Here is a 288,358-nt window from a genome sequence, read left to right as displayed (position 1 = left end):
GGGGGGGGGTGGCACCGCAACCTCCCCATCGACCCTGCCTTGAGTGTGACAGGGGACAGTGCCCCAACCCCCCAATCGGCCCTACCCTGAGCATGACTGAGGTTGGCATCGCAACCTCCCAATCTGTCCTGCTCTGTGCATGACAGCGGGTGGCGCCCCAACTCCCTAATTGGCCCTGCTCTGAGCCCGACCAGGGGCTGCACCTAGGGATTGGGCCTTCCCTCTGCCACCCGGGAGCAGGCCTAAGCCAGCAGGTCGTTATCTCCCAAGGGGTCCCAGACTGCGAGAGGGCACAGGTCGGGCTGAGGGACCCCCCTTCCCCCCCTGAGTGCACAAATTTTTGTGCACCGGGCCTCTAGTATTTTATATAAGCCTCATGATAACCACAAGAGAAAAAACCTGTACTAATTATACCAAAGAATGTGATAAAGAAGTCAAAGCATACAGTTATAAAAAACATCAAAACACAAAAAGTAACAGCAGGATAAGAAACAAAGAACAAACTACAAAACAACTAGAAAACAATTTTTACAATGGCAAAAGTAAGTCCTTATCCAACAATAATTACTTTCAATGTAAATGGATAAAATTCTCCAATCAAAAGACATTGAATGGCTGAATGGATTAGAAGACAATATTCAATAGCATGTAGCCACAAGGGACTGACTAGCCTTGAAAACATACATAGACTGAGAGTAAAAGGATAGAAAATTATTTCCAGGACACTGGTCAAGATGCCAGAGTAGGTAAACTCTGCAGGCCTCCTCCCACAACCACATCAAAATTACAACTAAATTATAAAACAACCATCACTGAGAAACAACCGAAGACTAGCTGAACGAAATACACTTTAAAACAAAGGCTGTAGCCCAGCCGGTGTGGCTCCGTGGTTGAGCCTTGACCCATGAACTAGAACAGTGGTTCTCAACCTTCTGGCCCTTTAAATACAGTTCCTCATGTTGTGGCCCAACCATAAAATTATTTCATTGCTACTTAATAACTGTAATGTTGCTACTGTTATGAATCGTAATGTAAATATGTGATATGCAGGATGGTCTTAGGCAACCCCTGTGGAAGGGTCGTTCGACCGCCAAAGGGATCGCGACCCACAGGTTGAGAACCGCTGAACTAGGAGGTCATAGTTCAATTCTGTTGGGGCACATGCCTAGATTTCAGGCTCGATCCCAGTGGGGGGAGTGCAGGAGGCAGCTGATTGATGAATCTCATCATTGATGTTTCTCCCTTTCTCCTTTCCTCTCTCTGGAATCAATTAAAAAAAACATTAAAAATTAAATAAAGGCTGTAACAAGAGAAAAGAAGGTCGGCTTATTATGATAAAGGGATCCAACAACAGAATATAACTCACAAATATCTATACCCCAGTATAGCAGCACCTAAATATATAACGCAAATATTGATGGATATAAAGGGATCGGCAATAATACAGCAATAGTAGGGGAATTTAACCCTCCATTGACTTCAATGGATAGATCTTCCAGACAGAAAATCAACAAAGAACTAGTGGACTTGAATGACACATTAGCCAACATGGACCAGTCAAAAATACTACCTTTCTAAAGGATTTGGTACACAACCCTACTGGGGATGGACAGAAAAATATAACTACATTTAAGATATTCAAGCTCCTAAACAATCCAGCATTTTATAGAATGGGCTATGGTTTTTAGCAGGTTCCCAAAGTGGGTTTTTGTAATGTCACTTACAATGTTAATCACTGCAATTAAATTTTGAGCTTTCACAGGCAGCAACAGATCTTATTCACATATGTAGTTCTAATAACAGTTTATAGATTAAATTTGGACTTAATAGTGGTGTGTTGAATTGTTATTCAATAAAATATCCATTTGTAATCCATTATAATCTTCACCCATAAGGGAAGTTTCATAAACTGATTTTTCTTTTAAACTGCTGGGGTTACAAGTTTCCCCCAGTTGTCCTCAGTAAATGTAATACCTAGTCCAAACATGATAAGAGATGAGTATGGAATAAAAGAACCTATTAAGATTCAACTGACTAGAGTTCCCAAACTCCGCCACCCCCCCCCAAAAAAAATTAAAAATGAGGATATTGGGTGACCCAAATGAATCTTGACTGATGAAATTTGAAACCGGGTCGGTTACGAAATTACCTAATTTTGTAGGCAAATGGGATAGGCAATGGGCTAGAAAAGACTACTTTAGGTAGAAAGCATTCTCTCTCCTAACATAGAGCCAAACTGAGGGGCCAGCTTTGGTTTGGCTGCAGAGGAGTGTCCTCAGTTTTCAGCAGGAGCAGTGGGACTAGGGTAGATTCCTGTACTGATGAGTTCAGGCCTGGTACTTAGATATCTAGGAGGAAGCTGTGGAAAGTGTCTTGAGTTTTGGCAGAAAGTGAGGTAAGAGAAGGCCAAATGCAAACAACCTGGTTCAATTCTTTTTAAAAGTGTCATAACCAGGATGTGAGAAATTAGGAGCCAGGACCAGGCATTCCCAAAGGGGTGGGATCCAAGATGGTGAAACTCAAACAGCAGACAGGAGGGGCTGTCCTGGATAGGTTGAATTCTTGTTATATCCCCACTACACAGAGGAGAAAAGGGAAACCTAGAGATTAAGGTCCAAGGTCAGACATTGGTAAATGGAAGAGCAGGGACCCAAAGACAAGACTTTGAGTAAAACTTACCTGTCCCTGAGCCTAAGGCAAGGCTAGATTGTCAATTAGGGAGTCCGTGGTCTTCAGGGATTCGTCCAAGCAGATTATTACCCTTCCTCCTGCAGGCAGCTCCTGGCCGCCCGAACCTAACGCCGTCTAATGTTGGTGCTTCCAGCTCAGCTCTGTGCACTGGTTCATCAGCCACTGTCCACCTCCACCCTCTTCCTTTGTGCAAGAAAATGAGAGGGAAAAGCGGAGGAGCAGAGAGGCTCTCTGGGGTGGTTCGTCTTTGTGGGAGTGTAATGTTCAGAGAGCATCCCCTCCTCATGTTGGGGTCGGGAGCGGGTATGTGGTCTCCCCTCCCTGAACCCGAATGGGAGCAGCATCAAGAGAACTTTCTGAGTCAAGAACAAAGCGCCTCCTCAGACAGCAGATATGGGGATATATCAATATGCCATTCTGAACAAGAAGGAAGAGAATGGGGGCAGGGATGACATGGCAGCGGAGCTACTTGTTGGGAGCCCCAGGGGATGTAGCTGAGCTTGTCGTCTCCAGGCCCAGCGGGGATGGCTGGCTGCCCACCAGTATCTATGTCCCACACCAGAGAACTGTGCAGAGGGAGCCCCTTCGCACACAGAAGAACTCACTTGTGGACCTCCTAAGACAGTGGTCGGCAAACCGTGGTTCGCGAGCCACACGCGGCTCTTTGGCCCCTTGAGTGTGGCTCTTCCACAAAATACCACGTGCGGGCGCGCACGTTCAGTGCGATTGAAACTTTGTGGCCCATGCGCAAAAGTCTGTTTTCGGCCTGGGCGAGTCTATTTTGCAGAAGTGGCGTTAGAAGAAGTGGGGGGTGTCGGTTGGTTGGGTGACGGGAGACACGGCACAGGCAGGCCGCGGGATAAGCTCGGGGGAGGCGCGCGAGATTCATGCAGGAGTTGAGTGAGCCAGTCAGTCAGCAGTCTCATGTGCATTGGTTAGTGCTAGCCGCGTCCACAAATCACACGCAGGTGACAAAAGTACCTACTCGAAGCATAAAGTTACCTGTATTTTTCTAACCAGCTGCAAATCCTACAGGTATTTTTGTCATCAATTTAAGAACTGTAATTATTTTGTGTTGGTGGCTTTATTATTATAAAATGAAACTTTTTTTTAGGTGCCCTGTTTGACATGGCTACAAAGAAGAAGCAAAGAAAAACGAAAGACGAAAACCGTGAATTTAAAGTTGAATGGACCGAGACTTTCGCGTTTATTCAAAACTTAAATGGTCTTCCGACTTTTGTGTTATTTGTCAGGAAAAATTGGCGCATAACAAGAAATCAAATTTGGAGAGACACTTTACAACTAAACACATGTCATTTAGTACTAAATATCCTGTCGGTGATGCAAGGAAGAAAGCAGTTGAGGAACTTCAGAACAGTCAAGAAAAATCAAGTTCTATATTTAATTACTGGATGCAATCTTCCAACAATGTTAATATTGCAAGTTTTGTGGTTAGTCAAGAGACTGCTAAGAGAGGAAAACCATATACAGACGGCGAATACATAAAAAGTTGTTTTATAAATGCATCCGAAGAGCTATTTCGGGATTTTAAGAACAAAGCAGATATTCTAAACAAATTAAAAAGTTACCAATGTCTGCTAAAACAGTGAAAGATACAACAGTCAAAACGTCTTCGAATATAACCAACCAGCAAGTCGAAGATCTTAAATTGGTTTCAGCTTTATCAATAGCAGTTGACGAGTCTTGTGACATAAATGATACAGCGCAAGTTTCACTTTTTGTACGATTTATTTCATCTACAGGTCCTAAAGAAGAACTCTTAGGATTATTGCCACTCAAAGGTCAAACACGTGGAGAGGATATAGCAAATGCTGTAATTGAGTGCATTGAAAAACATCATATTCCACTCGATAAAACTGTCTCAATTTCAACAGGTCGAAAAGTATGACCTGGCGTAAGAAACGGGTTTGTTGCTATTTTGAAAGAAAAAATTAATCACAAGATACTTACTTACCATTGCATCATTCATCAAGAAGCACTTTGTGCGCAGACATTTCCAGAAGAAATTTGCAAAGTTATGGAATTGGTGATTAAGATTATCAACTCCATTATAGCTAAAGCTCTTAATCATCGCCAGTTTAAAGAATTTTTAGTTGAAATGGAGAGTGAGTACACAGATCTGCTGCTGCATAACAAGGTACGTTGGTTATCAAGAGGTTCCAAAAACGTTTCACTTCCTTATTAACAGAAATTAAAGCATTTCTCCTTGAGAAGGGTGTTCATTATCCAGAACTAACAAACGATCAGTGGATCCAAAAATTTTATTTCATGGTAGACGTTACGTCTCATCTAAATCAGCTTAATTGTAAACTACAGGGGAAAGGAAACAGTTTTTTCGATGTTAGAAGAAGTTATTTCATTCAAAAACTATCTCTTTTTGCTCAAGATTTTGAAAGAGAAACTTTGATTCACTTTCCAAGCCTGTTGAAACATCGCCAAGAAAATAATTCTGATATTGACATTTGCTATTTCAAAACAACACTTTTAAATATGAGGGAAGCTTTTCTCAACGGGTTTCAGGAATTCAGAAACAGCAAAGCGACGTTAGCCTTTGTTAAAAAACCTCTCAATGCTACTGTAACAGAATTAAATTTTTCTCCCTTTAATATTGACATTGGCAACTTTGAAATGCAATTGCTGGATTTTAAAAAACAAAGAACTGTGGAGCTCGAAATTTGAACATCTTTGTGCTGATATAGAAATATTGGAGAAAAATAAATGTGAACTTAGTTCACAGCACAAGTGGTCTGCTTTGAAAGACCTGGAGAAGGAAGATACGTTGATTTTTAACACCTGGAATAATATTCCTGACTCATATAATCAACTGAAAAAACTAGCGTTTGCTGTTCTTTCCTTATGCAGGTCTACATATTTATGCGAACAATCATTTTCAAGCATGAACCTTATCAAGAGTAAATTGAGAAGTCGTCTTATTGATGAGAACCTAGAATTGTGCCTAAAATTAAAAACAACAACATACAAACCTGACTTACCCAAACTTTCCAAGGAGATGCAAGGCCATTGTTCACATTAGTGTTTGTCAGTCATTGTCATGATTTAATTTTATGGATATTGTAAGGAAAATTGTAAGGAATTTTATCAATAAATAATATCATTATTAAGTATGATATCAAGTTTTATTAACATACCTATAGTTTAACTAAGACTTAAAACTTTAAGTAAAGTTTACTAAGTTAATTTTAGGGAACGTTGTGGAGTGAAAGAAGATGTAGTGTTGAGGACTGAGAAAGGTATGTTGAGATGGTTTGGACATATAGAGAGGATGAACGAAAGGAGATAGATGAAACAAGTATACAAGACGAGTGTGGATGGGAGAGTTGGAAGGGGTCAACCTCAGCGAACGTACCTCAATCAGATTGAGGACATTTTTAGCAAAGGCCAGCTTAGGAGTACCCTAATTAAGTTAATAACAATGTACCTACCTGTATAGTTTAAGTTTAAAAAATTTGGCTCTCAAAAGAAATTTCAATCGTACTGTTGATATTTGGCTCTGTTGATTAATGAGTTTGCCGACCACTGACCTAGTACATCGTTTAAAGCTGCTGTTTCCTTGTTGATTTTTTGTCTGGAGGATCTATCCAAGGGCATTAAAGTCCCCTACTATGAATGTATTGTTATCAATCTCTCCCTTAAAGTCTTCAAAGAGTATGTTCATATATTTAATTTAGATACTCTTATTTTGGGTGCATATATGTTTACCAGAGTTATATCCTCTTGTTGAAATGATCCCTTTATTATTATGTAGTGTCCTCTTTGTCTCTTGGTATGGCCTTTGTTTTGACATCATTTTATTAGATATGAGTATTGCTACCCCAGCTTTTTTTCCTTTTCCATTTGCATGTTATATTTTCTCCCCATCCCTTCACTTTCAGTCTGTGTGAATCTTTTGTTCTGAGGTGGGTCTCTTGTGGACAGCATGTATATAGGCAATATTTTCTAATCTATTCAGCTACTCTATGTCTTTATTTTAAAATATATTTTTATTGATTTCAGAAAGGAATGTTAATTTTAAAAAATCCATCAGGAATGCAAAGATACTAAAACTAAGGTTTTTAAAAGTAGGATACAGTTGCCATAAATAATAGGTTTGTTTGTTTGCTTTTTGCAAAATAATTTAAAAATATTTTTATTGATTTCAGAGAGGAAGAGAGAGGGAGAGAGAGATAGAAACATCAATGATGAGAGAGAATCATTGCTTGGCTGCCTCCTGCACAACCCACACTGAGGATCAAGCCGCAACCTGGGCATGTGCCCTGACCGGGAATTGAACCATGACCTCCTGGCTCATAGGTTGATGCTCAACCACTGAGCCACACTGTCTGGGCATGTTTAGACCATTTACATTTAAGGTTATTATTGACAGGAACTTATTTATTGCATTTTTTTCTTTATAACTATGTTCCTCTCTCAATATATTTCTTCTTCTTACAGAACTCCCTTTAACATTTCTTGCAATGTTAGTTTGGTGGTAATGTATTCTTTTTTTTTTTTTTAATATATTTCTTTATTGATTTCAGAGAGGAAGGGAGAAGGAGAGAGAGATAGAAACATCAATGATGAGAGAGAATCATTGATTGGCTGCCTCCTGCACACCCCCTACTGGGGAATGAGCCTGCAACCCAGGCATGTGCCCTTGGCCGGAATCGAACCTGGGACCCCTCAGTCCACAGGCTGACGCTCTATCCACTGAGCCAAGCCGGCTAGGGCGGTAATGTATTCTTTTAGTCTTTATTTTTCTTTACTGTGAAGCTCCTTATTTAACCTTCAATTTTTAAATGACAGCCTTCCTAGAAAGAGTAGTCTTGGGCTTAGGTCATTGCTTTTCATTTCTTTGAATACTTTATGCCACTCCCTTCTGGCCTGAAGTGTTTCTGTTGAGAAATCAGCTGACATTCTAATAGTTACTCCCTTGTAGGTAACTATCTGACTCGCTCTTGCTGCCTTTAAGATTCTTTCTTTTCTTTAATGTTTGCCATTTTGATTATGATGTGTCTTGGAGTGGGTCCCTTTGGGTTCATCTTGATTGGAATTCTCTGTGCTTCCTGAACTTGTATGATGTTTCTATCTCTCTCTCCCTCTCTCTTCCTCTCTGAAATCAATAAAAATATTTTTTAAATTATTTTGCAAAAAGCAAACAAATTTCCTAAATTTCCATGTTAGGGAATTTTTCTGTCATTATTTCTTTAAACAGTTCTGTATTCCTTGAACCCCCTCTTCTCCTTCTGGTACCCCTATGATGTGGATATTGTTATGTTTCATGTTGTCCCCAAATTTCCTTAAACTATCCTTCTGCTTTTTCATTATCTTTCCCTTTTGCTACTCCAGTTGGGCACTTTTTTCTACCTTGTCTTTCAAATCACTGATTCTATCTTCTGCCACACTCAATCTAGTTTTTATTCCTTCCACATTCTTGATATCAAATATGTTATTCTTCATTTTTGTCTGATTCTTATTTATGGTTTCTATTTTTTTTTTTCGTGTTATGGGATGTATTTTCTATTATCATTTTTATTATTTGCAGCATACTTTTTTAAAACCAACCTGATTTCTTTTAATCTATCAAATAAAACCAGCATCGTTCATTTAAACTTTGCAGGGTGTGACATAACGTAGAAGGAGCTGGAAGAACTCGGAAATCACATTTTAGTCCTTACACATAACATAGCACATGGTGGAGGTAATGCAAGCCCCAGCCCCATGTGCTCTCTGCTAACTATACGGGCCACTATTTTAAAATAGACACGGGCGGGGAAGCACAGAAGATGGTCGGATGAATTAGTTACTCTTTCTATGCTCACATTTAAACTTCTCACAAGAGAATGTGTGGAGCTGTGTGTCTAGTTAAGCTTCACTCCTCAGCCCAGTTGCCGGAGAAATGAAAGCACCTGTCTTTACCAAGCAATTAAGACCAGGGACAGTTTCATGGCACTGCCTGGTCCTGACTGAGTCAGGAAACCCACACATGAGAAGTGTGCCTCATGCACAGCAGCTCATAAAACAGCTCTTCGCCAGTCAGCTAACTTCGGAGACTAAAGCAAAACCAGAATTCCCCTCTTGGGCACCAAAGTTTAGATTTAATTATGATCTTTACCTGAGCTCAGGTCCAATGTAAAGACATTTTGTAATTGGTGTCTTAAAGCACGGTGGTTAGAAAATGGCTTTGGCCTCAAGCCTGGATAAATCCTTTGGGAGCTGTGTGTCCTGAGACAGATACCCTAACCTCTCTGTGCTTCAGCTTCCTGACCCAAAATTCAGAGTTCATTCATTCATTGAATACCTAATGGGTGCCAAGCACTGTTTTAAGAGCTGGAAACATAATAATAACAAATATGTTTGGTCCAAATTCTCAGGAAGATGACATTCTTATTGGTGGAGAGATTTATAAAAAATTAATTAGCATGAAAATTTTCAGAGGGTATTAGGTGTTGTGATGGGGACAAAACAGAGTGGTGTGGAGCAGGGTCTTTAGACAGAGTTGTCAAGGAGCCCTCCCTGGGAGATGGGATTTAATCTGGGTCCTGAAGGACAAGGAGGAGGCATCCACGCCCAGCGGGAGGGCACCGGCCAGGCAGCGGGGCTGCTGGGGGAAAGCGGGAAGGACGTGCGCTCGGTGAGCTCCGCGCGCTGAGTGGGAACGAAGCAGGACGTGAGGCAGGGATGGGCGCCATCGTGCCGGGCCTTGGAGGCCCTGGTACAGTTTGGTTGTACTTCTGAGTCTCTGGGAAGTCGTTGGAGGGCTCTCATCAGGGTGGCTGTGACGATGATCCGAGCCAACGCATGAGGGGCTCAGCACAGGGAACCCGGGCTCAGGGTGAACACTCGACAGGAGATGCGTCATCGCTGTGACTGGATCAACCCTGCAATGCACCATCCAGACAGTGCCTCACTGAATAGCCCCAATGATGCTTCTCTGGTCCCTCAAGTCTCTGTAAGCGTGTCCCTGGCTGTTATCTGTCACCTGTTGCTACTATCAGCAGGTCTGCGTGTCACCTTTGCACCCACACATGTTCTCATTTGGGCTGTGCGAGGGCTGCCTGGCCTTCAGCCATTCCCCTCTGACGTCCTTTTCTCAGTCAGGCTTTGCGTGGGGATTGGCTAAAGGGCGGTGAAAGGGTATATTCCAAGTGGACATAGACTTCCTGGCCTGTTTGTACCTTCCTCACTGCCATTCACACGGGAATCCTCAATCGGCATCTCGGGCAGGAAACAGAAACCCTTCACCCTCGCGCAGGAGTCTCGGCATCAGACTCGCTCACATCGAACCACACCTGCCGGCCGGGACGGGGGAGGGAAGGGACCCGGCCTCGACCCTGTCGGCGGGTCTGCAGGACGATGTGCAAGTTAATCTCTGGTTTCTATGTCTTGTCTCACGCTGTTACACTTCCAGCTAAGTTCTTTGTAACTCTTACTAAATTCCTGGACCACTGACTGTTATAACTATTTTTTTGAACTCTCTATCTGATAAATTGCTTGCCTTCATTTCATTTATCTTTTTTTTTTTTGAGTTTTCTCTTTTTCTTTCATTTGGGAGTGGTTTCCTTTCTCCCCATTTTTCTGTCCCTTTGTATTTGTTTCTATGTATTAGGTAGAACTGCTATGCCTCCCAGTCTTTGTGGGGGTGGCCGTATGTATTAAGTGTACTATGAGACCCAGTGGTGCTGTCTCTTTGATCTCTTGCCCTTTTGTGGTTATTTGGGCTCTCGTGTAAATGGGTCTTGATTGTTATTGTCCCATTAATGGGTTGGATCTCCTCTCAGGCTGGTTGTTGTGCAGGTGCTGATAGAACAAAACAAAACATAACATAACAAGAAACAAAATAAAAAAAGACATAGGACCCCTGCAACAACGAAAGCAACCACAAAAGAAAATGACAGCCTTCCTAGATAGAATAGATAGAACTAGGAAAGAAGAAAGAGAACAAGATAATAGAAGAAAAGAGAAAAAATAGGAAGATAAAAAAGTGGGGGGAAAAAAGGAATATGAAAGGGCAGAGGTCAAAGAAAGAAAGTAAGAATAAAGAATAGGGGAAGCAAAATGGTATAAAAAGAAAAGAGGAAGAAAAATAGAATGAAAAGGGAAAAAAGAGGAGAAAGCAGAAAGACATAAAATAAGAAAAGGAAGAAAAAAGAGAAAGCAGGAGAAAAAAAAGAAAAAATAAAAGGAAAGAGAAAATTAGAGATACGAAAGAAAAAAGAGAGACTAAAATAATAAGCAAGCAATTTAAAAAATGAGAAAATAATGAAAAAATGGTGAGGTGGAGCTGGTCCCAGTACAGTTTAATACCTCTTGGGAGCTCCCTTTGAATCTTGCTCTTCTGATAACTAAGGCTGAGATTTTGCTGATTCTGGGCTTTCCAGGAGGTACTTTGGTGCTAGCCACTGTCAGAAACAGTCCTCATTTGGCTCAGCAACCAATTCAAAGCTTTAAGAAATTCAGTTTGTTTCTGTTTCCACAGGACTTGGTTGTGTGTGGGAGGCACCAAGCTGCATTCTAAGGCCAGTTTGTTAGCAGCATGGGGCCCAGGGATGGGTCAGCAAACTTCCCCAGGTTCCCTGGGCTCTGCCTCTGCCCACCTTTGCCTGCCTGCCAGCTGTCGGTCTTAATCACTGAAAGGTCTGTTTCTTATCTTTGCTTATCTTAAAACCTTCAGCATGATGCCATGGCCAGTGCACCAAAAGGTTTCAGGTTCAAATTCTAGTGAAGTGCACCTAGCTGGTTTGCAGGTTCGATCCCTGGTCCAGGTCGGAGCTGCATGCAGGAGGCAACCAATCTATGTGTCTCTCTCATCTCTCTCTCTCTCTCTCTCTCTCTCTCTCTCTCTCTCTCTCTCTCTCTCTTCTCTCTCTCTCTCTCATCTCCCCTCTCCCTTCCTTCCTTCCTTCCCTCCCTCCCTCCTTCCTTCCTTCCTTCCTTCCTTCCTTCCTTCCTTCCTTCCACTCTCTAAAAATCAATGAAAAAAAAATCCTTGGCTGAGGATTAACAACAACAAAAACCCAGTGACAAAAACCTTCATTCTGAGAGTCAGACTCCTAATAAACATAAATATAGAGGCCCACCACAATCTTCTGTAGAGACTGGGAGGCTGGTGGTGCAATCCTTTCTCTCTCTCCCTTCCCGCTCTCTCTGCCCTACCTGCTCCAGATCACCAATATCTTCATGACAGAGCTTTTCCAGCTGCCACCCAGTGGACATATCCTTGATCACCTGATTCTGGTGGTTACTTTCACTAGTCCCACAGGACTGTAACAAAGAAACAGTTCTTAATTCTTTCAGTGAACAGGGAGCAGACAGAAATACCCTTTTCCCAGTCCTTTCCTGGAAAAGCTCTTCTGCGTACTCTAAAAGCTGCAGCTTCCAATCACCTGCATCCAGGGACTGACATCCTCCCCTTTGGGACACTGAAAGGTTTTGGCACACCCTCATCTACTAAAACCAAAGAAGGTGGCTTGGACGATCACAGAGGTTAGAGAGACAACCAAGATCGGCAGTGCTGAATCATGTCTAATCGCCTACAGGAGACCACTCCCTCAAGATGAGGAGAGTTGGCTCTTTTAATTAATGCACAGAGAGTCAAGGAAAATGAAAAACAGAGGAATATGTTCTAAACAACAACAAAAAGGAGTTAAAAGTTAAGAAACAGACTTTAATAAAATGAAGGTGAAATTTGCTTGATTAAAAATTCAGGCGGAAACCAAGATGGCGGCATAGGTAAATACTGGAGTTTGCTGCCTCGCACAACCACTTCAAAAATACAACTAAAAGACGGAATGGACATCATCCAGAACCACAGGAAGGCTGACTGAGTGGAAGCTCTACAACTAGGAGGAAAGACAAAAGCATACCGAGACTCAGAGGAGGCGCAGTGCTGAAGTAAAATACTAAGGTGCGGAGTGCATGCTGAGCGGGCTGGCGGCTGAGGGCGTGGTTGTCTGTTTCAATCGGGAGGGAGTCTCAGACTCTTGAGCTCCAGATCCGGGCGAGTCTCTAGGGACCCAGATTCCAACGGGAGAAGCGGGACTGTCTGGCTTCGGTCGGAACTCGAAGGCAGCTTTCTCTCCGAGGTTTGCAGCAGTTGCTGGGACTCTGAGAGGCAGAGCCCCTGGGGACGGGACTGAGAGCAGCCATAACTGCTTGCCCCACCCGCCCTGTTGATCCCCTGGGACCCGCCCTGCCCTAGCCCTGCAGGGAGACTTTTGCTGAATAGCCTCAGGCAAAGGCTAGATTAGCAACTCCCTAGAGATCCAGGAGCCAGGAAGCCCAGAGGTCAGAGTGGGACCATCCAGTTTGCAGCTCCATGGAACCATAAAAGACACACTCAGGGGGGCAGACTCAGTGAGCACCAAAGCCCCATTGAAGCAAGTCTAGCCCCAGAGGGGTGTCTCCAGCACAGAAGTTCTCTCACTGCAGACACAGCTGATTCTCACAGCCAACTGGCCTGGAGGTCAATTCCTCACAGCGATAACTACAACAATCAAGGCTTAATTACAGCAAGACTGTGCACAAAGCCCACAAGGAGGTGCACCAAGAGTGTCTACCTCAGGTAATTGGGACACTTAGCACAGAAAGCCACTCTATCGACACAGCGAAGCATAAAAAATGCTGAGACAAAGAAACAGGACACAAATGGCAGAATTGGAGGAAAGCAAACTGCTGGATATAGAGTTCAAGACCACACTTTTAAGGTCTTTAAAGAACTGTCTAGAAGCCACGGATAAATTTAATAAGGCCCTCAAAAGACTGATGAGACTGCCGATAAATGTAGTGAGATCTTCAAGAAGACTGGTGAGACCACCAATAAATGTAGTGAGATCTTCAAGAAGACTGGTGAGACTGCCGATAAATGTAGTGAGATCCTCAAGAAATCTAATGAGACCCTCGATGTTGTGATAAAGGACAAACTAGAAATTAAGCATACACTGACTGAAATAAAGAATATTATACAGACTCCCAACAGCAGACCAGAGGAGCGCAAGAATCAAATCAAAGATTTGAAATACGAAGAAGCAAAAAACACCCAACCGGAAAAGCAAAATGAAAAAAGAATCCAAAAATACGAAGATAGTGTAAGGAGCCTCTGGGACAACTTCAAGCGTACCAACATCTGAATTATAGGGGTGCCAGAAGATGAGAGAGAGCAAGATGTTGAAAACCTATTTGAAGAAATAATGACAGAAAACTTCCCCTACCTGGTGAAAGAAATAGACTTACAAGTCCAGGAAGTGCAGAGAACCCCAAACAAAAGGAATCCAAAGAGGACCACATCAAGACACATCATAATTAAAATGCCAAGAGAAAAAGACAAAGAGAGAATCCTAAAAGCAGCAAGAGAAAGAAACTCAGTTACCTACAAGGGAATACCCATACGACTGTCAGCTGATTTCTCAACAGAAACTTTTCAGGCCAGAAGGGAGTGGCAAGAAATATTCAAAGTGATGAATACCAAGAACCTACAACCAAGACTACTTTATCCAGCAAAGCTATCATTCAGAAGTGAAGGCCAGATAAAGAGCTTCACAGATAAGGAAAAGCTAAAGGAGTTCATCACCACCAAACCAGTATCATATGAAATGCTGAAAGGTATCCTTTAAGAAGAGGAAGAAGAAGAAAAAGGTAAAGATACAAATTATAAACAACAAATACACATCTACCAACAAGTGAATCTAAAAATCAAGTGAATAAATAATCTGATGAACAGTATGAACTGGTGATTGTAACAGAATCAGGGACATAGAAAGGGAATGGACTGACTATTCTTGCGGGGGTGGGGGGTGTGGGGTGAGGGAAGAGATTGGACAATAATCGTGCACCTATGGATGAGGACAGAGGTGGGGAGTGAGGGCGGAGGGTGGGGAGGGAACTGGGTGGAGGGGAATTATGGTGGGAAAAAAGAGTAACTAATGTAATAATCTGAACAATAAAGATTTAATAAAAAAATTCAAAATAATTTCTCATAGAGCTCAGGAGAATAATACATGAACAAAGTGAGGATTTCAACAAAGAAACAGAAAACATAAGAAAGTACTGAACAAATTACAGAGCTGAAGAATATAGTAACAGAACTTAAGTTCAATACGGGGGTTCAACAGCAGAACAGATAAAATAAAAAAAGGGAATAAACTCAAAGACAGGACAGTGAGATTCACTCAAAAAGAAGAGAATTAAAAAAAAAGGAATAAAAGATAGTAAGGGCAGATAAAGGTACCTATGGAACAACATCAAGCAGACTATTATTTGCATTATGGAGGTCACAGAAGCAGGGAGGGGGAGATAGTAAGTTTACTTGAAGAAACAATGGCTGAAAACTTACCTGATCTGGGAAGAACAACAACAGACCTCCAAATCCAAGAAGCCCAGAATGTTCCATATAAAATGAATCCAAAGAGACAAACACTGATACAAACTATAGTTAAATATCAAAGTTGAAGACAAGAAGAGAATCTTTAAAACAGAAAGAGAAAAGCAACTTGTTCTGTACAAGGGAACCTCCATAAAAATATCAGAAGATTTTTTTAGCACATTGCAGCCAAAGGGAGTGCCAGTAGATATTCAAAGTGCTCAAAGAAAAACGTACCTGCTTAACCAAAAATACTCTACTCAGAAAATTTATCCTTTAGAATTAAGGAGAGCTAAAGAGTCTCCCAGGCAAGCAAAACTAAAGAAGTTCATCACCACTAAACTGGTCTTAGAAGAAATTTTCAAGAACTCTTCAAGATGAAACAAAAGGATGCTAATTAGTAGTAGGAAAACATATAAAAGTATAAATTGTTCTAGAAAGATGAATATAAATTCAGAATACTCTAATATGTTGTTATGGTGACTAAACCACATATAAATCTAGTATGAAGGCTAAAAGACAAAAGTATTAAAAATAACTATAATTACAAAATTGGTAAGAGATAAAAATATGTAAATTGTGACATTAAAACATTAAAATGAGAGAGGTTTAAAAATGTAGTTTTAGTATGCATTTTAAATTAAGTTGTCATTAGCTTAAAACTAGGCTGTTATAAATATGAGGTATTTCATGGGAACCATGGCAAATGTGGATGGCTACATACATACACAGCAGAGGATCTGGGAGAATGGGCACCAAAGCTTAAATAGGACTTAATTCTCAGAAGGAATGTGTTAGATTCCTTTTATTTTCTTTGTTATGCTTAGTTGTATAATCTAATATTTTTCCATAAGTGTGTGTGTGTTGATAGCATGATCAGAAAAAGCACACATTTATTCCAATTTGACATTTTAAAAAACTTGAATACAGCCTCTAGAACTATTAATAGCTGTGAAATAATTTCCAAAATATAGACTGAGTCAAATATTAGCAGACCTCACAATATGAGAAAATCTTCTGGCCCCAGACACAACATGGTATCAATTTACCAGCATGAAGCAAATGTACCCTGGGCATGCTTTCTGCACTTTAATGCCTTGACAGCAAACATGGAAAATACAATATAAGTGGTTTAATAAAAGGCAAGTTATACAGTTATATTAGTACGCCATGTTCTTAGTGCTCAGTAAGAAATGGAGATTGTCCTTGTTTCTGTTCCATTTAATGCAATGACACTTGTGATATAATCATTTCAAAGACTGTGACTTTTGTATTAAAACTTTGTCATTGGTTGGTAGGCTTATGTAATTACGTGATGAACTTGATAGCATAAAGATCGATTTTGTGATTTATACTTAAATTCGGTGATTGTATACCTATTCATTTAATTTCCTTAACATTTGAAGTGTTCTTAAGTTTAATACATATTTTGAAGTATATTGAGTGGGGGGAGGTCCAAGAACTTTAATGAGGGGAAAATGGGGTATTTTCCTTATTCTTCTAGTGCCCAGGGACTAGTTGCAAGAGGCAGGGCAGACAACTGTGGCAGGAAGGCCAAACTGTGGCTCAGCCTTTAATGGGACAGGAACAGCTTAGCAATCCACACAGAGGTTCTTGAGCCCCAGTGGGATCATCTCCATTTCCTTATTTAGTACCAGCAAGCTGTTAATAGCTTGACTAAAGTCTTCCCAGTTGCTGTATTTTTAAATATTTCCACATGAGATTTAGAATGTCTGACTTATTAAGAGAAAACACAATTTTTTGGAACTGGGAAGCACAGATAGTCTCTGATTCCCTAAGTGAGCTTCTTGGAGCTAAACTCAAAATACACACACACACACACACACACACACACACACACTCAGCTGTGGGCCAAAACCTCATGAAAATAGAGACATAACCCTGCACCTCAGCCCGTCTCAGAAACCCAAGGCTTCTGATTTAAACAGCTCACTTACATTACTAGAGTCAATTTGGCCATAATTGCAGATGCGTCTGAATTCCTGTCTTTTGAATCCAGCACAATTTTCAGCCTGTTACACTTATTGCCTCAGCTCCCTCTATAGAGATTTTGTGCTTATCACTCTTGGCCTTAATTACGGAGCCCAAATCAGTACCTGGGATAACATTACTGCTATATAAACTCCCCTCTGGCTTTGCCCAAGACAAAAGGTCTTTTTCAACAATTACAGTAATCAAAAGCAAGTTGTGCTTTGGGCTTTACTGCTCTCAAAAACAAAACAAAAACAAAAGCCAAGCTGCACCAGAAAATACTCCTCCTATCTTGCCCAAAATGCATCTCCCGCTTGTCCCTGCTTTTTCACTGCCTCACCAACCCCCAGTCCCCACCACATGCAAAGTGAAAAAAGTCGATTTTTTGAAGGATTTATGAAAAACTTGTGTCCACTATTTTAAATTTTAGAGGAGCTATGTGAGATGTCTAAGGAGTATCCCCTTAGGGAAGATGCAGCTTTACTTTCACAGTACTGCGCACAGAGAAAGTCACACGAGTCCTTGAAGATACACATGGGCTGGCAGCAAGCAGAGGTCTAGACGCTGGTGGTAGGATGTCTGTAGGAAAAATAAGCAGGTGTGGGAGCAGTCAGCCTGCAAAACTGGTACCCCAAGGTAAGTGCTTGGGCTCAGGCAAACTCAGGTAGCCAGCTGGAGTAACAGGTGAGCCACTGAGTGTGGGAAGTTGACCTCACTGAAAAGGGCTGTCACAAAGGCAGCTCATTAACTCACACTGAGCCCCCTTCCACATTCTCCTATATAATCATCTCCTCACCAACCTGCCTGCCTTCTGTTTTATCTCACACTTAGAAACCCAAATCATATTTCCTAAGCATGCTCTTGTTATGCTCCCCTCACCCACAGAATCTATCACTGGCTTTAAATTGATTAAATTGTGTGCTTTTTAATTGAATTTATTGGGGTGACATTGGTTAATAAAATTATATAGGTTTCAGGTGTACAATTCTGCAATATATCATCTGTATATTGTATTGTGTGTTTACCATCCCAAGTCAAATCTTGCATCACCATTTACCTTCTTCTACCTCCCCCCATACCCTTTTCCCTCTGGCAATCACCATACTGTTGTCAGAGTCCATGAGTCCTTTTTTTTTTAATTTTAAATTAAACCTTTATTGTTCAGATTATTACATTTGTTCCTCCTTTTTCCCCCCATAACTCCCCTCCTCCCAGTTCCCACCCCACCCTCCGCCCTCACTCCCCACCCACTGTCCTCATCCATAGGTGCACAATTTTTGTCCAGTCTCTTCACGCATCTCCCACACCCCTTTCCCCCCCAAGAATAGTCAGTCCATTCCCTTTCTATGTCCCTGATTCTATTATAATCCCCAGTTCATTCTGTTCATCAGATTATTTATTCACTTGATTCTTAGATTCACTTGTTGATAGATGCATATTTGTTGTTCATAATTTGTATCTTTACCTTTTTCTTCTTCTCCCTCTTCTTAAAGGATACCTTTCAGCATTTCATATAATCCTGGTTTGGTGGTGATGAACTCCTTTAGCTTTTCCTTATCTGTGAAGCTCTTTATCTGACCTTCAATTCTGAATGATAGCTTTGCTGGGTAAAGTAATCTTGGTTGTAGGTTCTTGCTATTCATCACTTTGAATATTTCTTGCCACTCCCTTCTGGCTTGCAAAGTTTCTGTTGAGAAATCAGCTGACAGTCGTATGGGTATTCCCTTGTAGGTAACTGATTTTCTTTCTCTTGCTGCTTTTAAGATTCTTTGTCTTTTTCTCTTGGCATTTTAATTATGATGTGTCTTGGTGTGGTCCTCTTTGGATTCCTTTTGTTTGGGGTTCTCTGCACTTCCTGGACTTGTAAGTCTATTTCTTTCACCAGGTAGGGGAAGTTTTCTGTCATTATTTCTTCAAATAGGTTTTCAACATCTTGCTCTCTCTCATCTTCTGGCACCCCTATAATTCGGATGTTGGTACACTTGAAGTTGTCCCAGAGGCTCCTTACACTATCTTCGTATTTTTGGATTCTTTTTTCATTTTGCTTTTCTGGTTGGGTGTTTTTTGCTTCTTCGAATTCCAAATCTTTGACTTTATTCTTGCGCTCCCCTGGTCTGCTGTTGGGAGTCTGTATAATATTCTTTATTTCAGTCAGTGTATGCTTAATTTCTAGTTGGTTCTTTATCACAACATTGAGGGTCTCATTAGATTTCTTGAGGATCTCACTATATTTATTGGTGGTCTCACCAGTCTTTTCGAGGGCCTTACTAAGTTTATCGGCGGCTTCTAGACAGTTCTTAAGAGACCTTAAAAGTGTGGTTTTGAAATCTATATCCTCCATTTCTGTCAGTTGTGCCCTGTTTCTTTGTCTCCACATTTTTTATGCTTTCTTGGTGCACCCCCTTGTGGTCTTTGTGTGCAATCTTGTAGTTAAGCCTTGATTGTTGTAGGTAATACTGGGTGGGGTGGGGGGGTGGGGGGAAGGGATTTGACCTCCAGGCCAACTGGCTGTGAGAATCAGCTGTGTCTGTAGTGGGAGAACTTCTGTCGGAACCTATTCTTTTCTTAATCAAATTGAGCATTCAACACTAGGAACTTTAAAATGAAATGTGACCTGTGTATCAAAGAAGGAAGTCATGGCAACAATAAATTATCTACCAGCTATTCTTCTATCCAAACTCCCAAGGAGGATATTTTCATGGGAACGGATGTGGCTGGCAAAGGAGATGATGTTACAAATTGCTTGTATCCTGGCTTGACTGCTACTGGGATATCATTTTTTGTCTTTGTTTTCCCTATGGGAATATCCTCCAGAAGAAGATGACTATCTCAACATGTTCCCTGTAGTGGTCCCACTTTTCAAAGGGCTCTCTCTGTTTTCTTATAGGGCCTATCACTCTTCATCTCTTCCTCCCATCTCATTGTTATTAGAGCTGAGCCTTGTTTCCATTGGTTCTTGTTCTGATAGTGTGTACAACCCATTGGCCTATTTACTCAAGTCTAGTAAGAAGAGTAGTAACTTAAATTCTATTTGTGCCACCTTATTTAACTTAGTGAATGAAATACTTAGGAATAGAGATGTATCTGGCTAGGTCAAACTGACCAGAAGAAGGTTATCTCTGATTGACTTTGTAGTTTTAAACATTTAAAACATTATCAATATCTAAGTTAAACAATATATACTATGACTTTTCACTTCTCTTCCAAGAAATATATTCAAAATAATATTCTTTGGGAAATGCTTAAGCACACACTACAATTTATTCTTCTTTTCCCTTGTACCTCCAAGAGTGACATAATCTCAAATAGATTTTGAAGTAATTGTCTATAAGCCCCATAGTGAAGGTACATTTATCTTTTGCTAATCACTAAATCAATAACTGTCATCCTGTTTGTCAATAAGACCTTTGCCTACTCAGATAACCTAAGCATGTAACATCTACCCAGGTTACCCAGCCCCATACAGCTCCACAGTTTAACTGAACTCATGATAGCAGAATTCATTCATCATTTTGAACCCCAAACTTATAGAACATTGTCTCAGAACAGTAGTTTATCACATAGACCATGCCTCAGAATCACTTGTGGAATTCTAAAAATGTATATGTGTACATTCTGATTCAGTAGATCTAGAATGAGGCCCAATAATCTGTAGTCTTAACTTCACAGGTGATTCTGTTGTCAGAAGATACAGCCAACTATCCTAGACCTTCCAAGTCTGGTTTCCACAGTTTACTGAATACAGACTATCAGCCACATGAATTATATCAATTGATACTCAAATGAGAACTCCATAATAGCATCTCTTACTAAAAAACAAAAACAAAAAAAACACATGCTCTATGTACTCACAAGAGAATTCGGTTCTAATGACTCACTATAGCTCACTGGCCAGAACACTCCCTATAATATCAATCATTGTTCTGTTCCTGCTGGTCCCCTGCCTTCCCTGGCACCACTGTTACCACAGCAGGTCAAGATTAAGGAAGCTATCAGCATATGCATATAAGGAGTTCAGTAACTAGTGCTAGGCCCTGCGGGAGGGAGCCAGGGGAGATTTGTGAATTTGGGCTCACTTCTAGACACTATATACATCCTGCCCAAGCCAGCTCCTGGAGCCACAACTTCTGACCCTCCAAGGAAACAGAAAATACTATCTTCGAGGTATTCACACACCATGCATTTTATCAATGTTCACTTAGCTCACCAAGACTCCAGCCTCCCTTCTCCATCTCAGACACCTAAGTGTGTGTTGGAATAGGTTTTGGGTAACCAATGGTATTAAAATTAGCCACTGGGAAGTATCTGGGTCAGAGAGGTAGGGGAGGGAACTCTTCCCCTAGAAATGTTCTAGGGAACCTTAGGGTCTGCCCTGGGTAAACCCTTCTAGGTTAGCACCATCCCTTCCTTTCTGGTGAGACAGAGTCTAATCTGGTAGGAGATGGTGTCTAAGTTCAGTGAACCTTTTTATGAGTTATCCCACTAAAACCTAGGTTACGATTTTTAAAAATAAAAGATATTGCAACTATTTTCTTAGATTTGGGGAATGTTCCCAGACTCTGCCCACCCTCTGCTTCAAATCTTTTAACTTACCCCAGCTTCTTTGGCTTCTAGCCAATGGTCATGCATGCACCTGTGTTTTCTATCCACTTCTTTTCTTTTTCTCCAGTCTTGGCCTCTTTGGATTAAATTTCTGATTGGATATTCTGCAGGGTTCTGATTTAAATTCCTCTCAAATATGCTACTTCTTGGATCTCTAGTGGTCAAGTGACCTTTATCCCACACCTTTCCTAGGTTGTTGGGATGGAAGGAACATCACAGCTCAGGTCTAAACTCCCATTTTGAGGTAGTTGAAAGGGCTAGCCCCAAATATCCAGTAAGACTCAGTGAAAAAAATCACTGCCATTTCCTGCATGTAGGGAAGGAACTGCAGAAGAATACCTAGTCCAAGTGGGCTTTCTCCCTCTGATCCCATAAGCAGTTACCAGCAGTACTGAGCTATTTTTTAATTGCTTCATTATTTTTAACCCTTGACTTCTTGTCTTGTTTCTTTTATCTTACTAGATTAGTTCTTTGAGGACAAGAATAATGTGCTTATCTACTTTGTATCCCCATACCATCTGATATGATCTTTTACTTAAAATAGGGTGCCAAATAAACATTAAATCATTTAGGAGCCCTCATGCACTGCTGGTGGAAATGCAGACTGGTGCAGACACTGTGGAAAACAGTAGGGAGTTTTCTCAAAAAATTAAAAATGGAACTCCCATTTGACCCAGTAATCTCACATCTAGGAATATATCCCAGGAAATCAGAAACACGAATCAGAGGGGATGGATATATGTACCCCTATTTTCATAGCAGCACAATTTACCATAGCTAAGATTTGGAAACAGCCTAAGTGCCCATCAGCAGATGAGAGGTTTAGAAAACTGTGGTACATCTACATAATGGAATACTATGCTGCTGTAAAAAAGAAGGAATTCTTACCATTTGCAACAGCATTGATGGACCTGAGGAGCATTATGTTAAGCGAAATAAGCCAGTCAGAGAAAGATAAATATCACATGATGTCACTCATTTGTAGAATATAATGAATAACATAAACTGAGGAACATACATAGAGCCAGAGGGGAAAAAATATTTTAGAATATAATAGAAGTAATCCTGTTATTTGCAGATTTTTAATATTTCCTATAACTTATGTGATATTATACTATGTTAGAACAGTATTTGGTAATATTATATTTAAAATCTTTTTTCTTTTTTTTTTTTAATATATTTTTTATTGATTAAGATATTACATATGTGTCCTTGTCCCCACGTTACCCTCTACCACCCCCCCCACCCCCGCTCATGCCCTCACCCCCCCGTTGTCCATGTCCATTGGTTAGGCCTATATGCTTGCATATAAGTCCTTTGGTTGATCTTTCCCCCTTACCCCCACCCTCCCCTACCTTCCCTCCAAGTCCCGACAGTCCAATCAATGCCTCTCCGTCTCTGGATCAGTCCTTGTTCATCAGCTTATGTTGTTCATTATATTCCACAAATGAGTGAGATCCTGTGGTATTTATCCGCTCTCAAGTTCCATCCATGCTGTGGCAAATGGTAAGAGTTCCTTTTCTTCTTCCTCTTCTTAAAGAATACCTTTCAGCATTTCATATAATGCTGGTTTGGTGGTGATGAACTCCTTTAGCTTTTTCTTATCCGTGAAGCTCTTTATCTGACCTTCTATTCTGAATGATAGCTTTGCTGGATAAAGTAATCTTGGTTGCAGGTTCTTGCTATTCATCACTTTGAATATTTCTTGCCAGTCTCTTCTGGCCTGCATGGTTTCTGTTGAGAAATCAGCTGACAGTCGTATGGGTACTCCCTTGTAGGTAACTGACTGTCTTTCTCTTGCTGCTTTTAAGATTCTCTCTTTATCTTTTGCTCTTGGCATTTTAATTATGATGTGTCTTGGTGTGGTCCTCCTTGGATTCCTTTTGTTTGGGGTTCTCTGCGCTTCCTGGACTTGTAAGTCCATTTCTTTCACCAGGTAGGGGAAGTTTTCTGTCATTATTTCTTCAAAAAGGTTTTCAATATCTTGCCCTCTCTCTCCTTCTGGTACCCCTATAATTCTGATGTTGGTACGCTTGAAGTTGTCCCAGAGGTTCCTTACACTATCTTCATATTTTTGGAATCTCTTTTCTTTTTTCTTTTTCGGTTGGGTATTTTTTGTTTCTTTGTATTTCAAATCTTTGACTTGATTCTTGGGATCCTCTTTTCTGCTGCTGGATCTCTGTAAATTATTCTTTATTTCAGTCAGTGTATGCTTAATTTCTAGTTGGTCCTTTTTCATGTCCTCCATGGTCTCCCTTATTGAGGGATTCATTAAATTTATCGGCGGTTTCCATAAAATTCTTGAAAAACCTTATAACCGTGGCCTTAAACTCTATATCCAATTGTTTGCTTTCCTCCATTTCTGCCATTTGTGACCTGTTTCTTTGTCTCCGCATTTTGGCAGCTTCCCTGTGTTGATAGAGTGGCCCTGTGCGCCAGGTGTCCTGTAGGGCCCAGTAACTCAGCTTCCCCAGTTACCTGGGGTGGACACTCTTGGTGCACTCTTGGTGCCTTGGTTGTTGTAGAATCACTGGGAGGAATTGACCTCCAGGCCAATTGGCTGTGAGAATCAGCTGTGTCTAAAGTGGGAGAACTTCTGTGCTGAAGACACCTTTCTGGGGCAAGACTCGCTTCAGTGGGGCTTTGGTGCTCACTGAGTCTGCTCCCTGAGTGCGTCCCTTATGGATCTGAGGAGTTGCAGTCTGGATGGACCCCCTCTGACCACTGGGTACAGTGGCTCCTGGATCTAAGGAGGTGCTAATTCAGCCTCTGCCTGAGGCCACACAGCAGGAGCCACGAAGAGGCTCAGCTGTGAAGCAATGCAAGCCGCTGCGGGGCCTTGGGCCTTCTCTTGGAAGTTCCAGGTCTGCCTGGTTCGGCTGCAGTTAGGTACATTCACATGCAAAAGCCTCTGCGGCAGCCTGGGTGGGGCGGGGTCTCAGGGAGTCAGAGGGCAGAGAAAGCGGCCATGGCCAATTCTCCGCCTGGAGTCGCGCGTCTCAGTGTTCCGGTAACGGCTGCAAGCACCTCTGAGGGAAAGCCGCCCTTAAGTTCGCTCGCTGCCGGACAGACCAGCTTCTCCCCGTATGAGACCTGGGTCCCCAGAGACTTCCCGGAACCGGAGTTCAGAGCCGTCGGGAGTTTGTGATTCAAAAAGACAGCCGCGTCCTCAGGCGCCACCCCCTTTCCTCACGCGCGCGCGCGCGCCGCCGTACCTCTGCACTTCACCTCCGCAGCGCCTCTGGCTCTCAGCGTGCTTTTCTTTCCTTCTAGTTGTGGACTTTACACTCAGGCAGCCTTCCTGTTGTTCTGGATGATGTTTGCTCAGTCCTTTGGGGTAATTTTCAATTGTTGTGTGAGGCAATAATTTCCCGGTGTTTACCTATGCCGCCATCTTAGTTGCCCTTTTTCTAAAATCTTTTTTCTTAAAATATTAATGTTTATTACATGTAATCTAATAAAAGAGAAACATGCAAATTGACTGCATCTCCACTAAGAACCCAAGCCACGCCCACCAGCCAATCAGAGCGACTATATGCAAATTAACCCAACCAAGATGGCGGCCAGCAGCCACAGAGCTGGAGCAAGCAGGAGGCTTGGTTGCCCAGTGATGGAGGAAGCCAAGCTTCCCCGCTACCCTGGCCAGCTGTGGCCTTGGCTCAAGGCAACAAAGTTTAAATTATAAAAGACAAATAAATCCCAGATACCTGCTTCCAGCCAGCCTCCACTGGGAGCTTGGGTGGCTGGGGGCTGTGGCCAGCCTGCAAACAGCCATCAGCCCCTCACCCAGGCTGGCCAGGCACCCCAGTGGGACCCCCACCCTGATCCGGGACACCCTTCAGAGAAAACCAGCCAGCCCCCACCCATGCACCAGGCCTTGATCCTATATAATAAAAGGGTAATATGCAAATTGACCCTAACAGCAGAACAACTGGGAATTACTGGTCACTATGACACACACTGACCACCAGGAGACAGATGCTCAATGCAGGAGCTGCCCCCTGGTGGTCAGTGCGCTCCCACAGGGGGAGGTCTGCTCAGCCACAAGCCAGGCTGATGGCTGCCAGTACAGTGGTGGTGGTGGGAGCCTCTCCCGCCTCCTCAGCAGTGCTAAGGATGTCCAACTGCAGCTTAGGCCTGTTCCCTGCTGGAAAGTGGACATCCCCCGAGGGCTCCCAGGCTGCCAGAGGGATGTCTGACTGCCAGCTTAGGCCCAATTCCCTGAGGAGTGGGCCTAAGCCAGCAGATGGTCATCCCCCGAGGGGTCCCAGAGTGCGAGAGGGCACAGGCTGGGCTGAGGGATGCCCCCAAGTGCACAAATTTTTGTGCATCGGGCCTCTAATCCTATATAATTAAAGGCTAATATGCAAATTGACCGGCTGAACAACTGGTCGCTATGATACATACTGACAACCAGGGGGCAGATGCTCAACGCAGGAGCTTCCCCCTGGTGGTCAGTGCACTCCCACAGGGGAAGCACTGCTCAGACAGAAGCTGGGCTCATGGCTGATGAGCACAGAGGTGGTGGCGGGTCCCACCTCCATGGCAACGTTAAGGATGTCTGACTGTGGGCCTAAGCCATCAGTCAGACAACCCCTGAGGGGTCCCGGGCTGTGAGAGGGTGAAGGCTGAGCTGAGGGAACTCTCCCCCAGTCCCCCGACCCCAAGTGCAGGAATTTCGTGCACTGGACCTCAAGTATTATTATATTTAAAATAATTTTTCTTAAAATATTAATGTTTATTGCATGTAAATGGCTAATTATTTTGTATCCACAATCTGGTAATATATTTTGTATACTGTAAAAAATTAATAAATAAATAAATAAAAACAATACATTTAAACATTAAGACATAGGTAGATATACATAACTAGTGCTATCTCAATATAGTACAAAAACAAAAATTAATAGGATGGGCTCAGAGGGATTTCTGTGATCTTAAATGAAATGTTCTAGTTGAATAATCAGAGGCCTTTAGAAGAGTCAGCTCCTTGGCCAGTGTGTAGAGGTCTGGGCAGACTCAAAGGATGTCAGTGACTGAGTTGTCTGGTTTTGAGGCGGAGGCCATTCTCATCACTTTCTGTGAACCTGACTAGTGCTTCCCCCTCACAAGAGATCCAATAGAACCACCACCTCAGCTTTTGGCAGTGCCAGAGACCAATTCCAGCATGACAGTAGGGCTGCATCTGGGAATGGCTGAAGGTATTTCCCCAAACCTGAATAGGATACATTAAATTGATTTCTTGGCTGCCAGACAGTTAAAGGGCATCTTAATCTACATGTTATTGCCTCCTACTGGCCAAACACCTGAACAGCCGTAGGCTAATTCTCCCATTCTGACAATGGACTCTGTATGAAACCCTGACCCTTTGAAGTGTATATCTCTGCCTCGCCTCAGGACAAGTTGTGTTAATAAAAAGCATGGGGTCCTGGGAGGAGGAGACCTTAGACTTAAGACCTTAGACCTTAGACTTTAAGACCTTAAGCCTTAGAACTTAGCTCCTTTAGCTAAGTTCCTCTGACCCCCAAATGCCTTTCAAAATTATGCTTCGTCTCTGGATTCTTATTTAATTTACGCATATCCTTCTCCAGATTGCTGAACCCTTCTTGATGCTGGGACAAGAACCTCAACATAGCAGACTCAACCTCTGAGCTCTGGAGACCCCAACCGCTCAACTCCAGCAGATGGTCATCCCCCGAGGGCTCCACCCAACCAAGGTCAGGGCAAAATCCAAGACAGAGTCTTATGGCCTTGGAGTAGGGACCACACCCACCATCTTTCCTGGAGGCTGAGGGATACTTCCCTCTCACAGGAGATCCACTAGCCCTGATTCCACCAGAGGATCCTTCAGTGACTGAGCCTAACAGGCCGCCGAGTCTCAAGGTGCTTTGGGACTTTCACTGACCTGCTCCTAGGCCTGGTGCTGGAAAAAGCCAGCCTTGATGTGCAGCTTGGTCCTTCCTGCACAAGCCCAAGCCCACAAGAGGCAGCACAAATTGTGGATAACTTGTAGTTCCAAACAGGTTGCCAGGCACAGACAGCGTCTGATATTGATCTGCACCAGAGTCCCTTCCAAGAGGTCCAGAATCAATATACCCAGTGGCCAGTTTCAGACCACATCAGAGCAGGATCCAATAAGCCTTACAAACAGCATATCCAAAGGAAAATCTCAGCAGGCACCAAACCCTCCTGGTGATTTTGGCTTTGTGTGGTCAGCCCCTGCACAGCACCTCACACACCATGGTTAGGGTTGAGCTTCACAGTCAGTCAGCTTGAGTACTGATCCCATGCATGAATGAGTCAATAGCAATCAAGACTCACTTATAACAGGAGGGTCCACATAACCCATAAAAGGGACATTCATAGAGCACCTGGCTCAGGAGATCAAGGAGACTTCACCACTGGATACCACAGGACATCTAATATACAAGGATACCTCATTAAGACTGGGAGTCATAGCAGATCTATCTAATATGTAGAAACAAACACAAAAAAGGCAGCCAAAATGAAAGACAAAGAAACAAGCCTCAAATAAAAGAACAGGAGAATTCTTCAGAAAATGAGCTAAATGAAATGGAGGCAAGAAATTTATTAGATATAGAGTTCAAAATAATGGTTATAAGCATGCTCAGGGAACTACAACAGCATGAAAAAAAAAGACATAAAACAAAAAATAGTCATTCAGAAATGAAGAATACAATATTTGATATCAAGAACACACTGGAGGGAATAAACAGCAGGTTGGATGAAGCAGAGGATTGAATCAGCAATTTGGAAGACAAGCTAGAAAAAATGCCCAGTCAGAGCAGCAAAAAAGAAAAAAATATTTTTAATGAGGATAGTGTAAGGGACCTTTGGGACAATGTGAAGTGTAACAATATCTGCATCATAGGGGCAACAGAAGAAGAAGAAAGACAGCAAAGAATTGAGAACCTATTCGAAGACATAATGACCAAAACCTTCCCTAACATGGTGAAAGGAAAAAATCCAAGAAGCACAGAGAGTCCCAAACAATATGGACCCCAAAAAACTCACACCAAGACACATAATGATTAAAGTGGCAAAGGTTAATGACAAAGAGAGAATCTTAAAACAGCAAGAGAAAGACAATTAGTTACATACAAGGGAGCTCCCATAAGACTGTCAGCTGATTTCTCAACAGAAACATTTCAGGCTAGAAGGGAATGGCATAAACTGTGCAAAGTGATAAAAACTAACATTACATTTCCCAGCAAGGCTATCATTTAAAATTGAAGGAGAAATAAAGGGCTTCCAAGACAATATAAAGCTAAAGGTGTTTGTTACCAACAAACTAGTATTATAAGAAATGTTAAAGGGCCTGCTTGAAGAGGTAGAAGAAAAAGAAGAGGAAGAAGAAGAAGACAAACTAGAGGGACATAGTTAAAAAAGGATAAAATGGCTATAAATACATACCTATCAATAATAACTTTAAATGTAAATGGGTTAAATGTTCCAATCAAAAGACAAGCTGAGTGGATAAGAAAACAAGAACCACATATATGCTGACTACAAGAGACCCACCTCAGAAGGAAAGATATATACAGAATAAAAGTAAAGGGATGGAAAAGATATGTTATGCAAATGGAAATTTTTATAAAAGCTAAGATAGCAATACATATATCTGACAAAATATACTCTAAAACCAAGGCTACAGTAAGAGATAAAGGACACTACATAATGATAAAGGGAGCAATACAATAAGAAGATATAACCCTGTAGGCATTTATGTACCCAATATAGGAGAACCTAAATATGTAAAGCAAATATGGATGGACATAAAGGGAGAGATTGACAGTAATACAGTCATAGTAGGGGATTTTAACACACCATTGACATCACTGAATAGGTCTTCCAGACAGAAAATCAACAAGAAAATGGTGGCCTTAAATGACACACTAGATCAGATAGATTTAATTGATATTTTCAGAGCGTTTTACCCCAAAGCAGCAGAATATATACTCTTTTCAAGAGCACACAGAACATTTTATAGGATAGACCACACATTAGGACACCAAACAAGTCTCAATAAATTTAAGAAGATTGAAATCATATCAAGCATATTTTCTGACCATAATGGTATGAATCTAGAAATCAATCACAAGAAAAAAAAAACTGAAAAAATACACAAAGACATGGAGGCTAAATAGCATGTTACTAAGCAACGAATGTGTTAGCAATGAGATCAAGGAAGAAGTCAAAAGATACCATGAAACAAATGAAAATGAGAACACAACAACCCAAAATCTACGGGACACAGGGCAAGTTCTAAGAGGAAAATTCATTACACTACAGGCCAACCTCACAAAACAAGAAAAATCTTAAATAAACAATCTAACTTTACATTTAAAGAAACTGGAAGAACAACAAACAAAGCACAAAGTGAGTAGAAGGAATAAATAATAAAGATCAGAGCAGAAATAATGACATAGAGTCTTAAAAAATCAATACAAAAGATCAATGAAACCAAGAGCTGATTCTTTGAAAAGATAAACAAGATTGATGAAACTATAACCAGACTCATCAAGAAACAAAGAGAGGACCAAAATAATAAAACCAGAAATGAAAGAGAAGTAACAACAAAGGCCACAGAAATACAAAGGATTGTAAAAAAAATATTGTGAACAACTATATGCCAACAAATTGGACAATCTGGAAGAAATGGATAAATTCCTAGAAATATACAATCTTCCAAAACTGAATATACATATTAAAACTAGTGAAATAGAGGCAGTAATAAAATTTTTTAAAAAAGAAACAAAACAAAACAAAAACTTCCAACAAACAAGAGTCCCGGACCAAATGGCTTCACAGGGGAATTTTACCAAATATTAAAAGAAGAATTAATACCTATCCTTCTCAAAGTATTTAAAAAAATTCAAGAGGAGGGAAGACTCCCAAGCTCATTTTACAAGGCCATCATTATCCAAAACCAGATCTAGACACTACAAAGAAAGAAAATTAGAGGCCAATATCCCTGATGAACATAGATGCTAAAATCCTCAACAATATATTAGCAAACTGGGTCCAGCATTACATTAAAAAGATCATACACCATGATCAGGTGGGATTTATTCTGGGGAAGCAAGGTTGGTTCAATATCAGCAAATCAAGAAATGTGATACACCACATAAACAAAAGGAAGGATAGAAACCACATGTTCATATACATAGATCCAAACACCACTTAATAAATCCAGCTCCCATTTATGAATAAACTCTCAGCAAAGTTAGAATAGAGGGTACATACCTCAACATAGTAAAGGCCATATAACAAACCCATAGTCAACATCATACTCAATGGTCAAAACTACAAGCGATTTCCTTAAAATTGGGAACCAGAGAGGATGTCTGCTTTCACCACTCTTATTCAACATAGTGCTGGAAGTCCTAGCCACAGCAATCAAACAGGAAGAAATAAAAGGCACACACGTTGGAAAGGAAGAAGTAAAATTGTCATTATTCACTGATGGCATGATACTGTATAGAGCAGTGATGGCAAACCTTTTGAGCTCGGCGTGTCAGCATTTTGAAAAACCCTAACTTAACTCTGGTGCTGTGTCACATATAGAAATTTTTTGATATTTGCAACCATAGTAAAACAAAGACTTATATTTTTGATATTTATTTTATATATTTAAATGCCATTTAACAAATAAAAATCAACCAAAAAAATGAGTTCACGTGTCATCTCTGACACGCGTGTCATAGGTTCGTCATCACTGGTATAGAGAAACCTAAAAATTTTACCAAAAAGAAAAAAAAAAGAACTACTAGAACTGATAAATGAATTCAGTAAAGTAGCAGGCAGAACAGAAATAAATCCAGAAATCAGTTGCACTTTCTATACAGCAATAATGAACTATCATAAAGGGAAACTAAGAAAACAATCCCATTCGTAGTTGCTTAAAAACACACACACATAGGAATAAGTTTAGTCAAGGATGTAAAAGACCCACACTCAGAAAATTATAAGACACCAAAGAATGAAATTGAAGGTGCAAATAAGTGAAAGAATATACTGTGTTCATCAATAGGAAGAATTAACATCATTAAACTGTCCATACTACCCAAAGCAATCTATAGATTCAACACAATTCCTATCAAGATACCAATGGTGTACTTCACAGAACTAGAAAAAATATATATTCCAAAAATTTATATGGAACCTCAAAAGGCCTCAAATAGCTAGAGCAATCAAGAAAAAGAAGAACAAAGTTGAGAGAATCATGCTATCTTATATAGGTCATAGTAATCAGAACAGCATGTTAGCAGCATAAAAATAGACAATGGAATAGACTAGAGAGCCCATAAATAAACCCAGATCTCTACAGTCAATTAATATTTGACAAAGGAGGCAAATACATATAATGGAATAGTCTATTCAACAAATGGTGGTGGGAAAATTGGTTGGGTACATGCAAAACAATAATAAAACTAGACCACATTCTTACACTATACACAAGAATAAACTCAAATGGATTAAAGGCTTAAATGTTAAGACTCGAAACCATAAAAATCTTAGAAGAAAGCATAAGCAGCAAAATCTTGGATGTTTCTCCTAGCAATATTTTTTTTCTGGTATATCTCCTTGGTCACGGGAAACAAACAAACAAAAATAAACAAAATGGGACTAAAAAGTTTTTGTGCAGCAAAGGAAACCATCCTATATAATAAAAGTCTAATATGCTAAGTGTCTAGTCATTCAGTAGTCCGTTCAACCAATCAAAGCATAATATGCTAATGATATACTAAGGCCGCACAACTGCTCACTATGACGTGCACTGACCACCAGGGGGCAGACAGTCGAACGGTCGACCAGTTGCTATGAGGTGCACTGACCACCAGGAGGCAGGTGCTCCAACTGGTAGGTTAGCTTGCTGCTGGGGTCCAGCCGATAGGGACTGAGCAAGATGGGCCGGACATGCCCTGGGGCCCTCCCGCAGCCCCTCCCTGGCTAGCCAACCTCCCGCATCCCTCCCTGGCCCTGATCGTGCACTGGTGGGGTCCCTTGGCCTGGCCTGAGCCCTCTTGCAATCTGGGACCCCTTGGGGGATGTTGGAGAGCCGGTTTCAGCCCAATCCTGCCGAGGGACCCCACTGGTGCACAAATTTGTGCACCGGGACTCTAGTCAACAAAATAAAAAGACAACTCACTGAATGGGAGAACATATTCACCAATGACACATCTGATAAGGGCTTAATGCCATAAATTTGTAAGGAATTTATAAAACTCAACACAAAAAAACCAAATAATCCAATTAAGAAATGGGCCAAGGACCTGAATAGACACTTCTCCAAAGAGGACATATAGATGGCCAAAAGACATATGAAAGGATGCTCAACAACACTAATCATCAGAGAAATGAAAATTAAAACCACAATGAGGTATCACCTCACACCTGTCAAAATGGCTATAATCAACAAATCGAAAACAACAAGTGTTGGTAAGTATGTAGAGGAAAGGGAACCCTTGTGCGCTGTTGGTGGGAAAACAGACTAGCGCAGTCACTGTGAAAAGCAATATGGTATTACCTCAAAAATTTAAAAATGGAACTGCCTTATGACCCAGCAAAACTACTTCTGGGGATATATATGATAAAACCTGAAACACTAATTCAGATGAATATATGCACCCTCATGTTCACTGCAGTGTTATTTACAACTAGTGGCCCAGTGCACAAAATTTGTGCACTCGGGGATGGGGGTGTGTGGAATCCCCCAGCCTGGCCTGTGCCCTGTCACAGTGTGGCAGCCCTGCAGTCCATCACCCCAAAGAGGTAGGCCCCGCCCACCCATCCAGGGCTCCTCGAGGGATTGCCCCAAAGAGGTAGGCTGGAGCTGGGGGTCTCACCTCTGCACTGCACAGAGCCGCAGGACCCCCAGGCCTCGCTGCATGGAGCCGAGGGAACCCCTAGGCCTCACCGCAAAAAGGCTTTCACCAGGCCCCGCCTCTGGGCCAGGCTGCGCGGAAGCCTTTGGACCTCTGGTGGAGCCATGCAGAGGCCTCCGCTGGGCCCCAGGCCTCCTGGTTTTGGATTGTGACGGCATGACACAAGTCCCCGACGCTGCAAGTCCCCACCCACATGCACCTGCTGAACACGCAGCCTCCTGCAGATAGATCCTTATGCATGAGGTGTCCCGACCATTTGCATATTTCCCTTTTATTAGTATAGATAGCCAAGATTTGGAAGCACCCCAAGTGCCCATCAGTAGATGAGTGAATAAAAAAGCTGTGGTACATTAAACAATTTAATACTACTGAGCCGTAAAGGAAAAAAAAAAAAGGAAATTTTACCTTTTGCAATAGCATGGATGGACCTGGAGATTATTATGCTAAGTGAAATAAGCCAGTCAGAGAAAGACAAGTACCAAATGATTTCAATCATATGTGGAATCTAATGAGCAGAATAAACTAACAAAGTAGAGATAGACTCATGGATACAGAGAACAGACTGGCCGCTATTAGAGGGGAGGAGGCTGGGACTTGGGTGAGAAGGGTGAAGGGGTTAAACAAAGAAAATAAAGACTCATGGAGTTGGCCTGGAAGTCAAATCCCTCCCAGTGTTACCTACAACAATCAAGGCTTAGCTACAACAAGACTGCGCACAAAGACCACTAGGGAGTGCACCAAGAGTGTCTACCTCAGGTAATTGGGACACTTAGCACAGAAAGCCACTCTATCGACACAGCGAAACATAAAAAATGCTGAGACAAAGAAACAGGACACAAATGACAGAACTGGAGGAAAGCAGGCTGCTGGATATAGAATTCAAAACCACACTTTTGAGGTCTTTCAAGAGTCTTCTAGAGACTGCCAATAAACTTAATGAGATGTACAAGAAATCTAATGAGACCCTCAATGTTGTGATAAAGGACCAACTAGAAATTAAGCATACCCTGACTGAAATAAAGAATATTATACAGACTCCCAACAGCAGACCAGAGGAGTGCAAGAATCAAGTCAAAGATTTGGAATGCGAAGAAGCAAAAAACACCCAACCAGAAAAGCAAAATGAAAAAAGAATCCAAAAATACGAAGATAGTGTAAGGAGCCTCTGGGACAACTTCAAGCGTACCAACATCCGAATTATAGGGGTGCCAGAAGATGAGAGAGAGCAAGATGTTGAAAACCTATTTGAAGAAATAATGACAGAAAACTTCCCCTACCTGGTGAAAGAAATAGACTTACAAGTCCAGGAAGTGCAGAGAACCCCAAACAAAAGGAATCCAAAGAGGACCACACCAAGACACATCATAATTAAAATGCCAAGAGCAAAAGACAAAGAGAGAATCTTAAAAGCAGCAAGAGAAAGAAACTCAGTTACCTACAAGGGAATACCCATACGACTGTCAGCTGATTTCTCAACAGAAACTTTGCAGGCCAGAAGGGAGTGGCAAGAAATATTCAAAGTGATGAATAGCAAGAACCTACAACCAAGATTACTTTACCCAGCAAAGCTATCATTCAGAATTGAAGGTCAGATAAAGAGCTTCACAGTTAAGGAAAAGCTAAAGGAGTTCATCACCACCAAACCAGTATTATATGAAATGCTGAAAGGTATCCTTTAAGAAGAGGAAGAAGAAAAAGGTAAAGATACAAATTATGAACAACAAATACGCATCTATCAACAAGTGAATCTAAGAATCAAGTGAATAAATAATCTGATAAACAGAATGAACTGGGGATTGTAATAGAATCAGGGACATAGAAAGGGAATGGACTGACTATTCTTTGGGGGGAAAGGGGTGTGGGAGATGTGAGAAGAGACTGGACAAAAATCGTGCACCTATGGATGAAGACAGTGGGTGGGGAGTGAGGGCGGAGGGTGGGGTGGGAACTGGGAGGAGGGGAGTTATGGGGGGAAAAAAGAGGAACAAATGTAATAATCTGAACAATAAAGATTAATTTTTTAATAAAAGAAAAGAAAGGGTTCCAAAGTTCCAAATTTTAACTAAATCAGTCAGTCAGTCCACAGACATGTTCACTAGTTGGCAGCATGGTGTCATAGCAGATATAAGGCTACTGAAAGTCTTGTTGGATCATATTTAATGTTTTAAATGGACCTAGTGGTCACCTGGGGTGTTGCCACAGCACAAAGTACATGGGCTCAGCCTTCCATTGTTGCTATGTAGAGGGGATCTTGGTAGCACACATATCTGTTGACCAAGAGTTCTCTAGAGAACAGAACCAATAGGCTGTGTGTGTGTACGTGTGTGTGTGTGTGTGTGTGTGTGTGTGTGTGTGTGTGTGTGTGTGTGAGAGAGAGAGAGAGAGAGAGAGAGAGAGAGAGAGAGAGAGAGAGAGATAATAGAATGATAGATTATTTTAAAGAATTGGCTCACACAATTGTGGAGACTGTCAAGACTAAAATCTGCAGGGTGGTCAGGCAGTCTGGAGACCCAAGAAAGAGTAAACATTTCAGAACGAGTCCAAAGGCTGTCTGCTGGAAGAATTCTCTGCTGCTTTGTCTTTTCATCTGTTCAGGCCTTCAACTGATTCAGTGGTTCTCAACTTTCCTAATGCCGTGACCCTTTAATACAGTTCCTCATGTTGTGGTGACCCCCAACCACAAAATTATTTTCATTGCTACTTTATAACTGTAATTTTGCTACTGTTATGAATTGTAATGTAAATATCTGATATGCAGGATGTATTTTCAGGGGTCGCGATCCACAGGTTGAGAACCACTGGATGAAACCCACCCACACTATGGGGAGCAAGCTGCTTTACTCAAAGTCTACCCATTCAAATGTTAATTTCATCCAAAATATTATGCTAAGTGAAATAAATCATACAGATGAAAACAAATACCATATGATTTTGCTTATATGGGGAATCTAGAAAACAAAATAAAAGAACAAACAAAACAGGAACAAACTTATAGGTACAGAAAACTAACTGATAGTTGCCAGATGGAAGGGGGATTGGTGGGCTGGGTGATAAAGTTAAAGGGATTAAGAAATACAAAGAGGCAGTTACAAAATGGTCACAGGGATGTCAGGTACAGCATAGGGAATATAGTCAATAATCCTATATAATAAAAGGCTAATATGCAAATTGTCCCCTTGGGAGTTCAACCGACTGGGAGTTTGACCACTCGCTATGATGTGCGCTGACCACGAGGGGGCAGCGCAGAACAAAAGAAGGCCTTGGCCAGCAGCCGGCAGCTGGGGGAAGGAAGTCCCCGGCCAGCAGCTGGAAGGCTCAGATCAGCCCTGATAGCTGGCCAGGCCTAGGGACCTTACCCATGCATGAATTTCATGCACCAGGCCTCTATTACTGTAATAACTATGTATAGTGTCAGGTGGGTACTAGACTTATCACTGTAATCACTTTGTAAGTTATATAAATGCCTGATTACTATGTTGTACACCTGAAATTAATATATTATGTGTCAACTATAATTAAAAATAATTTTTTTAAAGATGAAAAAGAAAACTTCCTAACACATACCCAGAATAATGTTTGAACAAATACTTGGGCACTACAACCCAGCCAAGCTGACACAGACACATAACACTAACAATCACAGTGCTGAGTGGGCACCCTAATCAGCCTAGACCACTGCTCCTCACACATCAGAGAACAGCAGGTACAGGCAGTCAGCAACACGGTGTCCTTCCCCAGGTTGTAGATAGGTGGATAAAAGGACTAAGTACGGATGAACATCAAACCAATAAGAGTACCTGTCTGGCCAGGTTATACATTCCCTGTGAAAATCAGTGTTGGAAAGAATGAGAAAGACCAATAGTTCCATTTGAAGAACATCCTTGGGTCCGGTGCATGTTGGCATAAGGTCTTTAATGAGAATAAAAGGACCTGTGGCATGTTCTCAATTCATTGGAGCAAAGTATTTATAATCTCTTTAGAGTGAGGGGAGGAGTGGAATCTCACGCAGTTCATACCCCATTCGGCTGGGATATTTACTTTTGATTGCTTTGCAGTCTGTATTTCAGGCTTTTGTTTTCCATTTGTTTCCCAGAAATCAAATTAAAATATCTCTGGAAAAACTCTTAGTAATGTTATGGATCATGTCCATCTTATGAGTTTCACAGGAGTTCACACAAACTAGACATCTATTCTATAGAAGAATTTGGCCAAAGAATACTATTGTGACTCCATTCAGTGTTGTTAAGGTTACCACTGTTCGTGTTGAAAAGCAATTCACGCATAGCCAGTAAAATCAACCACAGTAGCAGAGAAGCCATTGTTACTGCTGCTGAGTGAGCCACTGTAAGGAACCTTATCACACCTGGGAGGATCTGCAGTTAGGGGTCCGAGTTTGGGTCAACTCAGTGAACCAAAGCAGCTATATACAGGACCTACTTGAGTTGGGCAGGGAATTAGAGCAGGTCTAAGAGAAATGAGGCAAGTGACAATGTTAACAGATCCCTATCCACTTTCTCTCCAGTAGCTTGTAAACTCCAGAAGAGTCTTTGTCTGAGTGTGTCCCCAGAATCTGGCATATATCTACCTGTGCTCACTGAATTTGTGTTAACTGGCTGATCAAAGAAAATCCAAAGCAATCTTCTTCAAAGTACTGATACATAATCATAGCAGTCAAAAAGGAATGGAACTCTCTTTGGCTAGTGATTAATTTTCAATTAATTTAATTATATAATAACCATCATCTCTGCACGTTTGCTTGCCCCTCTGTAAAATGAGACTGGGGAATGGCATATGTCCTCACCACCTATACAATGCCCAGGGACACATTCGATAGGTAAATATGCCAGGGTGGGTAGCACCCAAACTATTCATTCACAACAGCTTTCCCTTTCTAGCAGATGGACGGAAGGTCCTGGAAAGTTTTACCAGGCTGTTAAATTCCTTGAGGCAGAGACTGTGCATCTTATCCTCAGCACCTAACATATTGCCTGACATCCACAGAACGTGCTCAGGCAATGCTTCGGCAATGCTCATGTTCATGGTCCCATTCTTGCCAAGAAGAGAGATTGGAGCACGAAGGAATTTCAGGAAGCCTGTGATAAACAGAAAGCTGGTAAAATGAGCAAAGATTATTACAATGGAATACCAGAAAGAATTCAAGGAGTAGCAGACAATATTGACAAAGACAATAATTCCTGAAGAAAACAGCTAGGACATTGAGTAGGTGGAGGTAGGTAGAAGACAAAAGGGAAGAAAGGAAACTCGATCCCAGTGAGTACGTATCCTGCCAGGATGTGGAATAGATGGTGACATATATAAAAAGATGGAGATTAAGAAATCGGCTTCTTAGTGAGATTCAAAGAACATGGGAAGTAGAGTTCCCAGTCTTAAAGCGTTCACACATTATACTTTTTCACTGATGGCAACTTGGACTTTCGTTCTTTTAGAGCAGTGAATCTTGACCAGCTTTGAGGAGCTGATGAGGTATGGACCCCTCTCCCAAGAAAAAAGTTTGTATGATTCATTTCATTGTAGGTGGGTTTTGTTCATATAGAAAAACTATGTAAAAGATGTGTACTTAAGTTTTTCATGGAAGAATGAACATGTACTTCCTGAAATAAAATGGAACTAAATTAAAATTTACAAATAATAAATAAAAATAAAATTTTAACTTTGCCCTCATTTCAATAAGAAGTCAAATTTTGTTTGCCTTGAATAGAAAGAAAATATAATGAGGCCTTTGTTACAGTGATATTCATATCAGGGTAATGTTTGACATTTATTCAATTTTGACCTTCCTTTCTGCTGGCCATAAGTGCTGAACATTCCCATACCCAAAACTCAGAAGCGGTAGTCAGCAATGTCAGAGTTCCACAGCTCACTGTCAGAAGAGCCCGGCTGTGTCAAGATTCACTGGAATCCTCCCAGTTATCTGAATTGAATTAATGCCCCCATAATTTCCTTTGTCTACGAAGTGACCTTAAGCAAAATCTGCTATTGTCCTCAAAGATAAGAGGCTTTAAAAGAGATATGAGTCACAAGCAGGACTTACTCTGTGAGGAGCCATGGACTTTCTCATCCTCTGGCTCTATAATGCTCTCGCCTCCTCTCTCATGCCACTCATTCCCATTCCCTTCCATAGTTGAGTCCTTGCCTCTTCCCACCCATCAACAGCCTTCTCCTCACTATACACATCTCCATGGGACAGCCAAGGAGGACCCCGCCCCTACTGTAGCTGGGGAGAAGGGCAGCAACCCACGTATGGCCTGAACCACTTCCCCCAGAAGCACATTAATAGCGTGGCTAGGTGTTACGGTAACTGTTCCCATTATGAGGCATTATGTGCTGGCCTTTTGACAGTTACATTTGTTCCTATCAAAAAAAATCTGTTCCAAGTTCCATAAAACCCATAAAAACTAGTTTCTGGGGCACAATCTGTTCAGAGCCCAGCCACTGCTTGCATATGATGTTATCCTGCATGAGTATACTTGATGCTCTATGTACACGAGTTTCTCCCTCATTAGTTTTAATAGAGCAGTGATCCAGATGTATTTTATTCCTATGAGAATATATGGTGTATGTCTGTCCATGTCCCGGTTTTCAGATACAGTATTTAATGATACCTGTATCATTAAGGTAAATACTTCTAACCACTTCTGATTTCACCATTGCCAGGCAGACTTTTCTTAATATTTTGTTCTAAGACCAGAGTGGAAAGCTGTCATTTTCTGTGTAATTCGACAGAGCCATCTTGGGCCAATAGAGCTAATAGGGAAGCTGAAAACATACTGGGATGTCTTGATTAGAGAGCTAACTTCCCTCTCCAGACTGATCTTCCCAATTTGGTAAAAGTTGAGCTTTACTGTGCTGCATCTCCACTAATTCGTAATCATCTCTGGCCCGTTCCTCAGAGGCCAAGATCTCCACGGAACATTAAATTGGACACGGAGGGAATGTCCTTGGAAGACTACACACTCCCATGCATTTTGAAGTCCTAATCACATCACTGTTATCTTCACTCATTATTTAACACAACGAAGCTGTGCTTTTAAATCTGATGTGTGAGTAATTGAACACACAAGCAGGCTGATGTCTTGCCTCTCACATTGTTATAACTGAGTGGTATCTCTTGCTCCCACCAAAAGCACAAATCATCACAGCAAGCTCTCTGTGTTTGTGATGGCAAACCTCCAAAACAGTGTTGTTTGGCAAAAACAGGAGTGTTTTTAGTAACAAAATCCAAGACACTACATTCTCAAACCAGCCTCTCATGGGCTAATTAACTAACCATCTGTTACATCTGGCCCCAAACTGTTAACTCACAAACTTGATTATCTTCATGTGTGAAACAGAGCTAGGTGAATTTTATTTTATTTTACTGTATCTTACCTTTCTGTCATGTAAGTCAGAAATCCAAATTTATTTGCAAATGTTCTCTGGATGTTTGAAGCCCTCTGAATAATTTACTTTTTTTTCAGTTTCTTATGGAATTTTTTTTTAACGTACTTAAGCATTTAGGGTCCATCTACCTAAATACAAGAAGTTATTTGTATCAAATAGCATGATGTGGGATGAAATGAAAAGAAACTCCAACTCAAAATGATGTAAACAATAAAGCCTATTTCTGGCTCACAGCACTGAAAAGTCAAGTGGCAAAACAGATGGCAGGGTGGCTCATTTTATTTTATTTTAAATCCTCACAAAAAGGTTGTGTTTATTGATTTTTAGATAGAGAAAGGAGAGAGAGAAACATCAATCAGCTGTCTCCCACATGTGTACCTCCCTGGATGGAATCCCCAACCTGGGTATGTGCCCTGTCTGGGAATCATACCACCATACCCGCACCCCTTAGTGTAGGGGACAACACTCCAATGAGCCAAGTTGCCTGACCAGGGTTTCGGTTCCATTTACCTGTGCTGCTCTCAGCTTCTCCTACCTGCTGGCTGCAGCAGCAGTTAGGGTTATGTACGCCCTCTCTCCTAACTGGGAGGACAGAGAGCCTCACCTCTCACCTGAACCAATATAAACCTGAACCAATCACTGTGGCTATTAGAATGCCAGACACTGATCTCATCCCTACCAATCATGTGGCCACAAAGGTGGCACAGGTTGTTTGGTTCATGCGAATTAGTACCGACCTGTGGAGTTGGTGGTGGCCGCATCCCATCTGAGCCACCTGGATACTCTGCAATGGGGGAAGGGAGGGAGGAGGGGCAGGAGAGGCTCACTGTAGAAGCGGGAAAGAGGTGATAGATGCTACATAAGCAACTATTGAATGCCACCTGCACTATTTTCCTTAAAAAAAGAACTGCTTTTTCTGTTTAGAATTGCAATAGAGATATTACTGATACTGTTTAAAAACAGCATACAAGCCCTGGCTGGTGTGCTCAGTGGATAGAGCATCGGCCCCTCCTTGCACACCAAAGGGTCTTGGGTTCGATTCTGGTCAAGGGCAGTTACCTGGGTTGCAGGTTCAATTGTTGGTGAGGGTGTGTGCAGGAAGCAACCAATTGATGTGTGACACATCTCTCTCTCTCTCTCTCTCTCTCTCTCTCTCTCTCTCTCTCTCTCTCTCTCTCTCTCTCCCCCTCCTCCCTCCCTTCAAGAACTTTCTAAAATTCCTCAGGTGAGGATTAACCAAAAAACAAACAAACACACAGCATATATTTATCTACCCAAAAGAACTATTTTGCCAATATTATACTGGTTAGGAATCCAAGTGTTCTGGAATCGGAGTCCTTGGATTTCAATTGTGTCTCCATCACTTACAGCTGCATGACCTCAGTTAGCACCTGCGTCTCAGTAAATGAGGATAACATTAGTGCCGCCATCATCAGGACTAAATGAAATCACACATGCAGATACGTCTTGTAGCAGTAATGCGTGCTCTGTAGTTGTTACCCATCAGTCAGAATATGGCTTCTCTGTGGACAGGGACCTCGCCTGCCTTATTCCCTGCTGTAACCTCAGTGGCTGGCACAGAATAGATGGTTGATAAACACTTGTGTGAAGCATGAATGACTCTCCTTTCCTCCATCTCTAAATCCCCAAAACCAGAGTAAAGAAGAGGAAAGAGTTAAGGAAATTAGAGGCCAGTGCAGCTGGAGCAAGTTCTTGGTTGCAGGCCAGCACTAAAATCCAGGAGGAATGGGGTTCAGAGTTGTAGATCTACTCTGAGTGCCGTTGGATCAGTGCAGCTGACAGGGTCTGGAATGGAAGAAGTAGAAGTGTTTGTTAAATCCCACAGCCTGAGCTTTTATTTTTTGAGCCCGAGAAGCAAAGGATGAAGCTGAATCATCTGGTTCAGTAACACAATCTTAAAATAAAATGAAAAGGCTGGCAGGATCTCTGTGGGAAAAGAGAGAACAAGAATATTCAAAGGGAAAAGACAATAGAGGATTTAATCCAAAACATCTAAAAGAAATACTGTCTTCAGGGATTTTCAGAGATTCTCTATAAAGGGAGAAAGAAATTGGTGACTAAAGAAGAGGATAAAACTGTGGGGCTGTTTCAAACATAGGGACTGCACATGCTGCTCTAGAGTATACCTACAGGAATTGCTCAATCAGACAGATAGACATGCTCAATTCTAAGCTGGCCCTCCCCACCCTCCAGCCTTCCTTATCTTCTGGGCTTCTGCCAAGAGGTGGCAGAACATTGACGCAAAAATTGGTCCTGCGCAGTGAGAAGAAACCCAACCAAACTAAACTCTCCTCCCAAGATAAAGCTAATGAATATCCACTTTGGAATATTCAGAGGAACAATACAAAAGAGAAGTCATATGGAAGATTCAACAAATGCACAACTTAGCATTTGTTTTAAAGAGACTTAATTTAAAATAGTTTCAGATGTACAGAAAACTTGCATAAAAACAGTACAGGTAATTTATATATATCCTGTGCCCCTGTTGTTAAGATCTTACATAAATATGATACATTTGTTACAACAAATGAGCCAATATGGATACACTATTATTAAGCAAAGCTCAGACCTTATTTCCATGCCTTTAGTTTTAACCTATTCCTTTGTCCAAGGATCCCCTCTAGGGTACCACATCACATTTATTCATCATGTTTCCTTAGGTTCCTCTAAAAGGTGACATTTCAAACTTTGTTTGTTTTAGATGACCTTAACATTTTGAGAAATACTGGTTAAATATTTTATGGAATGTTCCTCAATATAGGTTTGTCTAATGTTTTTCTCTTGATTTGATTTGGACTATAGTTTTTGGGAAGAAGACCACAGAAGTAAGTGCCGTTCTCATCATGTCATATCAAGGATGCTCAACCTGACTCACCACTAATGATACCAATCTTCCTCACATTTATGCCCCCTGTCCATACTATACTCTTTGGAAGGTCATTAGGTACAATCCACATTTAAGGGGAAGGGAGTTGGACTCCACTTTCTTAAGGGGCCAGTGTCTATACACATTTACAAAAATAAATTCTTCTGTATGGGAATTTGTCTCCTCTCCTCACGTATTTATTCAATCATTTATTTATGTCTGTCTGTGTGAGGAATCCATAGGCAGCAAAATTGCAGACATCTGTCGTAGCAATATCTTTACTGATATAGCTCCTAAGGCAATGGAAACTAAAGAGAAAATAAACAAATGGGACTACATCAAAATAAAAAGCTTCTGCACAGCAAAAGAAACCATCAACAAAACAAGAAAGCCCACTGCATGGGAGAACATATTTGCCAATGTTATCAAGGATTTACTCTCCAAAGTTTACAGGGAACTCATGCAACACAACAAAAGGAAGATAAACAATCCAATAAAAAAAAATGGGCAAAGGACATAAATAGACACTTTTCGAAAGAGGACATACCATACAGAAGGCTGAGAGACATATAAAAACATGCTCAAAGTAATCATCCGAGCGATGCAAATCAAAATGACAATGAGGTACCATCTCACACCTGTGAGAATGGCTATCATCAACAAATCAACAAAGGACAAGTGCTGGCAAGGATGCAGAGAAAAAGGAACCCTCTTTCACTGCTGGTGGGAATGCAGACTGGTGCAGCCACTGTGGAAAGTAGTATGGAGTTTCCACAAAAAATTAAAAATGGAGCTTCCATTTGACCCAGCAATCCCACTTCTGGAATATATTACAAGAAATCAGAAACACCAAGCGGAAAGGATATATGCGCCCCTATGTTCATAGCAGCACAATTTATAATAGCTAAGATTTAGAAACAGCCTAAGTGCCCATTAGCAGATGAGTGGATTACACTGCTGTAAAAAAGAAGGAACTCTTACCATTTGCAACAGCATGGATGGAACTGGAGAGCATTATGTTAAGCGAAATAAGCTGGTCAGAGAAAAATAAATATCACAAGATCTCACTCATTTGTGGAATATAATGAACAACATAAACTGTTGAACAAAAATAGAGCCAGAGAAAAACATATTTTAGAATATAATAGAAGTAATCCTGTTATTTGTGGATTTTTAATATTTCCTACAGCTTTTGTGATATTATACTATCTTAGTACAGTTTTGGTAATATTATGTTTAAAATCTTTTTTCTTGAAATATTAATGTTTATTGCATGTAACATTATTATACTTAAAATAGTTTTTCTTGAAATATTAATGTTTATTGCATGTAACATTATAAAAAAACAATAGAGGCAAATTCTTCAAATAAAAAAAATAAAATGTATCTACTTTAGAAAAGGAAGTGTAAAAAAATATGTATATACAGATATATATGTATGTATGTATGTATGTATGTATGTATGTATGTATCTATCTATCTATCTATCTATCTATCTATATATAATTTGTAGGGTGTGGCTATAGGGTTAAGCCTCTGACTGACCTGTTGGCAAAGCCACAAACAAGTCCCAGCTTAGAGGGCACAGCCCTCTTAGCATAATTAGGCTTGACCTTATGATGCTCCCTAGATCTTATCTGGGTAGCTAAAGGGCTGAGGGAAATGTAGCAAGTGCTGCCAAAACAAGTGAAACTCACAAGAACATTGTAAGTATGGTGACCATTACCTTGCTTACCTCTGGCTATAAAATAAAGGCTCAGCTTGCCGTGGGGATCTCTCTCTGTGGCCTCAGCCAGGCACAGGAAGATCCACCTAGACCCAGCTTATTCTCTTTGTCTTTTCTTCATCCTTCACTGCCCTCCCTCAGGCTTGCGGAACCCTTGGCTGAGCTGGCTTGGCACAATTACTTATTTCAGAGAGGAAAGGAGAGGGAGAGAGAGATAGAAATATCAATGTTGAGAGAGAATCATAGATAGGCTGCCTCCTGCATGCCCCCTTCTTTGGATGAAGCATGTAACCTGGGCATGTGCTCTGACTGGGAATCAAACCATGACCTCTTGGTTCATAGGTCAATGCTCAACCACTGAGCCATGCCAGCCAGGCCAATTAGTCACTTTTTAAGCAAGCTTAGTAGAAGACAAATTCACTTCCAACCTTTAAATTGTTCTCTCAAAGACTGCTAATGCTGAAAAGAGGCATGAGCATTCCTTCACAGAGAGAATTAAAGTGATTGGTCATGGACATGGATAATAGGTAATGTCAAGGTAGGTAGGAGGTCTTTTATGTAAGTCACACAGATGAAAAAACACACTGAACACATATGAGGTAGATGGCATTTTATAGGAGAACTAAATGTGTAACCAGAACCCAAGTTTGGTTTGCCTGCCACCATGAAAGCCAAACTCATAATACAGATGCTGGTGAAAAAGGTAAGTGGTTTTTTCAAGTGCCAGATACCTGAGAAGATGGGGGACTTTTGTAGCAAAGCCATGTCAATATCTTGCTGCAGGCAGAGGTTTTTATAAGAACGAGGGAAAGCAGAACAAAGAAATCAAGGGAATGGGACTTAGAAGTTCTCTATATGCAGTCCAGCACAGTCCATTCTGATAAGGATCTTGACTGGTCAAGTGATGGTCTGGTGTGTGTCATTCTGGTCTTCATCATAAGTCATTCTAGTTCTATGGTTGAAGGTCAGCAAATCTCCTAGAACTGCGATCACTGAAGGTCAGAGTCTGCATCTTCTGAAATTAGTTCCTAGGATTCTTATATGAACACTAGAGGCCCGGTACACAACATTCGTACACTGGGAGTGGGGGGATCCCTCAGCCCAGCCTGCATCTGGCCTGTGCCCTCTCACAGTCTGGGACCCCTCGGGGGATGTCCGACTGCTGGCTGAGGCCTGCTCCCTAAGGAGGTAGTCAGACATCCCCCGAGAGGTCCTTAGTGTTACCGCGGAGGCGAGAGAGGCTCCCACCACTGCTGCTGCGCTTGCCAGCCATGAGCCCGGCTTCTGGCTGAGTGGCGCTCCCCCTGTGGGGTGCACTGATGACCAGGGGGCAGCTCCTGCGTTGAGTGTCTGCCCCCTGGTGGTCAGTGTGCATCATAGCAACCGGTCATTCTGCCATTTGGTCAATTTGCATATTAGTCTTTTATTATAAAGGACTAGAAGCCTGTTGCATGAAGATTTGTGCAATAGGCCTTCCTTCCCCTGGCTGCTGGCACTGGTTTTCCTCTGGCACCCAGGACCCAGGCCTTTGGTCTGGCTGCAGCGGAGAAGCCAAGCCTCTTCAGTCTTCAGTCTTTACTCTTCACTCTTCACTCCAACTGGAGCCTTCAGTCTTTGCTCCGTGCCTGCGTATGCAAATTAACCGCCATATTTATTGGGTTAATTTGCATAGTCGCTCTGATTGGCTGGTGGGCATAGTGGAGTGACACCAATTTGCATGTTTCTCTTTTATTAGTGTAGATGCTGTTTATATATAAGCTACAGATTAGTGTCAACATTTACAGAAACAATGTCAAAAGAATGATAGGGTGGGTTACAATTCCCCATTGTTACAAAGGTCTAACTTTATTCTGTGTGCACAGGTGCATTTTGCTAAGATTGAACTTTACTAAGTCAATGACCCCAGACAAGCCATATAGTTTCTTGCTTTCTAGATCTGGCTGAGCAGGGTTACAACCACATATTTTTTGAAAAAGTGTGTCATAAATACTCCATTTCATTCTTTGTCTTGTCACATGGCTATATTCTTCTGTGAGGCAGGGTATCTCATAAAAGCTTCCCCATCTTACTCCTATTCCCATTATTCTCTAACCACACATTATTAGTTTTGCTTCTGGAACTTATCAATTTAATTGTATTCTTATCAGGTTACAAGTTCTTTGCTACATCTCTCCTCACTAGATCATAGGTTCTATGAAGGAAAAAACTATCTCTTTAGCTCACAGTTGTACCTCCAGTGCTGGCACAGTATCTATTTGCTTCCGTTTGTTGAATGGTTTAAAACAGGGGCGGGAACTGCTCTTCCCTGGCCCATGGAGATGTCTGCAGCGCAGTGTCCACAGGAGCCTCTGCTTTCATGTCCCAGGGAAATGGACTGAAAATCCGTATGTTAAAATCCTAACCATTAATATGATGTTGTTAGGAGGTGGGACTTTGGGGAGATAATTAGTTCATGAGGGTAGAGATCTCATGAAAGGAATTAGTGCCCTTGTTAAAAGGACCCCAGAAACTCTCACCCCATCTCCATGTGGTCATGTGAGGACACAACAAGAAGGCAGCAGTCCGCAAACCAGAGGAGGGTACCCGCCAGAATCCAACCATAGGGACACCCTGCCTGATCTTGGACTTATAGCCTCCAGAAATGTGAGAAATAAATTTCTGTTTTTTTTAATAAGCTGCCTCGTCTTTTTCTTTGGCAGCCTGAATGTACTAAAGCACCTGGCACGTACATGGGTGGGCAGAAAGCTTGCTTCCCATGTTAAGTGAGCCTTTTCCCTAAAGACCAAAGTGGTGCTTCCCTAAACTCTAGCACCTTACTGAAATTTAATGATGATAAAAGGGCCCCTGCAAACTATTCTCACAGCCCTCTTTGGCAATGGACTCAAACATCAGCATTTGGGAAATTGGTTGACCCACTTGTCAGACTCCAAATTTACAAGATGTGTGTTTCCCCCAGGAAGTTTGCTGTAGTCACTTTGGTCATTAGCCACCTAACAGCCCATCCTTCCAGCACATCAGACGTGTGTGGTTTTCCAGGGCTCTCAGTGAACTGGCCCGAATTCAAATCTGTAAATCATTCAAGGTCCTGAGCAGGAGCTCAGGTGCCCCTGGCGTTTGCCTCTCAAGAAGATTTATTCCCAAATGCCAGGGCTTTGGAAGAGCGTAGTTTTCCGCAGTTACCTTTCCTTCAGAGGAAGAATGGCTTTATTTGCTTTATTTATCCTTATTTTTGTTTAAAGCAGAGCTATGTTTAAGAGGTTCATTCTAAAAAGAGATCAAGTCAGAGTCTGGTTGAGACTAGTGGGAATTTTCCTTCAGCTAAAATAACTTATGGCTGTGCTTGAACGTCGGCCAACCCGGGGGCTGCTGGGTAGCACTGGAACTTAAAAGTTGCTAATAAAGTTGTGAAGGAAAGTCATAAAAGAGAATTGCAAACAAAATCATCTAAAAGGAAAAAATATTGTACTATGATGAAATTCATGCTCCAGGGACCAGAATAGAAAATTCACAGACATAAGCTTTATGTGTAGAGTCATTTGATGGATTTTAAATTTTTCTCCCTTTGGTAGGTTTTACTTGCCAGGTTCAGCTAATCAGTTATTGTTTATATTGCAGAAAGCCTCAGCACTGTTGGCTAAAAGAAAAACCCAAGATCACCTCAATTCTGTAACAGTGGGTAATTGTAACCCACCCCACCATTCTGTTTGATATTATGTCTGTAAATGCTGACTCTAATATGTAGCTTGTAGATAAACAACATGTTTGTCTAAGAATCCTGGCAACTAACTTCAGAAGATGCAGACTCCAACCTTTAGTCATCCCAGTTCTGGGAGATTTGCTGACCTTCAACTGTACAACCAACATGATGTAGAACCAGGATGATGAAGACCAGGATGATGCACAGCAGACCATCACTTGACCAGCTTCAAGATCCTTATCAGAATGGACTGTGCTGGCCTGTATGTGGAGAACTTTTCAACCCCTCCCCTTGATCTTTTTTCTGCTTTCCCTCTCCCTCCTTATAAAACCGTCTGCCTGCACCAAAATAGGGAGATGGGCTTTGCAACCCATCTTCTAAGGTGTCCAGCACTTGAACTAACTATTATTTTTCACCAGCATTTGTCTCATGAGTTTGGCATTCATGGCAACATACAACTGAACTTGGGTTCTGGTTACAGTTTTGGCAAGCCAGCCAGGAGCAAGCAGGAGAACCCCACCCTGCCCCTTCCCGGTAAGTCCCTGGACTTTGGAGGGAGTTCCCCAGGCTGTCTGCGGCTGACCTACCCTGCAAGAGAACTTGGGAGACCCTAGCAGCTGCTAAGTGATTTTTCTCGGGGACTGTCCTTCTCTCTCTCTCTCTCTCTCTCTCTCTCTCTCTCTCTCTCTCTCTTCCTCTCTCTCTCTCTCCTGGTCTGGTGTGCATGACCAGGAGTCCCTGCCCCAGCACCTGGAACTTTTTGAACCATTTGGAATTCCATAGGAATCAGTAGGTGCTGCCTGGTGGTAGGCACAGCTTAGTAACTAAAGAAATCCCAGCTCCCTGTTGTAGGATTTAGTTGGAGTGCTCTTTTGGTTTTGGTACTTGGATTTTGAGGTATTATTTGCTTTTCTTGTTGCCCACATCTTGTGGGATGTCTTAATAATTGTGTTCTTGATTGGGGATGTTATTACTTGGGAGAAGTTTGCATAGGAATCTTAATGCTATATAGTTACTTGCTCCTTCCTTTTATCTAATTGTTATTTTGCGTGTAATCCTTGACTCTTAAGCATGGCGGACTTTGGCTTTAGTACCCAGTGGCAATGCCCTGGGTTATATTCTGGATTATTGGTCCACCTGTGGTTATGAGTCAATGACCAAGAAAAAGATGACCTTTAATTGTAACACAGCTTGGCTGGCATGTATGTGTTGGGGTTGGAAGAGCGAGGGCCCCTAAATAGTTCTTTGAACTACTATGCTATTTTGTGATTGGAGTTGTTTTGCCAAATGTCCAGTAAATAGGATATGATCTCTCATGTTGTTACATCATAAGAATTCTACTCAGTAAGATCTAAATTGATGGTTCAAATATAGGAAAAAGGTCTCACACCTCCAGACAACAAAACTCAAAAAGAAAAATGTGAGTAAATAAGTCTTTTAAACACTCTAAATCCTCCTCCTAGAAGCCCGGGAGCTGTTGTGGTACCAGGAACAATGGAGAAATTAATTCCACCCCCAAACCCTGTGCTGGCTGTGGGAGCTGCAGCGTCAAAGGCCCCACCTCCAAGTGAAAGGGGAAAATGGGTTTTTAAAAATCAAGCCAATGGAGGCCCAGGGGCTGCTTCAGTCCCAGGAACAAGCCCAAGCCTGATATCCCTGCCTTACCTCCAGCCTCCTGAAACTTGCCAGCGTCATTGTTGTGATGCCTCTTTATTTTCTTTATCCTCTTTTTTTTCTGTTATGCTTTTTTAAAAATGTGAGCATATGTGTTAATGAAATAACGTGTTTCTGAAAGTTATGAGATATGTTCATAAATTTGCTAATTTAAAGAACACTAATTACTTACTTTTAGTTGTCACTAAAAACTAAGGTTTCTAAAAATTAAGAATTCTAATTACATTGAAAAAAGTATATAGTTTTGATAATATATAATTGAAAGCAGGTTGTTCTAAAGTTAGTTATTTCTGAATTAGTTAAAAAGAAGCAAACTAAGAGGGACTAGGAAGGCGCAGAAAGATTGTGTAAATCGCAGAGGATTTGTGCAAGATTTTTTGTCATTTAGAGGCAATTACTGTTTTACTCTGGTGCCTTTACAAAAACATTACATCTTCAGAAAGATGCATGGGAAGGACGTTGACTTACTCTGAAATATGAATTTCTGAGAATAAAATTTCAGTTCAGATCTTTATAATAGATAAAGATCTTCACACCTCTCAGAATGGCTATCATCAAAAATCAACAAGTGCTGGCAAAGCTGTGGAGAAAAGGGAGCACTAGTTCACTGCTGGTGGGAATGCAGACGGGTGCAGCCACTATGGGAAACAGTATGGAGTTCCCTCAAAAAATTGAAAATGGAGCTGCCATTTTACCCAGTGATCCCACTTCTGGAAAATATCCTAAACCCCCAAAACACCACTCAGAAAGAATATATGCACCCCTATGTTCATAGCATAGCAGCATTATTTTTAAAAAAATCTTTATTGTTGAGATTATTACAGATGTTCCTCTTTTTTCCCCCATTGCCCCCTCCACCTGTTTTCCACCCCTCCCCAGGCCTTTGACACCCTATTTTCTGTGTGCATAGGTACTGCATACATGCATATAAGACCTTTGTTTAATCTCTTCCCGCCCCCCAACCCCCTTTCCTCTGAGAATTGTGAGTCTATTCCATTTTCATGCCTCTGATTCTATTTTATTCACCAGTTTATCCTATTCATTAGATTCATTGTTATGATTTCTAGATGGATGTGAGAGGCAGTATTGTTGAATGCAGGGGGGGGGGGGTGTAATGCAGGGGGAGGCAGATCAGAAGTAAACGCAAGAAGACGAAGAACCAGAAGACGTAGAATGAGAAGAAGGAGGAGGGAGCGGAGTGAGGGGGGGAGGTGTAGGCGTGAGCGAGAGCTCAGAAGACATAGAAGAAGCACGAAGAGAAGACGAAGACATAAGGATCGAGGAGGAGGCGGATGAGAGGCGATGGGAGGCCTCGGAGAAGGAAACGGACGACGAGAATGCGCACGTGCCGAGGAGCGAGGATTGGCTCCGTATGCGGTGATTCCGGTTTCTTCTGCTGCCTTCTTTTCTTCGCTTCTAGCTACTACGATACTCTCATAATCTCCTTCTCTCCTCCTCTCTCCTTATTCCTCTCCTACCTCTCCTCTTCCCTACTCTTCTTCTCCTTCTTCTCCTTTCTTCTCTTCTTCTTCTTCTTCTTCTTCTTCTTCTTCTTCTTCTTCTTCTTCTTCTTCTTCTTCTTCTTCTTCTTCTTCTTCCTCTTCTTCTTCTTCCTCTTCTTCTTCTTCTTCTTCTTCTTCTTCTTCTTCTTCTTCTTCTTCTTCTTCTTCTTCTTCTTCTTCTTCTTCTTCCTCTTCTTCATTTTCCTCTTCTTAAAGGGTACTCTTCAGCATTTCATATAGTACTGGTTTGGTGGTGATGAACTCCTTTAGATTTTTCCTGTCTGTGAAGCTCTTTATCTGATCTTCAATTATAAATGATAGCTTTGCTGGGTAGAGTAATCTGGGTTGTAGGTCCTTGCTATTCATCACTTTGAATATTTCTTGCCACTCCCTTCTGGTCTGCATAGTTTCTGTTGAGAAATCAGCTGACAGTCATATGGGCATTCCTGTGTAGGTAACTAACTGCTTTTCACTTGCTTCTTTTAAGATTCTCTCTTTGTCTTTTGCTCTTGGCATTTTAATTATGATGTGTCTTGGTGTGGTCCTCTTTGGATTCTTCTTGTTTGGGACTCTCTGTGCTTCCAAGACTTGTAAGTCTATTTCTTTCACCAGGTAAGGGAAGTTTTCTGTCATTATTTCTTCAAATAGGTTTTTAATATCCTGCTCTCTTTCTTCTTCTGGCACCCCCATAATACCAATGTTGGTACACTTGAAGTTGTCGCAGAGGCTCCTTACACTAGCTTCATATTTTGGGATTCTTTTTTCTTTTTGCTCTTCTGGATGGGTGTTTTTTGCTTCTTTGTATTTCAAATAGTTGATTTGATTCTCAGAAACCTCTACTCTTGAATCCCTGTATATTATTCTTTATTTCAGTCAGTGTATGCTTAATTTCTGACTGATCCTTTTCCATTTTTATGGAGGTTTATAGAAGATTCTTGAGTAACCTTATAACCATGGTTTTGAACTCTATATCCAGTATTTTGCTTTCATTCATTTCTTTCATTTGTGACATGTTTCTTTGTCTCCACATTTTGACTGCTTCCCTGTGTTTGTTTCTATGTATTGGGTAGAACTACTATGTCTTTTGAGTTGGTAGAGTGGCCTTGTGTTGTAGGTGACCTATAGGGCCCAGTGGCTCAGCCTCCCCAGTCACCTGAGCTGGGAGCTCTAGTGCACCCCTTTGTGGGCTGTGAGGACAGTTTTGTTGTAGTTGAGATTTAACTGCTATTGATGTCACACAGAGGAATTTACCTCCAAGCCAATTGGCTGTGAGGACTAGCTGCGACTACAGTGGGAGAGCTGCTGTGCAGGAGACACCCCTATGGAGCAGGACTTGCTTCAGTGGGGCTTTGGTGCTCACTGAGTCTCCCCTTTGAGTGTGTCATTTATGGATGTGAAGAGTTGTAATCTGATATTGTCTGACACTGACCACTGAGTATACTAGCTCTTGGGTCTCCAGGAAAGTACGAAGTCAGCCATTTCCTGCGGCCATCCAGCAGGAGCTACAGAGAGATCTGCAGATGCTTCCTCTTTGTATTGGGTTTGGAAGTGTTCAGACGAGGCCCAGCTGCGAAGCAAGGCAGGCTGGTGCTGGTGCCAGGTCTTGGGCCTTTTATTGATAGGTTTGGGGCTCCCTGATCTTGCAGCTTGTTTGAGAGGTTTTAGCCTGAACAAGGACAGGCCATTTATATGCAAAAGCCACTGCACACAGCTTGGGTCGGGTTGTAAATTGGATGAGGTAGGGTCATAGGGAATCACCAGGGCATAGCAAACAGAAATGGCTGCCAGTCAATCCTGCAACTGGGGAGTTCCCAGCATAGGAACAATGATTCCTATGAGCACCTTCATCTGGAAGAAAGCCACCCCAAGTTCCTGCTCCAATGCCAGACAATCCAGTTCTTCCTCATACATGTGTGTCCCCCAGAGCCTCACCCTGGTGCTGGAGCTCAGAGGAAGCAGGACTTGGTAAGTTCAGTTCATGGTGCAGGTCTTTTTTTTTTTTTTAATATATTTTATTGATTTTTTACAGAGAGGAAGGGAGAGAGATAGAGAGTTAGAAACATCGATGAGAGAGAATCATCAATCAGCTGCCTCCTGCACATCTCCTACTGGGGATATGCCCGCAACCCAGTTACATGCCCTTGACCGGAATTGAACCTGGGACCTCTCAGTCCGCAGGCCGACGCTCTATCCACTGAGCCAAACTGGTTTCGGCGTGGTGCAGGTCTTTTAAGAGGAACAGCTAGGTCTCCAACAGCCTCTGTGTCACTGAGCCCCAATCTACACTGGTTTTTACAGCCCGTAGTTCTTACTGCCCATAGGGACTTCTCTTTCCAGCTCTGGAACCCTGGGCTGGGGGTCTGGTGTGGGGCTGGGACCCCTTGCTCTTCCAAGCGGCCTCTGAAGAGATGATCTTCCTCCTGATTAAAAAAGCGGCACACCTGGGTGCTGGACCAGCCTATTCTGCCCCTCCTTCTATCAGTGTTAGTGTGCTTTCTTCTTTACTTCTCTAGTTATAGGACTTTCATTCAACCAGCTTTCCAATAATACTGGGTTCTGGATGATGGCTGTTTTGTATTTTAGTTGTAATTTTGATGTGATTGTGGGAGGCAATCAGTGTAGGCTTGGTTCTCCCCATAGCAGCGTTATTTATAATAGCTAAGATTTAGAAACAGCCCGAGTGTCCATCAGTAGATGAAAGGATAAAAAAACTGTGGGAATATTATGCAGCTGTAAAATAGAGGGATCTCTTACCCTTTGGGACAGCATGGATGGACCTGGAAAATATTGTGCTGAATGAAATAAGCCAAACTGAGAAAGACAAATATCACAGGATCATTTATTTGTGGAATCTAATGAACAAAATGAATTGACCAACAAAATAAGACCTGAAGCAGGGAGGCATGGAATAGACTGACATACCCTGATGTGGGGTTGAGGGTATGAGAAGAGACAAACCAAAGAACTTTTATAATTATTTTATACTTATATACATAGCCCATGGACATGGGCAATAGGGTAGTGAAGGCCTGAGTGGGTAAGGTCTGGGAGGAGGTGGGAGGAAGGGGAAAAATGGGAGATATCTGTAATATTATCAACAAAAATAGATATATTTAAAATGAAAAAAATTATAGAAAAATATGGACTCATAGAAATACTGGCAAATAATCAGGATAAATAAGAATTGATTATGAGACCAAAATAAAGATAATTATTATTCTTATGACTTTGTTCAAAATAGTGCTGATTTTTAAAAACTTGTTTGTTTTCTTAGAGCACTTTAGTAAATTGTTCCTTAACAAGCAATGTTGAAGCATTTATATTTTTTCTCCCTACTTATTTCCTCCATAATTTAAAAACTCTTAATGAGTATTATTATTATTTTTTTAAGTGCATAAAATTTATAGATAACAATTTCTTATATTTTTAATAATAGACATAGACTTGAATATTCTGTTAGGGATACTTTTTAATCTTTGACTAGCAAATATTTTAATATCCATTTTTATTATTTTTTTAAAGTTGCTGGAGCAAAGTTAGACAGGCATGGAGCAAGTACTCTCTTTTAAGAAGAGAACCAAAAATAAAATATCTATATAACATTATGCAGTGGATCATATTTTTTGAATGCATCATATACCAGTATTTATTTATTTGTTCGTTTATTTATATTTATTTATTTATTGTTTAAAGTATTACATCTGTCTCCTTTTCCCTGATTCACCACCCACCCTGCCACCCACCCCCAAGGGCAAGGCCCCATTGCCCCAGTGTCTGTGTCCACTGGTTATGCTAATATGCATGCATATAAGTCCTTTGGTTGATCTCTAACACCCGCCCTCCCGCCCCGCCCCTTGTCTCTGGACCTATTTTTGTTCATCAGTTTATGTTGATCATTATATGCCACATATGAGTGAGATCATGTGATATTCACCTTTCTCTGACTGGCTTATTTTGCTTACATAATGCTCTCCAGTTCCATCCATGCTGTTACAAATAGTAAAAGTTCCTTCTTTTTTATAGTGGTGTAGTATTCCATTGTGTAGATGTACCACAGTTTTTTAATCCACTCATCTGCTATGGGCACTTAGATTGTTTCTTTTCTTTTTTTTTGTTTCTGAATCATAGCTATTGTAAATTGTGCTGCTATGAACATAGGGGTGAACATATCCTTTCTGATTGGTATTTCTGTTTTCTTGGGATATATTCCTAGAAGTGGGATTACTGAGTCAAATGGAAGTACATTTTTAATTTTTTGAGGAAACGCCATACTGTTTTCCACAGTGGCTGCACCAGTCTGCATTCCCACCAGTAGTGCAAGAGGTTTTCTTTTACTCTGCATCCTCGCCAGCACTTTCTGTTTGTTGATTTGTGGATGAATTATGTCATAACAGCCATTATGACAGGTGTGAGATGGTACCTCATTGTTGTTTTGATTTGCATCTCCTGGATGATTAGTGACTTTGAACGTGTTTTCATATGTCTCTCGGCCTTCTGTATGTCCTCTTTCAAAAGTGTCTATTTAGGTCCTCTGCCCATTTTTTAAATTGAATTGTTTATCTTGCTTTTGTTAAGATGTATGAGTTCCCTGTAAATTTTGGAGATTAAACCCTTATCACAGATAACATTGGCAAATATGTTCTCCCATGCAGTGGGCTTTCTTATTGTTTTGTTGATGGTTTCTTTTGCTGTGCAGAAGCTTTTATATTGATGTAGTCCCATTTGTTTATTTTCTCCTTAATTTCCATTGCCCTAGGAACTGTATAGGTAAAGATATTGCTACGACATATGTCTGATATTTTGCTGCCTATGGAGTCTTCTAAGATTTTTATGGTTTCCTGTCGTACATTTAAGTCCTTTAGCCATTTTGAGTTTGTTTTTGTGAATGGTGTAAGTTGGTGATCTAGATTCATTTTTTTGCATGTATCTGACCAAATTTCCCAGCACCATTTATTGAAGAGACTGTCATGACTCCATTTTATGCTCTTGCCTCCTTTGTCAAATATTTACTGAGCATAATGGTTTGGGTCTATTTCTGGGTTCTCTCTTCTGTTCCATTGGTCTATATGTCTATTCTTGTGCCAGTAACAGGCACTTTTGAGAACTGTGGGTTTGTAATATAGCTTGATATCTGGTATTGTGATCCCTCCAACTTTGTTCTTCTTTCTTAGGAGTGCTGTGGCTATTCGGGGTCTTTTTATTTTATTTTATTCCAGATGTATTTTTGGAGAGTTTGTTTTAGGTCTGTGAAATATGCCACTGGTATTTTAATGGGGATTGCATTGATTCTATAAATTGCTTTGGGTAGCATGGACATTTTAATCATGTTGATTCTACCAATCCATGAACATGGTATGTTCTTTCATTCGTTTATGTCTTCCTCTATCTCTTTTTTCAATGTCCTGTAGTTTTCGGAATACAGGGATTTTACGTCCATAGTTAAGTTTATTCCTAGGTATCTTAATTTTTTTGGTGCAATGGTAAATGGGATTGTTTTTATTTTATTTTATTATTTATTTATTTATTTTAGTTGCTCTTTCTATGAGTTTACTATTGGTGTATAAAAAAGTCATAGATTTCTGGGTGTTAATTTTGTATCCTGCTACATTGCCAAATTCATTTATTAAGTCTAGCAGTTTTTTGATGGAGTCTTTAGGGTTTTCTATGTACAGTATCATGTCATCTGTGACTAATGGTAGTTTTACTTCTTCTTTTCCAATTTGGATGCCTTTTTGTTTCTCCTTCTTGTCTGATTGCTATGGCTAGCACTTCCAGTACTATATCGAACAAAAGTGGTTAAGTGGACATCCCTGTCTTGTTCCTGTTCTTAGGGGAAATGAAATTAGTTTTTGCCCATTGAGTATGATGTTGGCTGTAGGTTTGTCATATTTGGCTTTTATTATGTTGATGTATGATCCCTCTATTCCCACTTTGTTGAGAATTTTTATCAAGAAAGGGTGTTGGATTTTGTCAAATGCTTTTTCTACATTGATTGATATGATTATGTGATTTTTGTCCCTCAGTTTGTTTATGTGCTGTATCACATTTATTGATTTGCGGATATTGTACCATCCTTGCATCCCCGGAATATATCCCATTTGGTCATGGTGAATGAGTGAGTATTATTATTTTCCTGCCAATATGTTTCTTTGCATGAATCCAATAGGGATCTGATGTCTTCATAACAGGACTCACACAGCCAGTTTCCAATTATAGTTTTACTACAGGCCCAGTGCCTGACATGCATGCACTGGGGTGTATGTGTGTGGGGGGGTGTCCCTCAACCCAGCCCATGCCCTCTCACAGTCTGGGACCTCTCAGGGAATGTCTGCCTGCTGGCTTAGGCCTGTTCCCTTCCGGTAGGCCAGCAGAGGCAAGAGAGGCTTCTGCTACCACTGCTGCACTCACCAGCCCTGAGCCCAGCTTCTGGCTGAGTGGTGCTCTTCCTGTGGGAGCACACTGACCACCAGGGGGCAGCTCCTGCATTAAGCGTCTGCCCCCTGGTGGTCAGTGCGTGTCATAGCAACCGGTCATTTCTACGTTTGGTCAATTTGCACATTAGCCTTTTATTATATAGGATTAACCAAGACTTTGATCAGAATGTTATGTTTGAGAAAGACACACCTAGACTGGATGTCAGCAAAAAGCTTTAAGGAATTCAGATTGACTTTGAAGCTGATAAAAGCCCCTTGGAGAAATGGCCAGCTATCTGGCTTATTTACATGGCTCCTGACATTCTTTCCAGGTAAGGGACAAAGGGTGCCTTCCTGGGAGATGGAAAGGAAAGAACCTCAAGGCATTTTGGAGAACCTGAAGAACTTGAGAAATTTACCCAAACTTATAGGTATGGCGGCAAAGCGTGAGGGCAACTGTGTGGCTTGGGTTCTTTGCCCTGAGAGGAAACTTTCTTGTGAGATTCCAGCAAAGCAGATTTAAGAAAGCCTATATGATCATTTGCTATTCTTGTTGTGTTTATGAAAATAATCAGGCCAAATTGAAACTGGACTAAATGCAGTAAATGAATTGGTTTTGATTTGGCTCTTTAACAAAAATGAGGGTGATTTTAGGGGGAAAATTATGTTTCAATAGAATCTATAGTACATAGTTATGAATATTAGGCTCTAGTTCAGTTAATTGTCTATAAAATTTTATTTTCATCTATGAACTAGATGGATACAGAATTTTTCTAGTGTTCTGAAACATTTTTGGCTATAACCCCCTAACTTCCATGACAGTGGAAGAAAAATTGACAGTGAGAAATTCTAACCACCCCACCATCCTTTTGACATTGTTTCTGTAAATTAAGGTTGGGGAACTTTTTTATTCTGAAGGCCATTTGCATATTTATAACATCATTCCCTGGCCATACAAAATTATCAACTTAAAAATTCGAGTGCTATATTTGTTCAAACATTTTATTAACTCACCCCCAATGCCTTGACAGGGCCAGAACAAATGATTTTGTGGGCCTCTATGGCCCACAGGGCCAGAAATTCCCCATCCCTGCTGTATATGCTGACTCTAATATGTAGCTTGTAGATAAACAACATGTTTGTATAAGAATCCTAGGAACTATCTTCAGAAGATGCAAATGCTGACCTTCAATCATCCCAATTCTGGGAGATTTGCTGACCTTCAACCATAGAACCAGCATGACTTAGAACCAGGATGATCAAGACCAGGATGGCACACCAGTCACTTGACCAGTTTCAAGATCCTTATCGGAATGGACTGTGCTGGACCGCACGTAGAGTACTTTACAGTACTTGATTTCTTTGTTCTGCTTTCCCTCTCCCTTCTTATAAAAGCCTCAGTCTGCACTGAGATATTGAGATGGGCTTTTCAACAAGAGACCCCCCTCTTCTCAGGTGTCTCACATGTGAATAAACCACTTTCTCTTTTCTCCAGCACCTGTCTTATGCGTTCAGCTCTTGTAGAGGCAGGCAGTTGAACCTTGGTTTCAGTTACAGTTCCACAAAATACAAGAAGAGATTGAAAAACTACCTTCCATTTCTGGTGCATTTTTAAAACTGATGAAACCTTAAGAACACATTGTTTTTACATTGGCAGTTTTGGTAAATAGTGTAACATATTGATAATATGGTTGTATTAATGAAATGATTATGTTGGGATTCACATCCCTTAATTTGAAGGTGATATCACATTTTATCATATAAAGAAACAGACTTAGTCCTGGCCTGTTTGGCTCAGTGGATAGAATGTTGGCCTGTGGACTAAAAGGCCCCAGGTTTGATTCTGGTCAAGAGCATGTGCCTCAGTTGCAGGCTCAATCCCCGGCCCTGATCAGGGCACATGTGGGAGGCAACCAACCGATATGTTTCCCTCACATCAATGTTTCTCTCTCTGTCTCTCCCACTCCCTTCCACTCTCTCTAAAAATCAATGGAAAAAATATCCTTGGGTGAATATTAACAACAACAACAAAAGAAATAGTCTTAAACATAGTTAGAAATAAAAATTCGTTAAGTTACAAGTATATTTGGTTTTCTGTTAAAAAGTAGGCACTATTTTTAATTTTTTGAGGAAACTCCATAATGTTTGAAATCAGAAACACCAATCAAAAAGAATATATGCACCCCTATGCTCATATCAGTGCAATTTACAATAGCTAAGTTTTGGAAACAAACTAAGTGCCCACCAGCAGATGAGTGGATTAAAAACTGTGGTACATCTACACAATAGAATGATAAGTATCACATGATCTCACTCATATGTGAAATATAATGAACAACATAAACTGATGATCAAAAATAGGTCCAGAGACATAGAAGCATTGAACAGACAGTCAAATCTCAGAGGGAAGGCAGGGGAGGGTGGGTGGGGGTAAGAGATCAAAGAACTTGTATGCATATAAGCATAACCAATGAACACAGACAATGGCAGGGAGGTGAAGGCCTGGACTGGGGGGCGGGGGTGGGCTGGGAGAGGTCAATGGGGGAAAAGGAGGACATATGTAATACTTTGAACAATAAAGAGTTAAAAAAGGAAAGTAGGCAGTAATGGTTAAGTGCTACAACATCTCTATTTTTAAGTACTTTGTACCTGGCTACAACCCAGAGATCATTTTTTCCCCCTATGGTGCTCTTTACTTATTTACTTTTGGAGAATTTAGGCCAAATCTGTTCCATCTTTGGTCTTTGGTTTTTTTCTTTTCTTTTTAGAGAAACAGCTATGAATACCTTTCCTAGTATTAAACATACACATGCACTCACATGCATGTTAGTTCCCAGACGTGCTTTTCTGACAAATAAATCAGTGCTAGTAGATCTTTACAATGTCAAACTTCTCATTCAGCATGAGACCTGCCCATGTGTTCCAATGACAGCACCCTAAATCTTACTGATTGGCATGCTTCCCCTGCGTCAGAATAGTAAAACGTGCTATCCTGTCCCTGCAGTTATTACAGCTCCCCCTTCCTCTCCAACCTCCACGTCCTGGCTTCCTGGGAGATTTACTGCTCTCCCAGGCTCTGGCCTCCCAGGGAGGTCGAAGAGCTTCGAGTTAGTTTGCTTTCCTTCCACCCTTTGAAAACCAAGGTATAGTATTTCCCCCACACAGTATCCTCGGGAAATACATTCTAAGATCCCCCCTAGTGGATGCCTGAAACCACAGATAGTACTGAACTCTTTTTATACGATGTGTCTTCCTATACATACATAACTTTTCACTTAAATGAAACACTTGTTGGCTTCTCTCTGGCATACCCACATTGTCAGCATCAGGATTCTTACACTTGGGGCCATGATTGAGTAAAATAAGGGTGACTTGACCACAAGCACTGTAATATCATGACAGTCAAGCTGAGAAGCAAGGCGGCTACTAAGCGACCTATGGTTGGGGAGTGTCTACAGTGAGGAGATGCTGGATGAAAGGGTGATTCACATCCTGGGGGGGGGGGGGGCAGGATGGTATAAGATTTCATCACAAGACTCAGAACAACACCCAATTTAAAACTTGTGAATTGTTTACTTCTGGAATTTTCCATTTATTATTTTCAAACCATGGTTTACTGAAACCACAGAAAGTTAAACTATGGATAAGGGGGAAACTACTGTACCATTCAAACCCTTTTCTAAGCACTCCCGAAAGAGTACACAGCTGCTTTATGCCACTTCTCAATCACCACCCACAGGCATGCACAAAGGCTAGCCCAGAATAACTTACTAACTCTAGAAATATTTATTCTTACTATTACGACTTAAAAATATATTTTTATAGACCTAGCTAGAGGCCCTGTGCACAAAAATTTGTGCACTCAGGGGGAAGGGGTGTCCCTCAGCCCGGCCTGTGCCCTCTCGCAGTCTGGGACCCCTCGGGAGATAACGCCCTGCTGGCTTAGGCCTGCTACCGGGTGGCAGAGGGCAGGCCCAATCCCTAGGTGCAGCCCCTGGTCGGGCTCAGAGCAGGGCCAATTGGGGAGTTGGGGTGCCACCCGCTGTCATGCACAGAGCAGGGCAGATCGGGAGCTTGCAATGCCACCCCCAGTCACGCTCAGGGTAGGGCCGATTGGGGGATTGGGGCACCGCCCCCTGTCACACTCAAGGCAGGGTCGATGGGGAGGTTGCGGCGCCACCCCCTGTCATGCACAGAGCAGGACCAATCCGGGGGTTGGGGAGCTCCCCCCTGTCACGCACAGAGCAGGGCCCATCAGGGGGTTGGGACGCCGCCACTGTCACACTCAGGGCAGGGTCGATGGGGAGGTTATGGCTCTACCCCATCACACACAGAGCAGGGCCCATTGGGGGTGGGGGGGTTGTGGCGCCGCCCTCTATCACCCACAGAGCAGGGCCGATCAGGGGGTTGGGGCCCCGCCACTCTCACACTCAGGGCAGGGACGATGGGGAGGTTATGGCTCTACCCTGTCACACACAGAGCAGGGCCTGTGGAGGGGGGGCGGGTTGGGGCGCCGCACCCTGTCACACACAGAGCCGCAGGGTGATCAGAGGTTGGGAAGCTCCCCCGTATCAGGCACAGAGCAGGGCTGATCAGGAGGTTGGGGCGCCTTCCCCTGTCACAAACAGAGCAGGACGGATAGGGAGGTTGTGGCCCCACCCTCTGTCACACACAGAGCCGCAGGGCGATCAGGCGCTGCCCCGTCACACTGATCCCAATGCCGGAAGGCCTCTCGGCTCCGCTGATCCGGTGCTGGGAGGCATATTACCCTTTTACTATATAGGGTAGAGGCCTGGTGCATGGGTGGGGCTGGCTGGTTTGCCCTGAAGGGTGTCCTGGATCAGGGTGGGGGTCCCTACTGGGGTGCCTGGCCAGCCTAGGTGAGGGGATGATGGCTGTTTGCAGCTGGTCACACCCCCTTCAGGGTGTGGGGTCCACACTGGGGTGCCTGGCCAGTCAGGGTGAGGGGCTGAGGGCTGTTTTCAGGCTGGCGGGTGATGGAAGCTCCCAACCGCTCCTTTTTTTCTTTTTTCTTTTTCTTTTTTTAATTCTGGGCCAGCTTTAGCTCTGAGGCTCCAGCTCTTAGGCCTCCGCTGCTGAAAGTAGGTATCTGGTTTGTTTCAGTTCGAAACAATGTATAACTCCAGCTTTGACTCCAGCTCTGAGGTCCCAGCTCGCTGAAAGCTGGTTTCTGGGTTTTTTTTTTAGCTTCTATATTTGTTAAAATGTTTCAAACTGCCAGCTCAGAGGCCTGCAAGGCAGGCCGGGAACGTTGGTTTCCTCTGTCACTGAAGCAAGCAAGCCTCATGTTAGTTTCAAGCTGCCTGGCTGCCGGCCACCATCTTGGCTGACAGTTAATTTGCATATCGCCCTGATTAGCCAATGGGAAGGGTAGCGGTCGTACACCAATTACCATGTTTCTCTTTTATTAGATAGGATAGCATGAGGAACTGATGTTGGCACCTAACAGTCTTGGGTCCAAATCATACCATCTACTTGCTCAATGAATATGCATATTATTGTACCTCTGTGAACCGTAATGCCCTCATCTGTAAAGTGGAAAGTGACACTATTAAGAATAGAGGCGTGTGTAAGTCAAGAACAAATATGATTTTTTAGAATATATTTTTATTGATTTCAGAGAGGAAGGGAGAGGGAGAGAGAAACATCAATGATGAGAGAGAATCATTGATTGGCTGCCACCTGTATGCCCCTTGTTGGGGATTGTGCCCACAACCTGGGCATGTGCCCTTGACCGGAATTGAACCTGGGACTTTTCAGTACAAGGGCTGACGCTCTATCCACTGAGCCAAACCGGCTAGGGCAAGAACAAATATGCTTTTGAAGAAAGAAACAAGTATATGTATCCAATTATGTAGCAATAAGTAGGATTTTCTTTCCCTACCTACCCTAGCTTAAATAAAAAGATAAGGAATATTGCAGGAATATCACAGAGCAAGGGGGTAATGAAGCGGATACGCTGGTGACGTGCTGCCCTACACAAACTGAAGCATTGTTTAATATATAGCTGCTCTGCCCAGGGAGTCAGTACCTGGGCCACGTGCACATCTAGGACTATGCTATTACTTTCTATCTACTTAGATGTTCCATTTCTAAGGCTTGCATGTAATAAACGAATTTCTGAATTTCAACATGCCAGTGTCAGGACATGATAACTATGAGTTTATTCCCGAGCCTCTATGTCCTGCACAGCTCTGAACATCCCATGCTAATGTTGCATGTGAATTACTCATTGAAACTTACTACAGGGAATATCACATTTATTAACAATAAAAACTTGACTAGAGAAGCAGACTCTATGTCTCGCACAAATGGACTTTTGAATTGCCTCGTGCTGGGGTACATCTCCTCTTAAATCCTTGTCTGGGAAAGGACTATCCAGTTAGGAAATGATCCAGACCTGGTGATATGCCAGGTAATAGTATAGCTTATTAGATTTTACTACGTTTATAGGGACGAGATACGCATAGACAAAGAAATAAAATTCAAATCTGTCTACCAAGAGGTTTTGATGTGAGAGAGAAGAAAGAGTCAGATTTTCAGTGGGCTCAGAGCGTTTCTGTGGGTAGAAATCTGTTCCGCCAGACTGACCACTGCTCTCAATTGCCTTTTATGCTTCCAGAGTCTCTGGGGCTCCCACATTAGTAACTCAGATTCAACAAGTCCTCCAAGGAGCTCACCATTTACACCCTATCCTGCTCTTTTTGCCCACTCGTTACTGTTTATTATTCTTCAGACTCCCCTTGGACTCTCTTTCACTTTCATCCTCTACCTTCTACTCTTGCTGAGGGTAAACTGTAAATTCCAGCATTCTTAACTTTGCCAATCTTCATCACAGTTACACAGGGTCACGAAGACTTAGTACCAGGACGTTTAACATGCCCGGCGTGCCTTAGAAAGTTCTAAATAAAATCTCGAGACTTTCTTTGTTCCTTAGTTTCCTCTGCAGTGAGCTGGGGTGGCGTTGGGGGAGGAGAAGATTGTTGGATTTAGATTTTCTCAGTCACAGGCAGAAAAAAATGTATCCACCCTGAGGGTCTTCAGACTGCAGAGGTGATGCAAAGAGGGCGCTTTCTCTTGCCTCGTGGTGGGGTACGTTTCCACCGTCTTCCCTTTGGGACAAACTGGAGAAAACTCTCGCCCTGCGCGGGGAGCATTCCTTCCAAAAGCAATGGCTTACACTGACACGTACAAGATTCAGGTCGTCCTTGAGATGCAACTGTAATAGAAAACCAGGAGCCAAAACAGGCGCCTGGCGCCGGCTGCCAGCAGGGGCTGGGAAGGCCCCGGAGTCGCGGGCTCCCGCGCGCAGCCCGCGGACCCGCCGCTAGGAGGCGCCGCGAGCGCGCCCGCCCCGCCCGCTGCCCGCGGAGGGCAGGATGCTCTGGGCCAGCCCCCCAGCCGGCCGCCAGCGGGCTGGGAGCCGGCGGGGAGCAGATCGCAGGGGACGCGCCGCGGAGCGCCTGGGCTGTCACCGCGGACGCTCACGCCGCGCGCACCGACCCAGGACGCGGGCATCTGGGGGCCGCCAGCCGCCATCCCCGCAGTTCCCCACCTGGGGTCCCGCTCCCCGGTGAGCAGCCGCCGGGCCGACGGCGATGTCTGCCGGGGCCCGCCGCGGTCCCCGGGGCAGCCGGGCGCAGCCGCTCGCTCCCCTCTGCTGCGTCTGCGCTGCCCTGGGGATGCTGTGGTCCCCCAGCTCCCAGGCGTTCAACTTGGACGAGGACAAGCTGACGGTGTACAGCGGCCCGGAGGGCAGCTACTTCGGCTACGCGGTGGACTTCCACATCCCTGCGGCTCGCACGTAAGTCGCCTGGTGCCGGGAGTTCTCGCGCGTGTCCGTGGCCCTCCGCCCGGGGACCGCGTCTGCCCCGCAGCCTGAGTGAGGGAAGAGTCCCTCCCGTTGTCCGCGTGCGGTCCCGTCCCGCCCCCGCCACCGGCCTCTGCTCTGCGCTGTGCACGCTGAGCTAGAGACCTGCCACTTGCAGGGAAGGCGCCAGTCCTGGGGACTTCCAGGTACAAAGACCAGCATGGCACAGAGCGGGGAGCGGGACAGACAGGCCGTTAACGCAGCGGCCACAACACGGTCTGTTTACACGCAGCCTCTGCCTGCGCACGGTCTGAGCGCCAGTGCCGCCCGCCCGCCACAGCAGCTGGGTCGGTCCTTGGCTTTTCTAACCGCCCTCTTTCCTCACCTCACTGTATACGCAGCTCCACCTAGAGAAGAATTAGGACTCTCGGCACCCTCTTCCAGACCAGGTTCAGATGCCCGCAGGTTTCCAAGGGGAACGAATGTTTGACCATCGGCTCCCTCAGAAATGCGTTGCTGCCGCGACCCCCACCCTAGCCTCAGTGGGCGTGCGGCCCGCGCCGCAGCTCCCGTGCGCGTTGTTCCGATGCCCACGGAGTAGTTTTCTGCATCCCTTTCGCAGAGCCAGTGTCTTGGTGGGAGCGCCCAAAGCCAACACCAGCCAGCCAGACATCGTGGAGGGGGGAGCCGTCTATTACTGTCCTTGGCCCGCCGAGGGGTCTGCGCAGTGCAAGCAGATACCGTTCGACACCACCAGTAAGTGATATTTGTCATTCTCAACGGTGGGCCCTGGTTTCAAAGAACCAGAGCCATCCTAGCGTCAACTCCCCTGTTTCTTCGTACTCATTTGGGCTGCCTGATGGGTCTGTGTTGTGGGCTGTGCAGGTTCCTAGAGAAACCAGCCTTTTAAAGCCTGGGCGGGAGGAAAATGCCAGTGACTCCCAGAGAGGGAACAATATTCTGACCTGGAGTGTTTGCGTACAGCCTAGTGACCTCTGTTTTCCCACCATCCTGAGGTGAGCATTTTCAGGGTGAGCGGATGCTTTGGAGAAGTACAGCTGTTACACCCTAACCTTGATTATGGAGAGAATTTGGTTGCTTCCCATAGACAGATCTGGGAAAAGACAATCCTTAGCAGTTCCAGTACCCAAACTCCTGAGGCAAGACCCAGACATTGCTCCATGTTGCTGTTTAATTCTTTACAGAAAGAAAGAATTTTCTTTCAAAATATTGGACATTGGAGGCAAACTAGTACAGGCAGAGTGTGGATGGATTACATTCATTTCCAAAATCCCTAGACAGATGTTTCTTATTTAATTAAAGGGAAAATACATTTTAAACAATTCAGGCTGGTTATGTTTCCTCTGGTGTTTTCTCTTTGGTTCCTGAGAAAACAATTTAAATGTAATACTTTCAAGAACATTAACACTGCATGTTCTAATTTGTACCTCCAAAACTTTATGAATTCAAAAGGTATATAAGAAAGCAAATATCTTTTCAGAAAAATGTGAATATGTCAGCTCAATGTTTTTCAATGAACACTTAAAATAACTTTTGCATCACACAACTATTTTATAACATCATTATTGTTATATTAGGTAGAAAATCCATTTTCACAGAATTTTGGTAAAATTGATGGGTGGTATTTACCCGCTGCCTTCATTAATTTGTATTGTTTATTTTAAAGGAGAAAATAGTTGTAATTCTATGAATATGAAAATCATTTGAAAGGAAAGAAATACTGTACAAGAATTACCTTGAGTTATGACCAAATTAGGAAAATATTTTATATTTATAATGAAACAGTAGGGGACAAACTAGTACAATTGTGGCCATTAAATAAATAGGAAAATAATAAATAGGAAAACAATAAAATGTCAAGAAAAGTTCAGTGTTAGTTAGAGAAAGAGCAGGAGGTACATAGCATCTTTTGTCCAGGTTCTGAAAAAACCTTCTCAATTTCTCAAAAGACTTTCGAGATGTCTGATTTTACTTCTAAGTGTAGAAGGTAGCCATATGCACTCATCCTATTATTATTCTTAGCAATCATAACCACAGTAATTTGAGGATTCATAAATAGAAGAAAAGGAAAAAAAAAACAGGAAGGGAGGTAGATGTTTCTGAAATAATTGAGCAAAAAAGAAAAATAGCAAGGCAGAGGCCACAGAACGTTTCTGAGAAGTGAATGGTCCATGGTGGAATGAACAAAGCCTGGGGGAGTCTCATTAAGAAAAGATAAGAATCACTGAGAAAAGAAAGTTCCCCATGTTAGCCATCAGGGGGTACTGTGGGCCCAGGAACCTAGGGTGCTGCTGGGAATGGCCTGAGAACAGAACAGGTGGGGGAAAGGAGTCAGAGGCTCAGGTGTTTGCTGAGTGGCTGCCAGCACTCTGCCCACCTTTTCTACCACTTTATCCATGCATCCCCCAAGAGGATGGAAGTGCCAGTGGCTGTCATTTGCTGTGAAGCTGTGAAAAAGAGGAAGGGACAGCAGGAGCCAGTAGAGCTATTTCCAGTTTTAGCATCTTCTGTGTGTAGCGTATGATCTTGGAACCAAAGGTAAAAAGGCAAAACAAAGACATTGCTGGCTCTGGGTCTTGTAGTCAACGTTATCGGATGCACTGTGTTTACTGATCACCGGCTAGGTAACAGTCACTTATATACATTACTTCTAATGCATAAAATAAAACAACCATGTGAAATCCATTGTATGCATGAGGAAACTGTCATAAAAAGTGTTAAAATATATAGATGCCTAAGACCACACAAGGGTAAGAAGTAGATGCCGGGTTGGGAAAGAGGTCTGTGCTCCAAAACCTGTCTGTGCACCCTGCCTTCCTTCCTCATGGAGCTGGACCTGAGGCACTGCTCACCTTCCCTTCCCCTCCCCATCCCCTCACCCCAACGTTAGCCTCACAAATATAAATTTAAATCCCATAGAGAGGATCTGAAAGGGAATGAACTTCGGTGGAGGGTTGTGGGAACCAGAGAGTGCAGAAGCAGCCTTTGTCTTGGTGGGAATAATGGGTTGCATATGCCTCTGGTTTGCCGCAGCTCCTGCCAGCAGCCCCGTCAGTGTCCCCCTCATCCGCCCCGTCTTGTCTTTGCCCTTCGGCAGCAATATAGTTTCCCCTCAACGAGGAAGGAAGGTTCTCTGCTTGACAAAGTTTTGAGTGCTGGACACCCACAAACTCACGTTCATGTAATAGTGTGATGTTTCAGGCATATATACATATATATTACATATATATATATACATATATAATATATATACATACAAAAATACACATATGAATATATATATACACACACACATAATATTGCAAATATTCCTCTGTAAAGATAGTCATTACTTTCCCTGTCTTTACCCTGTCTGCTTTTACTATTACATCTGAATTCAAGACATTCTATACTAACTTGACCTTTTAGTGACATTGTTTCAACTTGTTCAGGCCCCTTGAGTGTCAACAATTTAGTGTTTGCTGTGGTAACCTACTAAATTCTCTCAGCCTAGACACTAAAGGAGGCTGGCCTATATTTAGCCCCTGAATCTGGTTGTGATCTTGAACCTCAGTTTATTTAAGGTCAGATGCCTTTTTAAAAAACTACCTTTTATTTAAAATTTTTGTCATTAAAAATCATTTTTTAACGTTATCTTACAACTTGGATTTTTTTTTTATTACTTCTCATCATAAATGCAGCAACAGAGGAAGCTGGGAATAGCCTAGCACTTCAAATGCATGAATACTATTAAAGTCTGTGGTCCTTTCAAGTATGGTAAAAGGAAACTTTAGGGAAGCATATGGCAGTGGGGGAGGTGCAAAGTGCAAAGAGTAGACAATTTTCCTGCTCTGTACAAAATCAAGTGGTTCCCAAAGAGCACTTCTCTCATCTCCCTCTCTCTTTCCCTCTTACTTCACTAGAATAAAATTCCCCCATCACCAAATTGATTTCTTTCACTTTTGCCTCAGGAGCTCTCTAAACCGTGTCCTGTCCTAACTTAAATCACCACATCTGCCAAATTCATGCCTCTCATTTCGAAGTCTACTCCGAGGTTCATTTCTTCGTTTTCCTACATTTTCCAAACCCATGTGTGGATTAAATAAACACTGCGAGATTACAGCCCTCCGGCTAAAAGGGGAATGGCCCTAGCTGGTTTGGCTCAGTGGATAGAGCATCGGCCTGTGGACTGAAGGGTCCTGGGCTCAATTCCGGTCAGGGGCACATGCCTGGGTTACGGGCTCGATCCTCAGTCGGGGGTATGCAGGAGGCAACTGATGAGTGATTCTCTCTCATCATTGATGTTTTTATCTCTCTCTCCCTCTCCCTTCCTCTCTGAAGTCAAAGAAAATATATTTAAAAAATAAATAAATGAAAGGGGCATGGATGAAGCAGAATGACAGACACCTATCTTTAGAAGGAGGAAAGGGCAAATTGCAACAATAGTAACAAAAGCATAGCACCCAAATACCTGGTTGTTTCAGATGAAACATTTTGAAGAGAAAGATAAGGCATGTGCTCATTAATGATGATAATCATCATAGCACTAATAATGGAGGGGCAGTACGGCTGGGAACCACCCACACTTAGGGACCCACATAAGGAGTGAACAGGAAGAGATGGAGGTGCCGCTGAGATTTGGAAGCCATTTGAGAAAGACTGCTAGGATTGGCTGGCCTTAATGTAGTGCCCTGTGTAAAACAACCCCCCCCCCCCCCAATTAAAAAAAAATCACACCACCTTAAAATTTTGTTAAAATATTCAAAGCTCTGGAATGGTAAGATTTTTGTTAGAATTGTGATTGGGCTTGGAGACCGGAAGCCTTTGTTTTAGGAGAATCTGTTTTATTTTGTGCGAGTGAGCCCACAATAAGACACAGCTCAGAGCATCTGGCGCTGTGACTGGTATAGGAGTGTTTTTTGATAGTCTTGGGTGTGCCCTTTTTCTCATGTGAGGGTTGGGAAACATATTGGGCACATAAGTCTTGCTTTTCCAACTTCCTCAGAAAGAAATCAGCTTTTGTTCAGGAACAAAGAAAAGAAAAATGTGGGTCAGAGCAACCCAAGTAAATGGCAGAGGAAGTAACACAAATGTGACAGAGCTCAGTGAGAACAGAAATCTGGGCTCTGGAAAATTCAACTGGAGAGAGAGAGAGAGAGAGAGAGAGAGAGAGAGAGAGAGAGAGAGAGAGAGAGAGAGAGAGAGAGAGAGAGAGAGAGAGAGAGAGAGAGACCTAACGGTAACCTGCTCCTTTTAAGAATGAATAAACCCATGTATTAGGGCGGGAAGCTTACTCTGTAAGGACTGATCCCACTGAGTCATCAGAGGTGGTTTAGCAGGATGGTTTACTATTCTAGAAGCAATTCATGATGGCGACCACCCCTGATAAGCTGGCCTGACAGATGCAGCCCACATCCCCAAACTCCTCCCAGTTGGCTCAGAATCCCACGTGACAGAAGGAAGTCAAGCCCTGATCTAAGAAGGGAGGAGGCAGTGGTCCCAACATCACATAGCAACCAAGGAAGCAATTAGAAAAAGGAAGTCCTTGAAACTCCAACTAGAAATGGGAAACAGATCTGCTCTACGGCTGGTTGAGTTGTATGAGCGTTAGGCGCCTGTTGCTTAATTTGCAAAATTCTTTCAAGAAGTTGGAAGTCTGTGAAGGAACAGGCTTCCAGGCTTTTGGCAGGAATGGTCAGTGCTGCTTTCTGAGAGAAATGTAGGAAACTGTCTTGAAATTATTCTGAAAGCAGAAAAACGCACTTTGACATTTAAGCTGGCCGGTTGAGATGTGTGCACTCAAACTTTACCTGTTCTGTATAAAAAAAAAAAATCCTGTATTTGATTGTGTTGAAGAGAGTTTGCCAGCATCTCTAAAAGCTCAGGTGTGCCCTGATGGACACCATCCAGATATGCAAACATGGATGTTTGAGGAGGGGAGTTGAAGGAATAATTATTGGTCTTATTAAAAGCACTCTCTTAAAAATATAATTTTCCAAATTCAGTTTAAATACACCTTTACAAAACCATATTTAGTGCCTCGAGAAAGGTGTACCTCTATAATGAAATCCTAATATACATTTAAAATCATTTTAATTTTGGGTTATGCTGTATGGAGATTTAAGATAGAGAAGCAAATGATAGTTCACAAATAAACAATTTAAAGCATTCTCCTTACTGCACTGGTGTTACGCTGCACGGGCGTTATTCAGTTTGGAAGGAGTAGAGCCCAACCTCAGCCCGGCGGAAAGGCCAGTGCCCGGATCTAATATGTAGGTGTTGCCCCAAGGTCGCCAAATTGAGAAACTCTTCCAGACCCATAAGCACTGCTCACAGCGATTACGTTCCCTTTTGATTGTTTTAGTAAAATGAAGACATCGATTACAAAAACAAGTCTTTAGAGGAGTGGTTGCCAGGCATTGGGAGTAGGAAAGAGGACCTGTTTGCGAGGAGGCAGAACAAGGGAGTTTAGGGAGGTGATGGAACTTACTGTGTCTTGATTATGGTGGGTTCCATTGAATGTACTTGCCAAAACCCATTGAACTATACATCACCAACAGGGAATTTTACTGCATGTGAATGGAAAATGAGAAAAAAAAAGACATTTTGGAGAATGCCAGAGAGCTATATATTAGATCTGATGATCAAATGTGGTTCTGTGGCCACTGCTATGAACATGTGGACAGCAAGCTCTTACACTAAAGGAAGGTCTGAGTGATAATAACTGGAAGTTTAAGGACATAAGCCCTCTGAATGCTCAGGCTACTGCCTCTAAGTGAGGGTGAATAATTAGATCATCATTAGGACCTTTAAATAAAGGATGTTATATTCAGAATGTGTTTGGTAAGAAAATTATGAATGAAAACATGTTGAGTAAACATGAATCTTTGCAATGAACAGCCACACTTATGTAATTCTCACATCCTTACTGAAACTCAGGCCTGGGACACCTTGTTCATAGTCATTAACTAAGAAGATCTAGCTTCAAACACATTATTGTAGTTATCAAAATTAGTATACTTGCACTGCAATAATTTTCTTATTAACATCAGGTCAATTTTATTCTCCTGGTATGATATGTAACATGTGAACATAGATTTGTATGTGACACTGAAAAGCCTCTATGTCAGTCTGTCCTGATTTCCAGGACACAGAGATTAGAGAGCAGGGCACATATCATTACAATGGGAATAGGCTTATGCAGCTCACATTACGCAGGGCATCGCACCCCAGGTGTAGCAGTGTCTCCCTCAGCCAGATTGTGGCTCCCTTTCAGGTTTCAGTTATCCTCCCCTATGATTTGCCCAGATGTCTCCAACTAAGCCACCTCCCTCTTGCCACACTGCTTACACACCTTATCTTTATAGTACAACATTCATAGCACAGTTTATTTTTCACACGTGTATTTCGTATACACGTGTTCCCACTCATTCTGGGTCCATGTTCTGGTACCTCTTTCTTCACCACCCAGAACATCTCTCTTTTTAAAATATATATGTATTGTTACTGATTTTAGAAAGAGAGAAAGGGAGAGGGAGAGAGAGAAACATCAATCGCCTGCCTCCTGCACACCCCCTACTGGGGATCAAGCCGGCAACGTAGGCCTGTGCTCCGATCTGGAATTGAACTAGTGACCTCCTGGTGCATGGGACGACCCTCAGTTCACTAGGCCACACTGGCTGGCCACCACCCAGAACAGCCTATCCTCCAGAAATGATTTTCTGGAACATCAGGCTTTTCTCTTTCTACAATTCTGAACAGGACATGTCTCAGAAATGAATAAAGTTGCTGCAAATCCCTTTTTATTTTTTTGGTTAATCCTCACCAGAGGGTATTTTTTCCATTGATTTTTAGAGAGAGTAGAAAGGAGGGAGTGAGGGAGAAAGAGAAAAAGAGAAAGAGAGAGAGAAACATCAATGTGAGAGAGACACATTGATTGGTTGCCTCTCAAACATGCCCTAACAGGGGCCAGGGATCAAACTTGCAACCCAGAAGTCAAACCCGAGACCCTTTGGTACACGGATGACACTCTAACCACTGAGAAACACTGGCCAGGGCTGCAAATCCTTTTTAGAAGAAAGGGGGAATAATACTAAAAAGTAATATTTTCAAATACCCCCAGTATAAATAGTCAAGTAAATTATGACATAATCACACAATTAAGTATTACATAACTATAAAAATTTTCTACCACGAATCAGTATAATATGGGAAAATGCTTTGTTTTAATGCTAAGTAAAAACATAAAATTCAAAATTGTATCTACAATCTTAGAAGAGTATGAGAAGGAATATGCAATGAGAAGCTGTCTGGGAGATAATGGATTTTTTTTTCTTTTTCAAATACATTTCTTTCTTATTTTCCAAACTGTTATGACTAGGGAAAATAATGACAAAAATAATCTTGCAAAAATTTCTGCATGAAATTATCATGTTTGGTGATGCTATGAAGATTAACAATAAAAGTTTATAATTAAGGTTTTGTATTGACTGATGACAGTTGCTCTGTCATTTTGTCTTGGGTATAGATGGCTTAGAAATATCTACATAGAGGTACTTATGTTTCAAACTACAAAAAACTGATGACTTTTTTAGTAACAATTATATACTTAAAAATAAGAACATGCAATGTATCACCTGTATTCATTATAGAATAAACCAGTAGAGCCCTGGCCAGTGTTGCTCAGTGGTAGAGTGAAGCCTGTGCAAAAAGGGGTCATGGGTTCAATTCCCAATCAAGGATGCATACCTGGGTTGTAGGTTCAATCCCCAGCCCCACCTTCTGGGGAGGCAACCAATCAATGTCTCTCTCTCTCTCTCTCTCTCCTTCTCCCCCCACCTTCTTTCCACTCTCTCTAATAATCAGTGGAAAAAATATCCTCGGGTGAGGATTACCAACAACCACAACAAAAACAATAGAAATATAGATTTGTTTCACGGCAGTTTCTAGAGCCTTTTAGAATAAGAGGGATGTTTATGAGTAAAATTGCTTTTCAGTGTACCTGAGTATGCTAAGCAGTCCCAGGGGAAATCAATTCACAAACTTCTTATAATGCAGTCAGTTCACAGAACTTGTAATAAGAGGCCATTGGCAGAAGTCAGAGTGGCTACAGGTCCAGATAATTCAGAATATGGACGGCATTTAATAGAGTCAGAATGTGCAGGCAAACTTACGAAGCAGCATGAAATTTTACAAAATGATTTGGTGCTTAGTTTGTGATCTGTTATGTAGAATAATCAGGTATTTCTTTTCTTTAAAACATTACATATGTGCCAGTGATGAGTTAAAACATCTATTTAGAGTATTTCTTCCGGGGAGCACCATTCTACTCATTCCCAAGTAAGGTTTGTAAATATTCTGTAGAGCTAAGATGTATCTGTTTACATAAGTTAAGAGTATGTCAACATACTTGTCAACGCTATTGGTTGGACAGGAAAGAGTGAAAGCTGGTGGGAGGATATGAAGGTACTGGCTGAGTGAAGGCTGCAGCAGCATTTCCCAAGATCTCTTTTATACTGAGTGTGAAAAAAAGGTTTCCATGTCAGATAAATTTGGAAATGGCTGCATTCACTCCCCTACTGTGTTAGTCAAGTTTCTCTAGGGAAACATAACCTATAGAATGTATACAGGTGGAGCAAAAATAGGTTTACAGTTGTTCATATGAAAAATAATACAGTCCTATATAATAAAAGCATAGCATGCAAATTGTTCCCTCGACTGGGAGTTCATCCGGAATTTGACCAGGGGGTGGGGCCAGCCAGGGGAAGGGAAGGAGTACCTGGCTGGCAGTGGGCAGCTGCTAGGGACCCTACCAGTGCAGGGATTTAATTCACTGGGCCTCTAGTAATTAATAAATAATAACACAAGAATAAAATTGTGTTTCATGTACTCACAACTATAAACCTACTTTTGCCTCACCCCTGTATATAAAGGAAGAGAGTTATTCTAAGAAATTGACTCACACAGCGTTAGAGGCTAAGTCCCATGATCTGCCATTTGCAAGCAGGAGGCCCAGGAAAGCCAGTGTTATGAGTGAGTCTGAGTCCAAAGGCCTAAGAACCAGGAGCACTGAGGGCAAGAGAAGATCAGTGTCTCAGGTCAGGCAGCCAGGCAGAGAGGCCAGATTCTTTTTTCCTCTTCCTTTTGTTCTTTTCAGGCCCTCAACAACAGGGGGTGGAGGTGTGCGACAAGGCCAGGCTTGCCCCCAGGCGGGCTGGCCTTGCCGTGCACCTGCCTCCAGAGTCCCCCTGTCACTCAGCCTCCCAGCTGCCCAGGGTCAGCCTGAGGCACAGGCAAGCCTCAGATGGCGGCTGCCCAGCCACCTAGGGCTGCCGGAGGCTCAGGTGACCAGGGCCGGCTGAGGCTTGTGCTGCCAGCAGTGGCAGCAGCAGAGGTGTGGTGGGGCATTGCCTTCCTCTGATCACCAGGTCGCCTCCTGCCCCTGAGGGCTCCCAGACTGTGAGAGGGGCCAGGCCGGGCTGAGGACCCCCCCTCCAGTGCATGAATTTTCATGCACCGGGACTCTAGTATCAGATATAATAGAATGACATGTAGAAGATAGATGTGTGTGGAAGCATTCAGCTTAGGGAAGTGGCCTGAGTATCACACCAAAATTAGTAACTGTGTTGGAGGGGTCAGAACTGGTACCACAGGTAATGTAAGTTTCAGATTATACTCATTTTTAAGGTATATGTAGTCAAACTTATTTTCTTCTCTTTTAGCTCAGATTTTATATATATGTACTACTGATCAGGATAGGATATCAGAGAAATACAAGGTTCTAAAATATTATACATTCATGGGGTTGCACGAATTACTTTCTAGGCTTCCCCCCTCCCCCTTTTTTTTGTTCCCAGGTGGTTTATCAAGCTTGGGAGAAAGTATTATGCATAATTTCTACACCTTAGATTGCATTATACTATACCAAATGAACCATAGATACTTACAGCCCACATAAACTCTGTTTGCCCATTCATGGCAAACATTTAATAAAGATAGTTAATCTGGAAAGAAAGTTAAGTGAATGTGATGCATATTCACAAAAAATGTGGTGTCTAGAATGAGCTAACAAAAAGGAAGTCAGGCCCTAGCAAAGATGGACAAGCTAAAATGAGGCCTTCTTCCTACCTTTTGTGTTCATTTTTTTTGAGACATTGTGTCTTGGTCCCTTTTTATTAATCCTTCTAAAATCTAATACAGGCAGGGGCAAACTGTAGGTTTACAGTTATTCATATGGAAAATGATACAATAATTAACAAATAACAATACAAGAATAAACTCTGTTTTGTGTACTCATAACTGTAAACCTAGTTTTGCTTCACCCTGCACATCTCTATTGTATACTGCATAGATACTGGTTGCTATATACAAGTCAAAAGGCTATATAATAAATATACTTAAATAGAATTTTCAAAGTAGATTTTACTTCCTTAACATGAAAACAAAATTAATTTAAGTAAAATGTGCAGTAGAGCTAAGGGAAGGATGGTAAAGTAAACTCTGGTAATTTTTTTTTTTAATGAGAAGAGTCTGAATTCTTTTAAAAAAATATATTTTATTGATTTTTTTACAGAGAGGAAGGGAGAGGGATAGAGAGTTAGAAACATCAATGAGAGAGAAACATCAATCAGCTGCCTCCTGCATGCCCCCTACTGGGGATGTGCCTGCAACCAAGGTACATGCCTTTGACCGGAATAGAACCTGGGACCTTTCAGTCCGCAGGCCGATGCTCTATCCACTGAGCCAAACCGGTTAGGGCTGGTAATTTTATTCTTGAGGGATAATCACACTATGGTCTATGGAAAAGTAAAAGATCTGGAGCATTTAACTGAATATCATTTTCCATCATCGCACAAACTAAAGAAAAACTTAGCAGCAAATAGCAAAGGTAGGCAAAGCTATTTTGGCTCATGAACAGGTTATGAGGCCATGATCCAGGTCCATAATCTCTTATCTGCAAATTTAAAATCCAAATAGCCCTAATTATAAAAAAAGGTTTTTGTGAATTATTTGGTGTCAAAACTCTTGACCTGACCTGATAGGAAGTGGTACATAGTCACTTTCTTTTTGTATGAATAATTGTGCATTTTGTTAATGACATATTAATGGTTGTGTGATATTGTATAGGTGCTTTCTTTCTAAAATCAAAAACATTTTTAAAAAGACATTAAAAAGGAGTCATATAACTTAACAAAAGGAAGACAAACAACCCAACTAAAATATGGGCAGAGGACCTAAATAGACACTTCTCCAAAGCTGGCCAAGAGACACATGAAAAAATTTTCAAAGTCACTAATAGGCAGAGAGATGCAAATTAAAATGATAATGAGGTATCACCTCATACCTGTCAGAATAGCTACCATCAATAAATCAACAAATGACAAGTGCTGGTGAGGATGTGGAGAAAAGGTAACTCTAGAATACTGCTGGTGGGAATGCAGACTTGGTGCAGGCACTATAAAAAACAGTATGGAGTTTCCTCTAAAAATTAAAAATGGAACTGCCATTTGACCCAGTAATCCTACTTCTAGGAATATATCCTAAGAATCTTGAAACACCAATCAAAACAATATATGCACCCTTATGTTCATAGAAGCACAATTTACAATAGCTAAGATTTGGGAACAGCCTGAGTGCCCATCAGTAGATGAGTGGGTAAAAACCCTGTGGTACATGTACACCATGGAATACTATGTAGCAGTAAAAAGGATCTCTTTCCCTTTGAGATAGCATGGAAGGAGTGGAGAGTATTATGCTAAGTGAAATAAGCCAGTCAGAGAAAGACAAGTGTCACATGATATCACATATGTGGAAGCTCACGAACAAAATAAACTGATGAACAAAACAGAGCCAGAGACATGGAAGCATGGAACAGACTGAGGAATCTCAGAGGGAAGGGTGGCAATGAGGGGGGGAAAAGAGTTTATCCAAAGAACTTATAGGCATATATGCATAACCCATGGACACAGACAATAGTGCGGTAGGCTTGGGGTGTGTGTGTGTGTGTGTGGTGTTGACAGGGGCCAATGTGGGGGGAAAGGGGACGTCTGTAATACTTTCAACAATAAAGATAATTTTTTTAAAAAAAAGGAGTGACCAATTAGGTAAAAGAAGTCATGAAGCCAATGAAGAGCCTTGTGAGGCGGAGTGAAATGAAGACTGAAATTTAACCATTTGACTTGGCAAAGGAAAGTTCTTGATAACTGAAGGAAGCAATCCAGTGGAGTGTGTCAAGAGAAAGGGAGACCAACAGGAGGCAGCACATCTGTATAGCCATTTTTTCCCAAGGAGTTTTGCTGTGTAGATGGGACCACAGAAATGTAACACCCAATAAGCTATTATAGCATGCTTACAGTCAAATAGGAATTATTCATTGAGAGGGAAACAATGATGACTGAAAGAGAAGGGGTATATGTAGGAATAAATCCCTAACAAAATAAAAAAGGATGGGTGGAATTCTTATACCGATGGAAGGATTGGCCTTAGAGGTGAACAAATTCCTCCATAGTAACAAAAGAAGGCAGAGTGAGGAGACAACTGAGGGTAGGTTGGTGCGTTTGTTGATAGAACAAAGAAAACAATTTTTTTTTTCATTTCTTGCATTTTCTCAGTGAAATAAGAAGCAAGATTATTAGCTGAGAGTGAGGAGGCAGAGAAGGTTGGGAAAAGGAGAACATGTAAATAGCAGAATAAATTGAGAAGTGAAGTAACAGGGTCACAGGCAGTGCATAGCAACCATGTGAATTATAAATCTGAATTTATGTGCAGAAGGAATATATTTTGCCTCTGCTCAGTGTATAGTATGGTCCTGCCTGATTTGGGTGGAATTTAAGATCTCCCAGATTACAGTTCCATCTTGGGTGTTAAACTTCCATAAGCATACATTGCAGACACAGAAAGTTTGAATTCTGAATTGCCTGTTTTATGTAACATTGGGAATGGTGATTTTTGTAACCACAAAATGGACCATTTTGGTAGATGATGATCGGGACCCTTCTTACTACAACATCATCTGGCAACAGAGTGAGAACCTGAGGAAAATGCAAGCATACAACAGGAGCTAATGTAAATCCATGTTCAAGTGCTATTGGGAGGCAAGTTTATAGAACCTTCATCCTGAAACCCAATCATATCCTGTATTTAAAAGCATTGCTTTGAGGTCATATTGAAGAGATTTATGTCATTTATTCTGCTTCCTGAGATTCCCATGCTGAGAGGTTTTCATTACTTCTTCAAGTAAATAAATTATTGGGCACTAAACAGAAGCATGCTGTCCTCCTGCCAATCGGAAGGTGACATATAAGCCATATTGAGATTTCTTATTTCCCCAGCTGCATCTATAGCAAGATATTTGATCTCAGGTTATTATTCCAAGCGTGAGAAAAACCTAGGGATGAGAGATGGTATAAAAATTCACAGAGCTGAAAGAAAATCACTGTGGCTGGGAATGACAAGAGATGCTGCTGCCAAGTCCAGGTGGTATAAGCCTGGTTTTAAGAATGCTTGAATTTTTAGAAAGAACTCTGGTTTCAGGATAGAGAATGCGTTTGAAGGTCACAAGCCTGGAGGAAGGGAAACCAGTTAGGAGGCCATTGCAGAAACTGAGGCTTCAAGAAATGGTGGTCACAACCAGGGAAGTGGCAACATGGATGGATAGAAGGAGATGGACTTGAGAGACTTTTACACGGGAGAATAAATAGGCATTGATTTCTGAGTGGAATGAGGGAGAGTAGGATTGGCGATTGCCAAGGATGTGTTCCAACCTACTGGCTTGGTTAATGGGACTGCCATAAAGGGAACAAGACAGACATACCCTCTGAACCCACAACATTCAAGTCCAATGGATGAAGAGATTAGTGTCTGCCAGTTCTAATTTAGGGGTAGGTGCTGTGACAGCAGAAAGTGAAGAAGGTTTTAGGTGTGCAGAAGAAGAGCTCCTGTCCAGGACTAAAGGGCGGGTAGGGCTCTTTGTGTGTCAGGGACAGCTTTGCAGAGAGCGTATCATTAAAGGTCAGAGCTGAAGAGTGATATATGTGTGCATGCGTGCGAGTGAATGTGTGTCTGAGCATGTGCCTGAGTATGTGTGTCTGAGTGTGTGTATGTGTGTCTGAACATGTGTCTGTCTCAGGGGTGGGTGAGATGAGAAGGAAAACTGTCTTAGCCAGTGTAGATGAGGTACAGTTCCTTGTAGCAAATGAGGTCTAAGTCGATGTCTCAACCTATGCAATCAGATTGTAACCAGCTCTGCCTTTCAGATTTTTTGTGTCATATTAGGGGAGTTCTTGTTTTGTTTTTAATCTGATCTGCCATAGATGGCTTGTCATTTCCCTTTGGAGAGATGATTTTTTCATTGAATAAAATTTGCTCCTATAGCTTCAGCATATAAGTGAGCAGAACACCCACCCAAAAACTCACTTGTATCTTAACAATAAAAATCCATACATATTTCCAGAACAAGCCTTACATACAACCTGAGCCAACTTATATATGAAAAACATTTAAAATGATATTTATTATATGATGTAAAAAACTCATTCATATTTATTACTAAGTAAAAGTCTGAATAATACTGGCTAGGCACAATTTGTTATTGGAAATGTGATCTATATTCTTGGGAAGATGATATAGATGTGGAAATAATTGGGACAGAAAATTTATATTCTCATTTAGATCAGGAAAATCCTATCTAATAAAAAACAAAAAGGGTAATTGACCATACCTTCGCTACACTTCCCATTGGCTAATCAGGGTGATATGCAAATTAACTGCCAAGAAAGATGACGGTTAACCGCCAACAAAGATGGCGGTTAATTTGCATACATAGGCGCAATGCAATGATGGGAGGTAAAAAGGGAAAGATGGAAGAACAGTGATTGGAAACTGAGGCAGCAGGCAAGAGCCGGGTGGCAGGGCAAAGGCGTCCTGGGGGCCGCCTTTGCCCTGCCCCCCAGCTGGTGATCGCCATCAGAAAGCCAGGCTGCAGGCGAGGTGGCACCCCTGGGGTCCAGGGGCACCGCCTGGCCTGCAGCCCCGTGGTCGCCATGGCGATCGGAGGGAGAGAGAGCCGCATCGCGAATGGAGAGCTGGGGTGCAGGCGAGGTGGCACCCTGGCATCCCTGCACCTGACATGCAAAGATCGGGGATGAAATGGCTTTTCCTAACCACATCTGCAAATATCCTGGGGAAGGCATCACTGAAGAGTTCACAACAACTGTCTTACTTGGCAAGGAAGAAAAAAGTTGGCAACAGAAACAGTCCCTTACAGCAAAGTTAAGGTCCCTCTGAGTAAAAAAGAATATTTCCAACGTAAAGGAGGGAGCAGGCAAAAATAATAGGTTCTCATGACTTCCACTGAAGTTTGAGCATATGACAGAGTCAAAACAAACATACAAATTAAAACAGACAGTGGACATTCAAATGACCCGAATGAACGGTCACTGTTTGTCCCAGTAGCAGCAATGCTTATGTGATAATATAGTTTAACAAACATACAAAAGAAGTCATATGATAAGAGAGGTTCGGCTTCTAAAGTAAATTGAATATGTTCTTTAAAAATTCTCATGTCCTCCCCTCTGACTATAATTCTTAATTTTCCAATCAGAAAATTACCCCAGGTGATCCAGTAACATGTAGAACTCCAGTAACCTAACTTATTTAAAAAAAACAAACATCCCAACCATTTTTAAAATATTTAAATTGATATTTTAGGGTTAAAATTATAGAAGATATTTAGATCTAAATATATTTTCTGAATAGAAAATATTTCAGTTTTTGATTAAAAAAAATAAACATGAAAAAATATATGTGACACATTTTCCCAAGGAACTCTGAATTAGTACCTTTCCCTCTAACTTTCTTCAAATTAAGAGAATCTATGGAGTTCCCTATACTGCACAAGTTTTAATGAAAGAAAATAAGACTTTCTAAGAGCATCAAATACATGTTTTCTTATTTACAAACATATATACTCCTCTCTCTCTCTCTCTCTCTCTCTCTCTCTCTCTCTCTCTAAAGTATATTCTTACTGATTCAGAGAGGAAGGGAGAGGGAGAGAGATAGAAACATCAATGATGAGAGAGAATCATTGATCGGCTGCCTCTTGCACGCCCCGTACTGGGGATCAAGCCCACAACCCGGACATGTGGCCTGACCTGGAATCAAACTGTGACTTCCTGGTTCATAGGTTGATGCTAAACCACCAAGTCACACTGGCCGGGCTCAATTCTTATTTATAAATTCATTCCAAGGACATCTACAGCTTGAAAAGCTTTGGAAATACTTTCAAAAAACAAAAACAAAAACAAACTAGCTTTTAAGTAACAAGAAAACAGTTATAGAAGAAAGTTTAAATTAAAAGAAAAAATTGTTTTAATTTATTCAAGAGTGGGAACATCCTCCATGAAAATGTGTACCTTGACTGTGGGTGGCTGGGTGGCCTTATCACACCTTAGGAATTCAAATGCTTTTCACAATGAAAAGAAAGAGAGTTTCATCTCATTTCTCTCCCAGGGTAGATGTCTGTCAATAGAAGGTGGACATCAATAAAAGGAGGGGCTTGCACAATCAATCCAGAAAGTCAGCAATCTATGAGTAATCCAGAACCGAGTATTTATCTCCTCTGCCACACACCCTCCCTCCCAGCCAGTGAGCAAGATAATTACTCTCAAGTCAAGCTAAGTGCCCCCCAGTCACAGAGGCCCAATGCTGACATACAAAGCATACAAATAATTCCCACTCTGGCATAAAAGTGACAACTTTCTTGGAAGAAAAGCAGACACTGTAAATTTCTCAAAGTCTTCCTGAAACATTTTTTAAAGTAATTTTTACTTCTTTAGAAAAAATACCATGGGAAACCATCTGTAATAAAATGCCCATTCTATAAAATAATTCATCTATACTAATAAAAGGGTAATATGCTAATTAGACTGGGAGACCTTCCAGATGTTCTTCTGGACAAAGCCATGGTGGTGGGGCCGAGGTAGAGACAGTTAGAGGCCAAGAGGGGAGGGCAGTTGTGGGTGATCAGGCTGGTGGGGGGCGGGGCCGTTGGGGGTAAGCAGACCATCAGTGGGGGTCAGTTGGAGGTGATCAAGACAGCGGGGGGAGGGGCAGTTTGGAGTGAGCAAGCCAGCAGGGGGACAGTTGGGGATGAGCAGGCCAGTGGGGAGGGGCAGTTTGGGGTGATCAGGCTGGCGGGGGGGCATTTGGGGGCAAGCAGGCCAGCAGTGGGGGGGAAGTTGGGGGAGAGCAGGCCGGCAGGCAGAGTGGTTAGAGGCAATCAGGCAGGCAGGCAGGCAGGCAGGCAGGCGAGCAGTTAGGAGCCAGCAGTCCTGGATTGTGAGAGGGATGTCTGACTGCTGGTTTAGACCCGATCCCTGTAAACTGGCAGTAGGACATCCTTTGAGGGGTCCCAAATTGGAGAGGGTGCAGGCCAGGTTGAGGAACACACCCTCCCCCATGCACGAATTTTGTGCACCGGGCCACTAGTCCTATATAATAAAAGGCTAATATGCACATCAACCAAACAGCAGAACAACTAGTCTCTATGATGCACACTGACCACCAGGGGGCAGACGCTCAATGCAGGAGCTGCCCCCTGGTGGTCAGTGTGCTCCCACAGGGGGAGCGCTGCTCAGCCAGAAGCCAGCTCACAGCTGGTGAGTGCAGTGCAGCAGCGGTGGCGGGAGCCTCTCCCGCCTCGGGGGTCCTGGACTGTGAGAGGGTGCAGGCCGGTCTGCGGACCCCCCTCACCTCCAGTGCATGAATGTTGTGCACTGGGTCTCTAGTTATATAATAAAAGTGTAATACATTATTGACTATTGCCATCCCAAACCCATATTTATGAATATTACTATTAGAACTCTAAAACATGCATACAGCTAATTTAATGTTATTAGTTATTTGCTTATATATGGAACCTAACATTTATTTTATTTTTTTAATTTCTTTTTTTTTATTGCTTAAAGTATTACAAAGGGTATTACATATGTGTCCATTTTATCCCCCCGCCCTAGACAGTCCCCTAGCCTCCCCTATCCCCCAGTGTCTTATGTCCATTGGTTATGCTTATATGCATGCATACAAGTCCTTTAGTTGATCTCTTGACCCCCTACCTCCTGCCCCCCAACCCTCCCCGGCCTTCCCGCTGCAGTTTGACAATCTGTTTGAGGCAGCTCTGCCTCTGTATCTATTATTGTTCAAAAGTTTATAGTGGTCTCTATTATCCATGAATGAGTGAGATCATGTGGTATTTTTCCTTCATTGACTGGCTTATTTCACTTAGCATAATGCTCTCCAGTTCCATCCATGCCATTGCAAATGGTAAGAGTTCCTTCCTTTTTAGAGCAGCATAGTATTCCATCGTGTAGATGTACCACGGTTTTCTAATCCATTCATCTAATGATGGGCACTTAGGCTGTTTCCAGATCTTAGCTATGGTGAATTGTGCTGCTATGAACATAGAGGTGCATATATCCTTTCTGATTGGTGTTTCTGGTTTCTTGGGATATATTCCTAGAAGTGGGATCACAGGGTCAAATGGGAGTTCCATTTTCAGTTTTTTGAGGAAACTCCATACTGTCTTCCATAGTGGCTGCACCAGTCTGCATTCCCACCAGCAGTGCACAAGTGTTCCTTTTTCTCCACATCCTCTCCAGCACTTGTCGTTTGCTGATTTGTTGATGATAGCCAGTCTGACAGGTGTGAGATGGTACCTCATTGTTGTTTTGATTTGCATCTCTCGGATGATTAGTGACTTTGAGCATGTTTTCATATGTCTCTTGGCTTTCTGAATGTCCTCTTTTGAGAGGTGTCTATTTAGGTCCTTTGCCCATTTTTTGATTGGATTGTTTGTCTTCCTTTTGTTAAGTTGTATGAGTTCCCTATAAATTTTGGAGATTAGGCCCTTATCAGATATGACATTGGCAAATATGTTTTCCCACACAGTGGGTTTTCTCGTTGTTTTGTTGATGGTTTCTTTTGCTGTGCAGAGGCTTTTTATTTTGATGTAGTCCCATTTGTTCATTTTCTCTTTAGTTTCAAGTGCCCTAGGAGCTGTATCAGTGAAGAAATTGCTTCGGCATATGTCTGAGATTTTGTTGCCTTTGGCTTCTTCTAGAATTTTTATGGTTTCCTGTCGTACATTTAAGTCCTTTATCCATTTTGAGTTTATTTTTGTGTATGGTGTAAGTTGGTGGTCTAGTCTCATTTTCTTGCATATATCTGTCCAATTTTCCCAACACCATTTATTGAAGAGACTATCTTGGCTCCATTGTATGTTCTTGCCTCCTTTGTCAAATATTAATTGAGCATATTGGTTCAGGCCGATTTCTGGGCTCTCTATTCTATTCCATTGATCTATATGCCTATTCTTGTGCCAGTACCAGGCAGTTTTGAGAACAGTGGTTTTGTAATACAACTTGATATCTGGTATTGAGATCCCAACTACTTTGTTCTTTTTCAGGATTGCTGCAGCTATTCGGGGTCTTTTTTTATTCCAGATGAATTTTTGGAGAGTTCGTTCTAGATCCATGAAATATGCCATTGGTATTTTAATGGGAAGTGCATTGAATTTATAGATTGCTTTGGGTAGTATGGACATTTTAATGATGTTGATTCTAACAATCCAAGAACATGGTATGTTCTTCCATCTGTTTATGTCTTCCTCTATCTCTTTTTTCAATGTCCTGTAGTTTTCTGAGTAGAGGTCTTTTACCTCTTTAGTTAAGTTTATTCCTAGGTAGCTTAATTTTTTTGGTGTGATGGTAAACGGGATTGTATTTATAATCTCTCTTTCTGAAAGTTCACTATTGGTGTATAGAAATGCCTCAGATTTCTTGGGGTTAATTTTGTATCCTGCTACATTGCCAAATTCATGTATTAAGTCTAGTAGCTTTTTGATGGAGTCTCTAGGGTTTTGTATGTATAATATCATGTCATCTGCAAATAAGGACAGTTTTACTTCCTCTTTTCCAATTTGGATGCCTTTTATTTCTTCTTCTTGCCGAATTGCAATGGCTAACACTTCCAGTACTATGTTGAACAGGAGTGGTGAGAGGGGGCAACCCTGTCTTGTTCCTGTTCTTAGGGGAAATGGTGTTAGTTTTTGTCCATTGAGTATGATGTTGGCTGTGGGCCTGTCATATAAGGCTTTTATTATGTTGAGGTATGATCCTTCTACTCCCACCTTGCTGAGAGTTTTTATCAAAAATGGGTGTTGAATTTTGTCAAATGCTTTCTCTGCATTAATTGATATGACCATGTGGTTTTTTTCTTTCAATTTGTTTATGTGATGTATCACGTTTATTGATTTGTGGATATTGTACCATCCTTGCATCCCTGGGATAAATCCTACTTGGTCATGGTGTATGATTTTTCTGATGTACTGCTGGATCCGATTTGCTAAGATTTTGTTGAGGATTTTGGCATCTATGTTCATGAGGGATATTGGCCTGTAATTCTCTTTCATTGTGTTGTCTTTACCTGGTTTTGGTATTAGGGTGATGCTGGCTTCATAGAATGAGCTTGGAAGTGTTCCTTCCTCTTGAATTTTTTGTAGTAGTCTGAGGAGGATAGGTTTTAGTTCTTCCTTGAATGTTTGGTAAAACTCCCCTGTGAAGCTGTCTGGTCCTGGGCTTTTGTTTGCTGGAAGCTTTTTGATGACTGCTTCAATTTCTTCCATAGTTATTGGCCTGTTGAGATTTTTAGATTCTTCCTGATTGAGTTTTGGAATGTTGTATTTTTCTAGGAATTTGTCCATTTCCTCCAGGTTGTCTAGTTTGTTGGAGTAGAGCTGTCCATAGTATTTTTTAACAATCATTTGTATTTCTGTGGGGTCTGTTGTTATTTTGCCTCTATCGTTTCTGATTTTGTTTATTTGGGTCCTCTCTCTTTGCTTCTTGGTGAGTCTGGCTAGAGGTTTGTCAATCTTGTTTATCCTTTCAAAGAACCAGCTCTTGGTTTCATTGATTTTATGTATTATTTTTTTGTTCTCTATGTCATTTATTTCTGCTCTGATCTTTATTATCTCCTTCCTTCTGCTCACTCTGGGGTTTTCTTGTTGCTCTCTTTCTAATTCTTTGAGTTGTAGAGTTAGATGATTTACTAGCATTTTTTCTTGTTTTTTGAGATAGGCCTGTAGAGCTATAAACTTCCCTCTCAGGACTGCTTTCATTGTGTCCCATAGGTTTTGGATTGTTGTGTTTTCATTGTCATTAGTTTCCAGGATGTTTTGAATTTCTTCTTTGATTTCATTGGCAACCCAATCAATATTTAATAGCATGCTATTCAGCTTCCAGGTGTTTGAGTATTTTGGGTTGTTTTTATTGTAGTTTATTTCTAATATTATGCCATCGTGGTCTGCGAAGACGCTTTTTATGATTTCAATCTTCTTGAATTTGGGGATACTTTGCTTGTGACACAATATATGGTCTATTTTTGAATATGTTTCATGAGCACTTGAGAAGAATGTATATTCCGTGACACTGGGGTGAAGTATTCTGAAGATGTCTATTAAGTCCATCTGATCTAGTGAGTCATTTAGGATTGCTGTATCTTTGCTGATTGTTTGTCTAGAGGACTTATCCAGTGCTGTCAGTGGTGTATTAAAGTCGCCTACTATGATTTAATTGTTGTTGATCTCTCCTTTGATATCTTCCAGGAGTTTTTTTATGAATTTGGGTGCTCCTGCATTGGGTGCATATATGTTTACCAGGGATATATCTTCTTGTTGTATTGATCCCTTTAGTATTATGAAGTGGCCTTCCTTATCTCTTGTTATGGCCTTCACTTTGAGGTCTATTTTGTCCGATATAAGTATTGCTACCCCAGCTTTCTTTTCCTTTCCATTTGCCTGAAAGATATTTTTCCATCCTTTCACTTTCAGTCTCTGTGAGTCCCTTCTAATGAGGTGGGTTTCTTGTAGACAGCAGATGTATGGGTCATGTTTTTTTATCCATTCAGCCACTCGATGTCTTTTGTTTGGAGCATTTAGTCCGTTTACGTTTAAAGTTATTATTGAAAGGTAGTTGTTTGTAGGCATTTCTGTTTTTGTGTGGCTGTTTTCTTTCTGAGCTTTTTATTTCTTATTTTTATACCAGTCCCTTTAGCATTCCTTGCATTGCTGGCTTGGTGGTGATAAACTCCCTTAGCCTTTTTTTGTCTGTGAAGCTTCTTATTTCCCCTTCAAGTTTGAATGATAGCCTTGCTGGACAGAGTATTCTTGGATTCAGTCCTTTGCTTTGCATCACTTTGTAAATTTCCGTCCATTCTTTTCTGGCCTGATGTGTTTCTGTTGAGAAATCATTTGACAATCTAATGGGAGATCCCTTGTATGTAACTTTCCGTCTCTCTCTTGCAGCCTATAAGATTCTCTCTTTGCCCTGAACATTTGCCACAGTAATTATGATGTGTCTTGGTGTGGGTCTTTTCGGGTTCTCCTTGTTTGGGACTCTCTGGGCTTGTGTGACTTTTTTCTTCCCCACCTCAGGGAAGTTTTCTGATATTATTTCTTCTAATAGGTTTTCTAATCCTTGTTCATCCTTCTGTTGTTCTGGTACCCCTATTATTCATATGTTGTTTCGTTTCATGTTGTCCCAAAGCTCCCTTAGGCTCTCCTCCTGTCTTTTAATTTTTTTCTCCAATTGCAGTACGTTTTGGGTGTGTTTTGCTTCCTTGTCTTCTAATTCACTAATTCGGTCCTCCACTTCTCCTAGTCTACTGTTGATACTTTCAATGGAGTTTTTCATTGCAGCTATATCACTCTTCATTTCTTCTTGGGTCTTACTTAAGTTGTTGATTTTTTCATCTGTTTCTTCTAGCTTCTTCCATATGTTATCGATTTTTTCATCTGTTTCTTCTTGCTTCTTGCAGAGGTTGTCGATTTTTTCCTCCATCCGGTTTATGCACTCTAGGGCCCTTATTCTGAATTCTTTTTCTGTCATGTTGCATGCCTCTGTATTACTTAACTGCTTTTCTGGAGAGTTCTCCTTCTCTTTCCTTTGGGGGTTTCTTTGTCTACCCATGTTTGATCTCACTGACATATCTAGACGTTGAGTCGTTCAGTGGTTGCTCCCTTGGTGGCAGTGACTCCTTGGTCTGTGGTTGCTCTTCGGGCGGTTGCGGTAGCAGCTCCTCCTCAGTTGGCAGCAGCTCCTCTGGTGGGTGCTGTTCACAGCTGTGGTGGCTCTTCTGGCTGGTGGGGCAGGTTTCACGTACAGCTGCTGTTCCTCAGCAGAGGGTGTGGTGCTCAGGAGGTTGCTGTTGCTTGGATCTGCTGCGTTGATTTAAAGGCACAAAATACAACACAACAAGGCACCACGTACCAGGCACTATACACAAATATATTCACGATATTAATAACCCCAAATAAAGGTGACCACCTGAATTAAGAGAATTAGGAGATAAGGAAGAAGGAAGAGAAAAAGATAAAAGAGAAGAAAGAAAAGAAAAGTAGGGACCAAAAAAAGGAGTGCAAAAATGAAATTGGGAAAAAGGAGGGGGGAAAATAAAAGCGAGAAAAGAAAAGAAAAGAAAAAAAAAAGAGCAAAAAGAGAGAATGAAGTGGAAGAGGGGTAGAGACTTTTTTATATGAGGAGAATACTCCTATAGAACAGCCATTAATCCCAACAAATTCCAGCAACAGCTCCCTGGAGATGAATGCAAACTAGAAACAACCAATAATATAACGATGAAAATAGAATGGAGAACACTAATCCCAAAATAAAATAAAGAGAAAATAAAATGGCACTTTTAAAAAAATGGTAAAATGGTAGCAGTAATAATACTGGTTAAAAATTAGAAGGTAGTAATTAAAAGGGTAAAATCAGGTGATGGAAAAAGAAGAAAAAAAAAGAAGAAAAAAAAATTGGTTTCTTAGTTAAAAGGTGAAAAAAGAAAAAAAAAAATTGCAGTAGTGAAGGTCCTTCGGTTCTTCTATTCTTCAGTGTGGCTCGCCTTAGACCTGCCAGGTATTCAGGAGAGTGTTGAGTTTCCCTGCGATACACTGTTCCTCTGTGTTGTAAACCACAGTCCTTATTTTAAAGCAAGCCGCATTTGTTTCCCAGACTGCCTTATTTTGTGTTTAGCAAAGAGTCAGTTTGTGGGTCAGCCTCTGGGTGGCAGTGTTCTGGGGTTGCCCTCTGAGGCTATAGGGCCTCTCTGTCCAGTGGAAGTTCACTGCCCAGATCTGGCTGCGTAATAGTTAGTTACTGGCGCTGTGTTGTTGCTGGGATTGAAAATCCCTCTATAGGCCAGACCCTGTTAACTCCCAGGGACTGATCAGGTTATTTTAATCCTTGATCTCCTACAGGGTGGAATCTGGGTGTGGCTGTGCTCCTTGCCTGGGGGCTGGGGGGAGGAGTCTCACTCTCCGGAGAGAATGGCTGCCCCAGTCCTGGGCTCAGGGGTGTCTCAGCACTCAATTCGCTGCCACCTCTCCCGGCCCCCCTTCTCTCCTCAGTCTCTCCCCAGATTCCACTCCTCTGCACCCTCTCCCTCTCTTCAGCACAGGTGAGTGTCTGCATCCGAAATGTCCCATGAACAGGATTCAGTAAAAACAAACAAACAAACGCCGGCCGCGGAAACGGGAAAGGCTTGGTTTCTGTAAGCTTCTTTTCTTACCGGGACTGCATGGTCTGGTCAGCTCTTCAGGCTGCCCCCTTTAGGCTCAGTCCTCTGTGATCACAGAACCCAGCTCTCAATTCCCCGGCGGCGCCAGGAATCCCGAGGTTCTCCTTTCCCCCGTCAGGGGCTGTGCCTGTCCCAAGGGACGCGGCTGTCTGCCACGCGGTCTCCCTCCAACTCTCTGGGCTCAGAGGTCTGGCAAACTTTCCTGCCCAAAACCCTGGTTTTTTTACCTTTCCAGAGGAGTTCTGCTCTTCCCGGCTGCAAACTGTCTCACCAGCTGAGCAATTTCGCCAATTCGGGGTGGATGCTATTAGTTTCAGCTGCTCACTCCATTTGCTCCGGGACACGACCTGGGACACGTCTGCCTATATCGCCGCCATCTTCCTTCTCCGGAACCTAACATTTAGATGTGATAGTGATATGCAAAATTTAAAATAGTGATTATTTTAAATTTAAAATAAAAGTTTCATGATTTTCAGAAATGATCTTGACTTCTCTTAAACTCTGAATGGCTGATGGGTTTACCAAACTCAACAGTGACTGTGTCCATGGAGCAGGATTCCAATGGGCTTTCACTTGCTACCTCATATAATTCTTTATACAAGTTTTGTTACTTTATCTTGTTTGAATTTTTTTAAATGTTTTTGTTGATTTTAGAGAGAAAGGAAGGGAGAGGGAGAGAGAGAAAAACATCAATGTGAGAGAGAAACATCAATCAATTGCCTCCTGCACACACCCCAACTGGGAGCAAACCCACAACCTGGGCATGCACCCTGACCAGGAATTCAACGAGGGACTTTTGGTGTATGAGACAATGCTCAACCAATTGAGCCACACCAGCAAGGGTTTGTTTGAATTTTAAAAACAATAATATGAATGATTTTTAATTTGAAAAGGAAAGAGTTTTGGACTCTACATCTTAAAACAGGTTTTTAAGGAAGTGATTTGGATTAGTTGGGAAACAACTAAAGGAATTTTGAAATTCCAAGGAAATGGAATTTTGCAAGATAAATGTCATATACTAGTATGAAGTCTGGGAGGGAAGCTCAATAAAGAACAGAGGGGAAGTTACCTGGATGGAAGGAAATGCCATACCTGGAGATCAAGTGTGGGGTCTTGGACCTACATTGTGGAGGGCAGGGTATTTAGATTTGATCTACTAGGTATAGACAGGAAAATTAGTGTGTGTGTGTGTGTGTGTGTGTGTGTGTGTGTATGCACATATGTATTTTTATATAGTACTAGTAGTCCAGCGCGATTTAAAATTGTGCGGCACTGCCCACTCCTTCTCCAGCCTTTGAAGCAGCCATGGCCACTGCTGATCAGCCCCTCCCCCAGCGCAGGCACGTGGAGGCCCTTGCTGCCCTGCCCCCGACACTGTGCATGCAACTTCCTCCTGTCCAGTTGACCCGTTATGTGCCCTGGTTAATTAGCATATTTCTCTATTATATCTACCTCCCCCCCCAGTGCACAAATTTTTATGCACAGGGCTTCTAGTCTATCTATAAAACCCTAATATGCAAATAGACCAAACGGCAGAACAATTGCACAACTGGTTGCTATGACGTGCACTGACCACCAGGGGGTGTGCGCGGAACATGGCGGGATGGTGGAGCAGGTGAGTGGGGGCACCAGACCAAGGTGGGGCACTGGTTGCTGTCATTGGAGCGAGCCTCTGGTGGTTACTGAAAATTCTTTGCTCCCACACACCGCAGTCCTGCCAGATGCTCGCACCTGTTGCTGGTGCCCGGCACTGGTCCTGATTGCTCAGTGCCGGTCCCAATTGCTCGGCACCATCAGCGGGTATGAGTGGCGGCTGCTGGCCCTGACCACCCCTGAGGGCTTCTCCACCTCCCTCTGCTCCTGAGGGGTGATCGAGGCTGTAGCCGCTGCTCACACCTACTGATGGTGATGGCCTACTCGCACCCACTATTGGCACCAGCCCCAATCATTCCGCGCCATCAGAGGGTGTGAGCGGGGCCAGCGCTGTCAGCATGTGGGAATGGTGGCAGTGGGAATGGGGCTTCTAGCAGACAGGGGACCGGGGTCCGTGGTAGGAGGGGCTGAATGGGGTTGCGGAGGATGGGCAAGACCTGCCCCTGTGCCCACCATAGCCTCACGGCCCACAGTTCCTTTCAAGGTGCACAAGTTCATGCACTGGACCCCTCGTGTGTGTATGTGTGTGTGTGTGTGTGTGTGTGTGTGTATGGTATAAAAATAATTTTCAGTATTTATTTATCAGAATAACACACTTTTGTCCATTGATGGATGAATGGATAAAGATGATTAACACACACACACACACACACACACACACACACACACACACGAATACTATTAAACCATTAGAAAGGAGGAATCCTAGTCATTTGCGACAACATGGATGAAACTTAAGAACATTATGTTAAGTGAAAAAAATAAGACAGAGAAAGACAAGTAATGTATTATTTCTCTTATATGTAGAATTAAAAAAAACTCAAAGAAAAAGAATTCAGATCTGTGTTTACCAGAGGCAGGGATTGGGAGTGGGGAGTGAGATAACTGATGAAGGTGGTGAAAAGGTACAGAGTTCCAGTCATAAGATAAATAAGCTCTAGGGAGGTAATATACAGCATGATGACTCTAGCTAACACTGCTGTATGGTGTATAAGGAAGTTGTTAAAAGAGCAGATCCTAAAAGTTTCATCAGGAAGAAGTTTTTTTCTTTTTTTGGTATTTATATGAGATAATGGATGTTAACTAAATTTACAGTGGCAATCATTTTATGATAAGTCAAATCATTAAAGATACTGTACATCTTCAATGTATACAATGCTGTATGTCAATTATATCTCAATAAACAGAAAGAAAATTACATATTTCTTGAACACTGTATGGAAAAACGAATTAGTACAGCATTTCCTTAAATACTTGAAAATTCACAATAAGATGATCAAGAACATCAAGGCTAGAGGTGTTATTTAATGGTTTTTAGTAGCGGTTTTAGGGTCTTGAGGGTCAGACATTTGGAATTTTAATATTCTGGGACACAAAAATCAATTCAACTTCTTTTCTTGGTTTTGTTTCTTTTAGACAAGGAGTTCTCTGGTCACAGCTATTTTATTTTGAATTTTAAATGCCAGTATTCCTCATTCTCAGATACAGAGTTTCAATTTAAATGAAACCTTTACAGCATAAGTTGACCATGGGAAAGATTATAAACAAAAGTTTAAGGATTTCTTTTCCCTTTTTTCTGATTAAAAATGTCTGGACAGCTCCTGCCAGGGCTTTGAGAAAAGGCCTAAGGGGACACTTGAAGTGATGTGATGACTGAAGGTTATAGGGAAACGTACTGTTTTCCAGTGTGAGGTCAAGGACTTTATAAATAGTTTTCAAAAATCGTCCCATCTGCCAAAATGTTTGGTCACACCTGTGTCAGTTTCAGCTTTTCTCTTTTCTCTCCCATGGTGATCTATCTTCACTTCTTGTAATTCCTCCCATTTTACTGAGCTAAAAGATTAGAAAAATCTGCTTGCTGCCCATATGTGCACCACATTCTACATTCCCTCACTTCTGCTAGGAAATGAGTATTCCCATGAAAAAAGAACCCCAAGTTAGTAGGCTCACCACATGCTGGGCTTCGTACCCCGTTGACCAAAGTTGCCAATTTAAGAGACCAAAGTTGCCAATTTAAGAGGTTCCGTCAAAGTTGCCAATTTAAGAGAGGTGCCTTCAAAGCCCAAGAAATTCAGGATAAGCTGAATCCATTTTATCGCCACCACCCAACTCCATTTCTCAGGTTGGCTTACAAGTCTTGATTTTATCATAGATTTTCTCTTTTCAGATCATAGATGTAATAATACTCCCTGTAAAAATTCAATCAATACAGAAATATATGAAAATGAAATTTTAAAAACCACTGAACCATGGACACTCCCTGCCTTCAAGATAACTGTCACTAACAGTATAGTGTCTAGGCATGTACACACATCCATACACAGAACATTTGATGTTTAAAGAAAAGTGGGATCATATTGAACAATGTTATGAACAAACTTCTGAGTGAATAGGTGGTAGCTTGGTTGTTCATTCAACAAACACTTGTGGAGAGCCTGCTGTGGGGGAGGCACTGTTCTAGGAATGGCAAATGCAGAGGCAAAGCAGAGAGTGTTTCTGGATTTGTGTATATTCTGAAGGGGAGAGACAGGCAACAAGCATGCAGACTAAGAAGTAAGATAATCTCAAATAGGACAGGTGCTATGGAGAGAAGCATATGCTGTGCTGTACACCTGAAACTAATATAAAAAAGTGTTGAATTAAAAAAAAGTTGAACAATTTTATGTAATGCCATTGTTGTATAATAAAGCATTTGGCTAAAAAAAGAAAAGAAAAGAAAAAAGAATGATGGGAGACTGAATGCCAGAGGCAGGGAAGGTCTCTGAGGAGGTGGCCTTTGAGCTGAAGCCTGAGTGACGAGGAGGAACCAGGAACCTTGGAGGGAGTGTTTCAGACAGTGGGAAGAATAAACTCAATGAGGAGACAGAAACGCCTGGTGTGTTGAAGACAGTCTGTGTTTCTGAAGCTTAATGAGCATGGAGAGTGGGAGGCAGGCAGGGGCCAGATCATGCTGGGGCCCTTGGGCTGTGTTGGGATGTTTTTTAAAAAAATGTAGCTTTATTGTTGAAAGTATTACAGACTGTGTTGAGAGGTATTATTACAAGGGTGGAATTAGAATTACAACTCTCTGAGAAAAAAGGATGGATTGTTCAATAAGTGGTGTTGGAACTATTGGCCTTTCATGTTGAAAGTGAAGTATTTTTGCCACATCTAATCTAATAAAAGAGAAACATGGTAATTGGCATACGACCGCTACCCTTCCCATTGGCTAATCAGGGAGATATGCAAATTAACTGTCAGCCAAGATGGCGGCCGGCAGCCAGGCAGCTTGAAACTAACATGAGGCTTGCTTGCTCCAGTGATGGAGGACTCCAACGTTCCCCGCCTGCCTTGCAGGCCTCTGAGCCTGCAGTTTAAGAAACATTGTAACAAATATAGACGCTTTCAGCAAGCTGGGATCTCAGAGCTGGAGTCAGAGCTGGAGTTATACATTGTTTCAATTACCTACTTTCAGCAGCGGAGGCCTAAGAGCTGGAGCCTCAGAGCTAAAGCTGGCCCAGAATTAAAAAAAAAAAAGAAAAGAAAAAAAGGAGCAGTTGGGAGCTTCCGTCACCCGCCAGCCTGAAAACAGCACTCAGCCCCTCACCCAGACTGGCCAGGCACCCCAGTGGGGACCCCCACCCTGAATGGTGTGTGACCAGCTGCAAACAGCCATCATCCCCTCACCCAGGCTGGCCAGGCACTCCAGTGGGGACCCCCACCCTGATCCAGGACACCCTTCAGGGCAAACCAGCTGGCACCCACCCATGCACCAGGCCTCTAACCTATATAGTAAAAGGGTAATATGCCTCCCAGCACCGGGATCAGCATGACAGGGGGCAGCGCCCAAACCCCCTGATCGCCCTGTGGCTCTGTGTGTGACAGGGGGTGGGGCCACAACTCCCCCCCCCCCCACAGGCCCTGCTCTGTGTGTGACGGGGTAGAGCCATAACCTGCCCATCGACCCTGCCCTGAGTGTGAGAGTGGCGGCACCCCAACCCCCTGATCGGCCCTGCTCTGTGCGTGACAGGGTACAGAGCCGCAACCCCCCTGATGGGCCCTGCTCTGTGAGTGACAGGGGGAAATGCCCCAACCCCCTGATTAGCCCTGCTCTGTGCATGACAGGGGGCGGTGCCGCAACCTCCCCATCGACCCTGCCTTGAGTGTGACAGGGGATGGTGCCCCAACCCCCCAATCGGCCCTACCCTGAGCGTGACTGAGGGTGGAATCACAACCTCCCGATCGCCCTGCTCTGTGTATGACGGGGCGGCGCCCCACCTCCCCAATCAGCCCTGCTCTGAGCCCGACCAGGGGCTGCACCTAGGGATTGGGCCTGCCCTCTGCCACCCGGGAGCAGGCCTAAGCCAGCAGGTCGTCATCTCCTGAGGGGTCCCAGACTGCTAGAGGGCACAGGCTGGGCTGAGGGACCCCCCTCCCCCCCCCCAAGTGCACAAATTTTTGTGTACCGGGCCTCTAGTTATATATAAAATTAATGATAGATGGACAACAATTCCCATACATGAAGTTAAAAGATTAACAAATATTGGGAGAAGATATTGGCAACATGTATGTGGGAAAAATAATTGATATAATATGTTGAATTCTTACTTATTGATAAAACTAATAACTAAACAAGAAGATAAACAAAGGCTGTGAACTAGCAATTAACAGAAGAAAAATGTGTATGGTCCTTAAGCATAAAAAAATAATCAGGCCAGGAAGGAGCTTTAGATTAGAAGACCTCTACACACACACACACACACACACACACACACACACACACACACACACTCACCCATAATCAGGGAAATGCAAATGAAAACAGAACAAAATGAGGTACCATTTGATAGTCATCTGGGTTGGCAAAAACTTAAAAGTCCTACACCAATGAGATGAGGGCCCTCTCTTGTGCACTGGTAGTGTGCATGGAGAGTGCAGCTAGTGTGCATGGGGAGTGCAGCTACTTGGAGATCATTTGTCACATATGATAAAATGCATATGATAATTCTCCATGGCCCCGCAATGTCATTGCTAGTCTCCTGTCAGAAGGAAACTCTTGTGTTTCTATAGATGGAGGGGGTATAAGGGCACATGTTTGTTTTAGTGGAAATTTTTTTTAAAAAAAACCCTAAATGCTCATGTGTAAATGGAATGGATAAATAAAATGTAGGTGGCTATTCAGTGAGATATAATTCTATATAGAGGTTAAAAAGAAAGAGCTAGATCTATCTATCATCTATCTATCTATCTATCTATCTTTCTATTTATCTATCAAAACATGGATATCTCTAATAAACATAAAATTAAATGTCAACCCCATGTACAGTCGAATACATACAAATAGCATAATACCATTTCTTAGGCTAAAAAGAACACACAAAAGAATCCTGTATAATAAAAGCGTAATATGCTAAGTGTTTGACTGATGGGTCGACCATTCAGTTGACAGCTCGACCAGTCGATATGACAAGCACTGACCACCAGGAGGCAGACGCTCTGACCCGTAGGTTAGTTTGTTTCTGGGGTCTGGCCTATCGGGACTGGGTGAGAGGGCCGGACATGCCCTGGAGACCTCCTGTGGTCCCTCCCCGGCTGGCTTCCATGGGCTCTAATCAGGACTGGGCGAGATGGCCCTGATCAGCTCTGATCACCAGCCAGGCCAAGGAACCCCACCCGTGCACGAATTCACACACTGGGACTCTAGTACTCAATAATAATCAGTTGTTGACAAAGTACAACTAAAATCTGATCCACCACCTGTTTTTGTATGGCCTATAAGCTAAGAGTGGTTTTTACATTTTTAAATGCGTGGGAAACATTTTTAAATGAGTGATATTTAATGACACATGAAAATGATATGAAACTCTCATTTCTGTGTCTGTAAATAAAGTTTTATTGGAACACAGACAAGTCCATTCTTCTACATGCTATCTGTGAGCTGCTTCTTCTTCTTCTTCTTCTTTTTTATTTATTTATTTTTTTACAGGGGCATAAGTGAGCTGAGTTAGCCATAGAGACTGCGAAGCTTAAGACATTTATTACCAATTCTTTGCAGAAAAACTTGCAGACCTTTGTTCTATATTGTTCATGGACATTATTTTGTAAATGGCAAGAAGTATACACATCTAATTCATGATGGTGGCTATGACTAGAGGAGGAAAAGATGATTCAAACTGAGGATAGATGTCAAGGGGTTCTGTACTGTTTATAAATGTGGAAAAACTTAAAAATTGTCAATTCATGTTTGTCATATTAAATCCTTGTACTTTTCCATACTTAAAATTTTTTAATTGAATGTATTGGGGTGACATTGATTAATAAAATTATACATATTTCAGGTATACAATTCTGCAATACATCATCTGTATATTGTATTGTGTATTTACCACCACAAGTCAAGTGCCCTTCCATCACCTTTTATCTCCCCTTTACCTTCTTCTCCCTCCCCCCACACCCAATTCCCTCTGGCAATCACCATACTATTGTTTGTGTCCATGAATCTTTCTTTTCTTTGCTTAATCCCTTCATCCTTCTCACCCAGTCCCTAGCCCCTCTCCCCACCACAGCTGTCAGTCTGTTCTCTGTATCCATGAGTCTGTTTCCACTTTGTTAGTGTATTTTGTTCATTAGATTCTACATACAACTGAAATCATATGGTACTTGTATTTCTCTGATTGGCTTATTTCACTTAGCATAATACTCTCCAGGTTCATGCATGTTGTCACAAAAGGTAAGATTTCCTTCTTTTATGTGGCCAAGTCATATTCCACTGTGTAAAGGTACCACTGCATTTTTTATCCACTCATCTACTGATGGCCACTTGAGCTGCTTCCAAATCTCAGCTATTGTAAATAATGCCAAAATGAAGATAGGGGTGCACATATTCTTTCAAATTAGTGTTTCAGGTTTCTTTCGATATATTCTCAGAAATGAAATTGCTGGATCATAAGGCAGTTCCATTTTTAATTTTTTTTTAAAAATATATTTTATTGATTTGTTACAGAGAGGGATAGAGAGTTAGAAACATCGATGAGAGAGAAACATCCATCAGCTGCCTCCTGCACACTCCCCGCCAGGGATATGCCCGCAACCCAGGTACATGCCCATGACCAGAATCGAACCTGGGACCCTTGAGTCCGCAGGCTGACGCTCTATCCACTGAGCCAAACCGGTCAGGGCCATTTTTAATTTTTTGAAGAAATTCCATACTGTTTTCCTCAGTGGCTACACCAGTCTACATTCCCACCAGCAGTGTACTAGGGTTCCCTTTTCTCTACATCCTCGCTAACATTTCTTGTTTGTTTATTTATTGATGGCAGTCATTCTGATATCTTATTGTGGTTTTAGTTGGCACTTCTCTGATGATTAGGGATGTCAAGCATCTTTCCATATGTCTGTTGGCCATCTATATGTAATATTTGAAGAAGTGTCTATTCAGGTCTTTTGCCCATTCCTTAATTGGATGTTTATTTGTTTTAGGGTGTTGAGTTTTATAAATCCCTTATAAATTTATGATATTAAACCCTTATCAGATGTATGGACTAAAATGTTCTCCCATGCATTAAGTTATCTTTTCATTTTGTTGATGGTTTCCTTTGCTGTGCAAAAACTTTTTAGTTTGATGTAGTCCCATTTGTTTATTTTTTCTTTTGTTTCCTTTACCCGAGGTGATATATCAGAAAAAAATATTGCTGCCAGAAATGTCTGAGACTTTACTGCCTATGTTTTCTTCTAGGATATTTATGGACATGAGTCTAACATTTAAGTATTTAATCTATTTTGAGTTCATTCATGTGTACGGTGTGAGAAGGTGGTCTAGTTTCATTTTTTTCCACTTATCTTTCCAATATTTCCAACACCATTTATTGAATAGACTATCTTTACTGAATTGTATGTTTTTGCCTTCTTTGTCAAATATTAATTGACTATGAAATCGTGGGTGTATTTTTTGGCTCTCTAGTCTGTTCCATTTATCTATATGTCTGTTTTTATGCCAGTACCATGCTTTTGATTACTCAGGCCTTATAGTATAGTTTGATACCAGGTAGCATAATTATTGGTACACAAAAATGCAACTGATTTCTGAATTTTTTTTTGTATCCTAATACTTTGCTGAATTCATTTATAAGTTGTAGTAGTTTTTTGGTGGAATCTTTAGTGTTCTCTATATGCAGTATCATGTCATCGGCTAGTAATGACATTTTTATTTCCTCCTTTTCAATTTGAATGCCTTTTATTTCTTCTTCTTGCTTGATTGCTTGTGGCTATGACTTCCATCTCTATGTTGAATAAAAGTGGTAAAGCAGACATCCTGTCTTGTTCCCAATCTTAAGGGAAGCACTTGTAGTTTTTGACCACTGAGTATGATGTTGGTTGTGGGTTTGTCCTATATGGTCTTTATTACATTGAGGTATGGTCTCTCTATTCTCACTTTCCTGAGAGTTTAATCATGAATGGGTGCTGGATTTTATTAAATGCTTTTTCTGATTATGTGATTTTTATCCTTCATTTTGTTTATATGATGTATCACATTTATTGATTTGTGAATATTGTACCAATCTTGCATCCCCAGAGTAAATCCCATCTGATCATGGTATGTGATGCTTTTAATGTATTGCTGGACCCAGTTTGCTAATATATTATATATTGAGGATTTTAGCATCTATATTCATCAATGATATTGGCCTCTAATTTTCTTTCTTTGTAGTGTCTATATCTGGTTTTGGAATTAGGGTAATGCTGGCCTTGTAAAAAGAGGTTGAGAGTCTTATAGTTTGAGAAGGATAGGTGCTAGTTAGAATTGAATGCTTGGGAAAATTCACCTGTGATGCTATTTGGTCCAGGACTTTTATCTGTTGGGAGGTTTTTTGTTTGTTTGTTGTTGTTGTTTTGTTTTGTTTTTTCCGGCTTCAGTTTCACTAGTTGTAATCTGTCTATTCAGATTCTCTGATTCTTTTGATTCAGTTTAGGAAGATTGTATGTTTCTAGGGATTTATTCATTTCTTCCAGATTGTCCAACTTGTTGGCATATAGTTGTTTGTACTGTTTTCTTAGAATCCTTTGTATTTCTTTGGTGTCAGTTGTTACTTCTCTTTCATTTCTGATTTTATGTATTTGGGTCATTTATTTATTTGAGTTCTGTAATGTTTGTAAATGTGAATAAATTTAAAAATTGTCCATTCTGCTTGGTGGGAATACCAATGTTTGTTATGTTAAGTCCTTGTATTTTTTTGTGCTTTTCTAAAGCCTTAGAAAAGTTAAAAGGAAAGTATATTTTGTAGACATTTTCCTGTTTCAATGGGTACAAACTATTGTATACGTTCTGACAGTGGGTAGTAGTCTATTTTAGAGATAACAGAAATTTTTTTTGAATATCCTATTTATGAACATGTAAGTTGTTTCACGTTTTGCTATCATGAATAGTACAGCAAATATTTTCATATTGCACCTTAACACATTTGTGTAATTATTTTCATTGAACAAAATCCTAGAAGTCAAATTCCTTGGTCAAATAAAAAAGTCTACATTTACTTTATTTTAAAAAATCTTTATTATTGCAAGTATTACATATGTCCCCTTTCCCCCCATGGACCTATCTCACCCCACCCTACGCCCCACCCAGGCCTTCACCGCCCTATTGATTATGTCCAGGGGTTATGCATATATCCATATGAGTTCATTGCTTGATCTATTCTTTGCCCCCAATCCACTCCTGCCTTCCCTCTGAGGTTTAACAATCTGTCTGATGTTTCTATGTCTCTGGCTCTATTTTTGTTCATCAGTTTATGTTGTTCATTAGATTCCACATATCAGTGAAATCAGGTGACATTTATCTTTCTCTGACTGACTTATTTCACTTAGCATAATTTTCTCCAGGTCCATCCATGCTGTTGCAAATAGTAAGAGTTCTTTTTTTTATAGCTGTGTACTATTGCATGGTGTAGATGTACCATAGTTTTTTATTTTTATTTATTTTTATTTTTATTTTATTTATTTATTTATTTTTATTGCTTAAAGTATTACAAAGGGTATTACATATGTGTCCATTTTATCCCCCCGCCCTAGACAGTCCCCTAGCCTCCCCTATCCCCCAATGTCTTATGTCCACTGGTTATGCTTATATGCATGCATACAAGTCCTTTAGTTGATCTCTTACCCCCCTACCTCCTGCCCCCCAACCCTCCCCGGCCTTCCTGCTGCAGTTTGACAATCTGAGGCAGCTCTGCCTCTGTATCTATTATTGTTCAAAAGTTTATAATGGTCTCTATTATCCATGAATGAGTGAGATCATGTGGTATTTTTCCTTCATTGACTGGCTTATTTCACTTAGCATAATGCTCTCCAGTTCCATCCATGACGTTGCAAATGGTAAGAGTTCCTTCCTGTACCATAGTTTTTTAATCCACTCACTTGCTGATGGGCACTTAGTCTGTTTCCAAATCTTAGCTATTATAAACTGTACTGCTGTGAATATAGGGGTGCATATATTCTTTCTGATTGGTGTTTCGGGTTTCTTAGTATATATTCCCAGAACTGGGTCAAATGGCAGTTCCATTTTTAATTTTTTGAGGAAACTCCATACTGTTTTCCATAGAGTATGCAACAGTCTGCATTTCTACCAGCAGTGTACGAGGGTTCCCTTTTCTCCACATCCTCGCCAGCATTTGTTGTTTGTTGATTTGTTGATGGTAGCCATTCTGACAGGTGTGAGGTGGTACCTCATTATCGTTTTGATTTGCATCTCTCAGATGATTAGAGACATTGAGATTTTTTTCATATGCCTCCTGGCCATCTGTATGTCCACTTTGGACAAGTTTCTATTTAGGTCTTTTGCCCATTTTTAAGTTGAATTGTTTATTTTCCTTTTGTTAAGTTGTATGTATTCCCTATAAATTTTGAAGATTAACCCCTTATTGGATGTATCATTGGCGAATATATTCTCCCATGCAGTGAGCTCTCTTATTATTTTGGTTTCTTTTGTTGTGCAGAAGCTATTTATTTTGATGTTGTCCCATTTGTTTATTTTCTCCTTAGTTTCCATTGTCCTAGGAGTTGTATCAGTTAACATATTGCTAAGAGAGATGTCTGAGATTTTGCTGCCTATGGCTTCTAAGATTTTTATGGTTTTCCATCTTACATTTAAGTATTTTATCCATTTTGAGTTCATTCTTGTATATATACTATACATTCTTGTGTATAGTGTAAATTGGTGGTCTAGTTTCATTATTTTGCATGTATCTGTTCACTTATCCCCGCACCATTTATTGAAGAGACTATTTGACTCCATTGTATGTTCTTGCCTCATTTGTCACATATTAATTGAGCATAATGGCTTAGGTCGATTTCTGGGTTCTCTGTTCTGTTCTATTGACCTATATGCCTATTCTTATGCCAGGACCAGGCTGTTTTGTATTATAATTTGATATCTGCTATTGTGATCCCTCCAACTTTGTTCTTCTTTCTCGAAATTGCTACAGCTATTCGGGATCTTTGTTTTTTATTCCATATGAATTTTTTGAGAGTTTCTCTATGTCTGTGAAATGTGCCATTGGTATTTTAATGGGAATTGCATTGAACCTATAGATTGATTTGGATAGTATGGACATTTTAATGATGTTAATTCTACCAATCCATGAACACAGTATATTCTCCCATTTGTTTATGTCTTCCTCTATCTCTTTTTTTCAATGTCCTGTAGTTTTGTGAGTACAGGTCTTTTACCTCCTAGTTAAGTTTATTCCTAGGTATCTTAATTTTTTTTTTGTAATTATAAATGGATTTTATTTTTTTAGTTTCTCTTTCCGTAAGTTTATTATTGGTGTATAAAAAAGCCATAAATTTCTGGGTGTTAATTTTGTATCCTGCTACATTGCCAAATTCCTTTATTATGTCTAGTACTTATTTGATGGAGCCTTTAGGGTTTACTATGTACAATATCATGTCATCTCTGAATAATGACAGTTTTACTACTTCTTTTCCAATTTGGATGCCTTTTATTTTTTCTTCTTGTCTGATCACTATGGCTAGCACTTCCAGTATTATGTCGAACAGGAGTGGTGAAAGTGGGCATCCCTGTCTTGTTACTGTTCTTAGGGAAAATGGTTTTAGTTTTTGCCCATTGTGTATGACAGTGATGGCGAACCTATGACATGCGTGTCAGAGGTGACACGCGAACTCATTTTTTTGGTTGATTTTTCTTTGTTAAATGGCATTTAAATATATAAAATAAATATCAAAAATATGTCTTTGTTTTACTATGGTTGAAAATATCAAAAAATTTCTATATGTGACACGGCACCAGAGTTAAGTTAGGTTTTTTCAAAATGCTGACACGCCGAGCTCAAAAGGTTCACCATCACTGGTGTATGATGTTGGCTGTAGGTTTGTCATTTAAGGCTTTTAATATGTTGAGGTATGATCCCTCTATTCCCACTTTGTTGAGAGTTTTTATCAAGAAAGGGTGTTGGATTTTGTCAAATGCTTTTTCTGCATCAATTGATATGATTATGTGATTTTTGTCTCTCAGTTTGTTTATGTAATGTATCACATTTACTGATTTGCAGATATTGTTTCAGGCTTGCTTCCCTGGAATAAATCCCACTTGGTTATGGTCATGATTTTTCTAATGTAATTCTGGATCCAATTTCTTAGAATTTTGTTGAGGATTTTAGCATCTATGTTCATCAGGGATATTGGCCTGTAATTCTCTCTCTTTGTAGTGTCTTTATCTGGTTTTGGGATTAGGGTAATACTGGCTTCATAGAAAGAGTTTGGAATGAGTTGTTTGTAGTATTTTTTACAATCCTTTGTATCTTTGGGGTCAGTTGTTACTTCACCTCTTTCATTTCTGATTTTGTTTATTTGTGTCCTTTCTCTTCTCTTTGTTTCTTGGTGACCCTGGCTAGAGGGTCATCAATCTTGCTTATCCTTTCAAAGAAGCAGCTCTTGGGTTTATTGATCTTTTTTATATATATTTTTGGTCTCTATGTCATTTATTTCCGCTCTGATCTTTATTACAATGAGGCCTTGACTTACGAGTTTAATTCGTTCAGTGATGGAGCTCATAACTCAAATTACTTGTATGTCAAATCATAAAGTGAATGAGTGAGACACGTGATGCTGGGCTGATGTTGTAGCATTCACTGTGACGTTCACTGTGCCAACTAGCAGTGGGGTATCTGAAGATGGCTTGTAACCCAAATTTTAGCTCACAACTCAAAGTAAAAAATCGGCCGAGAGATGGCTCGTATCTTGAAAAACTCATTAGTGGGGACACTCGTAAGTCAAGGCCCCATTGTATTTCCTTCCTTCTGCTTACTTTGGGCTTTTATTGTTGCTCTCTTTCTAATTCTTTAAGTTGTAGGGTTAGATGGTTTATTACCAGTTTTTTTATTTATTATTTATTTATTTTTTTGAGGTAAGCCTGTAGAGCAATGAATTTCCCTCTCAGGACTGCTTTCACTGTGTCCCATAGATTTTGGATGGCTGTGTTTTCATTGTCATTGTTTCCAGGATGTTTTTTTATTTCTTCTTTGATCTCTTTGGTAGCCCAATCATTGTTTAATAGCATGCTATTGAGCCTCCATGTGTTTGATTTTTTTCATTGTTTTTATTGTAGTTGATTTCTAATTTTATGCCATTTTGATCTGAAAAGATGCTTGATATAATGTTTATCTTCTTGAATTTGAAGATTCATTGCCTGTATCCCAATATGTGATCTGTCTTTGAAAATGTCCCATGTGCATTTGAGAAGAATATATGTTCTGTAGCTTTGGGGTGAAATGTTCTGATAATGTCAATTCCATCTGATCTAGTGAGTCATTTAGGATTGCTATTTCTTGTTTAGAGCATTTATCCAGTGGTGTCAATGGGGTATTAAAGTCCCCTACTATGATTGTGTTGCTGTCGATCTCTCCTTTGATATCTTCCAGAAATTTTTTTTATGTATTTGGGTGCTCCTGTATTGGGTGCATATTTGTTTACCAGTTATATCTTTTTGTTGAATTGCTCCGTTTAGCATTATGAAGTGGCCCTCCTTTCTTGTTATGGCCTTCACTTTGAGGTTTATTTTGTCAGATATAAGTATTGCTACCCCAGTTTTTTTTCATTTCCATTTTCTGAAAATTTTTTTCTATCCCTTCACTGTTAGTCTGTGTGAGTCCTTTGTTCTGAGGTGGGTCTGTTGTATACAGCATATATATATGGGTTATCCTTTCTTATCCATTTAGCTACCTATGTCTTTTGATTGGAGTATTTAATCCATTTACATTTAAGGTTATTATTGATAGGTACTTGTTTGTTGCCATTTTTATTCTTTATGCCCATATTCCTTCCTTGTTTTCTATTTCTTCTTTCTACAACAGTCCCTTCAGCATTTCTTTCATTGCTGGTTTGGTGGTAATAAACTTCCTTAGCCTTTTTTTTTGTCTATGAACTCCTGATTTTACCTTAAATTTTGAATGATAGCCTTGCTGGATAGAGTATTCTTGGATTTAGTTTCTTGCTTTTCATCACCTTGTATACTTCATTCTCTTCCTTGTGCCCTGTTTTTTTTTTTTTTATTGAGAAATCATTTGATAGTCTAATGGAAGATCCCTTGTAGGTCACTTTCTGTCTCTCTCTTGCAGCTTTTAAGATTCTTTATTTGTCTTTTATGTTTGACAATTTAATTATGATGTGTCTTGGTGTAGGTCTTTTTGGGTTCATCTTGATTGGGACTCTGTGCTTCTTGGACTGTGTGACTTTTTTCTTCCCCAAATGAGGGAAGTTTTCTGTCATTATTTCTTCAATCAGGTTTTCTATCCTTGCTCAGCTTCCTCTCCTTCTGGCACCACTATTATGTGTATATTGTTTCATTTCATGTTGTCTCAAAGCTCCTTTAGACTCTCCTCCTGCTTTTTAATTCTTTTTCCAGTTGCTGCTCTACTTGGGGTTTTTCTACCTTGTCTTCTAACCCACTGATTTAGTCCTCAGCTTCTTGTAGTCTACTGTTGAAGCCTTCCATTGTTTTCTCTATTGCAGCTATGTCATTCTTCATTTCCTCTTAATTCTTACTCATGTTGATATATTTCTCAGCTCCTTATAATTCTCATTGAATTGTAAGTAATTCTCATTCAGAGGTTTGAGCATCTTTGTACCTATTACTCTGAATTCTTTCTTTTACAATTACTTGCCTCAATTTCATTTAGTTCCTTTTCTGGTGATTCCTCTTCATTCCTTTGGGGTTATTTCTTTGTCTCCCAATTTTTGCTCTCCTTTTGTATTTGTTTCTTTGTCTTAGATCAAACTGCTGTGCCACCAGATTTTTTTGGGGTGGTCCTATGTGGTAGGTGTTTTGTGGGCCCCAGTGGTGCAATCTCTCAGATTTCCTTAACTGGGTGTTTTAGGAAAGCCCCATACTTAAGTTATTTAGTTTTTTCCTGATGTATTTGGGTTTTTAATGTTATTGTCCCCTTTTTAGATGGAGTCTCCTCACAGGTTGTCTGACTATGTGTCTCACCCCCGACCTTATTGTGTAAGCTGTTGTGGATGTGCTCAGGGTCCAGGCTCCCATGGTAAGGGTTGCCTGCAAGGTCCCACTGGCATGCAAGTCATGGGGTCTCAGATCTCATGGCTGGGGTGGTGTGACTCACTGGTGGGTCCGGAGCCCACAGCAGGGTGGCGTGCAACTCTGTGACTCACTGCAGGGTCCTGAAGCCCTTGGCCAGGGTGATGTGCATTCTGCAACTCTTTGTGGGGGTCCAGGAGCCATCTTCCAGGGTGGTGTGCACTCTGGGATTCACTATGAGGGCCCGGGAGTCTACAGCCTGCTTGTCCTGGGTCCCAGAGCCTGCAGCTTGGGTGGTGCAACTCTGGCCGGGTGGCATGCATTCTGTGACTTACCATGTGGGTCCTAGAGCATGCGGCTACATCTAAGTTTTTGATGTGTGTTGCCAAATGGTCCTTCCAAAGTGCTGCATCAAGTTATTATCTTGAAAACAGTGAATATTATTATTTGCCAACTGGTAGGTGATAAGTGTCAATTGTCTTACTTTGAGGATGAAAATTTCTTCATGAAATAACAGGCTATTTGATTTCTGCTTCCCTGCAATGCCTGCTCAGGGCCATAGGTCCAGAAGAAATTTGTTGCTGAAAAGTAACCCCCAATTTATAGATTGAATCAAGTTATACAGTTTAACCTTATAATAGCAGAAAATATGCCTCAGAAATTCCTAAGGGATTTCGTTCTCTAGCAAAATGAGGCCTGATTTGGAACTGGCTTCTGTATGTCCCTGTAATCCATTTTCTTCCTCTCAGCATCTTACTTTTCTTAAATCCTTTTTGGGATCTCCTGCAAGTATATTTGAATTTTTGAGGTTCTGGTCTTCTTTCCCTTTCTTTTTAGTAGTTTCAAAATCCCAAAGCCCCTGTTAGCACGTTTGTTCTGGACTTAGTCTAAACCTCTTAGACTATCTTCTGAGGTGTCACTAATTTCATTGTTAAGAACCAGCAATCACTAATAATAACACATTATACTTGTATGTCTGTGAGGTCCTTTCCAATTTTTGACTTAGATTGAGTTTCAAGGTTTCTAATTATATGACTCTTCAGCTTATATAGCACTTTTGTGTTCCTTTATCTCATGTGATCTTTATGACTCTGTGATCACTTGTGAAAGAGGAAAGGGGAAAGGTATTCTCAGCCTCATTTTATAGCAGAAATAAAAACTCCAAAAGATTAAATGAATTGCCCAGGATCATCCAGTTAATGGTGACAACACCCTTTGACTCTGAGTTCTATAATCTTTTAAGGTTCCTAGATGGAAATAGAAATGTTTATATTTTTAATTTTATGCTGTAATCTGTAAGATCCTCTAATTCTTTGCCAATTGTGTGCATTTTGGGTAAGTATTTCCAGAACTTGCATACCATTTTAAAGAAGGAAATTCATGATTTTCTACTAACATGTCAAAATGTAAAATTCAGGTTAAAATTGAGTTTCCATGATTTATTCTTTTTTTTTTAAAGCCTGTAATTATATGTAAACTCAATAGAAGGTTAATTGTGTGTATATTTTGGCCTCATTTGATAGGAATTTAAAATTCATTTTGTAATGCATTTATTATAAAGTCAAGGAAGAAAAGCATACATAAGGAAACACATACCAATAAGGTACCCTAGTACAGATGTCTTTCGAAATTCGTTAGCTATTACTGATGATGCTCCAGTTAGAACCATGCAGTTAGAACCACGTGAGAAACATGTTAGCAGGGAATCAAGAGTGGAAAAAAATATATCTGCTTTTTATTAAGACTTGAAGTGTGTTATAATTAGGTTGAGTTTCTACCCAGGCAGCCCCCTTCATGCTGACATCTGCAAAGGGTATATAAAACTGTGTTGAGGTGTTATTTTCTGTGGCTATGTGGACACATGTTAATCAGTTAAAAACCAAGTTTTGGGGAGTCTTTCATGTTGATTCCTGCTAAGCCATGCTGAGAAAGCTTGTGCTTCCCCCATTAGGGGCATTCCCATGTGTTTTACTATTGGAAAAGAATAGAAATTCTTTAGAGCAGTTATAAATGTTTGGTCTTTGATCTGATACAAATCAATGACAATAGTATAGATTTGAGAATGTCAGAATCCACAGCAGATTTATAGTTGTGTGAAAATATAAGTAGTAAAATGCTCCTTTTAAGTTAAGTGATGAAATGTCATGTTCAAATACATCTTTTTATTTGATTGGTAATGTTCTAAATGGAAAGTTAAGCTTAGACTTAGTCAAAGAGAAATGCTCCCACCTATAAAAACTGTTTTTCAAGTATTTTTAATAGATGAATTTATTATTACGTACTTTAATTGGCTGCCATATTTTACAAGTTATTAACAATTGATGTACTCCTTGTCAGACAACAGAAAGATCAGAGTTAATGGAACCAAGGAACCCATAGAGTTTAAATCGAATCAATGGTTTGGAGCAGCAGTGAGAGCTCACAGAGGGAAAGTGGTGGTGAGTATGAATCATGGGCTGTGGGGTGGCTCTGGAATTAAGTGTACACAGAAATGCTTTAAAAACTCATATTTACAAAAACCCTTTCATGCAAGAACATGTCAGACTTTCAATGATAATCTTATCAACATTTTAAAACAGAAATTGAATACTTAAAATTAAATAATCTATTTTGCATTTTTAAACCATATGAAATAAAGCTTTTTTTCCAGAAGATCAATGAGATATTTTCAAATATTTCAAAAACAACTAAGGAAGATAGGAAAATAATAGCTCCACCTTACAGAGGTACATTGAAGAGCTGATTAAAAATAGACCAGAAAAATAGGACTACTATTATTAGAATTCATTAAAAGTTAATCTATGGTGGTGTCATTGATCCTTTTTAGGACTAAAGGAAAGCTTTATTTAAAAATATAACTACTACTTACATGGTTCTCTGAGTACATTAATACTTTTTAAAATAAAATAAAAATCTCACTGCCAAATAGCTTTCAACTTTAAAATGCTATGACTTCATGATTCTATTCTCTTATTATTCTGAGCAATAACATATGTCTAAATTATTGAGAAATAAATGACTGCATTAAGCTAACCGTAATTTTTTTTGTTTTGTCAGGGGACTTTTAAAAATTGTTGGCTTTAATTTCCTTACAATAATAAAGCAGTAACTTTGGCTTTTAGGATTTTTTTAAAAAGCTGTTTACATTATGATTTAATAAAGAAAATGCCTTGCTTTATTTGGTGTGTGGTTAACCCCCCAAAAGATTTTGACATAAAACAGGTAATATATAAAATATACATAGCCCTTTCTAGTTACAAACCTAGCGTTTACAATATGCTCTTGTATTGTATTTGCACTGATATAGTTCTCACATTCCAGAATTGGTAAAAAAATTTTTATACTTTAGTGGTGTATGATTTATGTGGATTACTATTGAAAAGCTAGTTCTATCTAATAAACTATTGGAGGTTAATTTTTTTGTGGTGTTCTGTATTGATTCTTTAAGTCTTAAAAATATCTGTAACATAATTGTTGTGCTTTTATTCGATAATTGTAGATGCCTTCAGAATCATTGAAAAGAAAATCGTATGCTACATTTATAATAAAAGTGATTAATTATGAGGCATGCTTACATTTTCAAGGAAAATGCACAGGAAATAGGATAATATAGAATATATTCAAGTTAATTTTTTTTTTTTATTTGAGCACTGAACTTAGCAGAATCAAGAATTAAATTCTACTCTAAGTGACATTTTTAGAACTTCAAATTTTTGGCAAACAGAAGTATCATTTTGAAGATTATAGGTATCAAGTTGTACATATTAAGTTTGGGTCAAAGCTTAAATATATCACATCAGTTTATTTAACACTAGAGGCCTGGTGCACAAAAATTGTGCACTGGGAGTGGGGGGGGGATCCCCTCAGCCTGGCCTGTGCCCTCTTGTAGTCTGGGACCCCTCAGGGGATGTCCACCTGCTGGCTTAGGCCTGCTTTCCCCAGGTATCGGGCCTTAGCCAGCAGTCAGACATCCCTCTCGTAGTCTGGTGCTCTCATAGTCTGGGATCCCTCACTCCTTACTGCCCACCTGCAATGGAGGCAGGAGAGGCTCCTGCCACTGCCGCTGCACTAGCCAGCCATGAGCCCGGCTTCTGGCTGAGCAGCACTACCCCTGTGGGAATGCAGTGACCACCAGGGGGCAGCTCCTGTGTTGAGCATCTGCCCCCTGGTGGTCAGTGCGCATCATAGCAACTGGTTATTCCACCGTTTGGTCAATTTGCATATTAGGCTTTTATTATATAGGATCAGTGTGAAACTGAGCAGCTATAAAAAGAATAACATTTTAGAGTTGACAGCAAGCAAGCACTGGAAAGAATTGTCAAGATATTTAAATACCCTATGGTGACAGGGAAGGTGAGGCCAGCTGGCACAGTATGGAATCACATAGGTGAATGCTTGCACTGCTCAAACCTCACCATTCTCACCTTATGTTCAATGTATTAACCACAGACTGTGTCAGTTCACTAAGAGGGCCCTAAGACAAGGGATCTTAAGAGGATTTCATATATCTTCTTTCACATTTGGTATCCTTTCAAATACCACGCTCGTTAGAACCTAAGCTTCTGAAGAAGCAACCAGAATGTTCCATACATGAATCATGTTTTCCTTATTGTTGTTTAAATTAATTGTTGGTTTGCCATGAATAAAAGCCAGTAAATGAAAAATAAAGCCAAGAACACTGTGATAAAAGCTTAGTGTAGCCAAAAGAAAGTCATTGTTTTTAAAAGTCTTTAGATATACCTTCAATGATAAACCAGGAGAATCCACAAAACAGAGATTTACAAACTTGTCTGCATCCTTTGATCTGAGAGTAATTTCATTTAATGTGACAAAAAACAGAACTTGTTCTCATTTTAAGATGTCACACTGATTAATTCACTGTTTAAATAACCATTTGCTTTTATGTAGACCCAATTTTTAAAAAGTGTGAGTTCTTTGCTGTAATGAAATATTTACTTTTGCCAAGTTACTTTTATATAATTGAAAATCATCTGGGAAAACTGCATTTCTTTGTATATGTTTAATTTGCTCCAATTCTATGGTGCATTAATGTTAACAAATTGGCTTTGTAAATTTAATAAACTGTGACTACTGAAGTACTCATTAGCATGCTGGAGGCCAATTAATTCACCTGATAATTAACATAGTTTGTCACAGATTTAGGCATATTACTCAACAAGTCAAATCAAATCATAGTATGGGGAACCTACATCAAAAAAACATTGCTTTTCTTTGATGTTTCACAGGCTTGTGCTCCCTTATATCACTGGAGAACTCTGAAATCCACACCAGAAAAGGACCCAGTTGGCACGTGCTATGTAGCAATTCAGAATTTCAGTGCATATGCTGAGTACTCTCCTTGTCGGAACAGTAAGTTATTTTTATTCCTTGAAACTGAAATTTAGCTCAAGAGCTTTTCTGTGGTAGACAGTGCAGGTAATGTCAAAATGCCGATGGGAAAGAAAATGAGACGGGGGTAAAGTTCACTACAGTTTTACAAGATGCCTTGCTGTAACATGAGGGCCAAGTCATGGGGTTCTGCTGATCCTCTTCTGTGTTTTAGAAAATTTCTGGGTTTTAGATATTTTGCGGTAGAATTGATTGGGTCCTTATCTTAGGCCTTAAACCAGCCGTGGGCAAACTACGGCCCGCGGGCCGGATCTGGCCCGTTTGAAATGAATAAAACTAAAAAAAAAAAAAGACCGTACCCTTTTATGTAATGATGTTTACTTTGAATTTATATTAGTTCACACAAACACTCCATCCATGCTTTTGTTCCGGCCCTCCGGTCCAGTTTAAGAACCCATTGTGGCCCTCGAGTCAAAAAGTTTGCCCACCCCTGCCTTAAACTCTTGCTTGGTATTCAAAATTCACACAACAATCTAAGGAATGCTGACTGCCCACTTCTTAACCACACTAATGGTGTTAGTGAGTAATAATAATAATAATTAATATATATATGCATATATATATATGTATATTAAACAGAGCCACTTTAAAATGGAGCCAGAGCTGCCATCCCAGAGGAACTGCCTTACACTTCTATGCCTCAACCCTTTGGAATGTTAAAACGGAAAAATACCCTGTACACTGGGCCTAAAGCAACATTGTGTCCCAAAGAACTGTTTGCAAAGATAACAAGAAAGCAGATATTATGACTACTTGACTGATGGCTACTGGATTGAAAATTAAAAACATTGTTTAGAATTAGCGTCACTCTGTTAGCTGTGCTGTGCCATTTATGCGTTCCTTCTATTTATGTAATTGCTCCCCTTCCCTTTCTCATAAATACCCCTAGCCTTTGTTTCCTAATCAGAACAATATTTGGGCTTTTGCCTGAACCAGTAATTCCCAAATAGCTATTGCTTTTTACCTTAAGTAAATGCTTGTTGCCCGTCACTTTGTAAGGCCTTGTATTTTTCGGTGAACATTCATGCTTGGACCTGGGGACACACTGCATGCCAGTGGCTGTCCAGCCTGTGCTCTCAATGGCTGTTGCTTTCTTTGGCAGCTGTGTACGCAGGTTATCTGCATGATACAACTTTCTCCTCTAGGTATCTAATCCTCGTTTTTTCAAAAAGACTCTCTGTAAGTAGGGTCCTCATCTCATTTGGTAGTTCTAGGAATCTTCCAGTGCCTTCTCCGGGGCACTGCTGTTTAATCACTTCATCTTGGTGGCATACCCGAGGACATTGGGACATTATTAGTGATTGTTTCATACACTCAGAGTCCTTGTGCACTTTTCAATTTTTCTGTGTATCCCATAGGTCATTGGAATTTATCAAGAAGCAACCAAAGGATTTTTATCCTTTTTCTTGATAATTCGCAAGACCACATTGAGGAAAATGGCATTAGAAAGATAATTCTAGTGGATGGTTTCAGGGTATTGATTTTTTAAAACTCAATCCTAAATTAGATTCCCAAAACTATAAGTAAAATTTCCCTATTTCAGTTACTATTTTTAAAATTCAAGATTTCTTTAGACAAGATAATGAGCAAGTATCAGAAATAAATCCGTGAAGATAAAGAATGGACAGTGACAAAAGAAGGTTAATAAAGGGACTGCTGAGAGTTAGAGATCTAAATGATTGGGCGTGGAACAGCTAACTTTGATGGTTTTGGGTGAGGATTTTGGCACGAAAAAGATTATGATTTCATGTTTTAAAATACCAAAATAAGTTATCCACTTTCTTATATCATGACAAATGTCAGCTGAATGAATATCAGTGAAATTAGGATTTCACTGCCCTGGCAGGCATGGCTCAGTGGTTACGAATGCCGGCCTGCAGATGAAGGGGTTGAGGGTGAGGTTCCAATCAATGGCACATACTGGGTTCATTCTCTGGGGTGAGGGGCAAGTCCAGGAGGCAACCAATCAATATGTCTCTCTCACATTGATGTTTCTTTCCCTCTCTCTCCCCCCCTTCCCTCCCTCCTTCCCTTTCACTGTCTCTAAAAAAATCAGTGGAAAAAAGTGTCCTCAGGTGAGGATTAACAAAAAAAAAATTGGATTTCACTTTAAATGATTTTAAAAGAGGGATTTCTTATAGATAATAAGAATCAATTATGTAATCATTCAACACATGTTTACTGAACCCATTGAGCACTAATTATTTTATGTTTAGGGATTAAGGCACAGAAAAAGAGAAAACAAACCCCTGTCTTTAAGAAACTTACATTGAGGGGCGGGAGGGGACGACAGACAAAAAATATGCAAATAAATAAGTTCAGATCCCACAATTCTACTTCTGAGTATTTATCTGAAGGAAATTAAATCACAATATTGAAAAGACATCTACACCCCAATGTTCACTACAACATTATTTATATTATCCAAGACATAGAAATAAACTTAGTGGTAATCAACAGATGAATGGATAAAGAAAATATGGTATACCTACACAATGGAATATTACTCAGCCACAAAAAGAAGAAAATCCTGCCATTTGTGACAATATGGATGGACCTGGAAGCCATTATGTTAAGTGAAATAAGCCAGACAGAGAAAGACAATACTGTATGGTCTCATTTATATGCAAAATCTTAAAAAATAAAACCAGACTCACAGATACAGAGAGCAGATTGGTGGTTGCCAATGGTGGCGGTGATGGAGGGAGCTAAAAGGGTGAAGGTTGTGAAAAGGTTCAAACTTCCAGTTATAAGATAAATTCTAAGGATGCAATGTACAACATAATTTGTAAATATAGTTAACAATACTATAGCATATGTTTGAAAGTTGCTAAGACAGTATATCTTAAAAACTCTCATCACAAGAAAAACAAAAAACCATACTATGTGTGGTGATGGCTGTTAACTAAACTTATTGTGGTGATCATTTCACAATATATACATATATCAAATTATGTTGTACACCTTGGACTAGTACAGTGTTATATCAAGTTTATCTCAATAAAAATTTTTAAAGAATAAATAAGTTTCTAATATAATCTCAAGTAGTGAAGAGTGCTACCAAGAAAAATATAGCAAGTCAAGAGAGGGGAGTGACATGGCCTGGGTGGAGAGAGGAACTTTTAACAGGACCATGGGAAGGGCTCTCTTCGCAAATGCCTGTGGAAGTAGGGAAATGGGGCGCTTTCCAGGCATCGGCTACAGCAAGAAGAGGTGTATTTTGTGCCATGTTCCACTGAAGGTACTGTGTTCCTGCATTCAGTAAGAAGTTGTTGTTATTAGCTATAAAAGTCAGGTAGAAAGATAAATCCCTAACCTACCCAGAAAATAAATGGTAGAGCTGAGATTCAATACTGAACTTGTTTCATCAATTTTTACACCTCTCCACATCATACCTCTCATGATTTACTAAAGATACTGTCAGCAGCCACGGGAACGGCACCAGGTGTTAAACTGATGGGATCAGACCAGACTTGGTTCAGCAATTTCAGTACTTGAGTTCTGGCTAGGAAAGAATTCAGAGCCAAGACTCAAACTGTAAGAGAACATTTACTTAGAAAGTCATAGAGGTGGAAGAAATGGCTCAGGAAACAAGTTACAGAGGCAAAAGAAGGGCCCTTGGAGTTTGGAGTTCAGGAGTGAGGAAGGTAAAGGTGACTCCCTGTGGGGAAGGAGAGAGAAAGGCGGAGGGGGCAGGCACTGTTGGGCTTCCAGGAATGAGAGCGCCTGGGTCCTCTGTCCTAAGGGTGGAGATTTTAGGGCAGGTCCCAGGGGAAGGATTCAATAGAATATTCAGCAGTTTTCCAGGCGTGCCCTTTCAGGGCAAGGGGTCCTTATTCAATGCAGCTGGTCCTGAGGTCAGCCTCTTTGCTTGTCTGGTTTTGCTTCTTTTCTGGGTCTGGGGCTGAAATACAACTGAGGCCTAGATGTTATGTCTAGGGAGGAAAGGTCAGGGGGTCTAAACTGCCTCCAGTGTTATGCTAGGGAAGGAAAGGTTACCCTGGGGTCGAGGTCCAAACCTCCAATTGTCCGGTGCTAGACACCGGGCTTTCTGCCCTGGTGACCTCCTGTACCTGGCCATGCTCTGCTCATGTCTATCTAACTGCCAACTACAACACTTCCCCATAAGAGTAAACTATCCTCGCTAAAATGCTGAGTCCATCCTTCACAGGTGTCTTGCCTTGATGATATATTCTTCTAACTAATGTACGGGATAATCATTTGTAAAATTGGTCACTGCTTTTTGTTCTGCCATTTTCCCCCTCACCTTATAATATGTTTATTGATTTTAGAGAGAAGGAAAGGGAGGGAAAGAGAAAGAGAAAGAGAGACATCGATCCGTTGCCTATTGTAGGCACCCCAACAGAGACTGGACTGCAACCCAGGCATATGTCCAGACTGGGAATTGAACCCTTGACCTTTCAGTATACAGGACGACACTCCAACCAAATGAGCCACACCAGCTAGGGCCATTCTGCTTTTTTATCTGACTGCCTATATGATGAGAGAGCTCAGATTAAAATTCAGCATGTGGCATCTAGATGTGTGGGGAATTCATTTGGTTTCACATCCTCCTACTAGTCTTTCTCCAACCATGAGTATTTCTTCTCCCACCAATCCACCTAAGGAGCAGACTTCCTGTCCTCAGGAGTTCACAGTTTATTAGCACAAAGCCAGCTTGTTCATGAGCATATGGTCAATCTCGCAGAACAGGAACATCAGCAATATTATTTTCAAAAAACAGAATTTAAAGAGTGCTCTCATGTTCATTCTACACCACAAACCCCCTCCACTGTTAGTGTGAGCAATGTGGACGCTAATAGGCTCATTCATATTAATGGCAGGCTGATAGCTCCTACTTTAGTCATTCATAAATCAGTTGGAGATGGTTAACACACATCCTTCATTCTACTTTGAAAGCCAACAAAGAATAGTGAACAGTCAGCATGATTCCCTTGACCTGAGTTCACTCTGCAACATAACTGTAAATTTACAGATGCTCTGAAGTTACAGGAGGAAAGATTCCTTCAGCCATCATGAACTATAATTCTAAGAGAGAAACTTACTTTATAAAAGAAGGAACTCACATTCTATTATAATCACCACTTAAACATTTGAAGTTGGCTATTTTCTCAATAAATTTTAAGAAAAATTACTATTTTCTCTTATTTTTTCAATTTCCTGTTTGAAACATGGTCATATATTTCCTCTTTTGAATAATTTACACTGTTAAAAATAAAAACATCAGAGTTGATTTAAAAAAAGATTTTTAGAAAGGTTTATGCATTAAAAAATACATGTCTGAAATATACTCAAGATTGCATATATATGTTTACATAATTATATACCATTTATTCACATCTATTACTGGATGCATACAAGTATTTATAAACATGAATTTCTGATGAGACAGATATTTGATGTTTTAAAGATGAGCATTTAGGGAGCTTTATAGCATTCATTACTAAAAAGCACAAAATATAGTTATAAAGAACATATTTTGTCACCCTGGCTGGTGTGGTTTAGTTGGTTGGAGTGTTATCCCATACACTGAAAAGTTTGGATTCCATTCCTAGTCAGGGCACATAACTAGGCTGCAGGTTCAATCCCCAGTTGCACATACAGGAAGGCAACTGATCAGTATTTCTATATCACACCGATGTTTCTCTCTCTTTCTCTCTCCCTTGCCCTTTAACTAAAAAAATAAAAATAAAATAAAAATCAACGAATATTTCCTCAGGTAAGGATTTAAAAAAAACAAAAAACAAAAAGAACAGCCTGGCTGGTATAGCTCAGTGGTTGAGCATTGACCTATGAACCAGGAGATCATGGGTTGATTTTTGGTCAGGGCAGGTGCTCGGGTTTCAGGCTTAATCCCCAATGAGGGGCATGCAGGAGGCAGCTGATCAATGATTCTCTCTCATCATTGGTGTTTTCATCTCTCCCACTCCCTTTCTCTCTGAAATCAATAAAAAGTATATTTAAAAAAAGAACAAATTTTGTTAATACACATTGTAAGGTGACATGCACTTAAAAATTTGTTAAGAGCTCTGGCTGTTGTGGCTTACTTGGTTGGGCATTGTCCCATATACCAAAAGATTGCCAGTTTGATTCCTAGTCGAGGCACATGTCCAAGTTGTGGGCTTGATTCCTGCTGGAGGGCATGTGGGAAATAACTGATCAATGTTTCACTCTCACATCGATGTTTATCTCTCTCCCTTCTCACCCCTCTTCCTAAAAATCAATACAAAATCTTAAAAAAAGTTGTTAAGTCTTAAGGGGTTTGGTTCAGTGGATGGAGCATCAACCTGCGGACTGACTGGTCCCAGGTTCGGTTCCAGTCAAGGGCATGTACCTTGGTTGTGGGCATATCCTTAGTAGAGGTGTACAGGAAGCAGCCGATCGATGTTTCTCTCTCATTGATGTTTCTAACTCTCTATCCCTCTCCCTTCCTCTCTGTAAAAAATCGATACAATATATTTAAGAAATTGTTAATAGGGTAGGGTCAAGATGGCAGAGTAAGTAAATGCAGTACTCACATCCTCCCAAAACAACATCAAAATTAAAACTAAACTACAGAACAACCATCATTCAGAACTGCCTGAAATCTAGCTGAGTAGTAGGAAGGGCAAAGATTTGAGGTGGTCCCAGCCCCTCACCAGTCTTCCAAGGCCAGGGTTCCAGTGCCAGGAAGAGAAGTTTCTATAACTTCTAGCTGTGAAAATCAGCAGGAATTGTGGCTGAGAAGGAGGGCTGCTAGAGGCCCAGGCAGGTCCTCTTAGTGGGCCTGTACACAGACTCATTTCCTCTGAGCTCAAGTGCTTGGAAAGCAGCTTGAAAGGCAACAGGGAAATATGGGGAGGATCAGGAGGAGCAGCTTTCTCTTAGACAGAAGTGCTGGCAGAGGCCATTGTTCCTTTTCTGAACACTTCCTCCATAGAGTCAGCAGCTGGGCACCATATCTTAGTCTCCATCAACTAGGCTATCACTGCCCCCACCTGTGATTCCCTGAGACCCCCCCCCCCCCACTTCCAAGAACTTGTGGGCCCACCCAAGGCTGTTTCCAGTGGCTTTTCCATATGTATGGCCTTTCTTGGCTCATGCTTTAGACCAGCGGTCACCAACTGGTGGTCCGCGGACTACTGGTGGTCTGTGAAGTCTGAAAGGTTGACGCTGCTGCCTTAGACTTTTCTAAAATCTCTCAAACAAGCAGCACCAGGCTTTAGCATGCCCCATACCTCTCACTAAGTGGCCTCAAGCCTGGCACTAGAGGCAGACATGGTTCACAGCTTGAGCCCTTTTAGGCACCTCAAAGGCCAGTACAAGTAGCAGCCATCTGCAGGTGGCTTTGTAGTTTATGCTGGGTGGCCAGAGGGATTGGGTGATCATGGCCTGTATCTCCCTGGAGGCCCTAGAGCCAGAACACCCAGTGGACAGCTTTAGAACATGTTGAAGCAGCACCCACCCACCTCCACAAGCAACAGATTCAAGAGGTGGACTCAGTGGGACCAGAGCCCTGCTGAAGTAAGTCTTGCCTGTGGGTTGGGTCCCTGCACAGCTGATCCTCTGTGTTGATCACAGTCAGTCCTTGCAGAGGACTGGCCTGGCGGTAAATCTTTCCCACTGACATACCATCCGCAATCAAGGCTCTACTACAGCAGGAGAATATACATAGCCCACATAGAGAAAGGGAGGGACATACCTGAGTGCCCAGCTTGGGTGAATGGTGAGGCTGTGCCACTGGATCCTATAGGACACCTCCTATATTAGGCCACTCTAACAAGCCCAAACGATGTAGCAGCTCTACCTAATACATAATTACACAGGGAGGCTGCCAACATGAGAAGACAAAGAAACACGGCCCAAATAAAATAATAGAACAACAATTCAGAAGAAGAACTAAACAAAATGGAGACAAGCAATCTACTAGATACTGAGCTCAAAACACTGGTTACAAGAATGCAAAACACTGGTTACAAGAATGCTTAGTGAACTTAGAGGAAGATTAGGTGTATTTAGTAAAAATTTAAACAGCATATAAATGGGCATGGAAATCATAAAAAAGAACTAGTCAGAAATGAAGGATGAACTCACTGAAATAAAGAATAATTTACAGGGAATCAGCAGTAAAGAATAAAAAAAATGAGGATACCATCTAGAGCCTCTGGGACAACTTCAGACGTACAAACATTTGTTTCATGGGGGTACCAGAAGAAAAAGAGAAAGAGCAAGGAATTGAAAGCCTATTTGAAGAAATAATGACAGAAAGCTCCCCTAACTTGTTGAAAGAAATAGACATATAAGTGCAGGAAGTACAGAGTCCCAAACAAGATGAATCCAAAGAGGCCCATACTAACACACATCATGATTAATATGCAAAAGGTTAAAGACAAAGAGAGAATCTTAAAAGCAGCAAGAGAAAAGCAGTTAGTTACCTACAAGGAAGCTCACGTAAGAATGTCAGCTGATTTCTCAACAGAAACTTTCCAGGCCAGAGGGATTATCAAGAAATATTCAAAGTGATGAAAGCAAGGACCTACATCCAATATTACTCTACCTAGAAAAGCTATCATCTAGGATTGAAGGACATATAAAGAGCTTCCCAAATAAGAAAAAGCTAAAGGAGTTTATCACCACCAAAACAGTATTACATGAAATGTTGAAGGTCTTCTTTAAGAAAAAAAAAAAGAAAAATATGAATAATAAAATGGCAATAAATACATGTCTATCAACAATTGAATCTGAAAAACAAAATAAAGGAACAAGCAGTACAGAAACAGATCATAGATACAGAAAATATTTTGATAGTTGGAAGGATTTGGGAGGGATGGGTGAAAAGATGAAGGGATTAAGAAGTACTAATTTGTTGTTGCCGAATATTCATGGACATGTAAAGTACAGCATAAGGAAAATAGTCAATATTCTAAGAACTATGTATGGTGTCAGACAGGTATGAGATTTATTGGGATGGTCACATAGCAAGTTATGTAATGTCTAACCACTGGGGTGTACTAACTGAATGTCCTAATGTACTAATGTACTAATCTGAAACTAATAAAATATTGCATGTCAACTGTAATTGAAACATAAAAAAATATTTAAAAAAGAAAATGTAAAAATTTTTTAAGAGCATAAACGCATATCAACTGTTTTTAACACACACACAAAAATAACAACAAAAAGCAAGGGACACAATTTAGAAGGTGACTGTGCTGGTGGTATCATGGATGTATGCATATGTCCAAACTCACCAAGCTGTATACATTAAAAAGTATAATTTTTTTTTTTTGTATATTGAGTATACCTTAATAAAGCTGAAATAAGACCTTAGCTTAAATACACAAAGCATTAATTGACATTTGAATTAAAAACAGATCTCATAAAAAACTACAGTGTATGAGGTAGAAAACTATTTTAAAATATAAAAGCAGCATCTGGAAAGAATGGATGATGACAATGCTAAAATTAACTAAGTAATGACAAAAGAAACCCAAAACAAAACCGAAAACATTCTAGGAAGAGCTGGAAAGACCAGATCCATTTTTTAAAAGCTTCTGGAAGATGCACATGCCCAGCCTATACATTTTTCCTGTGAGGGTGTGCATTTCCTTTCCTGCCTGCTTACTTTAGTTTCCACTCAGGAATATCCTTGATAAGAGAGAAGTAATATTATTTACATATTCCTATCCAACCATATAATGATTCAGGCCATCCCCACTGAACTACATTTTGGTTTTAATTTCAGCACTTTAGAAGTTGTAGGGAACTCCTTTAAAGTATAAGTGACAAGTAGTAAATTCCTGATCCAAATGTCCTAGAGACTTTTTATAACAATATCTAGGGAATCCACATGTTGGCCACTCTATCAGATCCTATTGGACATTCAGTTAGTGAATTATATTGGATAGAGTACAAAATAAGCCATTATTAGAGAGTTTTCTCTTTGTGAACACTAGCATTGCAGTGTTCATGTGAGATTCATTGTAACCAGAAATACAATTTCCAAATTGACTTTACTAATGACAATAGAATATATTAAAGTTAAATTCCTGTTAGAGAGGATCAAAATTGAAATCCTATTGGTGACCCCAGAACAGAAAGCATCCAGCCAGGTGACCACATTCAGCTCCCCTTTCTCAATAGGTCATTGCCTTTAAGAATGACATGTCCGGCTTCACTAGGAACATGTGGGCAACACAGAAACACATTGCTGCCACTTGGAAAATAGTTAGAGATGGAGATTTTATTTCCTCAAACAAACATGAGTTCTAAAACCCAATATAATAATTCCAAGGGACATTATTCCCGTGGATATTCGTCTAGATTAGAATCATGTTATTTAGGACAGGAAAATAGACCGAAATATGTTTAATAAATTACTTGGAATGAATTTAGAAATAAATATAAACCACATATGGACAATTTTGCATTTAGAAGTCTATAGAGAAAACGACAGAATATCCTGAATTGATTATTAACATGTATTTTGATTATTCTAGGTAATGCTGATCCTGAAGGCCAGGGTTACTGCCAAGCAGGATTTAGTCTGGATTTTTATAAGGTGAATTCCTTTGGTCTTGTAGCTTCTAATATTATCTTATCTGCTTGATTTTTGTTTTACCTCTCCCTCCCACTCCCACTCCCACCCACAACCCCTCAGTAACCATCACCACCAAAATAAACTATAGGTCTGTATCTAGCTTCTTTTGACAACTTTAATCTTTATTGTTTACTTTTTATTTCTATTAAAGTAATCTATGTACATGACAACCTATTAAAATTATACAAAAATACATATGATGAAAAACAACAGTTTTTTCTTCCTACCCCTTGAGGTTGTCATTTTTTTTTTAATGAAAAAGAAATCTCAAAAACTCAATAGAGAAATGTGCTTCTGAAAAGTTAACAAGAATCTATAAATTGTTTTATTTCTTCCCTGTAATTGACTGGCTTAACGTGTTAAAATTCACATATCCTTTCACAAAATTAAAAACAGAGTTGTCTAGTGAGAATATAGGAGGCAAATATTCCATGGTTTTAAAAATAGTATAAATTTTATCAACATTGTTGTCTTTTTTTCTTTCCACACTGAAAGTTAAGGATGCAGAGGATAGAAGGTGGGATTGTAAATAAGAAAGAAAATTTGTATTTGCTAGTTTTTGTTCTCTCTCTTGGGAAAGGTGGGCTTGCAAGTGTATGGAAAAAATAGGCATTACTGTGTCCTTGAGATAAATAGAAACTGAATTTTCATTTTATTGCCAAGGCTCAAAAGGCCATGTCTGCTAATTGTTCATAAATATGTAGATAATTTGCTTACCTGAGGCAGTGCCAAATAACTGAAATTATATATTCTCAAGGGAGAGAATTCAACTCACTTAGTTAAGTCAAATTAAAAGTATATAATATAGCACACTAAATAATTGAAAGCAAAAAAGGAAAATAAAATGGCCTGCATGACTCAGATATAAAGGCCTCTTTTAAAAATTGTTTTTTTTTATGTCCAAGAAATTATTAGAACAAAGATTATTAACAGTGATTTATCACCCTTAAAAAAACCTATTTTTCTTTTCCAATTATTGCCATTTCTGTTTTGTAGAATGGAGACCTTATAGTAGGAGGACCTGGGAGTTTTTATTGGCAAGGTATGTCCTGTCAGCAGAGAATACGTGCCTATTTGTTGTTACTAACAAGCGGATGAAGCCCAGGAACATCAAACATTGACTCTTTATTATGCTAATTTCATATCTAGGTTTATAGTTTCTCAACTCAGTGAAATATTTCAGTTTGTACTTCGTTATACTGTTGCTGCTTAATTCATTTACTCACCAACTATTTACTGAGGCTATGCCAGGCTTTGGGACAAAATAATGAGTAAAATCAGACATTGCTCCTGCCTTCACAGAGGCTACGACCTGGGGAAAGACACAGGCATTAACGCAGTAGTTCTCAACCTTCTGGCCCTTTAAATACAGTTCCTCATGTTGTGACCCAACCATGAAATTATTTTTGTTGCTACTTCATAACTGTAATGTTGCTACTGCTATGAATCGTAATGTAAATATCTGATATGCGGGATGGTCTTAGGCGACCCCTGTGAAAGGGTCGTTCGACTGCCAAAGGGGTCGCGACCCACAGGTTGAGAACCGCTGCATTAAAGGCATATTCATACAAGTATTAAGAAACCCCAGGCATGATACTCACTATGAAGGAAGGGTATGTCAAGATGGTGCCATGAGAGTATGGGAAGCTCCTCCAGGGTGGCTGTATGTAGGTGTGTTATATCCTCTGAACACTGGCTGATAGGGAGCTGGACTACAACCTGTATTCTGCTTAGTAGGAAAACCTGAATTCAGGGGCAGGATAGCATTTGCCAGAGGGGATGAGTTACTCTGATTCTTATGGTTTTTAAATTTATTGATTGAGGAGAGAGAGAGAGAGAGAGAGAGAGAGAGAGAGAGAGAGAGAGAGAGAGAGAGAGAGAGAGACCCTATGGGTGAGGGGGGTGTCAAGCCGGCAACTCGTGCATATGCCCTGACCATGCACTGACCGGGAATTGAACCAGCGACCTCTTGCGACTACATCAGCCAAGCCTGGTTGAGTCTTAATAAGTGTTCCAACTGGGGATCGAAGCTGCAACCTTGGCATATCGGAATGCTCTAACCCACTGAGCTACCAGGCTAAGGCGCTCTGATTCACAGGTTAACTAATTTGGAAGCAATCCTAAACTGAGATCTGAACCCTGAGTAGGAAGTAACTAGATGAAGAGAGGAGGGACTGTGTGGAAATGATCTTACACACAGATCCATGAAGACATTTGGTCCACACCAACCTATTTAGCCAACCTCATGTGGCTGAATAAACAACAAACTTATATGATGTGATAACTGAAGCCATGGCTGTGGACAGGATGTCTAATGAGAGATTATAGAGAATATACACTGAATTTTGGCTGTAAAGTTTAATATAAAGATAGAGTAAAATCTGAGAAAGATGAATAATTGACTGAGGGTGTTTTTTTTTAATTGCAAAAGATCTGATTATGTTTAAAAAGCAATGGGAAAGATACAGGAGAGATGAATTTATGATAAAAGTTTATATGAAGTTACTGTTAAGCTTAATTCACACATATACAACTATGAACATCAAATAATTAACATTTCAGCCTTTAAAAATTATTTTGCAAATGAAAAACAATATAATTTATGCAGTGGATGGATAGAAAATTAAGATTGTATTTAAAAATTGCATTTAAAAAGATTGCCTTGTAATCACTTGATTAATTTAATTTTTTCTTTCCTTAAATTGGAAAATGCCTAATACAGATGATTTTCCAAAAATTAGCCATACCAAGGAAGCATTTCTCTGAGACAGATAATTTAAGATTTTATTCAGTCTTAAGACTGTAATGTTTATAGAAGCAGCTAGAGGAAACAAGAAAAGGCAGAAGTGGGTATTTAGCTTTAACCTAGAGAAAATTGGCAAATTCGACAGACATTGTTCAGAAATCCATGTGTAAATACCATTGTCTTAATATAAGAACAGTCATTCGGGCACAGTCATTTGGATATATTTATGGCCTAGTTTGACAGTTTTATTCCTTTTGGACTTTAAGCAAGACTGTGGGAATTATGTGTGAGTTCCCAAAGAATAACTTGGCTTTAAAATTAATGTTAAATGTTAGTTTCTTGAAAGGATCCCTCTATTTTCCTCCCAAAGAGCATGAGATCGCACTTTTTCCTTAGATGTCCGTAATAGATGTTGGAAGGCATGAACATTGTAGTGGGAAATTGCTGGCCATCTTTTTGTCTTCTGTTCGTCCCAATACAAGCCTATTTCAAGACTTCTGATAGTGGCTTTATATGGGAGAGTTTAACCAAAGTTTTGGTCATATCAATGTTGGTGGCCATGGATTCCTTTTTTTTTTTTTTTTGCTAAAATTCTGGATCTCACTATACCTAGCTGTTTCCCACTTTCATAATATTATACTCCATGTGTACATTTTAGCGTAAAAAGTAAATGGCTCAAAGATTTTGTAATTTTTCCCTTTAACAAAGCTATGTTTCACAATTTTTAATCAAATGTTTTAGATTTAAACCATCTGTATTATGTGAGAACACAAAAAGTCTAATTAGAAAGAATGCCAAAGGAGACCTTCGTTGTAATGCCAAATACCTAGGAGCAAAACCACCACGTGACCTTAGAGAACGCACTTAAGCTCTTTAGGTCTCAGTTTCCCCACGAGTAAGAAGTTATAACTTGGCTAGATGGTATCAAAGCTGGATGATGTTTGTTCTAGCTAGAGGTCCTGGAATAAAAATTTAATCACATAAATTTTGCCTACAGATGTCTTCACTCTTAGATATGCTTGTCATTTGAAGGTAGGGGGCTGTGCATGGTGAAGGGAGACAGATAAATTATATAGTTCATTCTTGGTTCTTCCATCAGAATGGAAAGCTCTCCCAGCTGTAACCAACTTCAACTTGCAGTTCTGGTGGCAGGAAGAAAATCCATCGTTGAAAATGCAAGCAATTCCATAATCACTTTTAAAGGAGTGTGTGTTGTTCAGAGGTTCAGACATGTAGTTAATGTAATAATTTGTTTGAACGCAGGTCAGGTGATCACAGCCAGTATTGCAGACATCATTGACAATTACTCATTCAAGGATATTCTAAGGAAGCTGGCTCGAGAAAAACAGACGCAAGTGGCTCCAACTTCCAACGATGATAGTTACCTCGGTGAGATAACTCAAGACACTTTTGTTTCCTCAAAGGACAAACATATTAAATGTGTGGACATAGTTTATTCCTCAGTTACCTGATATTATTTTGGCATCTTATAAATGTTTTCTTTTCTTATTAGCTTAGATGGACTCTTAGCTTTCCTTTCTTTTGATTCAGTCATGATGTATAACCTACATGATTTGACAGCTATTTTATAGGCTTCGTAATAGCCTCTGACACATAAAATATTTTTCCAGTGATAGATACTGTGTATTGGTGGGGCTGCCCAGGACTACAATGCAGGCAACATGATAGTTGCCTTTCCAGTTTCTACAACAGCAAGAGACTTTCCAGTTGCTAGAATGTTTGAAAATTCATTATGTGCAAACCACACAATGCCATTTCACCACTATTGTTTCCCACCTGTGGTATTCTAATAGGCATTTTGATCAATGCATTTAAAAAATAGTTATGTTTTGTGATCTCACCTCACTTTAGAGCTAAGTGAAATTTGTGGAAAACCATCATTAAATAAATTAGGAAATAGGCCTTGGTGGTGATTAGAAGTAGCAAAACCTGAGCACAAGCGATACCTTTCTGAGTGGCATGTCTGATCATGATGAATCAGTGACTAAAATGCACTGGTCGCCATTTATACTTCAAGGTGGGTTATGAAGCAATCCTGCTTTAAAAAGTGATCTCAGACTCTGTTGCCACAGTCAGAAATATTATGCTTCCAGGATTTAGAACAAAAGTGTTCATATTGGTGTGATTAATTTTTCTCTTTATACAACCTTAATCTTTTATGCTACAATATTTGTTGAGATTTCTGTACAAAGCAGTACTATGGTAGATCTTTAATTTTTCTAGAGATATAGCTCATTTATTTATAAAGCTTCGAACATATAATTATTTGTCTTTATTTTTGTTTTCTTTAAAACAGGATATTCAGTTGCTGCTGGGGAATTTACAGGAGATGCTCAGCAAGGTGAGAGACATTGTGGCCTATAAGTTATTTATGAAACATGGGAGAAAGGTAAAAATGACCCGAAAATACCTTTTACAAATGTAATTTTCTTTCTTACACAACATGTATATAAATGGAATCCCAGAATGTATGTGAAATTTTGTAGAAAAACAAACAAACAAAAATACACTTTGGCATAGATTTTTAAGTCTTGAAGAATTGCATACAAATGAATGTCAATCCTTATGCAATCTAGTTAAGCAATAAAATATTAGTCCAGTAGTCCCATGCCTATGATTAAAAATATAGATGATTAAATGACTTAGATGAAAGCCATGCTGTTGGTGACTGTCAGGAGCATTTGACAGAGTTAATCTCTCCCTCCTCATTTCTTTCCTTGGCTTCTCAGACAGTGGCAGCTTCTCCATCTCTCCCTGATTGCTCTTTAATTTCCCCTCCTCATCGACATGACCTAGGTTTAAATACTGCAACTCTTCTTTATTCATTGAATTCTCTCTAGTAATCTCATCCAGTGTCGTCAGTTCTTCAGCTTACACTGAATTCCAAGTTCATGTGTCCAACACTCAGCATCTCTCTAAATAGCTATCCTAGACTTAAGGTGCTCAAAACGGAACTCCTGACCTTCCCCACTGACATGCTCTCCCCTCCATCATCTCCATTCAGTAAGTGGCAATGCCAACCTCCCAGTTGCTCAAACCAAATACTTTGAAGTCAGCCTTGAACTGTGTTCTTTCTCTCACACCCCTTATCCTTGACCAAATCCTGCTAACTAAACTCTCAAATTAAGACAGAATCTGACCACTTCTCACCTCCTTCTCAGCATCTACTCTGATCCACTGACATAATGAAAAAAAAAACCCCTCTATTTTTAAAATTGATGGCATCTTCCAACTAGAGTATCAGCAATAGCTTCCTAGCTGGCCCCCCTGCATTCACCTTTGCCCTCCTGGAGGGCCTGAACCCAAAAGCCAAAATGGCTCTGGAGAAACAGAAATCAGATTGTGAAACTTCTTTGCTTACAATGATGTTCTGACTAATTCGGGATAAAATCCAAATCTTCACAATGACCTAAAAAGCTCTAATCATGAAATCACTAATTGCTTTGATTTCATCTCCTACCCCTTTACCCTTCTCTCCTTCTACTCCAGCCACCATGGCCTCCTTGCTTTCCTCTGAATATTCCAGACACATTTGTACCTCAGGACCTTTGCACTTCTTCCCCCTGACTAGAACATAGTTCTGGCAGATTCCCATCTTTATTTCCCCACTTTCTTTAGCCTTTGCTCAAGAGTCACCTTTTCTTTAAGTCATTCCCTGACTAACCTAATACATCACAAGTCCTTCCTCATCCCCACACTGCACTTCCTGTACCATTGCACTGTTTGGTTTTCTCTGCTATACTCATCTGCTTCTAACATGCCATTTAATCAGCTCTATTTTTTAAATTGATGGCCTCTTCCAACTAGGTTATTAGCTCCATGGGAGCAGGGGGTTTTGTGTTTTGTTCACTGTGTATTCTCTGTGTGCCTATAAATATTTATTGATTAAATGAGTTAATATACTACCGAAAAGTCCAACCTCTAGCCCCAAATGAATCTCCTCTATTAATGCTAACAGCATGACCCCCCAACTTTGCTAATGTTCAGCACATTAATGCTGGAATTTGAGCTCTACCTTTAGGAGCAGGAATGGGGGAAGGGAAATTTGAATGGAAAGGAACTGTCTTCCAGGGCCTTCTTCTTTAAATTAAACTAAAATTTTAACCCCGATTAATCAAATAATAGTTGGATTTATAGAAATGAGAGCTGGAAAGATCTTTGATAATCAGAGATTCCAACTTCCCCCTATTGCAAGGGACTGGGAAAAAAAGTTTCAATGACTCATCCCAGGTATATGAGAGTGCAAAGAACCAAAACCATTTCTTTCTGAATCGACAGCCAGATCTGTGTGCCTTGGCATGCCTGCCCGCTTCTGGCCAGAGTTGTTTCCTGTATCTCTATCATTGAATCTTTCTTGGCTGCCAGGTTGCCCTCTAATTCTTCTGCCAACAAACATCTCCAGGGGACAGACTCATATCATGTTCAAAAATCAAAATTATTTTAACATTTTAGTGTGACAGGAACTGTTAACTTTTTAAACTGTTATAAAGTTGTCACTGCTGTGAAAGCTAGAGAAATCAGGGTAAGAGGTTTAACCCAGAAATCACACGCAGACCTGAGAGAAGCCAGGCTTATGGTCTGGAGGCAGAAACATGGAGACAGGTGTCAGAGACGCCTAAATCTCAAAGTATAGCTTTGGACTTCTGTTTTCTATTGTCTGCAGCAGAAACAAAATCCAATGCATGCAACCATGACTTCAAACTTCCAGCTCTCTATATGATGTACTCATTTAAAAACTATCTTTAACTGATTTGTTGTGTAGCTGTAAAGTAGGTATAGGTAACTTACCTTCTAAATGACCGTTTTTATCACCAGAATTGGTTGCTGGAGTTCCAAGAGGAGCACAGAATTTTGGATATGTGAGTACTAAGGTTTCATTACAGGATATTTTCTTATGCATGCACAGAAATGTTTTGTTTCATACAACTTTTAACTCCTTTAAAATGCCCTTTATACAGCAAGCCCCTACTAAGTTGTACTGGTTTGCTTATTAAAAGGGAGGCTAGTTCTTTTTTCTGATCTGTGTGCAGGACCAGCCACATAAATGGTGGGACCCAGTGCAAGAAAATGCAGGGTCCCTGTTCAAAAGTGTTAAGACTTTCAGGACAGTGACAGTGGGCATTAACGCAAGGGTGGGCCCGGTGTGACTGCACAGGTCACTCACCTATGAAGGCAGCCAGATCCTTGTGCATAATCTAGGGATAATATCAGAGGACCCCACTGTTGATATGACCAACATTTTAGTATGTCTCCTATGGTGGAAATAGTAAAATCAATTGTTACCTCACAGCTTTCTTCCATCTGTATCTGTGCGTCCTTTTCCTATAAGGACTCCAGTCCTTTTCCTATAAGGACTGCAGGCATTAGCTACAGGGCCTACCCTAAATCCAGGATAATTTTATCTCAAGATCCTTAACTTATTTAATCTACAAAGACCCTACTTCCCAATAACAGCATGGATTTTGGAGAGATACTATTCAAATCCATTATAACTAGTTGCTCCCAAATTAGGAAAAGGCAATAAATAGACCTTATAAAAAAAACTTTTAAAATAAAAATATTTTAAGTAGTGTTTAATTTTTAGAAGTCTAGTATACTTTTAATATTTCCAGATTTGGGTTTAGCTGAATAGAATTAAAAGGAATAATTTTGCTTCATGAATAATATCTTTTCTCATAATAACATGAATCTGTACAAAATGAAGCTATACAAAAAAAATGGATCTGTACAAAAATCCTGGTTAGATCAGTTAACTGACCATGAAATTTATTTTTCTCAGCATTCTTGAATTCAAATTTTGTTTCTCCACTTCAGAGTAATAAGCATGTATTTTGTCTGAAAGGATCCCGACTTCACCATAAACAAAAAGTTCAATAAGATTTTTAAAAGATGACTCTTCTTATGAGCTTACATTTTAATTTTACATATAGCTAACCATTTATCACTCTTTTCCAAAAATGATTTAAGTTATAATTAAATTTTTCTCTAATTCTATATCAAATGATGTAACCTATCTAATTTTATGCTTTCAGGTTTCAATCATTAACTCTACAGATATGACTTTTATTCAGAATTTCACTGGTGAACAGGTAAAGACATTTTAATATCACATAATGTCACTTGGTCCTAATAGCATATAGTAATATTTATATAATTTATTCTTTTATAAAATATTTTCTGAGCACCTACTCTGTTCTGGAAGCTGTTCTAGGCACTGTGAATATAACCATGCATCTGACAGACAAGAATCCAGCTCTCAGGCAGCAGTATCAGGGTGGCAGTTGAGGAGGATGACAATTAATTAACAAATAAATAAATGCCCATTATCATTTCAGACAGTGATAAATTATATAAAAACAGATTATGACCCTTAAAATCCAAAATGCCACTAACTGCTGGGATTTGAGAGCAATCCTATTATATTGTCGCCCTGGATATAGTGTGCCTGGTGGTGAGTTCTGGGTTCCCATATTCCATCTGAGGAGACCGAGGCTTCTCATATGTCCCACTGTATTGGCCAGAGTCAGTGATCCTGAATTTTTCAATGAACACAGAGCATTTTTGTCATCTTCCCCCATAAATTGTGGCTATAGTCTATCCATTACTCTGCAATTTTCAACAAAGCATTTAACAATGGCTCTCGTGATACTCCTGTGGTAAATATGGAGAAATAAGACTGAGATGATAGTGAAATTGGCTGGATTTATGTATTTTGAACAACTATTCCCAAGTAGTAATAATAGTTTAGTGAAAATCAGGCAAGTCTTCTCCTTTGCCCAGGTTTGTTTTACATTTTATACTTGTTTTACATTAAAAGCTCCTTAAATGTTGTTAAATTTGGCCTTTCTATAACTTCTCATCCTTAATACCACCTACTTCTGCAATCTTGAACCTGAGAACCTAATACATAAGTGATGAAATTTCAAAGGCCACACAGTGCCATACCAGGAATAAGAATGGGACTGTAAATGTTTGGAATAGAGAAAAGAGGTCGGAGGATTGAATTGCTGTGACACTTGTTCACTCCTGAGTGCATTCTCTTTGTGAAGAGTGTCTTCCACCTGGCACCTACTTTGAGTGAGGTAAATCCTGGTCAGGCAGTGAGGACAGAAGAGTGAACAATGCAGACCAACATCTTCGCCTTCTGTGGAACACACTTTTAGTGGGGAGGCTAATTCGGCTTAAGCACTGGATGGCAGAATATGGAAGCAAAAAAAAAAAAAAAAATCCTGGAAAGCTGAAACAATGGGCCAAATCTGAAAAGGTTATAAATCTTGAAAGCATAGGTTGAAAAACAAAAACTTAAGAGCTAGAACATGTGGAGATTGTGATACCCTGGTTACATTCATAAAAAACGTAGGAACCTTACTTGATAATAAACTCAATATGAATTGATGCTGAAATGCAGTTTTCCCCAAATTAAATCCCTTTTTATTCTTCAATGATATAAAGGGGCCAAAGAAGAGATTGTAAATCCTACTTAAGAGGAGTGTCAGTGTGCTCTTGGGTTATCAACGTCTCTTTGGTGTCACATGTAGTATATCTAAGAAGAAGGGGCCAGGATGGTATTCCGGCTAAAAATATTTCCATATGGGATTTCATATGGAAGTGGAATTATATTTATTCTGTGAGGTTCAAATCTGTAGAACTAGGTAGGTTTATGGACTAGAAGTTACAGAATGGCCAATTTTAGTAAAGAACATTCTAGTAACTGAGTCCACAAATTGAATGGGCTGATTGTTGAACATCTTCCAAGGGTGTGCAAGTGGATGTCAGGGGACTAGAGGGGGAAATTATGCATTGGGTCAGGGGTTAGGTTAAATGACTTCAAGACTCTGTCCATATCCAAGAGTATGAATTTAAATGCAAAAATGTGCTGCAATGAGATTAATACTTCAGGGAAAATTGAGACATGACTTTGAAAATGACAAAATATGTCATCTTATGTTTTGTCCTTTGCAGATGGCATCTTATTTTGGATATACAGTTGCAGTATCAGATATTAACAATGATGGGTAAGTTAATAAGAATCACCTCATTTACCATGTATTATACTTATCCATAAAAATGTTATATTTTTCCCCTTAATGAAATACATCCTTCCATGTCTCCTAAACAAGATTGAGACTCTCTTGTTTTAACTTTTTTGGGGGGATCAGGGCAAGAGGATATATTCCCTAAAGAATTCTTTGTAATCCTAGTTTATGTCTTTACTGAGATTCCCAATAGTCATTGATGATTCAAATTCCACAGCCATTGAAGAATTTGCTAATGTGTCTCTTTTCACCATTTAGCAAGTGATACATTCATAAAACATTTGCACATAAATATTTTTCTCTCTTTTTAAAAAATATTTTTTTCTTCATATTGCTTTTTTAAAAATATATTTATTGTTGAGAATATTACAGATGTCCCCCACTCCTCCACTCCCCCCCCCCCCCGCCACATTGCCCTCCTCCACCCAGATCCTGCCCCACCCCAGGCCTTCACCACCCTATTTGCTGTGTCCATGGGTAATGCATATATGCATATAAGATCTTTGGTTAATCTCTTCCTTGTCCCCCCTGCCCTTTCCCTCTGAGATTTGTCAGTTTGTTCCATGTTTCCATGCATCTGGTTCTATTTTATTCATCAGTTTATTTTGTTCATTAGATTGTTTGTTTGTTTTTATTTTTAGATTCAATTATTGATAGATATGTATTTATTGTCATTTTATTGTTCATATGTTTGGTCTTTTTTCCCCTTCTTCTTCTTAAAGAAGACCCTTCAACATTTCATGTAATACTGGTTTGGTGGTGATGAACTCCTTTACTTTGTTTTTAATCTGTGAAGCTCTTTATCGGACCTTCAATTCTAAATGATAGCTTTGCTGGGTAGAGTAATCTTGGATGTAGGTCCTTGCTATTCATCACTTTGAATATTTCTTGTTACTCCCTTCTGGCCTGCAAAGTTTCTGTTGAGAAATCAGCTGGCAGTCGTATTGGTGCTCACTTGTAGGTAACTAACTGCTTTTCCCTTGCTGCTTTTAAGATTCTTTCTTTGTCTTTAACCTTTGGCATTTTAATTATGCTAGGTGTTGGTGTGGGCCTCTTTGGGTTCCTCTTGTTTGGGACTGTGCTACCTGGCCTTGTAAGTCTATTTCTTTCACCAGCTAGGGAAAGTTTTCTGTCATTATTTTTTCAAATAGATTTTTCAATTTCTTGGTCCTTCTCTTTTCCTTCTGGCACCCCCATGATGTGAATGTTGGTATCCTTGAGGTTGTCCCAGAGGTTCCTTACACTCTCTTCGTATTTTTGGATTCTTTTTTCTTTTTACTCTTCTGGATGGGTGTTTTCTTGCTTTCTCATATTCCAAACCACTAATTTGATTCTCAGCATCCTCTACTCTATTGTTGAATCCCTGTAAATTATTCTTTGTTTTAGTTAGTGTATCCTTCATTTCTAACTGGTCCTTTTTCATGTCTTTGATTTTCTTACTAATTTCCTTGGAATTCTTACTAAGTTTTTGATGCTCCCATTAAGTTCCTTGAGCATCCTTATAACCATTGTTTTGAATTCTATATCTAGTAGTTTGCTTGCTTCTGTTTCATTTAGTTCTTTTTCTGGAGATTTCTTCTGTTCTTTCATTTGTGACATGTTTCTTTGTCTCTGCACTTTGGCTACTTACCTGTGATTGTTTCTATGTATTAGGTAGAGCTTCTATGTCTCCTGGAATTGCTAGAGTGGCCTTGTGAAGTAGATGTCTTGTAGGTTCCAGTGGCTCAGCCTCCCCACTCATTTGAGATGGGCACTCTAGGTACACCCCTGTTTAGGCTGTGTGTACTCTCCTCTTGTGGTTGAGCTTTGATTACTGTTGGTGTCACTGGGAGGAATCAACCTCCAGGTCAATTGGCTGTGAGGACCAACTGTGACTACAGCAAAAGAGGTGCTGTGCAGGAGACACCCCTATGGAGCAGGACTTGCCTCAGAGGGGCTTTGGTATTCACTTTTCCCCTTGAGTGTGTTACTCGTGTATATGGTAGCCTTGTAAACTGTCATGGTATGAAACTGTCCACTGGGTGCACTGGCTCTAGGGCCTCCCAGGAGGTACAAAGTTAGCCACTGCCTCAGTTCTGCCTGGGGCAGCCTGTCAGGAGCTACAGAGTAATCTGCAGATGGCTGATACTTGTGTTGGGCTTATAGGTGCCCAGAAGAGGCCAAGTTGTGAACCTTGTCAAGCTGCTACTAGTACCAGGCTTAGGGCCACTTATTGAGAGTTATGGGCACACTGAGTCCAGCTGCTGCTTGTTTAAGAGATTTTAGGAAAGTCTAAAACCTGAGCCAGAACAGGCCATTCATCTGGGAAAGGACACTGAAAACAATTTGGGTGCGACTACAAATTAGGTGGGGTGCAATATCAGGGAATTAGGGTGGGGTGAACAGTGTGGGCCAGGTTGATGGAGACTCAGATATGGCACCTGTCAGTCAGCTCTGTTGAGGGAAGTCTCAGCACTTTTGTCTGGGAGAAAGCTGCCCTGAGTTCTTTCCCTGATGCCAGACAATGTAATTCCTCTCATATGTCCCTGAATCCTTTCAAGCTGCTGCCCCAGTGCTAGAACTCAGAGGGAGTGAGTCCAGGTAAATCAGTGCACTAGCCCTTTAAGAGGAACTGCTGGGGACTCCTGCAGCCTCTGTGTCACTCACCCACAATCCCTGCTAGTTGCTACAGCCAGAAGTTATGGGAATTTCTCTTCCTAGCACTTGAAGCCTGGGTTGAGGGGTCTGGTGTGGGGTTGGGACCCCTTGCTCCTCACAGGGTACCTCTGATGCCAAGATTATCTCTGCCAATTTTTTTTTTTAAAAAAAAACACCACATGTGGGTGTTGGACCAGCTTGTTCTGGGCCTCTGCCTCTCCTACCAGTCTCATTGTGCTTTCTTCTTTACTTCTCTAGTTGTTGAATTTCTGTTCAGCCAGATTACAGGTGGTTCTAAATGATGGCTGTTCTGCATTTTAGTTGTAGTTTTGATGTGGTTGTGGGAGGATGAGAGTATCGAGTGTACTTACACTGCCATCTTGGTTCCCTCTTCACATTGGTTTAACTGACATACTAGTAATGCCATGAAAGAGATAAAATAATAATTTTTTTTTCAGATTATGGCAGTAAATTAAATTTGAGCTTGGACCAAACAACATGATAAATTATGTTCATGTTTAAGTCATTACTTCAAAAATAATATTTAACATCTTTTGTATTCACTAAAAGTACCTGACAATTAAAACAAATGATCAAATAATAAAACCAATAAAATGAGACAAACATCATATTATCCATCCAATTAATATTGTTGGAGCACCTATTATGTGCCAGGCATTGTTCTCAGTGCCCAGAATAAGTTTCTGTGCCCAAGAGCTCACATTTTTGTAGAAAGAAAATAGCTGAAGAAACCTGACTGTGTTTCAGGATCTGAGCTAAGCACATTATATTCATTATTGATGGACATTAGCTGTGACCTTTGTACAGCTAAAACGTACTTTATACATTATGTGGTGGCATATGACTGGAGGTACATTTAGTAACTTTTGTACCTTTTGGAAAATATCTCTGTATTTTCTTTCATTGAACATATATTTCTTGAGCATCTACTATATCTTAGCACTGTTCTGCATGCTGGGTTATAGCAAAGAACAAAATGGAAACCCCTGTCCTCATCAAGGTTATATGAAGAGTTGTGGGGTGGTGTAGAAGCTACAGACAAAAATAAACAAATCAAGTAAAGAGTATGTTAGCTTATGATGAGCACTATGTAGGAAATAAATAGAAGGACTGAAAGCAACCAAGATGTCCTTCAGTAGGTAAATGTATAAATAAAGTGTATTACATCCAGACAATGGAATATTTTTCAGTGCTAAAAAAAAATGAGCTATCAAGCCATGAAAAACATAGAGGAAACTTAAATACACATTATTAAGTAAATGAGGACCATCTGAAAGGCTACATAGTGTATGATTCCAACGATATGAAATTCTGGAAAAGACAAAATTATCCTCTATAATATAGAGGCAATATGCAAATTAACCCACACACCCTCACGAGATGGCTGCCTACAACTAGGCCAGCAGGGGGTTAGTGAGGGACGACTGAATGACTGAACAAGCAGGCTGCGTGGGGTGACCAGGCTGGCAGGGTGGTTAGTGAGGGTGACCAAACAAGCAGGCTGAGTGGGGCGACCAGGATGGCAAGGGAGTTAGTGAGGGCCAACCAAACAAGCAGGCTACATGGGGCGACCAGGCCAGCAGGGGTGTTAGTGAGGGACAACCAAATGACTGAACAGCAGGCTGCGTGGGGTGACCAGGCTGGGGGGGGGGGGGCGGCTGTGAGAGGTGACCAGGCCAGCAGGGGAGGCAGTTGGGGGTGACCTTGGGGGCGACCAGGCTGGCAGGGGGGGGGGCAGTTGGGATCCCCATTCACAAGTTCCCACCTGGATGAACTGCATTTGTTATTAGAGCCTTTTAGTAATTTAGAAAAAAAATGGCCGAAGAAGAACTTGAGTCTAAAACATGGCATGTTGTCCATATTTAGGAAGCCCATTCTTTAAGGAAAACAAACAAACAAAAAACCCCAGTGGCCTGTGGGATATGTGTAAATGCATTTCTCTCAACAGATGGTGACACAGCAAGACAAGGGCTTCTCCCTGGGAGCCTTGCAGCATTTGATAGGACACAGATGAGCTCCATATGGACTCTTTACACTGCATTTAAAAATACACTTATCTTAATATTGCTATTTTAAAAAATAAAGTGCCCTAGATTCTCTGTTTGTATGTGATTTGCTGTTTTTAATTATTTAGATGCTATGTAAATTCGAGGTCCTGTTAAAAAGAAGTATTCCGTAGAAGCCACTGAGAACCTCTCATCTCAAATAGAGATAGCTAATGTATACGAAGTCTGAGTTTATACTAATGAAGGTGTAATTGCTATCCCCTCTGCAGCGCCTGCTTTTCTAAAATAATCATTTGTGTTATTGGCTGTCAAATAGACACAGATAAGAAAAGTATGGCATCTTGTATGTCTGGGATTATACTTGATCCCAGAATGGGGGTCTGAAAACCACTAGTAACAGTGACAGCCAGTGTCCCCACCTGCCTGGATGTACTCATCCGCAGGGAAGGTACAGAATAACCCATCTGGACAGAGACATGGACTTGCAGTCCCTCAAAAACCTCAGTGGAACAAGAAAAGAACAGCAGGAAATCATGTGTGGCAGTGACTTTTCCTAAGTCCTGTGATGGCTCCAGGTCAGACACATGTGGCCTCGCTTTGAGAAAGAGTGCTTTTGTCTTTCTCAATTTCTGACCAGATTTCTGGCAGAGATCCTAAGGCTGCATGAGATTTACAGCAAACAAATCCTTATCACAATTTTCCTGGATATTATATATTTTGTCTCCCCAGTTTTCCAGTTTCAAATGCAGCAAACTCATTCTCCACAGAAACTATGGTAGACCCTAATACTACTATTAAGCCATAAAATTTTTATGATTAGCAAACAATTTTTTCTTCTCAACGTGCCTTCATGTGTAACATATCTAAAACCATACAACCACTCAGTACTGCAATCCAGTGAAACAACCTAAAATTCACTCATGAGGAAACTGAGGCACAGAATAAGTGAATTGCCCAAGATCACACACATCTTGACTAGTTCTGAACCTTCTGCTATTTTTTCCAACAAGTTTTTTTTTTTTTTACTGTATACAGAGAACACTTTATTAAGCTCTATAAAATATATAATTTCAGTTTTCAAGGTTTCATAATCTGTATTAGGAATATTTTTCTTCTTTAAAAATATGTTTTTATTGATTTTAGAAAAAGAGGCATGGAGAGGGGGTTAAAGAGAGAGATGTGAGAGAGAAGCATTGATCAGCTGCCTCCTGTACTCCCCACACTGGGGATTGAGCCTGAAACCCAGGCATGTGCCCTGACTGAGAATTGAACCAGTGACCCTTTGGTGCAACTGAGCCACACTGCCTTGGGCTGTATTAGGAATTTTCAATCAGATAAGTGAGTAAAATAATGGCATACTCTCATTTTTAAAAGCTGGGAAATGGGAAAAATTAGTATATTTGTCACTGAAGAAATCCAATAACCTCTTTTATATTTTAAAATAAAAATTATATATTAAAGGTGTACAACATGGTGTTTTGTTATAAATATACATAGCAAAATGATCACTGTGTTCAAGCCAATTATCATTTAGCTAATAACCAACTGTGCGATCCATGCGTGGGGTGGCAGGGAGGTGAGAGCACCTGAGATCTACTCTCAGCAAATTTCCACGATACAATACAGTAACAGTAACTATAGTCCTCATGCTGCTCTCCACTTATTCACTCTACATAACTGCAACTTAGTACCCTTTGGCCAACATCTCATTTCCTTTACCTCCTCACCCCTGGGAACCACCATTCTACTTTCTATGAAATATATATGTGTGTGTGTGTGTGTGTGTGTGTGTGTGTGTGTACATATATTTAAAGACATGTAGAAATAGTCTATATAGATTCCAGTAACCTTAAATAAAAGTTATGGTAGAAGAATAAAATATATCTATGTTTTAAATGTTTTACTCTATTTTGGCTGTTGATAAAAAAAAACTACATTTCTATTTATTAAGTATGCATTTGAATAATTTACATTATTTTTATAAGTATGGTTTTTACATTGTAAAAATATAAATTCATGATTTCAAAGTTATTTCACCCAAAGAACTTTAAGATTTTCTTTAATTATGCTAAAAATAACTGGTGGCTTTTGCTGTTGATAATCCTCATCCTAGCATATTTTTCCCATTTATTTTTAGAGAGAGAATGGGAGGGAGGGGGGAGGAAAGAGAGAGAGAGAGAGAGAGAGAGAGAGAGAGAGAGAGAGAGAGAGAGAAACATTGATGTGAGAGAGATACATCAATTGGCTGTTTCCTGCACGCAGCTTTACTGGGCCAGGGATTGAACCCGTATCCCAGGTACATGCTCTTGACTGGGAATAGAATTTGAGACCCTTCAGTGCATGGGCCAATGCTATAAGCACTGAGCCAAACCAGCCAGGGCTTGACTGATGTAAATGGTTTTTAAGTTCATGGCATATAAGAAAATCAATTTGTTTGATTATATGAAAAATAGTCACAGCTACATTTACTGAGTCATGGGTTATTATTCATAGATAGTTTTACAGAGTCTATGGCTTCTACAATTTTTTTTAAAATTTACAAATCCCTTTCTAGCTTTCCCAGCATTTATTAGTTATTAAGGAAATATTAGTGAGCATTCATTACCAAGCAGAGTTCAGTACTAGGTTTGAGATCTAATTTTTTATTTTCCCAAATTCATATTATATGTATAGTGTGGGGCAGAAGTAGGTTCACAGTTGTTTGTATGGAAAATAATACATTAATTAATAAATAATAACACAACAATAAATTCTGTTTCATGTACTCACAACTGTACTGGTAAACCCGCTTTCCCCCCACTCTGTATCTTTTCTGGTAAGCCCAGTGGATGGTGTGCCGTGACTCAGAATAAGATTAAGAACATCACTCAGTTGGTTGGTTGTTCAGTGCTCAGAAGCCAGGACTCGCCATGTTTTGTGGATTGAGCCAAACTTTCTCCAGCCAAGAGATAATGAAGAACTATTGTGAGTGAGGTTACCCAGTGAACATTCTTTTCTATCCATTATACAACAAAAGCAAGGTTCCTACAAATGCTCCAAAATCTCAACATCAGGAAGAAAGAAACAAAAAATGAAAAGTCATTAAGTCATGTGATCAAATAAGGAAATTTTTGAGAATTTCTCCCCCTCCTCAGTTTTTTATTTAAAAGAATCTCCAGAGCCGTGACCTGTTTGGCTCAGTGGATAGAGTGTCGGCCTGCTGACTGAAAGGTCCCAGGTTCAATTCCAGCCAAGGGCATGCACCTTGGTTGCGGGCACATCCCCAGTAGGTGTGCAGGAGGCAGCTGGTCGATGTTTCTCTCTCATCGATGTTTCTAACTCTCTATCCCTCTCCCTTCCTCTCTGTAAAAAATCAATAAAATATATTTTAAAAAATAAAATAAAAGAATCTCCAGATATTATGGTTGGACTTCAAAAGTTTAGACCAAACAGTTGTGTGCATGCTGGTTGGTGGCTGATATTGTCAACCCTGTGATTATTTTGAAAATGTAAACAAAGCTGGTGAAATTAACTTTAGTTTAGTTATCTTAAAATAGCCAGAGCTACAAACCCAGTCAATGTAAACTCTGTTTGGAATTTCTGGACAAATTTAGCAACAAATGGAGATGATATTTTTCATCTTGAGCCCAAGCAAGCAAATCTTTTTTTTCTTCTAATGGCTTTTGAAACTTACAGTATTTATACTATTTCAAAAATTCACAGAATTACAATTTTAACCATTGTATTGTTTCTAGCCTCTGAAGGGCCAAAAGGAAATAAGTTTAAAAAGATTCCTAGCAATTATTCAACTTGAGAGCATTTTAGAAAATACTTATTTGAAAGGAAGCAGCTTTGGGAAACTATGTTTTGGTGCTAGATTTAGTTTGAGTATGTTCTCTCATACAAGAGAGATAATTATGATAGAAATAAGTAGATAGTCTAGAAAACTAAAACATAAAGAGATTATAAATTAAATTGATCTGTAATATAATTGATAAGCTATTTTAGTTCTTGCCTATCATAAAAGAATTAAGGTCAATTAGTTATACTGTCTTCTAATCTGCATTCTTTTGTAAATAACTACATTTTGAAAATGAGTCAGGAGCATTAGCATGTAATATATATTATTGGGGAAAAAATGAAACAGAAAATGTATATATTAACACATTAACACCATTTGGCTGCAGAAAACTTGAATCCAGATTTTTCATATTGAATATTTTCATTGGGGGTTCTCTCACCATCTCTTTTTCATTGTATTTATGCTCTGCTTTTCAGGAATATGTTTATATTGTTTCTATATCAAATATCATATAAAGTATGACAAATTGAGCTTTGTCTGGATGTATACATGAAAAAGAGACATAAATAAAACCTGTGTGAAAGATACACAGAGATTTAAAGAAATCTGCTTAAACATTAGACATTTCAGATAAAATGAAATTTAGCACATATATCCTACTGTTATAAAATGCCTTTACATAATATCTTAGATCTCATCCAAAGCACCAACATGACCCAAACAGACAGAAGATAGCTTTTAATGAAAATCTTATCACTATTATTTCTTTTTATAAATATATATTTTATTGATATCCTACAGAGAGGAAGGGAGAGGGATAGTTAGAAACATCAATGAGAGAGAAACATCGATCAGCTGCCTCCTGCACACCTCTTACTGGGGATGTGCGTGCAACCAAGGTACATGCCCTTGACCGGAATCGAACCCGGGACCTTTCAGTCCGTAGGCCGACGCTCTATCCACTTAGCCAAACTGGTCAGGGCCACTATTATTTCTTCATCATTGTTTTATATATACATATATATGTATGTAAATACACGTACTACAGGCCCGGTGCACAAAATTCATGCATGAGGGAGGGGGGGAGGGTCCCTCAGCCCGGCCTGCACCCTTTTGCAATCCAGAACCCCTTGGGGGATGTCCAACTGCCGGTTTAGTCCCGATCCGGGATCAGGCCTAAACCGGCAGTAGGACATCCCTCTCGCAATCCAGGACCAAAGACTCCTAACTACTTGCTTGTCTGCCTGCCTGATCGCCCCTAAACACTTTCCTGCCTGCCTGATTGCCCCAACCCCTCTGCCTGCCAGCCTGATTGCCCCTAACCACCCTGCATGCTTCTCATTGCGCCTAACCACTCACCTGCCTGCCTGATCATCCCTAACTGCTCACCTGCCTGTCTGATCGCCCCTAACCACTCACCTGCCTGCCTAATTGCCCCTAACCACTTTGCCTGCCTGTCTGATCTCTTCTGACCACTCTGCCTGCCTGCCTGATCACCCATAACTACTCGCCTGCCTGCTTGATCATCCCTAACTGCTCACCTGCCTGTCTGATCGCCCCTAACGACTCTGTCTGCCTGCCTGGTCACCCATAACCACTCGTCTGCCTGCCTGATCATCCCTAACTGCTCACCTGCCTGTCTGATCACTCCTAACCACTTGCTTGCCTGCCTGATTGTCCCCAACTGCTCGCCTGCCTGCCTGATTGCCCCTTACTGCCTCTTCCTCGGCCCCCACCACCACGGCTTTGTCCCAAAGGACATCTGGAATGACGTCCAGAAGTCATTTGGCTGTCCAGTCTAATTAGCATATTACTCTTTTATTATTATAGATAAATATCATATTTATACAAGGTGTCCCCCCCCCCTCAAATATATATGCACTTTTTTCTGATAGCTTATTTGATGTTTCATTCTTTTCATATTTAACCCATTGGATTTAATAATTATTCAAATGTAGATTTAATAATTATAAATTTTTTAGGATACACTATATATATCATCCATACTGTTACTATATATATTCTCTCAAGATTAAACACAGCCTATTATATAACTACTTTATCAGAAGGTCAATGGAAAACATCTTTACCAATAAATATTTTAAATCTTTAAACTTGAGCACCACAACTGTGAATAGCAACCACCAGAGGAGCTGCTAACAACTGAGGAGTAGCTGCTACCAGAACCACCTGAGGAACAACCACAGCCCGAGGAGCCACTGCCACCCAAGGAGCAGCCACTGAACGACTCAACATCTAGATATGGTGGTATGATCAAACATGGGTAGACAAAGAAACCCCCAAAGGAAAGAAAAGGAGGACTCACCAGAAAAGCAGCTAAGTGATACAGAGGCATGCAACATGAGAGCAAAAAGAACTCAGATTAAGGGTCCTAGAGTGCATAAACCGGATGGAGGAAAAAATCAACAACTTCTGCAAGAAGCAAGAAGAAAGAGATGAAAAAGTCAATAAATTATGTAAGAACCAAGAATAAAAGAAGAGTTATATAGCTGCAATAAAAAACACCATTGAAAGTTTCAACAGTAGACTAGGAGAAGTGGAGGACTGAATTAGCATATTAGAAGACAGGGAAACAAAACACACCCAAACTGAACAGCAATTGGAGAAAAAAATTAAAAGACAGGAGGAGAGCCTAAGGGAGCTATGGGACAACATGAAATGAAACAACATACGAATAATAGGGGTGCCAGAACAAGAGAAAGAGGAACAAGGGTTAGAAAACCTATTTGAAGAAATAATATCAGAAAACTTCCCAGAGGTGGGGAAGAAAAAAAATCACACAAGCACAGAGAGTCCCAAACAAGGTGAACCCGAAAAGACCCACACCAAGAGACATCATAATTACTTTGGCAAATGTTCAGAACAAAGAGAGAATCTTAAAGGCTGCAAGAGAGAGACAGAAAGTTACATTCAAGGGATCTCCCATTAGATTATCAAATGATTTCTCAACAGAAACACATTGGGCCAGAAAAGAATGGACAGAAATTTACAAAGTGATGCAAAGCAAAGGACTGAATCCAAGAATACTCTATCCAGCAAGGCTATCATTCAAACTTGAAGGGGAAATAAGAAGCTTCACAGACAAAAAAGGATAAGGGAGTTTATCACCACCAAGCCAGCAATGCAAGGAATGCTAAAGGGACTGGTGTAAAAAGAAGAAATAAAAAGCTCAGAAAGAAAACAGCCACACAAAAACAGAAATGGCTACAAACAAGTACCTTTCAATAATAACTTTAAACGTAAATGGACTAAATGCTCCAACCAAAAGACATCGAGTGGCTGAATGGATAAAAAAACATGACCCATACATTTGCTGTCTACAAGAGACCCACCCCAAAAGAAGGGACTCACACAGACTGAAAGTGAAGGGATGGAAAAGTATCTTTCAGGCAAATGAAAATGAAAAGAAAGCTGGGGTAGCAATACTTATACCAGACAAAATAGACCTCAAAGTGAAGGCCATAACAAGAGATAAGGAAGGCCACTTCATAATACTAAAGGGATCGACACAACAAGAAGATATAACCCTGATAAACATATATGCACCCAATGCAGGAGCACCCAAATACATAAAAAAACTGGAAGATATCAAAGGCGAGATCGACAACAATACAATCATAGTAGGGGACTTTAATACACCACTGACATCACTGGATAAATCCTCTAGACCAGCCGTGGGCAAACTATGGGCCGCGGGCCTGATCTGGCCTGTGTGAAATGAATAAAACTAAAAAAAAAAAAAAAGACATTACCCTTTTATGTAATGATGTTTACTTTGAATTTATATTAGTTCACACAAACACTCCATCCATGCTTTTGTTCCGGCCCTCCGGTCCAGTTTAAGAACCCATTGTGGCCCTCGAGTCAAAAAGTTTGCCCACCCCTGTTCTAGACAAACAATCAGCAAAGAAACAGCAATCCTAAATGACTCACTAGATCAGATGGACTTAATTGACATCTTCAGAACACTTCACCCCAAAGCCATGGAATATACATTCTTCTCAAGGGGTCATGGGACAGATTTAAAAATAGACCACATATTGGGCCACAGGCAAAGTCTCCCCAAATTCAAGAAGATTGAAATCAAACCAAGCATCTTCTCAGACCACTTTGGCATAATATTAGAAATAAACTACAATAAAAACAACCCAAAATACTCAAACACTTGGAAGCTGAATAGCATGTTATCAAATATTAATAGGGTTACCAATGAGATCAAAGAAGAAATTAAAAACATCCTGGAAACTAATGACAATGAAAACACAACAATCCAAAACCTATGGGACACAATGAAAGCAATCCTGAGAGGGAACTTTATAGCTCTACAGGCCTATCTCAAAAAAAAAAAAACAACAAGAAAAAATGAAGTAAATCATCTAAATCTACAACTCAAAGAATTAGAGAGAGAGCAACAAGAAAAGCCCAGAGCGAGCAGAAGGAAGGAGATAATAAAGATTAGAGCAGAAATAAATGACATAGAGACCAAAAAAAAATACATAAAATCAATGAAACCAAGAGCTGGTTCTTTGAAAGGATAAACAAGATTGATGAACCTCTAGCCAGGCTCACCAAGAAGCAAAGAGAGAGGACCCAAATAAACAAAATCAGAAATGATAGAGGCAAAATAACAACAGATCCCACAGAAATACAAATGATTGTTAAAAAATACTATGGACAACTCTACTCCAACAAACTAGACAACCTGGAGGAAATGGACATATTCCTGGAAAAATACAACATTCCAAAACTCAATCAGGAAGAATCTAAAAATCTCAACAGGCCAATAACTATGGAAGAAATTGAAGCAGTCATCAAAAAGCTTCCAGCAAACAAAAGCCCAGGACCAGACGGCTTCACAGGGGAGTTTTACCAAACATTCAAGGAAGAACTAAAGCCTATCCTCTTCAGACTACTACAAAAAATCCAAGAGGAAGGAACACTTCCAAGCTCATTCTATGAAGCCAGCATCACCCTAATACCAAAACCAGGTAAAGACAACACAATGAAAGAGAATTACAGGCCAATATCCCTCATGAACATAGATGCCAAAATCCTCAACAAAATCTTAGCAAATCGGATCCAGCAGTACATCAGAAAGATCATACACCATGACCAAGTAGGATTTATCCCAGGGATGCAAGGATGGTACAATATCCGCAAATCAATAAACGTGATACATCACATAAACAAATTGAAAGAAAAAAACCACATGGTCATATCAATTGATGCGGAGAAAGCATTTGACAAAATCCAACACCCATTCTTGATAAAAACTCTCAGCAAGGCTGGAGTTGAAGGATCATACCTCAACATAATAAAAGCCATATATGATAACCCACAGCCAACATCATACTCAATGGACAAAAACTAACACCATTTCCCCTAAGAACAGGAACAAGACAGGGATGCCCACTCTCACCACTCCTGTTCAACATAGTACTGGAAGTATCAGCCATTGCAATTAGGCAAGAAGAAGAAATAAAAAGCATCCAAATTGGAAAAGAGGAAGTAACACTATCCTTATTTGCAGACGACATGATATTATACATACAAAACCCTAGAGACTCCATCAAAAAGCTACTAGACTTAATACATGAATTTGGCAATGTAGCAGGATACAAAATTAACCCCAAGAAACCTGAGGCATTTCTATACACCAATAGTGAACTTTCAGAAAGAGAGATTATAAAAACAATCCCATTTACCATCGCACCAAAAAAATTAAGCTACCTAGGAATAAACTTAACTAAAGAGGTAAAAGACCTCTACTCAGAAAACTACAGGACATTGAAAAAAGAGATAGAGGAAGACATAAAAAGATGGAAGAACATACCGTGTTCATGGATTGGTAGAATCAACATCATTAAAATGTCCATACTACCCAAAGCAATCTATAAATTCAACGCACTTCCCATTAAAATACCAATGGCATACTTCACAGATCTAGAACGAACTCTCCAAAAATTCATCTGGAATAAAAAAAGACCCCGAATAGCTGCAGCAATCCTGAGAAAGAAGAACAAAGTAGGTGGGATCTCAATGCCAGATAACAAGCTGTATTACAAAGCCACTGTTCTCAAAACTGCCTGGTATTGGCACAAGAACAGACATATAGATCAATGGAATAGAATAGAGAGCCCAGAAATCGGCCCGAACCAATATGCTCAATTAATATTTGACAAAGGAGGCAAGAACATACAATGGAGCCAAGATAGTTTCTTCAATAAATGGTGTTGGGAAAATTGGACGGATACATGCAAGAAAATGAAACTAGACTACCAACTTACACCATACACAAAAATAAACTCAAAATGGATAAAGGACTTAAATGTATGATGGGAAACCATAAAAATACGGGAAGAATTCAAAGGCAACAAAATCTCAGACAGTTGCCGAAGCAATTTCTTCACTGACTCAGCTCCTAGGGCATTGGAAACTAAAGAGAAAATAAACAAATGGGACTACATCAAAGTAAAAAGCTTCTGCACAGCAAAAGAAACCATCAACAAAACAACAAGAAAGTCCACTGTGTGGGAAAATATATTTGCCCATGTCATATCTGATAAGGGCCTAATCTCCAAAATTTATAGGGAACTCATACAACTTAACAAAAGGAAGATAAACAATCCAATCAACAAATGGGCAAAGGACCTAAATAGAAACCTTTCAAAAGAGGATATTCAGAAAGCCAAGAGACATATGAAGACATGCTCAAAGTCACTAATCATCCGAGAGATGCAAATCAATACAACAATGAGGTACCATCTCACACCTGTCAGACTTGCTATCATCAACAAACGACAAGTGCTGGAGAGGATGTGGAGAAAAAGGAACACTCGTGCACTGCTGGTGGGAATGCAGACTGGTGCAGCCACTATGGAAGACAGTATGGAGTTTCCTCAAAAAACTAAAAATGGAACTCCAATTTGACCCTGTGATCCCACTTCTAGGAATATATCCCAAGAAACCAGAAACACCAATCAGAAAGGATATATGTACCCCTATGTTCATAGCAGCACAATTCACCATACCTAAGATCTGGAAACAGCCTAAGTGCCCATCATTAGATGAATGGATTAGAAAACTGTGGTACATCTACACGATGGAATACTATGCTGCTATAAAAAAGAAGGAACCCTTACCATTTGCAACAGCATGGATGGAACTGGAGAGCATTATGCTAAGTGAAATAAGCCAGTCAATGAAGGAAAAACACCACATTATCTCACTCACTCATGGATAATAAAGACCATTATAAACTTACTAGAGGCCCGGTGCACAAAAATTTGTGCACTCGGGGCGGGGGTGGGGGGGGTGGGGGGGTGGAAGGAGGGGTCCCTCAGCCCGGCCTGTGCCTTCTCCCAGTCTGGGACCCCTTGGGAGATAACGCCCTGCTGGCTTAGGCCTGCTCCCGGGTGGCAGAGGGCAGGCCTAATCCATAGGTGCAGCCCCTGGTCGGGCTCAGAGCAGGGCCGATTGGGGAGTTGGGGCACCGCCCCCTGTCATGCACAGAGCAGGGAGGATTAGGAGGTTGCGATGCCACCCTCAGTCACGCTCAGGGTAGGGCCGATTGGGGGATTGGGGCACCGCCCTCTGTCACACTCAAGGCAGGGTCTATGGGGAGGTTGCGGCGCCACCCCCTGTTATGCACAGAGCAGGGCCCATCAGGGGGGTTGGGGCTCCGTACCTTGTCACGCACAGAGCAGGGTGAATCAGGGGGTTGGGGAGCTCCCCCGTGTCACACACAGAGCAGGGCGGATCATAGGGTTGGCGCGCCGCCCTCTATCACCCACAGAGCAGGGCTGATCAGGGGGTTGGGGCACCACCACTGTCACACTCAGGGCAGGGCCGGTGGGGAGGCTATAGCTCTACCCCATCACGCAGTGAGCAGGGCCCGTGGAGGGGGGGTTGGGGCGCCACCCTCTATCACCCACAGAGCAGGGCCGATCAGGGGGTTGGGGCGCCGCCACTGTCACACTCAGGGCAGGGCCAATGGGTAGGTTTTGGCTCTACCCCGTCACACACAGAGCAGGGCCCGTGGGGGTGGGGGGTTGGGGCGCCTCACCCTGTCACACACAGAGCCGCAGGGAGATCAGGGGGTTGGGGAGCTCCCCCCTATCAGGCACAGAGCAGGGCCGATCAGGGGGTTGGGGCGCCTTCCCCTGTCAGGAACAGAGCAGGGCGGATAGGGAGGTTGTGGCCCTGCCCCCTGTCACACACAGAGCCGCAGGGTGATCAGGGGGTTTGGGCGCTGCCCCCTGTCATGCTGATCCCAGTGCCAGGAGGCCTCGCGGCTCCGCTGATCCTGGTGCTGGGAGGCATATTACCCTTTTACTATATAGGATAGACGCCTGGTGCATGGGTGGGGGCTGGGTGGTTTGCCCTGAAGGGTGTCCTGTATCAGGGTTGGGGTCCTGCTTCGGTGCCTGGCCAGCCTAGATGAGGGGATGATGGCTGTTTGCAGCTGGTCACACACCCTTCAGGGTGGGGGTCCCCACTGGGGTGCCTTGCCAGCCTGAGTGAGGTGATGATGGCTGTTTGCAGCTTGTCACATACCCTTCAGGTTGAAGATCCCCACTGGGGTGCCTGGCCAGTCTGGGAGAGGGGCTGAGGGCTGTTTTTAGGCTGGTGGGTGACTGAAGCTCCCAACCGCTCCTTTTTTCTTTTTTTCTTTTTTTAAATTCTGGGCCAGCTTTAGCTCTGGCTCCAGGTCTTAGGCCTCCGATGCTGAAAGCAGGTTTCTGGCCTTTGTTTACCTTCTGTATTTGAAACAATGTTGTGATCCTGCTGGCTGAAGCCCAGCGGACTAAAGCAGGTTTCTGTGGGGTTGTTTAGCTTCTATATTTTTAACATAGTTGCTTAGAGTTGCAGCTCAGAGGCTGGCAGCGGCAGGCGGGGAACGTTGGAGTCCTCCGTCACTGAAGCAAGCAAGACTCATGTTCGCTTCCAGCTGCCTGGCTGCTGGCCGCCATCTTGGCTGGCAGTTAATTTGCATATCGCCCTGATTAGCCAACGGGAAGGGTAGCGGTCATACGCTAATTACCATGTTTCTCTTTTATTAGATAGGATGCACAAAAATAGATACAGAGGCAGAGCTGCCTCGAACAGACTAAAACTACAGTGGGAAAGCCAGGGAGGGTTGAGGGTTGGGGGCGGGGCGCGCGGTAAGAGATCAACCACAGGACTTGTATGCATGCATATAAGCATAACCAATGGACATAAGACACTGTGGGGTAGGGGAGGCCGGGGGATTGTTAAGGGTGGGGAAAAAAAGGACACATGTGTAATACTCTTGGTAATACTTTAAGCAATAAAACAATTAAAAAAAATCTTTAAACTTGAATTGGATATATTATATATATATATATATTTATTTATTTATTTATTTGAGTCCTAACCAGTTTGGCTTAGTGGATAGAGCATCGGCCTGCAGACTGAAAGGTCCCAGTTTCAATTCTGTTCAAGGACATGTGCCTTGGTTTTGGGCAGATCCCTGGTAGGAGGTGTGCAGGAGGCAGCTGATCAATGTTTCTCTCTCATCGATGTTTCTAACTCTCTATCCCTCTCCCTTCCTTTCTGTAAAAAATCAATAAAATATATTAAAATTTTTGATTGCCTGCTTGATCCCCAGTAGGAGGCATGCAGGATGCATCGGATCAATGTTTTGCTTTCATATTGATGTTTCTCTCCCTCCCCTTCTCTTCCTCCTTCTCTAAAATATATATATATATATATTTGAAAATATTTTTTAAAAAAGATTTCACAAATAAATTTTGAAGTAACATAATAACTCACATAGCATACTTCAGTGGTTTTCAATGATTTTTTTTGCCTTGTGGCTCATAGAAGGAATTGCATTTGACACTGAAACCCGTTACACACATGTACAACTGAAACAAAAGCTTCATGGAACAATATTTACCCTTATTATGTATAATTCATTCACTCCAGTATTTTCTATTATATTTCTTTCATTTAAAAAATTGCTTGTCAAGACCCATTAAATTGATTTCACAATCCACTAATGAACTGCAAATTGAGATTTAACAACACCAGCCTAAACAGTAATATATGCTGTGACTCTTAAGCGGTATTGCTAATAGAAAAAATATTGACACTAAGTACAAAATATTCCACAAGGCACATTGTACCAATTGAATCCAAGACAGTTATTGTCTCTCAACCTTATGAGAACACAATTATAAATTAAGAACAAATGTCCTCCTCTTTTTTTTTTTTTGCATTTAGAACATTTTAGAAGACTTACCCTTAAATATCTAGGACAATGTATTCCCAAGAAAATAAATCAGTGCTGTTATAGTATTCCAAGAATCCAAAGATTCCTTGGATTTGTTGGTCTTTCACAATGATAAGTCAAATAATTTCTCATTTCTAGAACTCAGTGTTGGCAGTGATAAATAGAGTGAGCCAATTGTGTCAGTCCTATGTCATGTTCATACCCTCAGGGACCAATTATTATTTTTTTTCCTTCTTTACAGAATGAGAAAATGGCCCCACTCAGCCTCTGTAATAGGGAACTGATGATTTTTGATATCTTTGAACTATAAGACAGCAACACACACAGTTAGGTGTTTAACAAATTCTTCTTCATACCAGCAATGAAAACCAAACAAACAACAACGACAACAAAAACAAAGAAAGAGAGGCAGCCAGGTTCCTGTAAGGGAATGCCAGAGGCTAGAATGGCCCAATTTCTGCTCTCCTCTCTGCCCGGAGCAAAACAGGATTCTAAGCAATGGCAATTTTTTTGAAGTAAATGTATCTGGACCATTAAAAAAAGTTTTATCTAAGTATAGCAATCCAACTTATGTTTTGGAATCTGACACCAAAATAATAGCCATTCTATAAGCCTGTCTTTCACAGCCTCCCACAATTCCCTTCCTTCTTACAGGTCTGTGAAGTCACTGTTCAAGGTGCTTTTCCATCCATGTGTTATTTCCCCTGCTGTAGATAGATAATGAAAGCCTATTCTAGATGTCCCTGAAGCCCCAGACCCCAAAGCTATGTTTCACTTCTCTCTGGCTCCTCCAAGATAGGAGATGAAAAGGAGAATGCATTTTGCATTTTATAAATTGATTTGAGAGAGAAAGGGAGAGAGATAAAGAAACATCAATAGAGGTTGCCTCTTTATGTACCCCAAACTTGGATCAACCCCAAAACCTGGGTATGTTCCCTGACTGTGAATCGAACCCACCACCTACTGGTGTACAGGATGATGTTTCAACTATCTGAGCCACACAGGTCAGGGCACATTTTGCATTTTTAACAGAAACCCTTTCTATGTGTATTGTTATAATGTAAAATACTTTGTATTCCCATCAATGGCTAGCCCAATGCCTTCATAATACCTATCATGTATTAAAAACTATTTTATAATCAGTGTGTATGTGCACACATTGGAGAGAGAGAGACAGACAGGCAAACAGAGATAGATCTTAAGTGATGTATCTAATAAAGTACCCTATTCCTATCTTATCTACATTTTAGATATAATGTGACTTGTAGAGGTAATGTGACTTGTTCAGTATGACACGGCTAGTTACTAAAACCAGATTTTAAATCTAGATCAGTATGATGTCAAAACTCATGCTATTCTCGGAAATAAAAATGGTGGCAGAGTAAGTGGAAGCTATACTGGCACTCTCCCAGGACCAAACTGGAAATACAACTAAAATATAGAAAAAAAACCTTGAAAAATCAACTGAAGACTAGCTAGAGAGAACCCTGATAATCAAGGACCGAAAGTGGAGACCGCATAGAGACTGGCAGGAAGTGCAGAGCACAGACAACAGCTGAAGTTCTGGTGGGGGTTCCCACTGAGAACTCTGGGGTCTAAACCCCAAGCTGGGTGGGAAGGTGGGGGGGACCAGGCCTGTAGGGGAGGGCAGTTATGGGTGACCAGGCTGCAGGGGAGTGCAGTTCGGGGTGACCAGGCCTGCAGGGGAGGCATTTGGTGACATATCACTAATATAGAACACATTGGAAGGAATACACAGCTGATTAGGGAATGTCGAGGATTAGGTCAGTGAATTAAAAGACAGGATGGGGGTGAAAATAACTCAATCGGAGAACCAAAAAGTAAAAAAAAAAACCAACAAAAAAAAACAAAAACAAAAAAAACAAAAACAAAAAACCCAACAATTAAAAAACAGGAGGATGGCTTAAGGGAGCTATGGGACAAAATGAAACATAACAATATTCACATAATAGGTTTGCCAGAAGGGGAAGAAAGTGAGCAAGGGATAGAGAATGTATTTGAAGAAATAATGGCAGAAAACTTCCCTAATCTGGTGAAGGAAAAAGGCACACAAGTCCACGAAACACAGAGAAGAACCCAAACTGGCCCATACCCAAACACATAATTATTAAAATGCCAAAATTAAAGACAAAGAGAGAATCTTAAAGGCAGCAAGAGAAAACTGTTACCAACAAAGGGGCTCCCATAAGACTGTCAGCTGGTTTCTCATCAGACACTCTACATTCCAGAAGGAAATGGCATGAAATACTCAAGGTAATGGATAGCAAGGATTTGAAATCAAGACTACTCTACCCATCAGGGCTATCATTCAAAATAGATGCTGAAATAAAGAGCTTCCCAGACCAAAAAAAAAAAAGGCTAAAGGTGTTTATCACCACCAAACCAGCACAGCAAGAAATGCTAAAGGGAATCCTATATAATAAAGAGGTAATATGCAAATTGACCATCACTCCAACACACAAGACGGCTGCCCCCATGTGGACACAAGATGGCTGGCAGGGGAGGGCAGTTGTAAGGGACCAGGCCTGCAAGGGAGGGCAGTTGAGGGTGACTGGGCTGGCAGAGGAGGGCAGTTAGGGGCAACCAGGCCTGTAGGGGAGGGCAGTTGGGAGTGACCAGGCCTTCAGGGGAGGGCAGGTTGGGGGGACCAGCCCTGTAGGGGAGGGAAGTTAGGGGTGACCAGGCCTAAGGGGCGGGCAGTTATGGGTGACCAGGCTGCAGGGGAGTGCAGTTCGGGGTGACCAGGCCTACAGGGGAGGCCGTTGGGAGGGGGACCAGTCCTGCAGGGGAGGGCAGTTAGGGGTGGCCAGGCCTACAGAGTAGGACAGTTAGGGGAGACCAGGCCTATAGGGGAGTGGAGTTAGGGGTGACCAGGCCTGCAGGGGAGAGCAGTTAGGGGCAACCAGGCTGTCAAGGGAGGGAAGTTAGAGGTGACTGGGCCAGCAGGGGAGGGCAGTTAAGGGAAATTGGGCCAGCAGGGGAGCCGTTAGGCATCAATCATGCTGGCAGGGGAGTGGTTATGGGGTGATTAGGCTGTCAGGGAGAAGCAGTTGGAGGCAATCATGCAGGCAGTCAGGCGAGCGGTTGGGAGCCAGCAGTCCTGGATTGTGAGAGGGATGTTCGACTGCCTGTTTAGGCCCGATCCCACCATGATTGGGCCTAAATGGGCAGTCAGACATTTCTCTAGGGGTCCAAGATTGGAGATGGTGCTGACTGAGCTGAGGGACACACACACACACACACACACACACACACACACACACACACACAAACACACCATGCACGAATTTAGTGCACCAGGCCTCTAGTGCTGTAATAAAAAGAAATAGAAAGAGAAACCTAGGCATACAGAATTAAAATATTAAGTAACTATCAATAATCACCTTAAATGTAAATGGATTAAATGCTTAAATAAAAAGACATCAGGTATTTGAATAGATTAAAAAAAATGACCCAATTATATGCTGTTTACAAGAGAACCACCTCAGAACAAAACCAATACAGGATGAGAGGGAAGAGATGGAAAAAATTTTCCATGCAAATGGAAGCAACAACAAAAAGCTGGGGTAGCAATACTCATATCTGACCAAATAGACTTCAAAATGAAGGTCATCACAAGAGACAAGAAAAATCACTATGTAATACTAAAGGGATTGATCCAACAAGAGGATATAACCCTGGTAAACTTATATGCATCCAGTATAGGAGCACCTAAATATATAAAAAAATTTCTAGAGGGCTTTAAAGCAGACATGATACAGTCATATGATATGATACAGTCATAGTTGGGGATATAAACACCCCACTGACTTCACTGGATAGATCTTCCAGACAAAAAATTAACAAGGAAACAGTTACTCTCAAAGACATACTGGATCAGATGGATTTAATTGACATTTCTAGAACATTTCACCCCAAATCTATAGAATATACATTCTTCTCAAGTGTACATGAGATATTCTCAAAGATAGACCACATGTTAGGACACAAAACAAGTCTCTACAAGTTCAAGAAGATTTAAATAATAACAAACATCTCCTCAGACCACAGTGGAATGAAATTAGATATCAACTACAGTAAAAACACTCAAAAACATTCAAACACATGGAGGCTAAATAGCGTATTTTTAAACAATGAATGGATTACCATGAGATCAAGAAAGCAACAAAAAAAAACTTTCTGGAAACAAATGGAAATGAACACACAACTCAAAATCTGTGGGACACATCAAAAGCAGTCCTGAGAGGGAAGTTCATAGCACTACAAACATACCTCAAAAAACAAAAAAAATTATTAAACTTAAAGAATTAGAAAGAGAACAACAAGAAGAGCCCAGAGTAAGTAGAAGGAAATAATAAAGATTTTAATTTTTAATGACATAAAAACTTAAAAAACTACAAAAGATCAATAAAACAAAGAGCTGGTTTTTTAAAAAGATAAACAAGATTGATGAACCTTTAGCCAGACTCATCAAGAAACAAAGAGGAGCCAAATAAATAAAATCAGAAATGAAAGTGGAGCAGTAACAACTGACACTATAGAAATACAAAGGATTATAAGAAAGTACTATGAACCACTAATTATATTCCAACACCCTGGACTTTGTGGATGAAATGGATAAATTCCTAGAAAAATACAATCTACCAAAACTGAGTCAGGAAGAATCAGAAAACCTGAATAAGCCAATAACAAATGATGAAATTGAAGCAGTAATAATAATAATAATAAAAAACTCCCAGCAAACAAGAGCTCTGGTCTGGATGGCTTCACAGGGAGTTTTACCAAACATTCAAAGGAGAACTAACACCTATACTCCTCAAACTGTTCCAAAATATCTAAGAGGAAGGAACACTTCTAATCTCTTTCTCTGAGGCCAACATTATCCTAATTTCAAAACCAGATAAAGACACTACAAAGAAAGAGAACTACAGTCTAATGTCCCTGATGAACATAGATGCTAAAATCCTCAACAAAATTTTAGCAAGTCAGATCCAGCAATATATTAAAAAGATCATATACTATGACCAAGTGGGATTTATTCCAGGGATGCAAGGCCAATACAATATTCCCAAATCAATAAATGGGATACACCACATAGACAGATTGAAAGACAAAAATCACATGATCGTATTAATAGATGCAAAAAAAGCATTCAACAAAATTCAACACCATTTTTGATAAAAACTCTCAGCAAAGTGGGAATAGAGGAATCATTTCTCAACATAATAAAGGCCAAATATGACAAACATCCTACAGCCAGCATCATATTCAATGAGCAAAACCAAAACCATTTCCCCTAACAACACAAACAAGACAGAGATGTCCACTTTCACCACTCTTATTTAACATAGTACTGGAAGTCCTAACTACAGCAATCAGACAAGAAGAAGAAATAAAAGACATCCAAATTAGAAAGGAGAAAGTAAAACTGTCATTATTCACAGATGACATGACATTGAACATACAGAACCCTAAAGACTCCACCAAAAACTTGTAGATTTAAGAAATGAATTTGGCAAGGTAGCAGGATACAAAATTTACACCCAGAAATCAATGGCATTTTTATACACCAATAATGAAATCTCAGAAAGAGAAACTAAACAAATAACCCCATTTACTATTGCATCAAAAATATTAAGATACTTAGGAGTAAGCTTAACCAAGGAGGTAAAAGACTTGTACTTGGGAAACTACAGTATGTTGAAAAAAGAGACAGAGGAAGATATGCACAGGTGGAAGAATATACCATGTTCATGGATTGGTAGAATTAACTTCATTAAAATTTCCATAGCACCCAAAGCAATATACAGATTCAATGAAATCCCTATTAAAACACCAACAGCATACTTCACAGATCTAGAACAAATACTCGAAAAATATATATGGAACCAAAAAAGACCCTGAATAGCTGCAACAATCTTGAGAAAGAAGAACACAATTGGAGGGATCACAATACCGGATATCAAGTTATACTACAAAAGCACTGTAATCAAAACAGCCTGGTACTGGCATATAGGACAATTGAACAAAACAGATTTTCCAGAGATTGGCCCATGCCATTATACTAAATATTTGACAAAGGAGGCAAGAATATATAATAGAGTCAAGACAGTCTCTCCAATAAATGATGTTGGGAAAATTGGATGGATACATGCAAAACTAGACCACCAACTTACACCATACAGAAGAATAAACTCAAAATGTATAAAAGACTTAAATATAATTCGTGAAACCGTAAAAATTCTAGAAGAAACCACAGGCAGCAAAATCTCAGACATCTCTCATAGCAATATGTTTATGGATACATCTCTTGGGGCAAAGGAAACTAAAGAGAAAATAAACAAATGGGACTACATCAAAATAAAAACTTTTGCACAGCAAAAGAAACCATCAACACAATGAAAAGGGAGCCACTATTTGGGAGAACATATTTGGTAATGTTACATCTAATAAAGGATTAATATCCAAAATACATAAGGAACTCATATAACTTAACAAAAAGAAGAGAAACAGTCCAATTAAAAAATGGGCAAATGACATAAAGAGACACTACTCCAAAGAGGACATACTAGTATAGATGGCCAAGAAACATGAAAAATTGCTCAAAGTCACTGATCATCAGAGAGATGCAAATTAAAAAAACAGTGAGGTATCACCTCACACCTGCCAGAATAGCTACCATCAGCAAATCAACAAATGACAGCGCTGGTGAGGATATGGAGAAAAGGGAACCCTCATATACTGCTGGTGGGAATGCAGACTTGTGAAGCCATTATAAAAAACAGTATGGGATGTCCTCAAAAAATTAAATATGGACTGCCATTTGACCCAGGAATCCCATCTCTAGAATGTATCCTAAGAAACCCAAAACACCAGTCAGAAAGAATGTATATACCCCTATATTCATAGCAGCACAATTTACAATATCTAAGAAATGGAAACAGCCCAAGTGCCCATCAGTAGATGAGTGGGTAAAAAAGTTGTGGTACATTTATACCATGGAATACAGCAGTACAAAAGAAGGATCTCTTACCCTTTGAGATAGCATGGGGGACCTGGAGAGCGAAATAAGTGTTTGAGTGAAATAAGCCAGTAAGAAAAAGACAAGTATCACGTGATCTCACTCATATGTGGAATCTAGTGAACAAAATAAACTGATGAACAAAAAAGATCCAGAGACATAGAAGCATAGAACAGACTGTGGAATCTCAGAGGGAAGATGGAGGAGGGTGGTGAGTGATCAACCAAAGAACTTATATGCATATATGTATAACCCATGGACACAGACAGTAGGGTGGTAAAGGCCTGGGGTGGAGGGCCTGGGCTGCCTAGAAGGGGTAAATGGGGGAAAAATGAGGACTATGTAACATTTTCAACAACAAAGATTTAATTTAAAAAAACTCATGCTATTCTCAAGTTATCTGTGCTCAACTTTAGCAATTATCATTTTTGTTCAATTAATAAACTATTTTTTAGAGCACATTTGGGTTTACAGAAAAATTGAGCAGGAAATACTGCTAATTCACATTTACTACCTCTCCCCTCCACACTCATTTTTCCTATTAACATCATGTATTGCTATTGTACATTTATTATAAATGTTGGACCAATATTGATACACTATTAACTGAAGTCATATTGTACATTAGGGTTCACTTTGTGTTGTACATTCTGTGGGTTTTACCAAATGCCTAATATCATATATCCACATATAGTATCATATAGAATAGTTTCATTATCCTAAACATGTCCTATGCTTCACCTATTCATCCTTCTGCTCACCCATCCCTGCCAACTACTGATCTTTTTACTGTCTCTATAGTTTTGCCTTTTCCAAAATGTCATAGAATTGGAATCACATAGTAGTAGCCTTTACAGACTGACTTCTTTCACTTAGCAATACACATTTAAAGTTCCTGCACATTGTTTTGTGGTTTGATAGCTCATTTTCTTTTATTGCTAAAGATTATTCCATTGTATTATGTACCAGTGTCTGCTTATCCATTCAGCTATTGAAAGATATCTTGACTGCTTCCAATTTTGGGCAAATGTAGGTTTTTGTGTGGACATAAATTTTCAATTTCTTTGGGTGACTATATAAGAACATGATTGTGGGATCACATGGTAAACCTATGTTTAGCTTGGTAAGAAACTTTCAGAATGTCTTCCAAAGTGACTGTACCATTTTGCATTTCAACCAGCAATGAATGTGAGTTCCCATTGCTCCACATCCTCACCAGCAATTGCCTTTGTCAGCACCGCAATTTATTTATCCATTGCCCTATTGAAAAATCCTTTGGGTGCTTCCAAGTTTTCACAATTATGAATAAAACTACTAACATCCACGCTCAGGTTTCTGTGTAGGCATAAGTTTTCAACTCATTTTGGTAAATGTTAAGAAGTGCATTTGCTGGATCATGTGGTATGAATGTTTTATTTTGTCAGAAACTGCCAAATGGTCTTCCAAAGTGGCTGGCTGTACCATTTTGTATTCCCACCAGTAATGAGAGTTTCTGTTACTCCACAGCCATGTCAGCATTTGGTGTTTTCAGTGTTTGGGATTTTGGCCAGTCTAATAGGTGTGTAGTGGTATTAATGTTTTAATTTCCAGTTCTCTAGTGATATGTGATATTGAGCATCTTTTCAAATGCTTATTTGCCATCTGTATATTGTCTTTGATGAGGTGTCTATTCAGATCTTTTGCCCAACTTTTAATAGGTTGCTTTCTTATTGCTTATCCTATCTAATAAAAGACAAAAAGGGTATGCCTCCCATTGGCTAATCAGCGTGATATGCAAATTAACCACCAACAAAGATGGCAGTTAATTTGCATATACCAGCTGGGAGTGAAGACTGAAGACAACCTGAAAGTGAAGTGCTACAGAAGGGAGCTAAGTAGAGGCAGCTGGGAGGCGGGAGGGGGAACCCAGCTGGAGAGGCTAAGGAAGGGAGGGAAAACCCAGCCGCAGCGGCTGGGAGGCGGGAGCGAAGCCTGCCTCAGCTGGTTTTGCTCCCTTCTCTGCTTTGCTCCAGCAGCAGGAAGCCCTATTCTTGCAGGCATCCTTCTGCAATGGGCCTCTAGCATTATCTATAATAATAAAAGGGTAATGTGCTAATTAGACCAGACATCCTTCCTGCTGAAGCTGGGGCCAGAGGGAAGCCAGTCCCAGTCCCAGGTGCCTTCGGTGGGCAGAGGAGGGAAGCAGCCTGGATCTCAGGTGCCGGAGGGAAGCGGTGCCAGCAGCCCAGGTCCCGGGTGCTGGAGGGAAGCTGGTGCCAGCAGCCGGGGGAAGGAAGGCCTACTCTTGCACGAATTTTCATGCATCAGGCCTCTAGTATTAATATAATATTGATTTTATATAAAATAATATATAGGCATCCTTCTAGCATGGAACTTTCTTGGACCACTGAGTGTTTCCTAACTTCACTTAGGGACACTTGCCTTGGCTCACGGCACCATCACCTGGAAAGCCTGCCTGTAGATCTACCTGTCAGAATCCCACCCAGGTTCAATGCTATCTCCCATCTGGAACCCCCAGCATTTAGTTTGAATCACTTATATTTTTTTCTTTTTTAAAAATATTTGTATTGATTTCAGAGATGAAGGAAGAGGGAGAGTTAGAAATATCAATAATGAGAGAGAATCATTGATTGGCTGCCTCCTGTATGCCCCATACTGGGGATTGAGCCCACAACCCAGGTATGTGTCCTGACCAGTAATTGGACCAGTGACCTCTTGGGGCATGGATCGATGTTCAACCACTGAGCAACACCAGCTGGACACTCATACTTTTCTTACTATGCCTTGTTTATAGTTATATGAGTAGCAGTTTGACCTCACTTGTAAGTTAATTAGGAACAGGGTTGATCTAACAGTCATTGTATTCGTTAAATCACTTATCACAGTATCTTAAACACAGTCAGTACACAGGCTGTCTGTTGAATCATACTGAGAAACAGACAGTGGAAGAACACCGCACAGAAGGCAAGAAGTTGGAGAGAGGGGTGAGTCAGAGTGATGTTGATAGTCTTGCAGATTGCTATAAAAGAGGTGTCTTGCTCTCAGTAACTATTCCCACCTCAACCCTGCCTTTTAGATCAATGCTAATATTTTAGTAGTTAGTTTACTTGACAAACTTCTACACATCATCTAATCTACATAGACATAAAAGTCAAATGCAGGTTTGTATTTCTGTCTGAAGTCATTTTCACATGATTGCACTTCCTAGGACGGGGTGTCTGCAGACAAATTTCAGTGGAAGTCATTAGTACAGATCAAATTACAAATTTTGGTTGATGTGACTTTTCTTTAACATCTACACTAATAAAAGAGAAAAATGGTAATTGGCGTACGGCGATACCGTTTTCATTGGCTAATCAGGGCTATATGCAAATTAACTGCCAACTAAGATTGGCAGTTAACTGCAACAAGATGGCGGTTAATTTGCATATGTAGGCACAATGCAGGGAGGCGAAAGGGAAAGCAGGAAGAAGCCCCCTGCCACTGACAGTGATCAGAAACCCAGGGGGGAGCTAAGAGCTGGGGGGCAGGGCAAAGGCGGCCCTGGGGCCGCCTTTGCCCTGCCCCCCAGCCATGATCGGAGAATCAGGCGCCTTTTCTGCCCTGGCCAGTGAGAGCAGGAAGTAGGGGTGGAGCCAGCGATGGGAGCTGGGCACGGTCGAAGCTGGCAGTCCCAGGAGCTAGGGGTCCCTTGCCTGGGCCTAAAGCGAAGCCCACGATCGCGAGGCCGCTGCCACTGCGGGACACGTAGGCCAGAGGCATTAGGCCTGGGCAGGGGCAGAGCCTGCAACCGCGGGGAGCTGGGGATCCCCTGCCCAGGCCTGACACCTCTGCCGGAGGCCTCAGGCCTGGTCAAGGGGCCGATCCGGTGATTGGTGATCGGAGGGTGATGAGGGTCAACTCCTCTGGCCGAGGCATCAGGCCTGGGCGGGGGGCGGAGCCGGGGACTGGGGGGATATGATGGTCCCCTTGCCCAGGCCTGAAGCATGGGTCAGAGGCATCAGGCTTGGGCGGGGGGTGGAGCAAGCGATCAGAGGGAGATGAGGGTCCCCTGCCCAGGTATGATTCCTGGGCCAGAGGCCTCAGGCCTGGGCGGGGGCCAGAGCCAGTGATCGGGGGGAGATGGGGGTCCCCTGTCCAAGCCTGACACCTCTGGCGGAGACGTCGGGCCTGGGCAAGGGGCCGATCAGGCGATCGGAGGGTGATGGGGGTCAACGCCTGAGGGCTCCCAGTATGTGAGAGGGGGCAGGCTGGGCTGAGGGACACTCTCCCCCACCCCCCCCACCCAGTGCATGACTTTCGTGCACTGGGCCCCTAGTTTTTAAATAAAAATAATACATGTTTATGGTTTTAAAACCCTAAATAGCTTAGAAGACTCTGTTTATTTTTGTTGTTCATCCTCACCCGAGAACATTTTTTTCATTGATTTTTAGAGAAAGTGCAAGGGGTGGGGAGAGACACAGAGAGAGAAACATTGATGTGAGAGAGACATATCTATTGGTTGCCTTCCGGCACGCACCCAGACTAGGGCCAGGGATCCAGCCTGAAACTGAGGTATGTGCCCTTGATGGGAATTGAACCCGAAACCCTTCAGTCTGTGGGCTGATCTCTATCCACTGAGCCAAACTGGTTAAGGCAAAAGGCTCTGTTTTATTCTTTCGTTTGCTATCTGACTCTGTGAAGGAAATACCTTTAACCATTTTTGTTTTTTATTCTTGGTGGTTATGTCTTTATCTCTAAATAATTTGATTAGGTGTCTGTTTCTTGAATCTTTTTCACCCTTGAGAATTATCTATTAGTTTCTTGTTATATCTTCACTTAAAAAAATAATTGTAAATTCTCTTTTGGGATGAAATTTTATCTTTCTAGCCAGTATTATCACCCTCTCTGGTCTGTGTTTTATTTAAATGAAGGTAACAATAGGAAATAGGAGGAGAAACTTCTTTTTAAGCCTTATTACTGTCAAGAAAACTTCATAATTTAAGTGTATCGGCATATAAATTCTGGAAACCTGTAATCCACTTTTAGATAAACCTAATTAGGTCCTTCTGATATGTTTTACTTGTATATCTATAGTTTCTGGAAATGCACTCAGGGTGGAAAAGGTGAAATATCTGTGGTTTTCTTAAAGCAACCACTTTTAACATCATTAAAGAGTTCAGTGGGATCATTTAATAACCTTATTTTCTTGCAGCATTCTACTGCATAGACATAACAAATCAATGAAAGGCAATGATTGTAAAATGTCCCTTGTTAAAGGAAAAATACCAATGGAAATGTACTAATCCAGTTGATTTAAAATATACCAAAAAGAACCTCATCTCTGCCAGAGTGCTAACCTCTCTCTTTGTCCCCTACAGGATGGATGACATACTGATTGGGGCCCCTCTCTTTATGGAACGTGAATTTGAGAGTAACCCCAGGGAAGTGGGTCAGGTTTACCTGTATATGCAAGTGAGTGCTCTCACCTTTGAAGACCCTCAGGTGCTCGCAGGCACGGAGGTTTTCGGGAGGTTTGGCAGTGCGGTGGCCCACTTAGGAGACCTGAATCAAGATGGATACCATGGTAATTTACACCAATGTGTGGAAATTGTTGATGTGTCATAATTCAATGTTACTGTGGCATGGACATTTTGAAGTATTGACTGTGGTGTGTATGATGCAGTTGATGTTTAATACGCAATCAAAAATCTCAAGGCAACCTAAAATTTATATGTTTTGATTAATATAGGTGTTACATGGGAACTTTCTCATGTTGATTTTGTATGTCATATAACAGGTCTAAATAAAGGCAGCGATAATTTTTAAAGAGATTAGCCAAAGAACATATATGCATAATCTATAGACACAGATGAGAGTGAGGTGTTGGCCTGAGGGAAAAGGGGTGGCTGCTGGGTGGAGGTGGGCAAAAGGGGGAAATTGGGGACATATGTGATAGTGTCAACAATAAAAATAAAGTTAAAAAATTGATTTTTGGATTTAGTGACTCGAAGAGAACTAGAGAATCTTTGATAGGTACCGAGTCAAAACAAATAAGTATATGTCCGTATGTTAGTAAGTATATGGCCTTCTGATTAACCTAGATGGCTTATGTATAGGTGATGATGAATTAAAAATTTTTTTTTTATTAAAAACTTTCCATGTTTACATTATTGCAGGTGTTTGGTCTGTAAGTTCAGCTGAAAGGCAGCTTCAATGTTTGTAATAAAGTAGGGTTAAATTATTAGCTTAGGATTGTGGTTAAGTTTGGAATTCATAAATGTCTTGTAAGTACCCTGTCCTCAGAAAAACATGCATGCTCACACAAAATCTTGCATACTTTTCAGGCCTCTAAGTTAAGAACCAACATATAGTGGGTTTCTTGATTGAAGTTTGTGGAATGAATAGGAGTTTCCTCTAACAAAATAGCCTCAGCTATTGCATCTCGGTATTCCTTAGTACTTCTCGCAGGTATTGGTATTAAGTATCTGGTACAGTAAACCCTCGATGTTTCGGACTTCAATTTAACAGACCTCAGATTTAATGGACAAATTTCTGGTCTGTATATTATATGTGAAAATTAACATCCTATTAATTTTAAAATGCCTCTAAGATTTGCTTATAATTAAGTCAACAGGTTACTTTTGTTATTAATTCACTGTTATTTTTAACAAATTTTATCGAATAGGCCATATGCTGAAAAAACACTATAGTAATTTCATGATGTAAATAAATATTACATATTTGCAGCTATAGTCTACAGACTTAAATCCAAGTGTCACTGCTCGTAAAGAGTGTTCAGTGAATGATTAGCATGTGATTACACCACAGCAAGAGTGGTGATTGGTTCTGTTGTCACATGACTTTCTGCAGCAGTTTGAAAGTGTGCTGGCAGATGTTTGGAGTTGTGCTAAGCCACGCCCCAGCTGTGTGCATTTGTTTACTCGTGGTGACTGGTGCATACAAGCATTTACTAGACCTATTCAGTAGAAATTTAAAATTACTGTAATACATATAGAAAACTTTTCTGTGAAATTAAACTTTTCATACATACTTAATTTGAATTACATAAACGTGTCTATGTAAGTAAAAACAGGTAAAGTAACTAGTTTGTCAATTTTTTAACATACACGTTAGGAAAATCTTTATTATATAACTAGAGGCCCCATTCATGCACATTGAAAGGAAATTAATTAGAAGGTGACTGGCAGGGCGGGACTGGGTGAGATGGCCTGGACACACCCTGGAGCCAACCTCCAGTAGTCCCTCTTCATCTGGCTGCACCTGGGGCAGCACTGGGCCTCGAAGGGCATCTGCAGAGTGAGCGGGGTCCCTCTGGCAGGTGGGGTCCCTCAGCCTGGCCTGTGGGGATGGGGCTGAAACTGGCAGTCTGACATCCTCCAAAGGGTCCCAGAGTGTGAGAGGGCACGCTGCAAAGTAGCTGTCGCTCTGCAGCTCCTTTGTTGAGCGTCTGCCCCCTCGTGGTTACTGTGCATTGACCGGTCGCTTAGGCTTTTATATACAGTGGGGCCTTGACTTACGAGTGTCCCGACTAACGAGTTTTTCGAGATATGAGCCGTTTCTCGGCCGATTTTTTGCTTTGAGTTGCGAGCTAAAATTCGGGTTACGAGCCAGCTTCAGATACCCCACTGCTAGTTGGTGCAGCGAACGTCACAGTGAACGCCACAACATCAGCCCAGCATCACGTGTCTCACTCGTTCACTTTTTGATTTGACATACGAGTAATTTGAGTTATGATCTCCATCACGGAACGAATTAAACTCATAAGACAAGGCCCCACTGTATATAGATGGACTTTTGGGTTTAATGAACACCCCCTTGCTTGAATTAGTCCGTTATATCGAGGTTTTATTGTATTGTACCTTTTAGGTTGAATGGAGAAAAGACAACAAATAACTTACTCTTGCTTCGCTACAACAAATTTCATGGGAAACAATAAGCCCTTTAGACTGTATGGCACTGCTCTTTGATTGCACTTAATTCTATTTCAAAACATTCTTCTTTATTTAAAAATATGCTCATGTGTCTGTCTAGATGTTGCCATCGGTGCGCCCTTTGCAGGCCAGGATCAAAGAGGCAAAGTGTTCATTTACAACGGGAACAAACACGGCTTGAACACCAAGGCTTCCCAAATTTTGCAAGGAGTGTGGGCATCACAGGCTGTCCCTTCTGGCTTTGGCTACACTTTAAGAGGAGACTCAGACATAGATAAGAATGATTACCCAGGTAAGGTTTTCTTTCTTTTCCCTCGGTAGAGTTCACCTCCTGGAAAGAGCCCATTCTCTGGGAAAGGCCTCCTGCGTTAGCAGCTCTCTCAGACAGCGGAGGCCAAGCTTACCCACTGCACAGGTTCTTGGTGTAGGATTCCAGAGTGACTTTCATGAGAATTTGAAGGCAGACAAAACAAACACTCCCTTTCCTGTCAAGAAAAGCAAGATGGCTTTTAAAAAACTGCATTGGACATAAAACTTGCCAACATTGCAACAGCAGTTTTTCTTTGAAACCCCTCAGTAATGTGGTCTCCATTGACAAAGACAGATACCTTTCTAGAGCAATTTATTTTAATCCCATTTTTCCTTTCTGATCTCATATTAATTAACTTATGAACCTCAATGTTTCTGTCATAAAGCTCACGTTTTTAGAGCATAAGTATTTTCCAGCTATATTTTGGGCTTTCCAAAGATAGATTGAATATTTTAAAGTGAAGCAAAATTAACTGGTTTGCAATAGAAACAATAAACTATCTTTTTTTCAATTAGAATTGACATACATTATTATATTATTAACCAGCTTTGATTGCCTAATTTATACTGAGGACTCATAGAAATCCATAAAGCAGAGAGCTATCATTCATGTTTTGGGCATGCCATATGAAATTATGGATTGGTCTTAAGAATTGTTTCAGTAATCAGGATTTTTAGCAGAGAACATTAGACTTCTTGGTTTTATGGTTCAGTTTTCGCTTTTATGTTGGTTATGTTAAGATGGTCTCAATAAATACTTATAAGTCATTAATAGTTAACTGACAGCTTCAACTATTTATTAAAGCCTCGTCTCTTTCCACTGTCCCTCCCCTAATTGAGTATTTTCCATATGTAGTAGAGCTTTTTTCTGATTTGGGGCAGCGTTCCAATCACTGACTCGGCTTTCTCTTCCCCTCTGGGATCAGGCAAAAAGGATCCTGCAACATGTTCTTATAAACTCGCCAGAAATATTTCATGGCACTAGCATAGACATTATAGTGGGCTCAACATGGATTAGGATTACATTTTATACAAATTTGTATATGAATGCATCCTTCCTACAGCAATTTTAAGAGCATCTTGTTAGATTTATTGTTGTAGGTCATACTATACTAGTCTAATCAATGATGGTTTTTGTTATTTGGGGGGGAGGGTCTGACATGTAATATGTTCTATTTTAAATGATCCCAAATTTAGATCCTCTATGTAATTCCTTCCCAAAATATGTCATAGTGATTAATGAAATTCAACTCCTGGGTTGCAATTTTAGACAAACAGTGATTTTAGAAAGTTATTGCTATTCATTAAGCAGTGCCTTACACCAGGTAAAGGAAATAAAAGCAGTGTCCATTAAAGAGCCAGTCCACAGACCTCCTTTGAAGTCTTCTTTAAAAAGTGCTGGGGAGGAGAGAAATAGGAAACAACTTTTCCCTGAAGGAATATTTCCTGCAGTGAAGGGGGGAGAGAAAGGAGTAGCACAGGAAACAGAGAAGCTATTTATTAATTATGTCCTTTTCATCCCATTTTAACAATTATAAAAAGGTCATTTGGGGCCATTTGCTAGATAACACCTTTATCTACTGAGGCTGATTCAATTTATAGTGACTGATGATGTAAATGCTGCGTATAGGCATCTGTCTGTCAAGTAAATGGTCTTCACTAAGGCAGGGCCAAAGGCCACTAAGTTGAATTTTTATCCCTGAAGATAGTCTTGAGGTGTTCAGAGTTCCTCTTAATTAGTAGGCTGGTTCTGGTCCCGATTCTGCCTCCTAAAGGGGAATATTGGTGTCTTATGATTTATGATCCTATACCATTTTCCCTGCTACTCATCTTCTCATAAACAGAATGTCACTCAAAAAAGCCTTTTTATGTTGACACCAAGTGCCCGGGGCCCTATCAAGAGGAAAACTGGCTAATAGGCAGGCAACTAGATTCTGTTAACTAGCAGAGCAGATTTGAATTTTGCAGGCATAACTCAGGAATCAGACATGTCACTTCCCTCATTTTTGTATCAATGAATTCCATTTAGCTCTCAAGCCTCCGTTTCCACAAAGGCGGAAAACCTTAATCTTGCCGCCACGTCTAGATTCGGACTTAATCTCATTTAGCAAGGGAAGGGACGTCAGACTGCCTGGATTCGGCTCCCCAGTCCTCACTGATGAGCTGTGGCAGTGGACAAGTTATTTGATTTCTTGGAGCTTCTATTTTCTTTTCTGGTTTTATGGGGCCAGTAATACCTACTTCACTGGGTTGTGTGCTTGCACTTTCTAGGTATAGAAGGTTTTTTTTATAAAATGTTGTGAAATGGCTTACAATAGGAAAGAGTATCAATCTGATGAACATGAACAGAATCAAAGCTGCTTAACTTTACAGGTATGTTAGGCTGCCTAAGATTTTGAAAACATGCATTCCAGGATGCTGGAGATGGACGACATAGATTTAAAACTTGACTCCACTGTTTTCCAGCTGTGTATGAGGGAGACAATTTCTTAACCTCTCTGAAATTCAATTTCTTAGTCTGTAAAATAAGCTAATAATATGTTGGTATAAAGAGGAAATTTAATTTTTATATAATGAAATGATGTCAGTATGTTAAAATGAGATTATATAGAACATCTATATATATAAAACCCTAATATGCAAATAGACTGAACAACGGAACAGCTGGTCACTATGACATGCACTGACCACCAGGGGGTGCGCTTGGAACATGTCAGGCATTGGCCGCAGTGGGATGGTGGAGCAGGTGAGCAGGGACGCCAGACCATGGCGGTCGCTGTCATTGGGGCAAGCCTCTGGTGGTTATTGAAAATTCTTTGCTCCCGCGCTCTGCAGTCCTGCCGGGCACTCGCCCAGCTTGCATCCACTGCTGGCACCCAGCGCCGGCCCCGATCACTCAGTGCCTTCAGCGGGTTCAAGCAGTGGCTGCTGGCCCCAATGACCCCTCAGGGCTTCTCCACCTCCCCCTGCTCCTGAGGGGCAATTGGGGCTGGCAGCTGCCGCTCGCACTAGCTGCTGGCAAAGGCCCCGCTCACACCCGCTACTGGCGCCCAGTCCCAATTGCTTAGTGCTGTCAGTGGGTGCGAGCGGTGGCTGCCTGCCCCGATTGCCCCTCAGGGCTTTTCCACCTCCCCCTGATTCTGAGGGGTGAATGGGGCAGCAGCCGCTGCTGGCACCTTTGATGGTGCTGGCCCTGCTTTCACCCGCTGCTGGTGCCAGTGCCAATCGCGCCACACCATTAGCATGTGGGAACGGCAGCAGCGGGAGCAGGGCTGGTGGCAGACAGGGGACTGGGGGCCACGGTGGGAGGGGCCAGGCAGGGGCATGGAGGATGGGCCAAGACCCACCCCTGTGCCCACTGCAACCTCGTGGCACCCAGTTCCTTTCAAGGTGCATGAATTCATGCACTGGGCCTCTAATAGTTTAATAAATGATGACTCTTCAAACAAATTTTAAAACACTATATTTTGGAGGTATTCTTTTTCTTAAGCACACTAATTTATATGATTTTATTTTGCTTATTCAATTTTCATAGTCCCCAAGCTTACTTTATAGTATGATATTTACTTTTCCTGCCCCAGACACATAAGACTATGAGAATAAGAACATGGCTATAGAGACCCTACTGGCTGAAAACCACTGATAATATTCCTGTGGCTGGACCCCCACTAGAGGATTCCCCTAATATCATGAGGTTGCTGCCCAGCTATGAAATGATTCCACCACTTACCCATTCTAAGTGGTAGATGAAGCATAAGGGACTTCTCCCATATCTCACTACTGTGATTTACTGGATACCAGGAATGACTAATGCTCTTTCCTCTCCCTTAGCCATTTAGGGGTATTTTTAAAAAATATATATATTTTATTGATTTTTTTTACAGAGAGGAAGGGAGAGGGATAGAGCGTTAGAAACATCGATGGGAGAGAAACATTGATCAGCTGCCTCCTGCACACTCCCTACTGGGGATGTGCCCTCAACCAAGGTACATGCCCTTGACCGTAATCGAACCTGGGACCCTTGAGTCCGCAGGCTGACGCTCTATCCACTGAGCCAAACCAGTTAGGGCAAGGGGTATTTTAATTTCTTATAAATTAGGCCCAAATTAAGAAGATAACAACGACAATTGAAAGGAAGGAACTGACAAAATAGTGTAAGTGGAAAATAGACAAGACTTGGTAATGACTGGCTGGGACGGAAAATAGAGGAGGTGGGGTGGGAAGAAGAGGGGATGTTAAAGATGACTCTGGAATTTTGATCTGTTGTCCTGTGAAGAGTATAGTATAATGGAAAGACATGAGAGATTTAGTTTTAGAAATATAGAGATTTTATTGTAGAAATAATATTTGGAATAATTTTGCTTAACCACTCAGTTTTTTTTAGACTTCTAAACAATAAATATTTTCATTGATATGCATACATAAATAAGAATCATAAATATTTTCATTTTTGGTACCAAAATTATTTTTCCTACAAAAAAAAAACAATAGATGTGTTCAGGTTTCTACACTGGTGCTCATTGGAAAACTACAGTTGACCAGAGGAGTATCTTGTACACATTAATTGAGTGAAAGCATTTCAGAGAAGAAACAGCTGTGATAGTCAGGAATCCCTAAAATGCAATGATATAGTCTAATCCTGTTAAACATGATTGTATAACAAGGTCATCTGCTAAATGCACAGTCCAGACATTGGGGGCGTGGAGGAGGGAATTGCTGGTCTTGTTGAGGAACAGAAATCATACAGGCAATAAAAAGCAGAGGAAAACATGGGCTGAATGCCAAGATTATCATTGTCTTGTTCAAGCCTCTAATAGACCATGGTGATATCATGAAGCCATCTCAGACAATTATACCAAATGTAATAAAATGATCCATTTTATGTTTTAATGAGGGGTGTGTGTGTGTGTGTGTGTGTATGTGTGTATGCAAACAGTCCAGGTAGAGAGAAGCTGCACATGAGAAGAAATAAAAGGGTGGCTTTAACCAAGAGAACAATACATTTTAATCAATCTTTGATTTCATCAAATTGATGTGAAGTTTAGTTGAACTAAGTTTAAATCTTATAGTCAAGTTTATTTTAGCTTCTCAAACTGCTACCAAATTTTTTATGAAAAGCAAAACATGTTCCTTTTGAGCAAGATTTTCATAATTTCATTATAAACACATTAGAAATTAGAACATACATTTCTTGTAAAAAGACTTTATAAGTTTAGATTAAATTGAATAAATTAAGTCAACTGAAGGAGTTTTTGGACTTGAGTCCAGCAGTGTCATAAAGAGAAGTAAAGGAGAAACTAAGATGGCGGCATAGGTAAACACCGGGAAATTACTGCCTCCCACAACAACTTCAAAAATACAACAAAAAGACAAAATGGACATCATCCAGAACCACAGGAAGGCTGGGTGAGTGGAAATTCTACAACTAGAAGGAAAGAAAAGCACACTGAGAGCCAGAGGAGCTGCGGAAGTAAAGTGCAGAGGTACGGAGGCTCTCGCACGCAGGAAGGGGCTGGTACCTGAGGATACGGCTGTCTTTTTGAATCAGGAGGGAGTCACAAGCTCCCGACTACTCTGAACTCTGGTTCCGGGAAGTCTCTGGGTACCCAGGACTCATACGGGGAGAAAATGGACTGTCTGGAAGCAGGCAGAACTCTGACCTTGAGGGTGGCTTTCCCTCAGAGGTGCTTGCAGCAATTAAATTACCGGGACACCGAGACACGCGGCCCCTTAGGGCAGGGCTGAGGATCCGCCATAACTGCTTGCTATGCCCTTTGATTCCCTGAGAACCCGCCCCACCCAGGCTGCGGCAGAGGCTTTTGCATATGAATACCCCGGCCCTTTGCAACCTGAAAATAACCTAACAATTTGAAGCTGGGCCAGACAGACCCAGAACTTCCAAGAGAAGGCACAAGGCCCCACAGCAGCTTGCATTGCTTCACAGCTGAGCCTCATCAGGGCACCTCCAAACTCCAAAAAAGGAAGGGGAATCTGCAGTTCTCTTCGTAGCTCCTGCCAGGTAACCTCAGGAAGAGGCTAAATTAGCACCTCCTTAGATCCAAGAGCCAGTGTACCCAGTTGTCAGAGGGGGACCATCTGGATTACAACTCCTCAGATCCATAAGGGACACACTCAGGGGGCAGACTCAGTGAACACCAAAGCCCCACTGAAGCAAGTCTTGCCCCAGAAGGGTGTCTTCAGCACAGAAGTTCTCCCAATGCAGACACAGCTGATTCTCACTGCCAATTGGCCTGGAGGTCAATTCCTCCCAGTGATCCTACAACAATCAAGGCATAACTACAACTAGACTGTGCACAAAGCCCACAAGGGGGTGCACCAAGAGTGTCCACCTCAGGTAACGGGGGAGGCTGAGCGACTGGGCCCTACAGGACACCTAGCACACAAAACCACTCTACCAACATGGAAGCATAAAAAATGCGGAGACAAAGAAACAGGTCACAAATGACAGAAATGGTGGAAAGCAAACGACTGGATATAGAGTTCAAAACCACGTTTATCAGGTTTTTCAAGAATTTTATGGAAACCGCCGATAAATTTAGTGAGACCCTGGAGGATATGAAAAAAGACCAACTAGAAATTAAGCATACACTGACTGAAATAAAAAATAATATACAGAGATCCAACAGCAGACAAGAGGATCCCAAGAATCAAGTCAAAGATTTGAAATACAAAGAAACAAAAAATACCCAACTGAAAAGGAAAAAAGATTCCAAAAATATGAAGATAGTGTAAGGAGCCTCTGGGACAACTTCAAGCGTACCAACATCAGAATTATAGGGGTACCAGAAGAAGAGAGAGGGCAAGATATTGAAAACCTATTTGAAGAAATAATGACAGAAAACTTCCCCTACCCGGTGAAAGAAATAGACTTACAAGTCCAGGAAGTGCAGAGAACCCCAAACAAAAGGAATCCAAAGAGGACCACACCAAGACACATCATAATTAAAATGCCAAGAGCAAAAGACAAAGAGAGAATCTTAAAAGCAGCAAGAGAAAGACAGTCAGTTACCTACAAGGGAGTACCCATACGACTGTCAGCTGATTTCTCAACAGAAGCCATGCAGGCCAGAAGAGAGTGGCAAGAAATATTCAAAGTGATGAATAGCAAGAACCTACAACCAAGAGTACTTTATCCAGCAAAGCTATCATTCAGAATAGAAGGTCAGATAAAGAGCTTCACAGATAAGAAAAAGCTAAAGGAGTTCATCACCACCAAACCAGCATTATATGAAATGCTGAAAGGTATTCTTTAAGAAGAGGAAGAAGAAAAAGGAACTCTTACCATTTGCCACAGCATGGATGGAACTGGAGAGTGGATAAATACCACATGATCTCACTCATTTGTGGAATATAATGAATAACATAAACTGATGAACAAGGACTGATCCAGAGACGGAGAGGCATTGATTGGACTGTTGGGCCTTGGAGGGAAGGTAGGGGAGGGTGGGGGTAAGGGGGAAAGATCAACCAAAGGACTTATATGCAAGCATATAGACCTAACCAATGGACAGGGACAACGGGGGGTGGGGGGAGGGGGGGAGGAGGGCATGAGCAGGGGGGGTAGGGGTAACGTGGGGATAAGGACACATATGTAATATCTTAATCAATAAAAAATATATATTAAAAAAAAAGAGAAGTAAAAATGAATGGAGAGATGAAAATCAGGTTCTAGATCCAGTTTGCCCAAGACAATCTCTCTGGCCTTACTTTTTCCACCTGAGAGTGACGTGGATGTAGGGGACACTTCTCCAAGGGGTTTTTAAAACTCAATCTTAGATTCTCTAAACCAACATCGAAACTTACTGTCTCCTCAGATTTCTCTGTAATATTGCATAAATTATTAAGGCTCTATCTTGGGGGGGGGATTTAATAAAACATATAAGACCTTTTTTCTTAACTTTTTCTAGAAAATAATTTTAGAGTGACAGAAAAGTTGCAAAAATAGTAGAGTCCCATAAACCCTCCTGCCAGCTTCCCCTAATATTAACATATACTAGAGGCCCGGTGCATGAAATTTGTGCACTCGGGGGTAGGGGAGAGGGTTTCCCTCAGCCCGGCCTGTGCCCTCTTGCAGTCCAGGAGCCCTTGGGGGATGTCTGACTGACAGTGGGCCTAAGCTGTTAGTCCGACATCCCAGAGTTGTCTCAGAGGCGGGAGAGGCTCCTGTCACTGCTGCTGTACTCACCAGCTATGAGCTCGGCTTCTGCACTGACCAGGGGGCAGCTCCTGCGTTGAGCATCTTCCCCCTGGTGGTCAGTGCGCATCATAGAGATTGGTTGTTCCGCCTTTCAGTCAATTTGCATATTAGCCTTTTATTATATAGGACTAGAGGCCCGGTGCACAAAAATTTGTGCACTCAGGGGGGTCCCTCAGCCCGGCCTATGCCCTCTTGCACCCTCAGAGGATGTCCTTCTGCTGGCTTAGGCCTGCTCCCTGGGGGATCAGGCCCAAGCTGGCAGTCAGACATCCCTCTGGGAGCCCGGCAGCCCTCGGGGTATGTCCACTTGCCAGCAGGAAGCAGGCCTAAGCTGCAGTCGGACATCCTTAATGCTGCTGAGGAGGCGGGAGAGGCTCCCACCACCACCGCTGTACTGGCAGCCGTCAGCCTGGCTTGTGGGCTGAGCAGAGCTTCCCCTGTGGGAGCGCACTGACCACCAGGGGGCAGCTCTTGCATTGAGCGTCTGCCCCCTGGTGGTCAGTGTGTGTCATAGTGACCAGTCATTCCCAGTCATTCTGCTGTAGGGTCAGTTTGCATATTACCCTTTTATTATATAGGATAGAGGCCTGGTGCATGGGTGGGGGCTGGCTAGTTTGCCCTGAAGGGTGTCCTGGATCAGGGTGGGGGTCCTGCTGGGGTGTCTGGCCAGCCTGGGTGAGGGGCTGATGGCTGTTTGCACCTGGTCACACCCCCTTGAAGGCGGGGGTCCCCACTGGGGTGCCTGGCCAGCCTGGGTGAGGGCTGATGTTTGTTTGCAGGCTGGTCACACCCCCTTCAGGGTGGGGGATCCCCACTGGGGTGCCTGGCCAGCCTGGATGAAGGGTAGGCTGGTCAAGCCCCCCCCCAGTGGGGACCCTCACTCCATGAAGGTTTGACTAGCCTGGGTGAGGGGCTGATGGCTGTTTTCAGGCTTGCCACACCCCCTTTATGGTGGGGGGTCCCCACTGGGGTGCCTGGCCCATCTGGGTGAGGGGCTGAGGGCCGTTTTCAAGCTGGCCAAGACTCCCCGGCAATGGGAGCTCCCAGCCTCTCCTTTTTTTCTTTTAATTAAATTCTGGGATTTATTTACCTTCTATAATTGAAACTTTGTAGCCTTGATAGGAGCTCAGAGCCGGCCAGGGCGGGCGGGAGGGAAGCCTCCTGCTGGCTCCAGCTCTGTGGCCACCGCCGGCTGAAAGCAGGTATCTGGGGTTTATTTATCTTTTATAATTGAAACTTTGTTGCTTTGAGTGAAGCTCAGAGCTGGGAAGCTTGGCTTCCTCCATCATTGGGGCAACCAAGCCTCCTGCATGCTCTAGCTCCGTGGCTGCCAGTTGCCATCTTGGTTGGGTTATTTTGCATATAGTCGCTCTGATTGGCTGGTGGGTGTAGTTTAAGGCATAGCGAAGGTATGGTCAATTTGCATGTTTGTCTTTTATTAGTGTAGATAACCAGATTATATTAGTTATTAGCTAATGTATAAACCTATTAGAAATGCTAAGCCCTAACTGGTTTGGCTCAGTGGATAGAGTGTCGGCCTGCAGACTGAGGGGTCCCCAGGTTCGATTCCAGTCAAGGGCATGTACCTTGGTTGCAGGCATATCCCCAGTAGGGGGTGTATGGGAGGCAGCTGATCGATGTTTCTCTCTCATTGATGTTTCTAACTCTCTATCCCTCTCCCTTCCTCTCTGTAAAAAAATCAATAAAATATATTTAAAAAAAGAAATGCTAATAGAATTTCACCATCTCTCCCACTTGTGTTCTTTTTCTAGTCCAGAATCCAGTCTAGGATCTCACACTGCATTTGGTTGTCATGTGCCCTTAATCTCCTCCAATTTGTGACAGTCCCTTGATCTTTCCTTGCTGTCATGACTTTGAAGCTTTTGAAAAGTATGGCTAGACATTTGAAGCATGGCCCTGAATTTAGATTTGTCTGATATTTGTTCATGATTATATTGGGGTTATGTATTTTTGGCAAGAAAAACACACAACTGATGCTATGCCATTCTCAGTGCATCAATAGCTGGAAGTACATGATGTCTACTGTCCTTTTGCACTTTGATATCATCCAGGTTTCCTACTGTAACATTACTATTGTCCCCTTTGTAATAAGTATCTTTAGAAAGATACTATGAGACTATGCAAACTTCCTATTTTTTCTCATTATACCTTTGTACACCAATCTTAGCATCCACTGATGATTCTTCCCTGCAACAATTATTACTGCCTAATTGCCATATTCTATTTCCATTATTCCTTCTACATTTATTAATTGCATTTGTAATGTAAGAAAAATATGTCTCTCCTGTCCATCTATTTATTTCTTCAATTTATTATATCTGTATGGAGCTATGGATATTTATTTTATGAGCTATATATAATCCATTGCTATATTTGTTGTTGTTGCATACATTGTCCTATATCTGGCCAGTGGGAATTCCTTCCATTTGGTTTCTATGTTCTTTTAGCATTTCCATCCTCTCATGAGCATTTCCTTACTTTCTTACATGACAGGATACTTTGGGCTCTTCTTGTATTTTCCCTGCCCAGTGTTGGAATCAACCATTCTTTAAAGACCTCTAGTTCCTTTTTTTTTTTTTAATATATTCCATTGATTTTTTCACAGAGAGGAAGGGAGAGGGACAGAGAGCTAGAAACATCGATGAGAGAGGAACATCGATCAGCTGCCTCCTGCACACCTCCCACTGGGGATGTGCCCGCAACCAAGGCACATGCCCCTGACCGGAATCGAACCTGGGACCTCTCAGTCCGCAGGCCAACGCTCTATCCACTGAGCCAAACCAGTCAGGGCTCTAGTTCCTTTTTTAAAAGAATGGCATCTAGAAATCAAGATCTTGATACTGGGAGTTCTCATGCCTGATAGGGTGTGAAGATAAAACTTGTCATGCACTGAATTCTACAGATTACCATGATTCCTTATATTATGGCTATATTTCAAGCCATCAATATTGCTATAAATCAACAAATTACATTTTAAATATTCAATATATGTTTTGTAAGTCATTAATTTTACATTTTAGTTGTCAGTAACAGGTATTAAGTCAACTTTAATACTATTTAGCTAATGTTGAGAACAGCCATTAACATTCTTCATTTTTAAAGATGATGATGATAGTAGAATATTTACTGATTATATAATGTTGAACAGATTGTGTGTTGGAAACACAATTTACTAACTTATTCAAATGCCTCTCATGTGCCTGGCACTTTTCTAAGTTTTGAAGATATAGCACTGAATTAAACAAAGATCCTGCCTCCTGTGCCTGAGTTCAAGTTCTAGCTGTGACAATGGCTGACCATGTAACTTCACTCAGCCTCCTTAGGCCTCAGTCCTCTGGCGAAATTGGTATATAGTGCCTAATAATATTCTCCCTTTTCAAGGGGTGTTATGGATGTTTGATATGTGCAAAGCATGGCTGGCCAGTGTGACTCAATGACTGAGCGTCAACCCACGAGGTCACGGTTTGTTTCCCAGTCAGGCCATATGCCCTGGTTGCGTGCTCAATCCCCAATGTGGGGTGTGCTGGAGGCAGCCAATCAATGATTTTCTCTCATCATTGATGTTTCTACTTCTCCCTTCCTCTCCCTTCTTCTCTGAAATCAATAAAAATATTTTAAAAATATGTGCAAAGCAGTTGCACCATGAATAACAACTAGTAACAATCATTAAATATTAGTTATAAATGGCATATTGATGCAATTTAACATAATTCATGCCTTTAAGAAACAGTGCAATCATGGAAATAAAGCATCCAATAGTTAACTGTAATACAAGACCGTGTAGGAGAAGAGTTTTTGAAAATGAATCTTTATTGTTAAAAGTTTTACATTCTGACAGGTGTGAGATGGCACCTCATTGTCATTTTGATTTGCATCTCTCAGATGATTAGTGACTTTTAGCTTTTTTTCATATGCTTTTTGGACTTCTGTATGTCCACTTTGGAGAAGTGTCTATTTAGGTGCTTTGGCCATTTTTCAATTGGATTTTTAATCTTCCTTTTGTTAAGTTGTATGAGTTCCCTATAAATTTTGGAGATTAACCCCTTATCGGATGTATCATTGGCAAATATGTTCTCCCATGTAGTAGGCTCTCCTATTATTTTGTTGATGGTTTCTTTTGCTGTGCAGAAGCTTTTTATTTTGTTTATTTTATCCTTAGTTTCCATTGTGCTAGGAGAAGTATCACTAAAAAAATTGCTAAGAGAGATGTCTGAGATTTTGCTGCCTATGGTTTCTTCTAAGAGTTTATGGTTTCACGTCTTACATTTAAGTTTATTTTGAGTTTATTTTTGTGTATGGTGTAAGTTAGTGGTCTAGTTTCAATTTTTTGCATGTATCTGCCCAATTTACCCAACACCACTTATTGAAGAGACTGTTTTGACTCCATGTATGCTCTTGCCTCCTTTGTCAAATATTAATTGTGCATAATGGCTTGTGTCGATTTCTGAGTTCTCTGTGCTATTCCATTGTTTTATATGCCTATCCTTGTGCCAGTATCAGGCTGTTATGATTACAAGTGGCTTTGTAGTGTAACTTGATATCTTGTATTGTGATTGCTCCAACTTTATTCTTATTTCTCAAGATTGCTGCAGCTATTCAGGGTCTTTTTTGGTTCTGTATAAATTTTTGGAGTATTGTTCTAGATCTGATAAATATGCCATTGGTATCTTAATAGGGATTGCATCAAATCTATAGATTACTTTGGGTAGTATGGACTTTTCAATAACATTGATTCTACCAATACATGAACACGGTATATTCTTCTACCTGTGAATATCTTCCTTTATCTCTTCTTTCAATGTTCTGTAGTTTTCCAAATACAGGTCTTTTACCTCCTTGGTTAAATTTATTCCTAAGTACTTTAATGTTCTTGTTGCAATGGTAAATGGTATTGTTTCTTAGGTTCCTCTCCCTGAGAGCTCATTATTGGTGTATAAAAATGGCATAGATTTCTGGGTATTAATTTTGTATCCTGCTACATTGCTGAATTCATTTATTAAATCTAGTAGTTGTTTTTTTTTTTTAATGGAGTCTTTAGGGTTTTCTATGTAAAATATCATGTTGTCTGCGAATAATGACAGTTTCACTTCCTCCTTTCCAATTTGGATGCCTTTTATTTCTTCTTGCCTGATTGCTATGGCTAGCACTTCCAGTACTATGTCAACAGGTGTGGTGAAAGTGGGCATCCCTGTCATGTTACTGTTCTTGGAAATTGTTTTAGTTTTTGCCCATTTAGTATGATGTTGGCTATAGATTTGTCATATAAGGCTTTTATTATGTTGAGTTATGACCCCTCTGTTCCCACTTTGCTGAGAGTTTTTATCAAAAAAGGGTGTTGGATTTTGTTGAATGCTTTTTCTGCATCAATTGATATAATTGTGTTATTTTTGTCTTGCAATCTGTTAATGTGCTGTATCACATTTACTGGTTTTTGGATACTTACCAGCCTTGCATCCCTAGAATAAATTTCACTTTGTTGTGGTGTATGATCTTTTTAATGTATTGCTGGATCCAATAAGTATTGGTGAGGATGTAGAGAAAAGGGAACCCTTGTACACTGCTGGTGGGAATGCAAACTGGTTCAGCCTCTGTGGAAAACACTACGGGGTTTCTTCAAAAAAAAAAAAAAAAAAAAAGAATGGAACTCTCATTTGACCCAGTTATCCCATTTCTAGGAATATGTCCTCAGTGGGTGGGTGGGTGGAAAGAGATCAACCAATGAACTTGTATGCATATATGCATAATTCATGGACACAGACAATAGGATGGTAAAGGCCTGCTGTGGGCTGCAGGGGCAGGCTGCGAGAGGTCAATGGAGGAGAGAGGGGACATATGTAATACTTTCAACAATAAAGATTTTTTAAAAAAAGTATTACAGATGTCTCCTTTTCCCCACATTGACCTCCTTCCTCCCCACTCCCATACCCAGGCCTTCACCCTACTATTGTCTGTGTCTGTGGGTTTTGCATATAACTTCTTTGGTTTATATTTTCCCTCCCCTGCCCCTCTTTCTTAAGGTTAAAAAGTAAGGAATGACTGAGAAAGAAAAACATCCTTTCAGCTAAAATGTTCAAAGAAAGTTTCAGTGGTGATATGGAGAAGGCGTTCCAAAAGAAGATAACAGCAAAGACTCAGAGATAAGAAAAGGCAACTTTGGAAGTGATTTGGCCCAAATTGATGGGAGCACAAATGAAGAGAGTTAATGAAAGTTAGATTTGGGACAGGTAATAAAGGACGTTGAATAGCGGGTGAAATAATTATTACTTTGTTAGAAAAATCATGGAAAAGAAAATATGTTTTTATATTTCAAAATGACACATAAAGAACTTCTGTCTTTAGCAATGAGCATAATGAGTCTTATGAAAAAGAAACTTGAGATTAGAAGCCGCTATAGTACCCAAGGTGAGAATAGTGCACTGAACCAGGTGAGTGCAACAGTAATGCCAGTGCACGGTGAAGGTGTTTGGGGATAAACAGCCTCAGGGCCACCTTCAACTCCTGCCGAGGATGAGCTCTGGGGGATAACTAACCAGCCTCCCATCCTTCAGGGAGACAGTTGGGGGCCATTCTGCACACTTCTCAAAAGACCTCACTTTCTATGCCTTCAAACTTGAAACATACCTTTATATTCAGAGGTGTGTTGGTAAATGGTAGATCTGCAGGTTACTTAGTAATATGCATTTAAAGTTCCTCCATTTTTTTTTTCATGGCCTGATAGCTCACTTGTTTTTAGTGCTGAATAACATTCCATTGTCTGGATGTACCACAGTTTATTGATCCATTCACCTACTGAAGGACGTCATGGTTGTTTTCAAGTTTTGGCCATTTGGAATAAAGCTGGTGTGAACATACATTTTCAACTCCTTTGGGTTATTACTAAGGAGTGAGATTTCTGGGTTGTATGGAAAGATCACATTTCCTTTGTAAGAAAGCATCAAACTGTCTTCCAAAGTGGCTGTACCACTTGCATTCCCACAAGCAGTGAATGAGCATTCACATGCTCACCAGCATTTGGTGTGGTCAGTGTATTGGATTTGGAGCCACCCTAATAGGGTGAGGTGTCATCTCATTGTTTTAAATTGCATTTCCCTGATGATGTGGAGCTTCTTTCCATGTGCTTATTTAACATCTGTAGATATTCTTTGGTGATGTGTCTGTTAAGATCTATGGCCCATTTTTAATGGGGTTGTTTTCTCATTCTTGAACTTTAAGAGTTCTTTGTATATTTTGGATAACATCCTTTGTTAGATGTATTTTTTTGCAAATACTTTCTCCTGGTCTGTGGCTTGTCTTCTCATTCTCTTGACACTGTCTTTCACAGAAAAGAAATTTTATATTTTAATGTAGTCCAGCTTATGAATCATTTTTTTCATGGCCCATGTCTTGGTGTTGTATCTAAAAAGTCATTGCCATATCCAAGGTAATCCAGGGTATGACTTTTTCTCCTATGTTATCTTCTAGGAATTTTATGGTTCTGTGTTTTACATTTACATCAATAAGCCAATTATTTTTGTAAAGATTGTAAGTTCTGTGTCTAGGTTTATTTATGTGTATGTCTTGTAATTTTTTTTTTTTATAGCAAGGCGTGATGTACTAGGACCTAGTCACTAGTAACTAGGTGAAAGGAACTGCTGTAAATAGGCTTGGGGGATGTGGTTGCAGGTTTTGGGGGAGGGGAAGTGTTTTAGGGCCCTTGGTTAGGTCTCAGTCTTCAGTGAGCCTGTCCTCCAGACTGAACTTCACATGTGCTTCTCAGTAACTTGGCCCAAACCTTGAGTGGGACAGGACGGCTGGAATGGGCTGGAGTTGGGTATTTCCCTTCTCCAGGTCAGTCAAGGTCTGTTTGAATAGTTTCTCCTGAGGGCAGACCTTGTTAAAAAGAACACAGTGCTCTGGAATATTTCAAAGTAGTTCCTTTTCTGCTCTACCTGCCAGGGAATTTTTCTGATATTCACTGTGAGAACCTGGTAGATATCTAGGAGATAAACTCACAAAAGTATGTCCCCCACCCCTGGTGACTTAATCCCCCTGGAGTTTTTAGCTCAAAGTTGTCCACATTGAGCCTGTAGCAATATTCGCCAATTATAGTCCAGATCCCCACCAGCACTGGTTCCCATGGAGATTGCTGCTTTGCAAAGTGTGATTGTATTTGCCTGTCAGTGTCTTCAATGTAGGGAGCAGCAGTTAACCTCACTTCTCTTATGGATCTAAGAGTTGTTGACTTCACAGTCTGTTCAACTTTTTACTTGTTAGGACAGAGTGACAATTTCCAAGCTTCATACAGGCTGGACCAGAAACTGGAAGTCAGTCAGTTTAAGTTTGAACTCACTACCTTCCAAACACTCACTCCTAGAAGTTGGCTCCTTTCTGAAACTCAAGGTACCAGTAAATATGGGGGGATATCATTTATACTTTATCCTGCTTGTAAAGATATAGTTAATAAAAACGGGTTGCCTTGCCTCAGGGGAGGGGAGGATATGGAGGAGTTGGCGTAATTTCTCCTGTTTTGAAGCCTCCACATTATTTCTGATTTCCCACTGCTTGTTCTTTCTATAAGTCATTTTAATTTATTAATACACAATTTAAAAGCCATATTTTAGTGTAATTCACTTGAAGCTTCCCTGCCGTTTTTGCACAACCTGGATGTTTTCCCAGAGTTCACTTCCCACTTAGGAACTCAGGTCAAATGTCGTTTCCTCCGGAAGCTTTCCCTGACTGTTGTCCTTCCTCTAAAATCTCAGATTGAAATGATACATTTGATAAATGTCTGTTTTCACCCATTAAACCAGACATTTTATTAGTGGATGGCATGCACTGGCTTTGGTTTTGCTCACTGTGAGATCCCTAGTGCCCAAAGCAGTGGCCGACACTGAGGCACCGACTAAATATTTGTTGAATGAGTAAGAGTAAATGAATGAATGAATTAATCAGTTTTTTTCACAGCCACATACCTTACCTTATAAACTGTTGCTCTCCTCTCTCTTTACCTGGCCACCATCTTTCAACTCTATAAACCTAGTAAACTATTATATTTGTGTGCAGACTAAGATAGCAAATGTAAGTAGAGATGATACCTTTTAAAATAAACTTGGATATCCTCTCCTGGATCATGGGAGGCACCACTCAAGGTGGTGCACTCATTCTTGACAAGAAAAACCTTGACCCTAGCTCTGTATTCACTGGACAATTAAATGCCAATTGCTATTCAAACTGCTAGACCAGGAGAACCAGTACCAGCATGATAGAAACAGCACCCAACTGGGAGTCAGGCGGTCCATATTCTCATTTCTTCACCCATCATTTATCAGCTCTGTAGCCTGGGTCATACTACACACATCTCTGAAGCTTAGCTTCTCCAGCCATAAAAAGAAGGTCATCAGACCGTCCTCCACCCTCAGGATTGCTGGGAAGGTGATGTGCAAACTCTAAGTCACTCTGTACAGTCCAATGTTGTTATTTCATAATACAGCCCACCAAATGGGTGTGGGAAAGGCTGGAGACAATTTCTAATGCTGTAGTCCAGGCTTTTTGCACCACAGCTAGGCCTGTGCCTTAAGGCAATGACTTGAGTAGTTTATGCCTAAATCTTCCTAGGAGATGAGGAAGGAGAGATTTTCAAAATAACTGACAGCAGCAGAATTCTCTTCAGTCCTTCCTATTTGCAAACATTGTTCATGTGTGCTCTTCTTTCTATGTGACCATAATTTTGTATTTTCTTACTGACATTTTCCTGTGAAACATTTTTAATAGCTGCTTTCCTAAAAACTACCAACCCTACCAACAGAGCAGCCCTCAGTCTAGACTGTAGAGTAGGTGAAGCTTAGGCCCTCTCATCCCTGGTTTCCTCTTCTTTCTGTCCCAAGGGATCCTCCACACCAGCTACAGAAGCTTACACTGTTTATTTCCTTTTCTCGAATGTGCAGTGAGGAAGGATCTAATATTCTTATTCTCATCAGGATAGAAGTGACCCGGGGAAGTGGGTGGTACCCACTGGGAATTAGCAGACTCAGTGAGTGTTGGCCTGCATTTTTAACAAGGTCCCTGAGAGAGTTGACTGATAGCCTAAGTGCCTGGAGGGCAGGGATGTGTCTGTTCACTGCAGTTAGGACAGGACTTGGCTCATGGTGGGTATTCAAGGAGCTGCGGAATGAGGGTGCTCAGTATAGGGAACCACTGCTCAAATGTCTTCCCTTCCTCTCCTACCTCCCTTGAAACTCTATAAATTTGTTCAGTGTGTCCTTACGTAATTGTCTTCAATAAGTTCTTGGAACTGCAGTGAACAGTAGCAGAACCAGTTCTACCACAGGCTACTGGCACAGACAAGAGTCAAGTTCTTATGGCATCTCATCAACGCTATAATGAAATGATGAACAAAATGACATTATTTGAGGATCTCCTTTATCTTAGTGTACTGAGGCTGCCATAATTAAGCACCACACATTGGCTGGCTCAAATAACAAACTTATTTCCTCACAGTTCTAGAGGCTACAAATCCAAGATCAAGGTGTGGGGCTGGGTTGGTTTCTTCTGAGGCCTCTCTCCTTGGCTTGTAAATAACTGTTTTCTCCCTGTGGCTTCCCATGGTCTTCTCTCTGTGTGTGTCTGTGTCCTCCTCTCCTCTTCTCATGAGGACACCAGTCAGATCAGAGCAGAGCCCACCCTAATTTTAACTGAATTACCTCTTTTAAGTCTTTATCCAAATAGTCACATTCTGAGGACTGGGAGGTTAGGACTTCAGTGTACAAAGTTTTGGGGTAGACAGTTCAGTCCATAACACCTAGCAAACTCATAAAGTCCCATGAGGTTTTAACCATAGGATTTTATCTGTCAGCCTGGATGTGGGGAGAGTGTCTTGTGAGATCTCAGGCTTTTCTGGTATCATTTGCACAACCATCCCCAGTAGACAGCCACTTTCAAATGGGACTGGTCTTAAAGAAACACATTTTTTTCCAGGACTTTGAGCAACTTATTGGACAACACACATATTGTAATTATGGCCACGACAAGGGCAAAGTGAAATGCCTTAGAGCAGCGGTTCTCAGCCTGTGGGTCGCGACCCCTTTGGCGGTCGAATGACCCTTTCACAGGGGTCGCCTAAGACCATCCTGCATATCAGATGTTTACATTATGATTCATAACAGTAGCAACATTATAGTTATGAAGTAGCAATGAAAATAATTTTATGGTTGGGTCACAACATGAGGAATTGTACTTAAAGGGCCGGAAGGTTGACAACCACTGCCTTAGAGTGATAAGGACAGCAACAAGTGAGCATCAGACTGTAGGACAGGGAAAAATGACTGTTGCAGCCACAGGATGCTAATAATCTATAAAAAACTCTTTTCTTAAGGCAGACTTATTGTTTGATATTTCACTCTTATTTTTTTAAAGAAAAATAAACCCTGAGTAAGTTAGAATGTTGCAACCTAATACCATGTTTCAACGCATAAATGTTTTTCATCAGAGTTCATTTGGAAGCATTTCAGACAGATTGTTAGGATTATTACTTTTTGGGATAAAATCATGCATTTTTTTTCCAAACATTTCTTCCTCAACTCATAACCTTCCTCTCAGTAATATTTTGCATGTTGCAATAAAAACCAAGGAAGACAGGCTGCCTCTGTCTATTTTTAGATGAACACATTTGCCAAACTCTGGAGATTTGTCGAAAAGACTTGTCTAAATGCCTGCTTCCCACGGACTTGAACTCTTTTTCCAGTGCCAAACACTTAAGTCAACTTCATAACCCACTTGTAGGTCAACATTGCCATATTTACACACCATCTTTAACCCCATCATTTTACATATTATCTTTAATCCCACTATTTCTCTTATCATCCTGTACATAAGTGAGCAGACCCTGGGTGGGTCCAGGTAAACAACTATATTTGACAATCCTCATTAAGCGAGAAGGGGCTTAGCAGAGATGGAGCCTGGAGGCGAAGTGCCTAGAAGAAATGCTATGAGCTGTGAGCATCAACAGTGCCAAGACAGGAGCCAGAAATTTGTGGGCCATGAGCTCAGGCAGCTGAGTCATGGAGGTGAGCAGGCCGATGTCCAGGTCGGGTTAAGCCAGAGATAGAGCCAGAAAGTGGCTATCCCATCATGGAGACAAGAGAAGAGCCAAACTCTGCAGGAGCAAAGCAGGCTCAAGAGGCAAAGGAGAGGCCTGGATTATAAATAAGAGCAGAGAAAGTGCCGTCGTGGGACCCCATCCAATTTTACTGGGCTCTTGGCTCTCTCATCTGGAGGACCCTGAGGACTTCACCAGAGATTTGACAATGAATGGCCACTTGTCCAGAATCATTAGGAAGCCAGTGGCAAAGTGAACTGAAATTTAGAATTCCTAATTTTCTGCCTTCTATTCAGTAATTTTCCACTTGAAATAAAACATTCCATTGAAGAGAGGGCTTCAAAGATGTTAGAGAGATTCAACAAAAGACAATTTACATATCAAAATCACAAAAACCTGTAAACAAATGTTTATAGTGACTTTCCAAAAATTGGAAACAACTTCTGTCCCTTAGCCAGATAAACAGACTGTGGGCCAGACTGTGAATACTATCTTATCTAATAAAGAAAGAATATGCAAATTGACCACCACACCATAATGGTCAAGATGGCTGCACTCTCAGTGGAGGCCAAGTTCCCGTAACAAGCCTTAATGAGCAATCAGCAGGGACCTGAGGCTGCATGGGCTGGGCCAGGGCAGAGGACCTGAGGCTGTACCCCCACCTGGTGGGGCTTGACAGGGGACCTCAGGCTGCACCCCCTGCCCCGGCACCAGGCCAGGGGACCTCAGGCTATGCCACCCACCTGGCAGGGCTTGATGGGGACCTCAAGGCATGCCCCCTGCCCTGGTCTGGGCCTGGGGACCTCAGGCCATGCACCCCACCCTGGTGCCAGGCTGGGGGACCTGAGGCTGCACGTCCCCACATGGCAGGGCTTGATGGGGGACCTCAGGCCGTGCCCTCTGGCCTGGGCCAGGGGACCTCAAGGTGCAACCTCAGCCTGGGCCAGGGAACCTCAGGCTGTGCCCCTTGCCCTGGCACTGGCCGGGGGACCTGAGGGTGTGCTGGGGGCCCTGAGGCTACACCTCCTGGCCTGGCACCTGAGGCTGCACCCCAGGCCTGGCGCCGGGTGAGGGGACCTGAGGCTGCACCCCCCTGGTGGGGCTTGATAAGGGTAGGGCCAACTGGGTCTGGATCTAGCCCAATGGGGGTAGGGTTGGCTGGGTCTGGGTCTTGCACGATTTTGAGGCATCATGGGTGTGCGGGGACTTGACTCTGGATCCCGCAGCACGCCTTAGACTCTGACAGGAGGAAGATTTTCATATACATTTTACTAATTTTCTTTCATCTCTGACACTTCTATGATAGAGAAAGGGCAAACAGCAATATCAAAATATTTCCTCTAATTAATCCCCTTTTAATGTGCACAAACTTTGTGCACTGGGCCACTAGTTAAGCAATAAAAAGGAATGAACTTCTGACACATACACATACATCACAGATGCAGCACAAATGCATTAAGCTGAGTGAAAGAAGCCATAACTAAAAGGCTGTTTACTGTATGCCTCCATTTACATGACATTCTTCAGATTAGTAGATGCAGAGGCTGGCTGCAGGGCTGGGCTTCACTAAAAGCTGCATGGGGTCATGGGGAACATTGTTGTATGATGGGACTGTTCTACTCTGTTGATAAGGTGTGTTTATTTATTTATCTATTTATTTTATTAAATTTATTGGGATGTATATCTATGTTAAAAGACTTGTATATTGCACTGTGTGCCCACCACCCAAAGTCAAATCGTCTTCTGTCACCATATGTTAGTTCTCCTTCATCTCCCACCCATCCACCCCCTTCTCTCTGGCAACCATCATATCACTGTTTATGTCCACAAATTTTAGTTTGTATCCCACATATGAGTGAAATCATATGGTTGTTAGCTTTTTCTGCCTGATTTATTTCACTTAGTATAATATTCTCAAGGTCCATCCTTGTTGTCGTAAACGGCAGTATTTCATCCTTTCTTATGGCTAAGTAGTATTTCCTTATGTATATGTACCACATCTTCTTTATCTGATCTTCTATCAAAGGACACCTTGATTGTCTCCAGGTCTTGGCAACTGTGTATAATGGTGCAGTGAATATAGGGGTACATATATCTTTGCCAATATATGTTTTCAAGTTTTTCAGGTGTATAACCAGAAGAGGGATTGCTGGGTCAATTTTTTGAAGAATTGCTAGACCGTTTTCCATAGTGGCTGTACCAGTCTACATTCAGCAGTGAATGAGGGTTATGTTTTCTCCACAACCTCTCTAACATGTATTATTACTTGTCTTGTTGATAATAGCCATTCTAATAGGCCTGAGGTAGTATCTCATTGTAGTTTTGAATTGTAGGTTTTAAATCTTCTTTAAATGTTTGGTAGAATTCACTGGTGAAGCATCTGGTCTTGGACTTTTACTTTTTGGGGAGGTTTTTGATGGTTCTTTCAATTTCCTGACAGCTGATTGATCTACTTAGATTTTCCTGTTCTTCATGATTTAGTCTATGAAAGTTATATATTTCTAGGAACTTATCCATTTCTTCTAGGTTATTGAAGTTGGTGGCATAAAGTCTTTCATAATATTCTAGTATGATCCTTTGTATATCTGTGATGTTTGTGGTGACTTCTCTTTCATTTCTGATTTTGTTTATATGGGTCTTTTCTCTTTTTCTCTTAGTGAGTCTAGCCAGAATTTGTCAGTTTTATTAATATTTTCAAAGGACCAGCTTTTTGTTGTATTAATTTTTATATAGTCTTTTTGTTCTCTATTTCATTCAATTCTGCTCTAATTTTATTATTTCCTTTCTTCTGCTGACTTTGGGGTGCTTTTGTTTTTCTTTTTCTAGTTCTTTAAGATGTGATATTAGGTTGTTTACTTGTGATTTCTCTTGTTTCTTGAGATAGGACTGTAATGATATAAACTTCCTTGTTACTAGTGCTTTTACTGGTACTGTATTCCAGAAGTTTTGATATATTGTATTGTCATTCTTATTTTTCTCTATATCTTTTGATCTCCCCTTTTATTTTATCTTTGACCCAGTCATTTTTTAGTAGTATATTGTTTAGTCTTCACATATTTTTGGGTTACTTTACTTCCTTTTGCAGTTGATGGAACTGTGCTATTCTGGATTATGGTGATAATCCAGATGCATTTATCAAAGCTCTGTGAACAGGACACTAAAAAGGATTAAATTTATTGTATGTAAAATATACCTTAATTGTAAATTTTTTTAAAGAGAGAAAAATAGCCTGTAGATAGGATCTGTGAGGCCTGTGTTTAAAGCTTGGCCTCCACATCATGGATCATTGTAAAAAAGGAATTAGTATATTTAACATGTTGAAGAAGCTAGCTTTTGCTTGATATATCTTTGTACATTGTCCAATATAGCCTCAGGTTAAATACCTAAGAGTGAAAAGGTTTGCATTGTCATACATAGCATCAAACTAACTTATAAGAAAGAAGATATACATATGGCCAACATACATGAAAAGATACTCAAGCTCAGTAGCTATAATGGAAATGCAAATCAAAACTACAATAAGATACCGCCTTATACTTATCAAAATGACTATGTATATATATAAAAGCCTAATATGCACATTGTCCCCTTGGGAGTTTGACTGGGAGATCAGGAGTTTGATAGCTAGCTATGATGTGTGCTGACCACCAGGGGCAATGTGGAACAAAGGAAAGTGCCAGCCGGCAGCCAGCAGCTGGGGACTGGAGGCCCCAGCCAGTAGCCGGAAGGCCCTTATTGGCCCTGATCGCCAACCAGGTCTAAAGACCCTACCTATGCAAGAATTTCATGCACCGGGCCTCTAGTTATCAATAAAAAAGAAATAACAAATGTTGGAAAGAATGTGGATAAAAAGGAACCCTCATATACTGCTGGTGGGAATGTAAATTGGTATAGGCTTTATGCAAAACAGTACGAAGTTTCCTCAAAAAAAATAAGAATAGAGCTACCATGTGATCCAGCAATTCCTCTTCTGAAAATTTGAAAACACTTATTCATGGAGATATATATATATATATATACCCCTATGTTCATTTCAGTATTAATCACAATAGCCAAGACATAGAAACAACCTAAGTGTCCTTCTATAGATGATTGGATAAAGAAGATGTGGTACAGGTATACAATGGAATACTACTCAGCCATAAAAATGATGAAATATTGCTATGTATGATAACATGGGTGGATCTTGAGAGTATCAGGCTAAGTGAGATAAGTCAGAAGGAAAAGAATAAGAACCATATGATATCACTCATATAGGGGATATAAAACAGAAAGCAACAAACAAATAAAACAAACTCATTGACACAGATAACAGTATGGTAGATACCAGAAGGGAAAGGAGGGAGGATGAAGAGGGTGAAGGGTATCAAGTACATCAAATACATGATTATGGAAGGGGACTGGACTTTAGGTAGTGAGCACACAACACTATATACAGATGATGTATTATAGAATTTTACACTTGAAACTTATATAATGTTATTAACCAATGTTGTCCCAATCAATTTAATTACGTTTTTAAAAAATTGTTCAAATTCATACTCATACAAGCAGAGCACATGAATTCTTGGTCCTTGGTTCTCTATCCAACAGTTCCTATTACTAATCTTTGTATCTTTTCCAATTTGAAAGGTCAAAAGTGATAGCCACATGTTCCTTTTATTTGTATTTCTTATGACTAATGAGGTTGAAGATCTTTTGATATATTTATTGATCATAGCTATTTATTTTATGTGACTTGACTATTTGTAATCTTTGCATTAGAATAGATGCATTAGATTCATTAGAATAGAATCTTTGCTTATCATTTTATTATTAATTTATGAGATTTTATTATGAACTAGAGGCCCAATGCATGAAATTCATTCAAGAGTAGGCCTTTCTCCCCCTGGCTGCCGGCAGGCACCCAGGACCCAGGCTTCTCTTACAGCCCTGGCTTTGTCCGGAAGGTCGAATGGTCTAATTAGCATATTACGCTTTTATTATTATAAATTAAGGCTGATAATAATAATTAATGTTTAATTTTTACTAGATGCCAGACATTCTTATAAACATCCTATATAATAAAGAGGTAATATGCAAATTGACCGTCACTCCAACACACAGGATGGCTGCCCTCATGTGGTCATAAGATGGCTGCCACAAGATGGCCAGCAGGGGAGGGCAGTTGTGGGCAATCAGGCCTGCAGTGGAGGGCAGTTGGGAGGGACCCAGGCCTGCAGAGGAGGGCAGTTGGGGAGAACCAGGCTTGCAAGGGAGGGCAGTTAGGGGCAAACAGGCCAGCAGGGGAGCATTAAGGCATCGATCAGGCTGGCAGGGGAGTGGTTAGGGGGTGATCAGGCTGTCAGGCAGAAGCAGTTAGGGGCAATCAGGCTGGCAGGCAGGCGAGCTGTTGGGTGCCAGCAGTCCTGGTTTGTGAGACGGGTTCCAGTTTGGAGAGGGTGCAGGCTGGGCTGAGTGACACCCCCCCCAACCCTGCACGAATTTCATGCACCAGGCCTCTAACCCTATATAATAAAAGACTAATATGCAAATTGACCGATCGGCAGAACGAATGGTCGCTATAATGCGCACTGACCACCAGGGGTAAGGAGTGAAGGGTCCCGGACTGTGAGAGGGCACAGGTGGGGCTGAGAGACCCACCCCCAGTGAAAGAATTTTGTGCACCAGGCCCCTTAGTTAATAAATAATAATGCAAGAATAAACTGTTTCACATGCATACAACTGTAAGCCTACTTTTGCCCACCCCGTATATCTCAACAAGATGAGAGAGTAAGAAGGCCCATGACTGTGAAATGTAGGCACTCGGGGGACATGGTGATTTCCAGGAAACAACACTGGGTGCTTCTTTAATACTGTCACTGCTCCACATGCTAGCTTCCCCTCCATCTGCTCCCCTTCTTCTAGGAAGGTTTTAGTCTCTCTTCCCTGTACCCTGCCTACAACCCAAACATCAGATTTATACTCAAAACAAGGCTGATGTTTTCAAATAGAACTTAAATTTTTCTTCATAGTTTAATGAAATCTGACTCTATACTCCAACTACCACTTTAAAAGCTCAGCTCTTTTCTTCTTGCTCATTTAAAAATAACAATTTTGTAGAAATTAAATACAAAATGGAGGTATACATATCTTATGACCTCGCATTTTTAGGATTATTATTTTTGCCAGATGATCCCGCATTCATGCTAATGTCCTCTTTTTGTGTCCTTAAAAGTACTCAGTTGTTCCATCAAAAGCCAAAAGGAAAATAAACTGTGTTTCTCAGGCTATGTGAGGTGCTAAAAAAGGACTTCGGTATTCTGAGAACAGTTTTTGATTAAGGGGGAAGAACCAATTTTAGTTGCCAGTTTTTTCTTCAAGAAAAAAAAATGGGTATCTTTGTTTAAAGAAAGGCACCATTTTGAATGTATTTGTTTTCAGAATCTGCCTTCAAGAACTTTCTATAAGAAAGTAAACATTAGGTAATGGTATAAGGCCTGTTGTCTCAAAGTGAAGGAGAGAGTTTGCAGAGTTATGAACCTGAATATCAGCACCAACATTTCTTTGTTTTCTGACTGCCATTAAATTCCTGACCATGACAGAATTCTGCAAGATTAAAAGTAAATTGTGTGTAGGTGTTTGTGTGTATATGCCTATATGTCTTTATGCTTAAAGACAAATGGTTGATCATAAAAGTTGTATTACTTCATACTGAATTAAATTGGAGGGAAAGTATGTTTTGTGTCTACTATTCAGAAACAAGAAAATAAGAAAAGTTTGATATGAAAAGAAATTCCTTTCCCTTCCTCAATGTACATAGTTCAAATATTTCCTTTTTATTAATTTCTTTTTTATTGTTCATAGTTAAAATATTTCTTTATTACATTAAAACTACATCCATGTAGCACAGTGAGTGTGTTTTGGACCCCTCTGCTGGTGTTAAAGATGGAAATAAAACAATTCATTTGAACCAAAAAAATGTGTGTTTATGCATGTATGTACACATATATGTGTGTATACATACAAGGTGGAGCAAAAGTAGGCTTATAGTTGTGAGTACAGGAAACACAATTTATTCTTGTATTATTACTTATTAATTATTGTATTGTTTTCCATACAAACAACTATAAGCCTACTTTGTCCCCACCCTGTGTATATACACAAATATAAATATACTAGAGGCCCGGTGCACAAAAATTTGTGCACTGGGGGGGTCCCTCAGCCCAGCCTATGCCCTCTTGCAGTCTGGGACCCCTCGGAAGATGTCCACCTGCTGGCTTAGGCCCGCTCCCTGGGGGATCAGGCCCAAGCTAGCAGTCAGACATCCCTCTGGCAGCCCGGCAGCCCTTGGGGGATGTCCACTTGCCAGCGGGGAGCAGGCCTAAGCTGCAGTCAGACATCCTTAGCACTGCTGAGGAAGCGGGAGAGGTTCCCACCACCACTGCTATACTTGGCAGCCATCAGCCTGGCTTGTGGCTGAGCAGAGCTCTCCCTATGGGAGCCCACTGACCACCGGGGGGCAGCTCCTGCATTGAGCGTCTGCCCCTTGATGGTCAGTGTGTGTCATAGTGACCAGTCATTCCCAGTCTTTCTTCTGTTAGGGTCAGTTTGCATATTATCCTTTTATTATATAGGATAGAGGTCTGGTGCATGGGTGGGGGCTGGCTGGTTTGCCCTGAAGGGTGTCTTGGATCAGGGTGGGGGACCTGCTGGGGTGTCTGGCCAGCCTGGGTGAGGAGCTGATGGGTGTTTGCAGGCTGGTCACACCCCCTTCAAGGTGGGGGTCCCCACTGGGGTGCCTGGCCAGCCTGGGTGAGGGACTGATGGCTGTTTGCAGGCTGGCCACACCCCCTTTAGGGTGGGGGGTCCCCACTGGGGAGCCTGGCCAGTCTGGATGAGGGGCTGAGGGCCGTCTTCAAGCTGGCCAACCCCCCCAGCGATGGAAGCTCCCAGCCACTCCTTTTCTTTTTTTTCATTCTGGGATTTATTTACCTTCTATAATTGAAACTTTGTAGCCTTGATAGAAGCTCAGAGCTGGCCAGGGCAGGTGGGAGGGAAGCCTCCTGCTCGCTCCAACTCCATGGGCACTGCCGGCTAAAAGCAGGTTTCTGGGGTTTATTTATCTTTTATAATTGAAACTTTTTTGCTTTGAGTGGAGCTCAGAGCCCGCCATGGCAGCTGGGAAGTTTGGCTTCCTCCAACATTGGGGCAACCAAGCCTCCTGCTTGCTCCAGCTTCGTGGCTGCCGGCCGCCATCTTGGTTGGGTTAATTTGCATATAGTCGCTCTGATTGGCTGGTGGGCGTGGCCTGAGGCATAGAAAAGGTACAGTCAATTTGCATGTTTGTCTTTTAATAGTGTAGATGTATATGGAACATACATATAGCTCATTAAATACATATACTAGTATACAGAAACTACATAGTACTTATCAAAACAAATCACATATTTTGGAAGGACAAACTAGTTACGAACACAGATCAGCAGATCAATCCTGCTCCCCTAGGGAGACCTAGGAACTTTGAGGTTCTGAACATAAATGCTTCCAGCCTTTTCCAGCAGGCACAATACCAAGGTGGAGTCTCAAAACACAAACATACTCTTGTGGTAGATAATTGTTTTCTTGGCCTGGGAATAACTGTGGCCACATTCTCATGAAGAAAATTGTGGCCTATTTTGCCAGTTATTTTATTTTTCCAGAGTAGGAAAATTCCCACCCTAAGGCACTGGAACTAACATTCCTAAAGAAAAAGGCCTCTTGCTCATGACCATTAGGAGGGTGTTTGTTAACTTCTCATCTATAATGACAATCTCATCATGATGCAGCCACTATATTACTTTCTAGAATTTTCTAGAATCTGGAGTGTGAGTATGTGTGTGTGTGTGTGTGTGTGTGTGTGTGTGTGTGTGTGTGTGTGTGTTTCCTGATACCAACAAGTGCACATGCAAAAATCCAACAGAATTTAGCTATAGTTTACATTAGCCTGTCTTAATAACTGTCTTATTCCTTCATCTTTCTCATCTTTAGGATATTGTCTCATTACTACTTATCCCCATATTTTATGGAAATTTATAATCCCTTGCTCTGAATTTGGCTCTGTAACTGGTATTATGGATGCAAAGATTATTTTATTTCAACCCATACCATTCTGTAAAGTATTTGTGATATGAAAGCCTGAAGAAATATTCCTGCCCTGGATGAGCTTGCAGTCCTGTTTTCTTTGCCATTTCCAGAGAGTCCGTTCTTATAATTCATGCTATTTATAAAACATCTAATCTCGGTATATAATTATTTGGGACCAAAAGTAAAGCACATAATTCCTCTTGATGAGTTTTCATAATGGAACTCTCCTGTCTGGTGTCACGTCAGCAGATATGTATCCGGCCAAGGGCCACCTGTATTGCACTTGTCTAAATATTGGAGCCCATGATCACACAGGAAGAACAGTTCAGGTTTCTTCAAGTCAGTAGCTCTTTTTTCTCTGACATAGTAAAAAGTCACTGATACACTGGAAGAAATAGATATAACAGAAATTTTTGAAAATGGTGCAATTCTGATATGATTTTTAAAAATTGTAGACTTAGAAACTTTGGCTCTGGCTTCAAAGATTTGAACCCTTGGAAAAGAATATTTTATACCATGAACTATAGTTGGGCAAGTTGTAGCCCTTTTCTTAATGTGTTCTTTAATCTCACAGATACAGAGATCCTTAGATCACCTTAATTTGACATATTTGAACATTAGCACTCACATCTCTTAAAATATGGAGCTTTGGAATCCAGTCCTGGGCTATTACCTGAATCGGATTCTGTATTGATAAAACAAGAGACATTCTGACCATGGTTTTAACCCTGAAGATGTTCAAGTCCATTTAAACACACACACACACACACACACACACACACACACACACACACACACACACATTTTAAACAAGAATTATTGTCTTAGATTGGCTTCTTCCAGAGTAGACTTTAAGACAAGGATTAGAAAAGAAGCAATTTGAGAAATAATGAAAAGAAAACATTGCTAAGGGAGTAGGGAAGAGAGATGTGGAAAGGAAGGATGTAATAAAAGATTATTATAAAAAGGTTGGCACTGTAGGCAAGTAGGGCTCTGTCTAGCTGGGGAAATCTGGGAGACATGCTCAGAAGTACATGCTCAGAGTCATCCCTCGTGAGGGGTAAAGAAGCAATGTCCCACTTCACTGGTGATACTATTTACCTCATAAGGTTGAGCCATTAGTTCCTAGTTACTTTCCAATTTCTATCCATCTTGGCACAGCAAGAGAAGCATCCAGAAGAGAATCATAGTTGCTTGAGTCTGACACCATTCTATGTCCCAGAAAAGTGAGTGTCGAGGGAATATGACCACAAATCATTTTCCTGTGCAAACTCCATCAATCCAATTTAATTCTTTGATTGCTTTTCCATATGCAGTGGTCAAATATAGTACCCCCTCTTCTTTTTTTTTTTCATTTTTACTTCTGTTCTAGAATAACCAATTATAGTTTTGACTACTGTAAGTTTTCTCCTGCAGCCACTATTTCTACCACATCCAGCATTCTTACCTCTACATTTAAACTTTATTCTGCATGTTTAGCCATTCTCATTTTTATTTTTGCTTAACTACATCCACCAAGAATAACCATTATAAATTAGAGTAAGAAAAACAGAGTTATGCCTGTATATTAGCCAATCCCTGAGATCACTGTGAGCATTGCCCCTCAAATCGTCTAGGACTGCTGTACCCCAGCTCTACCGCTTCCAGAGTTGTGTGATCTTATAGGTGAGCCTCCTTAAGCTCCAATGTACTCATTGGCAAAGTTGTGCTAATGATAGAGTCTTCCTAACTTCTTGCTTGGAATCAGTTAAGGTAAATATTTTGGAAAAATTTCTAGCCTATAGTAGGTGTTCAATATGTGTTATTATCATTGTTGTCATTATTTGAGATCATTATAATGCTATGCTAATTATTATATATACTACTGATTACTTTGCCAAAAGTATATATTTGTAAAGAGCAAATGGTTGTGTCAAGATGACAGTCAAAATGTCCCACTTCATTGGTAATACCACTTGCCTCATAGAGTTGTTGCTGGTAGGGGAATAATAAAACAATATACCGGGTGTCCCCCAAAATATAACAGCTGATAGCTAAATTTTGAAAATGAAATGTATTTTAATAAGCACTGCCTTTATAGTTATTCAAAGTGTGTGTATACACTTTTTAGGAACACCCTACTTAAAAGCCTAGTACGCAGTAGGCACTATACCCATGCTTCCCCCCTTTGCTTTCCTTAAGGATACGTGCCTTAAGTCTGGAGGTAGTGTTATGATGAGTTTCTTAAGCATTTTTAGAAAGCTGGCCTTCTTGAGTTCAGAAGGATTTTAAATCTACTGGCTCATGTGTCATATTGAACAGTTACAGTGAATTTCTAATGTCCTTTCTAAAATGTGATGAGGAAGGCCAGCTTTCTAGAATTTGCTATGCTTATTTCTGTGACTCTCATCTTACAACTGGCATTTCAGGATGCTCTGCATGCTATTTATGATGATAAGCTTAGATTAATTGTTTCTATAAAATTTGTGCATGTGTTTTTGTCTTTTTTAGATTTAATTGTGGGTGCATTCGGAACAGGAAAAGTAGCTGTTTATAGGTATGTGGTTGGCGGTATGCAAATGTTTTTTTAAATTGAGATATAATTGACATGCAACATTATCTTAGTTTCAGGTGTACATAATGATTTAATATTTGTATATATTGTGAGATGATTGCCATAATAAGTCTAGTTACCATTTATCATCACACATAGTAACAAATTTCTTTTGCTTGTGATGAGAATTGCTAACATCTACCCTCTTAGCAACTTTCAAATATACATACAGTATTATTAACTAAAGTCACTGTACATTGCAAGTCTTATTTAATCTTATAAATGGAAATCTGTGCTTTTAACCACCTTTACCCATTTTGCCCCTGCCCCACACAACCCCTGCTACCTCTGGCAGCCATCTATCTGTTCTCTGTATCTATGTTCATTTTCTTTTTTTATGTTTTTTATGGATTCCACATATAAATGAGGTCATATGGTATTTTTCTCTGAATTTTTTTCACTTACCATAATGCATTCAAGGTCCTTCCATATTGTTGCAATGGCTGAATAATATTTTATTGTGTATATACTCCACATTTTCTTTTTCCATCCATTAATGGATGTGCTTTTCTAATTGTTTCAAATGCACTTCCTTTTTGTTATTGGTTTTGTCTTAAAGAGTATTTCCCAACTATTTATTTTGGAAAACATTTAGATGCTCTATTTAAAATTTGGAGACATTTTTGCTCTCATTTTTTCCCTTCATTTATCCCTCTATCTTTTTATTCTCATACCTCGTGACCAGACTTCCAGCCCCTACTAACATAATGTTAATATATGAGTCCTGGCTGGTATTGCTCAGTTGGTTGGAACATTGCACCATATGTCAAAAGATGGCAGGTTTGATTCCTTGTCAGGGCGCATGCCTGGGCTGTGGGTTCAATCACCATCGGAGTGCACAGTGGGGGCAACCAATCGATGTTTCTATCTCACATCGATGTTTGATGTTTCTTCTTCTTCTCTCTCTCAAATCAGTGGAAACCTATCCTCAGATGAGGATTTAAAAAAAATAAAAAGAAGATATGAATCTTAGTAGAACTTATAAAGTGAAACATTTTTTGTTGTTACTGTATTTACATGCTTCCCTTGGCTTTATAAATGCATTAAAATGTTCTGATAGAGAAGGAATGTGTGGTGGGAGAATGTAACCATGTCCTCTATAGAAAAGTGAGGACACTAAATTAGGGAATAGAAAATAACAGGAATTCGTAGCCTCCAATAGCAAGTATTGAACATCAGCTCAAATGTGACAGATCGGTCAGCTTCAAAAACCTGGCCATTCCCACACACTCACAATTTGTAATATTGGCCAAGTTCTCATCTTTCTGAGCCTCTCATTTTTCATCCATAAAATGGGGATAACAATATTTACTTTATAAGTCTATTTTTGTCAAAAAGCATTAAGTGGGAATCTGCATGCAAAGTACAAGAATAGTAACTGGTAGACAAGTGCTCAACATTTTTAGATTCTTTTTCTTCTTAAAAATAAAAAGTATATGGGGATGGAGGACAACAGGCCAGGATATCAAAGGCAGAGAGCTGCTCCAGGTGTCCTAGGCACATACTGCTAACCTCGCTCAATTCCTAGGGAGACCCTAAGGTTAGGTTTCCTCAGTAGGCAAGTTGTTCTTCACCAGCCCCAGCACTCAGGGCCAGTTTATGCCAGTCACTCTCCACTCAGGTTACAGACAATCAGATGAGTGAACTGCTCAAAGCACCAGAGGATGAGGCTGTGTTTGTTGTGGCCACGAGGATGCACTCAACAGAGCTTATGGAGAGAGACTGACTGGCCACCGGCGCTATGCTCCAAATCCACCACCACATTGGCCAAGGTCAGGTGTTCTCCCAGCCAATGCCTGGGCGCAGCAGGGATAGAAACGCAGGCGCATCCCTGAGAGACCTGGCGCTTCTCTAACCGCAGCTTTGGCTTCCTGTGCTCTGGCTGGAACTCCTTACTTTATACCCTTTCTTCCCTCGCTCCTTCACAGGAATCAGCCGCACCGCAGTCTGGCCACTGGCTCCCAGCCTCCTCCACTCTCACCCATTTTTTTCTCATAATGTTTGCTTCCTAAATGTCTTGCATGTCTAATCCTGTCTTATTACCTACTTTTCCAAGAACTGGAGCTAACAACACAGTATAAAAGACACCCCTGGCTGGCATTTCTCAGTGGTTAAAGCGTCAGCTCACACACCAAAGGGCCATGGGTTCAATTCCCAGTCAAGGGCACGTATCTGTGTTTCTGGTTCACTCCCTGACCTCTGGTTGGAGTGTGTGTGGGAGGCAACCAGGCAATGTGAATCTCTCACATTGATGTTTCTCTCTCTCCCCCTCCATTCCTCTCTTGCTTCCACTCTCTCTGAAAAGCAATGGAAAAAAAATATCCTCATGTGAAGATTAACAAAAAACAAAACAAACAAAAAAAAGACCAAAAAATATATTGAAAGCACAATTATATAACAGACTACAAATAAATAAGATAACAGAGTTTGGGAAAATTCCCAGTGGACCCATCATTGTAATCCTGAAATCGTTTAAAGTAGTGTCCTAAACAATACTCTGCCCAAGGCACAGCCTCCGACCTGTCAGAGAAAAACCATGCGATGCAGCAGCATTTCATGTTGTCATCTGAAGACTTGGAACCAAGGTTTAAAAATTGTCCTGTCCCCTTTCCCTGTGACTTACATTCTCATCTGGTTATGACTTTAATTGAGTTTATATTAGTCCCTCTCCTCGAACTTGGCTGCACAGTAGAATCACCTGGAAGGTTTTCTAACCTTCTAGTGCAGCGGTTCTCAACCTGTGGGTCGCGGCCCCTTTGGGGGTCGAACGACCCTTTCACAGGGGTCGCCTAAGACCATCGGAAAACACATATATAATTACATATTGTTTTGTGATTAATCACTATGCTTTAATTATGTTCAATTTGTAACAATGAAATTGGGGGTCACCACAACATGAGGAACTGTATTAAAGGGTCGCGGCATTAGGAAGGTTGAGAACCACTGACCTAGTGCCTGATCCTGACCCAGTGACCCTAGTGATTTGCTTGTGTGTGTGGGGGGGGGGGGGTGGGGGGGGAAGGATATTACCTGTTTTAAAGCTCCTGGATGCTTATACTAGAGGCCCAGTGCACAAAAATTTGTGCACTCGGAGGGGAGGGGGGTCCCTCAGCCCAGCCTGTACCCTCTCGCAGTCTGGGACCCCTCAGGAGATAACGACCTGCTGGCTTAGGCCTGCTCCCAGGTGGCAGAGGGCAGGCCCAATCCCTAGGTGCAGCCCCTGGTTGGGCTCAGAGCAGGGCTGATTGGGGAGTTGGGGCACTGTCCCCTGTCATGCACAGAGCAGGGTGGATCAGGAGGTTGCGATGCCACCCTCAGTCACGCTCAGGGTAGGGCCAATTGGGGGGTTGGGGCACTACCCCCTGTCACATTCAAGGCAGGGTCAATGGGGAGGTTGCGGCACCACCCCCTGTCATGCACAGAGCAGGGCTGATCAGGGGGTTGGGGCGCTGCCCCCTTTCACTCACAGAGCAGGGCCCATCAGGGGGGTTGGGGCTCCATACCCTGTCACGCACAGAGCAGGGCCCATCAAGGGGTTGGGGAGCTCCCCCCTGTCATGCACAGAGCAGGGCCGATCAGGGGGTTGAGAAGCTCCCCGCTGTCACTCACAGAGTAGGGCCAATAGGGGAGTTGGGGCACTGCCTCCTGTCACACACAGAGCAGGGCAGATCAGGGGGTTGGGGCACCGCACCCTGTCACACTCAGGGCAGGGCTGATGGGGAGGTTATGGCTCTACCCTGGCACACACAGAGCAGGGCCCATGGGGGGCGGTTGGGGCGTTGCCCTCTATCACCCACAGAGCAGGGCCGATCAGGGGGTTGGGGCGCCGCACCCTGTCACACACAGAGCAGGGCCGATCAGGGGGTTGGGGCGCTGCACCCTGTCACTCACAGAGTCGCAGGGCGATCAGGGGGTTGGGGAGCTCCCCCCTATCAGGCACAGAGCAGGGCTGATCAGGGGGTTGGGTGCTTTCCCCTGTCACGAACAGAGCAGGGCAGATAGGGAGGTTCTGGCCCCGCCCCCTGTCACACACAGAGCTGCAGGGCAATCAGGGCGTTTGGGCACTGCTCCCTGTCACGCTGATCCTGGTGCCGGGAGGCCTCTCGGCTCCGCTGATCCCGGTGCTGGGAGGCATATTACCCTTTTACTATATAGGATAGAGGCCTGGTGCATGGGTGGGGGCCAGCTGGTTTGCCCTGAAGGGTGTCCTGGATCAGGGTGGGGGTCCCCACTGGGGTGCCTGGCCAGCCTGGATGAGGGGATGATGGCTGTTTGCAGCTGGTCACACCCCCTTCAGGGGGGGTCTCCACTGGGGTGCCTGGCCAGTCTGGGTGAGGGGATGAGGGCTGTTTTCAGGCTGGCGGGTGACTGAAGCTCCCAACCACTCCTTTTTTTCTTTTTTTTATTCTGGGCCAGCTTTAGCTCTGAGGCTTGGCTCCAGCTCTGAGGCCTCTGCTGCTGAAAGCAGGTATCTGGTTTGTTTGGGTTCTATAATCGAAACACTGTATCAACTCCAGCTCTGAGATCCTGGCGGGCTGAAAGCAGGTTTCTGGAGTTTGTTTAGCTTCTATATTTGTAACAATGTTTCAAACTGCAAGCTCAGAGGTCGGCAAGGCAGGTGGGGAACGTTGGTTTCCTCCGTCACTGAAGCAAGCAAGCCTCATGTTCGCTTCAAGCTGCCTGGCTGCCGGCCACCATCTGGCTGGCACTTAATTTGCATATCACCCTGATTAGCCAATGGGAAGGGTAGCAGACGTATGGCTAATTACCATGTTTCTCTTTTATTAGATAGGATTATTAGATAGGATAGTCAGGAGAACCACTGCTGTGTATGAAGTTAAATCTGTAAAGCATTGCTAGAAAATTTGATGAAACTAAAAAATAATCAAGCAGTAAGGTGGATATAGATATAGTGGCAGGTCCCAGAGCAGTATTTCATAACAACCTTGCCAGAATGCTAGGCACCCACTCCATAAACAAAGCAGGTGTGGAAGGTGGTTTTCCTTGCTGGGGCAGGACATCCTTTATTTGTGTCCGCCAGCTCCCAGATGTCATCAGTTGAGTCTGGTGCCCACCTGCTGAAGCAGTGAGGAAAATTCTTGACACAAAGGGGGGGATGTTGGCGGTGGCCTCTAGAAGTGGGGTGGGCTTCTGATGATGGCTCCCGGAGCTCATTTACATCCTGTGTTTTCTTTCTGCAGAGCGAGACCAGTGGTGACGGTGGATGCCCAGCTTCTGCTGCACCCGGTGATAATCAACCTGGAAAATAAAACTTGCCAGATTCCAGAGTTTATGACTTCTGTGGCCTGGTGAGTTAGTCCATTCAAATCACGCAGGGATTTTGTGAAGGAATTAAATTGGATTGATGGATTCTGTGGAGGTGCAGCTTCTGGGTCTGTCCATCTGGGCAGGCCTGAGACTCTGCATTTCTTTAAAACAAAACTCTAAGAGGTGCTGATGCTGCAGGTCTGTGCACCAAATAGGAGTAGCGAGCATAAGTCTTTAAAACAAAAGCCAAGATCTATGACATGATCCTGATCCTTTGCTGTCAATTTATCACCTGAAGGCAACTTCTCCAGCCTACAGCTCCAGGTGAGATGAGAAGTACAGGTTTGAACTGTACAGGTCCACCTATATGCAGACTTGTTTTAAATAAATACAGTTGGCCTTTTATACCTGCAGGTTTAACATCTTCAGATTCAACTAACCACGGATGATGCATCCCCAACCACAGATTCCCAACTACGGATCTAAAACAGTTTCCATAAGTGGTTGGTTGACTCTGCAGATGTGAAGGGCCAACTATAGAGTCAAAAGTTATACTGCATGGGGGTGAGCAACCCTAATCCCCACCTTATTCCAAGGCCAACAGTATAAAAACATTTGTGAGTGATCCTAATGAAACAAATCTTGGAGAACTCTTTCAGATTCTTGGCATTTTAAAAGAAACATTAACCAAACTGAAAAGATAATAAAATACCTTGACTTTTACATTTGCGTATGGTATAGATACCACTTTTCAGACATATATAACGTCCTTTTTTTATTCAAAGGCCAAGCGTAGGTTAAATTACTTGGTTTCCTGTGCTCAAAACATATGTCGGTTTTCTAATTTAGCCTGTACCGTTAGACAGAAGGTAAACATAAACATAGTGATTTTTGTGTCCTAAACTATATTTTTTTGTGGCCAAGATCTCATCATCAGGAATAGCAGGAAAATTGTGGTTCCTTTGCCTGGGCCATATAGAGTATGGCTTATCCAAGTTCTGAAAGTGCTGTTTTTGAATCTTGCCAGTTATCCAGTTATCCAAAGGGACTACAAAATGGAACTTGATGGTCACACAGCTGGAGAAAATGCCACTTTTTAAAAAATATATATTTTATTGATTTTTTACAGAGAGGAAGGGAGAGGAATAGAGATTTAGAAACATCGATGAGAGAGAAACATCGATCAGCTGCCTCCTGCACACTCCCCAGTGGGGATGTGCCCGCAACCAAGGTACATGCCCTTGCCTGGAAGCGAACCTGGGACCTTTCAGTCCGCAGGCCGACGCTCTATCCACTGAGCCAAACCAATCACGCCTGCCAATTTGTTTTTAATATGCAGGTCCTCGAGGGTCAAGGTCTGTCCTACTGGGCAATGCCAGCAAGGTACATCCTCTGAAAAATCAACCAACACTTGGTGTGTTTGAGATTTGCTCTCATTTTCCAGAGATGTGGTTTAACTCAGTATGTTAGGTTCCTGAGAATGTCAGAATGCAGTCTTGACCCAAAGAAGTTACAGTATTTTCAGCCAATTTCGGCATGCTGGTGATGGCCTTTGGGTAGGAATTCATTCTGAAGTCAAAGCCTTTGAGGGTGGAGGGTGGGGGTGAGGAGGACCCTGAAGAATTCTTTGTAAAACATCCTTCGCTGGGAGCTCCCCATTCTTGGAGGCCTGTCCTCTCCTTAACCAGCTTTAGAAAGTAGCTAGGAAATGCCCAGAGCACATTTTAAAAGGGTTTCAAACCATAAAACATAATGAAAACCTGATCTGAGAAAATATGTGAAGGAACTTGGACAAGCTATGCTCTATATGGCCCAGGCACAGGAACCATAATTCTCCTGCTAGTCCTTACCCTGGAATGATTAAATGAGCATGAAATGAGCTGTGCCAGCTACACAGGCATGAGTATTAGAAATTCAGTATTTCCCCTAATAGTCCTGTGTGTTCACATTCACAGCTGAATGGACTGTATAGGCTGAATTTTTAAGCATATCTGTGTGGCACACTCTGATATAAAGCATTGTTTCAAATGAGATAATTTTTCTAAGGGTTTTTAATATTTTTATAAAATGTAAGTAGTTTTAACAGATGAGATCTGTTTGGTTTTATGGAAAGAGTATTACTTTGTAACAAGAAAATGTCTTTTCATGAACCATTTTCCTGATTGCATTAAATTATTATTAAGATAAAATGCAATTTGTTATGTGGGCAAATATAAAATATATGCCGTTATAATTGTTTATTTTATTCTATTGTATATGTTTTCTGAAAGATGTTTCATTTTCATATTTAAAACGTTGAATGGTGGCTCAGAGCATGAAAATTTGAAAAGTTAATAACTGGTTCAGTCTAGAATGTGTTTCTCTGATACCTTTTAAGTTTGTTCTAAGAATTTAGCTCAGTCTTTCTAAAATTGTTGAAAAACATTTGTTGATTTTCTTTTCTGTAATTTTGGTCTGTATTTAATATAACCTTGTATCGCACATTTGAAACTATTAAGTAAACTTAAATTCAGAAATAGTTCTTCACTTCCATTGATGTGAATTTCTGTGTCTTTCAAATAGCTATGTAGTTTTATAAAGTATCCGCTGCTACTAGAATTTCTAAATTATAAATAAAAACATAAAATCAGCTCAATCAATCTTAATTGTTAACAAATCAGAAAAATTAAAACTATTTAGTAAAAATGTTACATATTATAAATTTAAAAGTTTATAACTATCCACTTTTCAAATCTGAAAAGAACTTTAAATATGCCTAACTTTAAGTAAAATCTTATGTTTGCTATCAATGAAATAGGATTGAATTGGTTAAACTGAAAAATGAATTGCTACTTAAATCCTGTTCCACATTTATCTCATTCTTCCTCCATTATCCATGGCTGTTGGCACTGTTGTATCACAGAAGCATTATTTCAACCATTACTGCATTGGGTTAGGACTAGTGTTAGAGGATTTGTAGTGGATCGTCCTACCTCTGATATATCAGAAACACTATAGACAGTTTCATTTTGAATTTATGTGATGAGAGTGCTAAGTTGATTTGGTTTTTTTTGTTCCTATCAGGCCTATTCAAGCTATAACGTACCATGTTGACTATGACCATAAATCCTAGTTTGAAATTTTAACTCAGTGAATAATCCTATATAATAAAAGGCTAATATGCAAATTGACTGAACAGTGGAACGACTGGTCACTATGATGCACACTGACCATCAGGGGGCAGATGCTTAATACAGGAGCTGCCCCCTGGTGGTCACTGCACTCTCACAGGGGGAGTACTGCTTAGCCAGAAGCCAGGCCCGCAGCTGGCAAGTGCAGGGCGGTGGCGGGAGCCTCTCCCGCCTCCACAGCAGTGCTAAGGATGTGCATTAGGGAGCTGACCTAAGCCAGCAGTTGGACATCCCCCAAGGAATCCCGGACTGCTAGAGGGCACAGATCAGGCTGAGGGACACCTCCCAAGTGCACAAATTTTGTGCATTGGGTCTCTAGTTAATAATAGTTTGCAGCTTTCTTTGATAACCAAGGACTTCCAAAAAAGTTGGACACAGAAAGAAGTTCCAATTTTGAAAGGCAGACCTACTAAGAAATTCAAAGATGCAATTAACTATTCCTCTTCCCTGAATATATCTAATTGAAGTAGAAGTGGGCTGGAATTTGTGATTTCTCTGGGGAAGTGGTAAAAATGCTATAATAATGGAGAAATCTCAGGAAACTCTTGGCTTAATGGCATATGGCAAATTATTTACCCTGAAGGGAAACATTGACTGAGGTCACGGGAGATAGATGAATCCCAGATGTGACACATTTTCATTAGGTTTGACACAGGAAGCTGACACATAATTAAAGTATGATTAGGGATTATTTATTCCTTTTGGGTTCTGCAGAAATATTCTAATTATACTATGTATTTTACTAGCAAAAATGTTATAACTGTCATTAAATCATATTTAAGTATTTTCTTATATTTTCACTTTCTTAGAAATGTGAAAAAGCCCCATCTCAAAGGCTGGCTGTCAGGGATTGACATTTGTCAGGAGGGAGGTGAGCACATTCAGCCAAGGCAGGCAGAGTCAATCGGCTGTTTCCTATTCCTTCCATGGCCACAGAACAGGCCCAAGTGCAGGTCATCCCACAAACTGTGGCAGACACCTCTCTGGATTATGTCCAGGAAAAACTATAAAGTGTCTCTTTTGCACATGTACCCTCTTTTTAGCATCTTTATATGCCATGTAATTGTGCCTTCCTAGCTTGAAACAGCCACTCTATACTCCTTATGTTCTTTCTCTTGCCATTCCCTCTCCTAGTGTATCTGCCTCAAATTGTACCCACCCCTAGCAAGTTGCCACCGAGTTTCTCTCTTCTTCCAAGCAGAGTGGGGATGTGGGTTAATCTCACCATGGTGCTCCATGCCTTTTAGGACTAAATTCAAGTTCTTTAACATGGCTTTCAGAGCCTTGTTCCTTCCCAATCTTTCCCATCTTCCTCTAATGCACCAACCACACCAAATTTCTTCAGGTTCTTCAAATGGGGTTAAGTTCTTGCTCATCTCCAGGCTCTACCACTAGCTGTTCCCCTGATGTACTGCTCAATTCTTCACTCTCTGGCACATGGAGATAATCATTTATTGAATACAGGCAGCAAGCAATTGATTAAACAATCCATTGATTAAATCAGATAACCTCACCAGTCTTAATTATATTAGTGCTGAGGCCAACTGGTAGGATATGTGTATATTTTATATGTATATTTATTTTTTAGTTGTATGTGTATAATAAGTGAAGTATAGAGGAAAACGGTGTATTCATCTATCTAGGGTGAGTTAAGGGAAGAGTTCTACTTCAGATTCAAAACTTTATTAACCAATAAATTATTGACTATTATTTTCCATAGCTTTTCCTTAAGAGTATGTGCATCTGTAGAAGGCCAGAGCATTCCAAACACAATAGGTGAGAGTGTTTTCTTTTTTATACTCCTATAGTATACTAAGAAAAGTCAACCATAAGTATTTCTCTGTGCAGACCTCATAGACCTTTTAATGAGCCCTTTGTTAATACCAAGGTTCCTAGTGTATATATGGAGCCCTCTTTATAAACATTACTCAAATAATCGGTATTAATATTATCTAGAAAGCAGAAATAATTGTGTGGGGGTGTTTCCTGGGCTCAGGGCTGGTGCTACTCACCCACCTCCTCACCTTGCAGAAGTTCTATTTCTTTTTCTGAAGGAACTTCAAATGTGCTGAAGATGTTTTGAAATTCATGCAAGTGAGGGCTTAAAGAGATGATAAGAGAGGAAGAGAATCAAGATGTTTTCTTCCTGTGAGCCCAAGGGAACTCATAGATTCTGCCAACCTCATGAAAAAAACATGATTTGTGTAAAAAACAAGTTTTTTAGTGTGGGGAGTATTTCCTAAAATTTTCTCAGCTCCTCTATTGTTTTTGATCCCAACTATGAAAAAAAAAGTTTTCTACGTAAGCAAATTGAACTAGGAACTCATACCTCTGCTAAAGCACTGCATTCACCAAATACTTTTCCTCTCCTGATTATATTTACTTTATTTCTGTCCTTTAGGCCTGACCGCCGAGGTGCAGTTAGATTCCCTGAAACAAAAAGGTGCCATTAAACGCACACTCTTCCTTGACAACCATCAGTCACATTTCATCTTCCCTCTCGTGATAAAGCAGCAGAAATCCCACCAGTGCCAGGACTTTATGGTTTACCTGCGAGTAAGTGTTCCAGAATCACCTTTCTGGCCTCTCACATTCAGAACCACATTCCAACCACTTTTTTTTTTCCATTTAACCATCAACCTTGTCCACATCATTTTCATTTTATTGGAGGAAACTTTATTTTAAGGCTGCACTCCAGCCTTGAGCCTCACTTCCTTCCACTAACCCAATCATATGTTACTATTAATCCTCATGGTTTCTTTTTGTTTTGTTCACAATCTTGATAATAGCACTAACTCAGGTGGTTTTCATTTGTAACTGCCTCCCCCGCAAAATAACAATTTATTTGAATTTTTCTCCTACATGAGTATGTTTAGCCAGATTTTATCAATGTGCATTTAAGAGCCAACTCAGGAAAACATTTAGGCATTCAAAGCCTTTCTTAAGAGTCATTTATAATTATATTTTTAAAGCAGTGGATTTTTACCAATAACTCCAAACCTACCGTGAAATTTAAAAGGCCAAAATATTTATCATACAATTATTTCATCTTCTCACCAGTTGTGAGGTTATTATTCTTTCTTATTTCATCTCCTCCTTTAATGGACTTAGTGAGGGGAAATCTGGTGAAGGCAAAGTTTACAAATAGGTCTGGAAAGCTGGGTGCATGACCCTGGGGTCTCATTATGACCTTGACTGGCACATAATTGAAGGGTGGCATGTTCACCACAGGGAGTAAGGTGTTCCGTGTGCTCAGGGCTTGCTGCTGATGCTACTCACTCACCTCCTCACCTCAAGGGAGTTCTACTTCTTTTTCTGAAGGAACTTCAAATGTGCTGAAAGTGTTTTGAAGTTCATGCAAGTGGGGGCTTAAAGAGATGATAAGAGAGGAAGAGAATCAAGATATTTTCTTCCTGTGAGCCCAACAGAGCTCATAGATTGTGCCAACCTCATGGAAATATAAATCCCAATTTGCAAAACTTTAAATATTTATTACATATATAAGTATGATTTTTTTTAACTTTGCAATATGGGCAACCTGTGTGAGTTTTGAAGATCTGGAGACCCTGAAGATTACCTCTAGAAGCATGTATTTCAATGAAGCCACAGCTCTAAATGAATCATCTCTGAACACATATTAATTAAGCTATATTAATAGTCAGTGAGTACTTAAGCTCATGATGGTGATGATTACTTCATCATTCACTTTCGCTGACTGAAGTCCAGTGCCTTTCACAGACTAACATCCTGCAGCTGATTCACAGAGCCTTCCTCGACTCTGTCATTATTTTTCCCAGGATGAAACTGAATTCCGAGATAAATTATCTCCAATCAACATTAGTTTAAATTACAGTTTGGATGAATCCACTTTTAAAGAAGGCCTGGAAGTGAAACCGATATTGAACCACTACAGGGAAAATGTTGTTACTGAACAGGTAGGTCCTTGACGGTCTTCATATTCTCAGTCAGGCCCTGGGCATAGCTCCTGTGACCTTATGATGAAACGTAGTCCCTTTTGTCTCATTCCTGCGCACAAAGATATAACATTTGGGTGATTTTGCTAACAGGTTTCCTGAAACACTGCATCATTGTGTTTTCAGAAGCCCATCCCCTTGTGCAACTAAGATTTAATATGTTCAAAATGTGGCTGTAATGGAAGCAATACAGTCTGTAATTCTCAAAACATTGCCAGACTCACATTCTTTACAGACATTTCAGAATGAATTGGAATCGGGCTATTATGTAAACTGGCCTCTATTGGGCGGTCACTGCTGAACACGGGGCTTCTAGCTGGGTAGAATCATGCCTAGTGAAATGAAAGCTTTGCTTTAATTTGTGGAATCGTTTATAATTTTCAAGAAAAAGGATGTGATTCCGGTTTTCCAAGATTATTCCTGATATGTTTTTGCACAACACAGGCTCATATCCTGGTGGACTGTGGAGAAGACAACATGTGCGTTCCTGACTTGAAGCTGTCAGCCAGACCGTAAGTTTAAATAAATAAACTTGTACATTTATCTAATGGAATACAGGTGTTTATTTAAAGCATTTCTGGTGAAAGTATACACTTTCAACTACTACAAAAAATACACTGCGTGAAAGCCTTGAGCTTGGCTACACTTTGCGTTAGCCTGTGGTTTGGGTCAGTTCTTTGCCATTGGTGTCAAGTGACCACCCTAAGGTTTTGCCCAAGCTGTTTCATCTTTCAGCAGAAGTGAAAAAAAAAGTTTTTGTTCAAAGTAAATTCATCTATGGGTTGGTTCAGGTTGTATTTACTTGTCTCAGTTCTGTGGGCAAAGAATTCAGAGACAGGCTGGTTCCATCAACACCTTAGCCAAAACTTTTTATACAGCACCCCATGAATCAAAGGCATCCTCCAAATTGTCAACACAAAACCAACTTTAATTTGCTGGGAGAAATGGAATGGCACTCTATGGAGTAAAGCAGAAGGTGTCACAAAGTCAAATAAGAATCAGAGAGCTGCCCTAACCGATTTGGCTGAGTGGATAGAGCATCGGCCTGCGGACTCAAGGGTCCCAGGTTCGATTCCGGTCAAGGGCATGTACTTGGTTGCGGGCACATCCCCAGTGGGGAGTGTGCAGGAGGCAGCTGATCGATGTTTCTCTCTCTCTCATCGATGTTTCTAACTCTCTATCCCTCTCCCTTCCTCTCTGTGAAAAACCAATAAAATATATATTTAAAAAAAAAAAAAAGAATCAGAGGGCTTCCCAGTTGCCTGTAGTGGCGAGTCACCATCCCAGGACTGGTAATTGTGTTGCATTATGATATGTAAAGAAATGAAATTAAATGAAATTAAATGAAGTAGAATTATCTATGATGGGACAAAACAGAATCATGCTCCTTCACCCCACCCCCCACCCCCAGGACCTGTCTCACTGCCAATGTTTGGAATCCGCTTGATAGCTCTCAAGGAGACTTTCTCCAAACTTCACAAGTTAGCCAGTGTCCGAAGCAATAGCTTTGATTAATGGTCAAAAGTGAAATAGGCATTTCCAGATGTTGGTTCAATTTGAAGTTTGGAGTGAATTAAATTTCTTCAAAATACTTCACAATCCTCAATCAGCTATTTGTGATCTTCTTTTATCTGCCACTTTCTTCCCTCTCATTGTCCATTTCGAATCACACGTCTCCCACTCAGTTTTAAACCCTGTCTCTCTCTTTTTCCCCCATGGCTCATCTTACTTCCTGCTGGGTGTTTTCAGGGATGTGCTGAAGCTACTCATTCTGGCTTGTGAGCCAATTGTTAAATTTTCTAGAATTTTTTTCTGGCAGATTATTAAGTATGTCAGTAGCTTGACATTGACCCTAGTGGGAGGATTCATACCACTGGAATCAGCAAATGTTGCAAATGGTGTGGGGTGTGTTTTTTGAGACCTGGTTGTTAAACATTGACCAGCACATCATTGGATGTTTTCCTGTCCTTCCCAGCAAGACCTGGTTCTCTTGATTCTTCTCAATGCGCCTTCATGGCCATCCATCTTCTTTTTGCCTCAGTCTTGCATTTCCACATCTTTTGTCCTTTCCTCTCAGGTAAGTCCGTAACTGAAATACCCATGAATCCAGCGAGTATCTAATGACCCTGTTAAATTGCATTTCTAGAGATAAGCATCAGGTTATCGTTGGAGATGAAAATCACCTTATGCTCATAATCAATGCGAGAAATGAAGGTGAAGGAGCCTATGAAGCGGAACTCTTGGTGATGATCCCAGAAGAGGCAGATTATGTCGGGATTGAGCGCAGCAACAAGGTAATGCCTACAAATTATTCGAAGTAGTGAAGTGCTAGGTATATTTTGGAAGTCAATCAATGTTAAGTAGAGCCATCTTAGCTGAGAGTTTCTTTCTAAAAAAAGAAAACAAAATAGCACTGTACTTGTTCATCATAATTGCAGTCAGCCAGGAAGGGGGATGGTCTTTCTTGGCCATACATGCAAAGGTACATTGGCTGAAGTTTGAGAGCCATAGCAAGGAAGAGAATACAATTGCTGAAAGAAGTGGCTTACCAACTGATGGATTTCTTAGCTAAATTCACAAGCTCCCTCTTACCCTCACTGGCTGTTTTCAGGTCTTTGTTTTGAGTTCCTTTAAGTTTCAAGCGGGTCCCAGGAGGTCTGGTTCTCATTATAGCTTATGGAGGAAGGTCCAGCCAATCCCAACTGAGCGCTGATAACAACCTAGACAGGCACTGGAAAGGAAACACGGTCATTTTTCTTTCTTCATGGTCCACCTTTTCGGGACTGGGTCCAAGAAAAGCCAGATCTTCGTCATTTGCCAGTCCCGCAATGTCACTATTTATTAAACTGACGTGGATGCTTTTTATAGTCTTTCCTTCCTTGTCAGAACATGAATCTTCCCACTCAGAGCATCCAAAGGTTCAGCTGTGTTTGTGATCGCTTGGCCTAAAATGCATTTTAGAATAATGGAGAGAGTCCCTCATTTTTAGAAATAAGTGGACCCACAATTAAGGGCAGAGACCAAAGTGAATATTCTTTCTTAGCCACCCCTCATTCAGAGCTAGGCACAGTGGGTGCTCCTTAGCAACTTGCTGGTGGATTTGTTCTTTAAAACTATAATTTATTAAATTCACGTGAGTGTCCAAATGCTGCATATTCTGAGGAGTTTGAAGATGCTAATGCTTAAATAATTTAATGAAAAATAATTCCTCTAAAGAGATGTTAACAAACTGTTGTGATATTGGTATTTTATAGGCATTGAAAAACATTGGGAATATAAAATTCTTTATTCACACCTCTAGTCTCATGTTTTATATTTTCGTTAAATTATCTTGCTAGAAAAAAATAAATCCAGGAGGGTAATAATCATGTATCTTTAACAGTCATTATAAGTTTATGAGAAGACATTCATAGAAAAATATCACCTACAAATACTCCCATGGAGATTATACATAAACAAACCAAAAAATGAGCTCAAGCATGTCATTTTTCAATGTTCCAGGGCTCCACTCATTTTTATTACAATTCCTTTCATGCCATTCCCCCTCTGACTTTGTCAAACAGAGCATCCATTCTAAAATGTTTTCCTTTTAGAAAAACATCCAGTTTACTGTTCACTTTTTTGCAAGGAAAGCTTGGATAGCATTCATTTCTGTCTTTGCCTGTAAACATTACAAAAGACATCATCCATAATCTCAAATGAGTCCTTAACTGTTCTTCTTCAGGTGTTTCTGGGACAGAGACTTAGCTCCGTCTTTGAATTTTACATTACTAAGCCACATTCTAATTTCTTCTTTGTTTTTAAGCAGTTTGAGATTTGTGTATTTTTTAATTTAAAATAAGTTCAAGTATTTTTAAAACAATTTTTTCTCATTAGGAAAAGTATTGGGATTATCTGATTGTAAGTTTTGTTATCTTTTGTTGAAAACATTGATCTTTTAAAAAATGTAGACAGTGGCCCGGCTGGTGTGGCTCAGTGGTTGAGCATCAACCCACGAAGTCAAGGTTTGATTCCAGTCAGGGCACATGCCTAGGTTGCAGGCTTGATCCCCAGTAGGGGGAGTGCAGGAGGCAGCCAGTTGATTCTCTCTCATCACTGATGTTTCTGTCTCTTTCTCTCCCTCTCCCTTCCTCTCTGAAATAAATAAAAACATATTTTTAAAAATGTAGATGGTGATCATCTCTTTCTCTGGACACCTTAACTGAGCCAACCTTTATCCTTCCTTTTGGTGACCTTCCTTCTAAATTTTTCTAGAAATAAAGACCTATGTCAGTAGTTCCCAATTTGGAGCACGCACCCCACAGGGGGCAATTTGATTTTTAAGGGGGAAATTTTGAGAATGAGTTATTAAAAGTGAATTTTTTTGCATTTCTTATGGTTCTAGGGGCCTCATATGCAGTATATAAATATATATTGTGACATATTTATGCATTTCAGTTCTTTGTTATATGTTTTGAAACTTTATTTGCTATTTCTTCATATCACTTCATATTATTTTTAAACAATTTCTTAGTGATTTCTTACTCAGTACTTCAACTGTCCTTTCATTCTTTTATTTTTCTCTTTCATGGATGCCATGTTCTTTGGAAGCTTGTTTAGACCAAGATAATGGCCTTTTGGGTTTCCTCCATGTGAATAGTTCACTTTTCGAATAATAAGAATTATATGTCATCGGGGGCGGTATCAGGATTTTAGAGATGCTTAGGTGGGGCATGGCCAGAAAAAGGTTGGGAACCACTTATATGCTTTATCTTTTACTATTATTGCATTAGTACATTTTATGTCACATAAAATTTATCATTTGTAACTGTACAGTTCAGTGACATAAAGTGCATTTACACTATTGTACAACCATCACTACTATCCATCCATAGAACTCCTCTCATTTTGCAAAGCTGAAACTTTGTACCCATCAAACGCTAACTTCGAATTCCCCCTCTTTCCAGGCCCAGTAACTGCCATTCAACTTTCTATCTCTAGGAGTTTGGCGATTCTAGGTTCCCCATGTACGCCACTTCACTCCTCTGTCTCACACCTGCCCCACAGTCAGCGTGTCCAGAACTAGACTTTCCATCTTCCACACTCACATCCCTCCTTTTCCCCTCCCTTTCCCATCTCAGAGAATGGCACCAGAGTGCACGTAATTTCTGAAGCCTGAGTTGGTCTGAAATCTCTCCGGTCCACAGCCTCTATCTAACTGCCGCTGTCACTGCCTTCATGCGACTGGAATGATTTTTCCCTGAGCACACTGTAACAGTCTCCTAACTCATGTCCCCATCTCGCTGCCTCCTGAAAGGAAGCCCTCTTTCTATGATGCAAATCTGACCACGTCATTCTCTTGCTTAAAACCCTCGCTAGCTCCCCATTGCTTTAAGATAAAGTCCAGATCCTTGAGGTGACTAACAATGCCCTTAATTTTGTCCCCTCTAAATTATATACCCCTTCAGCCACATCTTCCCTTTACCTCACACCCTCAATTCCAGCGGACAGAGTTTCTTTTCCATTCCTGTGATAGCCCTGCATGCTCTCACCGGAAAGCTTGTCCCTGCAGTTCCTTCTCTCTGACACACTGACTACTTCCTCCTCCCCTTTATCTGGCTTACTTCTTTCCAGTCATTCTTCAGGCCTCAGTTTACTAACGACTGTGACTGCTAAAATTTATTTTGCAATTGCTATGGGCTGGGTGCTGCTCTAAGCTCTGCATATTTTCTTTCTGTCTTTTTTATAATGCTTTAAGTCATAGCATGATTTTTCTCTGGTTCTAGAACTACCTTTAATATTTTTAGTTAAGTATTTATCAACCTATGTGGGTTATAATCAAATTATTATGATGATTATGAATATCCAAATTTTCATTAGTGAAAATATGTTCATATATATTCATCTAGACTTCTCCAATGTGCAATAATTCTTAGTTAAAAGGCCAAATATATTGTAGTTTTAATAAATCCCACATTATTACAATTCAAATGGGCTTAACATTATCAATTATAGTCTTAATGAGGAGTAAAAAGTTAAAAATTATAAATGTGTGGCTTTTGAAATGAATATGGTATGCTATTGGTCTGGTGTGGAAATGGATCAAAATACATTTACTTAATCCTCATGACAGCTTTATAGAGAAATGGCAAGGCTATCATCACCTCCATTGTGTAGATAAGGAGAAATTGGGTAACACGCAGAAAGTTACATAGCTATTCTGTAGCGGAGCCAAGATTGAAACCTCTGCTGTTAAGTCCAGGCCCCATGCTTAATCACTGCTCCCTTTTCTGGTTGCTTAAATCTATGTGCATGTCCTCCTCTATCACTACCAATTTCTCCTACCATAACCTTAGCAAACTGTATTGTGTTTCCATTGCTTGTTGCAACTGCTTGTGATCACTTACTGCATTTGTAATAACTGAAAATTCAGTGAGGGCAACTGTCTAGTAAATAACAGTAAATATTTTCAGTGAATGAATAAATGCATGAATGATACCCTTAGAGCTATAAATGGATTAGAACAAGAGTGTTCCTGGAACAGCGGAGGAAAATAATCTAGAAATATCTAGAAAAACATTTATTGTTTCTCTCAGAGAGGAAATAAAGGTTTAAAAAAAAAGGGTGATGGCCTGTGGAGTAGAAATAACTTTGATTGATGTGGAAAAGCTATTTCTAGAAAGCTGGAAAAATGTATATATAACTTTTAACCTTTAGATAAGATAAAAATATTTACTATAGAAACTGAATCCTTGAATTATATTCAGGGGATACATGGGCATTTTTTTTAAAGCTTTTGCTGTGTTTCTTTTTTGTTTTCAGGACTGAGTTAATAATCTCAACACAAAACATCTCTGTATGACTTGAGTTAGTTAGTAATTCTTAAGGTTGAATAGATGCTAAAGGTACTTTCAGGATAGAGAATATTACCAGCTTTTTAAAAATATGTTTCGATGAAGGGATTAAGAAAAAGTCCTCACAAATGACAGTATGGTGATTGCCTGAGGGAAAGTGGGGTGGGGGAAGTAGGAGAGGGTAAAGGGAGGATAAATGGTGATGAAAGGAGACTTGACTTGGGGTGTTGAACACACAGTACAATTTACAGATGATGATTATAGAACTGTACCCCTCAAACCTGTATAATTTTATTACCCAATGTCACTCCAATAAATTCAATTAAAAAAAAGAAAATATGTTTCTTACCTCCATCAGAAACTGACATGCCATTCATTTATATTTGGAAAGAGCATGTATTGAAAGAGCCTCCAAATATGAGTGATTCACTCCTTTCTCATTACTTGGGGCAGACTTTCAATGGATGCTATAGGAAGAGAATTACCAGGGTGATTAAGGAGAAGTACTTTATAGTTAGTTGTGTGTTTGTTCATTTCATTGAAGGCTTCTCCTTAGCAGAGTGTGAGCTACTGTCACTGTTATCTCCCAACACCATCTCCTTCTCGCCAAACACTGTTCTAGGCACTGGGAATAGGACAGATACAAAGCCCCCTTCCTCCTGATGCTTATTTTCTCAAAGCATATGATCTACCTACAGAATTCTTTATCTAGATATCTGGGGTTTGTTTGGCTTTTCTTTGTTTTGGTTTTAAATCTTGTTTTTTTTTTCTCAATAAAGTGGAAAAGATGGAATGGAGGATGGTTTCTGAAACTTTTACTTGAAAATTCACATTACTTCTTTACATGAAATTTCAATACAGCTAAAAGAGGGATACATGGTCCTCATATTCAGAATGCTCTTCCATGAACTTCTCATGGGGCACAAATCCCCAAAAGGCTGCTCCTTTGTAACTGTCCTCATCGTGTAAGCTTATCTTTGGGAATGAAGATTACAGCTTTTTGTGAGTTCTTTTAGGAGTTTAATTTTTATTTTCCAATTACAGTTCACTTTCAATATTATTTTGTATTGGCTTCAGGTGTACAGTATCGTGGTTAGGTAATCATATACTTTACATAGTGTTCCCCTTCGATATTTCCAGTACCAAACTGGCACCATACTTATGCAATATTATTGACTGTATTACCTATGCTGTATTTTACATCCCCTTGACTATTTTGTAACTATCAATTTATACTTCTTAATCCCTTCACCTCTTTCTCACAGGTGATATATTAGTAGCACTTACCAAGTTTGATGGAATAATGGGTGAACACGTTGGTTGCTATCACCAGTGGCAGAGCAGGGCCTTAGGGACATTGGGTTTTGAAATATGGTAAGGGCTCAGGGTAGAGAATAAGGTGTGGATTTCTAGGCAGCTGGGAGTAACATGAGGACACAGGTGGAGCTGAGAGCAGACAGCACGAGTTCAAAGATAAACCTTCTTTTCTTTCCCTTCTTCCCTGGTGTAACCTTGAGACCTTCTCCAACATAGTTCTAAGCATCTCTTCAAACCTGAGTTTTTGTACCTTCTAATCAGAATAGGATGAATGGGGAAGAAGGGAGAAGGAAGCACTGGGTCAACATAAAAGTGTTCTCTTTCCATTATAAGTGTTTAGGATTGAACTACGATTGATTGTGTAATCTCAAAATGGGACCATGATGTGTAGAAATTTGTGTTCAAAGCAGTTCTCCTGCAAATGGTCATTGAGTCATATGATCATGTATACAAATTATTGCCATTTCATTTTTGTAAGAATAAATTAGCTGTGTTGAATTATCTGTGATCTTCATGGCCCTAATTTAATGTTAACAGTGAAAATAATTTCTAGAATATTTGTATAAATACTATAGGAAGCTTTTTTGGGGGGAGGGGGGCAAGGAAAACAATAGTTGGGTTTACCACTCTAAAAACTTTCTTTCTAAAATTAAACTTCAATCTTTTTTCTCAAGTTTTTCTTCTGAGTTGGTCACAAATTAATTCTTGGGCACAGCTGCCCCTACAGGTGTTTGAAATCAAGAGGCGCTTCCCACCCCCAGAGTTGCTTTTGTGACAGGATGTGATTTATATGCCCCTGAATCCACCTCGGTGTTCTTTCCTGTTGTAGGGATTCCGACCACTGAGCTGTGAGTACAAGATGGAAAATGTAACCAGAATGGTGGTGTGTGACCTTGGGAACCCGATGGTGGCTGGAACAAACGTAAGAGAAAACCAGAAGCACTTACTGATTTATGTCTAATTGAATTTTAAAAGAAACTAATGGAAAGCTCCCCAATTAGCACTCAGCAATTTAGTACATAGCAATTAAAACAAATTAGGCAGGAAATTACCAGATCAGGGTAGTGGGATTTAGCATTATAACCAACAGAGAGGATAATCTAAGGTTAAAAACAAAGGTGAATACTTTTGTATGCTTTCTCTTTGAACATCACTCTCACACATCTTTTAGTCACAACAAGTCTATAAATACCTTTTTTTTTTTTACTACAGATTTTTTGTTGACTGTTTTCCTTTGGATTTACTACAACTTTTTCTTGAATTAAAAAATAAATACAATATAAATATTTAAGAATAACAATTAAAAATTTTAACAAAGATGATTAAATTTTTATTTCAAATATACCTCCCATATGAATATCATTCACAGTACTTTCATATTAAAATATTATAATAATTCAGCTTTTAAATCAGCTTTACCAGGTACTAGTTGAAGAACTGGTATCTTACTTGAAGAATAATATATTTTACCTGAAGAAGAATACAGAAAAATGTAGCAAGAAAAAAAAGGGTTAATAATGATCTGTAGCATGCTCATGAAATAATGAGTTGGTTTATTTCCTCTTTTCTTCCTCCTCCCCTAGCCCTCACCATTCCTCCTCCTCTTTTTCTTTCTTCTCTTCCTTCACCAGCTTCTCCTCCTCCTCCTTATTTTTCCTTTGTTTCCAGATTTAGGAATTTCCCATTCAGTATTACTTGTGGACAAAACATTTGTTTTATGCAATTGCTGTTTACATGTTTACATAGGAACTTCTTGTAATAAATATCACAGTGGAAATAATTTTTTTTTTGAAGTCATAAATCAGAAACATATTCTGAAATCTGCAAATACTACATAATTAAATATTACATAAACTAAACATATACATTCCCCTATTTTAAATTAGATGTTTATGATGATCAATGGAATGGTTTGTTTGAAAAAAAAATTTATAATTACATAGGTTTGTATTAGAACAACTTCCAAAATTATATTCCAAAGAGACCTTATCCCTTGAGATAGCCTTTAAAGAAGAGTTCTGTGGTCATTGCTGAATGTCATGTCCTCTGGGACTCTCAGGTGCACGTAGCATTTTAAAGCTACTGAGAAGTGCTGCAGTAAATAAACCTCTCAGCTAGAGTTTCACACATGTGTTTGAGCCTTTGAAAGTTTCTATCAAGAAATACCTATTCCCACCCTGGCTGGTGTGGCTCAGTTATTTGGAGAGCCGTCCTGTACACCAAAGGGTCGCAGACTCGATTCCTGGGCAGGGCACACACCCAGGTCAGGGTTCGTAAGGGAGGCAACCAATTGATGTTTCTCTTTCACATCGCTGTTTCTCTCTCTCCCTCTCCCTTCCTCTCTCTCCAAAATCAATTAGAAAAACATATCCTCGGGTGAGGATTTAAAAAAAAAAATGTTAAGAAAAAAACCCCACAAATACCTATTCCCAATTTATACTTTAGGATATTGTGCTAGAAAAATATTTTTGCTTCTTTATATTATAATAAACACTGTACCATTGGTAATGGGTAATTTTAAAAAAGGTACTAAGCTATACAGACTAGTAAGCTCACTTCTTGGTTAAAAACAAGTAAATATTTAAATGAAAGATCAACTTTTATAAGCTAACATGTATTGATGATCCTCTGTATTATAAACCCATTACTGGGTGGTTTTTCAATATTGTCTCATTTAATTTTCACAACAACCAACTACTTTATGGGTCAGGTATTTCTCCTATGTTATGGATGAGAAAACTGAGACTCAAGAGAAGTCAAATGAATTGCCCAAAGTCACACAGGTAATGAAGGACAGACCCAAGATTTGAACCAGGCCTGTCTACAAAATTGTGATGAGTACTTGGGTGAAAACTAATAGGTAACAGATGAGATACTTAAACGAGGCCATGAAAGACAGAATGGAAATTTAAGCTGAGATATTAGAACATTTTTCTTTAGAATCCTTTTCTCTAGAAGCTAATAAATCCTTTTACTAATTTTCAACCACAATCCAACCACCTAATTTGATATAAAGAGTTCTCCTTAAGGCCAAAGAGAAATGAATTGACGTGGTGGCAATGGTGTTAACATCTATAGATGACTGGGCACTAATTTCTTTTTATCAGTATTAAAAGTATTAAATCTAGACCAGAAGTCATCTAAACTCATCAATAACTAAGAATAATCATGGAACAGAAACTGGCCACCAGTGACATTCAAAGTGGAGGGTAAAATGACAGTGTGGTCTTAACCACAAATGTGTTTATGTGAAACCATGTCAATCCGTTTTATCAGCAAGTAATCTTTAGAAGTCAAGGAAGTAAATTGTTTCTATTCATTTATCTCTGAGGTCTATAGTGGAAGAAACCTAATAGCTTTCTTATCTCACTTTTTAATGCCCTTAAGCACATTCAATTTTATTGTATTCTGTTTTGTTATAAAACACTTTGATTTATTTACTTCATTTTGTACTTTAAAAAGAATACTCTCGTTAATGGTATTTTATTCATCTTAATTCTTGGTTTTAGCAATTGTAATTCCTCAGCATTTGAGGAAGATGTCTGAAGGGCATACAGGAAGTCTCTACCTTTGCAACTCTTTTGTAAACCTGAAATTATTTCAAAACATAAAGTTAAAACAATTAAAACTTAAAATACAAAATAACATTATCTTCAATTTGTCTCCAAGTGTATAACTATAAAAGCTTGTAGTCTTTATTTTTTTTTAAATAATCTTCATAACAACCCTATGATGTAGGGAGAGAGGATTTCAGTTTTATGCATGAGACTCTTCTGGCATAAAGGAGGTAAAAGACTTGCCTCTCACTGATGAAAAATTGCTCTGTTAGGTCTTAAACTCAGGTCTCAGGATTCCCAATTTAGTGTTTTTTTACTTTTATCAGGAACTTTGCTGTTTTTCTCTTGCTTCTATCCAATTAACTACGAAATAAAGACAAAATTCCTTCATAAAATAAAAAAAGACTCTCGTGGGCTGTAGTAAAATTCCAAAGGTAAAAGCAGTCCTAAATATTAAAAAACATCATAATAGTTTTCAAGCAACTTTATGTTTTAATTTAACAAAATATTCAAGGCAGTATTCAGAAGTGTTACTTCTGATTTGTAAGTAGTAATGTCATTTTCATAGAATAGCTACAGTAATATAAAATATTTACATACCAATGAGATTCATAAAAATTTGCAAAACCTTTTAAACAGGAAAACAAGAAAATAGTGGTTCAACAATGACTCCTTAGAATCAATGCCCAGAGATCTGGTTTTAGATTCCACTTAAGAACATGTGTATCTTTTACTAGTATGAATTTGTCACACCTTTTATCTTCACCCCACACTGAATTGTTCTATAATGAAGATCAACATTAGGTAGACTTCATCACAATATAGTAAGATCCCCATCACTGGAAGTGTACAAACAATGGTACACTCTTTCTCATCATTCTTTTTTTGTGAGAAACTAGAGGCCCAATGCATGAAATGTGTGGAAGAGTAGGCCTTCACAGCCCCAGCTGCCTCGGCCCCCCTCGCAGCCCCGGTTTTATCCAGAAGGTTATCCAGATGGTCGTTCCACTGTTTGGCCATTTGGTCAATTTGCATATTACACTTTTATTATTATAGATAACCAGTTTTATTGCCACCCCTTGTAGATGCCTCACTAAACTAGAATCTGACAATATCAAGATGAAAATATACATCCCCCATTCAATTAAAAACTCAAAATTAGCGATATCATAGGTTGAGTGATAGGAGAGCAGCAAAGGTAGAGAGAGAGGAAATAAAAAGAAAATTTCTGCCTGATCAGGCCTATGGGATCAGAGGATGTATTACAGGAGGCATCTCTTATCCTGAGTTTTGAAACATGAGCAGGAGTTCTCCAAGTAGAGAAAGCAGGGAAAGGCTTACAAGGTTTCCAAAGAAAGAAGAGCATGTTGCAAAGGCGCAGAGGTCTGACAGAAAATTGCACACTTGGAATAATAAAGGTATTCAGCATGGTTGGGACATAAGGATGCATAGGCTTAATAATTAGACATACTTGGGTTTAAATCCCAACTGCCATTTATCAGCTGTGATGCCTCAGGCAAGGCACATAGAAGTGGGAGAATAACTATTTGCAGGAATGTTTGGAGCCATGCAATGATGTGATATAACCACTAGTAGCTTTACACTAGGGCAGTACCTGGCTTGTAGCACATTCAGTAAGGGCTAGTAAAATGGTGATTTGTGATAAAATTGACAATGTATTATTAGTTCATCTTATTACTGCATCATATTAACCTGAGTTTTTAATTACAGGTTTGATTCTCATAGTGTAGTGTAGTGGAGACAGATTCTGGAGTCAGCTTGGAGGGATTTCAATTCCAACTCTGCAGTTTATTTGCTCTGTATCTGGAGCAAGTCACTTAATCTCTCTACTCTTCAGATTGCTACTTGATTGCAAAATGTCAACAATCACAGTCCCTACCTCATGGACTGGTTGCTGTGATTTCATGAAACAATGCATGTTAGGGTTAGCATAGTACATGGGAGAGGCATTATTATCACTATATGTCTTAGCTATTGTTTGTACCTCATTTATATTATCACTGGACTTATTTTTATCCAAGTTTAAAAATCTGTTTTCAAATTATAAAAATAAAAAAAGAGTTTTAAAACTTTTGAAAATAAAGGTGGAAAAAATAACTTACACATTTATAACTTTAACATAGCATGGTGTATTGTTTGGTATATTTTCTTACAATACATTCTCACTCCTATACAATAACTTTTCCACTGATAGACGTTTAAAACCATAGCTGAAACACATTACACCTACAACATTGTAATCTTTTTTCTTTATTGCCCATCATAATGTCATAAGCATTTTCCACATTGTTGCATAGGCTTCATAGCCATGATTTCTAAGACTACGTAAATGTCCATCATAAAATAGAATCAGAGTTTACTAAATCACTCACCTCGTATATTTAGGTTGTTTTTAATTTGGCACACAACAAGGTGTCAGGAGAAGAGTTGGTCTGGAGCTAAATGAAGAGAGGAAACCAAAATGTATAAGGACTGGCATTGTCTGGGCCCTACTGTCTCAACTGTATGACTTTCTTTCAGCTCTCCAGGATAAAAGCAGAAAAAGGAACAGCAATCCAGAGTGATGTTTTGCAGGATAACTTTAAAATATTTTATGTTGTGTATAAGGTTCCTCCCATGTAATAACGTAGTGTGTTGTATTTGTGTGTGTGTGTGTTTGTGTGTGTTTTTTTTTAATTTAGTATTCTCTGGGCCTCCGATTTGCAGTTCTACGTCTTGAGAAAACAAACATGAGCATTAACTTCGATCTTCAAATCAGAAGGTTAGACCTTTAAATGCCTAACACTCAATATTAAAATGATACATAGTGAAATGAATGCTCCTTCATCTTAAAAGTTCATCTGAAATTTGAACTCAGACTTTCACAGTCCATTTTTCTTTTGTTTATCTCAGTTATTTCAGTTCTTTCATTGTTTTTGGTTCTGAAAAATAGATTGCATTCTGTAGGCCAAGTTATGAGAGTAAAATTTTGTCCTGGGCACCCCCTGCCTCCCTTCACCTCCAGTTTTCCTCATTCTGATGCACATGCCTTCTACCACTTCCACTCCCTCCACATCCTTACCATGCTTCAGGTGGGGGTTAACTAATCCCTAAGAACAAAATTTCTGCAAAAAAGCATAGAGTTTGCATTAGTAATCTTGAAATCTTCTAACTTTTCAAGAATGAATGAGTCTCTCTCTGATGGTTCAATGTGAGCACCAAAGCGAGATGCAGATAAGATCATACATAGGGTGGGGCAAAAATAGGTTTACAGTTGTGAGTACATGAAGCACAGAGTTTTTCTTGAATTATTATTTATGAATTCTTGTGCTGTATTATTTTCCATACAAACAATTACAAACCTACCCTTGCCCCACACTGTATTCGAAGGGCATAGCCTTCTCTGGCAACTATGAGCTGAGTCATACATAGCTTCCCCCTTTTTCTAAGACTAATCCTGCTCAGGAATTCAAGTGTGACTTTAATCTTTCACCATCTATTCTGTTTGCTTCTTCTGGCCGAAAATATTTCACGAGTAGGAAGACCGTAGAGAGCAGTGTTCATGAGGGCTAGGAGTCCCAACTGTGGACTACAACCCATTATCCAGTAATGGAATCCATTTATTGACTATAGACTCATATTAAATTGATGAAATATAATACATCAATTGATGAAATATAATACATCAGAGGCCTATTCATGAAACATCCCTTTCAGATAGATATAAATATATAGTAAGATATCCTGGGAGATATGTACATGTGTGTGTGTGTGTATATATATATATATATATAATGTGGTCTGCAATTTTAAAAGCTTAAAAGACACTGATGTGGACAGCACAAGCAGGCCTTTCATAGTTATTTATAACTTGCTCAGCACGTTCTAATATGAACATCAGTAGCTACAATTTCATTCTCAAATATTAGTGTGCATCATGGCTAATCTCTAAATGTACCTTCTGTCCTGCAAGAGGGTGTCATTGAAGTGTGAGGATTTTTAGAAAAATTATTTTGCACAATGGATTATTTTAATAGCTACTTAATTAGAAGTTTATGATTAAAGAAAAAACTATAAAATTTATAAGAATATAGGCAATTTCAAAAATCTGCAACCTATGTCACGGGCCATATTCCCTACATTTTGTGCTATATTTCCAGGGAGAAGGGTTTTTGATATTCTTTTCTGACCTCAATTGGGTCTTTTAAATTTTAACTTAAATATTTTTTGCTGAATCTTAAATACTTTAAATATTTTAATCCAAATTAGTGATGGGATATAGATAGAATGAATTATTCTTCATTGTACCCTTCATTGTACCAAAAGCTTACTGAATCACTTTTTTAAAAAGCCTATGTAAATGTACATTTCCCAAGAAGCTTAGCTATTCATAAATATTTTCACTTGGGTAATCGGTTAGTATTTGTAAGTTTTCAGAGAAAAAACAACAACAACAAAGAAAGAGTGCTCCAAAGTGAGGACCGCCATCACTCCAGGCGGCAGGCCAGTTTCCGTTCTCACCATCGCTGTCTGTGACATTGACCCTGCGGTGGCGTGTAGCTCTGTGTCACTCGGGGGAAAGGTACACCTTTCATAAAATATGCAGCCTTTATTTTTTTAAAAATCTCTTACAAAGGTGCAAAGCAAATTCCTTAGCCTTTCCCATTACCTTTGACTGCAGTTATGGGTAATAGAATAGATGCAATTTGCAGTTCACTCGGGGAGCAGAGGGCACCAATAATGTTCTCTACCTTCCCCAGTTCCACCCTGTAGATCAGGGGTGGGGAACCTTTCTTCTGCCAAGGGCCATTTGGATATTTATAACATCATTTGCGGGCTACACAAAATTATCAACTTAAAAATTAGCCTGCTATATTTGGTCAAACATTTAATTAACTCACCCCTGATGCCTTGGCAGGGCCAAACCGAATGATATCACAGGCCTTATATGGCCTGCAGGCCAACGTTCCCACCCCTGCGTAGATCATCATTGAAATACTGAATTAGATGATAAAGTGCTGAATTTGATGGAAAGTAGAAATAATCACATTCTTAACATCCCCCTTCATCTAACATCATGACTATTCCATCCTTATATGCTATAAAACTTATGACTATTTTAACATTATTTTGAAAAATATAAAAATGTGAAAATGCAGAAAGAACTGGGGGGGCCTACATAAAGCATCAATCCAAAAACATACATTACAGTGATAAAAGCTTTTGAGAATACTTTTAGTTCTCAAATACAAAAGCATTTGAGAAGTGAGCATTTATCTGCATGCTTTTCTGGCAAACTCCAAAGATGTAAATAAGTATTTAATGGATGGTTTGTGTCCAGTTTAAATGTGTTTAAACCAAAACTAAACTAAACCAAATGCTCTGAACTCTAAAGCTTTTGTCCATATTGACCACTGTTACCCACATTTAATGCTCTTTTTCACAAATAGAACCCAAAAGAAAACTGGACTTTACAAATTAATAAACTTAAAATATTTTGTGTTACCAAATGTTTGCATTAAATGGTGTCTCTATGCCCTGGCACTGTGTGACATGTAAACATTTTCCTCTTTGTGTAGAGTGGGTCTCAGAGAGCAATTCCCATGCACGAACCCATCTTTGTGATCATAGTTGCTGTTGCTCCCTCAGTAATGGTGAAATGAACATTATACTAGTATTGCCTTTGCTGATATTCCAAAGACCACAGAAAGCATAGAGAGATTGCTAGAAAATAGAAAAATAGGCCACAGTAAAGAAAAAGAAAATTGCATTGGAGTAAAAGGTAAAAGACATCTTTATCCTTGATGCATGACAGAGGGCGTAGTCACGGAGAGGAAATTCAGCATTCCTTGCATAGAGCTAGCACAGTTTAAGTAGCTCAGCATCCAGGGCAGTGGCAAATTGCTTGTTTGAATTTAGCAATGATATTAGTGAGGGAGGTTTCCTTTCAGGAAAGTGGTCAAAGAAGTATCTAAGTTATATATCAAGTCTGGTATCTTTCTCACCGGGAGTTTTGTTGACATCACTGGTTGTAGTACCAACTGTCATGTCAAGCTTGTGTGGCAGGATGAATCTGATTAGCCAACCAGATCTAGCCTCCGAGTCTGCCTTTGCTTTCGTTAAATTTCAAAACTGCCTCTGTAAGCCTCATGTTGGACTCCTGTCGATAGATGATTTTAGTGCTTAACATATATTTTCAGGGTGTTGTGGATAATGAAAATTGTGTTATTTGAACCTCTTAGAAAGAAAATACAATAGAATTATGGAATAACTTAAGTGACACTTTCCCCCCATAATTAGAATTTGCACTTCCACAAAATGGTAATGAACTGGAAAATAGAACAAAGTCTAGTTAATCTGTGGAACAAGCAGACTTAAATTTCCAAACTAAAGCGTTCCCATAATGGGTTTGGAACCACAAAGTCTGCAACAAGTGGAGTTTACATAATGACTTCTTATTGGTTAGTAATTCAGAATCCTGCCTTTAAAAAAAGAAAAAAATGTTTTAGTTGACTGATCCTCCCCAGATGTGATAATAATAAAATGGCCTGGAAACCGGTGTTCAAACTTTGGTGAACAAGTCCCCCTAGGCTCATCACAAGCTTAGCAGTGATTCCCATTACAGGAAATGAGCCTGACATTTGCCTGTTTATGTCTTTTATATGTGTTTGCAGTTTAAGTTGCCTTATCAGTATATATAATCGAACAGGACTTTTACAAAGCAATGTGGGAACAATTCTATCTTCTTTGAAAGCAGACTTTCATCCTATCTTATCCAGCTCCCACATTTAGAAAGCTTCAAAAGCCAAACATAACATGCCCATTACCATTGTTGCAGTGTTAGAGCCTGTCCATTGAATCTATGAGATTCCGTGGGAAGAAGAGGTCCTTACTCTTCCTAATGAGACCTGAATATAATCATGGCCTGTTAGTAGTAGTGTGGCCACATCTTAGTTTGCTACAAGCTGCATAGTCCTTTGGGATATGAGGGTGACTTCGATGAAAGCACAGAAGGACAATAAATGCAAGTAAGATTTGCATCCAAAGCTCAGCTACTGGGTCAAGCCTCTTGAGGCACATTTCATCGTCCTTACAGTACTGGCTGCTCAACACAAGTTTTTTGAGAGGAAACACTCACTTTGCCAGTAATTATTTTGGCATAGTTAAATTTTATGTCTACTTATATTTGCTTGAGAGAAAGAAACAGCAAACTTGAAAATCATTTTGCCACTGTGCAAAGAAATATTATTAAACATATATCTTCCGTTTTGAGATTCTTTTTTTAAAAAAAAAAAAAAATATTGATTGACTTTAAAGAGAGAGAGAAACATCCATTTGTTGTTCTACTTACTTATGCATTCATTGGTTGATTCTTGTATGTGTCCTGACCTGGGATCAAACCCACAACATGGACAATGCTCTAATCAACTGAGCTACTTGGCCAGGGTCCCAGCTTGAGATTCCTGATGCACATGACAAACATCCATGTCATCTGCTCATTGCCTCTGCACGAACTGCCCAACTTTCTCTGATCTCCCTTCTTCACGCTACTGGCCAAGCCTCTGCTCACCCCCACCCCCACCCTAGTCAGTCAGTGAGCAGGCAGTGAATGCACACTTATTTTAATATTACTTGAGAAATAAACCATAAGGAAGATAAATTTTCTGCCCAAACAATGTATGGTATGATGCATTCCAGAGCCAAATGCAAATGCTTTTTCCATTATGTGCAGCTTTTGGATTATTCTTGCCAGTCCTCCTTTTCATGAGCATGGAAAATCAGAAGTTGACTATGCTGTCCTTTTTCATTTGATGGGCAATGAATATGATGCCCAGAGAAGTTAAGGAATGTGTCCAAGATAGATGCTGGAAAATGAACTCAGCTCACTGCCTCTTGGGTTTAGCCACTGAAACAGAAAAAGAATGAGCTTCTCTAGATATCAACTGTGCTTTCTGATAAGATGTCTCCTCATGGAAAGTTATATTTATTACTTTTGATCATAATGGATCTTAGCATTTCCATATATAAATGGGTATAATTTTGTAGAATGGATATGCCATTGTTTTCTGAATGATCATGTTGGAAATGTGTGTTGCTTAAATGATATACAGAATGTATTTTATGATCATATATTATAGTAACATGTCTGAGAAAGTATATTTAATTTATATGTCATTGTGTTTTAGTTCCAACAAGGACAATCCAGACAGCAATTTTGTGAGCCTGCAAATCAACATCACTGCTGTAGCTCAAGTAGAAATAAGAGGGTAAGTAATAAACAAAGCATTGTAATAGTTATACTACATATAATAATAGCCTTCTGTATATGTGAGTGATGATAAAATACCAGTAAAAACTATATGGAATTTTCCTAATGCATTCAAGATCACAGTTCACTTTGGTATAAATTTTCATTCTTTTCTACCCATTATTAGCTTTCCATTGCAAAGCAGAGTAAACCCTGTATGGTAATTAAGTCTAAGGATATCAAAACAAGGGCTCACTTTATTCCTCAAACTGACAGTTCAGTAATCAAACTATAAAAGCTGGTGGTAAGAAGACAGATAAAATGGACAACCGTGTGACTGCCTGAAAGTCTCACTTCTCCAGTAATTATTTTGGCATAGTGAAAATTCAGCCTCACCATGCCACATCTTGAGTTTAAGAAATGGCTAACTCTGAGATGTGAGGGTTGATGGGATCTACATCTTATAGCTTTTTCATTCTGTCCTATTCTTTGAAGAAGGTGCCAATAAGCCATCAATCGGGAGACAGGAGGAAAGTGGTCAAGTAAAAGGCTTGAAATAACTACCATCTGGGAAATTCATCCTGTGGGGAAAAAAGAAATCAGTAATGGACTGCATGTAGTTCTTATCTTGTGCAAGCATGGACATCATTACTTTTATTTTAATTCTTGTTTCTTCAGAACAACGAGTCGGCTAAAAAATATCAACTTGTTTGGGGCTGAATTGTCAATGGGACTCCAGCAATCCTAGTTCCCTTTTCCTTTCCATAGGCCTGAGTGTTCACATTCCTCTGCAATGGCAACTATAGGTTTCTGCACTCAGAGCCATTGTCATCTGGCATTTTCTTACTCTGCCCCCTGCTGCTCTCAAGGAAGGGGGGTGTCTACCTCTATCCTGGCACCTCTGAGGCTCCACCTCCTGGGTTAGAGAATAATAATAATGCCTAAGGTTTATTGATACTTCCAGGTGTTACCCCACCGTGTTAGGACATCTGAATGTGTACTAGTGCCCTTGCTATAGAACTGAGGGAGTTTGGGCTCAGGAGTTAAAGGCTACACAGCTAGGAAGTGGGGGCTAGAATGGAAGTACAGGCAGCCTGTCCTAAGTGCATGCTTATAAATGTCAGCTAGGCAACCTATGAGATGGAGTTTCTTGAACGTTATCTACACAAAATCTCATTTTATGTATGCTTTTGTGTGTGTTTTCCATTCAAATGATGTTTTTGACATTCACCCACTTTAGTCCATGTGCCTATAGTTCATTCATTTTGACAGCAGAAGAGAATAACATAAAACTACACCATAACTTATTTATCCATCCTACTCTTGATGAATATTTAGGAGTTTTATTGTTTTTATCTACTTTTTTTGTTTTTTGTTTTTGGTGGTTTTTTGTTTGTTTGTTTGTTTGTTTTTTTACAAACCTTCTTGTATATATTTTCTGACTATCTGAATAGTTTATGCTCAGATGTGGAATTTTAAGATCAGAGAATATACAATGTTTCCATTGCTCCACATTATTACTATTATTATTATTTTCCTCATCCTTTGATCTGTTTATTGATTTTTAGAGAGAGAGAAATGGAGAGAGAGAGAGAAAGAGAAAAATATTGAGGCAAGAGAAACACTGATCAGCTGTCTCCTGTAGGCACCCAGGCTGGGGATCAAACCTGCAACTGAGGTATGTGCCCTTGACCTGAAATTGAACTTGCGATCCTTTGGTCCTTGGGCTGATGCTCTAACCACCGAGAAAAACCAGCCAGGGCACAGTTTATTTACTTTTAAAGTAATTGTTGATAGATTTGTACTTATTGCCATTTTATTCATTGTTTTCTGGTTGTTTTTCATAGTTTTTTTCTGTTCCTTTCTTCTTCTCTTGCTCTCCTCTCCTGTGCATTGAGGACTTTCTGTAGTGTGATGTGTTTGGATTCCTTTCTCTTTATTTTTTGTCTATCCATTATAGGTTTTTGGTTTCTGGTTACCACGAGATTCATATATAACAAGTGATGTTTGTAGCAATCTATTGTAAGTTGATAGCTCTTTAAGTTCAAACACATTCTAAAACTACTATAGTTTTTACTCCTCCACATTTATGTGTGTGTGTTTTTTTAATTTATCTTTATTGTTGAAAGTATTACAAATGTCCCCTTTGTTCCCTATTGACCCCATCCATCCTGCCCCCAACTACCACCTGGGCCTTTACATATGCATAACACATTAATGTTTCTAACATCATATTTTACAGTGTGTGTGTGTGTGTGTGTGTGTGTGTGTGTGTGTGTGTTTGAATTTTAAAACCAAACTTTCTGGGGAAGAAGCACACTTAGTCATGATTATTGTTCTCTTTATATATTATGGGACTCAACTTAAAATTTTGTTAGTGACTTTGGCATATATGTTCATAAGAAATATAAATCTGTAATTTTCTTTTCTTACAATATCTTTTTCTGATTTCGGTATCAGGGGTGTGCCAGTTTTGTAAAATGAGTTGGAATTATTTCTCCACCTGCTCTATTTTCTGAAAGAGTTGTGTAGAATTTGTATTATTTTTTTTCTTAAATATTTGGTAAAAATCACCAGGGAAGCCATGTGAGTCTGGAATATTTTGTTTTTAGTTTGTTTGTTTGGCTTTTTGTTTTTGCAGGAAGGTTTTAATAACTCAATTGCATTCTTTGATATAGAACTATTTATATTCTCTGTTTCTACTTGAGTGAGCTTTGGTAGTCTTTCAAGGAATTTGTCTATTTCATGTAAGTTGTTACATGTTTTCACATGAAGTTGTTCATAATCTCTCATTTTCCTTTTACTGTCTGTAGGAAGGACTTCTAATAATGTCCCCTCATCATTCCCAATATTGGCGATTTGTATCTTCTACCTTTTCCCCCAGATCAGTCTGGCTAGAGTTTAGTGATCTTTTCAAAGCACCAATTTTTTTGGTTCATTGATTTAAAATTTTTTTGTTTTTTTTTTTTTTTCTGTTCCATTGGTTTCTGCTTTTATTGTTATTATTTCCTTCCTTCTGCTCATTTTAGGTTGGGGTTTCTCTCTTTTTTTTCTTTCTCCTTCCTCTATGTAGAAATTAGGTCATTGATGGGAGACCTGTCTTCTTTTCTTGCATAAGCATTTTGTGCTATAAATTTCCCTGTGTTAGTAGCATACATAAGTGTTGATATGTTGGGTTTTCACTGTAAATTCACTTCAAAGTACTTTCTAATTTCCTTTTTGATTTCCTCGAACTGATGAGTTGACTCACAGGAAGTGTCCTGTTTGATTTACAGATATTTGGAGCTAATCTATTTTATTTTTGTGAATTTCTGGTTTAATTCCCCATCCCTCTCTTGATAAGAAAAACACTATTTTTTAAATCAGAAAATAAAACAGAAACATTATCTTTTTTAAAAAATCATAACTAGTATATATATAAATTTTTTCTCCTGTAAATTTAGCTTATCTTTGTTTTGCTAACCAAAAATAAATTGAAACTGTTTTATTCCAAAATAAGTTTTAAGTTGGGAACTGCTTTTATTTCATAAGTCCAAGGAAGCTAAGGAATTAATATAACTATTTTCACATATTCATTTTGTAAGATTAATATTTTTAAATGTATTTCTGTCATCACTTATTGCACTAATGTTTCTAAGTAAAAAAGGTAGAAATGTTTCTATTCATTATACCAATAATCAAAACAGATAATTAAAATTGGGTTTTTCATATGGGTACCAATCATTTTAATTGCTTAATGTTCAACAATAGACCATTTTTTCTCTAAGTTAGTGTTAAAGTTCTTTTTTTAGTCATTTTACAAAATGAAACTCTTTCCTCCAAATACTCAGCAAAAAAACATTAGTTCTAATGTTTAATTCTTAAAAATAGTCACTGTGTTGAAAATCTTCTATGTTTAGTCCTCAGGAAAATCTAATTTTCTTTTTGGCCAATGATCGTTATTCCAGTGTATGATATCATGCACTGTCTCTAAAAGTTCTTTTCAAAATTTAGCATTGTTTTGTAATTTAAAATAAACTCAAATGGATTTATTTTGGGGGATGGGAAAACTATTGAGACTTGTTTCATTTGTTTCCAAGCTAGGTAATGTCAGCACCGTCCTTAAGCAGATGTACTTGTCACCTGTTGGCACAGAGGATTAATTTAGCATAGTTATGTAAGAAGTAAACTTGGTCACAAGAAGCAGCACCACATATATTGCGATCTCGAAGAATAAGAAAATCTTACCTTGTATAAAATAATCAGGACTGAATGGGTTTGTATTAAGAGAGCCTACAATTATGAATAACCATTTTCTGCATAGCTATTATCTACAGCAGGTAGAGCCAACATTGTTCCATAAATGATAGTCTTTGCTATTTTGGATTAATACTGCTGAAAACAGGGATATGAAAATTGGGTCATGACATACTACTACATTATCAGATTTTAACTTCCTGATAGCATATAGATTTTAAATGATCAAAAATCTAATTCATTGCTTTCCCTCAAAGCTCTTCCCAATACCAGTGTTACCACTGAGTACCCTAATTTCCTTATTGCTTGAGGGTCTCTGTGAGTAATGCTCTATCCTGCATCTTAGAATGTGAGGCTATTACGTAAGAGTTGTTGGATTACTGCACTGGCTGTTCTCCTAGGCTAATTAGTTAATTATATTCTTTCTCCATTCCTTCTAAAAAAATAATAACTTTGAAAACATTGAACAATGCTTCCTTATTTAGTTGGGATCTTGAGAGAACCATTCTTTGCCTGGTTTCCCCAGGTTTGGCAAGGTTTTCAGAGGATAGATATGTGAATGCTGTGAGTCATACTTTTTAAATGATTTTGCCACACCCTGTGATAGGTTTCTTTATAGATTTTTATTTGATTTTGTTATAGAAATGGGCCAGGAACTTTCCTTTTAAGTTGTGTTTACTAAAACCGCTGCAGCCCGTGGCTCCTGTGGTGCACTGTATATTGGAAACAGAGTGGATGGTGCTGAGCAAACCTGAGCTCTAATCTTCAGCTGCAATTAAGTCCCTACTTCTCTGGCCTTCAGTTTTTATTTCATTTATAAAGTGAGGGATTTCAATCACAATGTCTCCATAATACTGGCCCCAGATCTACCTGTATGATTCTGTGGTCCCAGAGAATTCATGACCAGTCCTTTAGGACTAATGATCATAAGAACAAAACAAAACACAAGTTTTCCTAGAGCCTCACAATGGATGTAGGCATGATGAAATCAACTCTATTGTTGCCGAGCTGAGAAGCCTAAGAGTGAAATAAAGCTTTGGGTGGTGAGGTCATCAAGACCATGTGGGAATGGAAGCCCAAGCTCTCTGGACTTCCCTCTAATGAAAGAAGCCTGTCATCTTCTAGACCAGCGGTTCTCAACCTGTGGGCCGCGACCCCTTTGGGGGTCGAACGACCCTTTCACAGGGGTCGCCTAAGACCATCGGAAAACACATATATAATTACATCTTGTTTTTGTGATTAATCACTATGCTTTAATTATTTTCAATTTGTAACAATGAAATTGGGGGTCACTGCAACATGGGGAACTGTATTAAAGGGTCGCGGCATTAGGAAGGTTGAGAACCACTGGTCTAGACTCTTCTTTACCAAGTTCCCTATGTTTGGTCTAAACAGGATTTAATCAAATTAAGTAGGTAAAGGATGCAAGACATAAAAGCAAACCACTTTAAGAGTGGAGGATGTTAAGTTATCCCCCAGCAAGGCTGTGCCCTGCACTTTTTATTTAATAATTACACTGTAAGAATGGATGCAAAATACTTTACAATTTAGTGCATTTCTGTGGTTTTCAGTTTTAAAAACGTATTTATAGCCACCCCTAGAAGACAATGCCCCCAAATTAACTTTGACCAAAAGCATTTGAGATGTTTTCCAATTATTTGTGGTGTGCAACCAAAAAGTTTATCTTCACAATTTTCCAGATGAGGAAATAGAGACGCACAGACATTAAATTATTTGTCCTTGGTTCAGAATTTAACCCAATAAAGTGTACTTTCTGCTTTAGAAAGAGGTTTCCAGGGGGAGGAAAACAGATAAAGTTCAAAGTTGCTAGAGGCTGTGTTAATTACCAGATACCTTTAAAAAGGGCATTTAAGACATCTGATTGCCAAAAGACACGATGAAGTTACTTTCAGCTGAAATTCTAGAAAGTCTTTTAAATATGTCTTTAGCTGAAAATTACTAGAAAGCATTATGGGTTTTCTAAGAATTATCTTTTTTGAGATTGTGTGAAAATAATCATTTGGTTTATAATCAGCTTTTAATATGGAATAGCGCCATGTACTACATTCCATCCAGTGCTCACTCTCAAGGTGTAAGTTGGAGGCAAAAACACCTAGCTGTCGAGTTAATATCCTACTTACGTGATTACACCATTTAAGTTACCCTTGAGTTATCTGTAAAATGACTTTAGAATTTGAACAGGCTTTATTTTGTTTTGGTTCCAGGCCTGGCCTTTTGAGAGGTATGGCTGAATTAATAGGAAGCCAAAGAAACCTAAGAAAGAGGAATATACAAGCAGTTATTTTTCTACTATGAAGTATTTCACTGGACATTTAACACCCCACCCAAAATTCTAGACTTTTATTCACACAAGAAAGTCCTATTTCTTGATATGGCTGAAAGTAGGAATTGTATATCCCATACACACACACAGGCATGCACACACTCACACTTACACTTATACAGGATCTAATATATATGTTTATGTATGTATGTATATGCTAAATTATCCACCTCAAGAGATGAGATGAGATGCTGTAAAATAGCCAGTCTCTGAGCTAGAGACTGGTACTTTAGAGCCTATGGTGGATGTTTCAGACCCTTCACCATTCTGATAGTTATTTTGCTGAACATCACTTTCAATACTGTTTTCCTTCTAGGAAATATCCAAATAAACTGAGAGCACTTTCTCCTGGCACTGTGGCACTGACACTGGTGAGGCATTCTTTACAGGTGCCACCATCAGCAGTTAACGTAACTTTCCATGTTTCAGAGTCTCCCACCCGCCGCAGATTGTTCTGCCCATTCATAACTGGGAACCAGAAGAGGAACCCCGCAAAGAAGAAGGAGTTGGACCACTGGTGGAACATATTTATGAGGTAGCTGTTGTCTGGTGAAGCTGTGTTAGCGGCTTATTCATATGCTCTTGACTAGTAAATGTTTCATAGCTTTTTAAAAGACAACAAATCTGAGCTTCATACACTGCCCAGATTTGTGCTATTCTGCTATCATATTGCAATGGAGGAGGTGGGGGAGTGTCTTAACAAGACACTTGTTTTTAGTGGTGAGAGCCATTATATAGGGAAAAGCATCTTATCTTGTTACTGCTCTTCTTTGTTAAATGGTCTTTATTTCCTCTCTTTTTAATGTTTAGACAGCCTAAGCATAAAACTAACGAGCTCCCTAGACTTTATTTCACTTATTCTTACATTTTCAGATATCCTTAAAACCCACCCACATCCTAAACTGAAGGTCGCCAACCGAAGGTACCAGAGGAACTTTTATGTATTACCCACTATTATACCAAAAAAAATGTGTATATAATATATATGATGGGTGGATGGTGGATAAATAAGAATAATTTTACTGTTCATTCATAAGCCCAATTAAACACAAATAACTTATTCTGAGAGTTGAAGTAGTCTGCTGATTAGTAAAATGTTTTCCAGAAACGAGCCAGTGGCTCATGAGTAAACCTGGTCATCTTTTCTCACTTCAAATGTCAAATAGTGAATAGGGAGGAGCTTTGCTGATATAGCATCTGAAACATTTAAATGTTTTACAGTTAGAAGCCAAGATATAGTAAATGATTAGTGTAGTAGTTGTTCATTTTTTTATTTTTTAAAATAAAGTTAATGCTCTCAGTGGAGAGTAGTTATTCCTGTTCATTTTCAAGAGACCAGAAGTGGAATTTTGGTAAAAATGATATTCTAAGCCATTATCCATTTGAGGTTTCTCCTTTTTTAAAAAAAATATTTATTTTTATTGATTTCAGAGAGGAAAGAACAGGGAGAGAGAGATAGAAACATCAATGATGGGAGAGAATCATTGATCGGCTGCCTCCTGCAAGCCCCCAACTGGGGACCAAGCCCGCAACCCGGGCATGTGCCCTGACCTGGAATTGAACTTCGACCGCCTGGTTCATAGGTTGGCACTCAGAGGTTTCTTCTTGATTAATGCCCCCTTTCCTATGTAACCCATGCCACTGATCTAATAATTCTGACTATGACTTCCATTTCAAACTCCACTCTCTGCACTTAACAATAAAGCCATTTCAAAACTGGTGAGCGGTTTACATAGATGGGGAAGAGGCATCAGCTCCTGTGCAGTGTGGACGGGAGCGCCTCTGTCATCTGCCCAGCCTGCGGTTCAGAAGCAGAAGCCCCGTCCAAAGCTGTGCCTTAAGCCCTCTTGATAGCAAAATGATAACACGGTCCCCAAGGCCACTCGGATTAAGAACTTCACTGGGGGAGTTGGGGGGGAGGGAAGGGGCAGGGAAAGTTGTCAAATAATTTATTAAACCTTCTGTGCACTACTTTCTGCTTAAGAGTGGTGAAACTATAAAGTTTGAAAACATATTCAAATTCGATCATTCTCAGGATTCTCAGGGCACGCCTGCTTCTAATCTTAGCATAAACGAATCGTAAAATTTTAGGGTAATAATCAGTAGCGCCAAAAGAAATCACCGAATGCTTCTTACATGTCTCGAAATATACTGCTATCAATGCGTGCCACGTTGTTTTGATAACACGAATTAAATGGGCCACCTAATAAAGAAAACCAATTATAAATGATTTTATTGACCACAACCATTGTCAGAACTGTGGAAAACACACACACAAAGGTCCCTGCTAACTTTGATTTTTTTTTTATTTTTTATTTTTAAATATATTTCTTTATTGATTTCAGAGAGGAAGGGAGGAGAGAGAGAGATAGAAACATCAGTGATGAGAGAGAATCATTGATCGGCTGCCTCCTGCACACCCCCCACTGGGAACTGAGCCTGCAACCCAGGCATGTGCCCTTAGCCGGAATCGAACCTGAGACCCCTCAGTCCGCAGGCTGATGCTCTATCCACTGAGCCTAGCCGGCCGGGGCTAACTTTGAATTTTTAAGACCACAATAAATGTGAATATACTTAGTGATTTTGGTAAGCTGTTTTGTGTCCTGTGAGTTCAGGATTCTTTTGCTTGAAATGTTCATCTCTTTATGGGATGTGGCCTTTCGTTCCCTGAGATTTGCTGATTAAAACAGAAGGAGCTCAGCTTTGAAATGCGCACTTGAAGTGAACTGTGGTGAGCCCGGGCCTTTGGCATTTGATGGATAGCCATGTTTCCAGAAGGTGAAAGAGAGTGCATCACATATGGTTGCAATTGGCAAGTCAGTAGTCAGGAAAGAAGCGATTTCAGTGCAAAGAAAGAATAACTGGGTTTTGAAAGCATATAATTCAAATTGCATTTCTAACACTGCGATTAAATTAATATAAATTTAAGGTAAGCATCACAATGATCAGACATGGTTAATGTGGTCTGTGCAGAGGAAATCTGCTCTGAGAGCCTCACAGATTGAAGAGCCTGCCCTAAGCTCCAGCACATCTTACTTCCAGAGCTCCTCTTGCTTTTAGAGACTCTACTTCTTATTTTTCACAGTCATAGTCCAGATGACGTAAAACCAAAAGTCATGCTTTCCAGAATGGGTGCAGACTGTGTGGAGTTTGAGCTCCTCCTCCTGCCTGTGTTGTACCGTAACAGGATGTGTTCCTTGCTTGTAGTTGCACAATATTGGACCGAGTGCCATCAGTGACACCCTTCTGGAGGTGGGCTGGCCATTCTCTGCCCGGGATGAGTTTCTTCTTTATATTTTTCATATTCAAACTTTGGGACCTCTACGATGTCAAACAAACCCAGATATCAACCCACAGGATATAAAGGTAGGAGCCTGGTCTAACCTACAGATTTGCTTACTTTTTTGTTTATTTGTTTATCCTCAGCTGAGGATATTTCCCAGAGGGTGGTAGGGAGCGGGAGAGACAGAGACAAACATCAATGTGAGACACATCGATTGGTTGCCTTTCGCACGTGTCCCGACCAGGGCCAGGGATTGAACCTCCAACCGAGGTATGTGCCCTTGACCGGAATCGAACCCCAGACCCTTAATCTGCGGGCTGGCTCTCTAGCCACTGAGCCAAACCAACTAGGGCAGATTTGTCTACTTTTTATGGTAAGGAATAAACCAAAACAGTGGCTTATATATATAATAAAAGCAAAGTAATCATGTTTTTTCCATGGTAATTGATTAGACCTTTTCTTTTAGTTTTATAGTTAAAATGCCAGACCTAACTTAAAATATCACACCTAGAAAACTTAAATCTCTCTTAGTCTTATGGTGGCCTGTTATTTATTTAGCCTATTTCTATATGTACTTTTTATATATTGTTTGACTAGCAACACAACCAAACCCAAATCATAAATAGACATGTCATGGTTTGGAGAATTTGTACAAAATGCTATTTTTACAGTATTTTTGGTATATTGCCAAAAGACATGAGGATCTTTGCCAAAACTGCTTTTCCAGCTGTTGCCAATAGCGAGTGTTGAAATGCGATAATTTGCCAAGGGCCATCTCTGTGCCTGAGAACCCCCAGACTAGAATTATGAGGACCCCATTCTTTAGTGAAGCTTCTAAAGAAGCCGAGAGCAGTGCTCCTCAAACTGTTAAGCATATCTCAATCACCTGGAGTCTAGAATGCAGGGTCTTGGGTGAGGTCTGAGACTCTGCCTCTCTGTAAACACTCCTCCTCCCTCTCTGCCCACCTCCCCCCACCCCCCATAGCTACAGACCTGGTTTGCTGGGCACACTTCACCCAATGAGGACCTCAAGCATCCACGGAGCTGATCCCATCCAGATTAAGATTCAAATTTGGCTTTAGGTTCCTTCTGGAAAGGAAAGAAATTAATTAGCATATGCCCTTGAAAATGTCACATTTGAATGAAGGGGATAAAACCCACTTGTTAATCAGATGTCCTCACAAGAGAACTTCATTTAAGAATGACCATTCTCTAGGGGCTGCAGGGATACAGTGTCTCTGTGAGAAATGGGCAGAGGGCAGGCTCGTGAACACTCACTCGGCCTCCAGGACACAGGGCTCCCTCTACTCTCAGGGCCACTGGGACATTGCCGCTGATGAAAAGCTTCTTTTTACAGCCCAACATGCCTTCTGTTCAAAAAGAGGAAGACCAAAGAGAGTTCAGTATTAAAAGATTTATGGGACATCGAGCTTCCTTCTTTATGGGGAAGTAATAAAGAAGACTACTTGTATTCCTCAGAATTATTTAAAATACTTCCTCCCAGGAATTTTACTTTCCATTTTCTCTCTCCTTTTCATTGACATCTCAATGTCTTCAGAGACAGTAGCTTATATTACAAAATTAACATCTTCAAATGTTAATGTAGAACCTCCAAGTAATTAAAACGTTCACATATCCTGTTCTGCAATTCACATATACTCTATTTCAGTCATGGATTCTTAGAGCACATGCAGAAGGTTTCTAACTCTCTTTGAGTGTAATGTTTACTTTATATCTGACACTATTTATATATGTTTGTATATATTATGTAACTTGTTTAATGTGCACCATGTTGGTTGTGAGTTATTTTTTCTTCATTGCAATTAACAATCATTTACAATGACTGGAGCAGTACAAATAGATAATATTTTTTGACAGATTCATGCAAACTGAGTGGTAGTATATACTAAACACCTGTATTCCCTGCTACCCAATTAGTGTTTAACATATAGACTTTGACTTAAAATCTGTCCGTTAGTAATTTTTTAAAAAGCAACTTGATTATGTTTCTTTTATCAATTTTTCAATCTATGGGAAGTGAATATAAGAGGATTTGAAGTAATAGTTCCCTAAAATAACTAATTATTATAATTCATGAATTCTTGAAATTCTGAATTCATAGGACACTTGAAATGTTATTACTTTCAGGTTCTCAATGCTTTAACCTATACTCAACAGGCATAAAGAGCTTTTATCAATAATTACATTTTTAAAATTAATAACCAGTATATTTTATATAGTAACTATAAACAATTGAGTACTTGATTATTTTCCTCTTAAGATATTAAATAATTTATTGGTGAAGTCACTATCAATTTTCTTGACAATTTATTTCTTCCTAGATAACTCAAAGCTAAAATCTGTTCTCTGTCTTAAAAATTAGTTGGAAATTAGTAAGGAACAAATTATTTATTATATCTTGTTATCTTCAAAAAATTGGTTTGGGAAATTTTAAAATTTAACATCAATTTCAGGTTCTTACATCAAAGATAATTGCTGCTTTTTAAAAATTAGAACATAGATGGTTTTGATTTTTAACTACCTAAAGTTATTTTTTAAACTTGGTTCTCGAAGAAGTACAGAGCGGGTAGGCTTAGTAAAAGGAACAGGGGAACAGAAATATATCTGTATAGTCAAGAACTAAGTCCCAACATCAAGTCTGGGTGGATGAAGGTAAAAGTTTTTACTCTTTGGCTCAACAGTTTCTTTATAAGTTGAGTGATAAGTGGTAAGTGCCTTTAACACATCTGCCTCTGTGAGCAACCCATGTTCTGTGAATCCTTTCTGAGCACGCCCTGGTCCCACTGGACTAGCCACCAGAATACTCCAGCTGTGGACCTGCCAAGGGGGAACTACCCCACAGCTTTCAAACGCTTCCTCTGGAGGATTTGCGGAGTCCCCAGCCATGTCTTCCTCTTCAACCATTCCATTCATTTCCTTTCAGCAAAATCCCTTTCTCTCATGTTCACATACATTTTTTTAGTTAATGTCTCCCTCCTGTATACATTCTCATTTTTAACTACCCCTGAAAGTAGCTACCTTCTCCACTGCCTCTTTCCAACTCTGATAAATTCCTAAGGAAATTTGTTTATGAAAAAGCAGCAGTTTCTGGGCCACACACTCTAAGGAACCATTGCCACCAACTCTGAAAACTTCGCAAGCTCTTCCCCAACACCCCCCCCCCCCCCAGCCTCTGCAGAATCTCCACATTTTCCTCTAATTAAGGGTATTAGCATTTAATATAGTGTATTTAACACAATGATTTGTTTCCGTGGTTTTTTTTTTTAATCCTCACTTGAGGATATTTTTTCATTGATTTTTAGAGAGAATGGAAGAGAGAAGGAGAGACAGAGAGAAACATCGATGTGAGAGAAATACATCAATTGGTTGCCTCCTGCAGGAGCCCTGACCAGGGCCCCAGGCCGGGGAGGAGCCTGCAACCAAGGTACATGCCCTTGACTGGAATTGAACCTGGGACCCTTTGGTCTGCAGGCTGATGCTCTATCCACTGAGCAAAACTGACTAAGGCTGTTTCTGTTTTTTAAGTTACTCACATAGCAACTGTCCCAGCTTTATTTTTTATTGCAGATGCATAGTTTTATGTACCAAAGCCATATTGTGCATAAAGTAGATTTGCTTGTGGGCTGGCCTGAGAACTGGACCACCATTTAAAACATCATTTTTAAAGAGAAATGCATGCTGAGTGCCAGACATCTAGCTTAAAACTTTCTGAAATACAACCCATATATAAGTTGAATATACAGTATATTGCAAATATGGTTTTGCTTACATAAACCTCAAAGTCCAAAAAGGCCTGAACAGGGCTCAGTTTTGATAACAGAAGCTGGTACAGTTTGGTTATCCCAGCAAAGAGGCCTAATATCCACAGGGTTTGAAGCACAAATACTGACAGCCTTTGAAAGCCACCATCATGATCATTCTGTAACCTGTGGCTGTTTTAGGAGACAGTAGGCAAAAGATCTCACCCACATACACCTTCCCTTTTGCCCAAATACAGAGCATCAGCAACTAAATTAAGGTTGTGGGCGGGGGGGGCGGGGGGGGGGGGTAGTCAGCAAGGACGTAGTCAGATGCCACTAGAATTGCGTGAGTTTTTCATTTAAATATTTGCCTCATATCAAGCTTCATGGAGCTTCACTTAGCCTGCTTTGTTGACACTGTTGAAATATCTGAGTAGGAGGGTCAATGGAATCATGGGTAGGTGGTGGGTGCAGGTAAAGCTAGGTGCACTGCACAGCCCAAGTAAATGTGAGGGTGTGGCAGTGCCTTGGGCACATTCACTGCTACTTTCACTTCTGCCTCCATGAAAAGGTTCCAGTGTTGGTTGCTGGTTTCTCCATGATGGTTTCACTTCACCAAGTGTCTCTGTCTTCTATAGACGTAGGTGCATAAGCAGACGGCTTGAAGGTTCTGACTCCAGGCTTCACAGTCCAGAAGTGCAAGACTTTAATGTGGCACATTCTACCATCTAAAACATAGGTTCTCAACCTGTGGGTCGCGACCCCTTTGGGGGTCGAACGACCCTTTCACAAGGGTCGCCTAAGACCATTAGAAAACACATATATAATTACATATTGTTTTGTGATTAATCACTATGCTTCAATTATGTTCAATTTGTAACAATGAAAATACATCTTGCATTTCAGATATTTACATTACGATTCATAACAGTAGCAAAATTACAGTTATGAAGTAGCAATGAAAATAATTTTATGGTTGGGGGTCACCACATGAGGAACTGTATTAAAGGGTCGCGGCATTAGGAAGGTTGAGAACCACTGATCTAAAACATTTTGAAACATTCAACTCTGCAGCATTCAGTCCAATCTATTAAATCTAAATTCATCTTAGATCCAATTTGGAATGAAATGTTAGAGTTGAGTAAATTATTCCTCAACTATTCTTAAGGCAGTCAAATAATGATTTCAAACTACCAATTTTCTTATTTTGGTTGAATCTTTTCTGAGGTTTGGAGAGTTCTGCAAACAGGCTATGATTTCTAGATAAGATGAAGTTGAAAGAGTGAGCACTATTAGGGAACCAACATGGCATAAAGAATAATGAATTTTTTTAATTGGCAAGATTTCATAGTGAACTGCCAAGTATGAGATGCTAGGAGAAAGGGCTACGGGTTGTAAAACTGTACCCAGGAGAGGAAGACAAATGAGATGCTTACATTGAACCTGCACTAAGATCACAACACAACATTCTGCTTTAAGTGCAAGAAAGGAGAATCCTGAGCTAGACAACCCTCACAAGACAGAAAGCCAGTGCTGTATACAGAGCTGTCATTGGAGCAATGGAAAGCAGGAGGTCATGACTGAGGACTCGTCTCTTGAACAAGACCATTCCCAGAGGAAGCCCAAATTACAACCAGATAGCACAAACATGGAAAGCAGAGACACAGAAACTGTTTGTCAAAGATTATAGCCCTGCAAATAGCTTTTTATTTGGTAAATCAGTGAGCCCACAGACAGTGGCTTGGCTTGGCAAATTTGCATAATTTTGTCTTATCCTTAGGAGAATTTTTCTCCTTCATAACTGCCGTTTACTTACTGCTTCTCATTAATTCAGAAAGCAGGGACATTTGTTACTTCTTAGAACAACAGCTTCCAACCAGTGCACACCTCTCACTCTCTCATTTAATTCACCCTTTGCTTTTTAATAGTACCTACAGGTCCAATTTTTAGCCACCAAAGAGAATATGCTCCCCAGGGTCAATTTCTCTTTACCTTATCTACTTTGTAAGATTGTTTTCAGGTTCTCGTGTATATTTTGAAATGTAAAACACATGTCCAACAACTAAGAAAAGCTTCAAAATCACCAATGGGATGAATTGATTCTTTTAGTTATGCTTTGCATGAACTTTTCAGGATGTTAAAAAAAAAAAAATGTGGGTTTCTTTTTTCCCAACAAATTCTTAACATTTATGTCTTAAAGAAAATTACATGGAAGTCTGACCTCCCGGGCTTGCCTCTACTTCTCTTTAATTATAGCAAAGAATTACATGAGAGAAGTCTACCATCTCTTGCTTACTAGGAATACCTGAAGTCCAAAAGCAAATGACAAACAAGAAAAAGATAGTACACATTGCACTTGTTTGGGTTCACAGAGCCCTTAATCTCACTTCATCCATCTCTTTTCTTCAAAGGCTGTTTTCCAACTGGAATGCAATATTCCAGCTACACAGTATTCTATAAATTTAATCCTATACCAGAGCGAAGAGTTTGGTGACGAGTAATGAAAATAGAAAACTCCAGTTGGGTTCAAAATCTGAGTGGCAGCTGGGGGAAGAGCCATATTTACTAACAATTGTTTCCTTATTGCAGAAAGGAGCAATTTTCATATTTGTTCTGAAGAAGATACTTTAGTGGTTACCACCAGCTTCTCTCAGCACTTAGCAAATGTTACTCGGAACTGAATGTCTGCCTAACATGAGTGCTGAGAGCCCAGCCTTCCTCACCTCTAAGGATTTCAGATTAAGGAAAAACATGACCTGTGGGTCACACTCTGTTGTGAAACAGACTCCAAAAGATCATCTGGAAAATAGGCTTTCACTGTTGTTTACATTTCTTGGATAACTTCTTGTTTTTTTGTTTTGGGGTTTTGTTTTGTTTTCTGTATTTTGAAATAATTTCTGGAATGTCATTTGAGAAAACTGGTTTGCAAGCTATTCGAAGGCTTTCTGACTATGGTGTTTAAGAGTGGCATTCCCTCTATCTGTAAAGTAACATTGCTAAAAAGAGAAATGTGTTTTTCAACTTCCACTGAGTGATATATTCATTCTGTAGCTCAGAGTAAGTCCTATGTTTTGCTAAAATACCACTTAAAATATTTGATAATGATATACTGGACCCACCCCAATAGGTTGTGTTCTTTGTACACAGGCTGCTGCATCCAATGAAACCGCACAGGAATTTGAAGAGTTTTCTTCTCTTTGGACTATTATTTTACTACTAGAGGCCCAGGGCACGAAATTCATGCACTGGGTTGGGGGAGTCCCTCAGCCCAGCCTGTGCCCTCTTGCAGTCCAGAACCCCTCGGGGGATGTCCGCCTGCCAGCTTAGGCCAGTTCCCCATGGGGAGCGGTTCTAAGCCAGCAGTCAGACATCCCTCTTGCAGTCCGGGAGCCCTCACTCCTTACTGCCCGCCTGCTCGCTGCTCCTTACTGCTCGGCTTGCTGCTCCTTAGTGCTGCCATGGAGGCAGGAGAGGCTCCTGCCACCACCGTTGTGCTCGCCAGCTGTGAGCCTGGCTTCTGGCTAAGCGGCACTTCCCCTGTGGGAGTGCACTGACCACCAGGGGTCAGCTCCTGTGTTGAGCGTCTGCCCCCTGGTGGTCAGTGTGCATCATAGCGACCAGTTGTTCTGCCATTTGGTTGATTTGCATATTAGGCTTTTATCATATAGGATTACTACTACTACTACTACTATCAATAATAATAATAATAATAATAATGGGCTGTAACTTGGGAAAAAATACACACTCTCTAATTCCTTCCAGCATCTCTTCTCTGTAGTTTGGTTACCTACAGAATTAACTCTGTAAGAGATCTCCCAAAGGCCTATTAAAAAAAGAAAAAAGAAATTATACATGATAAATTTCAAAGCAGCCCAGCCAGCATGGCTCAGTAGTTGAATGGCAACCTATGAACCAGGTTACAGTTAGATTCCCTGTCAGGGTACATGCACGGATTGCAGGCTCAATCCCCAGTAGGGGGCGTGAAGAGGGCAGCTGATCAATGATTCTCATCATTGATGTTTCTATCTCTCTCTCTCCCCCTCTCCCTTCCTCTCTGAAATCAATAAAAATATATATTTTTTAAATCTCAAAGTAAAAGCCACACACACACATACATAAACACAGAACATGATAGAAAATATATAATGGAATCTTAGAGACTTTCACAATTTTCTATCTAAACTCAAATTTTAATCTTAGGATATAAAGGTTTTCCTATCAAACTCTCCATCATTGGGTATCCTTGAGCCACTCAGTTCTAAATCTCAGATATTTAATATAACATACAAGCCTCAAATTCACTCTTCTGTCTTTATAATTTCCCGCTTCCTCGATATGAAAACTTTTTCCCAGCCAGTTAACCTGTCCTATTCAAGGCTGCCTGTGCTCCATGATGAGCTGGGTGAAACACTCCTTCACAAATTCCCTCCTTCACCTCCCTTCCCCTCCATCCTTCCAAGTCCCTGCCCTGAGAGCCTTGGCCTACACAGTCCTACATGTTGGCTTCTCTACCTCTTAATCTGAGGGCAGCATTGCAGATGGATGGGAGGAAGTGCTCACTGGCAGCCAGCTCCCGACAAGCCATTCTGATGATCTCTACCTCCCATTCTCTTTGTTGATTTCTCCAAACCTTCACTACTCGCCTCCTGTTCAGCTTCTCTAGCATAACTATTAAAGGTGACCTTAGAACAAGAGAGTCTCAAAGGATCCCTTTTCCCACTCCCTCCATCCCACCCATCCCCGCACACCTACACACACCTAATCATCTCTCCCTCATCTTCAGCTGTTTTTTACACACTTACAGGGAAAGTAGAATTTTTCCTTTACTTCCAAATTTAACCTTGCTACCTAAAGTATCCCCTCTGTGTCCTGCATCTTCGACCTCTTCCTCTCTACTAGTTTCTTCCTTGGGTCGGTCCTACAAACATAGTTAAATTTCCTCCATCTTCCAAATAAACAGTAAGCAAATAACTTGGCTCTGCATCCTCTTCCAAGAACTGGACCCTTTTCACATCCATTTAAAAATACTTTTATTGATTTTTAGAGCGAGAGAGGAAGAGGGAGAGAGGGAGAGAGAGAGAGAGAGAGAGAGAGAGAGAGAGAGAGAGAGAGAGAATCATCGACTTTTTGTTCTGTTCCTTTATGCACTTGTTGTTTGATTCTTATATGCACCCTGACAAGGGAAAGAACCTCAATGTTGGTATATCTGGACAACTGAGCTACCTTGCCAGGGCTTCCCTTCCATTTTTAGCCAAACTGTACTTGCTATTCCAACTTTTTTATTTATTTTTTACTCTTAATACAAGTATAAAATTTTCATATTAAAAAATACTAAATGTCCATCATAAGAATGTCAGATAACATGTAAAAAATAAAGAAGAAAAATTTAAATTTCTACTAATGTCACTACCTAACTACTGTTATATTTCCTATTTATGCATTAATTTATCACTCCATTTTCACTGCACATTGCCAAAATTAAGGATACTCTTTAAGAGTCCATAATATCATTATCATACCTAAAAAGAAATTAACAACACTTCCTTAATATCATCAAATCTCTACCACTGGCAATACTTCTTTTTAAAATTTTTATTGATTTAAGCTATTACATATGTGTCTTTATTCCCATGTTACACTGGGAATACTTAGTTGACTATTCTTCTAGGTTATTTTTCTATTTCTAGATATACAAGGTATATTTATGAAAACATACAATCTTATTATATACTAGAGGCTCAGTGCATGAAATTGCTCATGGTAGCCCGCTCCTGCTTGCAGCCCCACTCACCCACCTGCCACTGCTCACCACGCTCCCTGCCCCATCTGCCCGCTGCCGTGATCGGAGCCTGTGGGCCGCAGGGGAGGGACCAAGAGGTGCTCAATGCACCTCATGGTGACCGGTCATTTGGTCATCCTGGTTGTCACAAACACTGGATTTTTATATATATAGATATTATCTTGTAATCTGCCTTTTCCCCTTACTAAGATTTTATAACTTTCTAAATTATATGTAGCTCTACCATTATTGTTCCTGTGACTACAAAAAACAACAACAAAAACAAACAAACAAAAAAAACCCTGCATAAAAGAAGATGTGTTTGTCTGAAGGGAATGGGAGCAGAAAATTAGGGTTCTGTATTTGGTTAGTCTAAAATAAAGAATGTTAATGGGGCCCTGGCTAGTATGGCTCAGTTGGTTGAGTGTCATTTCGTTCCATGCACCAAAAGGTTGGGTTCAATTCCAGGTCAGGGCACATGCCTGGGTTTTGGGCTTGATCCCCAGTAGGGGGCGTGCAGGAGACAGCGGATTAATGTTCCTCTCTCAGACTGAAGTTTCTCTCTCTCCTTTCCTCTCTCTTTAAAATCAATAAAAACATATTTTTTAAAAATAATCTTAATGAGATATTATGTGTAATTTATTGGAACTCTCTAAATATGGATTGAGCCATCAGATGAGCTAGCCTGGAGCCTGAGATAAAGTCGTAAATTCTAGAATACTTGCAAAACCAATTTGGAGCTGAAAACAAACTTTATTATGGCATAATGCCCATTGGACCTGATTAGGAAAAATTATTTTCATTAGAACCTGTTTTTTTCCTGAGGGAGCACTTCTTACAATAGGAGTTTGGGGCTCAGACATGCTGAAGTCGGGTCCTAAACCACATCAGCACCCCATGGTCAGCGCCTCACTTTTCTGCCACCTCAAGATCCATCTCTCCACATGGAAACTTAGTTTTATATATGTATGTATATATATGTATATACAAAACACACACACAGAGAGAGGGGGGGGGAGTAAGGAGAGAATAATGACTCATGCCTGAAAAGTCACCCCACATTTTCTAACCTCATGGGGAAATCACTTCTGCTTCAAGACTTATCTTCATAAGACAAACTTTCCAGGTGCACCCCCATGCCTCATGAATTCCTGTAGCTGGGGAATGGAAAGTTGCTCCTTATGAACAGGGTTCATTTTGCTGCTGAAAATGCTGCTGGTAAAAGAAAGCATGTCTGAATTCTAATGTGAATCACATCCAGTTGTGAAAAAAATTGCCTAGAGTTTGAGGCTAGGTAGCAAGTGTTAAAGTGATTGTATGTGATCTCTTGCTTTCTGTTTCCAGCTTGCTGCTCCCCCAAAGGACACCCCTGAACTGAGCGCCTTTTTGAAAAATTCAACCATCCCTCATCTTGTCAGGAAAAGAGATGTGCCGGTGCCGGTGCCAGAGCTCCGCAGACAGAGCCCAGCAAAAATCCTGGTGAGTACTGTCAGTGCACACACCGAGGGAAGATTGGACTGGACAGAATTCCCAACACAGAAGGCTGTAACTTCAAGTATTGGTTTTCATCCTCTAATGCTCAGATATGCCTAACATTTTTTGTCAGTATGTATTGTGAGAAATGAAAGTGACTATTCTGTGAGGACTAATGAGCATTTGCAGTGTAGCATTTTATTCTTCTAAACCTGCCATGGAGGCCACATTGGAGAAGTAATGATGAAACATAAAATGTGACTGTTAATGTATTTCAAGAACATAAAGATTCGGTTGTTAGCCTGTTCCAGACACTGCACTGGTGAGAGTTTGAAGTGAGTCCCTGCCCCTGAATCTCAGCTGAGAATGGTACATTAAGGTTTTCTGAGCCAAACATCTGTATCTTAGCATTGAGGTCTGTGGTTGATCTAGTCTGAGCTGAGTCAGTACTTAATAAAATGTGGACAGCATTCCTGAATCAGCATTTTTTATTCAATTCTTCTACTTGTTCCAATGTGAATGTTAATGCCATTGAACTATACATTTAAAAGGGGTTAAATGGGTGCTTTTTTAAATGTATGTCTTGAATATGTTCTAGCATTCATTTATTTCATCTTGACAATGTAAAAAGTTTTAAACATGGAAATGGACTGAAAGTACAATGAGCAAGTCTAACTTGATCAGTTGAACTAAGTCAAGAGAAGAATCTTAATATATAAAAACCCAGGGTCCGTAACATCCAAAACAACCAAAGGCTCGACTGACTGCTGCCGCTGTGGGCACCCTGACGCAGCACTGACTGCTGAGGGGGCTGTGGATCAGGCCCGAAGAGAGGCCTGGAAAGAAAGACAGGGTCTGATCCGTAGCCTCCATGGCAGCTGTTGATCAGCACTTTGCCTCTCTCTTTCGTTCTGGGCCTGGCCAGCAGCCACGCCACTCTTTCTCTTGGGCCTCCGCTGGGGCTGCTGATCAACCCTGTCTCTCTGATCAGGCCCATTGATAGGCCCAGGGACGCTGACTGGCATAGAAACCAACCAATCAGAACCAAATCTGGGTGAAGTGTGAGGAGCCAATGGCTGCCTAGGAGGCGGAGCTTTTGATGCTGACTGGCATAGAAACTGACCAATCAGAACCTAATCTGGGTGAACTGCAAAGGCAGAACCTAAGGTGGGGGCTAAGGAAGGGTTTTAAGGGCAACAGTTGTTTGGTGTAAGGTATAAGAAAGCAGTTCAATTTTTTAATGACCGGTTTGGCAGTATAGTGCATATGGCTGGCTTTCAGTCCAGATATAGGGATTATGTATTTTTGTCTGCCAAGAGCATCTCCTCCTGCTGAAAATGGCTCCCCCCCACCACACACACACATTTAAGCAATCCTATCCTATATAATCTATCTATACTACTAAAAGGGTAATATGCTAATTAGACTGGGTCTACTGGCCATCTTCTAGACGACCGTCTTCCTTCCGGACAAAGCCATGGTGGTGGGGGCTGAGGCAGAGGCTGTTAGGGGTGATCAGGCTGGCAGGGGAGGGCAGTTGGGGACAAGATCAGGCTGGCAGGGGAGGGCAGTTGGGGGTGAGATCAGGCCAACAGGGGAGGGCAGCTAGGGGCTATCAGGCAGGCAGAGGCAGTTAGGGGCAAGATCAGCCTGGCAAGGGAGAGCAGTTGGAGGTGAGATCAGGCCAAAAGGGGAGGGCAGTTAGGGGCAATCAGGCAGGCAGGCAGAGAGATTAGGGGTGATTAAGCAGGCAGGCAGAGGGGTTAAGGGTAATCAGTCAGGCAGGCAGAGGCAGTTAGGAGTGATCAGGCAGGCAGGCAGGCAGGTGAATGGTTAGGGGCCAGTGGTCCCAGATTGCGAGAGGAATGTCCCACCACTGGTTTAGGTCCGATTCCTGTGGGATTGGGCCTAACCCAGCAGTCGGACATCCCCCAAGGGGTCCCGGATTGGAGAGGGTGCAGGCTTGGCTGAGGGAACACCACCCCCTGCCCCCCCCCCCGCCGTGCACGAATTTCATGCACTGGGCCACTAGTGTTTATTATAATAGAAGAACCTGAAATTACATGGCAAAAGCTATATGGCAGTTAGCAGATTATATGATTTGAGTCCCTGTACATTTTTATGACACTGTAACGTTTTGAAAAACATAAGAGTAGGGAATTGATATGCTATTGAGTTTAAAATAATTTAATAAAATTCTAAATAGTATCATTTTTAAACGGCTTCCAGAAGTAATAGAACACAAAGTAATGATTTAAGTCCTGAGAATGTAATTACAGCATGGTGACTATAGTTAATAATACCATATGGTATATTTGAAAGCTGTAAGCAAGTAAATCTTACAAGTTCTCATCACAAGAAAAAAAAATGTGTAATTTTGTATGGAAACAGATGTTAACTAGACTTATTGTGGTGATTATTTTGCAATATATACAAATATCAAATCATTATGTTGTACATCTGAAGCTAATATGTTATATATCAGTTACACCTCATTAAAATTTTTTTAAATAAACACAAAAGAAAATGATTGACATCTATAGAATTCTAATGTGCAGTCCCAAGGGAAAAGCCCCCCGGCAAACCAATGTTTAAATCTCTGAGGACCAAGAATTTGGAAAATCAAGATTCAACTATATTTTTGAGTTTCCACTTCAGCATGTGTCTCATGAGTATATAAAGGCAGTGGAGATCAATAACCAATATTCTTTTGAAAAATTATATGCTCTTGTGTTGTAGGGTCAGATTTTTTTTCTTCTTTCTCTTTAAAGATTTGTAATGCAAGATGATTTCTAACCTCTGAATATCATAGGAATTTGTTACTTGCAGATGAGGGCAAGGCAATCCTTGATTTCCATGCCTGATTTTGTTAAACTATGTTTTATTCCCATTCTCTCTTATTGATTCAAAATTGCAAGTCATATGCCCCCCCCCCCCCCATGTCCTCAAGTCAAAATAATTCTGGATAGAAAGTGATTATGCAAAGTTTATTCTGAAATCAAAAGCTAAATAAGACCTCCTACAGTTTTTGTTTAGTTAAAAACAACTTACTGAATCACATTTCTGATTAGGAATTTGAAAGTGCAAAATGCCAACATCCTGTGTTGGGATCATAATTTCCAATTTGCATAGGAATATCTGTATCTGTAACCCTGAGATATAATTTCTCCTCTACTTAAGAATTGTCCTTGCTTTTCTCATCTCGGGCTCCTGCTGCTTTTGCAGCTATCACCCCCATCTCTTCTTTCTCCTCCTTTAACTACTCAGTTTACAGAAACTTTATCTTTCTTAGTCCTGTTTAGCACTTGATACTCTTTTCTTTTATAGATTTTTTAAAATTGATTTTTAGAGAGAGAGGGAGAGAAAGAAACATCAATGTGAGAGCAAAACATTGATTGGCTGCCTCCTGCATGCCCCCAACTGGGGATCGAGGCTGTGACCCAGGCATGTGCCTTGACAGGAATCGAACCAGCAACCTTTCAATGCATGGGATGATGCCTAACCAACTGAGCCACACAGGCCAGGGCAGCACTTGACACTCTTGACCACTTTCTAAAACCATTACCTCCCCTGGATTCTCTCAACCTGGCCAAGACCCAAACACTGGTAGCACAAGAGCAGCCCAGCAACCTGTATTTGGAAACATTATGAAGAAATCTAACCTTCCTGGAGTTTATCAGATACATGTTACTTATTGCTTGGGTTCTAGAGAATTCTGAGGGTCTTGAAAAAGGTTTTCATAGTGATATGTTCCTCAGGCTACTCTGTATTTTATCTATTTCATTAATGTGAAATGCCTTAGCAACTACTTCACACAGTATCCAATATTGAACATCCATAGGCTAGTGCCCAGTGCTTGAGACATAAAAAAATAAATCATAGCTCACACAGTAAATTCAAATCAGTGAGTATAATTCAAAAAGTATCATCCTGTACATGGGAAAGTGGAAAATGGATGTGAGGTGTCCATTTATTTCCACAGTGGAATCCAATCAGAAAGCATGATTTGATAGGTAGAATGTCATCATAATGAATTCTTTCCAGGAACTTGCATTTTACATATGAAAGTTTACCCATTAGAAGTTGAATGATCCTACAAACTAGTTTAAAAACAACTTAATGAATGAAATTCTCAGAATATCCTGCTTTATAACCAGGAAGTAATTTAGACAGAAAGAAGAATGTTATAGAACAAATGCTTGTCAGTGGGCTAGTAACTTTGGGATTTTGAGGTAATATGGACTCAGGGACCTTCCTCAAAAGCCATTTCAGGACTTTGCTTAGTCCAGGCTCAGGTGCTGTGAATGTCTATAAGAAATACCTTCCTGCCCAACCAGCATAACTCAGTGCTCAGTGGTTGAGCGTCAACCTATGAACCATGGTCACGGTTCGATTCCCGGTCAGGGCACACACCCGGCTTGTGGCTTGTTCCCCAGTATGGGGCATGCAGGAGGCAGCCGATCAATGACTCTCCCTCATCATTGATGTTTCTCTCTCTCTCCTTCTCTTTTACTCTCTGAAATTAATAAAAATATATTTTTTAAAAAAGAAATGTCTCCCTGGGTTCTATTAAAATGAAGCAGAACAATTCAGTTGCTGCTATAAGAAGATAGTTTTAAGTCCTTAGAAAAGAACTTCAATTTTATGTTGTATTTATGTTCCATTTTATCTCTATGTTACCCCTGAAGTTAATGCATCACTGCTACCAAACTGTGTTTTTTTCTTGGTTGTTTTAATGTATTTGTTCTTCATTTAAATTAATAATTTATGGATTAGATGATGACTTCTGAGGAAATAAGATGTGAACAAATTGACTTCAATGTTGACGCTCTACCACAATTTAAAGATGCTGATTTGCTAAAGTTGCTGTTGTTTTCTGCAGAATTGTACAAATATCGAGTGCTTACAGATCTCCTGTGCAGTGGGACGACTAGAAGGAGGAGAAAGCGCAGTTCTGAAAGTCAGATCACGGTTATGGGCCAAGACATTTCTCCAGGTAATAGGAAACAATGAAGCACACACACACCACTCACAGAGACCCTCTTCTCAAAAGCTCAGCACGAAGCTTATTTTTTTAAATGACTTAAATTCTTAAACATTTTCTATGTTTACAATTTTTAGATTTAATTTCAAAATATTTTATATTTTAAAATTGTTTTTCAATTTTTAATTTTTTCATTTCAGCATTCTATTTATGTTACTTTTTGTTGAATTTTATTGGGGTGACATTGGTTAATAAAATCATATAGGTTTCAGGTATACAGTTCTGCAATACATCATTTGTATATTGTATTGTGTACTCACTATCCTTAGTCTATTCTCCTTCCATCACCATTTATCCCTCCCTTTACCCTCACTGCCTACCCCTGTCCCCCTTCCCTCTGGTAATCACCATACTGTTGTCTGTATCTATGAGATTTATTTCTTTTTGCTTAATGCCTTTACCTTTTTCACCCAGCCCCACATCACCCTTCCCCTCTGACAGCTGTCAGTCTGTTCTCTGTCTCTGAGTCTGTTTCTGTTTCTATTTTGTTTATTTTTTTCACTAGATTCCACAAAAGAGTGAAATCATATGGTATTTGTCTTTCTCTGACTGGCTTATTTCACTTAGCATAATACTCTCCAGGTCCATCTATGCTGTTGCAAAGGGTTTGATTTTCTTCTTCTTCTTCTTCTTTTTTTTTTTAAAATTTTTTAACAAAGTAGTATTCCATTGTATAAATGGAAATCTGTAAGCACTCATCTACTTACAGGCAATTGGGCTGCTTCCAGATCTTAGCTATTGTAAATAACACTGCAATGAACATAGGTGTGCATATATTCTTTTGAATTAGTGTTTCGGGTTTCTTCGGATATATTCCCAGTAGTGGAATTGCTGGATCATAAAACTGTTCCATTTTTAATTTTTTGAGGTAACTTCATATTGCTTTCCACAGTGGCTGCACCAGTGTGCGTTCACTGATTCCCAAAGTGTAAATATTCTTCCCTGTGGCTGATTTCAAGCTGCTAACATGACGTTGCTGAATATGGAGTTGGGAAGAGATATACTGTAGGTCACCATCACAGAATCTTTCCCCTTCAGATACAATAGACATAAATAATATGTAGATAATAGTAAAATGCAATAAAAGAATTAAAAGTACTGAGTTTTCAGTATTTATTACCTTTAAAAATGCATAATTGACTGAAATTTATGTATATATAATTTACATTTTAGTAATGGTTCTATTTAACAACTGTTACTCACAATTCCTGAAACTTCAGCAATCTCTCAAGAGCCATGTGAGCCAGCCAAGGGCCACCACTGGGTAAATCTAATCACTGTCTCAGGTTAAACGGAGAAGCACAGAAGCCTAAGTTCTCAGAATGTCTTTTTTTGGCTTTACTCTTAAATATTTTCCTTTGACTTTAATCAACAGTTAATATGAGAACCAATTAAACAAAAAGGACTTTTGCTGAAAAGTTCTGTCAAAAACACTATATGGCTCTAGGACTGTGGTTCTTAATTAGTTTGAGGCTAAAGGGACACTGGCAATAATTAAAGACATTTTTGGTTGTCACAACTAGAGGGGGAGGTGCTACTGGCCTCTAGTGGGTGGAGGCCAGGGATGCTGCTAAACACCCTGCATTGCACAGGACAGCCCCTCAACCAGCCTAAAATCTTAATGATGCCAGGACTGAGAGTCAGTGCTCTGGGTCTTCTGTATACTATTAGGAAGAAATGTGATAAATTTCTTTATAACTTAGTACTAGTCTTTCCCCTAAAATATTTCCCTCTCTAACAATAATTTTTTAGCCCACAATGTTTCCTCTTTGTTTTTCCCTCACAGCAACTATGTAAATGATTGTGCTTATTCCTTTTTAGGATTCTGATTTCCTGTTTTTTATTTTAACTTTATTATCCCAAGTCTTTTGTTAATAAGACAATTTAAAAAAGTAAGAAGAGGGTGAATGGTTGGATGGATGGACAGTTGGATGATGATGAATGGATGATGGATAGATGATAGATGGATATTTGGATGGGTGGATGGATGGATGGATGGATGTCTGCATGAATGATGGGTAGATGATGGATGGATGTTGGGTGAGTGATGGATGAATGGATGGGGGAAAAGTAAAAGAAAAGGAAGAAAGGGGGAGGAAATTTTGCTTTGGAAATGGAAAACACTGAACACAATTGGGTGGCTGCCAGTAAAAGCTTTGTATGATTTAAATTTAAATATTTTTAATTGCAGAGAAAGAATGATCCCTATTCTCTTGCATCCCTGGTGTCTTTTGAAGTTAAGAAGATGCCTTATAAAGACCAGCCAGCAAAACTTCCAGAGGGAAGAATAGCAGTAAGTATCTAAAAATATACAGGCACAAATAATTTCATTTAAACTTTGTTTTTTAAATTACTGTTCTGGCTTGTACTAGGTTTAAGTGTTTATTACATTGACTTGAGAACAGTTTTCCCTTCACTGTTTTCTTATTTCAGTCTGGAAATTACTTAGTGTCATTTGATCAAATTTTAACCTTTTAACATAACTTTCTACCACCCACCCCACCCACCCCCCCAAAAAAAAATCACAGGGCAGGACTGATGTCATTTTCAATCAAGCCATTTTGTTTCTAAGAAATCCAGACAGCAATGATCATTATAATGAAATTGTACTAATTGCTTAATTTTAACATGGAGTAGGAAGGGATGTCTCTTCCGTAGGGACAGATGCCAAAGACCAGCTGCAGGACATGAGACAGCGATCTTTCCTTTCTACATAAAAAACCACTATTTTCACCTGGGGGTAAAGGTATACTATGAGCTTCACTTGAACAAAATTTTATTTTTTAAAAATGAGGCTATTAAACATTACTGACCCCCAAATATCTGTCAGAGCACAACGGCTGACATCCTCAGCAAACCGGCAGGCCGTGCAGAGCAGAGGGGAGATGGGGTGAGAGGCTGAGCAGAGCCGTCACCAAAGCTCTGCCTTCGCAGTGAGCGTGATCACAGCCAGGGCTGCAGGAAGCAGTGTTAAGATTTTAACCTTCATCTCTTGGTCATCCACAGACATTCTCAACCCCCACTTGAACTCTGGTCCCCAGATCCTTGTTATTCAAAGTGCGGCTTACAAACCAACAACCCCAACATCACCTAGGAAATAGTTAGAAATTCAGAAACAGGCCTCACTGCAGACCTGCATTTCACCAAAAGCGTCAGGGTATCATCTTCACAGTAAAATTTGAGAAGCACTGCTTTGGATGATATATAAATTGATACTACCACAATTTCTTATCAGCATAGATCTTCAAAGGTAATTGCAATACTTAAACTTTCTAGCCTAACTACTTTTAGTAATTTAAATTAAATTAACCCATTGATTAGTGATTTTCAACCCTAAGTATTCAAAAGAATCATCACTCACGCAACTTTAAATAAATATATACGTGCTAAGTCTTTACCTCAAATGTCGGGATTACGTGTGTCTGAAGCAGGGCTTGGACGCTGTGCTTTAAAAGATGTACAAGTGACAATCCTGTAGTGAAACTAGGATTGAAAACCTCCAGCACAGGAAGGCAGCACAGAGGAAAATGCAGTTTCCTGGGCTTTCTCCTGGGACCCCCACCCCCTCCAATTAAGAAGTCACTCTACTTTGCTGAGGCTGTTACCCATATTCAGAAAGAATTTTGAGACAATTAATAAGATTACGTATATAAAACTCCCGCATAGCACCTGGAACAAGGTCAGTCTCAAGTCTCAATAATAGTAAACACTCCCCCCCCACACCCAATATTGGAAATGTCAATAGATTTTCAGAGCCTAACTATTTCAGTAAACTTTGGTGGCATTTTAAAACAAGCACTGCCACATCTTTCTTCATTTAGTTCACCTCTCTTTCATGAGATGTCTGTTATAGTCTGGATTTATGTTCAACTTAGAAAATAGAGGCTTTGGGTTTTTAATATAGAATGTTCACCCAGAGAGGTTCAAAGGCTTGTAGCTCTAAGGGAGATAAATCTGGGCCCTTTTGTTGTCTCTGAGCACATGTTCATTAACAGAAACACATGCTACAGTTGATTCCATCAACAGTATTGAGTCTTTCCGTGCTGGCCACAGGTGACAGCCCGCTGTTCTCAGCTCATCTCAGAAGATCTGCAAAATGATCAGATCCATGCGTCCTCCACCCCCACCACCCTTGTCACTGCATTTAAAAACCAGTCTTGTCCGACGTGGATGACTTACTACACCATTTAGGTAAAGGTACCAGCAGGTCCTAGAATAACATCATTTTGTTCAACGTAGTTTAGTTACGACGTTGATGAGATGCCCTAGGAACTTAACAGTTATATGTCAATGAGCCTGTGGTAACATTGGTTTCATTATGTCAGTTTACTTAAAGGCACAGAATCTATCCATAATGTTAAGTGACAACTTAACTGTAATTGGAAAAACATTCAGACATATTTTATAGTGAGTTTCCGTCATTCTAATCTTGAAAAGAACCCAGAGGGAGAGCATTGCTTTAAGGTGGTAGAACTCATTGCAGTCAGTAGCTTGAAAATCATCAGAGCTCCGATCCCAGCTCTGCCACGGGGGAGTCTCTCGCTTCCTCCTTCCGTCATGAGAGTAGAGAAAATTCGGCTGTTTTTCTAGGCCCTTGTGTGGGATGACTAGCTTGTTTATACTCCCTTTCAACATGGTCATAATTCAAACATTTCTTGAGGCCTCTATAAGCTTTACATATTGAAGAAATGGCCGTCCCCATCTGCTGCATTGCATGGTGTTGGTAAAAACGAACTCCACACGTGACGTGACACTTGTCATGTCCGGAGGGGAAGGAAAGGTTGCGTGAAGCAGAGGGATAGGACTGAGCGCTGGTTCATTACAGCGCACAGGAAAAAAGTTCCTGCTATTTGAACACTTTTTTGTTTGTTTACCAATTAATTTTAATATTTGTGTTCCACGTGACTAAAGCCAAATTCCAAAGGTGGCTATTAGGAAGTATGTTATGAAAATTCTTACTTGAAAACTCATCCGTGAACTGTGAATACATTGAATTTTCAGAATTGTTCGCAAAGCTTCAGCAGCTTAAAGTGGAATTCTTACGTTAAACAATTGTTTGGAGTTTGAACTCATGCTAGAGACTACTTGGCACAGGGGCTGTTTAAATGTTGTTAAAATGTGTGTTCAGCTGGTCCACCTTATGTTAAAATGGCACCGTAGATAGGGTGTCTTGGTACATTTATTTAAAACATCCTTGTGGCCTCACTGAAGTATGTTTACACAGATTTTGTGATACATAAATACAGATGTCAACATTAATTACAGTTGCATAATACAAGGGAGTCCTTTTCCTTCTACCTTGCTATTTTTGTCAAAATATACAAAAATACATCGTAAATGTCAGTGAGAAAATGTAGGCATATTATAGATTTATTTATGGTCTTTCAACCATAATAAAGAACAATAAGATTTATGACATGATGAAGGTAAGATTAGATGTTCCCTACTTAGTATCACTTTAAGAAAATCTAAACCACTTACAGTTTATGGATCCCACTTCCTAAAATTGCAGATAATTATAGTAAGTGAATTGTTAAAACTTTACATTGTTTCCTTAAATAGCAACAGGTTCTTGGTACATAAAAATAAATTAAAATGGTTTGTTGATTAGCTGGCATGCAATGCAACTTTCCTCCCTAAATTTTAAGTACTTTAGTTACTCAATATTACCTTCTTTCTTAAAACACTTAAAATAAGTAATCACAAGCCCACGTTCCTAAGGGAAACCTTTGGTCCTAAGTACATCCCATCTCCTGCCTTGGGAACACCTTCCCGGTGAAAGCACCTTAGGCTTGGGCAAAGTGAATCCCAGCTTGTGTGAGACCATGCGGGACCTTTCCGAGCTGCGCAGTCTGTGTGGTAGCTACGAGCCACACGTGGGTACTGAGTACCTGAAAGGTGGCTGGTGTGACTGAGGACCTGAACTCATAGTTTTATTTCTTTTTAACTCATTTAAATGTAAATTTAAAATTGCAGTTGTATAAATTTTTTTTTTTTCATTAAACACAGCTTTATTGTTTGGGTAAGACTGTATTTCACTTTAACTATGGAAAATTGTTATATGCTACAACTATTAAATACACACTGGATTTTCCAGTTAGTAAAAACAAAAAAGAATATAAAATATCTCATGAATATTTTTACATTAACTACATGTTGAAATAATAGTTTTGATTTTTAGGGTTAAATAAAGCATATATTAAAATTAATGCCCCATTATTCTTTTTAAACTATTTTTATTGTTTTGTAGAGAGAGGAAGGGAGAGGGGGAAAGAGAGAGAGAAACATTCACGTGAGAGAGAAACACCGATCAGTTGCCTCCTTGCATACACCCTTACCGGGGATTGAACCTGCAACCTGGTTACGTGCCCTAACCAAGAATCCAACTGCTGATCTATCGACGTGTGGGATAATAATGTGTGGGATGACATCCAGCCAACTGAGCCACACTGGCCAGGGCTCTTTTCCCTTGTTTTGTTTTTTTTTTAATGTGGCTAGTAGAAAATTTTTAATTTAAAAATTTCAAATTAGACTTGCATTATATTTCTATTGGACAGCAGTGTAGAGCAGGGTTATAGAAGGTTCCAGCTTGGAGCTGATGAGAAGACCCACAGAGCTTCAGAGAACATGCGGTGTTTAATAAATCTAATTTGAGATGAATGAAAAATTCTTACTATAAATCAGTGATTAGTCATTAGAAACTCTAAAAATTAAGACCTATTTTTCTCATCCTTTATTATCCAATGGACAATGTAAGCTCTGTTGGACTTGTCAAAAGGAGCTGCAAGAAAAACATCAATATTAGAACTAACAAATTTGTGGTATTTTGTTTCAGGCAAAGCTTTGCTTTACCTGTTTGCGCCTGCAGATGAACTGCCCCTTTGCCATTTGCAGATGTGACATGTCACATGAGCCCCGAATCAACGTGTTCTCCGAAGGACCTCTCCTTTCGAGACATGTGACTTTCCCAGTGGTGTGTCATTTGTGACTCTCATCCACCTCTTTCCAGCAGCAGTTGTCTGCTCCTCTGCACTGGAAATCTGAAGAAACGCTCTGGGCACTATTGCTGGCTTTTTGTTTTTCATTCCCCATGGTGTGGTGACGTCTTGACTATGCAAGTAAAAAGGCTGGATAAGTTTAGGAAAACAGCTGGGGCCTAGGAAGGTCCCTGAAGCTGCACCCATTTATTTATTTGTTTGTTAAATATGTTTCTATTGATTTTTAGAGGGAGAGAAAGGTAGATAGATAGAAACATCGATGAGAATCATTGATTGACTGCCCCCTACATGCCCCCTGCCTGGGATGGAGCCTGCAACGCAGGCATGTGCCCGGACCAGGAATCGAACCTTGATCTCCTGGTTCATAGGTTGATGCTCAGCCCTGAGCCACACCCGGCAGCACTGAAGCTGCACCCATTTAGATGGAGAAGCTTGGGCAGCCTCAGTGCCGCATGGATGTCATAAAGGAACAGAATGTTACTGGCAGCAGACACAACAGTGTGGTGCTGAGAATTTCAGAATGTTGGAACTGAAAGGGACACTAGTGATCCTCTCCGTGGACTTTTTAAAGACGCTGCTGTCAGAATCTTAAGAAGTGAATGCAAACAAAGAGCCAGTAGATTTTGTAATGACCCCTGTAAAGCTGTTTTCTGCTTCAAGAGCTCCTACAGGCATATCCTGTTCAATTTAATGTTTTATTCCTACTTTTCAAACACTCCTTAAAAAAAACCCTTCAGATATCATTATTAGTTCTTTGTAAGTAACCTCCCTGCTCCTTTCTGCAGGCAGACCAAATTTAAAGATACTACATCCCAACCTGCAATAATCAACTGGCCAAAAACCCAGCAAAGTAGTTGGTGGCCATTCTTTCATTCCATTCCATTTGTTGTAATTAAACTAAAAATTTGAGCAGTCTATAGCCTTTATTTCAATTCCTTTAGCTTTTTTCTTTCTTTTTTTTATTTACAAAACTAGGACTGTTCCCTATGTTTAACATGAAACAGTGGGAGGTGACTTAAGAAATTAGGTAAATCAGGATGGAAAATTGAGAAGCATTGCTGCTTATCTTAATGTAAATTCGATAATTTACGCAATCTCTCTAACACACGCACAGAGTATAGACTGAAACTGTGTTTCCTCCATGGCCTTAGAGCTTATGGAGAAAAAGAACGTAAGAAACCTCAGAATTTACGTGGCTCCCGATTTTCTCTCTCCCGGGGCAATGTAACCGGCTGGTGAGCTCACAATCACTACCATCCTTTTCAGTTCCAAAATTCTGAAATTCTCATCACCAAAACAGAGTCAGTCTGCTCCCAGTGGCATTGGGGTCATTTTAAACTGCGACTGTGTGCCCTTTCTCTGAGCACCACACATGTTAGGACTGTATGCTGATTTCATATATGTTGTCAGATGGAATTCATAAGGGAGCAGGATATAAAAAGAATTGAGAAGTGATCTAGTCCCTGACTTGCTCATGCAGGACACATGAAAGGATAGTTTTTAAATAAATTACTTAGGCTGCAGAAACCAGGGACATGGTGACTGCTTTGAGCCCTTGTCATGCATTTCTTCAGTACCATGTGCCCTGTCCTTAAACTGTGGCAAGCAGGGAAAGGAAAATGCCATTGGATCACGGAATGCTGCACTTCCTACTGATGTGCTCAATGAAATCAGGACAACACTGGCAAGGACAGCTAACAGTCCAAGGAAGAAAGGACATGAGTAACCGTGAGTAGGTCACGGCCAGCCTTTTTCTCTGAGAGTCGTCTCTGGTCCTTGGCACTATCGTCCATATGGAATGACTAGCAGTTTCACTCCAGTCGATTCTGTTGTTTGCTCTAAATATTAATGATATTTGGGTCCCGAGAACTCAGTGAATTAAGTCATCAGTATGTCTGATGCATAGAGGACGTGAGCCAAGATGAAAGGAGCAACAAAACCCTGACAAGCTGAGAAGAGCATAGACAGGATGCTCAGACCAATTAAGAGGCAGAAGCAAAGCAGTGAGCAGAGTCAGGGCCCAATACCCGAGTGCAGGCTATGAAGACATCCATATGTTTCCAGCCAGGGAAAGTTTGAGAGCCCAGCAACCTTCATCATGAATTTATCCTCTCCTGACCGGTGGATCAGAGAATTGCGGCCCAGAGTTCTTGAGCGTGTGTCAGGACTGGACTCATGAGCCTTCCAACCAACTTGACAACAAGTTGCCAGGGATCACTTCAAACAGTTTAGCTGAGGCAATGCTTACTTCGATCTGTAGCCAGATAGGCCTCCTTGGTGAAGAATGTTTTGGATCCAAGAATATGTTTATTCTCTTTCCCTTGACGAAAGGTGTTACCAGCGTGGTGGTTTTGTTTGTGGGTCTGCGGCTGTTTCTGCCCATGTTGGGAGACAGGGGTCGTTCACAGACACGGAGCGTGCAGGCCTGCTGAGAAGGCCTCGTGTAACTCCAGGTTCCCTTGCAAACTGGGAATGAAATGAGTCCTAATAGTGTCTGAAAATTGGAGTTAGGATTGAAGGCAGCTCCACAGCATCACCGTTCACTCTGCTTACTGTAGTTACTTCCATCAAATGCAAGATGGCTAGCCTCACACTCTGGGCTGTCCTTTGATAGAGCACAGAACCTAGAGATAAAGAGGCACTGACACTGATTAGCCCTATGAATCAGCTCTGTGGGACTCGTTTTTTCTCGTTTGTAAAATGAGGGGTTGGGTGAGGTGATTTCTAACTTTCCTGCACATCCAACAGTCTGTAGTTGTGCGCAAGCTCCCCTCTCAGCGAGGTCAGCTCAGTTTGGTGGAGAAGCGTAAGTGGACAGACTTGGTCTTTTGTAGGGTCTACTTTTAGCCACTGTTTTTATAAAAGGTCCAGCCCAATTTAAGGTCATTCCTTTCCACCTTGTTGGTTCCTGGCCCACCTCACTTCCATTTTAGGGTTTCTGTGCAGTTACAAGCCAAGCATCCACGACATATCTGTGACTGGCTTTTCACTCAACCTGGGAGACATGAAAATGTATGAGTTTTTAAGATCCATGTTCAAGTGCAATAACCCCTTCAGCCTCTCCTAGGATGACTTCAATTATTATATGGATCCTTTCAGAACTACTCCCAATATTATATTGGTAACTACTGCTTTATTTCACCAAAGAGTTTTCAAAGTAGAGCTCATTTGCTTTATTTTCCACTTCAGATTAAGACATCAGTTATTTGGGCAACACCAAATGTTTCCTTCTCAATCCCATTGTGGGTGATAATACTAGCGATACTTCTTGGATTATTGGTTCTGGCCATTTTGACTTTGGCTTTATGGAAGGTAAGTTTCTTTATTTTCTTTTCCTTTTTGAGTAGAGAGGCCACTGAAGGGATTTAGAAGGCTTTATCTAGTGATTTAAAAAGATAATGCTAGAGGTGTGATTTGGGGGTTCCTAACAGTCTAAAATGCATAAAAGAAACCTGTATCTTGTTTGCTTTGGCAAACAGTACCCTTGTGTAACTGACATTTAAGAAGAGTGGGGGTGTTTAATGTTGCTTTTATCTTGAGACTTCTTATAAATAAATATAGAGAGAATTAGACTTTATTAACTAAGACCTGTGACCCTTTTTCCAATATGCTTGGAGTGAAAATGTTATTATCAAGACTTCTTTTTCTTGTTTAATTAACCAAGATCTTAAGCTTTTTATTTAAATGGTCCTATCAACAATCCTTTGAGATTTTTCTTTATAAACACTACGCAGATGTAATTAATATAGTAATTAAGTGGTACTTGGACTGTCAAGTAGGGCAAATAGATCATGCATGTTATAATATTCTTGGACTTGCTGTTTTTTTTTTTAATCTTGCCGATTGGTTTGTCTCCATTAGGAAGCCTTACTTTACTCTTTCATGTGTTATACTAAAGTTTGTTCTAAAAATCTACAATAGAAATTAATTTCTGGCCCCAAAACAAACATGATTACCAAGTTTCACAGAGCTTTCCATTTCAAAAGAAAAACAATGTCAGGATTATATGACTGTCAGAATAATTAATCCAGTCACATCTTACTTAACCACTATTGTTGTGTTTCTACAAAAATCATAGTGTGTTTTTATTTAAAAACAATATAAAGCATGCTTAAGAGACCTTTAAACTAGGAAACCTTTGCCTTTTAAGTTAAAAATTGGCGTTTCTGATCCGTATCAGTTGTTTTGTGCCATCCTGAGCCCATATAGCCTTGCACACCTTTACAAATAGACTTTTGTGTTATTCTGTTATTTATAGTAACTGTATTTCCATAATGTTATAGTTATATGTGCCAATTGACAGAACATTGTGCTAGTCCTGCAACAGAAAGATGATTTGATATCATAAGCCAAACCAAGTGGGTTGGGTTTCTAATGAAGAAACTATAAACACAAACTGAGGTTCCAGGTTTGTAGGAGGTTTCGCCTAGACCAGTGGTCGGCAAACTCATTAGTCAACGGAGCCAAATATCAACAGTACAATGATTGAAATTTCTTTTGAGAGCCAAATTTTTTAAACTTAAACTATATAGGTAGGTACATTGTTATTAACTTAATTAGGGTACTCCTAAGGCTTAGGAAGAGCCATACTCAAGGGGCCAAAGAGCCGCATGTGGCTCGCGAGCCGCAGTTTGCCGACCATGGGCCTAGACCAAATAACTAATTTGAAATTCAGGAGGATGAACATTCTAGAATCACCTCTTCCCAGAGTTCCTGGTTAATCTTTGTAAAGGTCCTAAGATGTTCTTGGATTAAAATAAATTTCCCTCTATATACTATATGCCCCACCGAGTGCAGAGGGGTGCCCAAGGATCCCCTCACTTCCTCCTATGATCCATCCTGAGGAAGCTATATTTCAGGAGCGACTCTTCCTTCCCTGGTCAGCAGTTAGTGCTGCTGCTGACTCCAGAAAACATGCAGGAAAGCAAAGGGGACATGCCTGGGTCAGGGCCTGTAACCCCAGGGAAAGATGCAAGGTCCATACCTGGTTTGTATAAAACAGGGACATTCTCCCACTATCAGGGCAAGGCAGCAGGAAGGCACGAAGACTGCCCGATGCAGGGCATTCCTCTGCAGGTTAAGGATACTCTTTTTTCACCCCCTCATTTGGAGACTCAGGAAGATGACCTCCACAGAGCTCTAAGTTCCTTAGCAAATACATAAAGTGAACATTATTGGCACGAGGGCTTTCACAAATTCCTAGAACGACTTGCTTTTATAGCCCATTTTTCTTTTCTGTAGTGTGGATTCTTTGACAGGTCAAGACCCCCCCAAGATGATATGAATGACAGGGAACAGCTGACAAATGAGAAAACCCCTGGTGCTTGAAAAGGTAAAACCAAACACCAAAAACTCCGACATGGTCCTGTTCAAAGAAAAGAAGGAACATGAGGGTTAAACAAAGGTTTTCCTGGACCTGCCAGTGTCCTAGGAAATGGAAAGGCCGGGAACTATTGCCTCATCGACACCACCCTGTGGAGACATTGCCATGGAGCCCCGTGAGCCTTGGGAAGCAGACATCCCCGCTGTAGAAACAGCCATCATGCACGTTTCTTCCCCTTGAGTCATTCTGTATTTGGCAGACACTTTGAAGTGGGTATGGAAACTAAGGCTGCTTTCCAGGTAAATCCAACTTAAGTCACAAAGACAAAAGGACTGAATTATGATAGAATTTAGAAGGCGAACTAGGACCGAACCTTCCAACACTACTGTATCCTACAGAATATTTGACACCTCCCTATGGAAAAGAGATATTTCTAATGATGTTACGGCTCAGGGAGACAAGTATATGTTGTTGTTGGTACTGTGAAAGTACTTTTGAAACGACAAAGATAATCTTGTAAGCAAGGATAACAATTTATTTATTTATTTTCCGTTTCTCTGGCCATGTAGAGGATTTGGAAATTAAGATTTGGTCAGCTGGTTTTCTAAATCACACCCTTAACTCCTTCTAAGTTAACCATTGTGTGCAGATCAGTCATTTAATAGAGATTTTTAGATCATGTTAAGGAAAAAGCAAGTTGGTATTAGAAGATAGCTTCATTTAATATTCTGCTGCCTTCCACCTGAAATTAGTTGTATTCACACTTTCTAGGGACTCACATCTGCTTAATGTAGCTTTGCAAAAAGTTACATTTATAGTTCTTTTTATTTTAAAAAATAATTGTTCCATTTACTTAATTAGCAATACATACATTTTAAGGTACTCTCAATGCTATGTGGTGTTTAAAAGTTATGGTAATTATGAAAAATGTCTACAGTTTGTCGATTGAAAAGCAATTTAACAATATGGGTAAACATATTTTTAATATCTATAAGAAGCAACACCAATATTTAACTTCAGATAAATACCTATTTTCTCTACTATATCTCACACTTTTTATGTACACAGAGAATATATGTTACACATAAATAGGAAGGAAGTGAAAAGTTATGCAGGTGTGAGATGAATCTAGAAAACGGATTCCCAAGGATTTTACTTAAAATTGCCTATTCCAACTTTACTACTCATTTTTACTGATAATCTTTATAGTACATGACTTTGGAAAAGTATCTTTATGTAAGGTATTTTCCCATCATCTTGAATTTGACCATCACAAAAACTTGATGTTTAAAACTTGTAAATAAGCCATAATTATGTGTAATATTAACATTTTTGAAGTAAAATTGACCAGGCAAATTCATATACTTGCACAGCTTTGTATCCTTTTTATAATAATGAAAAATTACTAGGAAGAAATGCTAAGCAAAGTTTATATTTATGTGCAATATTTTATAGACCTATGTATCTAAGGCATGTTTACACTGGCATTAGTTATTTTTAAATTAATATCCTGAATATTAAGAATGATGGAACAAGCAGACCCAAAACCTTAAGTTTACAGAGCCATTGGAAAACTTGTATCCCAGTTTCAACATCACACTTTGTTTGAAAGAAGAGCCAAACAATCAAACTCACAGACATTAAGTTTCTGTCGTGCCTTAACCTGGAGACAAGCCATTTGGCTGTAGCTGCAGCATTTCTTTGGAGACCAAATGAAAGGCACATGGAAGAAGACACGGATGCAGTTCATATTCTTCCCGCTTATGAATTAAATCCTGTCATGGTAGCGGTTTCAAGTCTGTCAGGAATGAAGTCTGGCTCCCAGAGTATGCGGCTGGCTGTGGGTGAGAACCGCACGTGCTTCAAACTATTTGTGGGCCCCACACCAACCTCTGTGGGCCCCACACCAGCCTCTGTGGGCCCCACACCAGCCTCTGTGGGCCCCACACCAGCCTCTGGTCCTAGGTGTCAGTTATCTAGAATTGGCTTTACACTAGGGAAGTAACCATCTACAGGATATGATTGGAGGGATTTCAGGCAGGACTCTGTGCCCCCAAATAATGCCTTAACTCTTGCCTCCATTTTAGCCAATAGAAATGAGCACCTCAGGATTTTTGGTCATGAGAGGTGTCAGAAAACTCACCAATTGCCTTGTTAAGCTAACCACATTGGTGAAGGAACTCAGAACTCTTAGGGTTCGATAAATGTAGGCCCCCGTGAGAGCACTCACACAGACACCTGGGGAAACTAGAGGTCCTAAGGAGACTGGGACCCAGAACAGAGCAAGGTATGAGGGCTTCAAAGGCAAACTCTGCCTTCAACACAGCCTCAGCCAAGAGTAGTCCCTTCGAAAAGGGTGAGCACCGCTACCTACAGGCATTTCGTGGAGGCCGGCAAGCACACACCGGCCCGCTCCACCACTTAGAATTTGGAAGCAAATGGAGGAGGGGGACACTGAAGTCAGAGGACTTTCCAGGCATCAGTTCCTCAGCTCCCCTCTACACGCAGGGTCCTCTTACCACGCACTGAGCACATCTGCTTCTGGTCACAGGATTGCTAGTCACTTTCCTAACTCAGAATGTCTTAGAGTCTCTCTCTGTGTTAGAGAACCCTTTGAAAATTCTTGCAGCTGGTTTTTAAGATATGGAAAATGGGAAAATGAAGTTTTATAAACTTGGAGGTTTTTATACAGTAAGAACACAATATGGACTAGTCACCACTGAAATCCTATTTCAACTCTTTTCCTTTTCCTGTTTTATTTAAATACATTTGTAGATATCTGTGAAAATTTTCATGTACCTATTTACCTTCTCACTAATAAAATTAAAAATGAAAGACACTTTGACGTACTTGTGGCTTATTTCACAAGCGAAGGAAAGCTTTCCCACAGTAGCAGACATCAAAGTTTCTGTCTATACCTTGATTCTTTATTATAAAAACTAGAGGCTGGTGCACAAAATTCGTGCACGGGGGTGGGGGGATGTCCCTCAGCCCGGCCTGCACCCTCTCCAATCTGGGACCCATTGGGCGATGTCTGACTGCCAGTTTAGGCCCCATCCCTGTGGAATCGGGCCTAAACCGGCAGTCAGACATCCCTCTCACAATCCGAGACTGCTGGCTCCTAACCACTCACCTGCTTGATTGCCCCTAACCGTTTCTGACTGCCAGCCTGATCATGCCCTAACCACTCCCCCACCAGCCTGATTGACGCCTAACTGCTCCTCTGCTGGCCCATTGCCCCCAACTGCCCTCTCCTGCTGGCCCAATCGCCTCCAACTGCCCTCCCTTGCTGGCCATCTTGTGCTGGCCATCTTGTGCTGGCCATCTTGTGACGACGTCGCAAGATGCCACCTAGGCTTTTATTATATGGGGTAACATTGGAAGAAATTTGAAAGAGCAAAAATGCATCACTACTTTGGGATGATAAAAATGTTATCAATTTATATTGTGGTAATAATCGCCCAACTTTGAAAATACTAAAAACACTAAAAAAACATTGAACTGTCTTCTTTTTAAGTAGGTGAGTTTTATGGCATGTGAATTAAATTGCAATAAAAATGTTTAAAATTTTGTTAGCTCTTTTTTGACACCCCCACCTTTATACAACTGGTTTCTCTATCTTGTCTTTCAAATGTTGGCTGTATACTAATATAAATCTGTTATGAAGCCTTCCTTTGCATCTTTGGCCAACTCAAAGGCTCTTCCTGTCCTTCATGGCATTTTGATCCAGGGGTATCTGTGTATCCCCGATGAAAAAAATGCAGCCAAATCTAAGATTCAGTGATATTGGTGCTGAAGATCAAAGCCCCATCTCAGTACAAACTAGTCTGAGTGGGGCAAGATTTTCCTGAAGCACATGGAAGGATCCACACTGGGCCAGCCCACTGGTTAAAGCCTACCTGTGCTCATAGTGAGGGGAAAGTAATAAAGTGCTTGGTAGGTTAATGTGAGCAGTGAGAGCTGTCTTCTCAACAAACTCTGTTGCTACCTTTGTCACTTCCAGACACTTTTAATGGAGACATTTAACTATGTCAGTACTTTCTAAACATTGAATTGCTATTTGGGTTCCTAGATTGGACAAATGAGATAAGTATCACTGTTTGCAGAATTTTTGACAAAGTAGGATTTCCTTGCAAGTTGCACACATCCTCTGTGAGATTTGTACCATTCTCACAGGTTATCTCTCTAGCACCCAGCATCCTGGCACCCTCGTGAAGAGCCAAAACATGAAAGCTTTTTGTGGATATCCATGAACGTTAAGACAGTACCTACCTCCCTGGGGTCTAAAGTTCTTTCCCCAAAATCTAAATAGAAGATTTTCTCCTTCAGAACTTTGATGACATTAAAAGGTTAATTTCTTTAGCCTAGAAGTTTAAAGCATTAAAACTTTGGACTCATGTGAGAGCTGAGTAAAACCATAACCCCCAGTGATGCTTCAGTTAATGGTGAGTTCAGGATGGCCAGCGTACTTAAGGCACAGCGATGCTTCTCATGTTCAACTCCCCCACCCCACCCCCAAAATACCATCTGCCTGACACACTGCCTTTTGGAATTGTTTATGAGCAAGTTCTCTGTTATTTATGATTGTTGGCTAAAATCCACATGGAAATGTAGCCTGATACTAGTGCCCCTTAACAAAAACGTCTTGAATTTAACTTCTATCAGCACCATGATATGACACAGTAGGAATGCTCTGAAAAATCTCTGTGCTGTTGTTTATTTTGGTTGTGCATTGTGTTGTAGAAATAACCAAGCGATCAGCAAACTAGCCAACCTTTAGGTGGAATTTATTGTTAAGCAGTAAAGTGGACCTCCCTGATTTTAAAATTTTAGATTTCAACTTTCATTCACTCAATTGTCTGTAGGATGTCAGCATATTTAACAATTTTTTTCTGTCAGAATTTTCAACTTAAAAAAATTCCATATTTATCCTCTATTTTAGCTTCCTAGGGCTGGAAGTACCACAAATTGGATGGCTTAAAACAGCAGAAATTTATTGTCACACAATTCTTTTTTAAAAAATATATTTAATTTATTTTTTTACAGAGAAGAAGGGAGTGGGATAGAGAGTTAGAAACACCGATGAGAGAGAAACATCAATCAGCTGCCTCCTGCATACCCCCCACTGGGGATGTGCCCACAACCAAGGTACATGCCCTTCACTGGAATCAAACCTGGGACCTCTCAGTCTGCAGGCTGACACCCTATCTACTGAACCAAACCAGTCATGGCAAGTCACACAATTCTTAAAGCAAGCAGTTTATAATTAAACTAGTGGCCCAGTGCACAAAATTCATGCACAGGTGCAGTTCCTAGGCCTGGCCAGTGATTGAAGTACAGTGTCTGGCATGGAAGGGGAGGTCCCAGCTGACTTCTGGGCCCTGGAAAGCACCTGGGCCCCCGGACCCCTGTGTGCCCCCCTCTACCAGCGTCACAGTGCCCGAGGCCCCACGCAGAGATGCTGCAGGCCGGGCACAGCGTGGGCCTCTGAGCCACCTAGCAGCACTGCACAGAAGCCAGGCAGGCAGTGTGCTCTCTCCTGGCTGGCCTCGCAGACTGGCTCCTGTGTGAACCCCCGGGAAGCCCAGCCAGGCCCCTGCAGTCCTGGCGGCTGCAGCCTGGCTCACCCGGAAAATGCCACGTGGGTGTGGGGTGGGCTCCTCGTAGGCGCTTGGCACTTGAGCATGGGGGCTTCCTTGGCAAGCTAGCCCTGGCGTCCCAGGGGAGGGTAGCAGGGGGAGTAAGAGCAAGCTTGGTGGACACCACACATTCTCACCGCACCTCTGTCCCTATAACCTCCACCCCCAGGTCGCAGCACATCACTGGCATCTGCCATGTTTTGCACCGCCCCCTGGTGGTCAGCGCACATCACAGAGAGTGGTCGAACTCCCAGTCGAATGACAGCCCAAGGGGACAATTTGCATATTAGGCTTTTATTATATAGGATTGTCACCAGGGCATGCTCCATTTGAAGGCTCTAAGGAAGGAATTATTTCTACACCTCTGTCATAGCTTCTGTAGTCCCAGGTGTTCCTTAGCTCATAAATGCATCACTCCAATCTTCCTTCTTCACACAGTGTTCTCTCTGTGTGTCTCACATTACCTCCCCTCTGTGTGTGTCTATGTCCATGTCTCCCCTTTTTTGTTTTAATCCTCATCCAATGATATTTTTTTTATTGGTTTAAAAGACAGAAAGAGAGAGAGAGACATCAATAGGTTGCTTTCCATGCGCGCTCCAATCAGGGATTGAACCTGCAACCTAAGTATGTGCCCTGACCGGGAATCAAACCCACAACTTTTTTGGTGCACAGGGCAATGCTCCAACCAACTGAGCCACTGGCAAGGGCCATGTTTCCCCTTTTTATAAGAACAACAGGTGTTTTGAATTATGGTCCACCCTAATGATTTTTTTAACTTGATAACCTCAATAAAGAACCTATCTCAACTACAGTCACATCCTGAAATACTGGGGGTTGGTACTCAACATAACTTTTTGGGAGAACACAATTCAACTGATATCATCCTCCTTCAAAAGTATCTATCATATAAGATAGTTTGACAAGTGAGCCAAAGACGACAAAGCACATATGAAGAGTTTAACAAGAGTATCTTTATATCAGTCTTTTGATTTATACTCACTAAGGTAATAGACTAGTGTTGCCAAGTATATAATAGATTTATAAATATTTATGTTTTCTCTCATTTATTGCCTTCATGCACATACTAGAAGATTAAGATAATTGCATTATTTGTATAGTTTACTCATCTGCTCTGCTCTGAAATGCCGTACCACCACCATTCATGTTCTCATTCTCTTCTTTTCCCTTGAAATAATCATCTTATTCTCATGGACAATATGAATAAATGTCAGTTTGTGATATAACAGAGTAGACTTCTCACTGATTGAAAACTGAAGATTGTTGGTCACTGAGTTAGTGAGAAGTCCCTATCTTTGGGCTCAGGGCTTGATCTCCAGCCCCACTGTTCAACACAGGGAAGGCATTGCTTAAATCTGCAGTGACCTAGCCCTGGCCAGTGTAGCTCAGTCGGTTGGGTATTGTCACATGCACTAAAAAGTCACTGGTTCAATTCCTGGTCAGGGCACTTACCCAGTTTGAGATGTAATCCTGGGTCAGGTGCATATGGGAGGGGCAAACCAATCTGTTTCTCTCTCACATCAATGTTTCTCTCTCTCTCTCTCTCTCTCTCTCTCTCTCTCTCTCTCTCTCTCTCTCCCCCCTCCCCCTCTCTTCCACTCTCTCTAAAATCAATAAAAGCATGTATTTGGATGAGGATTAAAAAAAAAACAGCAATGATTCAGAACAGGAAAAGGCAGCTACCATATGGATGATGGAACCAAGAAAATAACACAAAGATAACTAGTATTTACTGGGTACGTGTGTGTGGCACTGGCCACAGGCTAGGTAGTAGGAGGGAGTTTACAAAACAAAAAAAAAAATCAGTCTGGTCTCTCAGGTTGGCTAATAGGCCAGAGTCACAGCATACCAAGCAAACCTCTCATTTCACTTCACCTTTCTGCTCTTCCCGCCATGGTCTTTCCCAGTCCTTACTGGGAAATGTCCATCCATTCACATGGGAGGGAGGTCCCACTAAAGGAAGAGGGTATTGAGTGTTTCCCTTTGGCCAGTGGCCTCTCACCCTACACTCAGCTTCAGGAGTCTGTCCAAGCCAATGAGTTCCAGACATCAGCTGCACTGTATTTCATTACTGAGAAAAAAGCAACAAGAATAGGAAAAGCCTCAAGCATGTAAGGAATCCTTAAAAATCCTGAGGTCATTTAACCTTGAGAAGAGAATGTCCTGGGGGAAAATATTAGCTGATCATAAGTATCTGAAGGACCATTATGAGAAAGAGGAAGCAGAGTATGAAGGAGATGAGATTGAAATAATGTCATAATAACAATAAAAACTGAAATGCATTAAGCATTCACTCCATGTCAAGCCCCTTGCTAAGTGCTTTACATGCATTTTTCATTGAATCCTCACAACCACCATATGAAGCAGATTCTAGGATTATTCTTATTTTACACATGAATTAAGGTCTAGAGCAGTGATAGCGAACCTTTTGAGCTCGGCCTGTGAGCATTTTGAAAAACCCTAACTTAACTATGGTGCTGTGTCACACATAGAAATTTTTTGATATTTGCAACCATCGTAAAACAAAGACTTATATTTTTTATATTTATTTTATATATTTAAATGCCATTTAACAAAGAAAAATCAACCAAAAAAAAAAATGAGTTCGCGTGTCACCTCTGACACGCGTGTCATAGGTTCGCCATTACTGGTCTAGAGAAAGAAAGTAGCTTGACAGTTTACACCATAGTTGATGGCAGAACTGAGATTCAAACCCAGGTCTGCTTAACTCCAGAGGCCAGGATTATCCAACCTGCCATTTTCAACTAATTGAGAGTATCTACTATCTTCCATGCTGAAATAGAGAGGCAGCCATTTAAGAATGTGGGGTTAGCCCCAGCTGGTTTGGCTCAGTGGATAGAGCAGTGGCCTGTGGAACAAAGGGTCCCGGGTTTCATTCCAGTCAAGGGCATGTACCTCGGTAGAGGCTCCTCCCTGGCCCGGGCCCTGGTCAGGGCTTGTGCAGGAAGCAACCAATCAGTGTGTTTCTCTCACATTGATGTTTCTCTCTGTCTTTAATTCTCTCTTCTACTCTCCCTGAAAATCAATGAAAAAATATCCTCGGGTGACAATTAACAACAACAAAAAATGGGGTTAGAATGGATTTTCATGCCCTTGATGATCCTTTTTAAATCCTCCCAGAACAAGAGGACAAAAATAATGACTTCTAGATACAAAAATACAAAGCTGAATCATTCATTTAGTTTACAGAGTTTGGAATTATTACTTTTGTCCTCTTCTACTTTGCAAAGTTTATTTAACTTCACACACACAATGAAAGATTCTCAACATCCTCAACACCTAAAATAGTTAGATAGGCTATTTTAATTTTCAGAATATATGAATAGAGAAATTCCTTCTTTGGGTCATCGCCAAGATGAAAGCCATAGGGATTTCAGAGTTTGAAAACAGTGCATTTTAAGTAGTTTTTCTTGCACCAAAAAGATGCTGACTAGAAGCCTGAGTGATAGAAGAAACTTAATTTGTCAGGTGAAAAAAATCTAGACTTTTTAAATTTCATTTTAGGAAACAGCAATCTCATATAATATCCTGCCTCAAACCATTGCTGTCTACTGATCTCATTGCTTAGGAGACTAATCTGATGTTTTGCTTTCATCTTTTGGAACCCAGAGGTAATGAGGGATTAACCCCTGACAAATAGAATTCTAATTTAGTCCTCGACCTAGGAGGTCTGCTAACTGTATTAACATCAGTGTCTGTTCATATGTAACTTAGGTTCTGTGACATTGAAATGCTATACATTATTTTTTAATCAAGATGCTATCTGTACGATTAGAAGAATCAATCCATCCTAAGTCACTTCCCTGTTTGATAGAGATGGGGAAGGACCATGGTCCTTATTGGCTTGAACTCTGGGTTTGCCTGTCGTTATGTGATGCCATTGTAGGTCAGGCAGGAAGCATTTCATTCCGGATGGTTAGGAAGGGAGGAAAATACACTCTCTACTAGTAAGTGTTTGGATCACACACTGTCTTCAAGAATTAATATTTAGAATTGGAAGGTGGAGAGAGAGAGAGAGAGAGAGAGAGAGAGAGAGAGAGAGAGAGAGAGAGAGAGGTCTGCAATCCACGCTGATGGAGAAAGCTTGAAGGGAGAGCCAGATGTACCTGAGCATCCTAAGGAACATCCCTCCACCGTAAATGCTCAGGCGTGGAGAAGTGCTAAGAGGGATGGATCTGAGGGGCTGTCTGGTGAGTGAAAAGGGGAAGTTTCCCTGATGCTGAGATTTGCAGCACACAGATTAGAAGACAGAAGTTTTGTATAGTGACAGAACTGAGGACAGGAGAGCAAGGAAGGGGACAGGAGAGTAAGGAACTTAATTTCATGGGTACTCTTCCCATGGACAACAGGAAAGTAATGTTTAGCATGAAGTTTATAACTTCTTTTACTCCTCTGTTGCAATGCTTTTCAGTGGTCCCATTTGGCACAATTTGACCTGTCAGTAGTAAACTACATTAATGGCCCTAGTTCTTTCTTCCTTGTATCTATGCCCTTTGCCATTTGGCTTTGTTGTTCCTCCCATCGAAAGGTCACCTATCCTTCCCTATCCTTGATTCTGAGTTTTGTCCATGTAACCCACTGTGGACAATGGAATGTCAGCAGAGGCTTGAAAAAGCCATGCCTAATAAAGTATACTCCCCACCAAGTATACCATTACTGTGGAAGGCCGGGGTTAACCTCCTTGTTCCAGGAAGAGGGGGAGGTTGAGAGACACATGGAGTGGAACCACCCCACCTAAGTCCAGTGTAGATTAGCTGACCACCTATCAACCTGTAGACTCGAGACAAATAATATATACAATAATGTAAGTAGCTTGTATGAGAGCAAGACAAGCTTGTAGGCACCTCTACCATTAAGCTATGAAGTTGCGTTGGATGACAAAGGTGCAGGGCAAAGAAAGGGAAGTGTGACACACCCTGAAATCTCCCCTCCACTATAGCTTCTGTGGAGGGAGCAGCATCCATTTGAGGTGGCCATGGCTAGAAGTTCCCAATGGTAGGAGGGGCCCATGGTGTTCTGGAAGCAGGGAAGATCTTCCTACTGACCTTCTTCTCTCCCCCACCTGTAACCCAGTCATATGGCCAGTGCACATCATAGTGACCGGTTGTTCGGTTTTTCCACCATTCGGTCTATTTGCATATTATGTAGGATTCTATATATATATAGATACCATTCACAGACACATGACATTTTGTTTTTATCTCTTCCAGCTAAGTATAAGCACATGTCTTTTAACTAAAATAACCTTCTCTTTATCTCACACAGATATGCTATTAGACTCTTCACCCTAAGGTCGGATATAGGTTTCAGCTATTTGGATTATGCCCACAAATAGCTTTCAATGTAAAAATTAGAGTCCATTTTGTGCTTGGTAATTTGTAAATCTGAAGTTTGAAGAAGTAAAATCTAATTCATCAGTGACTTCTTTGGAGTCATGCCCTGGACACTACCCATCACAGTCTTGTCACCTCACAGTAGTCACAGCCATTCTAGTCATCAAGGCATTGACTATCAGAGAAAAGGATTCATAACTTCATTATCATTTCCTTTCTTATTCTATTTTTGACCAGGGCCTGAGTCTTTTTGTCATTGTGGATTCCTTTTTATCCTCACGACCAGTTATGTCCCACCAAGGCTTCTGTTTCTTAAAGTTATCCTATTATCATAAATATCATGCACAAATTATTGCCTTGGCTGCCTAACCATTTCCCATGTCCTCTCTCTCTCTCTCTCTCTCTCTCTCTCTCTCTCTCTCTCTCTCTCTCACACACACACACACACACACACACACACACTTTCTATCCTTAATACTATTGTCTGTGAGAGTTGTCACAAGTAAGTTGTCCTTTTTAGTTCAGAACCAAGATTTTCCTTTGATACAAGTTATATATTTTTTAAATCTAGTCCTTTTGACACAACTTTAAGTATTCTTTTTTTCCCATTACCTTTATATGTGTACCCAAGGGCAGGAGAACCATATACTCTACCAAGTATTTATCACTGAAGTTGCAATTCCATGTCTCCTGCTTCTGAGTTCACATGTGGGGAAAAATATTTTAGTTGTGTTTTACTCAAGACAAAACTTATGAGGAGGGAGTCGGAGTGAGGGGTTGCAGCTGGAAAGAGTTACACTCTGGGGCTGAAGCAACTGGGACAGTGTAGGGGGCAGCTTACCTCCTCCAGCCATTTTCCTTGAGCTTGGAAATGCATGGGGTTTTCAATGGCGTGGGTTTTATTTAAAGAGAAATGATACAGCGTGTTTTTAGAGAGAAAATTTAAGTTTATTCATGCTCTTAAACCACATTTTGCCCAAAATTTATTGACTAGGAAAATACTACTAACTAAAATTGGGAGATCATGCAGAAATTCTAACTCTTGTACAGCAGTTAATCATTGAACACTATTATTAAGATTTTGTGGAGTGCCTTTTTTGAAATGGTTTAAAACTTACTGTCTTTATCTGTTCCTCTTTGATGATTGTACTGCTCTTACTTTACTTACTTCTGGACTACCAACCTGATAATCCAAGCTGAAGCCATTAAGGGATGGTGACTAAATGGCTTTGAGTGTTGCCAGCATCATGCCTTAGTTGAAATCATCTGAGAATTTGTTATCCCTTCTCTTCTTCTGTTATGTCTACTTACACTATTTGATTAATAATACATAATGATTATGGCACACAAAATCATTTTGAGATGGAAAAGTTTCCGTCTGAGTATGAAACATTATTTTATCTAAGCTAAAACAGGACCTACTATGCAAGTTGCTGCCATAAGTTGCTTAGAGAACAACTGCCAACATGTTTTATTTTTTAATTTTTTAATATGTTTTATTGATTTTACAGAGAGGAAAAGATAGGGATAGAGAGTTAGAAACATCCATGAGAGAGAAATATCCATCAGCTGCCTCCTGCACTCCACCTACTGGGGATTGAGCCCAAAACCAAGGTACATGCCCTTGACCAGAATCAAACCCTGGACCCTTCAGTACGTGGCCGAACCTCAATCCACTGAGCCAAACTGGTCAGGGATGTCAACATGCTTTAAATTCTCCTTAGGTTGGATGAAAATTATTTACTGAAGCTCTTTTATTTACAAATAAGGATTTGTTAATAAGTTCAAAAGCAGCAATTTCTGAGGCATTTCCTTCAAAATAGAGGGAAAAGTCTCTCTGATCTTGAAAGGTGAGCATAAACTTCTGCCACCTACTGAGAAATACTCTTTCAGGAACCATATCTTATTCCATGACTTTCCCTCATGATATAGCCTCTTAAAAGAATTGTCCACAACTGCCATTTCTATTTTACTCACTTCCCTGGACCCGTGTGGTTTCCCAGAGACCTCCTGGACGCCAAATCCAATGGCCATCTCTTGTCCTTCATCTCCAGTTCTCAGCATATTCAGCTCAGCTGACCACTTCATCCTTTTGGAAATGTTTTCTTTTGGCTTTTGAATCACCATATTCACCTATCTTCTTTCTCACTGTTCATTCTTTCTTGGTCTCCTGTACAGGCTCCTTCTCCATTGCTCAATTTCTAAATCTTGGAGCATGTGGAGCTCTATATTCACATTCTTCCTCGATTATTTCCGCCAGCTGGTGGATTTCAATACCAGCTTTAGAAAATGACTTCAACTCTTAACCCTCGATCATGCCAGGTAGGATCATCTATTATCTAACTACCCACTCCTCATCTCCACTTGGACAGCTAATATTCAGTCTCCTTTAAAATTATATTGTTTGTGTATCTCTTTATTGTCTGGCTCTTGCCACTCACCCAAATAGCAAGGAACCAGTCTGTTGTTTCACAACTGTATCCTTAGCACATAGATCCATTTTTAGCACATACTAGGGGCTCAAGAAATATTTGTTAACTTAATGACTAAATCTCTTTTTTAATAAAAAAAAGAGCTTTAAATAAAAAATATTGGATTATTCCACTTATATGAAGTACCTAGAGTAGTCAAATTCATAGAGAAGGAAAGTAGAATGGTGATTGCCAGTGGCTGGGGGAGAAGAACATGGGCAGTTAGTGTTTAATGGGTACAGAATTTCAGTTGGAGATGATGAAAAAGTTCTGGAGATGAATGGTGGTGATGATTGTGCCATAATGTGAATGCACTAAACTGCACATTTAAAAATTGCTAAAACAGTCAATTGTGTGTTTATATATAGAGAGTGCCCCCAAAAAATGTATATACACTTTGAATAATTATCAATTCCAATGGGTTAAATCTGAAAAGAAAGAAACATCAATTGAGCTAGCTGTTAAGTGTGTGTGCATATTTTGGAATACCCTGTATTTTATCATAATTAAAAAAAAGAGCAAGCAGTCCATCAATATTGAAAGTCAGTTGAGGCACATAAATCTCTTTTCTGATGACACCCATAAATATCACAGCAAACTCCTGAATAGCTATAATATTCACACTTTTGCCACCTCATTACAAGTTAGAACTTGATCCAAAGGACATACCCATGGTTTGGCACAAAAGTTATATCCACGGGACTTTGACCGTGTATAATCTTCAAGATCTTTAGCAAATTGCTAGCCTTCTTTTGAAAAGTATTAGGTTAATAGACATTTATTTTGTATGCTGAATCATACTGCCAACACTCAAAATTTTTCCTATTTTTTAAATTATTTTTCTTCCTTTCTTGCATATCATGGACTTTTCACATGTAAGATTCCCTCTACTTATAATCCCTACTCCCAAATAATGTGTCCCTTATGAGTGTACAACTTCTATTTCTCACCATTTTCTTGTGTTTTTTTCCTCTTATATCCTCCCCATAATTTTATGCATATCCTTGCTAAGCAGTGTCTTCAACATTGTAATAACTTTTGCATTTATTGGCCATTTCGGGGTTAATAATGTCCCAAACACCTGAAAATGAAGCACAAACACAGTATACACAACTAGCCAAATGATAAGAATGAGGCTAATGCCATCTGTTGATGCTGTGGAATAGATTAATATATTCTAGAAGGACAAGCTTGGGGCTGGGAGGCCACGGGGAAGCCTGTGGACCTTACTTTTGTTGTTTGTGCGGTATTCATTTGGCCCATAAAGTACTTTTAAATTTTAATTTGACAAACCTTTGGAGCTGCATATAAAAATCCATATTTATGGCCTCTTTTGAAAAACTAGAATATCAGCAACTGGGTCTGTATTCTGTAGCAGCAAGTAGCTGCACCTTCAAATCAACATGGGCTCCCTAGTCAACTAGAATCGCCATGTAGCTCACTTCACTCATGACCCTCCTGTTCCTAGCAGGCACTTGAATTGATGAGCCTTCCCATGTGAAGGGAGGGCAGCCAATGTCTAAGATAGAGCCTCACAAGAGAGGCTCCCACACAGAGGGAACATTTTGTTTTTTTATGGTGAATCACCCAATGACAAATTTGTCTCAACAAATAAAACTGGTGATGTGTATAAAATCAAGTTGCTAAGGTTTTAGGAAACAGATTCGTTAAATATGGCTAAATCACAAGAAAATCAAACAAGATTATTTAGTGACAAATCATTTAAAATTTTGTGGCATTTTTAAAAATGACTTTCTGGTAATATTTAGAATTCTAATAGCTAATAATGAAAATGAAAATGAAAATTCTTTTTGAATAATGAAAATAATAATTTTAATATGCTAGGCAACATCATAATGTGGAATACACAAAGATAGAAAGGAGACTTGTTATAGCGAAATTGCATAAGTGGACATCATCTTCCTGATATA

At 40.4% G+C, this 288,358-nt stretch overlaps 1 protein-coding gene across 1 annotated transcript; it reads left to right on the top strand.

The window, feature by feature from the left end:
- Positions 1–66,284: 66,284 nt before the first annotated feature.
- On the top strand, positions 66,285–275,784 carry ITGA8 (integrin subunit alpha 8). Its single transcript, XM_036352197.1, has 30 exons — positions 66,285–66,695; positions 67,324–67,457; positions 111,844–111,944; positions 114,753–114,876; positions 125,415–125,476; positions 126,512–126,557; positions 129,525–129,650; positions 130,579–130,623; positions 133,098–133,141; positions 134,315–134,371; positions 136,245–136,297; positions 167,445–167,650; positions 170,119–170,310; positions 202,235–202,280; positions 207,539–207,646; positions 212,496–212,551; positions 213,177–213,331; positions 214,573–214,710; positions 215,194–215,261; positions 216,896–217,043; positions 223,729–223,821; positions 229,159–229,238; positions 234,643–234,723; positions 241,714–241,819; positions 244,492–244,650; positions 255,452–255,586; positions 260,463–260,576; positions 262,816–262,917; positions 270,812–270,934; positions 272,864–275,784. Exons 1-30 carry the CDS (start codon positions 66,490–66,492, stop codon positions 272,948–272,950), a joined length of 3,195 nt encoding a protein of 1,064 aa, XP_036208090.1. The 5' UTR covers positions 66,285–66,489; the 3' UTR covers positions 272,951–275,784.
- Positions 275,785–288,358: the final 12,574 nt, after the last annotated feature.

Source organism: Myotis myotis, unplaced genomic scaffold (genome assembly GCF_014108235.1).
Source record: "Myotis myotis isolate mMyoMyo1 unplaced genomic scaffold, mMyoMyo1.p scaffold_m19_p_1, whole genome shotgun sequence".
Lineage (NCBI taxonomy): Eukaryota > Metazoa > Chordata > Mammalia > Chiroptera > Vespertilionidae > Myotis > Myotis myotis.
Note: the sequence above shows the minus strand (reverse complement) of the source record. Positions and strands in the feature narration are given on the sequence as shown.

What these genes read in the sequence shown, in the direction of transcription:
- ITGA8 (XM_036352197.1), top strand. Translation starts at nt 66,490, where the DNA reads ATGTCTGCCGGGGCCCGCCGCGGTCCCCGGGGCAGCCGGGCGCAGCCG. An exon ending in CTCACAGAGGGAAAGTGGTG is followed by an intron (nt 111,945 to 114,752) that starts GTGAGTATGAAT and finishes GATGTTTCACAG; the next exon opens with GCTTGTGCTCCCTTATATCA. An exon ending in GGAAAAGTAGCTGTTTATAG is followed by an intron (nt 202,281 to 207,538) that starts GTATGTGGTTGG and finishes TTCTTTCTGCAG; the next exon opens with AGCGAGACCAGTGGTGACGG.